This window comes from Lepisma saccharinum, chromosome 8 (assembly GCF_977018435.1).
Source record: "Lepisma saccharinum chromosome 8, izLepSacc3.1, whole genome shotgun sequence".
NCBI lineage: Eukaryota > Metazoa > Arthropoda > Insecta > Zygentoma > Lepismatidae > Lepisma > Lepisma saccharinum.
The window spans coordinates 62,015,490-62,303,847 of NC_139236.1; the positions used below are offsets into that span (position 1 = coordinate 62,015,490).

The window sequence follows — 288,358 nt, forward strand, 5'->3', positions numbered from 1 at the left end:
ATTTTTTCCAAAGAAATACAAGATGAAGAAAGAGGGATTTTATTGGAACTTGAAATAGAAGAAGAAGGCAAGTTAAGCTACCTTGATATATTGATGATAAGGAAGAGAGGAGAAGAAATTGAAACCGCTTGGCATCAGAAGAAGTGTGCAGCAGGGGTTTTCTGCCACAAAAGAAGTGATGTAAGTGGGGTGACAAAAAGAAATTTCATAAAGAATATGGAGGACAGAATAACGAAAATATGCACGAAGGAATGTGAAAAAGAAGGCAAAATAAATAGCCTATGGAAACAGCTGGAAAAGAATGGCTATGAGAAGCAGGATAGACTAGACATAAACAGAAGAAGGAAGAAAAGAGGAAGGGGAGAATTGGAAGATAAAGAAAAAGATGAAGAGAAAGAAAAAGAGAGAAGGTTTGGAATAAGGAGTATGGGGAAGACCACGGAAAAGATATGCAAAGTGCTTAGAAAAGCAGGCATTAAAACTTACAGGAAGGGAGGAAGAAGCATCTTAGGAATAGCGAAGAATGCAAACAAGAAAAGGGAAAACAGAGAAGAGGAAGAGGAAGGGATTATCTACGAAGTAAAATGTAAAGAATGTCAGAGTGTGTACATAGGAGAAACAAAAAAGAGACTAAAAGATAGGTTGAAACAACATAGGGATGATGTACGACTTAAGAGAGAGAAAAATGCGATATTTAAACACACGAGAGAAACAGGACATGACATAGAGTGGGATGAGGCTAAGCAGATAGGAAGGGAGAAGAGAATGCTAGTGAGAAAATGGAAGGAAGCCAAGGAAATAGAGAAGAAAGGTGAAGAAGACACAATGAACTGGAATGGGGGACTGAAGTTAAACAAAGAATGGAAGAAAGTGTTAGAAAGAGTGGAAAGGACAAGAGAGAAAGAGGAGAGGAGAAGGGAGAAAATGAAGGAAAAAGAGCGTGAGATATTCAATTTGAATATCTCTTCACTTTCTATATGAAAGTAATTATGTTTAGCCTTTTAGGTGAAAGTACAGTTGGAAAGTGAAAGCCACCTGCTAGAAAGTTCCTAACAACTTTCTAATAGTCTGGAGGGAGTAAAGTTTGTGTATATATAATGCCCTTTTTGTGTATCTTGTTACTTTTGTACTTGATACAGAGTCTGATGAAGACCTTGCTAGAAGGTTGAAACGTTACGTTTAGTTTATGTTTTTAATAAAATAAATTACTGCCTTGGTCAGCATATTTATATTTTTTCATAATCATGGAAACAAGGCTTAATGGTCTTACAATAAAGTAAGTTACGTAGAGTGAAAACCCTCTATTTGCTGTTTCATTTACCGCGTACAGTGGGACGCAGAAGTACTGCTCTGCAAATTGTCTATAACTGTTTGCAATGTTTTTTCTCTGGGATTCTGCGTTTTTAAAGGACCGGGGGATTCTTTTACGTGTGCTGGTTCAGAGGTTGTCGGCAGATTCTTTGAAGTTTTGTTTGAATCCTTGAAGCTCTCATTGCGTAAAAGGAAGAGAATAAAATTATGGTGGTGGACAATTTACTTGGGAATACTTATCCCACGGTACACTTAATTATACATCGTGATTTACCAGCTTCTGAAAATATTAATACTTTCCTCGCTTCACACTTTCATTTCGGTGTGTGCTCACAATAGACATTGCTCGGGTCTAAATAACATCTTTGCTAGAAACGCAGGATGTGCATCGAAAGAGATATGGTAACAACAATATCTGAAGGGAAGATAAAGAAGCATTTCAAATATTTGAAACACGAAACAACAGTCTTTAAGGCTCATTCGCTAGATGTTTTAGTTGCAAAACCTAATTGTAGATGGCGGAGTGGAGGAAACACACTGTCTACGCAACCTGTGTAACTTAACACGCAAGGAAACCCATCCCCAAACACGCAGGATCGCCCCTGGATAAATCTAACACCTTTGACATTAGCTTGAGTTCGTCTAACTCATCACATCTGCTCCCTCTTCCCCCTCTCGGCCAAGCCATTACCCAGGGATGATAAGTCATTGTAGAAATCATTTTAATTACGCAAGCAGCTCCTTGAGGGAGTTAGCGTCGCGTTATCACATTATACCCCCCCGAGCGGGAGGATGCGGCCCACTTGACTGCTAATAGCTCCGTTCTCCGGTCTCATTAGATCCACGAAAGGTAACGAGCGAGCGGCACGCAAACACTCCCCCCATCTACCGGTAATATGGTTAATTAAAAGTGGAACGAGCAAAGAGTACGGGAGGGAGAGCGTTGTAGGCTGTTTTTCCATCTCTCTCCCTTCTCAGACCTAGCTTATACGCTCGTATATCTCCCTCCCCTTTATTCCAGGGGTTTCGTATCGCATCGCATCGCGTGCTGCAGATTTTCAAGGCAGCGATGGAAAATTCAAGCTGGTAAATGCCTGCGATGAAAGTTGGGAAGTCGTGAACTGTAGATGGCAGCACAAGCTAGCTGTTTCCTATTCAACATGGACGACCATCATAGAGTGGCCGAATAGCGCCACAACCATGATTTTTGCTGTGACAAATTGAAGCTCCGTCCCCATATTATGTGTACCCGGCATAGCAAAGAGCAAATGATAATTGTTGCGTGAGTATTCTGTGATTCGGCGGAAGAAAATAAATTAACGCTGTGGTGTTGAACAGATGTTGAATAGCGTGTATTTTATTTCCGATGCGTTATGGTGATTATATCGGATTTGAAATGCAGCGAAAATTTGTGGATTTCCCGCCTCTCCTGATTGGAGCGTCTGAAAGTAATGATCCAATTGTCAGGTATGTAAACCTCATATGAAAGTCATGGCGGACCAAGGGGGTAGATGCGGCTAACCCCCCTCCCTCCCTGGCCTAAAATTTGTGAAAAGATGGTAAAATAGCTAAAAAAAAACCTATACCCTATTCATGGTGACATCACATCGGTGCATGTTAGCCTTGTAAAAATCTGGACGAGAACCGGACCGCATCATTTGAGGCTTGTCAAGACATGTCCAGGAAAGAGACACTCCTCTGTAAAGTCGAGAAAATACCAAGATTTTTGTTCGGCATTTGAAACTTCTACCTAAACCAAATTTAGTTTATTGTTCGACTTGTTCAGGCAAACAAAGCGGATATCTACCGGATTATTTAAGAATTATTAAGTAGCATATATGTATTTCTTTTATAATAATTACAGCCAATCAATTACTGACAATTGAAGATAAAGTTCTTCTTTGTGTAGTTTCGTATCGTCGAATCGAGGCGTCGAACAGAAAAAAAAAATCCTTTATTAATGAGAGTTGTGTGCCTTAATTGCCTCTACGCCGTGAAAATTTGTTTTTCGAAAATCGAGACTAGGCCGAGACTTGCCTTGCAAGACCAATACGAGAACGAGAAAGAGAGAGGCACTTACTACAACTCGAGACCGAGACACCGCCTCGTTTGTCTCGTCTCGATAGCACCGCTATAGGGATAGATAAGGAAATACTTGGATTGAGTAGCTGCTTAGCACACTCGCAAAAATGAAATTTGTTGACATGAAGACGAGAGTAGAAGCACTCTCTTGAAACGGAGTGTTGGAATAGGCAATTTGTAATGTTCAATTACCATTGCAGGTATGCTTATAATGAACTATTGCCACTAACATTCCGATAAATGTCTGGGACAATGCTTACGCAAGATATTCCTATGGCACCCCTCCATGTTCCCCATTTCGACACTGGTCGCGGAGATCTCCAGGGTTCAAATTTGCAATGTTGCAATTTCATTTTCAGAAGGAAAAATAGCTCAATAATTCAAGATAAATATTACATGAATTCTCATTCATAAATGCAATGAGAACTCAAAGAGATACAAATTATAAAATTTTAAGATGGCCGCATGGCAGCCAAATTTTGCTACATTGCAATTTTCTATAACAAACGTCGGTGCTGTCTGTAATAAATTCTCAAAAACATTACTGTTACACTTAAAAATGCAAGAACATTACAAGTAAGCTGTTCAAATAGAGGTCGAATATCTTTTCAGAACAACCGCCATATTGGATTCATACAACCTTGTTTTTTTTTTACTTCATAATCATTACTGACTTCAAAGCCCAAGCACTATATTGTAATAAACGAAAATGCTAATATTATAAAAATATGCACTAGTTTGGGTTTGTTAATAAACAATCTGAATCCACCAATTATTTTTATACATACCATATTTAATAGGCCTCTGCTTCGGTTTCCACTACTAAGGTAGTTAATTGTCAGTGCTTAGTCCATATAATAATAGGGGAATGCTTATATCTCTTCCGAGGCAAATGTTATTATAATTATTAATGCATGTGAGGTAGCAATCAAGGGCCCTCCTCCATACCCATGCACAAAAAAAAGTGTAGACACGTTGCTGTCTGCCATGTTCTTGGATTGTCATGAAAAGAAATAACACGACCAAACTTTAATTCCTCTCTTGAACTTTTTTTTATTGTGAATCTGTATGCAAATGGCGAATACGGAAGAAAGCGGGAAAAAAATGAAAACTCCAGCAACATTACGCTTGAGTTCGTATTTGCTAAGTCAAACCTGTCACTTTTGGCTACCATCATCTGCCGATGCATTTCTTTTTCAACATACCCTGCGTGGATTCAAAAACGCATTTGGAATTCTTCCGACGTACATTATTAGCTATGAACATTGCATAATAACAGGGTAATCAAAATATCTTTCCCATCTCTCTTTTCCTGCACCTTTTTTTTGTCTCCTAGAACGAAATACAGGCCTTTTTACGAATGCAAATCCTATGAGGAGCTCCAGAAATAGGGAGGTGGAAGGTGAAATATATTTCCAAAGGATGAGACACTCAGCTTGCTTTCCATAACGATGTTTGACAGGCCTACCACCTAGCGGCCGGTACGAGAATTATCAGCTTTTCGCGCTGCACCGGGACCTGTTTCTATGCTTACAAAACATCTCTCTGGCAGCAATGTCATATTCTCCCTCCTCCCTTCCCGGTTCCCAAATGCAACCTCCATTTTGTTGCTTCTTCCCGGAATGAAACCATTCTCCCCGGGGCCCACGGAGAGGGAGGGGAAGGGAGGGACGGAACACGCAAAAGTTTAAATGAGACAAAGGCAAAGTTAAAATGGAATTGCGTGTTGTCATCTTTCTGTAATGTGACCATGAGGCCACTGGGGGGCGACGGGAGGGCGTGCAGACCCGAGAGGAAATCGGTTTACTCGGTATGAGGAGCGGCAGAGTTAGTTTTACGGCTGGCAGATTTCTACTCTTTTCATATCTGTGACCAAACAGTGGAAACTCTTTCAACTTCCGCGCTCGCGATTTTTTCCCACGAAAAATGACACCTTCCCCCACCAGTCACACGCTCCCACGAAAGCACAAAAAATACAGAGAGAAGAAGGAAGCCGAGGATTTCTGACAGCCAATCGGAATATGAAATCGGCATGTACCGACCAATTGGAATAGAGGTTTATTTCCCATGAGGCTACACGTTCCCCAAGGAACTTCCTATCTTGAGATAGCCTAACCACAGCATGGCGCATAAGAAACAGGCAGTGGGACACACAAGTCGGCTTCAACAGCTGAGGAATTACATTGATTGCTTATTAAGGCTACAATAAACTAATCGAGAAATTTCAACGCGTCCAGAATAAAATTGTATGTATATATGTAATGGTGCTAAACTTGACTTGGTACTCAAAGGCATCTTAGTTAAAATTTTAGTTTGGTCAGTGCACACAGGACTGCAAGTGACTTGCCGAACTCTTACAAATATGTTTATATGGGGTGTTATTTTGTATCGGTGCATGCTACATCCTTGTAAAAATCGACACGAGACCGCGACTTAGTCTCCGAGACTCTCGATCTCGTTTGAGACTTTGCTATGATAATTGAAAAGTTTTACTAAACCAAACTTATTTTCTCTACCAAACGAATATATACTGGAACTGGTTATTTATAGATAAATGATATGTGCATTTTGTTTATAGTGATTAGAGGGAACAGAGAGCATATTTTGCGTGGATGCATGTATATTAAGGATGTAATTCCGGTTTTCGAGAGCTCGTAGCGTCAAAACGAAGCGTTGTTTGCCTTGATGGCCTCTATACTATGTATCAGTTCATGCGGTGACACGCTATATTTGTTTATTTTAAATGTTTCGAGTTGCTGCAAGGGCAGGACCCTCCGTTGTGTCGCGTTTGTAGTTTTAAGTATTCGGCATATTCTTGTTGAATGTGTCGATATTACTTACCTCCGGCAGACTTTCAACCTTTCCGGCTGATTGTCGTCGCTGTTGGTCGATAATAACAGTAGTTTATCACAGGTTTTTACCTTTTCGCGATGAGCTGGTATCTTCCACCGTCTGTGAGGAAGCTTTTAGTGTTTTTCTGACCCTTTAATGTGTTGTGTTTGTCTTGTGCAGGTCTTTTTACAACCTTTAGTAGTAGAGATCCCCGCCAGTGGATGTTTGTGCCCTCGGGCGTTTAATATTCGCAATTAATTTGCACGTACTTATAACTAATTTGCACGGGTTTTAATTAATTTGCATGTACTTAGAATACTTTACATTTATGTATTTGCATGTTTATAACTTTTATGAATATATAATTATTTATTTTATGAAAAATATGTATATAGAAGGTAATTAGAGGTACTAAACGCTATGCATATGGTTTTATATTTATTACTGCAAAGTATGTAATGTATAAATCGATAATATTAATGTTTATAATATTGAAAATAAGAGTTTATGGTTTATGAACCGCTATGAACGCTGGTAATGGTACGAAAGAAGACGGTCCCGGTACTCGAACCCGCGATATGTAATATTATTAATTAGTACTATGTAATAATGTATGTTATTGTGGTATGAAACACGATGGTACGAGATGCTAGACAGAATACTGTCTCAGAATCTCGACTCGGCGGTGAAGGTAGACGAGAAAGGAATTTGGGGAAGTGCGGTGAAGGTAGACAGAGAGAATGAATTAATATTCCGCGCAGGTAGAGGAGAAAGGAATTTGGGGGATGTGCGGTCAAGGTCAAATGACGTCAGAACGTCAGAACAAAGAAGGAACCTGATTCACCAATCAGAGAACGCGTCGGTAGGTTTTCAGAACCGGTTTTTCCAAGGTTAACCAGTACGCAAGAACAGGGGAAAGCTATGCAATACTGTAGGGCAGGGGAGGGATTCAACCAGACAACAAAGGATGTCTGAAAATGCGCAGCAACGGTCAAATTTCTGAAGCTATGCGTTGCTTGTAGAACCGGTTTCCGCCGCCAATTAATATTCAGCTCAGGGTTGCCCCAAGGCACAGGACGCTTTAGCGCGTCGTTTTAGGCTAGAACGCTTGCATGTCAGAACAGGTTTCTGTCTAAGTAAGCCAAGGTTACCGAGAACACAAGAAAAAAGGATTTTTGGATACCCAATTAGATTGGAGCGAGAATTTTACCTTGAACAAGGAGAACGAAGCGTAAGGTTTCTTTTATCTGTACTAGGAAGAAGGGAGAGCTATCAGGCACTGGGCCTACAGTTTTCACTATTTGCTTTTATCACGGGGTATCGAACCTAGGACCTATTGATTATTGACTTAGATAGTAAATTTATGTTACTGTGTGCTATTTAACATAATATTGAGTTTATTTTTTACCAAACTTTGACTTTATGTCAAACATTTTCCCAGCTTATCCTTATTTCTTCTCAAATAACACAATTTAAACGATTCTAGCAAGAGTTTTTATTATATTTTCAACACACAAACTGTGTTCTTCAATTTTTAATTGTTTATTTTTCAAGTTTTGGACACACAAAGTGTGTCTTGGCAACTTTTAACTAATTATTTTACAACTTTGTTAGGCAACATTTTTTTATTAAATTTTGGACTCACAAAGACATTTTTTTCAACTTTTAACTTATTATTGTACAACATTATGTTAATTTTACCAAAATAACACTATTTATACTATTCAGGCAACATTTTTTCATTAATTTTGGAATCACAAAGACATTTTTTCAACTTTTAACTTATTATTTTACAACTTTATGTTAATTTTTACCAAAATAACACTATTTATACTATTCAGGCAACATTTTTTCATTAAAATCTGGATTCACAAAGACATTTTTTTCAACTTTTAACTTATTTACGATTTTATGTTAATTTTTTTACCAAAATAACACTATTTATACTATTCAGGCAACATTTTTTCATTAAAGTTTGGACTCACAAAGACATTTTTTTCAACTTTTAACTTATTATTTTACAATTTTATGTTAATTTTTTTATCAAAATAACACTATTTATAATATTCAGGCAATATTTTTTATTATATTTTGGACTCACAAAGATATATTTACAACTTTTTAATTTATTATTTTACAATTTTATACCTATTTTTACCAAAATAACACTATTTATACTATTCAGGCAACATTTTTTCGTTAATTTTGGATTCACAAAGACATTTTTTTCAACTTTTAACTTATTATTTTACAACTTTATGTTAATTTTTACCAAAATAATACTATTTATACTATTCAGGCAACATTTTTTCATTATTATATTTTGGACTCACAAAGATATATTTACAACTTTTTAATTTATTATTTTACAATTTTATACCCATTTTTACCAAAATAACACTATTTATACTATTCAGGCAACATTTTTTCGTTAATTTTGGATTCACAAAGACATTTTTTTCAACTTTTAACTTATTATTTTACAACTTTATGTTAATTTTTACCAAAATAATACTATTTATACTATTCAGGCAACATTTTTTCATTAAATTTTGGATTCACAAAGACATTTTTTTCAACTTTTAACTTATTATTTTACAACTTTATGTTAATTTTTTACCAAAATAACACTATTTATACTATTCAGGCAACATTTTTTATTAAATTTTGGACTCACAAAGTGTGTGTTCTCAACTTCTATCTGTTTATTTCACAAGTTTAGGCTTATTATTACCAAAATAATACAATTCAATCTGTTCAGGAAAGACTTTTAGTTACATTTTCGACACACAAAGTGTGTGTTCTCAACTTCTATCTGTTTATTTCACAAGTTTAGGCTTATTATTACCAAAATAACACAATTCAATCTGTTCAGGAATAATTTTTAGTTATATTTTCGACACACAAAGTGTGTTCTCAACTTTTATTTGTTTATTTCACAAGTTTAGCCTAATATTTACTCAAATAACACGATTTGAACGTGTTTTTTTATTACATTTTGGACACACACGCACTCACACACACATCCACACACACACACACACACACACACACACACACACACACACACACACACACACAGAGAGAGAGAGAGAGAGAGAGAAATTTTTCCAAGTTTACAGGATTATTCTCCAAGTTTACTCAAATAACACAATTTAGATGTGTTGTGAATTAAATTTTGTACACATGAAGTGTGTTTCGTCAAGTTTTACCCTTTTATTTTACAAGTTTAGGCTTAATATTACTCAAATAACACAATTTAATCCAGTCAGGAAGGATTTGTTATTATATTTTGGATGCACAAAGAGATGTTTTCAACTTTTTTACTGATTTTTGCAGGGTATGTATTAATTTGTATTTATTTTGTTTTGTATCATATATACATTTACAAATTTTTAACTTAGAGTTTAGTATTTATTTAAATCTTTTCAAAAACACTAAAGAAAAAGTACTTTTAGCTAAAATGTAAGCCACAGAATATATTATTATTATTATTATTATTATTATTATTAGGGTTTACTGATTTCCACTATGCTATTTTTGGTTCTGTATTTCTATATGTATTTATTTAGGTCAGGTTACGCCTGCTACGTAGGAAAGTTTGTTTATTTTAGAGTTTGCTGAGTATTTTGTTACTCTTATACTAGGTAAAGTTTTCTAAATATATCAGGTAGGGCTCCATCCATATACTTTTGTTTTTGCTGTTTGGAGATGATGCGATCAGCATCACTCTCCATCTGCTTTTTATTTTATGTACCCAATATTATTTTGAGGCTTAGTGAATTCTAGAGCCTATTTATGCAGGAGAGAGGGCTTGAAAATTTTGATCTCAGATAACTCAACTATTTGTCAGAGTATTTTAAAGGATATTTTATATTTATTATGTGCCACTAGAATATCAAAGCTTGCTTAATTTATATGTCTGTAACGCTGTTATTGTATTTCTAGCTAAGGCTTACTGGATAAAGTACACGAAATGTTTATCATTTCGACTATTTACCTTTATACGAGGCCCAATTTTTAGTGTAACGAAAATTATTGTGTGTCTATAAAGACTGAAATTCCTTTACCGATGGGTCCATAACTGGACGCTTACCAACATTGTTCCTTTTTTTTAAAAAAAAAAATATATAACCATTTATCAATATATTGACCTTAGAGAAATATAAAACTGGAAACACAATATATCTAGATTCTTCCAAGGCATAGGATAGAGTAAAGACATGGCTTGCTTATGGACAAACTCAACAACATAGGAATAAAATAGACAAGCAATACTTTTTTCAGTAGAAAATTCCAATTACTCAAGTAAGCTACATCATACGTAGTACATAAGAAGAGCAAATTAACATCATCAGCAGTAAACCATCATGCAACTTCTACCTGCTGAAACAACTAAGTGAGTATAATGTATCAGAAAAATGCCTACATTTCAGCCTAATTTACCTCTACTTTAATAATACTACCAGAATACTAAGGCTTCAAAAGTGAACACTAAGAATAATGTTCAGACTAAAGTATAGAGCATCTTGCAAAGGATTATTACTCCCTACATCTACAAGTCAATAACAATTATTCTAAATACTACGAACTTGGACAAAATATAGTCAAATACACAACACAAGAAGGAAAATAATTACAAGTAAAACAGCAGACACTCAATATCTCAAAACAATCATGTAAAAATATTCTACAACAAACTGCCTCATAACATAAAACTGCTAAGTCCCAAAAACATATACAAATACAATCAATAAAAACTACTTGAAAAGGGAAAACTGACTACAGTCTCACAGACTTGATGTAAAATAACAGCAAAACTTAGAAGCATGCACAGTCAATAGTGCTCAATTTGCATCCAGTTCACATGCAAACTATCATGAAAAGGTTCAAAACAGTCTCCCAGCTCAGTTCTCATCTATACTTGGACAACAAAATCCTGCAACAAATTCTCAGAAATCCTACCTTTCCTACCCTTGCTTAAATAGCTAAAGTGCAATCTTCATATTAAAATATTGAAAAAAGGCATATCTATTTACATAAACGTGTGTACACATGTGTTTGTCTGCGTGTACTCTTAGATAAATTGATAAAAAAAGCAATATAGTTATAAATCAAAGACTATACCTAATAATATTAATTTCAAAATAAGCTGATAGAAAAAGATATAATAACTACAGTATAAGCTTTTAATTTTTGTTAATTACAAAAAAATGAAAGTTAAATACAGTAAATAAACTTGGTCCCTTACATTGAAAAAGGAACATAAATTGAAAGTATTTGAAAATAAGATCCTTAGGAAAAGATTTGGGCCTAAAACAGATGAGGAGACAGATGAGTGGAGAAGGTTACATAATTTAGAAGTACATAATTTGTATTCATGTCCAGATATTTTTAGAATGATTAAATCAAGAAGACTTAGGTGTGTAGATCATGTGGTACGAATGGGAGAGGAAAGAAGAGTATACAGGATTCTTGTTGGGAAACTTGATGGTAAAAGATCAATAGGAAGACCAAAACAAAGATGGAGGGATAATGTAGAGATGGACCTAAAGGAAATTGGTAGGGAAGGAAAGGAGTATATAGATCTTGCTCAGGACAGGGACAGCTGAAAGGCATGTGTTGCTGCAGCCATGAACATTCGGGTTTAAGAAGGCTAGAGAGTTAGTTAGTTATACATTAAATAAGCATAATATTTGGATTGTAAGTAGTGAATATAACAAATGTACAATGCATTGTGCGAAAACTGTCAACTTTGCATTATAAGCAGAAAATTAAACCAGTTTGCCCTAGAAATACATTTTAAGAATAGCCCAAAATAGCATGCGTAATAGAAAATTAAGAAAACTTTCTGATGCATAAAAGTACTGAATACTGCTGAATGAATCAATTACTGTAAAATATTATTCTCTGGTTCAAGTAATTTAACTGTAAACATTATCTTTTGTGTGTAAAATATAATTGTAAGTTGAACTGATAAGTACAAATATTAACTTTATACGCCTTCATACACTCTAAATAACATAACTTGATATATAAATTAGTAAAAATTTGTTAAAATTAAGTTAAACTGTAGAATTGTTTTCTTAAATAAATATAAAAATACTAAACAAATAATTCCTTCTTTTCCTATTTAAAGGATGCCAAACAGTGTAAACCAGTTGTTAGTGGATAAATAACATAACATTTGAAGGCAGTAACAATATTTTTAAAAAATACTGTTTTTTACCTAACTTTGTGAATTAAATACTAGTACATTTTGTCAAATTATAAATAAAATATACCTATTTCTTTGGTATTTGTACTAAAGTGAAGAAAATGTTACTAAAACTTGGCTAGTACAGTAAATCTGAGAGTTTTAGCTTTATTTGTCCGTAACTGGATATAATTGTAACTTGTTAATCTCGCCAAACAAAATCTTTACCTCAATTTTGGAAGCTAGATGAACTTTAGCGTTTCGAATTACATATAGTGAAGGCCTCTATAGTGGAAAAATACACCCAGTCTGTAAAAATTTGGAAATGTTGTCTCCTTCTCTGTCGAACCAGACCAAGAGTGTTCTCAAATGTTTCAATATATTTCTTAACATAACTAACTTTTCAAGACAAAAATACCTTGTGCCCAGATAGCTTAGTTGGTATAGCGTTAGGCTCTTAACCTATCTGTCCAGGGTTCGAGTCCCTGTCTGGGCGATTACAATTTTTAAATTTTGTCATCGGATCATGTGCAGAATGGATATAAAATATGTTTACAGTCTAACAGATTATTATTTATCTTAAAATTTTGCAAATAAGCTTTTGAGTTTCTCAAATATCAGCATCTTTAGCTAACAGTACAGCATAACCAGTATTATTATGATAGAAAAATTCTGGTGGTAGAAACTACACCTACTGTAATATCTCTGTGGTATTAACTTACATGCAGCCCATAACTTTTGGGACTGTTTCTCCTCCGTTACATTTCCTCGCCATTTACCCTTAGCGTCGCGATTAGCCTCAGAAGCAAAAACAGCAAAATCTTATATTTGTTCTTTTTATATCTCTGAAACCACCTATACTATAGAACTACATTTAATAAATTTTGCAGTCTTCCTGTTTGATCTGTTAAATAATCCAATCAATGAAAATATAGTTGCATAGAAAAGTCTGTTTTTCAGATACTTTAATCGAGTAATCTGCTTTTGCGTACTTCCTCAGAAATATACACAATCATAGTTCTTTATAAATTTAGAACCTTATATAGAATAAGTCGAAGTCTAGTTAGAGTTGGCCTGTAAGTGCTTCTGGTACAAGTAGTTACTTGAAAAAGCAAATATTGGGTGTATAAAAGATAGCATTCTCGTGAAACAGTAAAAATCAAGCTAATTTCCTCGTAATATTAGCTGTAAGTGCTTCTTGCAGATTAACAAAGCTCTGGCGTGTGGTCCTACGTAACCTATAATCCTTTGTAAGGTTCGTGTTGTCCTATAAATTGTCGCTATACATACTAAGTCCCTAGTTACAGCCTAAGCTTTTAGTTTCAATCAGAGAATTTCAGTGTTCAGATAGTGATTGTAGCCTCGTATAATAAACCAAATGGAAATAACCCAAGTGTTGATGCACCCAAAAAACCAGTAATACTTCAAAAATACTTTGAAAAAGGCTATAAGGCTAAATTATTCTTCTAGCATAGAAAAAAAGTTTAGCGAGTGGACCTATGGTCCATATAGTCAGTCGTCTGTGAACTTCGTCTTGTCCTGTGAATTGTCAATATATTGATAAATGGTTATATATTTTTTTTTTTAAAAAAAAGGAACAATGTTGGTAAGCGTCCAGTTATGGACCCATCGGTAAAAGGAATTTCAGTCTTTATAGACACACAATAATTTTCGTTACACTAAAAATTGGGCCTCGTATAAAGGTAAACATTTCGTGTACTTTATCCAGTAAGCCTTAGCTAGAAATACAATAACAGCGTTACAGACATATAAATTAAGCAAGCTTTGATATTCTAGTGGCACATAATAAATATAAAATATCCTTTAAAATACTCTGACAAATAGTTGAGTTATCTGAGATCAAAATTTTCAAGCCCTCTCTCCTGCATAAATAGGCTCTAGAATTCACTAAGCCTCAAAATAATATTGGGTACATAAAATAAAAAGCAGATGGAGAGTGATGCTGATCGCATCATCTCCAAACAGCAAAAACAAAAGTATATGGATGGAGCCCTACCTGATATATTTAGAAAACTTTACCTAGTATAAGAGTAACAAAATACTCAGCAAACTCTAAAATAAACAAACTTTCCTACGTAGCAGGCGTAACCTGACCTAAATAAATACATATAGAAATACAGAACCAAAAATAGCATAGTGGAAATCAGTAAACCCTAATAATAATAATAATAATAATAATAATAATATATTCTGTGGCTTACATTTTAGCTAAAAGTACTTTTTCTTTAGTGTTTTTGAAAAGATTTAAATAAATACTAAACTCTAAGTTAAAAATTTGTAAATGTATATATGATACAAAACAAAATAAATACAAATTAATACATACCCTGCAAAAATCAGTAAAAAAGTTGAAAACATCTCTTTGTGCATCCAAAATATAATAACAAATCCTTCCTGACTGGATTAAATTGTGTTATTTGAGTAATATTAAGCCTAAACTTGTAAAATAAAAGGGTAAAACTTGACGAAACACACTTCATGTGTACAAAATTTAATTCACAACACATCTAAATTGTGTTATTTGAGTAAACTTGGAGAATAATCCTGTAAACTTGGAAAAATTTCTCTCTCTCTCTCTCTCTCTCTCTGTGTGTGTGTGTGTGTGTGTGTGTGTGTGTGTGTGTGTGTGTGTGTGTGTGGATGTGTGTGTGAGTGCGTGTGTGTCCAAAATGTAATAAAAAAACACGTTCAAATCGTGTTATTTGAGTAAATATTAGGCTAAACTTGTGAAATAAACAAATAAAAGTTGAGAACACACTTTGTGTGTCGAAAATATAACTAAAAATTATTCCTGAACAGATTGAATTGTGTTATTTTGGTAATAATAAGCCTAAACTTGTGAAATAAACAGATAGAAGTTGAGAACACACACTTTGTGAGTCCAAAATTTAATAAAAAATGTTGCCTGAATAGTATAAATAGTGTTATTTTGGTAAAAAATTAACATAAAGTTGTAAAATAATAAGTTAAAAGTTGAAAAAAATGTCTTTGTGAATCCAAAATTTAATGAAAAAATGTTGCCTGAATAGTATAAATAGTATTATTTTGGTAAAAATTAACATAAAGTTGTAAAATAATAAGTTAAAAGTTGAAAAAAATGTCTTTGTGAATCCAAAATTAATGAAAAAATGTTGCCTGAATAGTATAAATAGTGTTATTTTGGTAAAAATAGGTATAAAATTGTAAAATAATAAATTAAAAAGTTGTAAATATATCTTTGTGAGTCCAAAATATAATAAAAAATATTGCCTGAATATTATAAATAGTGTTATTTTGATAAAAAAATTAACATAAAATTGTAAAATAATAAGTTAAAAGTTGAAAAAAATGTCTTTGTGAGTCCAAACTTTAATGAAAAAATGTTGCCTGAATAGTATAAATAGTGTTATTTTGGTAAAAAAATTAACATAAAATCGTAAATAAGTTAAAAGTTGAAAAAAATGTCTTTGTGAATCCAGATTTTAATGAAAAAATGTTGCCTGAATAGTATAAATAGTGTTATTTTGGTAAAAATTAACATAAAGTTGTAAAATAATAAGTTAAAAGTTGAAAAAATGTCTTTGTGATTCCAAAATTAATGAAAAAATGTTGCCTGAATAGTATAAATAGTGTTATTTTGGTAAAATTAACATAAAGTTGTAAAATAATAAGTTAAAAGTTGAAAAAAATGTCTTTGTGAGTCCAAAATTTAATAAAAAAATGTTGCCTAACAAAGTTGTAAAATAATTAGTTAAAAGTTGCCAAGACACACTTTGTGTGTCCAAAACTTGAAAAATAAACAATTAAAAATTGAAGAACACAGTTTGTGTGTTGAAAATATATAAAAACTCTTGCTAGAATCGTTTAAATTGTGTTATTTGAGAAGAAATAAGGATAAGCTGGGAAAATGTTTGACATAAAGTCAAAGTTTGGTAAAAATAAACTCAATATTATGTTAAATAGCACACAGTAACATAAATTTACTATCTAAGTCAATAATCAATAGGTCCTAGGTTCGATACCCCGTGATAAAAGCAAATAGTGAAAACTGTAGGCCCAGTGCCTGATAGCTCTCCCTTCTTCCTAGTACAGATAAAAGAAACCTTACGCTTCGTTCTCCTTGTTCAAGGTAAAATTCTCGCTCCAATCTAATTGGGTATCCAAAAATCCTTTTTTCTTGTGTTCTCGGTAACCTTGGCTTACTTAGACAGAAACCTGTTCTGACATGCAAGCGTTCTAGCCTAAAACGACGCGCTAAAGCGTCCTGTGCCTTGGGGCAACCCTGAGCTGAATATTAATTGGCGGCGGAAACCGGTTCTACAAGCAACGCATAGCTTCAGAAATTTGACCGTTGCTGCGCATTCTCAGACATCCTTTGTTGTCTGGTTGAATCCCTCCCCTGCCCTACAGTATTGCATAGCTTTCCCCTGTTCTTGCGTACTGGTTAACCTTGGAAAAACCGGTTCTGAAAACCTACCGACGCGTTCTCTGATTGGTGAATCAGGTTCCTTCTTTGTTCTGACGTTCTGACGTCATTTGACCTTGACCGCACATCCCCCAAATTCCTTTCTCCTCTACCTGCGCGGAATATTAATTCATTCTCTCTGTCTACCTTCACCGCACTTCCCCAAATTCCTTTCTCGTCTACCTTCACCGCCGAGTCGAGATTCTGAGACAGTATTCTGTCTAGCATCTCGTACCATCGTGTTTCATACCACAATAACATACATTATTACATAGTACTAATTAATAATATTACATATCGCGGGTTCGAGTACCGGGACCGTCTTCTTTCGTACCATTACCAGCGTTCATAGCGGTTCATAAACCATAAACTCTTATTTTCAATATTATAAACATTAATATTATCGATTTATACATTACATACTTTGCAGTAAGAAATATAAAACCATATGCATAGCGTTTAGTACCTCTAATTACCTTCTATATACATATTTTTCATAAAATAAATAATTATATATTCATAAAAGTTATAAACATGCAAATACATAAATGTAAAGTATTCTAAGTACATGCAAATTAATTAAAACCCGTGCAAATTAGTTATAAGTACGTGCAAATTAATTGCGAATATTAAACGCCCGAGGGCACAAACATCCACTGGCGGGGATCTCTACTACTACCTTTCAAATTTTATTTTTCCCAAGGGGTTTTTATACCCCTTGTTTTAATCTCTTAAGTCAGAATTTTAGGTACCTAAGGTGATATTTCCCCGAATATATTGAAGGGTGCAAAATGGCCTGAAGTGGCGACGCACCTAAAAATGTTAATTAATGCATTCAGTCATTCATTGGAAACGAGAACGGGACGATGCAGAAACGAATGTTTATAAGCCAAAAGGAGGCCGAGAACGTGACAGGCTTTTACAACTCGAAACGAGACCGAGACACCCCCAAGTCTCGTCTCGTCACCATCTGCAATGCATGCCGGCTGACCCACAGGTAATGAACATGAACACTTTTTCTTCTTGCTCAGCAGAAAGAGTAATAACAGCATATATCCTTACCAGTAGATCATCTCTGCCGAAGCCGTACATGCCGCCATTAGTTACTGCAAACGCCAGTGGCTGTGGGCTGCGTTTGCCCCTATTATAGTGTCAGTGTGTTTCGGCATTTAGTCTCGTTGAGCCAGGCAAATAAATAAATAATTGCCTAAGGTATCGCAGTACTTTACGTAATTAAAAAAAAATATTTTGCCTTCAACTCCTAAAACGTTCGATAAAACAGTTTTAAGTTTCAGGAGAAATAATTGAAATTAGCCACCACTTATCTAGAGCCACCTGACGGAAGAACACGTAACATTAACTTGCATGCCAGATTTTTACATTTAGCAAGTACTTTTCAATATAGGGATCAATACATGTTAGAAAGGTATTTCAACCTCGATACCTTACAAAATCAAAGACACGTTCATCAATTACTTTTTCTACATAAACTGCAAAACAATATAAAATACACTCCTCACATCTCACATCTCACCAAGATTCAATTGTATCTTTCACATAATAAAGTAAGACCGCGAAAAGAATTATTATTCTAAATTCTAAGACATCAAACCAATTCAGAGAATGTGTATGTTATTGAACGGAGTTACGAAATCACAATATATAATGGATATCTTCCAAAAATATCCATAAATTCAGAACTGATAAATGGTGACATTTATATTTAAGTAATAAGCTTGCCATTTTGCCGGCGCGATGTTCAAAGGCGTTAAGTGATCGACTTTCCACCTAGCGACCGAAGTTCCCGGGTTCGAATAACAGCTTGGGCAAGGATGTTCTTTGTGTGTCATTTTATCAAGTTCTTCTAATTATCACTCATAATCATCGTCACGATTAGCCAAATGTGGCAGAAAAGCGACACTAAATAAAAAAGCAGGCTTAAATTGAGCAGTCAAGCATCAGGCGTTATCCCAGTGTGACTGTCTCTGGATCAATTGGAACAATGTATGGTTGTGTTGATTGTACTATTTGTCAGTTGAATTATGTCTATTTTTATTCATACAGGGTTTGTCCGGAAAGTTACGAGCCTCATTTTTTTTAACACAATTTATTGATCGTACACATACGAAAACTTAATATTCCTCAAAGTACATTCCTTGTGCATCAATACACTTTTGCCAGCGCGATGTCCATGCTCTATAGGCCTTTTGAAACTCCTCGGGGGGGATGTCCTTGAGAAGAGCCGTCGTGGTTGCTTGGACGTTCTCCACAGTGCCCAGATGATGTCCTTTAAGCACCCGTTTCAATCGAGGGAACAAAAAGAAGTCAGCCGGGGCTAGGTCGGGACTGTAGGGTGGGTGGGGAACCGTTGGTACGCCGATCCGGGTCAGGTAGGACGTCACAACAAAGGCGGTGTGAGAGGGCGCATTGTCATGATGCAGTTTCCATGACCCTTGGAACTCCTTTCGGACTCGGGTGACCCTGGCGTTCAGTCTTTGAAGCACTCCCTTGTAAAACTGAGCATTGACAGTCTGGCCAGCGGGGACGAACTCGTGGTGCACGATTCCCTTTGCATTAAAGAAAACAATGACCATGGATTTGACTCGATATTTGCACATGCGAGCTTTCTTCTGGCGCGGCGACGATGTTGTGTTCCACTCGGAGCTCTGCCTCTTGGATTCCGGATCGTATTAAAAAATCCATGATTCATCACCAGTGATAACGTTGTCCAGGAAACTTGGATCATCCTCACAAAGTTGTTTCAGTTCCTGACACGTTTCGCCGAAATTCACTTTTTGCGCGTCGGTCAACACTTTCGGCACAAGTTTAGCACAAATTTTCCGCATGCCCAATTTTTCCGATACAATCTCATGGACAACGGTTTTCGGCATGTTTAACTATTCAGCCATCATACGAACACTCATTCGACGATCTGTGTTGAGCAATTCGCGCACACGGGTGACATTTTCCTCCGTTAGCGATGTTGAGGGGCGTCCGGAACGGACCTCGTCGTTGACGTTTTCCCGACCTTCTCGAAACGCTTTGTGCCACTTCTTTGCCTGCGAATAGGACATGCAGTCATCCCCAAAGGCTTCCTTCAGCATGTCGTACTATTCCTTTGGCGTCTTCTTCAGCCTGACACAAAATTTCAACGCGTAACGTTGCTCTAACGTTTTCTCCATCGTAAGTACGACAGGTCACTGCACAGAGGTTCACACCGCAGCACGTCCTGACTCGCCGAGAGCACTGAGGCGACTAACCCAAGGAATATAGAGATTAGGTAAAGCCATCCGAAGATTGCCGATCTTGCACGAACGCGTGACGTCACCGGAGAAGCAGTGAGCTCGGCTGAAGCAGACGGCCCCTAGCATTTATATGGGAGATTCAGAGAGCGAAAGTATATTATTACTTTTAGGAGGGGGAAAATATTAATTGTCATCCTCCAAGATGGTATTGAGGCATCCTTTTAATGATTAGTAACATAATTGAAAACGCGCTACTTTTAAAAAGGGGCAAAGTACATGTGAAAAAATGTATTTTGAAAATCCATATTCCTGAAACTTTCTGACCGATGCGCTACAAAGAAAGTTGCGTGTTCTCCTTTAGAATTTTGTCATGTTACAAATCGTAATATAATTTTAACAAAAACGTGGCATGCTAAAGAAGAATTAAAGAGTTTAAAAAAATAATTGATTAATAGACTTAGTTTATTTTACTTCGCTTATCTGTCACATATGGCTAATCGCAAAGATGAGGATGCGTGATGATATGATGAAATTGAAGAAAGGAAAGTAGACCCATGCCCGGGCGGGGATTCGAACCTGGGGGCCCTTGGCATCGTAAAGCGTTGTGCTAACCACTTCGCCACGGAGGTCAGCATTACAAGGAAATCAACAGAAATTGTCATCTATGTTTTAATATGCGAGAAACATTTGCGAGGAAGTTATTGAAGTAACAAATAATTATTACAAGACATTGTGATGAAAATTATTAATATATCTGAAATATCGAGAGTTGACCTTGCAGTCTCTAAATGTACTTTTAGGGTTACGCAAAACCTTTACTCAAAATTGATAGTGTAAATTTATAAGCTATTAAAATTTAAAACTTATTCCTGTTCGAAAAGAGAAACTGCCAAGTCAAATTAATATTTCGTAGAAATACATATATTTGTCTTTCATGAGGTCAAGAGAGTATTTGGAGGGGACGGTGGCTTGGGAAGGCTATAGCCCCGGATCTCGATCTGCAAAGGGGCTTCCAGTGGGAAAACATTCCTATGAAATAGTCCAGAAGAAGGGGCGAAATGATTTTGTTTTTTAAATGGCTCAAGAATACAAAGATATAAGTGGATATTTGACAAGCTTAGTCTAAAACGTACAACTGAAGTCGTACGTGTGTGTGTGTGTGGGAGGGGGGGGGGCTACGTGAGGTAACACAGTGGAATATGATTCACAATACTAAAATTAAAATAAATATGTGGGAACAATAGAAATCAAAATATGTTGTAGCTAGTAACAGCGCAATAGTAAAGATGGAGGGGTAAATCATATTTTCCCGGGGCAATCATTTTTATTATACCGTTACATACGACACAAAAATGCATATTTTGGCTAAAAGAGCATTCATTCATTTATTTATTTTGTCGTTTTACTGGGGGCAGATAAGAGAGAGAGAGAAATTGTCGAACGAGAATTGGGGGGCGTTCCTGCCCCCCCCCCCCCGTAGTGTAGTCACTGCCTATGGCTATGCTGGAGAAGAATGCACCAATTAATACGCTATTAAATAAAACAGATACTTTTAAAACTTATAATCAAATTATTTGTGAACTATGATTTAAATTTAGAGAGAGCACATACCTGTTTAATTTAATTTGGATGAGTTAACTTCTGAAGCCTGCCATTTCCGAGCCTTCTTCCGGAGTACCTACACTGCCCTTTGAGCCGTAGCTGCTGCGTTCAGGTCCAAAATGTGTGTGTGTGGGGGGGGGGACAAGGAGACAAGCATTAAGAGGCCATAGTGTGATAGTGTGGAGGCAAAAGAATGGGGAGCAACTAACTCCTAAATCGTCGCCACTGTTTAAGGCTGTCATTTTAATCAGAACGTGAAATTGGGACATTTTCTACCACTCAACTCCTCTGTTTCCATGCATTAATATTGTGTGCCGGAACCATCTCAGTATGTATGTTTGTCCATTTCTTCTCATCAGGCATCAAAACATCTATGTACCAGAAGTGTTTTTACGAAGATGTTACACATGCACGGAATGCACAATCCACTCGACAACGCAAGATTCAAACTGTGTGCTGGGAACTGAAATCAAACAGTTCACGAATATTTCTCTCTCATTCGAGCCTGAACACCACTAATGTGTCTTGTCCTCCCATGTTTGCAGCTCTTATAAAAGCCGAAACCCACCAAATTGTTCATATTCATGCCTAAGCACTCGCAAGTGTCCAAAATTGTCTGTTGAGTGTGTGTCGAACCCAGTAGCCTTAAACAAAAGTATTTTTTTATGCCATGAAATTCTCGGACTGCATACACAAAATTTGGCCCTGACACAACCAAATCATCACTCAAAACTTTGATTTTCAGTTGATCTGTGCAGCTTATTTCTTTTTTAATAAATCGCTCCAATGCCCAGCCCGATACTGCCAAAATATTCACTTTAGAGAGAGAGACCTTCGATCTCTTCGTCTTTCGACCCGAACTACTCGTAGCACTACTCGAAGTTTCGCTGTCTTCAATGTTTTTAGCTTTGGGACCGAACTGGAACTAGTGGTAGACTTCGTTACTTTACGGTATTTAGTCCATTTCATTTTCGAATCACTAGATCTTATATAGCAACCAATGGACACTGACTGATCACTAATCGACTGTATGAATTGTCACACTTACCTCTGAAGTCTCCACCTATTCTGTTGTACAGATCAACCGGGAAATTGAAGTCGCGTATTAATATCCTCATTATATTCTAGAACGTTTCGCAGATATCACGATTCGTAAATATTGCCAGTAGTTCGACTCCTTCTCTTTTTCAAGAACGTTCCCTCTCGCGCTTTCCAGAGATTAAAAAAATTCAATGAATCCGAATCGCCCTACCTGCGGCGCTACCTTTGTTGTGCAGCTTCCAAATGCTGACAAGTCTCTTCTACATAGCGTTCAAGTTCGCTACGACAACACCGAAAGCGTAAGAAAAGTTTACGTGCAATATTATCAACTACAGGGTTATAGAACATTCTCCGTCTTGCCTTGATAATTATTTATCTCCTTAAATTATCGTCACATTATTGAAGAAGACAAAAACCTAATTTTATCTCGTGTAAACTGAAAAATTTCCTGGGGGAGGGGGCTCGAGACACCTTATGCCCACCTTGGATACGCACTATTAACAATAACAGGGTTATAGAACATTCTCCGTCTTGTCTCGATAATTATCTCTCAAATTATCACCATATTATTCAAGAAGCCAAAAACCTAATTTTATCTAGCGTAAACTGAAAATTTTCTGAAGGGGGGCTTGAGCTCCCTGATTCCCACCTTGGATACGAGCTGTTACCAATAACAGGGTTATAGAATATTCTCCGTCTTGCCTCGATAATTATTTCTCTCCTTAAATTAACGTCACATTATTTTATTTGACACCACATGAAACAAAAAATCTAATTTTATCTAGTGTAAACCGAAAACTTTCGGGGGGCTTGAGCCCCATAAGCCCCCCCCCCCTTGGATACGTGCCTGGGAAGCAGTCACGTTTATTACACCCTTACATTTACATACAATATTATAAAGTTCTGCTTTTAGATCTCGCACAATGCCTTTTTCACAAAAATGGGCAATCTCGCATTTTTTTATATCAATCAAGCTGTGATATTTTAGATTTCTTCCGTTAGTTTTCTGGTAATAGTTTTCACAGCTTTCCATAGCATTTAGGCATGATTTCAGTTGACAAGAACAAAATAATCTTATTTCAAAACATAGAGCAAAAAGAAACTCCCTTACATTGGAAGCCTGGAGAGAACAAAACAGGGGTTCCTTCGTAACACGATTTCTTGAAAACCATTTTACACATTTGAATCAACTTTGTGATAAATTGATTAGAAAGGATGAATCTTAACAGTAAAAGTTGTAACTTTTCCCTTGCTACTATATTTTAGAAGATATTCGTTGTCAAATTTATCAATATTTGCATAAGGAACCAGCCTTTTCCGTGCAGTGTGTTTCGATGGTGACGTCATGCATCCACGGACAACTGCGCATACGATCTGCGCCGCCGAACGAGCACCCCTTGCGACTAACCCCGGTACCGCTGGAAAGCTTCAGGTCCTCCCACTCGTTTTCACCGGTACACCGCTCGGCGCTGTACAGTCGCTTCACAGACAAATGGGGCTCGTTTCTTTCCGGACAAACCCTGTACAGTGGGCTTAAAACAAGGAATTCAACTCTATTTTTTTTATTTCTCTCATACCTTCTGTAAGATTTAATGTAATAGGACATTATGAATGGAAATTTGCTCTAGTCTCATGTTTTTCAACATTAAAAAAATATTACCCCCCAAATTGTCCACCACTATTAATTATTAATTTTCTTTCTTATTTGCATCCTTCGTGTTCCTGAGGAATGAAAATGTACGGTGGGATGCACAAGAATTGCTCTGCAAAATGTCCACGACCATTTTCATTATTTTTTCTCTTGCACCATCCTAAGCGTTTATAGTGACTGGGGTTGTACAGTGGGATCCATGAGTATTACCGTAAAAATCGTCCATCACCATGTGCGTGCACTTTATTTGACCCAATAAGAGCTTCAAGAATTAAAAGATAACTCACAACACTAACTTCTGCACCAACATGCATAAAAATCCATCGCTTAAAAACACATAGGATGTGAGAGAAGAATTAATGCAAATAGTCATGGACAATTTGCACGGTAACTCATAGATCCCACTGTACGTATGCTGGTGCAGAGACTTTTAGCAGCTTGTTTGGTGCTTTGTTTCAGTTCTTAAAGCTATCATTGCGTAAAATAAACAGAATAAACACGGTGATGGACAATTTGTTTGCTAATACTTATGCATCCCACTGTACTCATGGTAGTACAAATGTTATCAACTGGTCCTTTGGAGTTTTTGTTTCATTTTTTAATCCTCGTATTACGTAACACAAAGTGAACGACACATGGCCCTTGGCAATTTATCTCGTAATATTTGTGAATCATACTCTACTTTCGTAAATTATCTTGTTACCAGTCAGAACTTCAAAGCGAGTTTAACGCTTGAGTAGCTTACTAAGTAACGGGGTGAAATTATAAACGTTTACTACTAGTAAAAAAGAACAGTCGAAATAGCTGTCACATTTCGGAAGTTTCATCTTGTTTTCGGTCTTAACACAGCCACTGATTTAAACAAGGCTTTAGCCAGCGCCACGGCACAATAACAGGATTGTAACTGTTCTCGTGTGACGTCATTTCAACAGTAACGAAGCGGAAGCTAATTTTGGTGACAGTTGGGTAATGCGTTCTCAACCCACCCTGAGAAGTCTAGAAGGGTGGTTTTTTGGCGGGGTTGGGGAAGTGGGAAAGGTGGAGGGGGCTAGGGCGAGAATCCAACAGAAGGGAACACACAACCCCGTAATTGTCTTCTGTCAGATGTCGGATTAGCGATCTAGCAGAACAAAATGGGCTTTGTTCAACAACTCCATCAAATACTTGCATAATAAGACGCAATGAAATTGAGGGTTACGCGTGAGTTAGATGTTAAACACTCTCCAAATTATCACGTGCTGCCATCTACACGGTTGGAACACAAAACTGGTGAATTTATTATGGGATTAAACTTGCCAGAAGCGTTCCCAAAGTTAACTTTCGTGTCGAGCGAGACCTACGCAGGTTAGTTTTGATGGAGATCGTGAACTGCAAATATCAGAGCAACAATTTGTAAGCTGCAGAGGATAAATCAAAACATGTTGCTCCTATTGAAGATGATATTAGTCTCCCATAAATAGTTCTTTTCGATGCCACCACAGACACTGAACACCAGGCGGCTGGCAAAACATGTTATTTCACCAGTGTTCAACTTGAAGTTCCAAAATAGGAGACAGGATGTATAGGTAACATCACGACAAATATGGAAATTACACAATTGAAGCATGACAGAGAAATTCTGTAATGTAAAGAGCGGAAAGAAAAAAAAAGAATAATGTTTTGAAGTTAGTATACAACAAATGTGGATTAATTTAAAAATTAGGATGATTTAAATCAAGTGATCTTTATTTAAAAATTACTAATTTAAATCACTTTAAAGAAATAATTTATAGAATAATGTACAAAAGTATTTTGTAGATATCAGAAATACTTTTGGTGAATGTACATTAATCTCGTAATCATTTAATGGTGTTTATTAGGCTTCAAGAAAGGGAAAGAAAGGAAACAAATATATGTATTGATGGGATGAAGCTGTAAATACACTTAAATTTATCTTGATTTAAAATTCAATAATTTTCGTGGGCAAAAATAGCAAACATTTTGTATAGAATAATATACAAAATCATGTTGAACCGTAAACAGTGTCATTATTTGTAAATAAACATGGTAGCTGATATTTTGCAAACTTATCAGTAATAAATATTGCCAAAATTCAGCTACAAAGACTGTAAAAAATAGTTAAAGTTACAATTATATAATACATCCGGAAAGTTTTATTTTTACTGGAAGAAAAGGTACTGCTTATTATAGTTTCATTTAACACACTCAACAAACATTTCCATTGTAGGTTCATATATACAGTATCAGCAACAGAAAAAAATATATTTACATATAATTTCTTATTTGCTTTATTCAAACTTTTCAAATATTTTACAGGGCCATTTACCAGAAAAACCCTTTCTATATGTACATAGGCTATATGTATGGTGCCAAAAATCATAGAAGTAATTTTTTAAAAAAGAAAGAAAAATATTTAATTTTTTAAAAAAACGATTTAAAAAAATATTTTTTAAATAAGAATCATGATTTTCCAGCATTTTCATCTACCCTGGTATAGCTACAGAAGAAAAGTTTGTTGAATTGTATTGGACTTTTTTTTATTAAGCATTGCCCCTGTTTTGAGTTCCTCTTCAGGAGTCAGGCGCTGATCCACCGGGAGGACGAGGGACGATTGCCCCTCGTAACTGCCAGTTTTTTTATATATATCATTACCCTGATATTTTTCGAGACTCAACTGATTTGTCTTTTATCACCAAGTTTAACAGGTTCGATAATATTTTTTTATAAGCATGATTTAAGCCCACTTTTTCCTCATGATAGGCTAATCTGAACTGGACCCACACCTTAAAATTGGATCAGAGCCATTCTGCAAAATGTCTCAAAAGGGGATCGAATTGGAGACCCCTGCAGAGAATGGGATTTTGTTTCTTCGTTTATTTATTTTACTCCTGTTGTCTGATCGTTCAGTTTACTATACCCCTATCCCGAACACCCATTTTTGCAAGAAAAAGGTGCTAACAGAACCATGTATTGTTTACATGAAACTGGAAGTGGATGTGAGGATTGATTCTCGGTGAGGTCAGGTACACGACCCCCCCCCCCCCAACTGTAACTTCTGGTTCGCCACTGTCAGGAGTAGATTATTATGTCTATGCGATTATTTTTGATCATCATCATCATCAGTGTTCGAAGTGGAGGTGCATACTGGTGAATGGTATACCCCAGCTAATAAACTTTTCGCAGCTGTATGATTGTCACCATGTTGAACCATAGGAGCATCCCCCCCCAGCTGACCCCTAGGCTCGACCAACCCCCCCCCCCCGACAACATTTTCCACTTCAAGCGTTGAACATCATATATTTATTTAACTTGTACTTTACATTTGATTGCTTATGCACAGCATACTAATCAAGTTTGAGGAAATCCCAGAATACAGGATTGTGTTCTAGGATAAGTCACTGGGGATCTAACAAGTGGAATGCTTAAGATTTTTGTCTAGGATACCACCGTCCATGTTCTGGGATATTTTCGAGGACATACAAAATGAAATACCTAAACGAGGGAACAAACAGAAGGAAGGACGTATCCCTACGATTCGAACCTGGGACCCCTGGTAGCTAGGCAACTTCTTCGCCACAAAGTAAAATTTCCCCGTTCTGGTTATCATTTGAAAACCATGAAATGAATTCTTTAAAATGCGTAGACCTTTGTAAAATATTAAAGATTTTAATCGCTACTTCCACTTAACTTTTGCCAAATACACAATTCTCAAACACTTATGTGAATGAGAATGCACAATAAATATGAATTTTAGGTCGGGGCGTGGTGCTGATCACATCACCCATGAATGGCCGAGACGGTGGGACCGTGGCTCCACCCCTATATGAAGAGTTGAATCCAGCTACTTTCCTCCGGGGGGACATGAAACTTCACAGGGGCGATGTCGTAGGCATCACAAATTATAATGCTTGTAGCATTTTAAAATTGCCCCATACTTGTGATATGTAACTAAATTAAATTAAGTGTAATTAGGTTTAATTAACTATCATTCTATGAATGAAACTTTCTGTGGGTTCCTCGTCCCCCTCAGCAGTTGATACCAGTGGCGGCGTTTGGGTTCCAAAACTGGGGGGCAAAGTGTCGTTACTAGGGGGGCATAAGGACAGTTTCTTTCCCTTGGTAGATAAGGTTTAGCAGAGTGCTTTGATAAAAGTGGCAAAAAGAGGGGGGCAACTGCCCTTCCTAGTCCCCCTAATCACCGACACTGGTTGACACCTTCACATAAACTTGAAGCGTATCCTGATACATCATATTTCTTAATTTAGCAGTTATCAAAAGGACGATAATTTAAATTCGTTCGTCACTTTGACTTTTAATAATAAAGAGGACTAAATTAGTTCAAATTACAGTACTATGAAAAAACAGAAAAAAATACGTTCTACGTTAAATTAAAGTGAATGAAATAAATCCAAAGTAAACATGCTTGTCAAATGTTTTTTAGCTATTGTCCGAGTGCTGCCAGGTTACTGAAATTTTTCTGCGGGGGTGGTGGGGGGCTTTATAATTTCCGGGCGAGATCACCCCATGACTTCATCACTATACCTGTTGCAATGTGCAGCATATTTTATTACACAAATATTTTGTACGTTAGTGCTACATAAAAAATCCAGGCTCTAGACATAATAATCCACTTTTAGAGACAAAGCCGAAACGTTGGAGTCAAAAGCAGAACATGAAATGTGCTTAGAATGACTGTAGAATAGGCGCTGAGGAGCACATATTTGTTAATATTGTCAACAAACCAACATGTTTTAGAAATAAAAATCATCATACCTAAAATATCAACCAAACGTTTTCGGTTAGCAAAAATTTCAACCAAACGTTTTCGGTTAGCAAAAATCTCAACCAAATGTTTTTGGTTAGCAAAATAGTTGAACGTTTTTGGTTACAAAAATGTCAACTAAACCTTCTTTGGTTACCAAAAATCTCAACCAAACTTTTTTGGCTATAAAAAATTTCAACTAAACGTTTTAGCTAGTTATAAAAAAATCACCAGTGTGCAGAGGTCTTTTTATCAATTATAGTACAAAAAATGTACTATATAGTAAGAGTTAAATCAATGAATCAACTGACCAACATTATACCTTTTGTATTCACTCAACAGTTTAAAATAGCGAATAGGGAATAAAATTTGTTTGCATAACTATATGAATTATAATCCTGTGATTGTACTCTATTCAAAAGAAAAAAGAAGAAACTTTTGTTCTGAATATTCGACATCGTATATAGTGATATTAAAAAAAAGACATTACTAAAATCATTGCGAACTTATACCAGAAAACCTTGCTTACCACGTCATAACGGCATTTCCCCGAAGCGCAGTCCGAGTATTCAAATTGTGTTTGTTGATAACGTAAAGAATAATTACAACGCCAGTAAAGCTTTCGAATTATGCTCTCTGTTTTATGGACGCTAATATTAAACCGTTTCCAATTGTTATTAACTATCAACTAATATTTCATGGCGGGCAGAAGGGGGGGGGGGAGAAAAGTCATTATATCACCAACCACCCAGTGTAGTAATTCAATCTGGTTTCAGATTGCAGGCTCAACCCTCGCCGCACAGGTAATAGTTTCCCAACGTTCCAACGTCATTGCTAAATTAACCGATCACCAAGTTTAATGCATCGGTTATGAAGTGGGGTGGGGGCTATTTGTCATGTGGTTTCATAAGACCTCTAATCAGCAGCTGTCAGTGTTTGTGGATAACAAATCGCCGGAATTAACCGCCCGAGGCTCGAGTGCAGTACGGTGTTCAATTCGAACGCGACGATAATGTCATTAGCTGTAAATACATTTGTTGTTCGGTGCGTAACACGCGAGCACGCAGGATTCGATCCGCGAGTGGAGAGGCTAAAAAAAGACGACTGCTTACACAAGACTACCATTGCAGAGCATACAGGTCCATTTGAGCATGGACTTGTGCACTGTGTGCGAAATAATACACGGTGGGTTATGTTAGGTCACTTTTCCTCGTGGTCGGTAACTAGCGCCACAACGGGCACGGATTCAAGCATGGTGCAGACTACACAGACCTTGACCAATATTTTAAATGATCGAGATCAAAATCTGACTAGCCTTTCACAAAACTATGCTGAATTTACAATAATTAGAGTAAGAGACATTGAAGTGTAATGGTAATATATCGACCCTGTACAGCGTTAAAATACTAGAAATGATTTCTCTAAACCAAAATGTCTTTGTAAATACTACAGGGTGGCTCAAAAAGTCACTTAACACCCTCGGTACAAGGCCACTGCAGCGCGCAAAATGGAAATGGTGAGGACCAATCGTTGCCAGGCCAAGGGGGAACCACATTGACGCCACCCGCACGGTCGGCGGCCATCTTGAATTCAACTTCAGAATTTTAAATGGGAAGGGGGTGATATGATATATCAAATCAGGCTAGAATTTCACGAGAAATGCATGGTGAAGGTTTTTTTGATGTATCTTTAACCAGTAAAAAGTTATGACTGAATACTTGTACCAATTTGTTCCTTTTCGAGGTGTTAGAAAAATGCCTTAAAATATAATATATATATATATATATCTCCTACATTTGAAGGCACTAGCGTACGCAAGATTTTTTTTCGGAGAGGACTGCGGGGTGAGATATACAATATACAATAAAATATTACGTAATTACAATATTTAACCTTAGTTTTAAAATTTGTTCAAAGACAGAATAGTAATCGGGTGTTATTTAAGGGGGTTTTGCATTCGCTACTTTATTTTTTTCCGAGTTCTTTACTTTAGCTGATGCTTAGTTTGAAGTAGGTGCTCTACTAGAAAAATTTGCAAAATTTTCGTGGATAATACTTCCAGCTGTTCCGACTTGGGAACAAGTTGAAATAAGTTTTATCTACTTAAAAGCAAAGAAAATAGATCTGAATGACAAAATAATTGTTTAGTCAGTGATATTGTTAATAAAAATTCTAGATCTTAAGTATAATTCGTTTAATTGGAACAAGAGCCTGATGTAATTAAAAAATGGATGCACATCCTTCAGAAAATTGAATTCAAATAGCTACCACTGCAGTGAACTGATGTCTATATCTATATTTATATTTAGTATTCCCACACGCAATTCCAATTTAGGATGTACGTACAAATTAATGAATGCGCAGTGGCGGAAGGAATGGAACAGACAAGAGTGAAATCCATTTTACAGTATGTAGTGAATATGACGTCATGCAATTCTTTTTATAATTACGTGTTGTAGGAAAAAACAATTATCAAGAAACTCCAATTCATCGGATAAATATACTAACAAATCTTGTATTTGTTAACAAGATATTCGTAAAATTTAATGATTTCGATCAAGCAGCTTTCAGTATACTTGATAAAGTAAATTCATGTTTCACAGTCAGATACTGCCTTAAAGTAAAATTTTATTTTCATTTTTCTCTGATTTCAAAATATGTTACATGTGTGTGTAAGTATATAAAAGATGTTTTTCACGTTTCTATTCAGGGGTGTCCTGTAATGGCAAAGCAGAATTATGGCAAACCGATCTTCACTTCAAACGCAAGGTCAGTCGGAAATCAAATCGCTAATGTTAGGCTTACGTCACTCTATTCTTATATTCTAACTCGTTATTGATCAATACGTAATGCCATGATGAAACAACACTGAATTCATCATGCCCTATTGCCCGCCATATGTTATTGCATTAATAGCGCGAAATAGCCCTTGTCTGTCCATATATAGCCAATGGCAGCTAGCATTTTATTATATCCGAACCAGTCAAAGGGATTTGATTCGTGGACCAAGAGGGAATTTCCATCGGTGTCCACAGCTTGCTTTTGTGGCACCGGCCACAGCTGAACAGCGTACTAAGAACGTGTACAAGTTATTCATATTTTCATCATTTGAATGTTTAACCTGAGATTGCTGCTTGTTATGCATTCGTAGCTTGGGAGGGAGTCAGAACTCCCGAAGCGTCCAATCAGCAAGTGAGCCGATGACGCCATATCAAGCCAGCACCTATCGCTGACCTTCTTGCTCACGCTTTAGGCTGTTGGTAGACTCGTTAGCTAGGCTGGAGATGTTCTGCTTCTGATAGTAATGGGAAGTCAATCAGCAGTGGTTGTGCGACCTTACATGGGCATGTATTTTGAACGGATCTTGCGAAAAGAATGGATGCACGAATGGAGCAAATCGGCCTCGAAATCAGCACGACTTTACCTGAAACAGCTTACAGGGCTCGGTATTCTGAACAGTGTTACCAGATGCAACATTCAAATGGCGAAATTGAATAACAAAAAATAACATTCATAGAATTCCGTCCATCGAGGATTCGTACCGTCGAAACGAGGCGTCAAACATAAAAAATTAAATAAGAAAAGTTATTTACTTAGTGACCTGTATACACTGTGAAAGTTTTGAGCGGTGACGCACTGATTATACCATATATTTTGAGACACGAGACAACTTTAACTATCGAAATGCTCAGTAATGAGTGAGAAAAATCTCTCGTAGAGCAACCGAAAAATTGAAATTGACTACTAAACATCTTTCAAGATTCATATAGGTCTGTGTAGAAATTACGGACGAGCAATTCTGGAAACTGTTTCTTACGGATTCGGATAGAAAATTCTGGATTCAGATAACAAACCCTGAACCGGTATTAGAATAACGTATCCTGGATTTGTCCTTCACGTAACTCTTCCTGAATTCGTGTCGGCTACTAGGCCTTCTGTGGCCGATCTCAGTGTCGGAGTGGTTAGAACAGGACACTACGATGCCAGCCAGGGCTCCCGATTTCGTTCGTCGCGGTTAGCCAAAATTAGAATAATAGCGACGCTATGCAACAAATCAAATAAAATGGATTCGTGATGCGATGAACTCTTTCTGGGGTAGTGATTTGAGCAAACAGCATCTCGATTCTTCCTTCGAATAACAGTTCTGGATTCCAGACTCGGGTTTCAGGCTTCGAATTCACGATTCCTTTAACTAGGAATTCTGGTAATGATTGAACCTGGATTGGAAAATGTAAGGTTGAATTCTTACCGTGTATCCAGTATAAATCCTATCCTAAAAATTACTATATGGGCGTCCTCAAATTAGTCACTCGCCCCTTCTGTAAAAGATACTTCTCTCCGGGCTGAAGAGAAGGAGTGTTTGCAAGCGTGCGTTTGGTGCACCTCGTTATGTGCAAACGCCCTGCCAAGTGACCGACCCCAAAGCGGTTGCACGAAACGCGACGTAAAAGAGGGATTACTTCGCCATGAAATTCGAGCACGGGGATGAATCAGTACCGTTAGGCTATAGCAGTGTAGCCAGTTGGTTTTAAAAAAAAATCCCTTTTTAGACATGGAAATTTCCCTTTTTGCTCCTGATATTTTGCCCCTGTGAGAATCGCAAAATTTCGTATTCTCTGTTTTTTTTCTGTTCTCATTCACATTGCGGCGACGTGACTGTGAACATGGGGTAAATTACACCTACGTTTCTAACATGCCTGAACACACACAGGGTCTTGTAATGTTTACTTCATAGAGCTTTAATACTTCCTTGATATTGTGATGCTTTACTTCATAGTCCTTGATTTTGTAATGTTTTACTTCATAGTCCTTGATTTTGTAATGTTTTACTTCATAGTCCTTGATTTTGTAATGTTTTACTTCATAGTCCTTGATTTTGTAATGTTTTACTTCATAGTCCTTGATTTTGTAATATTTTACTTCATAGTCCTTGATTTTGTAATGTTTTACTTCATATAGCTTTAATACTTCCTTGATTTTGTAACGTTTTACTTCATTGAACTTTAAAACGTCCTTGATTTTGTAATGTTTTACTTCATAGTCCTTGATTTTGTAATGTTTTACTTCATATAGCTTTAATACTTCCTTGATTTTGTAACGTTTTACTTCAGTGAGCTTTAAAACTTCCTTGATTTTGTAATGTTTTACTTCATTGAGCTTTCAAACTTCCTTGATTTTGTAATGTTTTACTTCATAGTCCTTGATTTTGTAATGTTTTACTTCATAGAGCTTTAATACTTCCTTGATTTTGTAACGTTTTACTTCATTGAGCTTTTATACTTCCTTGATTTTGTAATGTTTACTTCATAGTCCTTGATTTTGTAATGTTTTACTTCATAGAGCTTTAATACTTCCTTGATTTTGTGATGTTTTACTTCATAGTCCTTGATTTTGTAATGTTTTACTTCATAGAGCTTTAATACTTCCTCGAAAGGATCGGTAATGACAAAGTTGGGCTTTTGTGGTCACCACAACCGTTTGATGTTGCCAATTCATGTAAGGACACCTTCATCTATGGTGGTCACACACCACGTCACGCCTCATGAACATTGCGAGGAAGATGAGGTCCGAAGTTTTTCCGAAACTATAAAAATGTTCAACACCTTCCTAAATTGAAATTGTGACAGTTATAAATAGGTCAATGCAGTTATTGTATTTATATTGCGTCCTAATAGTGCTCGCCCAGCGGAATTTTCATGGTAATCGTACGAACCTAGTAACACTGTTAAGCCTTGTTTCCATGTTAATAAAACATTAAAATGCTGACCAAGGCAAACTTTTATAGTATTAAAAATATACATAAAAATGTAACGTTTCCACCCTCTAACAGGGTCTTCTTCAGACGAACATCACGTTTTTATGTATATTTTTTTATACTATTATTAGGGAGAATTCACATCGAATAAACACGCGACACGCAACATGCGACATGCAACATGCAACACTCGTGTCGCACGAGTGTTTCACACCGAAGAGGCAAGATGCACGCGGCAAGCGACACTTGGTTTCTTTGCTCAGTTTGCATGATGGTACCGATATAATTGCATTAATCAGTTTATTAGTCACCCGAAAATAACGTAACAAGAGACGTTGTTACATGTAAACTGCGTTGTAAAATTTGTGCAAGTTATTGAAACTTGCGAGAGGCATGTTGTGCACGAAAAAACTGAGAAATAATATGCACTGAAATCAAACAGTATACGCTAGACTTTTCAGCCTGAATACAGCGAATACCTAAACACTAGATAAATGGTTCTCAACCTTCTTGAAACCATGTCACGGTATTCTTCTTAAGTCAGTGCCCTTAGCCGAAGAATTTTCCTCGTAAATCTTTACAGTATTGAAGATTTTATGCATGAATTAAAATGTACCTATGAAATTAAATATCGATAAATAAATTCTAGCATAATCATAAGAGTAATAATAGTTTGATTACGTTTTGAATTTGAATATATGAATTTGAATTTAAAATTTTCGGTGCGTCAGCACTTAGGCTAATTTGCACCCGTCACTTTATACGGGGTCCAACCTCTTACCATAACTAAACGAACATAACTGTCATTTCGTGTCGTAACTAAAATATTAAAATAATAAAATTTTCTGACTGGTTAAAAGCTGAGGCTGTTAAGAGGCACTCAGCACACATAAGGACAAAACACAGGACGACACAGAATTATACTGGTCATGGGACCAGTTGACAGACCCTCGTTAGTTTGAAGTCCAGGGTATACTACGTGGAAGTGAGGTTGACTATTGGGTGCACTACGTGGAAGGAGCATCCCTTACACCCCTAGTTTGATTACGTGTGTAGGATTGTTGACAAATATAAAAATATGGAAGACAAAGTGGTAACGTCGTGTCCTTGTAATTAAGTGATCCCGGTTCGATAACCGGTGAGGCACCGGGCAGATCCAGTTCTGATTAGTCTATTTGTGCATAAAATGGACTTAAAAAACGAAAACTCACAACTCAAATATGATATTCGGATTATGATAGTTGTCAACCAGTTTCAGGAGAACATTTCGGTGCTCCGTATAGTTGATACGAGGACACGGTATCGGGTCGCGGCCCGGTGGTTGAAAAATAATGCACTAGAGTACTTTACCATGTTGACTAATATAGTTTGGACTAAAGTGCCTCCATAAGCTGACTTTTTCAAATAAAAGCAATCGGGTAAATGGCCAAAACACGGCCTCTTTTCACGATGCTGAAGGCAAATTACAGCCGATAGATAACTGCCTCAAAAAACTTGATAAGTAGTTGTATTGATGATAATATTGGCACAACAAATGAAGAGCCATATGATTAAACAGCCCGATTTGGCTACACTTAAAACTATGCCAAGATGCCCATATGCCCCAATCGGCCAAGTGTGCACATATTTAAATCTAAAGAATTTTGAGCCCTAGTGTACAAATGAAGAATCATACAGTGTACAAATGAAGAGCTCATATGATTAAACAGCCCGATTTAGCTACACTTAAAACAATGTCAAGATGTCTATATGATTCAATCGGCCATGTGTGCACACAGTTAAATCTAAAGAATTTTGAGCCCTAGTGTACAAATGAAGAAGCCTCAACAGACAGATTTGGCCAAGTGTGCAAAGGCTGAATCTCTCAGTTTGTTGTCTGTAAGCTTGTCAAAAATATGCCCCCTTTGATATTGTTTTGACTACACTTAAAACTAAACCAAAAATGCTCATAAAAGCCACCCTACCCACCCACACCCACTTATATTTACTTCCGGTCCGGTAATATGCAGAGGCTTTCTAGAATTGCTCTGTGACTCTCTCATTTCTTACATCATAAACATATGATTTTTCACCTATAAGAATAACACTACATATGGTGTCATCAGGGAGTGTATCGTGGAATTCACAGATAATTTTAATGTTTGTCCTGTCATTAACCACAACTTGTTTTCTTTTTGAAGTGTTGATGACAAACATGGGTCTCTGTGCTTTGAATTCATCTGGTGTGTAATACATGTCAGTATTGCCAGTGGTGACCCTTTTGTATGCTGTAAATGCTTCATATAATTTGAGGAAATCATCCTTGGACATGTCTAAATAATAATTTTCTCTAGGAAACACCTCATTTCTGCCATTTTTAAGATATATGTTTTTGATGTTGCAGCTATCAAATTTACTTGAATTTTTTTCTTGATTATTGTGTCTTCCAGTCTGAAACAGTACCACTACAAAATCTGGCATGTCATATTGTATACTGGAGAATGAATTTGTAGCATCAAACTCATAATAGCTACCAGTGGCAGACTTCTGTACACATTGATATGTATAAAATTGTAAAGGAATCTGTGGATTTTTTAGGATATCAGCTTTGTATTAAAGAGCATAACTGGCTTCATATTCAACAACTGGCATTCTTAGCTCCATAATCTGAATAAGGCACTTGCCTTCATCAGGTAGGGTATTAGGCAGAGCTGCCCCAGTAAAGTTTAATGTACTGTACCTCATCAAAGCATTATTATCATTGGCAGCTCTTCTAAATGTAATTCTTAAACCACCCTTCCACATAATATCTTTGTAATCTGAGAAGAATCCTGGCAACAGGCGCATAGGAAACAATACTGTGTGGCTTTTAGATATAATTTTATCACCAGCCTCAAATCCACCTATTTTGTAGTAAGAAGCCTCGGTTTTGGATAATTTTAGTTTGGCCAAAGCTGTGGAGGTAATGCCAGGGTAATCTACTCTGTTTATAGTAGTGTAAAATACAATATAACCAGGACCACTTACAGGTGTACAAATGATGAGCTCATATAATTAAACAGCCCGATTTGCCCACACTTAAAATTATGCCAAGATGCCCTTATTCCCCAATTCTTCAAGTGTGATATGCTCTTAATTCTAAGAATTTTGAATCCTAGTGTACAAATGATGACCCCCCTCAGATTGATTTGCCTACACTTATAAAAGGCACTTCTGTGAGATTGTTGTCCATAAATTTGTTAAAAATATGCCCCTCTTGATATTTTTTTTGCCCACACCTAAAACTACGCCACACACACCCACACCCACCCACCCACCCACCCACATTCACACACACACACACACACACACACACACACAAACACACATATTTACTTCCGGTTTAAGTTCAATTGGATACCAGGTTCAATTTGTTTATCTAATATTAAAACAATGTAAATCTTCTAGAATTGTTCTGTGACTCTCTCATTTCTTACATCATAAACATATGATTTTTCACCTATGAGAATAACACTACATATGGTGTCATCAGGGAGTGTATTGTGAAATTCACAGATAATTTTAATATTTGTCCTGTCATTAACCACAACTTGTTTCCTTTTTGAAGTGTTGATCACAAACATGGGTCTCTGTGCTTTGAATTCATCTGGTGTGTAATACATGTCAGTATTGCCAGTAGTGACCCTTTTGTATGCTGTAAATGCTTCATATAATTTAAGGAAATCATCCTTGGACATGTCTAAATTATAATTTTCTCTCGGAAATACCTCATTTCTGCCATTTTTAAGATATATGTTCTTGATGTTGCAGTTATCAAATCTACTTGAATTTTTTTCCTGATTATTGTGTCTTCCAGTCTGAAACAGTACCACCACAAAATCCGGCATGTCATATTGTATACTGGAGAATGAATTTGTAGCATCAAACTCATAATAAGTACCAGCGGCAGGCTTCTGTACACATTGATATGTATAAAATTGTAAAGGAACCTGTGGATTTTTTATTATATCTGCTTTGAATTTAAGAGCATAACTGGCTTCATATTCAACAACTGGGATTCTTAGCTCCATAGTCTGAATAATGCATCTGCCTTCATCAGGTAGGGTATTGGGCAGAGCTTCCCCTGTAGAGTTTAATGTGCTGTACCTCATCAAAGCATTATTATCATTGGCAGCTCTTCTAAATGTGATTCTTAAACCACCCTTCCACATAATATCTTTGTAATCTGAGAAGAATCCTGGCAACAGGCGCATAGGGAACAGCACTGTGTGGCTCTTGGATAATATTTTATCACCAGCCTCAAATCCACCTATTTTGTAGTAAGAAGCCTCGGTTTTGGATAATTTTAGTGTGGCCAAAGCTGTGGAGGTAATGCCGGGATAATCCACTCTGTTTATAACAACACCATGCTTTCTGATCTCAATTTCAGAGAACAGATGCGGCACAAAATTATCCACCAATCTTATATTTGAATTTGCCGGATAATCTGTTCCATCGAGCTTTACAACATCAAATTTGATGTATAGATCTGCTCTGTGAGGGTGTATAAAGCCATCCCCTACATCAAGATCAACCTCAATTTCTGTGTTGGGTTGATTTAAATTTGCAAATGTCCTCCTGTTTGGGGGGAATGATTGTAGCTCATAACTCTCAATATTTTCCATTTTTTTTGTATGTATTTTTATTTAAATATTAATCTCTATGATAGCAGTTGTTGTGGCTCCAGCAAAATCAACTAATTCTTCTTTTTCATTAGTGACCATCAATTCAATATTATCTATTCTGTTATGACACACAGGAAAATATAATGTTGGGGATGGAGTGTAGATGAATGGCTCCATAAATTCAGAATTAGGTTTAAATGTTGCAATGATGCCAGTTTGTTTGTGAGTGCCTATGCCATTTGATTTGGTGATCATACCCTCGGCCACATTACAGTGAATATTCAGAGTCTCTATGGCTAAGGATTTAGGTATATTAATAGCAGTGTGTTTGATGGCTGGTTCAAGTTTTGTGTTGTTCTCAAAGCCTAACAGCTCTCCTATAGTACCCAGATCCACTGTTTCTGTAGCAGATACAATCTCTACTCTGTGAGTGACAGAATTTTGAGTTAATACTATACCTCTGGGTAATTGAGCATTTAGAGTAGATAGATTATACTGCCCTGGAGTGATGACAATTTTTTGATCCCCTACTGCAATTTTGTTGTTGTGGTGTGTAATATTAGGGATCAAGTACATGCCATAAAATGCTCTGAGAGCTATTGTTTTGGGATACACTATATCATCATGTAATTTGAGTTTCAATATTGAATTTTGGCTGGTGAGATGGAATACCCCCATGATGTTTCAGATACCACAAGGCCTTTTGAAAATTTTCAATTGATGGTTTATTTATTTGAGACATATATCTGAGAACAGATAAACACAAATGTCCACAATTAACATCTTTGAAGTTTTGAACACGGGCATTATTGTAATAAAGATTAGCTGATTTTAGATATTTTATTAAATTTTCAGGTGGAACACCTCCAAATGAATCAAACACAAATGCCTCATTGTTTAAATATTTAAGATAACAGATCCAGTGTGTGCCCTGATTTTTGTACTTATCCAAATTAACAATACCACACTCTTTGTTGAGTGGTTGTTCTGGTAAAGAATCAGACATGTACACTCCTCTAAAATTTTTGATGCCCAGTGGCTTGATTAAAGCTTCAATATCTTGGTTTGTAAGCGGCTCTTGTTTTTTTTAAACTTATTCATGGCTCTCTTAACACCTTTGCCTTGTTTCTCCATGGCCAGGTTATGGCGCTTCAATTCATCTAATTCTGCCCTATTTTTCTTGGCATCTATTACTGTTTTTGCTATGCCAGCTGATCCCCCAGCCAAGCTCCCAACAGCCCCAAGTGCTGCTAAGATGGCCGGGATAGTAAATATGAAACCCCCCACATGTGATTTTTTTCTAGATTGTTGTAATTTTTTTAATTGGGGGGTACTAAGCAACAATTTCATACCATGGCCCTTGGCAATACAAGAATTTTTTTTCTTGCGCTGCTTTTTGGTTAAAAGGCTATCAATAGTTTTAAGAGATTTAAGACCTGCATAAGGTATTTGATACATAACACCCTTGGCCTTCATTCTAGGTTTATTATATACATATTCACAGCCCCCACCCCAGTTTTTGTTTGGTGTTCATAGCTATGGTGGTTCCCAATGCTGCTATTTTTTCACTTAAAGAAGCATGTTTGCTTACAAATCTACCAAATGCAGCCTCTTCCAATTTCTTGTCTGCAACATGTCTCTTGTCAAGATCAGAATGTGTGTTGTATGCTATGTCATGGTCTCTACAAGCAGCATCTAGGGGATTAACACCAGGATCACCTCTGTTTAATCTATGGTCCAATTTTGTACCGGGACCACAATACTGATAGCCTGGAATGTGTAGTTCAAATGGCAGCTTGTTTATAATGTCATTAACCAACCCCCGGCCCTCAGAAATATTCCAAAATTTAGGTGGTAGAGTATTAATAATTTTTATAAGATATCCAATCCCCTTAGTGTCATTCACTATAAAATTAGACAATTTTGTGCTTATCATGTCCATAATTCCAACCTTTTCATTGTAAAAATTGTGGTTGCCAGCATTTTCCTCCCCAGCTATCACCAATAACCTATCTACAAGTTTCCTGACATCATCAACCCAGACAAATTCTTTAGGCAGGGTGTTGTATTGTTTGATTCCACTGCCAGTCTTAATTTGTGACCATATGGGCTTGATTAAATTGTTGTATTTTGCTCCACTGCTAGACTTGACTCTTTTTTGTGTGGGATCATTGTTCTGGTATAGAGCATCTGATTTTATTAATATTTCTTTGTAATGCTCATAATCTTGATCTGTATAGCTGCCAGGCCTTTTCCGAGTCATCAGTTCCCACAATCCAGGTGTGCCAGGATATTTAACAAAACCACCTTTTTCTCCAAGATGAGATTCTGAATATACAATTATATCATCTCCCATAAATGTTACTCTGAAATTGCCAATTCTATGTATGATGCTACCATCACGCTCTGTGTCAGCATATAAGCCAAAGACCTCATCTTTGTTGTCTTTAGGTGTGCTTAAATATTTTTGAGCAAGAAGACCCAATTCAATAGGATCCTGAGTAGCTTCAATTCTTCGAGGAGCAACAGGACTAGGTGTATGAATACTGGAAAGTGGGGTGATTGGATAATCTAATATGTTCCTAGCAGCTACAGGTACAAGCTCTGTGATCAAATTTTGATTTTGCTCTGTAACAGTTTTGATATTTTTACCTAATTCACTAATAGCATCAATAATAGGCTGTTCTGTTTGTTTGTGTTGTTCATAAATTCCTCGGTTCTGTGATTTCCATCCCTTAAATCTTTTTACAAGATAATCTCTTAATTTAAGATCATCAATGATTGGCCTTTTCATGGTTATTTATATATGTTTCAATGTCTAGAAAATTGTTGATTTTATTTCTGTATTTGCCACTATTGTGTTTCCTTGTCATATCAATTGTGACAAACCCATAACTGTCCTGGTTCCAGCACCTACTGCAAAACTTGGAAAAATCATTGTAGCTCAAGTCCCCACCTACATATTCATCATGTATGTGTTTGAGGTTGGTATGATCTTGATGAAACACACATATAAAATTGCTGTTGTCTCGGATCAGCTGCTTGGGTATTTTTGAAAAAGTCTGTGCCAGGTAGAAGCAATCAATGTTTTTGTGTCGGCCCTGTGTAAAGAAATTTCTAACCTTGTTTTGATTATCCAGTATAATGTCATCAAACACAACAACAGAATTATCGAGACATTCATGAAGTGGCTTAACATCTGGTTCAAAAGTGGCAATATCCAATCCATCATATAGCTTCATCAGCTGCTGATATTTTAATTGTTCCAAGCTCTTAGAAAAGACATACAAGTGCCTGTTTTTCCATCTAACCAGCCAATAAAAAATTATCAATCATTAGTGTAGTTTTACCACAAGCTGATGGCCCAACAATAAGACATCTAATATTTTCAGGCAGCAACTCGCCATTTCTCTTAATCTGCTGTTCAGGTTCTGGCAGCCATTTTATAACATCCCAGGTGCTCATATTATCACTTTGTTTGCATCGATCCAGCTGTGTTCTGGAAGTCCTAGCCATTTGACAAATAACTTGTTGCCTTTTCTGCGGATGATTTTTTCTATGAGATATGTGTCAGGCTGTTTAGTTTTGCTGAGTTCTTCTTCATAGAATCTGCCTTTGAGAATTTCTCCTCGGTGATCTTTTATTATATATGTGTTAAGGGTCCCAGGTTTAACTTGAACCACTGTAAATAATTCAGTGCTCTCCAGTTTCTTGTAAAGCCTCTTTTGAATAAGTGCTTATATTTGCTGATTCTTACTTGATCACCCACCTTGTATTTGGCTTTTTTTGTTGTTGGCTGGTATCTAGGATAATAAACAGTGCTGATCAATTTTTGCTCATCAGATGAAGTTACCTCAGAGGGTTTCATGTTGATTGTGGAATGGACCGAGTTGTTATATTTATGTAGAAGTTCTGGAAGAATATTAAGCCATTTATAATTACCTTGGAGGGTAAATTGTTTATACATATGATTTTTTAGGGTTTTGTTGAATCTTTCAACAATAGAGGCCTTGAGATCACTGTAACTCGAATAATGTTGTATTGACTGGCTTTTAATAAATTGTTGGAACACAGAATTATAAAATTCTTTGCCATTATCTGTTTGCAAATAGCGCGGTGATCTTCCACTCTGATTGATGATTGTCCTGATGGCTTCTGTAACACATTTTCCAGTCTTGGATTTGAGTGGCACAGCCCAGGCAAATTTTGAAAATGTATCTATGACAGTAAGTAGATACTTGTAGCCCTTGTTGATTTTGTCTAAGTTTTTCAACTGTCCACTTGCCATCTCAATCAAGTCCCCTTGCCATAAATCATCTATGCCTTTTGTGACTACTGGCAGTCTCTTATAATTATGTCTGGCTTGTCTGTGTAATTCATCAACAATAATTTGTCTAGACATAATATGTAAACAAGAATATTGCAACTATAGGGTGTTCAGCAGCTGATACTGCAGGATTTTCTAAATACAGTTTGTCTCCTATTTGTATATTAAATTCGAGAGAGCCATCATCTTCAGCATAAGATGTTTCTAATGTATTGGGGTCTGTAAAATCCTCTAACTCTACACTGGTGATTTTTGCATTGTTCTCAGCATTTGTTATTGATAAGGTAGGGTAGTGGTGTGCCTGTGGTTGTAGCCAATATTTGATCTTGATTGGTCTAAGTGTGCCCCCAACAAAAAACTGGTAATAAAATTGTGCAGGGGACAGCATATATATTTTGCCACCTGGTGTAAATGGTGAATCATATTCTTTGTTGGGGATACTGTACAATTCAAGAATTACTGTATGTTTAGGATTCTCGATTAGGCCAGTTATTTCTTTTTCTGCTGTAAGCAATCTACTTGTTACAGATTCAAGGTGCTCATTGATAGTCCTAACAACATCATCATGGCCTGGCTTGATCTTTATGTCCACAACAAGTTTCTTGTATTGTTGCACAATTTCTTGTAGCTGGGTGGCAAAAACAGACAGAGCATTTGCTTGATTGGATTCCATGGTCCCTAGCTGTTGCTTCATATTAGCTACAATTTGCTGTAAATTTTCAACAACTGCCAATTTTGAATTTTGAGCAGTAAGATCATGGACTTGTCTTCTGATATCCTCAAACAGGGCATGCAGTTCATTAATATGTTGATTAGTTGGTAGAGTGGCCACTGTCTGAGTAAGTTGTTTGATCTCTGTCTGGATATTCTTGATATCTTCTGATTTCAATATGCGATTCACAGCTCTCTTAATATTTTTAAGTTCCTGTGATGTAGGCAGATTTGATACAGTATTCTGCAAAGATTCAAGTGCCAATTTCACATCATTTAATTCAGAAGCATCAACCACACCACGCATAGCATCTTGGAGCAGGGTTATGTCTGCATGAGTGGGTGTTGATTGTTGTAAAATTTCAAGCCTTGTTTGGATATCATCGATCAAGTGATGAAAATGAGATAGCTCAGATTCAGTGTTGAGGTTTTCAAGTTTTGTGATCTGTTGCTGGACACTGACAAGGGTGTCTACAATACCAGGCAAGCGGAATTCTAGAGGTTCTTGTACATTTGTCAAATCACTTTGCACTGCTGCTATTGTACCCTCAAGATGGGTTATGGTACTTTGAATTTTTCCAAAATCTTCATATGTTTCAAGTTGCAGCTTAATGTTGGCAACACTCCGAGTTATTGCACTCAAAGCATCAGAAGATGGCAACTTGTTCATAAAATTTTCAAGTGTCTCAATTTTTTCTTTAAACTCGGCTATGGCACTGTTCAAGGGTTCCAGATTAGGAATCTCCAGTGATTGAATCTGTTCTTTTAGAGTGGAAATCACTAGATCAAAATCTTCTTGTGATTTTATGCTTTTGACAATTGTTTGGAGCTGTGTCTGGACATTATTTATCTGTTCTTCTAATTGTTGTTTCAATTGCTCAGAGTTGGTGGCCTGGGTCTTAAATTTGGCTTGAAGAGCTGCTACAACCTCCTCTAAACTTTGAAAATTATCCAATGTAGCCAAGTCAGTATATTTCTGAAGCAGCAATTTGAGTTCTGAATCAATTTTAAGAAGAGGGTCCATGCATTGTGATTGTAAATTTGTAATTTCTAGTTGAAGACTGGCATTGAGTGTGTTTTGTAAAGCATGTAAATCACTTCTTAATTTCTTGACTCTGACATCAAGCATAAGAATCTCATCACTGTGATCTTCATGCCTGGTATGGCCAAATATATCATTAGGCATTTTGTTTTAGTGGTTATTTATTATTGAATATCTAATTCTTAATTCTATAAAAAAAGGTATAAGCTTGTCATAGGATCCCGGGACCTCAATATATAAGCAGTCACCAGCAGAAACAGTATATGCAGTGCCAGAAATCATGTTTGAGTGCTTAATTCTATAAATATTTCTCCCTATTGAAATCTTAACATCACCCTCAGGGGTTGTAATAAATTGCAATTGCCCACCTACAGGTAATTGGTAATAATTTAAATTATTGTTAAATATGTACAATGTTTTACCTGTTTCATCATCAACATCTGTAAGTATGCTGTTCAGATGAATAATTAACAAGCCACTCAGTTTAGACAGCCTATCAGAAGAGGGTTGTGGTGTTGGCAGGTCCATAATAGCCTGTTTTTTGAACCCAAATAAGTTCATAGGCATGTTTATTTATTTCAAATCATGCTCTGTAATTGGGCATTGTTTGCCACTTTTCAAATCACAATGCCCCCAAGGTAAAGTATGTATGCCACATGATAAAATGCATCTCTTATCATCATGTGGGTCCAGGGCCACTTTTCTTACAATATTTGAAGTCAATAAGTGATCCTCACTCTGAATTCTATTTTCTGATGTTTTGATTAAATTCTGGGATTTGATGCAATTTTCATAATCTTCAAATTGGAGATTTTTTTCAACAGTAACTTTGCCAATGCCCTTGGCTTTTTTGACAACAGCACTACATGTTTTAAAAGTGTACATCTTGGCCCTTAGCCCAGCAAATGCCACAATAACATCACCAAGTGTCTCATCTTTTAACTTGCCAGGCACCTTTTTGCTGTGGTGTTTAATTTTTGTATGTTCACTGGTATCAAAATATTTAAACAATTCAGGCTGTGCCATATCTTGATAAACATCTTCTGTTTGAATATCAAGAACAAAACTATCTGTGTCCATGTACATCAGTTTTACACAATCACCATAAAAAGGTTTCAACACATCATAATACAATTTTAACATGTGTAATTTGGCCAATTCCAATATCACAGCCCCTACATAAATAGGCTTATCAAACTTAATCTTTGTTTTTTCATGTTGAAGAGTGCCATATTTTCATCATAAATTCTTCTATAATTGAAATTAGGCTTTGCAATGAATTTTTTGCTCAGGCTGGGGGTCAGTAATTATTTTAACATCAGTATGTTTTCTGACATTTTCTATGGTTTTGCCATACACTGAATTTACCATCAATTTAAACAAGGTCTTATCAAATTGGCTCATTGCTGATGTTCGAAGCTCTGTGTTTGTATCAATATATGGTTTCAACCATCTTGAGTGCCTGAACCTCAAAACTTTTCCAACTTTGGTCACTTGAACACCATGATGCATCAGGAACTGGAGGTTTTTGTAATATATGACATAATCCTGTTTTGGCTCCAGAGTCATCATTAGCTTCTTCTGTTTAGAGCCAGGTGAACACTCAACCTCAGGAATTGGGGGCAGATCAGAAAATGTGTTGTGTAAATCATCAGGAATTGTCAGATCAACCTCTAAAAACAGGCCATAGTCACTGTCATCAAAATCCTGAAGATCTTCAATATTGAAATCTTCAACCCACTCAAGCCCTGCATATGGCAGTTTATCCATCATAGCATAACCATACAGGCTGTTGGCATCTACATACAGTATATAATTTGATGGCAGTGCTGGATCATAATCAGGAATATATTTGTTGTTAGCTCTGGCATATCTCTGAGAGCATTGCACCATGCCCCCTCTTATACATTGCTCCATAAACAGATACATATCTTGATCTTGGATCAGATCCAATTGAATTTTAGTGTTTAAAAACATTGCAGACCATGCTAGGCCTGGTGCACTGTAAAAATACATTGGATCCAGCTTATAATTTTCCATGGAAGATTTTCTGAATGCCTGGAGTATATCGGCTAAGAGAGCCACATCAAGTTTTAAATATGCCTTGTGATAATCACCAAATGTCTGGCATTTTAAATTGTTCCACATCAATTGGGCATGGTGATAATCTTCATCAGTGATTCCAGATCCTCTGAGTTTGCTGTAAAACTCTTGTTGTGGTGGCAGAGAACACTCATCAAATTTAGAAAACCCTGTAACATAGTCATATGGATATACACCCTTCCGCCTAATTAATTTCAGGTCCTGATTTGGAAACAAAGCACATGTGATTTTAAATTCATCATCAGATAATTGACTGGCCAATGTAGCCAGGCTAGCCGATAGAATTCTGTATGAATCAAGAAATCTTAAGTGAATGGGAACACCATTAACTTTAATTATCTTGCTAATAGCAATATATTTCTCATCATTTTCTGCTAAAATATTTAAAATCTGCTTGTCAAACCCCTCGTACCTGATCAAATGATGAAAATCATAATTGGATGCACCATGGCAAAATATAGGGACAAATTTTGGTCTCTGGATCTTAATATTACAGCTATTACACAGAGCCATTAAGAATTTACCATCTGTATGAGAATGGTGTTTCATCTTGATATTTGTATCTGAAAATTCAGAATCACATACCGGGCATTTTTCTGCATTGTTGAAATCTTCAATCTGTTCCTCTGTTTAAGGCAACATGGGTTTTGATTTTAATAAGACATTAGATGCTATGTCATGGCACTCATTTTCTATTCTATGTGCAAATTCTTTGATGGCGTCTGCTCCCATGTATAAATATTCTTTACTAACCACACCATCCTGTACAACAACATAATAAAAACTAGAAGGTTCATGTAACTGGTATGATGTAATTGAAGATTCATCAGGATCTGGGCTGCAGAATGCAAGAGGTTTGAGGTTTGATTCAAAATCACAGACTATATATGCTGGGTGTTCAAACAAGGCTTCAAATTTTTTGAATTTGGCATTTTCACTTGGATTAGGCATAAGCATATGAACAGGTTTATGGTTGCCACAGTATTTTAGATGCTCAATTAACTTGTTTTTAGCAATTTCTGTGTTACATTCAGGAACCCCATTTACCATTTTTTGACCATCAAATACAGTTAAACATCTTCGGCACAACTTAAATATTCTATTAAATTTGTCTAGTTGTTTTCTGACTAAAGCTTCAAGATTATGTATCAAAGTGTAATGGTATGTGCAATCTCCTTCAATTAAGAGCAGATCAATCGGAACAGCAGAATCATCATCAAGTGTACTGATTCTGAGAGGTGCTATCAAGCAATTGCCACGACCAGTGGAACAAATAAAAACATTAATAGATAATTGTTTACCATTGATATCCCGGGCCTTTTTTTTTCAAATTTATCAATATTCTGAACAGACATTGGATATTCTAAGCCCTCCATAGCATCATCAAAATCATGTTCATGCTGTTTATAATTAGTTATTCTCTGAGGATTCCTTAAAACTGGATACAAAGCAGCTAAAATACACCACAGAAAGCATTTCTCATCATTATTTTCTATGTTAATCACAGCTTTTTTGTTTTTAATATTGGCAGGTAATGGCAGATATGTAGAACCTTGTAATGGGCTGAATTCAGAAATATTAATATATAACTTGTGTGGAGATCCGCATAGGCTCCATCCTGACTCTTTTGCTGCAAATTCAGAGTGTTTAATATTCAATTGCTCTATCAAACTGCTTATTATTTTGTCTAAATTTGCATTTGAATATATAGTTTCTGTTATGTGGGGCTGTGTAAATTTTGTGCCATTTGGCTTCTTATATTGTGTAAACAATTTGAGGGACAGCTTATAAGAGCCATTTTGTGCATTTAGAATTGCCTGCACATCAGGATTTATACTGTGCATAGCGTGGCTGCTTTGCTGCTCTAGCATTAACAGGTGCTTCATGCTTCCTTTTCAGACCAGATGTAGATGGCTGTGAGGGCAATATTGATGACTGTACATAACAAGTACACTTATGCCTATTGTAATATGCTTTGCTTAATATTTTATGGCATCTTGGACATATTTTTGTAGGCTTTCTGCATTTCTTAGGGTCACAAATATGCCGGTGCCTAGCCCAATTAGAACTAGATATATTTTTATTGCATTGATTGCAATATTTCAAGTTTGGCATTTTTTATTGTTTATTTATATAAAATTTCTTGGTTTAAAAAAACAGAAGTATGGATAATATGCCAAAACAATTATAACAGCAATTAGTGGCTGAACTGGTGCTTTTATACCCAAACAACAGCAATAACTAGGCTCTGGTGATCCCCAATATAAAATAATTTTGCTCTATTATGCTGTTGTATAACACACTTTACCAGGTTTCAAACCTCAGCTGTATATCAGCTAGCAGTAAATATTCTCAAAATCTCACGTGTGGGGATATTATTTTGCCACATGTATTTCAATCTCACACATCTTACCAGGGCTCAAACCCGGAGCCTCTTGATTACAAGGCAATAATACCAACACTTTGCCATCAGGGGGAGGCCTACACATTTTACCAGGGCTCAAACCCAGAGCTCTTGTTTACAAGGCAGCAATATTAACACTTCTCCATGGGGGGGCCTCAAACCCAGAAGCTTTTGATTACAAAGCAGCAATACCAATTCTTTGCCATCAGGGGAGGCCTACACATTTTACCAGGGCTCAAACCCAGAGCTCTTGTTTACAAGTCAGCAATATTAACACTTCTCCATGGGGGGGCCTCAAACCCAGAAGCTTTTGATTACAAAGCAGCAATACCAACTCTTTGCCATCAGGGGAGGCCTACACATTTTACCAGGGCTCAAACCCAGAGCTCTTGTTTACAAGGCAGCAATATTAACACTTCTCCATGGGGGGGCCTCAAACCCAGAAGCTTTTGATTACAAAGCAGCAATACCAATTCTTTGCCATCAGGGGAGGCCTACACATTTTACCAGGGCTCAAACCCAGAGCTCTTGTTTACAAGTCAGCAATATTAACACTTCTCCATGGGGGGGCCTCAAACCCAGAAGCTTTTGATTACAAAGCAGCAATACCAACTCTTTGCCATCAGGGGAGGCCTACACATTTTACCAGGGCTCAAACCCAGAGCTCTTGTTTACAAGGCAGCAATATTAACACTTCTCCATGGGGGGGCCTCAAACCCAGAAGCTTTTGATTACAAAGCAGCAATACCAATTCTTTGCCATCAGGGGAGGCCTACACATTTTACCAGGGCTCAAACCCAGAGCTCTTGTTTACAAGTCAGCAATATTAACACTTCTCCATGGGGGGGCCTCAAACCCAGAAGCTTTTGATTACAAAGCAGCAATACCAATTCTTTGCCATCAGGGGAGGCCTACACATTTTACCAGGGCTCAAACCCAGAGCTCTTGTTTACAAGTCAGCAATATTAACACTTCTCCATGGGGGGGCCTCAAACCCAGAAGCTTTTGATTACAAAGCAGCAATACCAACTCTTTGCCATCAGGGGAGGCCTACACATTTTACCAGGGCTCAAACCCAGAGCTCTTGTTTACAAGTCAGCAATATTAACACTTCTCCATGGGGGGGCCTCAAACCCAGAAGCTTTTGATTACAAAGCAGCAATACCAACTCTTTGCCATCAGGGGAGGCCTACACATTTTACCAGGGCTCAAACCCAGAGCTCTTGTTTACAAGTCAGCAATATTAACACTTCTCCATGGGGGGGCCTCAAACCCAGAAGCTTTTGATTACAAAGCATATAAGCCATGGAACTATGTCCACTTTCTATTGAGTATCAGAACCCAGGAGTTATGAGCTCTATATCAGCTAAATACAGTCAAAGTTGGACTTTGAACTGTGCAATGAATACTCTGTAAGTCTCACTCGTGTATATATTATCAGAACAAGTCAAAACCTGAATTGGGCTCAGGCATACATGACAACATGCAAAAGGGTAATGTTCTTTTACTAAGAATTTCCCCTCTATTACACAGAAATATTAATGGAAGTTTTATGCCCTTTCAGTGAATTACACAGAAATATCATTAATGCCCCCTTTTAGCTGTGTAGATTATATCTCTTGCGTGCCAGCATATGAAAGCCCCCAGGCGTGCATAATTTATTACCGGGCAAGCAATTTCTCAGAAATGTATTAGTCTATCAGACAATTTTGATCAGGAAAATTGATGCATTTCTGAACTAAATAATTGCCCCGAGCAATAAAACTGATTAAAGATTAAGAAGAAAATAGAATTTGCAGCCTGCTTTTGTCCAAGGTAATTCTGTATTGAATTAGATCTGTAAGTTGTTAAGGGTATGAGGATATGAGTACTTTTGGTTTAGTTTTAGGTGTAGCAAAAACAATATCAAGAGGGGCATATTTTTGACAAGTTTATGGACAACAAACTGAGAGATTCAGCCTTTGCACACTTGGCCAAATCTGTCTGTTGAGGCTTCTTCATTTGTACACTAGGGCTCAAAATTCTTTAGATTTAACTGTGTGCACACATGGCCGATTGATTCATATAGACATCTTGACATTGTTTTAAGTGTAGCCAAATCGGGCTGTTTAATCATATGAGCTCTTCATTTGTACACTGTATGATTCTTCATTTGTACACTAGGGCTCAAAATTCTTTAGATTTAAATATGTGCACACTTGGCCGATTGGGGCATATGGGCATCTTGGCATAGTTTTAAGTGTAGCTAAATCGGGCTGTTTAATCATATGGCTCTTCATTTGTTGTGCCAATATTATCATCAATACAACTACTTTGATAAAGCGAAATGAACGTTGTGTTTAAATCTTAAAACATTGTACATATTGATACTTTATTACATCAACAATTTAGAGGATCAAACATAATGCAGGTTGGCCTCTCTTCTAGAGTCTAAATACAGCTCGTTAAAATGAAGCATTCGCTGCGCATGCGCGAACAACAAACTTAAGCAACACGATGCACGGTATTGAGAAAACGGCACAGTCCGAGAGGCACGTAAGCGACACGCAATACGTGCATCTTGCCGTGTCTCTACGGTTCGAAAGGGTGCATTGATTACTGAGTGTTGGCTTCCAAGCGACACGTGTTTCTTGTTGCATGTCGCGTGTTTCTTCGGTGTGAATTCTCCCTAAAAGTTTGCCTTCACGTTTTTATGTATATTTTTTTACTATAAAAGTTTGCCTTGGTAAGCATTTTAATGTTTTAGTATGGACCTGGTAACAGGATCTTCATTTTGTTGTTATTTCTCGTAATTACAGAGTTGTGTTTTCTGTGAGACTGCCCTCAGTGAAGTTAGGAGAATAAATAGGGAAGTATTTTTGATAGCTGCTTTGTAATTTACTACTTCTAACTAGATTTGATTGATTGATTGAGTTGATGTTTTAAGTCCACTTTATGCACAGTAAGGCTAATTGAGACTGGACCTACAGTTTTAAGTGGGATCCGAACCACTATGTGCCTCCACCGGATATCGAACCCGGGGACCCGGACCCCTTGATTACAAGGCAACGACGCTACCACTGCGCCATCAGGGAGGCCCTTTCTAGCTAGATTGAACTCTACGAAAAGTTTTAGTGTTTCTGAGAAACATTGGGATTATTAATTAAGGCTAAGTGAAATTGAAAAAATGTAAATTCACATCCTTTTTGCATAATGTGTAAGCATACTTCTAACCCCATAAAAATCTAAACTGGGTGAAACCAAGGACGTAATTAGAGGGGTCCAAGGGGTCCAGTACCCCCGAAAAATTTACCATGTAATAAAATTAAATAACATTTGTTGTAAATTGAGTTATTTATTTCGCCACACTCACAAGAAGTGCAAGGATTAGATTGGGATCATACGTTTTTCAATTGACAATGCCTGCAAAGATTTATGCACATACTTATTGTAATATGCATAAAAATATTAATCATGAACTTTTATTTTTCAATAGCTGGACAAAACATCCTTTTTGTTATTCAAGAAATATTCGATTTCTGAATTTGATGACATAATATTCTTTGCCAGGACAGTTGCTTTTAAGCAAATTTTAGGTATATTAACTATACATGAACTAGATAATGAATACGTGTAGTTATATTTCTATTCTTTTACAACAATTATCATAACAATAACAATATTAATTATTTAATTTATTTTAATAATCATGATTATGAATAGCCATATTAATCACCTCAACATATTCATTATAATAATTATTATTATGTGTGAGACACTTGGTTGGGACCCCTCCTGCTCGTAGAACATATTTTTTAGATGCGTGTCTGTGTGTAACGACTACAGAAGCTAAAAAACGCAAAATTTCTCCTAGTTTTCCCGTAAAACCTCCTGAAAATTCCCGCCAACCAATAACACTGCAACACAAATAAGCCATCGGCAGCGGGAAAGAGATATGGAGCCACAGTGCTCAGGAGGGTGTCTTGTATGGAAGTATCATCATTGTTGAAACTCTATAACTCTGAAAAGGCTGCGCAGTAATTGATAATGATAGGGTCCTGGAAGGGTGCCTCTAATAGCGACGGCAATTGTCCCCCCAGGTCGGCACGTGGGTCAGTGTTCGTTTATTCCGGACGCCCCGTGTCGTTTTCACAATGCTGCCTGCCGCCATCTTGCGAGACAAGCTACCAATGGCGACGCTCGGTAGCAAATGAGATCAGGCCACTTGCCAGCGTTGCCAACCCCCGAAGAGAAAATCCTCCGTTTACAGTTTGCAATAGCCCTCAACGTGGGCGCTGATATCTTCTTTATTCTTCCTCAACTGGGATGAGGTTAAGAAAGCATAGCTATCAATTCATTGCACACGAACTTAACTGAAAGGCCTGCTTGCTAAAGCATCTTGAGATTGCATCTATCGGCGCCGTTGTCCGTTTTCTAGATCGGAGCCAGCTACCACTTTTTCAAGTAGCCCTGCTCAACACTGAAATTATCGGTTCTAACAAGGATTGAACCCGGTACCGCACGAACCGAAGTTAAGAGTTCTAACTATTCCACTCAGTGGCCAAATAGCATAGGAAAAAGAAAAAAAAATACATCTTGCTTTTTCGCTTGCAACTCAGTTGAAAATTACAGTAGTAGAACCAAAATAATCAATGATGTAAGCCTTTTATATGAGAAGTACCAAAGTATTATTTACATAAAAATAAACAATAAAATTGATATTTTAATAAATTAATCTTAATAACGATGTTTATTATTATGTAATTAGCCAGTAGAGAAGTGTGTTTACGCCTGTTTTTATGACAAAGTGTCATATAACTACACACAGAAAACTAAATGCATTAAATCTATTTGATACACCGATTGATGCACTAAGTGTATTTTATTGTGTTCTCCAAGAGTCAGGTTCACAGTTTATAATTTTTTTGTATATCCTTTGTAAAGGTAACGACAAAGTGCTACATACAGCACTACAAACAGCAAAGACCCTAAACTCGGTGCTAAATATGAAGAGTTGGCAACGCTGGTCCTTGTGTTTTCCGACAAAGCTAACTTTCGTTCCCATTTGGAACCCCCGTCGTCTGCAGCTAATCTGAGTGGACTTCGGAAGCGGATACACTCTGTGAGACACAGCGTATCAGCTGCCTCTCACCATTCATTGGACCTACCTAAGCCTCTTGATCCCAAACAATCTCTCTGCATCCTCGAAACTGGTCGTGAAGGGCACTCAACCAAAGTCAAGTTTCTTTCTTTTTTTTAATGATTTTCGCCGCAAAGGCAAGCAAGCAAGCCCTGTTGGGTTGGGCTTTTTCCCCATCATGAATTTATCACCCAAATCTATATGAACCTACTTTTGTGGGTACAATATCGTTTTGTCGTAAGTTCATCTGAGGTTTTGTGCTTCACAAATAAAGATTTCTGCGTCCTATGTGCACCAGTAGTCATGCTAATGTATTGTGCTGTACTGAAGAGCCACAGTAAAATAAAAAAATGTAATTACAACTTTACTCCATGTCTTAATGTTAAAAAGGGTGTACCAACAAAAGCAACGGATTTAATATGCTTAATAGAATACTTTATTAAAAAAGAATGACAACTTTTTTCTTTACATAATTACAACAGGTAAATGCTCCGATTTAAGAATGCCACGTTTGATTTACGCAACATGTTTTTACAAGTTCCTTTATCAGTGATTGTTGAAGCTTAGTCAGAGCTTAGTTGACATGGAGCGTTACACAAAGGCACAACGAATTTTGATAGTGAAAACTCATACAAGAATGGCGATTATGCAGAGACTGTTAGGAAGTTTCGTGCAATCCTTGGACATGAATGTGCACCTAGTGAGAGTACAGTTCGCAAGTTGATCAAGACATTTGAGGAAACAGGTTCGACAGCAGACATTAAAACACCGCGCTCTCGATCTAGCCTGTCAGTTGAGAACATCGTTATTGTGCGTGACAGTCTTATTGCAAGCCCAAAAAATATTTCATTCTTAAATCGGAACATTTATCCGTTGTAATGATGTAAAAATATTTGCCATTTTGTAAATATACAGTATTTTCTTAAGCATATTAAATCCGTCGCTTTATTGGGACACCCTATATATATTAGAGTTGAAGCGATGCCATTTTGAACCGATAACAATCCTTATACCAATTCCCACCGATGCGGATAACAATGCTTGAAAATTGTAACAATTAAAAGTTGTTCAAGATATTGATTACTATGTATTATTGGGTGAGTATTTCACTCCAATTATAACCATCAATTTACCCGAGGTACGCTTTAAAATATTACAAAATTACGCCAGAATATAAAAATACCTGTTACTAATCACAAAATTAAAGTGTTTACATTGTAATGGAGACTTTGAATTTTGCATAACTACCAGTGTATATACTCCACGAAAGTGTCACGGAGCATTTTTTTCGGACCCCGTGAACAATCAAAATGCCTGAGAAAGTGTCGGCAGTTGCCCCACCCTCCCACGTTTTGCCCCAGTATTATGGCCTCTTATTGCTAAGCCCTGCTTACAAAGAAAAAATAAATTGTCCTTGCGCCCCCCACGTACCCCAGTTTTGGCACCCAATCGACGCTACTGATTTCAATGTATAAATGATGTGTTGCAGTATGGTGTCCTTCCTGTAGCATCATTTAAATAAATTTTGTCACAGGATAATCGTCCCTGTAGGTAGAGTTGAAAATTATCCGAAAAAAGTATTTTTGGGGGTTGGGCGAAACAGTTTTTCCGCGGCTTTTTTGTTGGGCTTCTATCGACTTTTTTTTCTTTGCAAAATTTCGCATTACGTATCTCAAAACCCACAACCGAAACTGCAAGTGAAATACTGTAAGTTAACCGAAGTTGGCAAAAAGCCAAAATATTCATTGTTTAAGACATTTTTTCAGAAAAAAATCTTACATTCTAAAAAGCCGGCGTTTCTGCAACTCTGAATTTAGAGACATTCACAGCGATAAATAACAATGCTCGTACTATTTCATTCTTCGTTCGATTTCGTTGTTCTGTAAGTCACGGTCATTTTGCTGAAACATCTTTCACACTCAGTCGTTGATAATGGAATGGTTTGTAGTTTGCAGGAAGTTCACTCAGCAAAGCACCTACAGCTCGCCTTCATGGTTTTGAATTCACTGCGAACTGAGCACTCACTATATATTTTAACCTTACCACATAACAAAGTGATTTATTTGTCACCATACAACATACGTTCTGTTACATTTTCTGGTCACTTCTCGTGATTCAAAACAGATGCTTCTTCGAATATTCCATGATATTCAAATCTTGAATTAATGTTTGTCGGTAAATCCCTGAAGGAAATGCTTCCAAAAATATCATTTTTTCCTCATCAGCTTCAGATATTTCAGTTAGTGGGGCACTCATAAATGCTTTGTTTTGAGGAAACTAATCCTGCATCTTTTTTTAATTTCTGCAAGGTGCTCTTTCATTGAAGTTAGTGGTTTTATTTCCACAGCCAGTTCCTGGTGTGCAGTAATTAGCCTACACTAGCACTTTTTCTCTGTGGAAGGAATGGTAACTGTTTGAGGAAATCTAATACAACATTGGAAAGACAAAGTTCTACTACAAATAACTAAGTTGGTCCTTCTTTAGCATTCCTTTCTCTGCATTTTCAACTGATAGCTGTTCTGAGCTCACGCCTCGAAAAGAAAGATACAAGGGCAACATACAGTTACTGCCGACACAGATTGATTTGTTAATTTCCACCATTGTTGTTGCCACTGCTTGACCACTCTCAAACAGATCCTTTTGATTTTTGGTATTTTGACTGAACTTCAAATAAAGTGCATTCATAAAAGATTTAAAGTACAATGACTGTATCTTTTTTTCACAACATCGTGAACAGCAAGCTCGAATTTATGACTCAAACTGTGAATGACTGTAATGCCATCCCAAAAAATAACAGAATACACATTCAGAGGGGGGAATTTTCTTTCCCTGGTCGGGAATGAAAATATAAACGTATAGCCGGCGATGAAAAATGTAGAAGGGGGGAAATTTCCTGGCTTCGCCCCCCTTCAATTCGAACACTGGCCTTCCTTGCCTGTAAAACAATCAACAACGTTAAATATTACGTCTCTGCTGTCGCTGCGTGCGGTTTGCCCCTTCGTGATGCCACAAATAGAGAACATTTATGAACACTACTACTTATAATAATATGGGCAAAATATTAATCAGGTACTTTACTTCAACTGGATCTAACATCCTTTCTTGTTATTCAATAAATTGTCAATTCTTTACCCTTTTGACATTAATTTCCTTGCCAGATAGTCGATTATGTACAAATTTTGGCGATCTAAATTACACGTAATCTAGGTAATGAAAACGTACTTCTGTATCTCTATTCTGATATCATCTTTTTACCTATTCATGTAACAATATTAACTAATTTACATATTATGAATAGACCTATAAATTATATTTAACGTATTAATTTAAACATTATTATTTCTGAGACACTTGATTCGCCCCTTCTCCCCGAAATATATTTTTAGATACTTCTCTCTCCTGTCTCTGTTTTAGAAATTTTGAATTAGATTCTATGCCGTGCTGGTCCAATTTCAGGGGTTGTTAAAAAAATAAAAAGAAAAACGAAATATTGCAACTTTGTTTGCGTCATGGTGTGGTAAAACATTATCAGAGAACTATCTTATGGAGCATATTTTGTTTGAATTTGCTTGTGGGTGTTATAGAACCATAAACACATGCCTTAACATTCATACAATTTATATAACTTTTGGCAGACAAACCAGATGTAGTGAAAAATCAAGAAGCAACATTGTTTTCCAATATGTCCCTAAAAAACGTAATTTTCTTTTGACTCTTGAACCTAATGACTCATTACAGCTTAGCCAGGCGACAAACTCAAGTACTGCAAAAGCACGCCCCCTCCTTCCCTCGCTTAAAACCCAGCAGTTAAATCTCCTTCCAACGTGGGCTTACCTGTCAACACTTATCTCGAGTGGCGCACTTCGAGAAGCCGCGGAATTATTTCAGTCAGGCTGGATTCACGGGCAACGAAGATTTCGATCCCGCCGCTAGAGACGCTACAGTCGCGCTCCGACCAAGTGGAAACCAATTTCTTGGGCCGGTGCTCAGAACCCTGTGATTTTCTTGTTAGCCAAGATTACCCGGGGCACAAGACAAAGGGGAGCGCGAAGCTACCAGTCTTCTAATGGGGAAACATTTGCTAAACGTTCTGCAAGGAGGGAAAGCGGGTTGTGTTGTCTCCATTCAACAGCCGTTATTCAAAATCAGCTCCCGTGAACCCAGCGGGAGTTGAGGTGGGGGAAGGTTTGGATTTAGGGAGCTGGTGTCCCATTCAAGACGGGGGGGATTATTTGCGGCATATTATTGAACAGAGCCTCAACGGAAGAGCCGGGCAAAATTGGATAAAGCATTCAGGAAGATACACACTCCATTGTTGGCGCAGATGCGTTGTCTATTGTTGTGCTTTCAATGTCTTTTCGGAGGCACCGAGTTCCTCTACCGTCAGTGCATCGAAGCTGTTGGATTTTTGCTACCTAGTTTATGGGAGGAGAGTATTGTATATTGCATACACTTTGAAAACGATTAAGAAGGGTTAATTTTCTTGGAACTATATTTTCATTTGCGCGCCATTGCTGCAGCCTTCAGGTCTTCAACGCATAGATCTCTAGAACACTGATTTCCTGAACACTGCCTTTTGCCTCATTTAGTGCCTGTAACCCGGTTGATAGCAAGAGTGAGAACATTGATGTCTCGAGTCAGAACAATGTCCCCTTGAGGGCGAAAATTATAATGTACCATGTTGGATTAATTATTATATAAAACTGATAAATACAAGTAAAACTAGTTCAAGCAATTTTCGAGAGATGGCGACACCTCCCTCTCCCCCAGTGAAAAAAAATTCGGGCGACCATTCCTCTTCTTTAACTACTTCTTTATTGTTGCAAATCTCTTTCCCAAGGCAAACTCTTTTTGGCGGAGAGATATAATAAATTACCCCGCAGGAGTGCTTATTCTGACAATGTATGGGATTATACTATGTATTGCAGCACTTATGTACATAATTTATCTGCAATTCATCTGAGTGAGACATGTTAATACTAATATACATTTGGAAGGGAAGAACTAGTATGTGGACTTATGTGGGGCTAAAGATAGTTCAGGACAGGGGGATGGACATAAGTCAATCGCAAACGGGAGGACGGCAGCATAGAATGTCCTTTACGCGGTGAGGAAGAGTAAAAAGGCTGTGTTCTGAAATGGAAAACGTTTACAGCTGGGGTCTGGAAGTGAAAAATATCTTATATAATAGCGGAATGGGTTGGGTATGGGAAGAGGGAGGAAAGGGGGGCATCTCAACAGAAAATCAAATCAGACAGAGGTTACTGGACATAGACAGACAAGAAATAATAGCAGACTGTCAAACAAAGACCTCAATCAAGGAACAGCTAAGAGTAAGAGAATGGGAAAAAGCGAAATATATCCAGGTTGTGGGGAAAAAATGAAAGAGGCGCGCTGGCATGGTTCAGATTAGGGGGATGGAAACAACTAAGAAAGAGAAACGAAGCAGGGGAAACGATATGTCCTTTGTGCGATGGGGAGGAGACGGACGAGCATATCCTACTGAACTTCCCTTCTACACGTGACCTAAGGGACAAATGGATGAAAAACTTAACAGGGAGGGAGGTGATAGAAGTGGTAGACGACAGAATAAAGATAAAGGAAACGGAGCAGCGATACGTGGGAGATGTAAGGCAACGGCGGGGGAAAGCTATTAGAGATGGCAGCGAAATGAGTGATAATGCTCCAGCCGAGCCATCTTTATAGTGTAAGTGTGTGTAAAGTAAAATGTATGCGTTTTTTGGTGAGAGTGCAGGAAAAGAGAAGTGGGGTGAGGAAGAAGGAACAAAGACTGGAAGACGAACTGTCGAGGGAGGGAAAGAATGTGTATATAGGGGACAAAGTAAGAGACAGCTTAAAAGAAAACTAAATGTAACAAAATATTGTAGAAAAATCAAAACTATGTAGTGCGTACCGCCTATGACTCGCACAAAAATAAAATAAATCTATATCTATAAGTATTTACTTACATTGAAAATTGTGTGACGTCATGTTTACGGTTTATCAGAAAATAAAAAAAATCACAAGAGAAACAGAGAAATAAATCAACGATAGATAAAGAGAAATTGAGTGAGAAAAGGAACAGATCCTTAGAGAACTAAGAACAGATCAAAGCGAGTGAGAGTGGGAGAAGAAAGGATAGAAAATAAACTCAAGAAACAGAGGGAGAGAGAGAGAGAAGTAAAAATTAAAGAAACGAGAGAGAGAGATAGACAGAGAGAGAGAGAGAGAAAGCTGGAGAGAGAGAAAATGAAAATTGAGAAGGAAAAGAAGCTAGAGAGACAGACAGAGAGAGAGAGAGAGAGAGAGAGAGAGAGAGAGAGAGAGAGAACTGGGGAAGAGATCAAAACAGAAAAATAGAGAGAAAACGGAAGATAAGAGTTAAAGAAATAGTCAAGAAAAGGTGGAACCTAAGACATAAGAAGGAAAATGAAAATCTAGCGAACGAGAAACAGCATAATAGAAAAGGGGAGAGGAATACAAATACGAAAAATGAATTAATTATCAAATTTTATACATTCCAGTAGCGTCAAATGACCCTCCCTGCAGGCGTCCATGGTAGCCAGTGACATTTATTTTTTTCTGTAAGAAAACATGCTAAAAGTGATATTGCATCATATAATACGAACACTAACGGAACTTAACTCCCTGATAAATGATGGAGTAGTTCGTTTTCGTGCAACAGATGGCGTGTGCGCTTCTACTCTCTCCGCAATTATGTGCGTAGTCATAAGCTTACAATCTTCATCCTTGCCGTGACTGGACTGGGGGGTGGTTTCGTGTTACGAAGAAGTCACTATAGGAAATAGAAAGGTGTGATAAAAGCAAAACAGATGCAAAAGACGCTAAACAGGAAAAAAAAAAGACAGAACTCCATGTCGGATAAGAGTCGAGATCCCATTTCGCTTACGGCCGATGAAGGAAGGAAGGGTCTTCCAAAGCCAAGTAAAAGGATCAGCATAAAATACGCTTTTTAAGAAAGAATCTTTTCGGTTTGATAAAATTTTCAAATACGGCGTACGAGGTGGATGCTTGTCTTCTTTTCCCTCCCTCCCCTTCAGCGGATTTGTCTTTTTCAGCGAGAATCCTCTGCTTGAGGCCTCAGGATTACGCGAATCGTTACGGATTCCCCCACCCCCTTACCTCCTACGCCATTTCTTTCTCCCTATTTTTCTTGTTTTTATTTCTTCCAAGTCACAGGAGTGTTTCCGGGAACCGAAGCCTTTATAAGTAACCGGAATTTTTTCTCACACCCGCTCGCGTCTTCTGCAAACAATTTCTTCATGGATTTCGCTTTCATGCAGCAGAAGTCACAGCCTTTGATTGGTAACGTCACAAAAGCGCCGAATTAACTGTTTCACTGGTCTGGTCTGCTCATATATTAGACTCGAGAAATCATGAAGCAGGTTCCAAAAAACTTGAAATGGTTCAAAATTCAGGGAAAATAATGATTCGGTACAATCGTTGTGCGTACAGTGTACGGCATGCACAAGAAAAATACAAATACAATTTTTAAGAACAAAATTTCAAAAGAACCGTAAAATATTCTAATAGGTATATATAACAACTAAATATTAATATTCATCAATTTTTTTTATTAACACAAATCTTATTGAATTTATACATATTTATAAATACACTGAGGCAAGTTTTTCACAGTCGAGCTTTTATTTTTATCAAAGGAAAAGAAATCTGCGTGGAAAATTTAAAAAAAATCTAAATTCAAAATCTCGGTTGCGTGACTTTTTTGGACATCCTGTACAATAGAATTGAATGCAGACAAAATTGTAATAGAAACTAAAGCACATCCTGCGAGATGTAAGTGAAAGTGATCATTAGAGTAACAGAATATTCATAGAAAATGAAATCAATACAGTAACAAAATGGTGCAGAATAAATTATCTTAATCTGAACATAGAAAAATTCTGCGCGATGACGTATTCGAGCAACAGAAAGAAAATTGAATTCAATTACAAAATAAATAACGCAAAAATTAAAAGGGTTAACGAGATGAGAGATGTAGGAGTTACATTTGATTCAAAACTTACATTTACAACACATGTTGAAAGGGTCGTAAATGAGGCACACAGGAACCTAGGGTACGCAATTAGAATGAGTAAAGAGTTTATGAACAAAGGAATAATGAAAATAATATTTAACGCTTTAGTCCGAAGCAAAGCAGAATATGCAGCAGAAATGGGCTCCTCAGGACAAAAAGTACACGCATAAAATAGAAATGCTACAGTCTAAATTCGTAAGGTACGCCACTTATAAAGAAACAGGCATATATCCCCGATACGAATCATTCACTTCCCTCTGTAAACACCACAACCTGCCTTCTCTCAGCAAAAGAAGGAAGATGCAATTGCTCTGTTTCTTATACAAAATCATAAACAATAATATTCAAGTGCAACATCTTCTAGAACAAATACACATACGTGTTCCTATCTCCAAGACACGATCCAAAAGGATCCTCTTTTACTGTAGTAACAGAAGATCGAACATTATAAATAAATCGCCTATCAGGAGAATGTGTGAACTGTACAACAGATGTTCCGAAAGGGAACCAAAATTAGATATATTTCACTTGCCTATTGGGACATTCAAAAAAGTTATTCAAGAAATGGAAGAATAAATGTCAACAATGTAAACATAAACGCAATTATTGTAAAGATATATTTCTTTCGTAGTTTATACTCAATTACATATATGTACGTACCTTCTAGTGTGTCAATTATTTACAGGTCATTTATTACACACATAATTAATGTATTTCTTCAAGGTAAATAACTTCTATCCTTGATTTATACTGTGTTTATTTATTTCCATATTTTATGTAATTTATAATATATTATATTAGTATCTCCTTTTATATATATATATATTGTACATGGTGGTAAAGATCTGAAATACTGAGTGTAAAGATAAATACGTTATACATTGTACTTAATAATTGAAATATTGTATTCATGTATAGGCTATTTTTGTAGATAATAGTTAGATATTTTATTCCACTCTCTTCAATTAACATGGTTAACAATTATAACTCGGTTTGTTAACTGTTGTATACACATATACTTCAGCGTTGACATGTTTTATGTTTATTTACATTTCCGCACGATAATATTTCTTATCAAACTAAATTTACAAACTCAAAGCAAGAAATATAGAACACTGTAATTGGGCATTCACCTGTTGTGTTTAATAATAATAAATAAATAAATATAGAGTCATACAGGACCAGTTCTTGCCCGACCCTATGGCCGAGTGGTTAGCACATCGCGCTGCCACGCCAAGGGTCCCGGGTTCGAATCCCGGTCGGGCTTGGTTGTTTGTAAATGTCCATTCATCAATTTCATCGTTTCATCACTCATCCCCATCTTCGCAAATTAGCCAAGAGGCACAAAACGCGAAGTAAAATAAACTAAATCAAATAAAAAATAAATAAAAAAAGGACCAGTTCTTCGACAGAATGGAACATTTGGGGATCGTTCGTCGCGCATCTGTGGAGCGTGAGTGGTTCTACACACCAATGCTTGAAGTTTGTATGTAGGAGTGGGCGCCAGGTAGAGCAGCCAGCCAGCAGAATTTTCGCACCCCCCCCCCCAGCCCGCTCGCTGTCTACCTTGTTAAAACATAGTTTAAGTTACTTTACGTCGCATTTCTGCCACAACACGAACCACACAGAGGATTATATTAGCTGTGAATGAAGAAATAATAAACACTGTGGATGCGTCAGCACTTCGGCTATTTGCGCCCGTAACATTATACGGGGCTAATCAGGACTATAATCTCCTTACCCAGAGGCACTCAGCACATGTGATAAAAACGTAGGACAACACACAGCCTTACAGAGGATTATACTGGCTGTGGGTCCGGACGCCAGAACCTCGGTGGCCTGCACAAATGGACTATGCGGAAATGAGATTGGCATTCGAGTGCTTTTAATCGGTGGACACTATACAATCTTAACTTCGGTTAGAGATGGGTTAGTTCATCGAACTCTCCAGCCTAACTATTGACTCATTCTCACCCAGCAGGTCGGTACGTGCCGGAGTTTACCCCGATGAGGACTGCTCGAAAAGGTTCTTAGTCAGTGATTTTAGCGAAAGTCACCCCTGATACCCCTTGTTTAGATTTAGATGTATTTTCTTTTTGTGCGAGCCATAGGCTGTACGCACTACACAGTTTTGATTTTTTCTATAATATTTTGATACATTTAGTTTTCTTTTAAGCTGTCTCTTACTTTGTCTCCTATATACGCATTCTTCCCCTCCCCCAACAGTTCTTCTTCCAGTCTTTCTTCCTCGCCCCACTTCTCTTTTCCTGCACTCTCACCAAAAACGCATACATTTTACTTTACACACTTACACTATCAAAAGATGGCTCGTCTGGAGCATGATCATTCATTTCGCTGCCTTCTCTAATAACGTTCCTCCGCCGTTCTCTTACTTCTCCCAGGTATTGCTGCCCCGTTTCCTTTATCCTTATTCTGTCGTCTACCACTTCTTTCACCTCCCTCCCTGTTAAGTTTTTCATCCATTTATCCCTTAGGTCACGTGTAGAAGGACAGTTCAGTAGGATATGCTCGTCCGTCTCCTCCCCATCGCACAAAGAACATATAGTTTCTCTTTCTTAGTTGTTTCCATCCCCCTAATCTGAACCATGCCAGCGCGCCTCTTTCATTTTTTCCCACAACCTTGATATGTTTCGCTTTCCCCATTCTCGCGCAACCAAACCTTTCCCCCAGTTAACATTTTCCACTTCCAGTTCTGCTACAAACAGTCCGTAAACTATCCAAGAACGTCACTCATTGGTCTCGTGTGGAGGGGAGGTACCCTTAGAGGTAAAACAAGCAAAGGCCCACTATAGGAATGCTAGGAATTCAAACTGAAACAAGGTTTCTGAAACAAATAACGTGCTTGCTTGCTCTTCACTGGCAAAAATCCTGCACAAGGCCTAGATATGGTAGTGTTAAGGAATGTCCTTTCTCCACGAACCGTTGCACATCATCATGCTTTAGCGAACAGATTTGGTTTCGAGTATTCCGAAGTCAACATTGTGCACGGTCAAAAGACTCCGAATGGGTACAAAGAGAGGACCACGGTCATTGGCGACTGTACAAGACTTGCATTCTCATCAACTCTGATGGAGTGCGCCATTTTTGGCGTCTCCCCCTTCAGTGGTCTTTTGTTAAGTAAAACCATCTGGTACGTAGCGGAGACGAATTCTTAAGCTCCCGGAATCAAATATGCCTTTAATCCCAGATCAAGGCTTCTGATTGCACACGCATTCGGCGACGCACAAAGGCTGGAGGGAGGGAAAGATGAGCGTGCATGCGAGGTCAGATTTTATCCTCAGAAATTAACTCCATGTTCCCTCCCCGTGCCTCCCTCTGGAGCAGCCGGCTCATCAAAAAACCTCAAAGCTCCTGCAATTTCTCTGCTTTCAAGGGAATTAGTCGCTGATTGAAGCGGGACCGTTGCGATTGTTTGCAGGCTTGAAGAAACCTTACAGAAGGCGGTCCTGGCAGATTAATATTTCCAATTCTGCAAATGCTCTGGCAAAAAGTGGCTCCACTTCTCTCTCTCCCATTCACATGTCTCCCTCTACGCCCTACCCCGACTCTTTGGTGTTGCCATGTTCGGATGTGTCCTCGTGTTCCGTTCCTGAACGATGAAAAGTAAGTGAACGTTTCCCTGGACGATGACGGAAAGTTAATCTCAGTTGTAAAGCTTTAATCAGCGAACAATGTGTTTGGGTGGTGCAATTTAGTGGAGTTGTCGTGTTGGCCCTCAGGGGTGGACAAAGTACTCTCAGGTGGGCTTTGCTTAGAGCATTATGATTAATAAATTTATCGCTTTCTCTGTCTACTTCTTTCTCTGTTTTATTCATATGTTTCTCTATGTCTTTCTTTCTGTTGTTTGTCATATTTTATTTCCTATCATTTTGGTTTTCCTTTCTTTCTTTGCTTATCTCTTACTACCATTATCTCTTAATTTGTTTCATTATCTCCTCCTATCGTTCTTTCTCTTTGTTTGTTTATCTCTTCCTATCATTTTTCTCTCTTTCTCTCTTTGTTTGTGTGTTTCTTTTTCCTTTATTCCATTTCCCTTTTTTCTTTGCTTATTTCATTAATCATTCTTTCTCTCTTTGTTCTCCCTACCATTCTTTCTTTGCTTCTTTATATCTCTCTCTATCATACTCCCTCTTTTTATGTGATTATCTTTCGTTCTTCCATTTTCTCTTTCTTTATTTATCTCTTTATATTATTCTTCCTATCTTTCTTTGTTTGTTTATCTCTTTCTATCATTCTTTCCCTCTTTCGTGTTTATTTATTTCTTTCCATCTTGCTTTATCTTTTTGTCCTTTGTTTATTTACTTCTTTGTTACTATTAGAGGAAAAGGTCCAAATATGGGCCCCCCATTTTATGTTGTCATTTTCGGAGGGAAAAATTAATATATCAAGCACCTGCCTTTATAAAATGCATATCTATGAAATATATATTTAAATGTAATAGCATGCTAAAGTAAGAAGGTCTCCATTTATTATATATAAAAAAAGCAATTTCCAAAAAAATGGTAAAATGATGTATTTCAAAATTGTGGTCTAATATCACAAAAAACAATTAAAATTAAAAAACAGTCATTTATCGTCTGTCGTTTTGAAAATCTCGCGGAATGGGAAAAATCGAAATTAAGAAAAACATCCAAATATTTGTTGAAAATGTGATCTCAACATTAGACCTCATGTCATAGCCCATATTTAGACCATTACGCTATTTTTCTTCTTCAATTTACTTTCGCTCTCTGTGGTACATATTTCACAAACAAATCATGGCATTATAAAAGTCAACATTTGTTTTATGTACCGCTAATATCATAACTTATACAAAGCAGATGAGAATTCAGAAAACGTTGAGTTAAAACATACCTGCAAAAAGTTTTCGGAGGTCGCTATTCTATAACAGCGTCCAAGGCTGATACTAACCACCACTTTCTCTTGCGAATTGGCGCCGCAACCTTTGTTCTTGACAGATAACCAGTTCCAATAGCCTCTGCCAGGCTGCAGCACCCGGGAGCGCTGATAACTCCAAAACCCATATTTAAACCTTCGCCCATATTTAGACCTTCACCTCTACTCTTTCTCTCTTTCATCTTCTGTTTATCTTTGTTTACATAATTTCTTATTCGTCTACTTCTCTCTCTCTATCTATTATACTATTTTTCTCCTATATATATGTGTGTGATTCTTGCTCTACTATAATGATTCTGAAAACTTGATATGTGCTCAATCGCCTTCCTCCTTGGCGTTTCGTGTAACGATTGTACACATTCTAAGTTTGTCACGTGCCAGTCCCGACGACACAATGAGAAATGCAAGGAAGAAATGTTTCCCGAGAGCGACGATAGATGGCAGCACGCCATATAAAGAAGAGCAGAGTTCATTGTAGAGACTAGGAGCGGAGAAGAGCGATTATATATATTATAGTAAATGAAAAATATATAAAGGAAGAGTATAAAAATTATAGAAGGAGTGAATAAAATGTTGTATGTAGCCAATTAAGATAATTAAGAAAATCCTCATGTATGAAACGATAAAGAAAAGTTAATAAGTGAGCAAATGAATTCAGAAATGTATCTCTCTCTCCTTTTGATCTTCTGACGAGGAGTACATCGTCAGCTTTTGTATTTGTCCGTCCCTCGGTGGCGCTGTGTCCAAATTAGACGCCCCGAAGCACTTACGGTTGCGCTTCTCATTAGACGCACTGGGCCATAGGCAGCGCTTGTTGTTAGCGATCCTGGGCTATTCCCCTTTTGGTCGTTACATAGGAGGTGGCGCTATTGTCAGTTTAGACGCCCCTAATCTTTCTATAAGTACAGCTTGTGAAGCGGGGAAGGCGAGGGCATATATGTAATAAATAAGATTACGCTTTGAAAGGAAAGACAATAAATTAGAAGAAAGAAAAGAAGAATAAGCCTTCTCAAAAATTAGAAAGAAGAAGAAGCCTTTTCGTAAATAGAAAAAAAGAAGAAGTATTTTCCAAAAATAGAAGAAAGAAAAGAAGAATAAGCCTTCTCCAAAATTACGAGAAGAAAGAAGAAGAAGATTTCTTTTCAAGAAAATATAACCGACGTAAATTTGGAATCAGCATATATTTCAATGTATATACAAGCTTCGCTATATATGTATTTTCTCTGTATTGTGTATAGTTTTTCAGAATATAGATCCGCATTTAACTATATCCTCTTGGCTATAAAACGCTTTCTTATTTGGAATTCTCGAATAAAGAACCTATCCCCCTGAGATTAAGACATCTGTAGCCGTGGTAAATAACATTTAAGTACGTACCCCCAAAGGGGTAGCAAGTTGTAGTTTTATTTAGACGATTTATACCACGGCACTTACAAAATTTTGAGTTGTAGCCTGCAGGCGAATTTAATTCCTGCGTACTTATATATAAGAACAAAGTTATCACTATGTGAATTTATACAAAGCATTCCCTGACATTCGCTACGAGACTCGGCGGCAAGCGGCCCGGCATCAGCGCTTGTCTTTCCCGGTGAACGGGTCCGCGACAGTCGCTTATATTAAACCTCGTAAAACAGTTTACAGTAACAGTCAGTTCTGAATAAAAGTGGAAAGAAAAATGGGGAAATAAAGTATACAAAGACAATCCGCACACCATCCGTGAGTTAAAAGAGACTATTGTGGGAAAAATCGGGAGAATTACAGTAGACGAACTTGCACTTGTAAATGACAATTTCCTTCAGAGATGACAGGAATGTGTTGCAGCAGATGGACATCATTTTCAACACCTTCTGTAGTCAAGGTTACAATTTGAAAACTGTAATTTTAATAGCCGACTCTAGCGACTGTCACTGACCCGTTCACCGGGAAAGACAAGCGCTGATGCCGGGCAGCTTGCCGCCGAGTCTCGTAGCGAATGTCAGGGAATGCTCTGTGTATATATAGAGCCTCATAAATTCAATATCTTCAATAACTACTTTTCCAATGCAACAAGAAAAACCTCCCAGTTGTTTCTATTAAAAAAAGCAGAAACAATTCTTCTATTCAGCATTCTATTATCTGTCCGCTGCAAGAACGAAGTCAATGCAAGCAAATACACATGGCCCCTGAGAAATCCTATTGCTTATTCCAGTGACAAGTGTGTAGCAAGTGTGCAGCAAGTTTGCAGCAAGTTTGCAGCAAGTGCGAGCGTAGGAATATAGTTTATGTGATACAGCCATGTCACTTAACGTAGCTGCTTGCTGTATTTAGGATGTGCGACCTTACACAGCTACGACCAATATATTTATAGCCAAAATAACACCAGAACTAACACATAGAAAAGGAACTACTTCTCACAGGTCACGTGGTTTTGTTTACATTAACATCACTCTTACAGTGGGTGAAGATTAGACTCGTTTTCGTTAAAATTTCGAGTTCTTCTACCCAGCAAACCGTCTCTTAGAAAGCATTTCTCCCCACTACACAATTTCCCCCTCCCCCTCCCCCTCCCGAAACTCCTCGATCAGGGCTGAATTAGGCTTATTCCAGAACGGCTTCTCCTTAAATACAGCCATAATGGGAAACAAGCTAAAAGCCTTCACAAGTTTCATGGTTTTGCTTGAGTGCAGCGACTAGCTCAAGGTGGAAATGCTTTTATCATGAAAGCAGAGGCGCTTAATTTTGCCAGAGAGAAGCAATAAACCCTTTCAATCTACTGAAGATACTGCAGTTTGAAAATTCTTCAAAGAAGCGATTATTCCATATAAGGAGAGGATAAAGTCGTACTGATTATACAGTATTTGGCCTGGAAAGTTTCGATTTAGAAGAAACCGCTTAAAACAATAATATTTCCTTTGCTTTCGTGTGTATTACAAAATTGATAGTTCTTGCAGAACAAGAAGAGGACTAGTACACGCGCTACAATAACTATTTATGATTTTTTCTAAAAATGGGAAGATCAGACAAGATCATTTCAAAGATAACAAAATACACATTTAGCTGTGTCAGTTGATGCATTAAAAGTGAAATTTTGTTACTTTTGAAATGATCTTCCCAATTAATGCATTTTTATTGCATCACACGGAACACCAGCTGATAAAAGTGCCACTTTATGCATTTCTGTGTGTATATTGACACACTAAACTGTATCATTTGCAGTTTATGCATGTTAATGTGTTATTGGAGTCAATTTGTGTGTGCCAATTGACATGTTTTGGTACTAATGGACACTTCTTCTAATGAAGGTTTCTTTTGCGATTGGTATTCTCACTTCGATTTCCTGTAGTGGTATTGATGATACTACCAGCACAAGAAAGTATGAACCCCCCTCAAGCAGATTTGCTTACACTTAAAACAGGCTCAACATGCCCATATGAGCTTTTTGCTCAAGTGTGGAACCCCGTCTAATCCAAGATTTTTGTAAAAATGCCCTCGGGAATTTCCTGAGAAAGTATGACCCCCCTCAGATTGATTTGCCTACACTTATAAAAGGCACTTCTGTGAGATTGTTGTCCATAAACCTGTCAAAAATATGCCCCTCTTCATATTTTTTTGACCACACCTAAAACTACGCAAACGTATTAACACACACACACACACACACACCTACACCCACCCACACCCACCCACACATATTTACTTCCGGTCCACTTCCGGTCCACTTCCGGTCCACTTCCGGTCTACTTCCGGTCCACTTCCGGTCTACTTCCGGTCCACTTCCGGTCCACTTCCGGTCTACTTCCGGTCCACTTCCGGTCCACTTCCGGTTTGCCTACTTCCGGTCCACTTCCGGTCCACTTCCGGTCTACTTGTGGCCAAGTTCTGGCATTTTCAATGCGGTCTGTGCTTAGGCTATATAAAGAGATTTTGTATTGCATATCAGCCAGTATTGTGAGAGTTGTTGAAGAGAAAAAATGTGTTGTTGCAGTGCTGCTCATATTTTTTAAACACAAAAATATTGCAGATTTGTATACAGAATTTTTGACAACCTGTCATAGGTTTATTAAGTATAGAGTTTTGATTTGAACCCCAAGAAATTTTATATAAATACCAAAGCCAAAAATATTAACACACATATACACACACACACAAAAAAATATACAAATCACACTGCTGAACCCAACTGATATTTTTTATTAAGCATAGAATTTTGATTTGAACCCCAAGAAATTTTATATAATATAGATACCTGAACATGCAAACATATTTTGAAAGAAGAAATATTGCAAGATATATAAAATCAGACCACCTGTTGGATTGTTTTAGGGAAAAATTTGAAAATCTATCAGAGTATGATTTTTTTAAAGTGCAAAATGAAACAGAGGCAAGATGGGTACTTGACAGTGATGTTGGGTTTGGGTATGTGAGCATAGAATTGGGTTCTGAATATGATGAATTTGAATCCAATACATACTGGCATAGAATTGATGCATACCTCTTGCATTGTTATTGGGGAAAATATGTTGCTTTTTTTACAAAAAGTACTTCAAGTTTAGAAAAATTTAGGTTTTACAAATTTTTCCATGATCATAGAATTTATACAAACAGCAGGTGGCCTGTTGATGACATAACATGGGACACAACAATTTCCATACTTGATGAGGCAGGAAAATTGGATGTAAATTCTGGTTTATATTTTAATGAGTTGATTATGTACCTGCTTAAAAACAATATCAATTCTGGCTCATTCAATACAAGATGGACTTAAATAATTAGAGTTTTTACACAAAATATTTTTTTTGTAGATGGAGCCTCCACCAGATTATAAGTTAAGTCCATGGATTCTGTCACACCTATTCTAATACAATTAATATCACAAGTACTATTACAAGGCACGCACCGCATAAAATCATAATTCCAAGCGATGGCATGGATTTCACGATTCCATATCATACATACTGCAATTGGAGCTTCAGCAGTTCGGGACTGTGCAATATATTGTCTACAAATGTAGGAAAAATAATATTGTACGGGTTGCAAACAAAACTCCCAAAGCTTATGTATTTCAGGTTTCTTAAATTTGAAACAGAATCCAAACTGTCTGGAAGTTCATAAAAGTGAAGCCATTCTACAAGCGGGTCTATCTCAGCTTCTGCATGATATATTTGAGCAAGAGGTGATGTGTTTATAATATTTGTTGGTATAGAGGTTTGTTCCGAGTACAATTATATCTTATCAATTATGAACAGCTCTGCTGCATGTTGTGATGATGAATATCTAGTCCCTAAACCTAACAGAGCTGTGCAGTGATGTTGTTATTGGGAACAGGATTCAAATCCTACACAGATTTATGGAAGAATTAATTTTTGCTATGAAATTATATCTAGATCCCTGTGCAATAATGCTGTTATTGGGAACAGGATTCAAATCCTACACAGATACAGATTCTTGCTGAGCTTAATAGGTGATTGTCATGGAAGATACTCAATATTTCTGCTGTTATTAGGTACAAAATTCAATTACACAGACACAGATATAATATCTAGATGCATACAGAACTGTGGTTTCTATAAATCTATACTCAATATCCCTATACCTGACAGCTGTGCGGTGATGCTGTTATTGGGAACAAGATTCAAATCCCACACAGAAACAGATTTTTGCTGGGCTTAGAACTATTATGGATAGGTGATTGCCATGAAATAATATCCCTATACCTGACAGAGCTGTGCAGTGATGTTGTTATTGGAACAGGATTCAAATATACAGATTCTTGCTAAACTTAGAACTATGCCATGAACAAAACTGTGCGGTGATATAATTATTGGGAACAAGCTTCAAAACCTCGCACAATGCTGAGCTTAGAGTGAAGATACCAGTGATATAATTATTGAGAACAGGATTCAAATTTTGGATAGGTGATTACCATGAAGATACTCAATATTTTTGTTATTAGGTATAAATATTATTTTATTCAATTCTTCACCTCCATATCTATAACATCTCTGTGTAATTCCATAACAGTTCCATGATCAGCTCACAAACAAATCTCATCTAACAGTTCCATAACAGTTCCATGCTCAGCTCTGTGTCTGTGTGAGGCAAGCACAGCTCTGTTAGAGATAGGGATTAAAAATTATTTTATTCTTCACAAATAAATCTCATCTAACAGTTCCATGCTCAGCTCTGTCTGTGTGGGGATTTGTGCCTAATAACATCAAAAACAACACAGCTCTGTTAGTTCAATTCTTCACATCCATGTCCATAACATCTCTGTGTAATTCCATAACAGTTCCATGCTCAGCTCTGTGTCTATGTAGAGCAGATAGGGATATTAAGTATAAATTTAAAAATTATCTCATTCTTCACAAACAAATCTCATCTAACAATTCCATAACAGTTCCATGCTCAGCTTGTATCTGTGTGGGATTTGTACAGCAACATTAGAGACAGAGTAGATGGGTATAAATACTATTTTATTCAATTCTTCACCTCCATATCCATAACAGCTCTGTGTTTATAATAGATCTTCACATCTAACAATTCCCATAACAGTTTCATGCTCAGCAAGGCTCTGTGTCTGTGTAGTTTCATAACAGTTCCTGTGTCTGTGTGGGATTTGTACAGAGCACAGCTCTGAGATAGGGACTAACAGTTAGGGTATAATTAATTCTTCACATCTAACAACTATAACAATTCCTCCTATCTATTGAGTGTCTAGATGTTATTTCATCCCTATGCCAAGACAGTTTCAACTCTGTATTTGTGTGGGATTTAAAGCTTGTCCAATTCTTCACATCTCCCAATGTGTGGCATGAAATTGTGTTTTTTTGCCAAAAAAAATCTCAGCCTGGCCCTGTGTCTGTGTGAGATTTGAGGCCTGTTCCCGGTATAGGTAGATTTGAAATAGGATCTGTGCCCCCCGGCTTGAGAAGAAAGGGACTATGCACATTGTTTTGAGGTGGGATCTGAATCTCAGCAAAAGCCCTAATCACAGCGGAGCTGTGTCAGGGATTATAATTGATAGGATATAATTGTATTTAGAACAAACCCCCCTATAAGATATGATAACTTTCAAGCTCTGATGTTACAAACACTTCCCTGTATACATACTGAGCTATCACTATAATAATATTTGCCACATGTTCTGTGATTATATGTAATCTTGTAATAATTATTCCTGTCGGTGATAAAAATATTGTTCAATTCTAACTAGTTCAATTCTTTACAATTCCATAACAGTTCCATGCTCAGCTAGCAGATAGGGATATTAAGTATAAATTTAAAAATTATTTTATTCTTCACAAACAAATCTCATCTAACAATTCCATAACAGTTCCATGCACAGCTCTGTGTCTGTGTGAGGCAAGCACAGCTCTGTTAATAAATTTCATTCTTTCCAATTGTATAATTGAGCATAGCAAAAAATCTCTGCATGGCCCTGTGTCTGTGTTTGAGGCCTGTTCCCGGTATGGGTAGGTACAAATCTGGCAATCACATAGGATCTTTGCCTCCCGGCTTGAGATATGCACATTGTTTTGAAACCCCACTGGGTGGGATCTGAATCTCAGCAAAAGCCCTAATAAAATATAATTTGGATGTGTTTCTGTATTTTTCAAGCTCTGCTGTTACAAACACTTCCCTGTATACATACTCTGCAACATATGGGCCATCACTATAATAATATTTGCCACATGTTCTGTGATCTGTAATCTTGTAATAATTATTCCTGTCGGTGATACAAACATTGTCACAAATTTCCTGTCTTGAGGAAATATCAACAAGGCTCATTCTTCACAAACAAATCTCATCTAACAATTCCATGCTCAGCTCTGTGTCTGTGCGAGGAGGATTTGTACCTAATAACATCAGTACAGCACAGCAGCTCTGTTAGAGATAGAGATGATTTAATTATATTATTATTGAAACATCTAGAAATTATTCTTCACAAACAAATCTCTTTCTCCAATTGTAGCAGTAATCTAGTTGCATCTCTTGTAACTTTTTTCCTTCCTGAAACCAAACTAGTACTCGCAGGAGAATTCTCGCCAATTGCGATATCAATCTGATTGTCCTGTATTCAGTACATTTCCTGTCGTTACTTTTATCGTGTAGTTGAACTATACAATAGTCTTCTTGAAGTTTTCTGGCCAATCGCCTTTCTCATAGATTTCATTATATAATAATCATAATTATGTGCATTTATCACTTCTAGAAAAGAGAGATTTCCTTACAAGATATATTACCTGATTGCACTCGAATGCAATATCGAAAACCCGTAGAGACAAGGCTCTTATTCTCGCACTGTAGAAATGTTAAATTATGAAGAACTAAAAAGATCTGTTGTGAATACCAATCGATGCAGTTTACGTTAATCGAATTCAATGATTCCTAATTATATCGGAGCAACTATCGATAGAAGCATGACGTCTCGTGTACCTGCCAAATTCTGGTATAATTATACAAATCGAACTATTTGGTAAAATAATTTAACCCTTTCATGTATGAAGTTTGAAACGTTTTAAAATTACATTTTATAAAATTTATTTATGTGAATTTGGCCCAATAGACATAACCACCGGGGCAGGTGGTTTGGACCAGGAATCTGGTTCTGCACGAATCGGAGACCCACCCCGCATCGTGTCAATGTGTACCTGGGGGCAAACCTGGGGCGTAAAAGGCGGCCCAGCGTGGTGCTGATCACATCATCCAAACTATGGCCGACATCAAGAATATGTGGAGCTCTACCTCCACATTACCCCATTTGCCTTCATGGCATGTGTGCACATGCACAGGGGTACCTTAACCTATAATCATTCTGGATAGAAGTTTAAAAAATGGTTTAATAATCTGGAACCAATGAAAATAAATCTAAAACACGGTCGTGCCTTCCTAATGTATTTATTGACTTTGCACACGAACATGATTGAAAATACCGTTGCTTGGAATTTTATCTGTGTAAAGACAATTTATTTCTTTATCCTTTACTGTAAAGATTAAGAAAAAGCACGATTTCATTGAACGGAATGACAAGAAAGACACGTCAGCCAGAAACGACACTTTTTTCGCCTTATCTGAGCTTTCGGCTCGATAACTTTCCAAACCGTTGGGAAAAGAAACTCATCGCATTTAGCAGGCTGCTCTGAGAGACATCTATTGTCGTTGGGCACAATTCACTGGATTGGAAGGCTTTTTGTACAGCGTTCCACGTTTATCTGGGTCAGAGAATTGGATAGTTCACGGAACGACGTAAAAAAAAAAGTGAGTGAGAGAGAGAAAGATGATAAAAGATGAGCCAGTAGCGTGCGTCAAATGTCTCGCACACACCTACCATTTGCATTACTGGAAAAAAAAAGTGAAGAATGGATCATGGCTTTCAGATCAGATCTTGTATCAGAATGGTATGTGTGCGTGCGACTTGCGATCCAACTGGTGTTTGTGTCTGGTTCTTCCATTCGTCTAAATGATTCATCCGCGCGACCGCACCACACCCTTTAGGGCGATGTCATATCTTCTTCCGCGTCGCCCTGCCACTTTACTAAATTGAGATCTCACTTGTAGACGAAAGGTCTGCACGAGAGAGGGAGAGAAAAAAAATACAAGCCCGCGACCCCCTCCAGGGAGATTTGAAAAAGAGAGGGGTGGGCTGCACTCAGCGAATATCGTGGCCTTTTAGTCAAGCTTTTTACTCTTTTAATGAAAAAAACAACTGACGCTCGCACTTGTGCCCCTAAGGTTTATCGTGGCTGTCATCTCTGTTAAATTGTATGTGTTCCTCGGGCCCTCTTTCGGTCGAATAGTCACATTCTCCTTCCTATTTCCAGCATTTCTGACTCGATCCGAGCGCACAAGCATGTATATTGCGTACAGAGCTGAGTAAAGGTGGAAGTCAAAGTATGTGATATTAAGTAATTGTTTTTCTCTCCGCTTGAGTGTGCTGAAGATGGGGGCCCTTAACTGAGCATATCATCTCCTGTGGTAGAATCAGTGGTTTGTTCACAATGAGGAACAAGGGTGCACATAAAAGGTGCATTATGATGCGCACTGTGTCACAGGTATTTTTCAGGGGTGCAAAAATATTTGAAACTTGATAATATAATAAATAATATATACTTTTAATAATATTTTTTATAGTGTTGCCACAACTTCTACTTCTTTTTACAAAAATGAGACAAAGAGACATTTATGTATTGATTATGTTATTGTTTTTCGGTTGTTTAACGTTGTTTTTCTACCTTAATCGCAGCGATTAGGCTGAGTGCATGACATTTGAGTTTGAGAATCATGTATGTCGAAACATTTTGTTAATTAAAGAAAATTATGTTTGGTCGGAATATTTTAAAACTTTTAATTTTAAAATTTTAATAAAAATAAAAATGGAATTTGTTTTCATGCAGAAACGTCAGAAATCTTACATTCATGTAGAAACGTTTTTGATCAGAAATGAAATTTTTGAGACGTGAAGGAAAGTCATTCTGGCAAGAATTAAAAAAAAATCAGAAATGTCAGTTCCAACTAACTCGGCAGAACGTAATCTATAAAGTATAGGTAAAACTTGTCCTACTAAACTCAGCCGGTCACGTGACTCTGACGTCATGCGATTAGCAGCAAATGCCTGAGGAAAGCAAGGAAATTATTATTGATTACAATGCAGAATGTTTCCCCAGATCCCAAAATAGACGAACATATTGAGTTCTGAATAAGCTTAATTTGAAAGTTATACGAATATCTTCATCGAAGTAGTTCCTTCGGCTGTAGGGTAAGCCGGGAGCCATTCCTTTTGTAATCCGAGTTGACCGCTCGTTCAATTGAGCCAATCAAAATGGCCGCGGGGGAACTTTTTCCAAATATAATTATTGACCTTCGTGGTACATTACTCAGCCAGCGTCATTATCGATTTCCAATGTCGTAATGCAATAGCCTGGTCTTCCGTTTCCTCCTGTCTCGTAAGGAAGGGATTGCAAAACGCTTGCTTTGGGGTTTATTTCGATCCCCGTGACGCTGAGTTTCTACAGACCAGTCTCACTTATCGCACAAGATATTCAGCACCTTCGTCTACTGACGTCACGATGAATGCACTCTTTGTTAGACTAGGCATGTTAGGTTGGTCAATCCCCGAAAAATGGCAGTGTATGTATCGTGTATTTATGCTAAGAGCCCTTAACCTAACAACGAAAGCAATCCGCGCTGACGTCAGCAGAATGTGCTCAATACGGTGTGCGATAAGTGCGACTCTTCTCTCGACCTGCGCGTTGGTCGGTTCAGAATAGCCATGCGTGAAAGCTTATTTATTTATTTACTTGTATTTGGGATTATCGCTTTTTGCGGTTTTTCCTTTATGTATGTACAGTGGGATCCATGAGTTATTACCGTGCAAATTGTCCATCGCCATGTTCGTGCACTTTATTTTACCCAATAATAGCTTCAAGAATTAAAAAAAAGAAAACTCAAAACAAGCTGTTGACAACTTCTACACCATCATACATAAAAATCCCATTGGATGTAACAGAAAAATTAAAGAAAATAATCATGGACAATTTGCCGAGCAAAACTAGTGAATCCTACTGTAGCTACTGTACATAAACTTACATATTTCCTTTTTACTTTTTATACATTATTATTATTAAATAGTATTATAGAAATACATATCCTAAAAATTGATGACAAAATATATCCAACTGTAAGGTTAGGTTCACATATCAAAGATTCCAAACACTGTGGAAGAAGAATTGCACAGTTTATAAGTATAACACCATTAAGCCTTGTTTCCATGATTTTGAAAAAAATAAATATGCTGACCAAGGCAGTAATTTATTTTATTGAAAACATAAACTAAACGTAACGTTTCAACCTTCTAGCAAGGTCTTCATCAGACTCTGTATTAAGTACAAAAGTAACAAGATACACAAAAAGGGCATTATATATACACAAACATTACTCCCTCCAGACTATTAGAAAGTTGTTAGGAACTTTCTAGCAGGTGCCTTTCACTTGCCAACTGTACTTTCACCTAAAAGGCTAAACATAATTTCTTTCATATAGAATGTGGTTGGACTTTTTTATCTCACGCTCTTTTTCCTTCATTTTCTCCCTTCTCCTCTCCTCGTTCTCTCTTGTCCTTTCGACTCTTTCTAACACCTTCTTCCATTCTTTGTTTAACTTCAGTCCCCCATTCCAGTTCATTTTGTCTTCTTCACCTTTCATCTCTATTTCCTTGGCTTCCTTCCATTTTCTCACTAGCATTCTCTTCTCCCTTCCTATCTGCTTAGCCTCATCCCACTCTATGTCATGTCCTGTTTCTCTCGTGTGTTTAAATATTGCATTTCTCTCTCTCTTAAGTCGTACATCATCCCTATGTTGTTTCAACCTGTCTTTCAGCCTTTTTTCCTTTCTCCTATGTACACACTCTAACATTCTTTACATTTTACTTCATAGATAATCCCTTCCTCTTCTCTGTTCTCCTTTTTCTTGCTTGCATTCTTCGCTATTCCTAAAATGCTTCCTGTAAGTTTTAATTCCCGCTTTCCTAAGCACTTTGCATATCTTTCCTGTCGTCTTCCCCATACTCCTTATTCCAAACCTTCTCTCCTCTTTTTCTTTCTCTTCCAATTCTCCCCTGCCCGTTTTCTTACTTCTTCTGATTATGTCCAGTCTATCCTGCTTCTCATAGGCATTCTTTTCCAGCTGTTTCCATAGGCTATTTATTTTGCCTTCTTTATCACATTCTTTCATGCATATTTTCTTGATTCTGTCCTCCATATTCTTTATAAAATTTATTTTTGTCAACTCACTTACATCACTTCTTTTGTGGCAGAATACCCCTGCTGCACACTTCTGATGCCAAGCGGTTTCAATTTCTTCTCCTCTCTTCCTTTTCATCAATATATCAAGGTAGCTTAACTTGTCTTCTTCTTCTATTTCAAGTTCCAATAATATCCCTATTTCTTCATCTTGTATTTCTTTGGCAAAAATGTCGAGCTAAACGTTACGTTTAGTTTATGTTTTTAATAAAATAAATTACTGCCTTTACCTTTTAAGTGTTTTGTAGAATGTCTATCTATTACACTCAAATATAATATGGTGTAGGGGAGAGTCGTACAGTACCGGCCGCCTTAAGCTTATTGATTATAATTGATAAAGAATTAGGAGATAGTCGGATTGAACATAGTAATATGACACCTCAATGCATACTTTAAGGAACACGGGTTTAATTTCTCTGAAATGTTTTCAGAACTACAAGATATATGCAAAAAAACGAAAAGCTGAATTTTCTATGAGTGGAAAAATTTTCGTCCAGTATCGGCCAGTCATTATTTTAATTTTTGGTAATGGTAACTATTGATAAATTCTTCAGTTTCATGAAGAAATTGTAAACTATGTGTGCAAAGGTGTGCTAGTTAACAAATGTGGAAATAAAGTCCTTTAAAGCGGAGTTGAAATCACATTTTTACAATAGTCACAAAAATACAAAATATTTTCTTGGTCTACGCATTCAACATGTGCCAAACTCCACATTCGGTACACTGAACCCAAGCTTCCTCAAAGGACTCTAGACAAATTATGCATTGTGCAGTTTCTGCAGTTGTCTTCTTTGTCTTCTTATGTACTGAGGGGCATAAACGTATTGTCCAAGTCTTTCATATACGAAAGTAATGGTTTTCCATTTCGTCATCAAACGTCGTCTTAAATTCGTCCATCTGAGTTGTCAGGTCCACACCCATACCACGTTGAATTGCTCTCAATCTATCTCCTAACGTGTTTCTCGGTAAACAAAACATACTAGCTGCTTGTATTGCTGTCATTTTGATTGTCATTACCTCATTTACCGCCTCTTTCATGTCCTCTTCAGTCCATTTACCTCTTTTGTTGCCCTCCTCGTCTGCTATCTTACTCTCAAAGCAAGAGCAAGCAGGACTGTAGTGCGTACATAATTCTGTGTGGCCGATACTAGACGACACTTCGTTGGCCGATACTGTACGATCATTAGGTGGTAACAAAAGTTCGGATTACACGTTGTTTATAATCAATTTGCTAAACTATTTACAAGTTTTCGTATCCTTATAGAATACCGATAAACTGAATCTGACAATAAAATCAAACACTTGCCTCGAACATGAATACCAGGGCCCTAGAAATAACTTCTCTGACGCAGCCACTTGACTCTTCACAGTAAGGCCGGATTTAGACGAAAGCATTTCCTTTAGCATTGTTGCTAGCATAAATGCTATGTAAAAGCTTCCAAAAATCTTATAGCAAATAGTCCTTTACAAGCAACGCAAGCATTTCATGTAACTTTTCGGTTAGCTTTTGCGATTACAATGTATATCATATACAGCATGAAAGATACGTCGAGTTACACCATATATGGCGAGTGACGATGTTTACAATTGAAAAACTAAAATATTCTTTCATACGTGCACAGTAAACGTTGTAAAGTACATATTTAATCAGTGCCATGCTTCTCTACCTAAAACCATTTAATACGAAGCGTAATTCTTCTCGGTTGAATAATTATCGTGTTCTATAAATGTGAAGTGGTACGTTGTTTACATCTCACGCGGCCGCCATTACAACTGCGCTCGTGATCTAGAGGTCGCTTCTGATTGGTTATGCTACGAAAAATGCTACGGACCGAACCTATCCGCGAGAAATGCCATGAAATATGCCATGGCATCTGAAATGCCATAAGATTTCTCGCTTTGCACGGTAGCATTTTGGTCATGGCATAAATGTTAAGAAAAATGCTTTCCTCTAAGGCGGGTGTAACACAGGCACAGCTGTCACAATACTGCGTGAAAGCGGGTGACCCCGAACTATAGCGCACGCGAATACATACCCTTCCGTCCTACTCCCGTGAACTACTGCCATGTAGCGTCAAATGTCCGAACTAGCAATTGGCCGATCCTGCAGGACGGCCGGTACTGTACGACTCTCCCCTATATCTTCCTTATTGCCACATGTACAGTTTGGTTTTGGAACAATCCGAATCTTTTAAATGACTTTTAGTAGTTGTATGTCCTGACCTAATACGATTTATAAATACTATCACATTTCTTGTATCTTTAAACCAGGGCCTGATTCTATTGAAATTTGCTATAGCCTCTTATAAAAACTGCCCGCATTTTGAAATTCACCTTTGCACCATTCCTTCCAGTTTCCCATTAATTTTTTCTTCACCCTCGGTAAAAGGTCTGTCTACCATGTTTTCAGCTCCAGGACAGTTTGAATTTCCCTAGATTATTTTGCATACATATCTGCCATTTCATTTCCTAAATTTTGATAATGTGCTTTAACCAAGGTCTGTTCTTTAATTTCTGTAAAGTTTCTACATAGTTTATAATTAATGTATGGAGAGCATTTAAATAATGAATAGTAATTGAACTGTATTGAATTTAATACACTTTGGAATCTGTTAATATTAATATATTTTTTACTTCCAATTTATATTTATAAATTAGTGCTAGGTTAATCGCATAAGCCTCAACAGTAAAAATGGAAAAATCTTCCTGTAAATGTATCATAATTAATTCTTTCTTCTGTACATCATAAACGGCACATTCTACACTTTGATTACTTTTTGATCAATCTGTGTAAATAAAATAATAATCTTTCCATCTTTCCATGTAATCATATTTTGTATATTTTTCAGGAAAATAAAAACATCTTTATATTCACAAACGCGATAATCGAGGGTGTAAATGGGTTTAATCCATACTTTCAATAATGTATGATGATCTTCATAGTACTCATTATATAACTGAAAGCTAAATCACCAATTAAGCCCATATGCCACAGATGCAAGCATTATAACATTGTTACGTAATGCCACTGTGACGTTTTGACATTCCGAAAAGATCAAAGAGAAAGTTGTATTCATAGGGTTGGTCCAAACACCCTGCCGAGAGATTTACCATGCAATTAAATTTTAAAAACAAAAAATTATTGTATTCTCTTTTTTTTGTTTCCGCGTTACTGCTTTTCCCCATTTTTAAAAATATTTTTTATCTCACATTTTATTACCATCTTCGGCATTTTCACTACATATTACAAGACTTTCTAAGAGGTGCACTTTTCCACCTATCCATAGTTTTCACAACGGAAATGGTACCGTGATAAATACTCTGCTGTACTGAATATAACATAACAGTAGCAAAAGTAGAATAATGGATGTTAACAACTACGGCATATTCAAAAAGGCAAACGCTATTTGTTTTGTACATTGATAGTTTTTTGCAGGACTATCCTCATGACTTCAGACTAGACATTTGAAAATAGAAAAACTAATACAAATTATCCCACTTCCTTGCAGAGGAATGTGTCAACTCTGTAAACAAAAATTTGAAAATACTGTACAATAATCAATGTGCTATATACAACCCACACAGCTTAGTAGTAAGACTGGTTGCATATAAAACGGCGTGAGGGTTCACTTCACAACCTTTCATCCCATATTGTAACTTTCTACGTAAAAGGAAAAATGAGTAATCAGTTTTACATCTTTTTTTAATTATATTTTCTTACATTTGAAGAGGCCGCTTGTACAGTGGGATCTATAAGTGTTACCGTGCAAATTGTCCATCACCATGTTCGTGCACTTTCTTTGACCCAATAAGAGCTTCAACAATTAAAAGAAAACTCAAAACAAGCTGTTGAAAAATTAATGAAAATAGTCATGGACAATTTGCATGGATCCCACTGTACAAATACCAAGATGAATGATAAATTGATATTTAGGCTTGAACTTTGTTTCTTTATTATTATTTCCCCTATTAACCTTTTTAAAATGTGTTAAATTTTCCCATGCATATATTCTCATTACGCATACCTATATTTAGATATTCCGTGTTTGATAACAGTAAGAAATCTGCCATAGCACCTCACACCAGGAAACCGAGAGTGGAGTGTAATGTTGGATTAATTTCGCAAGTTATTTTCAGCGCTCCGAGCACCATCTGGTGGCTGGTTCGACCCGAGCGTCCGGAAGATGGCACTTCCCTGCCCACCCGCACTCGAGCAGAAACGCAGCCTGTCATAACGTTGTTTGATGATCTACTTAGAGTGAAACAAAACAAAACAAAAACTGCGGCGGAGATGGAAAGGGGGGAGGGGTGGGGGCAGAAAGAAGACAAGGGCAGAGGTTGGAGAAAATGACACGCAGGCAGCCATTCAAGGCTCGCCTGACAGTCTCGGTCTGTGATGTCGACTCGCTCTGTGGTTCACGGAAATTCCCCAAGGGTATTCAGGCCGGCCGTGCAGGGGCGACACCCGCTAATGTTCTCTAATAGAACTCTGAAAGCCTATCTGGCTGCGCTAAAAGCCATTTAATGAACGAAATAGACCAAAGCAGAAGGCCTTGTTAAAGTGATGAGGTCCTGTGGAACAGGAAAAAGAGGGGAGAGGGTGGGAAGAGGGGGGACAGTTGGCTGCAGGGAGAAGGGGAGGGGAGTATTGCTAATGTTCCAAGCTTGCTACTGCAGCGCCCTCACACGATACCAAGCTCTGCCGCTCTGCAAATCGTCCAGGCGGGGATTGTAATGGTTAGGTGGTCGAGGAGAGAGTAGCCTCGAATGGGGATGCTGTTGAGATGAGTTGCAGTGGTGCTAAACAGTGCTCTTTTGGGACCAAAGTTGGCGCATTCGCCACTTCTCGGCTGCTCGTTTTTCAGTATTTTTCTAAAGCATATATACACCTGCAGGCAACTCTCATTCCAGTAATTCTTGTTATTTTCTTTCATTGATCTATATTTATGTTGATTTATGTTAATACGTGCTTAATCTTTTAACCCAATGAATTTAATATTTGGTCAGTTGTAAGAAATTTAAGATTGTTATAAAATAATAGAAAATAACGCTTTTTTAGATTGTCTGTCAGTAAGGGGTACAAATCATAGGAACTATATCGTGTATTTTAGTAATTGCATAACAATGTTAAATATCTCCGACTGTAACTTCGTTAGTAACATTGAAATCTATTGTACCTGTCGCTATAAACAAAATGGTTTGATCCAGTTTGTTTTAGTCCACTTTATGTACAGATAGGATAGTCGGAAATAGACATACAATTTAAAGTTGGATCCTAACCACTGTGCAATCTGCCTCCAGCAGGTATCGTTAACCTCCTCGATGGCGTAGTGGAGCATCATCGACTTATAATCAAGGGATGCCGGGTTCGATACCCGGTGGAGATACATTACGCAGTTCAAGTTAAAGCTCAAGCTCCATCGAGTATCGAATCTAGAACTCGTTGATTACAAGGCAATGACTAGGGACATTGAATTTTTGCGATGGGCGAAATCGCGAAATGTGAAAAAAAGATGCAATTTTGAACATTCTGCAAGTAACTACACCCCAAATGATGAAATATGCATGAGTTTTATTCGCGAAGTAATGCGAAATGTGTGCTTTTCCACGAAATAAACGCTTTTTCGCGAAATAACAGTGAAATATCATCAAATTAAGTATAAAACACGCAAAAACCAGCAACGGAGGATGTCGATTTGTAACGAAACGTTTGCCTACCACTTGCAACTGAAGAACGTTTTATCTTCGACCACATCAGGAAGACGCTGCAAATTGGGATTTCCCATGCACATAATCTCAGTTCGAAAACTTCGCTCCCTGTGAAGCTGCATTCCTTTCTTCCCCCGAATGTCTACTCAACTTTCAGTTTCATTGAACTTGCTAGCTGTAGCAGCGATAAAATTAGTCTGTTCCCTCACTTCAAGGAAAACAATGGTGTAATTTGTGTTCAGTCATGAATGAATTTTGTTTATCATCATGTCATTTTCAACATGTGTTTGTGTATGTGCAGTAGTGATTATTTTATTTGTTGGACAGCAAGGATATCCTTTAAATACATACAATGAATAAATCACTTGAGATATGCAATTTAGAAATGAATTGATTTTGTGTTGATGTTTTTTTTTTTGGTTGGACAGCTAAGTACTTGTGTATGTGTACAGTATATAAAAATGAAGTTGTTTATAAATTTATAGCCCTTTTGTATGTTGTTACCTCTCATAATAAAAAAAGTGTGTGCCAATTTTTTTTTCCACCGCTGGTCTATACCGCTGATCTAACATTTTATTTACCGCTCTCCTCAGTTTTTATTTACCATAAATTTGTCTCCCTAGCAATGACTTTAACACTACGTTACCGGAAAGATCGAAATTGAAAATGGCGTTAGAATGTTGATTCGAACAGAAATCATAACAAGCTGTTCAAGACCAATTACATCCGCTAAAGTTTGTTTGATAAGTGGCAGAAAAGCGAAGTAAAAATAAACTAAATCAATCAATCAAATCTTACATGCACAGAGGCGCAACCACGAATTTTTGTCTGGGGGGAATACCAGGATGAACGTACCAATAATAATAATAATGTTAATAACATTATTAATATTGATTTGCTTTATTTTATATCGCTTATTGAGCCACTTTTGGCTAGTTTTCGAAGATGGGAATGAGTGATGAGATGAAATTGATGAATGCACACTCACAAACATCCATGCCCAAACCGGAATTCGAACTCGGGACCAACATTATTATTATTATTATTAGTGTCAAAGACGTTATTACCCTCGTAAATTATGCAAAAGAAGGTAGAAGTTGGTGCTAAATCATTTGTGTTCGAACAAACGATTTGAATTATATTTTCAACACGTTCAATTTCACATTAGTAATGGAAAATAAGCACATAAACTATTTTTGAAAGACAAGAAATGCTTGATAAATGAATTTCAAATATAATTCCTTTTTTTAAATTGACATATATAACTTTCATGCACGATATATTTTTCATATATATGTAACGTGGAGCGTATTGAAAATTTCTTTAATACATATTATATACAACTTATATTATTTAAATACATTACACAACCAATTCATCCATCTCACAATAAACTAACAGCAAAAATTACAAAAATTGTCTCTCAAATGTGCACGCTCCCTTTCCTCAAAACAATTGTTCATGCATTTAAAACAAAATCAATTAAGACAAGTCTTATTTCTCTGTCTGGTAATTTACAATGCATTACAGAGAACAATTGCGAGCGATCTGGATCCTGCATTCTGGATCCAATTTTTTTGCAGGCTGAAGTCAATATTGATTTAATAGGGTGCAAATAATTTCACGGGACGCCAATGCATTCTCTCTTTTACAACTTTTGTGCCTCCCCGATGATGTAGTGGTAACATCATAGCCTTGTGATCAAGGGGTCCCGGGTTCGATACCCGGGGGAAGCACATGGCACAATGGTTCGGATCCCACTTTAAACTATAGGTCCAGTCCCGATGTTCTTTAGGCAGTAAGACAACTGAAATATCCTTAAATGTGCTAAACTTTTTTTTTAAAAAAAAGTCAGAAATACAAAGTAAGAATCTTGAAATATAACCTATATATTATTTAATGAGTCCTTCTTTGTTTCCTCATTTCATTCATTGTAGGCCCAGAAACGATTAGCCTTTCTGTGCGGAAAGTGGACATAAAACTAAACATCAATCAATCAATTTTACAAGTTATTTTCATTTAGATCGTTCGGCGGCCAGAACCGACTCCCGTCATCCCCTAACTACAGTCCTAAACTTGAGACTAAGAAAAGCAGGCATTCCGAGCGAAGCGAGCAAGAAAATTTTACGGAAAGTATTTTCATTTGCATAAAATTTGAAGTTGTGGGCGGTAATTGCCCCCGGCAGGCACACTTGGCCATCAATGTTTGCCCCCCTTGCCCCCCCCTAGAACTCATTTCCGTCTAAGGTTGGTGGGGGCAACCCCCCTGCTCCCCTGTGGTTGCGCCACTGTACATGCATGCAGAGAATATACCGTTTCGAGTTTCTTTGTTGAGGCGTATGTACAAAGCTTTGGAAGTTTGTTTTCTGTGCATCTGGCAACATTTGAGCGACCAGCAAATGAGATAAAACGACGGGGGAAATGCACTCCTCGCTTCATTACAGCCAGGCCAACACGATAACAATCTCGCCAACTATCCCCCTCAGTCAGCTTGAACGCGTTTAGGGGTAGGTGGGTGACACGGGGGTGGGTTACGAAGGGGAGAAATGGGGAGAGTATGAGTGCCAATATGGTGTGTATGCAATTACATAAATAAGATGGCGGAAAATTGGGTGGACTCTTCATTCACACCCACAACATTAATGGATCTTTCATTTCCCCACGCAGCTAGTCGCTTGACGCCATTTTATTCATGATATTTAACCACTGAGAAGTTTGCTTTCCATTTCGGCTTTCTTTGGTTGTCAATTTCTGTTTAGCTTTGAAAATATAATTATTTGTCATACCTAAATTTATTGTCTGAATCCTTACACCATACTCCTTTATGGTCACCATAATTGTTAAGACCTGTGGTTTATCCATGATCAGAGACCTGCACAAGACCCGGAGACTCGATGTACGTTCTTGCAAGTAGAAGCGAGCACTCCTTTCAGTGTTGCCAACGGCCATTATATTTCATTACGCATCATGGAAATATTTGAATTTCTGCTAGGCGCAGCGCAGGTGTCTTGAGGTTGTATAACCATTAGCGTAGCAGGAGGTGGGTGAAGTGGGCGACCACCCTGGGCCTTGCGCATGTAGGGGCCTCTCGTTCTATGAGGTTGATACGATAAACGTAATAAATGGAAGTGAGAAAGATAGAAAAGGCTAATTTTTGTGGGCAATAAAATTAAGACCTTTTTATCTGGCTTTATATTCTAGTTTAACGTTATAATTTGAATGAATACGTCAAATCAGAGGCGGGCGGGAGCTCTAACCACAAGGGGCCATGGTTTGTGACATTTACATCCTACAAACTTTGAAATGAGGAAACAAAGAAGGACTCATTAAATAATATATAGGTTATATTTCAAGATTCTTACTTTGTATTTCTGATTTTTTTTTTTAAAAAAAAGTTTAGCACATTTAAGGATATTTTAGTTGTCTTACTGCCTAAAGAACATCGGGACTGGACCTATAGTTTAAAGTGGGATCCGAACCACCATGTGCTTCCACCGAGTATCGAACCCGGTACCCCTTGATTACAAGGCGACGACACTACCACTGCACCATAGGGGAGGACCCCCCAAAAAGTATAATGTAGAACCACCACCAGTCACACAAAGTTCCAAAATATTTACGATGGCACTTTTGCGAGACTTGGTTCGTACTCCTTTACAGGTGACAGCAGTGGCAGCAATATTAGGGGCGGGACCGAGAGAGTGCAGTTGTCCCCCCACCCACTTTTTGCCACTTTTGCTCCACGCTAACCTCATGTACCAAGGGAAATTAAACTTTTGCAAGTTGTCCCCCTAGTTTTGGAACCCAATCGCCGCCACTGGGTGTGAGTGATACAAATGTTTTCTGTAAGGAATAAATGTCGAATTGATAAAAGTGATGAACATTTTAAGTGCTCCTTGACCATTTTAGAATCTAAAAGTTGGCAACGGTGACTGCGTGACTCATGTATCTGGAGACGGTGCAAAACCGGAATGAGCGTTCGTGAAGATAAGCGAGCTTAGTCTTGCAAGACCTTCCCGTTACCCGTGGGCTTTCCATGCTTGACGGGTCAAAAGTCAGGTATATAGTTTTACTCGCCCGCCCGACCAGCCAGGCGGGCCTAGTAAGCGATTCTGGCCGCTGTGCAGCCCTCTGTATGATTTCCACCTGGGAGGAGGGTAAGGTCGTTTTTGGGTGGTGTAAAAGTAGTACATTTAGCTCCAAAATGTCCATAAATTTGTGAAAAACTAGGGGGTTGTTGGGTAAAATTTGGGGGGTTTTAGGGAGTGTGAGGTTAAATCACTGGTTAAGGCACATGCCATATTGGGAAACAAACTTTTGAAGACCCCTCATCAAAGAAATCTGCCGTCTGATCCCATATCACCAGTCGAAGTTCCCAAGAATGACAGTGCAGAAGAAGACGCATCGAACAGCCTCCAGAAGTATCATATGTGCCTGTCTATAGACTATAGTAGTTTAGCAGCAGCCCAACAGATGTCTCTGTCTTATGTGTTATTGTTTCGTCGTTGCTATAGTGGGACCACAAACAATAGAATCTGCGCTGAGACGCGTGTCCTGTGCATCATCTTACTAAGTTGGACGAGTGAATGGTCCGAGCTGAACGAATAAAGGGGAAAATGCGCGAAGGCTTTTTGTCAAATGTGAATAGGTTAGGCAGTATAAGTTTTGTTTATTTCTGCCATTATATGCATATGTGAGTAGTTTAGGCAGGCCAGGTTTGGTGCTTTAGTTCCCATTTTGGCCGCGTATGTCGCTGTTGTTCCATTGACCATGCGCACAAGCAATTTTCATGCACGTGGCAGATATCTTCGACGAGATTCTTCAAAGGTACAGAAGTAGCTTGCGATGCAAGGATTCTGCTAATAAATGTGACAAATAACTGTTTTCAAAGCCGTACTGATGAGTATTTCAGGGGACTCGGGCCCGATAGCCCCCATTAAATACGTCACTGAGTAAGCCACCCCAGTACTTCCTGCAAAAATAGTCCTTTGGAGTTAACACAACGTAACCACGTTTTCCCACTCGCTTCACCTTTCGACGAAGCACTACACTGGATTCCCTTTGCTCAGTGTTTGTGAAAGACGATAACTAGGAAAGGGGGTGAATCAGGGATTAGGCTTCTGCCTTAATTCTGAAACTGTCACAGAATCATTGGCTTTCAAGTGCCAATTAGGTCCTGAATCCCCTGTTCCCTCGTATGGCTTCAATTGGCGGGAAGCCTTAAGAGCTCCGTTCCAGAAAGGAAGCCTTGGAAACGGCAATTCGGTCAGCAAATCGACTACTTCTTCTAGCTTATGGCTCTGCTCTTAAGTTTATCTCGCATTTCACATTCTTTGCACTTGTCGTCAGTGTAAGAATTAAGCTTGCATTGGGGAACATGTCCACTTAGTGGCGTATTTGAGGTTTCATTTTGGGAGGTAGGTTTTTTGGGGGTATGCAAATTTGTATATATATGTTACCAGTCGGTAAACTCAATTATTGCCTTGCGCTTCCAAGTACCTTAGAACATAGGTTCTAAACTATGTAATTAAATCTTATGATTAATTTACATGTAATTTAGAAACAGTATGTTTACATTCTAAGAAAATCCAAACTCATGTACAAAAAGAACTATCAAACTAGTAACTTCGGAAACTTGATCCAATTTACAGTGTGTTTCAAAAAGAATGACCCGATTTCAAATAATTATATTTAATAATGAAAATGTGTTACTGGTACCCAAGTCCTCGAGTTTCACTCACTGTATTATAAATGCTCTACGTGCCCTCCAACACCAAGACGGCAGCTGAATTCGTTCCAAACGCGTCTGAATTGAGTTGTTCACTGCCAAACTTTTCCGCTAGAGGCGCCACCCCTGTTGTGTCCCTAAAGATTGATTGATTGATTTAGTTTATTTTACTTCGCGTTTTGTGCCTCTTGGCTAATTTGCGAAGATGGGGATGAGTGATGAAATGATGAAATTGATGAATGGACATTCACAAACAACCAAGCCCGACCCGGATTCGAACCCGGGACCCTTGGCGTCGCAGCGCGATGTGCTAACCACTCGGCCACAGAGTCGGTGTCCCTAAAGAATTTCGTTCGTCATCTGGTTGCCCTAAGCTTTATGGAGCGCGATATCCGAAAAATACATTCTCCTGAACCTAAGAATTAATATATTAAAGCGCAATGGCAGGGTAGCTCAGACGCGCTAAATATAGTATGTTTATGCACAAAGAGCACTAAACGTAATGTAATTTTGGTCGTCCCTAGCTGCCATGGGTGTATAATTTTAAAATAATAGATTTTTATACTACGCATTTATGTTTCCTCTTGTTGCGACTTGCGAGTATGTGCAATTCACGGCGGGAGCATGAATCGGGGAAACTACCCAAATTACAAAGGAAAAAGGTATTAAGTGACTAAGCGCATGCTATTTATTATTATACACAATGCCCTATCCGATAACGTAATATTAACATATGTTTTATTTGTATTAAGCAGACATTTTCCCCTCGTATTTTCGTCCTTCTTTTTCTTGTTAACAACAATTTTAAAATTATAATTCTTGTAAATAAGAAAGCCCTAGAGGTTGCGAGACATGAAACAGAAAATAAAATATTTCTTGATTAATGCGTATGTACAAAATAGAGAACCATATTTACTAGCCAGGAGGAAAAGTATGATATCACGTAAAAAAAGGAATCGGTTATTAATAACAACTATAAACATAAAAGTACAGTCGCGTGGAATTGTTTTGTATTATTCTTTACCAGATTTACAAGAATATAGCACTTAAATTGTGAAAATTGTAAATTATGTAAACAAGTGCTGTGCAAATTTTAAGGCTTTTTTGAGTTCCGATATCTTTCCTGCTGTTGACGATCGTGTTATTAAAATTCTTAGTTTCACAGCACTGATTATTTATCTATTATGTTCCGACATAATTTCTGAGATTAAGATGAAACGAAACTTGCAACTTAATGAAATAGCAGCACGTTCAGCATCAAATTCCCCATGTATTTAAATGGGAGAACAATTGCCCATCAAAAGCATGGGGATTCAACAGAGGTGCTGCCACCTACAATAGTTTACTTTGACCAGGCCCATTCTGCAGAATTTACTGCAGTCGTGATGCTGTCCTTCAGCACATCCAAGTCAATGGGTAATGGTGGAACAAAAGCATGTTGTTTTACGTATCCCCACAAGAAAAAGTCACAGTTTGTAATGTCTTGCTGAATTGGAGAAAGAAAAAACGCCTTCTGTTGCACAGACGCCATCTTGTGAACGACTAAGGTTAGCGTCTATTTGGGCACTACTAGTGGGTCACTGGCGGTACATGGTTGCACAGATATAAGGTTTTAAAATCGGGTCATTCTTTTTAAAACACACTGTATATTGTCAAGTTCAAACTTAACGTCCATCTAACCTACATACAGATATATTGTGAGCACTTTAATATAATATATAATATATCAGCAATGTGCCATGAAAACTTAATAATAGTGTTGCCCATGGGACGAGACGCGACAGGCTTTTAAAAATTCGAGACGAGACGAGATTGATCATGTGTCCCGAGACAAACGAATATTTTCGAGACGAGACAGCATTTCACAGCATTTCCACGTCTCGTCTCGTGGGCAACACTACTTAATAAGTGGAAAACAGCATGCTGTTATCTCGGCTCGGTGAGATTAGTGAGTTACATAATGATGTCCTTCTTCAATTCACGAGGCTGCACAATTTTCGGCAGAGAAATCTTGCATGACTGAACCATTAATGGATACGAATGATTCTTCAACATAGTTAATTAAGAAATGGTAATCTACGTATAATGTATTTAATAATAATTTATTATTTATTAATAATAATAACTAATTTTGTTTTGCCGGGGAGAAATTCGACCCGTTAATTCGCACACTGCTTGTCGTGAACTGCAACAAGTAGAGATGCGTTTATGGATCTTGCACGGAGTAAATTCCAACTGCCATCCTTACTGTTAGTGTGTAAGCCCTTTCACTCTTATTGTCTTCCGCCGACCTTCGTGAAGGAGTGGTTAGCACAGCGTGGTACGTCGCCAGGTGTCCCGAGCTCGAATCCCGGACTGGGCGAGGCTGATCTTTTTTGGTGTCCCTTCTTCAATTTCATCATCTCATCCTCATCTTTCGTTCATCAAAGTTTTTTTTAGCGGACCCTGCTCCCCACGATTTTTCGAGTTGGTACTGCCCTCGTATATATTCAATTCGTATCTATTGCTGATCTTGGTTTCGCTCTTATTTCTCCATGATTGTTCCTTTCGCGCCTAATTCGCTTCGCAACTATTCCTTCCAAGGCTTATTCTGCCCACTACCCCTTCTCATTCCTCACCTCCAGCCTACTCGGCCACGGCACGCCTTTTGATTCCAGTCCTCCCTTTCTTGTCTCCAGCGTCTGCCAAAGAGCCCTGAAGATAATCTAATAAAAGAAAGGAGGGGCATTGCTCCAAATGCCCCTCCGCCGTAAGAAGTCTTCGGGAGACAAAATGGACCAGAGGCTGGGAATCCCCTGGGGAAGGAGTCCCCTGAATCACAACAGCCTTTTGGAGCACAAACCTCTCTGTCGCTTAAGCCTTTGTGGTAAGGGCTTCTGACTAACGTGTTTAGGATGTCCATCTGCCGATTCAGTGTGGCCAGTCTGGGTGGATTTTTCTACTACGCGTCGAAACGAGTGCAATGACAAGTGCAACGTTAGCTTTGCTTGTTGATTTTTAACTTGATTTTAGTTTATTTAGCTGCCACTTGTAGCTAATCGCAACGATGGGGATGAATAGTGATATAATAAGATCGGTTAATGGACAGTCACAAAAACGTACAGACTACAGAAGCCCCACAGAGGATTATACTGACTTTGGGTCCATTGCCAGAGCCTGATTAGTTTGCAAGTATGCATCTCGATGTACTACGTGGAAGAAAAGTTGGTATTTGGGGACCTTCAGAGAAGGCCAACCTTTGCACCCCTAGCTTTGTTGTAGAACATTTCTTTTTTCGTTTCGCTTTCCCATAATCACTACTTATGTGCGGTGGCGTGACCAAGATTTTCGAAAGGTTGGGTTACTTACCTATACTTTTTTATATAGTACTCCACCCTCATTTTGCAATCTTTTCCTGCATTTCACTTTTTTTTAAAGCAATTCCGGGCCGAAGGGGGTTGACCTTCACCAACTCCTTCCTTGGGCACGCCGGCACGCCAAGCCTTGTGTGTTGATGATGAACATTCAAGGGATGGACATTTCATTCCGAATCATGGATATGATATCCAGTATCCGGCAGATATCCGATATCTTGAAAGATTCGGATTCGACCATGCAACATTCAATTACGAATGTTCAAATTCGGCCTTTTGTGGAACTTATTTCCAAATAAAAATGTTTTTGGATTATTGTACGAGTACTGACGTTTTCAACCATACCCATGAACATACTTAAGTTAAATATGCCTCTAACTTTTCTGTGTAACAACACCTTACAAGAAACAATGTATTTGTAATAATATCATGTACAACCCGGATACAGCTAACACTATATAAAACAACGAAACAAAGGCAAGAAAAGGTTGAAATTACTTTCGTATACACATTTGTTCATAATGAAACATAAGATGCAATATATTGTCTGAAGTTTTCGAATAACAGAGCGGTAAGTTTCGAGCCTAGAAATCAGATTTGACAACCCTATTTCACCAATGGGCGATAAAAACAAAAATAAAACATGTATAAATTGCTAATAATTTTCCTTCTTCATACCTAATAGCCTATCTTAGATCTAACTAATTTCATTTGACATGTCAACCGAAAGTATGATTACAGTCATGGAGTACTCCAAAATCTTTTATATCATCAACTTTTTATAATATACACATCTTTCAACTTTCAACGATTGTGTTAGTCTAGTAAATCTCTTATGGTTTTACAAACGTTGAAATTCAATTTATTGCATATTACCAATTAGTTTATATCATTCGGAACTTGCAGCAAAATATGAGTAAAGAATAATGCTCTTATAATTAAAATCACAACTGTATTTTCTGGGCTTTCACTTATATTGAAATATCCTTGAAAAGTCTTAATTTAAAACAATCATTTTGTACAAATCTCCATGATAGGTTCTCTCATCCATTAATGCGTTTTCTAATCTAGTATTTGTGTGAAAGACCTTTGAGTATTTATACGGTCAGATTTTTTCGTCAACCAAACTTGTTCTTTTGCCTGAATTGGTTTGTATACTGTGCAAAATATATATGATGCTGGCAACAGTGTTCCGCTGGCAAGGGACATTGGTTAAGCTGAGGAATAAGACAGTCATGTGATTTCAAGATGAAACAGGGAAGTAGAACATTGGAAGGAGGGGACAAGGCTTCTCGGGGAACGCATCACAGATTTCTTCTAATGGATTTTCCACCAACACATTTCATCCGAGTTTCTCTCACTTGACACCAGATGGCCGCCAAGGCAGTGATACGAGGACGAGGGAGTTTGTCCGAAGACTGCGCACAAACGGAGGAAACGGTCGTATTCCGAATAAAGTACGGCTTTCTTTTTCAAAATTCCCGTTTCCGCTGGTCACTTGTTTTTTCCCCCTCTTTGTGTGGCTTTCAGAGGTAAAACTGCGGCGCTCGCCGGAGAAAAATGTGCAATGGATTGAAGAAAGAAAGATGGGATTTTTACTGAGTGCAAGGGATAAACGTACGACAGACCGGCACCTGAAATCGTATTGGATTTTTTCCTTTATGTCATTTCCTACGAAATGTGTGCCTTCTGGACCATAAATAAAGTATATTTTCCCGTCATCCGTAAAGGAGGAAAATTTTGTAATAATTTTTCCCTGAGTGCTGGAAAAGCTTTTTCTGTTAAAACATAAAACCTCTCTTTGCATTAACAAAAATGAAAGCACAAGCCTTTCTGAAATTTGTCTGGTGTCTATAAAGACTTCGTCGCGAATGCTGTTTGGGACGAATAAGTATTCAGATTAAAACTTTTTTATTACGAAAAGTAACAGGTTTCTATTACAACTTTAGTGATACATTGCTTTTTGTGTACAATATGGCCCAAGAAGTGATTAACACTTTTCATAGCCACACACAAATTTAAGAATAAATAGCACTCATGGATTTTACCGAAGTTATATTTACAAAATTAGGGGTGTGCCGAAATATCAAAAACATGGCGGCAGCAAAGGAGTGACGAGTGGCGCCAATGACGGTTTACTAAATAAAATAAAATGGTCTTGCAGAAATATTGAAAATTAATTTAGATTTATATTCCAAAACATTAATTCATTCTTGTCCTAATCAAAGTGTGAAAATGGTGACGCTTTCGGAAGGCATCCAAATGTAAACCTCCCTTCCACGTAACACACTGGACTGCATCTTGCTGACTAACGAGGCTCTGTCGCCTGGACTCTCAGCCAGTGTACTCCTCTGTGAGGCCCGTGTTGTGTCCGTCATCTTCGCAGTTAGTCAAAAGTGGCAGAAAAGCGAGTCAAATAAATTAAATCAATCAATTTTCCTAATCAGAACTATAATAAGCCACTATTTTTCATAGGCATGACAAGTATCAACCTCGCAAGACTCTTGGATCCAAAATGGCTGACATCATTTTTCCACTTCTCAAGGACCAAAATGTCAAGCACCAGTCTAAAACTCTCAAACTTGCCAGACGAAACCAAGAAAGTGTATATAATTATGATCTCGTGATATACTACAGCGTACAGCTCAGCGTTTCCGGTCTTAACTCCCAGCATGCACCGAGGTACTTTCGCAGAACAGCAAATGTGAAGCAACGGTTTTGTTCCGGAACCTCCTGCTCTATTCTCAAAGGAACTGCACATTAAGCTTCAAAGAGGTTTCCTCGTATATAAAGTTAATAGCGTAGTTGTTAATGCGGTAATTTTGTTTATTCTGAGGAGGGGTCGTATTTTTATCGAGGCGTGCTAAGAGACGACAGATCTACGGCGGCGAAAGCTTTCTCGAGTTGTCACCAGAGGCCTCTCAAGTGCTCAACTAATTAAAATGCCTTCAGGAGGGTAAGTGCGAGTGAGAATTTCCAGCAGAATGGGACATGTTCTCATAATTACTTCCAGTCGGCGTCGCTAAGTTAATGTGTTTAAAGATAATGAATGTAGTTAGAGAACAATAGCTGGTTGTCTTCCTCTGTTAAGTGCCTCATCGGCCCCGCAAGGAATTGACGGTGCGAGAAAATCTCGAAAGCAGCTCGTGCCATCTTGCGGGCGAAGCGGGTACTTTTGTTTCGTGTAATGTGGAGTGAGGGAGTGGAAAGCTAATATTCAGAGTGCGGGGGCTCGCCCTGAATTGACGTGATGAAGATGGAACGTGGAGGAGCAAGGGTGTATCTTTAAGGAGACGACGAAGGCGTTTCATTGTTCTGCTTGGATATACCCGCAGTGAACAAGTCAGAAAAGGGCTTACTTCTTCGCTTCCAAACCCTTTCGGTTTTGAATTGCCTTGCATTTAATTACCAATGGAAAGAACAGTTCTTTCCGTTCAGATCGACGATTCATTCGATTAAACGAATACTGACTTATTCTTGACTCCTCTGCCAAGTAATTCGTTCAATCGAATTCTGACTTGTTCTTGATTCTGCTGCCAAATGATTCGTTCAGTTAAATCGACTTTTGACATATTCTTGATTCTTCTGCCAAATGATTCGTTCAGTTAAATTGAATTCTGACGTTATTGATTCTTCTGCTAAATGATTCTTTCAGTAAAATTGAATTCTGACGTTATTGATTCTTCTGCCAAATGATTCGTTCAGTTAAATCTCGGTGTGACTTACAGTTCTTCTGTACAAAAATTCTCTCGTTTTATTGTCACCAGCAATTTAAGTGTTCATAACCAATAAGAAGTGTAATTTGAGTATGTGTTCATCATGACGTGTATATTAGGGTTATGACAAAAAAATATTTTTTTAGCCTGTAGTAGAAATCAATGAACTTTTTAATATAGAATCAGAAAATAACAATTATTTTGTTCAATTCATAAAAAATGTTCCGCACCAATGACAATGAAAATTCTCAAACTTAAGTACATTCGGCACAGTCAAAATGTATTAGTTGAAATAAGCTTCAGATTCAAATATTTATCTGTTTTGCATTTCTGGTACAGTTCTTTCATTAATTTCACCCCTCGTTCGGCACAGATATTCGTCCATGGTATATCTACAACGGATCTTTCAACATTCCAGTGCGTTACAAAGCACTTCATAGCTGCAGAGCAATTTAATTCGGAAATTCCATCCATCAGTTTCTGGTGAATTTCTGCGTTGACATTTGGTTAGAAAACCAGGTTTCCTGCCATGTATTTGAGATGAAAGTGCACGGTATTTCCAGTGATATTCTCCATTTAGGAATGAGGAAGTACGAAAAAGAACATATATAGCACGTGACTTCCATCTGGCATTGTGAAGAGACGGTAATTTTCTCCATTTAATTACTGGGTATGCACCAGTTTCTTTAAGGAAACGGAATGCTCTACATAACTCATACAGAAATCTAAAATCATCTCGCCAACCTGGATTTTGAACAGTTATCATTTCACTTTCTGGCTTGTAGGACTGCTGCAAGACATCGTATTGTTTTATCACTTCGTCCACGAATTCATAGTTCAGAGTTGGTTTGGTAGAAGAAATCGGATTAAAGAAGTCTAACACATGCTTTGCAATTCTATCAAGAATATGATGCTGGCAGCCAATGTACTGTGGCTGATCAAATCATCTTGTGATCACTTCACTTTTTAATTTTTGAACAATTCCATTCACTCCTCCAGTATTTACTGCTATTGTGTCACATACGATCATTTTGAAGTTCTTCCATGCATTAAATTCATTCAGCAAACTTTGCAGTGCATTAATAATATCCTGTGATCATCCGCTTTCACATTTTACTATACCTAGTTTCAATTCTGTAAGTGAACTCTTCAAGATTACCACTTGATACTCGTGATTTGCAATTCACTTACCGTCAAAATGAAGGCAGAAATGTTTCTCTTCTTGCAAAATAGATTTTATTTTACACTTGCGAATCTTCGCCACTTCTTATAACAGCTCGCCAAACACCTGGCCGTGATGGTTTTGGAACACTGATTCCATCTTCAGCTAGACTGGAGCACACTACAGCAGCTTTATTACTTGAAATAGATTTTTTGTCGCCAACTTAGCTGCATGTGATGTTGAAAAACGCACGACTCGTTTTCTTTTGTCATTTTCACTTTCTTCTGATACAGATGCTGTGTCAGAAAAGATTTCATCACTACTTACTTCTGCTGATGATGAGTTGTCCACATCAGTGGCAAATACAGCGTTTGGTTCAGATTGCGAAGCTGATTTTCGCACTCGCTTAGAGGAATGGATGGACGATTGTGGAGCAACTGTGCTAGTTACATATCCAATTTTACCTTGTGATTTAACTTGTAACTTGTATAGTTCTTTATCTTCTTGGCAAAACCAATTTCCGTCTGTTTTCGTTATGTCAAATATATCTTCTATTTCAACTTGAAATGAATCCTTTTTCCTCTTTCTATTTTTATCGTTCTCTTCAACCAATTTAACTACTTTTGACATAATTGTTTGTTTTGATAAAATTGGAAAGCTAAATTTTTCCCAGACAACAGTAAGCTCACCAGTTATCATAGCCATTCTTTCTTCTTATCTTTCGCTGTTTCCAGAAGTGTATGATAGCGACCAATAATGTCTTTCTTTCGTGGAAGTTGAGTAAAGAACTAAGTGTTTCAATTATAGGTACATCTCGTCTTTTTGTTGCATCAATAGCTACATTCTGCATCCACGATTCCGCATTTTTCTTAATCGCTTCACTTGATTTATAATATGCCATTATAATACTAATATTGAACTACCAAACCTGAAAATAGAGAAAATATACACAATTGTCACTTAATAAATAATGATTTAATAATTACTACATTAATTTACTAATTATTACATTAATAATAAAAAAAGGTAAAGTGTTCCCCTGTGCATAGCACCGTAATGCCCTTTTCAAATGTTGTTTGTGGTATTTTTCGAAAGAGCCCCAAAAATATTTGTTATTGATAATGTAGGGTTATGAAAATATTAAATTTATTGTACATACAGTTCTCGTGACACACACTGAAACTGAAACGGGTTGGTGCGGGAAGTTTTTTTAGAGCCACCTGCAATAATGATTTTTTTAGTAATAGGTCACAAAAGTTCATCATTTGCGACCACACAAGATACAAAATTCTGCAAAAAAAGTTTTAGTCATAACCCTAGTGTATATGTATAGTGTATACCTAGATACTTGCTTTCTCATAGATTTATTTATTTGCTGTTTCTACTGGTATTTAACCACTGCAATTGTGAGAGAAGAAAACAATGGCATGGTATCTGATCTGTGATCTATTTGAAGCTATAAGAACATTTATGTTTTGACTGCTTCCCTTAAAAAATATATTTTTTTGAAAAAAGCTCTCGAAAAGCTTTCTTGTTCATGTTCTTGGCAAGGGGAAAAGAAAACAACAAGAAGAGTAGTAGATTCTTATTAAATAAAGAGTGGCCGGGATGGTGCAATTCACTTTATCCCCCACGACTGTCACGACATCTATGAGAGGGCAGCAGAGTTTGCGTCTTAAAGCGTTATCCGATAAAACGCATTCTCTCTCAAAAGCACTTTCTTTTGGCACATACGCGAACAAAATGGAGACTTATGGCAAAGGAATCGAACCACATTTATCGCAGCGCTCTGTTTTATATCAATTTATGTGGGGAAGTGTTTCTCGTCAAATTCCCAGGTCAAGAATTCAGGAGGAACCTAAGAACGTTTCTGTTTATAGTCGATTTCTTGGTTGTAGTGCTTCCAAAATGGTCCCTTAAGAAGCATCTCAAGTTACGGTTTTAGGGCGCTTTGAGGTCGCTCAAGTCGCAACCAGGATCAGTGTTGCCAACTGCGGAGGAATGTAGCTGCGAAAGCAGGGTTTCCATCTCGGCAACAGTGATGCTGTTTGTAGGAGCGTGGAGGAAAGGAAAAGCGAGAGTTACTAATTATCTTATGACCAGAGGTGGCAGAAGGTGAATAATGCACCTGGCAAGGGCGTTTTTTTTGGCACCCTTTCTTGAAACATTAAAGTTTTGCATTTTTTGAGCTTTGTGTTCGTATTATCGTAATGTAGAAGGCATGAGAGACTGAAACGGATACAGAACGGAGCAATCAAGAGAGTGAGACAGATAGAAACAGCGTAAGAAAGAAGAGATAAATAAATAAATACAGAAATAGAAATAGGGAAGGAAAGAAAGAGAAGGGTGTGTTAGCAGCTGAACCCATTAGAAAATATTACTTCCGCCCTTGAGTCTAGCAGAAAGAAATACGCTGGTGGCGCCGCTGTGGAGAGGAATCTATCATCCAAAACTTGGTTTTGGAGAGGAGTGACATATCTACGTCCACATATTACTGAACGGAAACACATTTTAAATATAACACCTTTGAAAAGTACTACTTGAAAAAAAAATCACCTTCACGTGCTTCATTTTGAGTAACACGTCATGAGTAGTTTTTGCCCTATTTCAAGAGTAAAATTAATTAATTTTGAGATCATTGGTACAATAAATGAAAATATCAAAAAGTGGTTCTCTAGGAACATCATTTCTCAGTGCTCAGGTAAATATGTGAACCTTTTTGTCCACATGTTCTGGAGATAATAGTGACCAAAGTTACCCCATGAGCTTACACAGACTTGACAAGGCGAATACTGAAATTTTCGTCAGGGTATAAGGTCACCTTAATAATGTTTACTTTTTACAAATCTCAAATATTGAATCGTAAGCAATCCTTGTACATTTGGAAATGTAATTTGATATCTGAAATCTTAAATTCAGTATTTGCTCAGTATTTATAATGAAGTAGGCAATTAAAGAAACTAATGTCGGCAAATGATTCTCTTTCAGTAGTTAACCTGACCCTTCTACTGCCCCTGGCCATGATGAACAGTGTGTTACAATTGGAGAATAAAGGAGGATGGACATCGCCTCACCTGTAAGTACTAATGCATATAATACAACTTTAATATGTATAATATGTAATCTAAATTAATGGAGTAAATAGCTAGCTATTATCTGTTTGCTGACTTGCACGAGTCGTAAGGCCCGTGGCAAAACACCTACAGGAGAATACCAACGCATGTTGTGCGAACTTTTCAATTAATTGCGCATTTTCATTAAGAATCTTGAAATTGGTTGTATAAAGTGTAATGAAAATATTTGTGTAATAGTCATATCCCGGTCTTTGAAATAAAAGATTTTTGTCATATTGAGCTAGAATTTACGACCCACCTATTCTCCAGCTGTTGTACCAAACGGTGTTCATACACAGCGCAGAACGTTTTTTTTGACAAAATCCTGTTTCCCTATTAGCTGCTTCGGGAAGGATGGATTTTATTGTTGCCGCTTCTTGCCCAAGCACTAGGCCTAATTGGTTGTTTGACCGCGAGTTCCTTCGTAGGTAAACGTGGCAACAGAGGGTCACTGTCATAAATGCTGTTTCCGAGCCGGATCCTAGGTATAATTTATCTCTATAGCTCTAACAAGTACTGAGAAAAACTCCATGGCGGAGTGATTATCACAACGCGCTACGACGCCAGAGGTCCCGGGTTCGAATCCTGGCCTGGGCATGGATGTTTGTGAGTGTCCATTCATCAATTTCATCACTCATCCCCATCTTCGCAAATTAGCCGAAAGTGGCACAAGAAGCGAAGTAAAAGAAAGCAAATCAAATCAAATCCAGACCTGGACATTCTTTGTGACTGTCCCTTCATCAATTTCATCATCGTCGCGATTAGCAAACAGTGCCAGAAAAGCGATGCTAAATAACAAAAATAAAAAGTTCTGAGGGGTGTAAGGCACACAAATGCCAACCTCACTTTCACGTAGTACTATTTGCAGACTAACGAGGCTCCGTCGCCTGGACCTGCAGCTAGGATAGTCCTCTGTAGGAATTGCGTTGTGCGTTCTATACGTGTTTGTGGCTGTCACTTCATGCATTTCATGGCGTCACGATTCATCCACATTGTCGCAGTTAGTCGAAAGTGGCAGAAAAGCGACGTAAAATAAACCAATTTATTTAATCAGTCAATCGAGAACTGAGAAAATATCGGGTCACGTGGTTTGTGTTTTTTGTTATCACAGGCAAACTAATCGACAAATCGCGATACTTTCAGCAAACTTACGATAGTATCTTGTTGGTCTTTCATTCAGCAGTGTCGTATTTTATCTGTAATAAATGACTGAAATAATTTAAGTTTAGATTTTATCATTTCACGATCCGTTGTTATTGTCCCGAATGGTTAAAAGTGTAGAACAGTTGAAACACTACAATTTGGATTGCATTACCCTTAGTGATTTTTTTTCATGGTGGGTAGCCACACTGACTCTTCGCGGGTAGGAAACACTGTCTTTTTTGAGTGGCGCTGCAGTCGCTTATAAAGTGGTGACAAGAGTCATCGTTGAAACTAAGGATTCAGAAACGCTTGCTGCAAGGAAAGACTATAAAGACGCCTGTGTCTTGCTGAGAGACTAAGAGAATCCTAAAGGCGTTTATGCTGAAAGGTTTAAACATGATAAAGACGATATCAGATCTTTTGGCAAAAAGGACAAAGATAGAGTGTGCTTCTTTCAACTTACGGACTTATTCACCAGTGCGTGCTCTGTCAGTAGCCAACAAGAACGTATTTAGGGGGATCCAGGGGGTCCGGACCACCCCCCAAAAGATTTACTAAGTACAAAAATTAATTAATGAAAATAATATTATAATAAAATAACTAAAATTAAATAATGAAAATATACTTGTTGTTTAATCGAGGGTTATTTGTTTTCTTCAAACTTATTAGAAGGCAAGGATTATATTGTGATCATACGACTTTGAATGACAGGAGAAGATTTATGCAAGATTTATTACTACATACAACGTAACATTCATAAAATATGACCAGGTACTTTACTTTTCGTCAACTGTATCTAACATCATTTTTTTGTATTCAATAAATATTCAATTCTATATCTATTTGACATTAATTTCCTTCCCAGGGCAGTTTTTTTTTTTTTACAAATTTTGCCGACCTTAACTACACGTAAGCTAGATAATGAATAGATACGTGTTGTTATATGATTATTCATATACCGTCCTTTTACCTATTCATGTAATAAAAATATATTAATTAATTTGAATATTTTAATTAATACCATTTCAATTAATTTAACGTAATTATATTCTTTTAGTTTAAACATTATTATTATTATTATTATATTTATTATTATTTTGATTCTAGATACGTGCCTTGTAGCCAATTATATAGTAATATCAGTGCAATGTCGGAAGTTATAGAAATGGAAAATTATCACATGGATTCAGAGAAATTACATCGTACATTTCTTTAACTACAGAGTGTCCGAAAAGTCACGCAACCCGGTGTTTACGACCGTATAACGGAATAGCGAAACGGAATGAGAAGAAACGCTTTCTGCCAAGAGAATGCCCTGTATATTGGGAAAATTTAGAGAGACAAACATATGTAAGAACATGCATGTTTTAATAACAAATAAGCAAAGTGTTGCCAAAGGCGGAAAAAAAATATTTGCAAATCGTGTATATTGATGCACAGAACTCACTGAGGTAAATTATTGCAACATTTCACAATACCAACGAACAATTTGGATGGCCATCTAATGAATTTGACAGAAAGAGAACTTTGACGAAGTTTCAAAAACATTGCAGAAGGGAATAAATGGGCTGTTCCAAAAATCGATGTTTTCACAATATTACGAGGGACACTGTCAACACTGTTGGTGTCACGTATCACTAACAGACGTGTTTCACCTCAGGCTATCACACTAAGGCACTTTTAACGACAAAGGAGAAAGTTGATTATTCTCGAACATATGCAATAAATTACATACACCTTGCAACCCTGAAATGTGGGTATCACTACAAATTAAAGCAAATGTTTGAAGTGTCCACCATTTTCTTGGATACATAAGTTAGTTCGCTTGATCATGTTCTCAGATACCTTTCTGAGGGTTGCAGTACCGATATTATTAATTTCCTGTGTAATGTTTCGTTTCAGCTCCTCCAATGTTCTGGGTCCCGTTTGGTATACTTTCCCCTTTAAGTAACCCCACAGAAAAAATCTCCAGATGTTAAATCGGGCGAGCGACTGGGCCACAAATCCTTGGATATTAGACGATCACCAAAAAATTCTCTCAGCATACGAAGAGATTCATTAGATGTATGGCAAGTTGCTCCATCTTGTTGTAGCCAAACATCACGTTCGTCTTCTTCCAGGAGAGCAACGAATTGCATTATGAGATCCCCGTACACAGCAGTATCCACTGTTGTCTCAAAGAATAACGGTCCCACAATACGACGTCGCGATATTCCACACCATACACCGATTTTCGGAGAGTGCAAGGGTAGTTCATGCAACTCATGTGGGTTTTCTGTCGACCAATGCCAGGAATTTTGGCTGTTGACATACCTATCCAATTGAAACCACATTTCAGGGTTGCAAGGTGTATGTAATTTATTGCATATGTTCGAGAATAATCAACTTTCTCCTTTGTCGTTAAAAGTGCCTTAGTGTGATAGCCTGAGGTGAAACACGTCTGTTAGTGACACGTGACACCAACAGTGTTGACAGTGTCCCTCGTAATATTGTGAAAACATCGATTTTTGGAACAGCCCATTTATTCCCTTCTGCAATGTTTTTGAAACTTCGTCAAAGTTCTTTTTCTGTCAAATTCATTAGATGGCCATCCAAATTGTTCGTTGGTATTGTGAAATGTTGCAATAATTTACCTCAGTGAGTTCTGTGCATCAATATACACGATTTGCAAATATTTTTTTTCCGCCTTTGGCAACACTTTGCTTATTTGTTGTTAAAACATGCATGTTCTTACATATGTTTGTCTCTCTAAATTTTCCCAATATACAGGGCATTCTCTTGGCAGAAAGCGTTTCTTCTCATTCCGTTTCGCTATTCCGTTATACGGTCGTAAACACCGGGTTGCGTGACTTTTCGGACACTCTGTATATTTGGTTATTCTTAAAGAAAGTTAGATATTTAATTTTCATTGTGTCTTATTTAGAACTAATTTGACACAGTTCAAGTACTGTTTATGATGGTATTATATAATATTAAAACATTTAAGTGGCAGAAATGTACAAATACTAATAAAAATAAACATAACTTTCCTGGCATAAACGTAAATATTTACTCGCACAAAGAACAATCCGTGCTTTCTTGCTCAAGAAGATGCTATTTATTATTTTTTTCACTAGATTACAGTTCGCATAGCAAAAATCAGATCATGCTTTAAAGTAATGTTATTATATAACTTTATCATGTATTATTTCTACCATAAGTAGGTAAGGCGCAATTTTTAATACATGTGTATAACTTTCAAGAGCTAATGAATCATGATTAGATAAAGCAACACAAGCACCAATGAGATACTTTGTTTGGTATTCTTTATAGAACAAGGCAGGTAACATGAATCATAATTAGTCTATAGATGTATAAGAGCAATGTTAAATAACAAAGACTAATTAATTGCAGAGTAGGACATTTTCAGAGCCGCAATAGTATCGAAACTTGACAAATGCTTCAACTTCAGAATGTTTCTTGTCTACATTTCTTTCTCGTCTACATCGTTAGTTGTGACTTAGTTAAGCATGTGTCGTAAACATGCACGAGATCGAATCAAGCCAATTAACATAATTTCAGCTCACAATGTGTGTGCACGCATTATACGCACCAGTGGCAACCAACGCCGAACGTATCGGAAAGGGAGAATGAAGTGTCAAGGCCAATCGCGTACAATACCCTCTGAAACGCATTGAAAAGTGTGTGCAAGGGCAAGTCGGTTGGATTGTAAGCAAGGATAGTTGGGCAGGGGAATGAACCTCCCCCTTACAAAGCCTATTCCTTTCTGCAGGGGTCAAATGTGGCACTATACAATACGCCCACAAGATTCCCCAAATCTCTAAAATCTCAGCAGGACACCAGTTGCTCTTTTGAACGCCATCTTTGCGAGACGAAGCAATGTTGACAGGCCATCCAATGTGCTTGATGGTGCATGGGACTACAACTGGCTGTGAGCTGTGGTTTCTCATACCCACAATGCACTGCGCTACGCATAAAGGCATAGAAACAGTCTCGCTGGTAAACGGCTGCCAATTTCACAGACTGGTGGGCAAGAAATCGGGAACTGCTTCTTCAAGTACGCAAAGATGTTCCCTCGGTTCAGATAAGTTTATTGTATCAGGCTCGTAGCCAGAATTGATCTCCAGGGGGCGGCTCACAGGTTATCAGGGGGGCTACGTAAATCAAATCCATTTTTCAAAAGTTTAGCAGTGTTAAATGTAGGTAAATTATGTGTGTAGTGGGGGAGGGGTCATTAAGTTACATAAAGTTTAGAAATACGCAAATACTACATTTTTCTATATCTTTTAAAATATCACTTGAGGTGTTAATTGGCTGCTATTGAAATCATCCCTTACTACACACTCCATTACACTGATGATACAGTTATTTATATTACACAAGAAAAGATAGACAATATTCAATCATAGTGCCTACCGTACATTCCACTCCCCGGCCGAAACAATAAAACTCCCCTTCGTTCCCAAAACTTGGGAGCTGTTAACCTTTGGAGCAGATGTGGAGGGAATTTTCATAATGACATCGAAGTCACAGATTTCTGTATAAATGGGAGGTCGCAACAGGGGCAACGAAGATACAGATAAAGAAGCTCCTCTGTGAAGGAACTTTCTGAAGTCTAGAGAAGAGAATCTCCTAAATACTTGCCGCTACTTAGACTCCTCCTTATAAATAAGATGAATGAATGTAATAGCTGCTGTTCATGCTCCCTGAATTTATCCTTCACCAAAGTTGTGAGCAAAATAATATCTGCTGTCTACATTTTCACTTTTCACTGCAAACAAATTACACAAAATAGTTTTACCTAATGTCAAGGGGGCTGACGGTAGTTCCAGGGGGGCTGAGTCCCCTGGCCCCTGCCTGGCTACGGGCCTGTATTGTATGCAATAAATGTGCAAGGATTCATTCACTTCCAAACGCTATATAATGTTGGTTGATTTGGTGTTAGTAAGGCTAATTGAGACTGGACCTACAGTTTAAAGTTGGATCCGAACCACTATGTGCCTCCACCGGGAATTGAACCCGGGACCCCTTGATTAAAAGGCGACAACGCTACCACTGCGCCATCGGAGAGGCCGCTATTGTAGGTATGCATACATACATTTAATACCTACATACTGATATCAAAATAACAGAAATCTCTTAACTTGAATAGCTACATAATTTGCAATGTATGTACTAAGTTATGTAGACTTACTAGGGGATGATGTAAATACAATTAAGAATAATGCTAAAGTATTTTTAAAAGCAGCTAAAGAGATAGGTTTGGAAGTTAGCAAGGAGAAAACTAAATATAGCCTATGCTTACAGGCCGAAACCAAGTGCTAGGTAATTTTCAAAATCTAATTGTTGATAACAACTCGTTTGAACCAGTTTCCAAATTCAAGTACTTACGAGTAATACTAACAAATGAAAATTATAATAAAGAGGAAATAAAAAGCAGGCTTAATTCAGGAAATGCGTGTTTCTTTTCTCTTTATAAACTTTTATCTTCTCGTATAATGTCTAAGAAACTAAAAGTTAAAATATGTAAAACAGTAATTTTGCCTGTAGTATTTATTATCACAGATAAAGATATATCTTTATCTGTGGTATTATATGGATGCGAAACTTGGTCCCTTACATTGAAAGAGGAACATAAATTAAGAGTATTTGAAAATAAAATCCTTAGAAAAATATTTGGACCTAAAAGGGATGAGGAGACAGGTGAGTGGAGAAGGTTACATAATTTAGAACTACATAATCTGTATTCCTGTCAATATATTGTTAGAATAAATAAATCAAGAAGACTTAGGTAGGCAGACCATGTGGCACGAATGGGAGAGGAAAGAGGAGTTTACAGGATTCTTGTTGGGAAGCCTGATGGTAAGAGACCTGTAGGAAGGCCAGGACGAAGATGGTGAGATAACGTTGAGAGGACCTAAAGGAAATTGGTAGGGATGGAAAAGAGTGGACAGATCTTGCTTAGGATGGACAGATGGAAGGTTTGTGTTGCTGTAACCATAAACCTTCGGGTTTAAGAAGGCTAGAGACTTAGTTAGTCAGTTAAGTTATGCAGCATTAAATTCAATGATTTCCTTCTTGGAGGGATGGTAGCAAAGGATATATTGAGCTGTGCTTCTTGAATTATTAATTTTTTTTTCGTTGAGTATACTTCTCTATGCGTGCCTAACAATTGACTGTAGGCTGGAACTTGTTGAATGATGAAAACCAGTTATATTGTATGGCTTAATGTACGTTAACTGTATTAACTATAACAATATTCTTTTAGTATATTTAGTTTATATGAGTTAAGCTATGTTTAAAGCACCTACTTCATATTAACATAAGTTTAAAAACCTAGTGTGTCTTGACTAATTTACAAATGTTCATTGGATTTCACATTTATTGCAAAATGTTTACTAAACTAATGGGAAGGGTTTTGAATTCGTTATAAAGCTCACAATTTGAGTATTTAACACAAATTGTTACATAACTTAAGATAAAGATAGAAAATTCAATCTTGACAAACCAAACAACATGTTCCAGCCGTATGAACGATTCAATTATTGTTTCACGAGACATTACAGAACCCTAGCTAGAAATTCTTAAGCTCAGGCCGATAATATAATACGGTTCCTCTTCCAAAGAACTCCCCCCCCCCAGCTCCCGTTTTCTTGGGGTAAACATAATAAGTAACCCATAACAATAATTACGTGAATTTTATCTTCAGTGCAAATTTAACTTGTTAAAGTAAAATAAAATCATGTGACAAGAAGTTAGAAATGCGGATTCGTTATTTTTTTTGTTCGAAATGATGCACCTGCTTTAAATTAAGCAGTCTCGTACCAATACACAGCATTATATGTATTTTAAGAAGTGATCTTATTAATGAATATCGCTTATGTCTTGAACGCAGCTACAGTATAGAACTTCACATTCACGTCAGTAAAGTACCAACAAATTATTGCCAGAGAAGCGAGCAAGAAAATTTATACATCCATTTCGTTGCAGGCTTTCAAGAATATTAATTTACTGGGGTGTCAATACTTTCTTAGGATCCCGAAATATTTAGTCTTTTCCAGCTTCTTTTGGGTCGAAAACGTGTGGATACCATATCGCTATATACAGTCTCCAAAATGTAATGTTCAAACTCTCTCTCTCTACTTCAGAAATCCCTTGACAATCTAAGATTTAACACTTTATCAAGAGCTTCCTATCTCCCCCTTTAAATTTCATACTCAATTCTACCACCAAAATTTCCATGCCAATTTTAGACTTACTGTTGATATTGAAGAGTGGATATTGCCTCCTCCAAAAAAATAATCTCAGTCTCCACACCAGAATTTCCGCAACAGTCTAAGACAATAATAATACACTAGAATTTGATACCCGTCTCAATTTAATGTTCAGTCCCCATCTAACTAAAATACCCGCCATAATCTAAGATCTAGAGTTGGATACTGTTCCCCCCAACGTTTAATTCAAAACCCCCCACAAAACCCACGTGTCAATTAAGGCCTAATATGAAGAGTTGGATATTTCCCGCCCGCTTGGATAATGCCCTAAACACTTTCACTTCTTCATCTCATGGATTAAATATGGTGCATTTAAGGTGTAAAATTTTTACATATATTTTGGATAAGATATAAATGTTGTTATATTATTTGAAGGGAAAAATCCCCCCAAAAAATCTCGATGGCGCAGCCTGTGCCATAATCCGCCGCCCCCCTCCCCTTGTGGGCACTCCTGTATTTTAGGTTGATTTTCAATACAAAGAAATTAATAATCTGCTTCAAGTTTGTGTACTCTGGAAGGTTAACTCTCTCAAAATTCTCCATGAAGCTTTTCCTCCAGACTGAGCACTTGAACCGACCCGAAGATACAACCTTCCCTACTGAGGCCTACTTACTAATTCCTGAAGGAAGAGATTAGCAGACGGCAAGCTTTGCTATCACGAAGAGGTCTTCCCCACCCCTCCTCCCCCTCTGCTCCACAACCGCCTGTGATCACTCACGGATCACCTGTCTCCGTGATCGGGTTTGGGAGACTTCGATGAAAATCCAGCCAAGCGGGCTTCAAAGAATCTGTGGAACGGCGTGGTCGACTCTCTTCTGAACTCTACCCAGATTTTAGACATGATTGTTGTTTTTGTTTTCATGTTTTCAAAGGACGTATTGTTGTGGTTGAGGTTCGTTAATATGATGTAGGTGTAGCCAAGATACAATCAGGATGTGAGGAAGAGGAACAAATGTCTGTTGTTCGTTACCACAGAATTGATTTTGGTAAATTGGACGCAATGTTGTAAAACTGTTAATTGACTGATTGATTTGGCTTACTTTACTTCGCATTTCTGCGAGTTTTGGCTAATCGCAAAGATGAGGATGAGTTATGATGTGATTAAATTGATGAAGGGACACTCATGTCCAGTCCGGGATTTGAACGGGATTTGTAAAACTGTTGAAGTATTATTAGGGTGATCATACCGTTTTGACCGGGACAGTCCCGTTTTAAACGTGTCCCGGTTGCCCCGTCGATATTATTAAAAAACACTATTTGTCCCGTTTTAGAAAAGTCTGGGAGTTAGCTTGAAAACCAAGTCTAAATTTGAGAGACATTTGATGCTGAAAAAGAAGTTAATGGAATTTTTAAACTAGCTGTTCCGTTATTTGTAGAGCAATGAAGCATTCATGTAGTTTCAATACAAACCTGCAACAAGAATTTAAATTCAGGTAACACATACTCAAAATACAAATCTAGCGTTGTGTGTAAGATATGTGCGGAGTTCTATGAACGGTTGGTGAAGAATAAAGCTGCTCTCAAGAAGACTGGTTCTTCTGATAAATACTCCTGACACTCTTCAGCTACAGTGTAAGACTAACATCAAAGGGGCCAGAAACACTACGTAAGTGATACCGAGATTACAATAATTCGTAGTGTACTCACAATCTTGAGCTACCCTGGCCTTCGTAGAAGGCAGGATGTACAAAGAATGCGTTTATACCTGCAGTTTACATTTCGAGTATCATGAGTTGTAAAAAGGAAGTAGGGGAGAGAGAAGGGAGCACAGTGATAGAAATTCAGGAGATATAAGATAGACTGTGTGTGATTGAACATTGGAGCACCTATTGACCTTCTCTTCAAATACGAGATAGGTAATTCCTATCACTAATTATGTCCATGCCGATTCAGTCTTAACGTTCATTAAGTCCAATGTGTGTGTCGCCATTCATTTAAGAGTTGTATAGATTAATATTTATCTAGGTGCCTCTCCAGAGGAAGATTAAGCATAAGCGAGTGAGTATGAGCTAACGCTATGGTTCAATCCCGACACCGAGTGGTGTACGAATTAATATATCTTGACAACGGGAGATCATATTTCATTTATTGTTTATGATGTATCATTTATTTGTTCCATACTTTAATATTAATAACAATACATTAATAATAACAATATTTTTATAATTAGGCCTAAACAATTTTACACGAGGGGCGGGGATGTCCCGTTTGGGTCAAAATATTGTGGTCACCCTGTATTATTAAACCACAATTTGTATTTTACGTACAGTGTTTATTTCGTTAATCCATGTCTTCACTTCTACGTCAGCATTCATGACTTGTAAGCAGGAATACTTGTATTCAGACGAGACGAAAATTGGCATAGCTCTAGTCTCGACGAGTTGTAAATGCCTGTCTCGTTCTCGGCTTCGTCTCGAGTTATTAATAGCCTCGCTTAGTTCGCTGCACGTTTTGACACTAGGTGTAGTCAGGTGCATCCCGGTGTTAGGCTGGTGCAAGGAAATGACGTTCAACCAAGTAGACGAATAGCGGTGTTCAAGTTCAGAAGAATCAATAAATGCCTATCTGCTGCTTCAAACGTTCAATTTCATTAGTTAGCACGCACCACACACACTACACCGCTCCCGAACTTAGTCCAAACGGTACATTACCAAATACACTACTTGACACCAAATCAACACGAGTCAGTGTTGCACCGTGTTCCAATTAGACGCGTGAATGCAGAGAGAATCAAAACGTGAAGCGAAGTAGAACTAATGCCTGTTTTTTCTCGGTCTCGTCTCGATTCATACACATTTGTCTCGTTCTCGTCTCGGTCTTAAGTCTCCATTTAATTCCAAGTCTCGAAATGTGTAGTGTGAAAAGCATATGTAGCGTGTCGCCGAACATTCACAGCACATTGACGTCAGTAAGACAACCTTGTCTTGATAACAGTTTTCTGTTTGATGCCTCGTTTAGACGCTACGAACCCTCGATTTCTTACTGAATAGCGACAGCATGCTCCCCCTCCCCCTTTTCTGTCGACAGACCTGTCCTCCCACTGCCAGTTCTCCAGCAAACAAGATAATCTACCTAAATAAATACTTGTTTTTGTATATGAACTATTGTATGGTATTTAGGTGTATACTGAACGTGACTGTCACGCAACATCCGGACTCATCTTTTCTGGACCTGCCACCAAGGCTGCCCGCAGGACTTTTTCTCGAGCGGGCAGCAGTGCTCAAAGTGGGGGACACGTTAGGCGATGTTTTCCCTCAGTTAAGAAAATTCTCATAAAGCATCCCCACCAATAGGATAATTTACATAGGCACTTAATCTGCTGTCTTTCACGGCACTCCTTGTCCATGGTTTCACGCTACAATTTCACCTTTCGAGATATCTTAAAGGGGTGGGGCAAAGCCCTCCCTCCCCCCCATATATGCAACCACGCAGCACTGTTTTAAAATTGCCATTAATGGAATGACTTTCTAATTGCTAAATACAAAACATATTTAACAATAATCATAGGCGCCGACTCCATGGGGCTTGGGGGGGCTCAAGCCCCCTCCCAATGTTAACGATGTGGGGGCAGAGCCCCCAAATAATTTTGCTTTAGAGGATCTAATGTATTATTTTGCTTTTCTTGTAAAGTTTACTCAGAATTGTGCCACATGAACTTAACTTTAAATACACATTTGAAATGTTCTAGACCATCAATTTGGGGGGCTGAGACCGCTAAACCATCAACTTTGGGGGGCCTGAGACCGCTAAACCATCAACTTTGGGGGGGGGCTATGACCAGAGACAGGAAAACATATGACTTATTACTATATACTAAGTATGTAATTATGAGTATTGTTAAAAATTTTTACTAAAAAGAGTTTCAAAAGACGATGTGCATGAACTAGGGTAGTGGATGAGACTTTTGGGCTACAAATGGCTCTAACATGACATTCAGAACGAGATCATTGATATATTAGGGAAATCTGTTTTGCGCTCCGTGGTAGCAGATATTAAAAGTCGGTAATATTTTGCTATTATGGTTGACGAAACTTGTGAAATATCCATTCGTGGACAATTTTAATATTCTGCATTAGAACTGTGAATAAAAATTTTGATATTTTTGAGGAATTTATGGGCTTTTACGTGATTCCGAACACTGAGATCGAAACTTAAAAAAGCTAGAGAGTGAGTCATTCATTAATTTATTTCAATGATCAGAGGCCCCCCAATAATTTTGACAAGTCGGCGCCCCTGACAATAATCATGTAGATATCAGCGTGGTATGTATGGAAAAGTAGCACAGTAAGTCTCGATCAAGACCGAGAGTCTCGGATAGTCAATCTTGGTCTCCTCGCAACAATTCTCGACGTGTCTTGTCTCATTATCGTCACAGTATAAACGTTAATTGTCATTTTGTGTTTGTTAAGTGGCTTTCATGGTATTTAGAAAAAATAAGGCTCTCCAATTACAGTCATCGACTTAATTTCGGAAACGGGAAACTATAACGCATGTACCGAAAAAGTACCAACTGTGCAGAGAGAGCTGTTCCATATGTGACTCAGAAGGACGCTGGAACACTTCTTAAGAACTGTAAAGAACATGTTAATTATAGAAAAAATCAAGGAGTGGATAACTCGTCCACATAGCTGCAAGAATTTAAGTAAAAGTGTCTCACTTTCAAGATTAAGTTGTTTGAGTAAAAACTTAATGGCAGTTCCCTTTCACTCGGCAGTTTCTTTGCTTTCGTCCACGATACGGCGTAATTAAATAACTTAAGAAGATCTTCGTCGCTTTTGAAGGAAGAGGGAGAAGGAACTCTCGGATAAAGACGTGAAACTTTCATTAGCAAGCGGACCTCGAGTTGATTATATTATATACACCGTGATTGACACTGAAACACCGTACTTACTGAAGCAAAACACGCTGGAAATTCTTTCATTCAGCAGGAAAGTTTCGCCAAAGTCCTTCGGAGAAGTTTTTTCAAGTCCCTATCCGAAATGCAGTAAGAAGACTCATATTAGAAGCTAATGTAATTGGAGATACTTTAATGGAAGTAGAGGTCTGAGGAAGATAGCGGAAAGTATGCCTTAAGATTCATTCAGGGGGAAAGAAGAGTGAAAAAAAAAACCTTCCCCCTCTTCTTCTTCATCTCTCTGAGATGGGAGGATGTCGGGAGTTTCCTTGAAGCGTTTCAGATATACCACGCAGAATCTTTCCTGGTGTGGGCAAGGAGTCGTTCGAAATCAGACTTTCACCATCATCTTCCGGCAGTGGACATTTAAGAAAATGAAAGCCCTCTTGAATATTTCGAGGAAGGAGGAAAGAAACCTTCCCTTCCCAGTAGAAGATTCTTTCATAAAAGTTGACGGTCTTGCGGATATGTCCACGAGCGGAGATCCTCCCTTTTTCTGCATCAACTGAATCCACACGGTCTTGGACGAATCACTCTTGATGCACACAAACTTTGACTCGCAAGTATACGCCGTCGTTATGAAAAGATGAAGAAAAGGGTTGGCGCTTATCTTTTCCCTGAATCTTCGGCTCTTGACGATAAGAGGAAAGAACGAATAAGCACCGGTCGTTCTCCAACTAGCCTAATCAGCTAAGTGTGTATTGAGAGTGGCGACAATTCAGAAGTTGTTTTCTGTGACCTTCCAGAACACACGATATTATGATGTAATCCTTAAGAGGAACACAGAGGGAAAGAATGTGTGTGGTTATTATATCCTAGGCAACTCAGAGGAGATACAAAGGAAAATGCGGGTTGACTGATTTCAATGCCCACCTTTGGGAAATGAGTTTGCTGCGATTTGCTGTCCAAATATTATTACATTAAATCAAGAAGATTTAGGTGTGCAGACCATGTGACAGCAATGGGAGAGGAAAGATGAGTTTACAGAATTCTTGTTAGGAAACCTGATGGTAAGGTAAGGGATAACGTTGAGATGGACCTAAAATAAATCGGTAAGGATGGAACAGATTGGATTGATCTTGCCCAGTATAGGGACAGATGGAAGTCTTGTGTTGCTTCAGCCATAAAATTTCTGGTTTAGGAAGGCTAGAGAGTTAGTTTGCTGCGAGTAAAGCTTGAAGAGTGGAATTAAATGTTATTACACGCCTTCTCGGAAAACTATATCGTGCAAAGATCTTCGAAATTATCACTATATCAACAGGCGGTGAACTTACATATTATTCCTATGAACACTTTGATGAGAGTTTGTGGTGGAAAAATTGCACTTTGAATTGTCCTGTGCCTTACACCACACTTGTTGATGAAAAAAATTATACAAACTTTAATGTGCAAAGGGCTTACTTTGTAAACTGTTACGTATAGAATATAATAGCTATATTGAAAACGAATGAGAATTCCGTTTTATTGTTGTTTGCAGTGATTGATTAATTTTAAGATACGCGCACCGTATATGATAGTACGTATATACGATGTAAACAGTTTGTTGATTCCAATATTTTTTTTGTTGAACAATATATTCACATTTTTACCGTTCGTCAGTGTTATTATTTGATGTTTTTCAGGTATCTGGTATAATACTATTAGGGTGTTATTATTGTTCGAGTCTACATATCTAAGGTAAACAAAACAGTGTAACATTTCAAGGTAATTATCTCCGCCTCCGGGGTATGAATGATACGTCATTCCGGGGACCGTGAGTGCACTTATTACATCCTTGTGTTTTTTAAGGCTCCGAGCATTAAACTAAATGTGTTAAACTAATATCGATTACTTGCTTGTGCCAGAGGTATCGAAGACACTTCGAGATAGAGAGGAAACTGGGTTGCGAATTAGATTTTCAAATGTATACCTGTAAAGTTCTTTCAAATGTCGTCAGTGCACTGACAACATTTCTGACTAACATGAAACTGACAATAGCCGTAAGGTATTTGCTATTATTGGCTAAACAATCGTTTGATTTTAGTGAATACAACGCAAGAAGTTAACAGGACCAAAGAAATCTGTTTTGCTAAGTCCTCATACATAAGGATCCAACAAAACGTTCATTTAAAAACTGGTTCCGTAAGAATAGCAGCTAAATTTGTTGGAATACAAAATTATTAATGCTTGTGCAATAACAGTGGGTGGAGATTGATTGATTTGGTTTCTTTTACTTCGCTTTTGTGAAACTTTTGGCTAATTGCGAAGATGAGGATGATGTGATGAAATTGATGAATGGACACTCACAAACATCCATGCCCAGGCCGGGATTCAAACCCGAGACCTCTGGCGTCGTAGCGCGATGCGCTAACCACTCCGCCACGGAGGCCGGCTCAGTGGGTGAAGAATTACAACAGTTGTAATTTGGGTGATATATAAGTGCACATTATTATTATTATTATCAAGTAAATAATAAAAGAAACTATTAAAATAATATCACACACAAAAACATTTTTCCGGAGCATTCACGGTTCAACTGTTGAATAAGAGTGGGTGAAGAATTACAACTGTGTATGTGTGATATTATTTTAATAGTTTATTTTATTTACTTCATAATAATAATAATAATGTGCACTTATATCTCACCCAAAAGTAAGCGAGTTTCTTTGCATTGCCTGTCTACAGCTCATCCCAGAAATGAAAGCACTCCCCTTCCCTCTAAAGCTGAAAGTTTAAATCCTACACTGGGGGAAGTAGCCATACTTGTTGCACTGGTTCGAATTATGATAGTTCCTAGTGCTGCCACATGAGCGTTGTGTGTAGCAGACAAGACTGTCAATTGTACGTTCTCTTCAGAATATTGATAAGGAACTCTCATGAGGTACAAATAATACAGAACAACGAATACTACATGTAGTTGCTTATCATGTAATGAGAAGAGACAGCAACTAGCCATAAAGAGCGTTTTTTGCCTTTCAAGCTCTCCCTTTTTGTTTCAAACCCGGTAGAGAATGTTTACAAGCCCAGAAGGATCATTAGGCGTTTTTAATAGAGCCTAGGCGACTATGAAAGAAAAAGAAGAAATATAATGTATATTTTAATGGAAGATGGAAAGGAAACAGATAGGTAACAACGAGAGATAAAACCACAATGTGGAAAAAAAAAAGAGCTTTGTAAAAAAAAAGAGTGGAAGTTGTCGAACAGGGAAAGATACCTACGTTATTGTTAATTACTGAAGCCCGAAGGGTGGGTAAAAAAAATGGGTTTAAAAGTGGGGTGGTATAAGGGGAGGGGGGAGAAGAAGAAAACCTTCCCTAAACCAGCCAGAAATCGTACAATACATAAACGCCAGCACGCGCGTTTGATTTGCGAATCCAGAAAAGGAACGATCTGGCAACGGTGTTTTAATTATCTCCCGTGTAGTAGGGCTTGTTTTCGTATTGTGCTTCGGGTGGAACACACCGAATTCTCGGATTTCACACAGAGTAGTACTTCGTTGCGCTAGGGTAAGGGGATATAAGGGGAGCGGTTGGGACGTACCCCCTCCTCTCCCTTCCTGATGCCACCGACTAACAAAACCTTTGTTATTTTTCTCGCGTTTTCTCTTCCGCTCGGTCAAGAACTGGAAAAACCCATTCACTGTAACGCATGTGTTAATGTCTCTACTTGCAGAGGCGTCGCCGTTAGGTGGGCGTGGGTGGGGCTTAGCCCAAATGAGAAACTCTCTGAATAATTTACAGCAAAGCAAGGAAACCCCACAGAACAGGAATGAAAAGGATAGGGAAAAAGAAAGACATAACGAAAAACAGGAAGAAAGATAGGAGAACGTATGAAGAAAAATGAGATAAAGAAAGATAAACCGCGAAGCAATAAAGAATGGAATTAAGGATGGAAAGAAAATTAAAAGAGATTAAGAAATTAAAGAAAGAGAGAGAGGATAGACAAAAAGGGATATAGAAAGAATAGAGAGAATTGGCTGCCATGACAACCACCTGAAATATTTTGCTCCAGTCTTGAGTCCACCTGATAGTCAATGCTCATAAACTCTCGTTGTTGTACTTGATTGAATATGGCAATAACGTTAGCACCAGAAACTAAGAAAAGTAATTAGTATACTAAAGATAATAGGCCGCCATTTTTGAATGCATATTTAGATGAAGGGATACACAAGTTTCAAATGCTGTGAACTGAGTTCCAATTTGTTTTCGCTTGCAATTGAGATTTCGGATGGACGGTTCCACCTTTCTGAAATAAGCGGCGAACCTTGAGCGAGATTGACAACATGGCTGCCGCAAGTGGAAAACGAGAAAGGAGAAAGAACGCTTTTCTTTTGTCTCGCACTTGGACAACACTCCGTTCTCCTGGCGAGAATCCTGAAAAGCAAAAGGTGCTTGTTGTAACACTCGAGGTGAGGGGCTGCTTCAACCAAGTCAAGATCTCTTCACAGATATTGGAACCCAGGCAGGCGGTATAATACCCATTTTCCCCTAATCCTCACTTCGAAGTGGCGCTGCTGTCGCCTCTTCTTCCTCCGCAAGCTTTTAAACTCCACTGTATTTGTGATACTTATCTGCGGGAATCAACACAAACAGCCGCGAAACAATCTTCCTAATCTCCCACCTTGTCCATTCGCAGAGGATCATGGGAAATGTAATCCCTAGAAAGTTCGTTGACACCGATTTCAAGTGTCCTGGTGTTGAAGTAGGTAAACACCCGCAGATAGAACTCTGTCGTGCACAATACACTGATACTGTAATCTTTAAAATCTTCAACGTTGGGTAACTTATTTTTAGAAAGATTGCCAACTATTTCTTCCTTTCCAAAAGTAACCATTCTTTATGCACTCAAAACCACGTGATTGTAAGCTTATGAGTGAAAAGAATAGCAGTAACCTTTGTGGTTGTACATTTCATAACTTTTCAACATACCACGTGATTGTTTATGCACATATCCCAGCCATGGGCGTCGCCAGAATTTTTTGCACGGGGGGGCCGGACATATGATAAAAGTTGAATAGTAGAAAAAAATATTAAGTATTGTTACCACTGTTATAAATGTTATCATACAATAATAAATATTATAAACTAACAGAAATAAATTTTATTCGAAATAATAATAATTATTATTATTATATAAATGGGGAGACTCGATCCACCAAACGAGTGGATACCAGCACACTCTTTTGCATTTTATTAGTATCTGAAATGCATTTTCATATTAACTTTCGCACGTCTCTATCAAGAAAAGGCTTTAAATGTTAGGGGAATTTCTTTTTCATAAAGTTTGTTGTGTGACCTCTCAAATACAACTGTAATTATTAGAATTTTCAAAACTGTGGAACCATTTGTTCTTTGGATGAAATGGTAGAAAATAACCTTGTTTCTGTATTTTCCACCCAATGTTTTCGATCCAATGCATTTTTACTTTAATTATTCTGTTCGAATATTAACTAAATGAACTTTGTTTCTGTTCTTAACAATAAGAGTAACAAACTTCGGCTTTTTTGTATCTTTAAATGAACTATGTCAATTTCCAGGGGGGGGAGGGTCCACCGACCCGTTCGACCCCTCTCCCGACGCCCATGATCCCAGCTCTCTTTGCCTTTCCACAGTTCCATATGCAGATTAAGGAGGGGAAGATGGAGTGATCGCTCCACTAAGTTGTCTATATCTATTAATAAGTTGTTATTTATATTTAACATAATAATATATAAACAGCTGAGTGAAAAAAAATAATACCAAAAATATGTGAAATTAATCGTACAGAACCATTGGATTGTATTTTTTACAACCTATATATCAATATCGGAATCATATTAATATATGTACAGGTTCTGTGTCACGATTTCCCCAGAAAATGGTTTGGCCAGACCAAAAACACAAAGAAAACAGGTCCTTCAGGACGGAATCTCGCATCAAGGGGGAACGAGTACTTGGTCCCCCACTAAGAAAATAATTATCCTAGGAAAAGTATTGGCAATAAAATGCAAATTGTGAACACAAAGGGGAAACAAGTCTACACATGAAATATGCTTCTTCTTGGAAAGACTGGCGTACGGAAGCGGAGCTGATGGGACTGTAGCTTCTACAGAAATTTTGAGAAAATCAAAATTTTCAATTGAAACAGTAAAAAATCGGGAAAAGCAAAGCGGTAGATGCAAACTCCCCATGACCCCTTATTACCATTTTTGTCTTCGAACAACTTTTGAAACGAAGTGTTTGGATTTTGGAAACATATCATTGGAGTGGGGATCAAATATTCCCATGTTCAACAGACCTAACGATACATGTCGAGGCGAGACGCCTCTATAAAACCGAGACGAGGCCGAGACTACTGTCTCGTTTGAGAATTTTGTAGTATTCGAAACTGTTATTGTATAATCCGGCCAAGCTAAGTACCGGCGCAGGGACCGCCTTATGGCAGTGACCCTCTGTTGCCGCCTTTACCTACGAAGAAACGTGCGGTCAAACAGCCAATTGGGCCTACTGCTAACCTCCTGGCCTCCCCGTCGCCTTGTAATCAAGGGGTCCCGGATTAGATACCCGGTGGAAGGCTGGAAGCACATAGTTGTTCGGATCCCACTTTAAACTGTAGGTCCAGTCCCGATTAGCCTACCTGTGCATAAAGTGGACTTAGAATAACAAATCAACAACAGCGCTAACCTCCTGTTTGAGAAACAACCAGCATCCTTAGAATGGACAATTGCGATGAAGTCAAAATCACGGACAATTGCAATGATTTTGGCGGTGATGGTAATTTTCAAATTAATGGTAGGACAGTTGCGACGATCAGGACCTAACCTAATCTAACCAAAGACGCCACAGAACTAATAATGCTGTGGAAGGTTGGAACAACAAAGTAAATAGGTGGCTTTGAAGACCGCATCCAAAAATTCATGATGTTCTGGCCTGCCTCAAGAGCCAAGCAGAAGACACCAACATCAAGTACATGCGGTGGAACTTAATCTAGAGGGTCAGAAAAGGAAGAAGCGTGACATTAAAATCGACGAGAGGGTTGGGAAGTGTATTCGCACATATGAGGAAACGGGTGACTTCAAAAGGTGGTCTGTTGGCTCTAGCCCATGTTCAAAAACTTGATTGAACCAAATTCCCAGCCGAAAATATCAATATTTCACATAATTCTCTTGTAAGAGGTATTGTACGGGGTGTTAAGTCACTCTTCAATTTGATAGAAGATCTAAAATTTCATCGCAATTGTCCATCCGCCTTTCACTTGTAACTGTGTACATCGCAATTGTCCGCCATCGCAATTGTCCGGCTAACCTTAGAATCCCTCCTCCCCGAAACTACTAGCAGGAAAACAGGATTTTGTCAAAACAACCGTTCTGCGCTGTGATTGGGGGCGGGAGATAGCGTTGACGGACCATAAACCTATAGTCCGTCCACTTTGCTCCGTCCACTCGCTTTCTCCCCTTTTTTACCTCATGTGCGACCTTGCTCCAGAGATTCGCGGGATAAAGTATAATTCATTTCACTATGCGACTTCTTCAGACATACGAGCGGATATCCACTTGATTATTTATAGATAATTCATGTATTTTGTTTATAGCAATTGCAAAGTCAATTAGGGCCTCCCCGATGGCGTAGTGGTAACGTCGTATAATCAAGCAATCCCGGGATCGATAGACACATAGTGGTTCGGATCCCACTTTAACCCAGCAACGCGTGTCTCTCTCCACTAGGACGTAAGGACGCAGAAGATAATTACTTCTTAAGTCCGAATTGTAATAGTTTTAAAGCGTCTAAACTTTCATTGATGAATATAATCTAATGTGTCTTATGGTGATTAGTTTTTTTTTATATATATTTCCGTAATGAGGACGAAAGGTCAGGAGCGGTGGTTTCCTGTGATAATCACATATTTAAACACTAGCCTTACTTTTTCGGCTGGGTGATTAACGTTTGCTGACCACATATAAAACTCTTCATCTCAACACTAAAAATAATAAGAAGGAATGTTTTTAGAAAGGCATTTCAAGTAAGTTTGATTAAAAATACATCCTCCCCGACAAGTCCGCTTCATGACCGTTGGGAAGAAGCAAAACCTATCAACTGGCTCGAAATTGTCATCTTTGGCGCATACCTTTGTCCCTCGGCGCCATCTTGCGAACACAGGCAGATGTTTACTGTTTTCCCTTTTTCTGGGAACTTCATTCAAATCTTTTTGTGCAGGGCCGTCACACCAGGAGCTGCCACGGACCAAAGAATCTCCCGGTGTTAGCCAATTGGTCCGTGTTAATCCCCAGAAAGGATCTTGAGGATTGTCGCGGTTTCCTCAATATACTCTGGAGGACTCCTCAGAAGAGGCGCCTCTGGTGTTTGGACAGGAGGTTCCATTCCGGAGTTGCTGATGCGGAAAATCGTCCACGGGGAGAGGACTTCATTAGGACCGGGGCTTAAGCGAACTGTCCCTCTTCGCGCGAACGGATTAGTCCCGGGATCTTAAGTGACCCCCTGGACCGCAACAATGATCACACGCCGTTTGTTTGTTAATGATGGTTCCTCCACCTCCCCCCCCCCCACCCAACCACTTCCCGCTGCGGTCGGAGAAGGACCCAGAAGATGTTGAGGAATCGCGGGAATTGTTGAAGTCGATTTCCACGGTCTGTGCAGGTAGAGAGAAGCAACCATTCTCAATCCAGTGTAAGAAAGAAGCTAAGTTCAACAGAACCACGTGACTTATGAGTAATAGTTTCTTTCCTGTTTGTTGTGTTCGGCGTTACCTTACCTGCAAGTGCAGTATTACCATGAGTATTACCGTGCAATTTGTCCATGACTATTTTCATTAATTTTTCTCTTTCGTGCTGGTGCAGAAGTTGTCAGCAGCTTGTTTAAAGCTTTCTTTTAATTCCTGAAGCTTTTATTGGCTCAAATAAACTGCACAAAAATGTTGATGGACACGGTAATACTCATGATCCCACTGTACATTGGCCGTTGCTGTACAGTTCGTAATACGACGACCCAGAACTTCACTGTAGGAGCTAATTTAATTGGCTTGGTTATATCGTACACTCTATACGTGGTTATAACACCATTAAGCCTCGTTTCCATGATATAAAAATTCATGCTGACCAAGGCAGTAATTTAATTTTATTATAAAACATAAACTAAGGGATGAGGCTAAGCAGATAGGAAGGGAGAAGAGAATACTAGTGAGAAAATGGAAGGAGGCCAAGGAAATAGAGAAGAAAGGTGAAGAAGACACAATAAACTGGAATGGGGGACTGAAGTTAAACAAAGAATGGAAGAAGGTGTTAGAAAGAGTGGAAAGGATGAGAGAAGAAGGAAGAAGAATGAAGGAAAAAGAGCGTGAGATAAAAAGAGTCCAACCACATTCCATATGGAAGTTAATATGTTTAGCCTTTTAGGTAAAAGTACAGTTGACAAGGGAAAGCCACCTGCTAGAATGTTCCAGAACAACTTTCTAATAGTCTGGAGGGGAGTAATGTTTGTGTATATAAAACGTCCTGTTTTTGTATCTTGTTACATTTGGATGGGTTAAAGTTACAGTGGTGTAAGTCACTTTGAAAAAAAAATGACTTAGACACAGAAACCAGATCTATATAAGTCAATCTCCTATCAGAAAACGTGAAGTCAATCAGAGATTCATTCAACTGTCAACAGATGACAGTTTAAGGTCTAGTGATAAAGGAAACAGCTGCTGTGTTGATCAGTAAATTGCTGTGAGTCAGACTTATATTGCTTTTTAAGAAAGTGACTTACACCACTGTAACTTTAACCCATCCATTTGTACTTGGTACAGAGTCTGAAGAAGACCTTGCTATAAGGTTGAAACGTTACGTTTAGTTTATGTTTTATAATAAAATTAAATTTCTGCCTTGGTCAGCATATTGAATTTTTTCTATACGTGGTTGTAAGTGTCGAATCTACAAGCCGCAAAACCCCACAGCGGGGGGGGGGGGGAGACAAGTAAGCCTTTAGGGGGCCCTCAACCGTTGACATAGTAGAGGGTTCGTATATGCGTATGTACAAAATAAACTAAGTTACTCAGGGGTACAGAAACGAATACAATACATACAAGAAAAGGTAAAGAAAAGACACATTTAGGATATGTGGGCCCCTCATATTTTCCATGTCGCCATCTTGGAGGTGATGTGATCAGCACAACGCTGCGACTGCGTTTATCCCCCTTCCCCCAGTACCATTTGATTTGAGGTTGGGTGGGCCCTAGACAAAGCCGGAAAAATTCCGGCCTTAGATCACCCACCCCGAGTTTCTCGCGAGGCAGCCAGACTAGAATCAAATCAGGAAAAAGTTACCACTGCGTGATTGTAACAAATGTACCATTTTCCAGGTGTGAGAAAACAGTGTCATTATGGCATCACGCCCTTCCCAATTAAAAATTTTGAGTTGAATTCAATATGGCGGACGGCCGCTTGGAACACACCAATGTGGTTCCCCCTAAGCCTAGCCTGTTTCTATCACGAACAATTTTACCCAGCCTAACTCCTTTACTTTTTATAGGGGGTGTTAAGGGATTTTTGAATCACCCTCTAGGCCCTTATATGTGACTTTACACATATTATTATACAGACACACATACATACATACATACATATACATATGTGTTGAGGGGGTAAAGGTAGATAGTTAGAGGGGGCCTTTGGTAATATATTGCGGGGAGCGGCAAGATTTGTAGATCCGGCACTGCAAGTTGTAAATTTAAAAGTGGCAACACTGTCAAGAAGAGGTGATAACACCGTGTATGTGATATCAAACGGCGAGCATTGTCAGTTAAGGCCCATGTCGATGTGTGGAGTACCAACAGAGGTTGGTGCAGTAAGTGCTGATGGCATTGTCGTGCATTTTTGCCATGGGCCACCTGTATTTTGATCCAAAATTGCTGTCCTACCTTGGCAAACATGTTTTAGGGCAGTGAACAAAATGGTGTTCATTTCAACCTCCTACATACACAACAGCCGCTGCGGTCTCGAAAGACAGGAAAGAGTGACTATGGGTATACTTGATGGTACAGTGGAATCCATGAATATTACCGTGCAAATTGTCCATGACCACGTTCGTGCAATTTATTTGGTACAAGAGCTTTAAGAATTAAATGAAACTCAAAACATGCTGCTGACATCTTCTGCACCAGCATACATAAAAATCAATCGCTTAAAAACACATAACTTATTATGTAAGAAAAAAATTAATGAAAATTGTCATGGACAATTTGCACAGTAATAGGCTACTTATGGATCTCATTGTACACTCGAAATATTAAAAAAGCACACCCAAACAAACAAACACACAACTGTTTTCCGAATCAGTCAAGAATAACTTAGATCCATCTGAAATTGTACATACTTCTTCTCGGAACACCATTGGCTGCGTCACATTCAAGTGCAGTTTGTTTTTATTACATGAAAATTATCAGTTTTCAATTACTCAACATTTAAAACAAACAATTTCCAATGGTTTACGTTTGCGCCATTTTTCCTCTTTAAGGATACAATATTTTAAATCTCATAAGTTGGAAGCACTGTCATGGAATTGAACGATTTTCTGAATAAGCGCCAGCATTCCCCTCTTAAGAAGGGGGAGAGCTATAGTTAAATATGAGAACTAATAGACGTTGGGGAGCGTGCATACGAACACAACGCAGTTTGGAGTAGGAGAGAGTGGGGGACGTTTTCGTTTCCCGAGGGCGTAGTCTTTTTGTCCACTGTTAGAAACATGATGGGGGGGCCATCAAACGTCGCACAGGTCTCTCAATACTTCCTTCATCCCCAACGCATCCTCGGGGCATCTCGGAAGGTATTTGATTCCACAATTCAATAACAAATAAACAGAAGAGCGTCGAGCTGCGTAACCGGGAAGCAAGTTACAATATAATCCATTTGTTATGTCTCTCTGTATAGTCTTGATTATTCGCAAACCAAGCACAGTTAAAATCAATACGGCGATTATGGTTTATTTTTCCCAATGCAAACGGGCTGCTCTTGACATGCTGAGAGATGTCCCGCAGCGCGTTGTGCCTTAACCTCATTCTAACCAAGCCGTCGTGCTGCGTACTTTATCAAACAAAATGTCCACACGCAGTGAAACGCTTACTTTTAACTCACGAGAGCACGAATTCCTTCGAGGAACCCTTCCGCGTGAGAAATGAAGGATTTTCCTGATCTTTTTCCGCTGCGGGAGATTTTGCAACAAGCACCGCTGGCCTGAAACTTCACCGCACGTGGCGCTGAGGGGCGGCTCTCCTCTGTGCTTTTGTTAGCAACGTTTCTTTCGAGGTGCGAGAACTCTTTGAGCACGCTGCAAGTGGAATAATTAAGTCAACTCTTGTAAATAGCAGCTTCGTAGGGTATTGTGGAGACTCTCTACCTCACGGTGCGCGTAGAAGAATGTATCGAAGAAACATTCTTATTTGTGTCGTGCTTTGTGTGAATTATTTGTCACGGTTTATTCTCTCCTCGAGTGCTATTGTCCTTTCATTTTTATTTGGCTTGAATGTGGCTGCAAGCATTAATTCATTAAGATCATTACATGCTTCAGTAACTCAGAGAAAAATAAAAATAAAAGTTACAAGAACTTACAAATTCTGCTGTTGGAATTTGTAAACAATAGTAGAGCACAAAACAAAGAAATTAGCCTAACAACTTCGTCACAGGAAAATTGCTTCTAAATGTTAGAACAAGCACGAAAAACGTGGCAAAGAAGGCATTAAACTCCTCAAACCAGCTCATATGGTTGTGCTTAGACCAAGGAGAAACCCACTAACTACTAATCTGCCATTTCCTTTTCACAAAATATAGCAAAATCTTCTACAGTCTAAGCGTCTGCTAAATCCCTTGGCTAAACGCTGCGAAATAGCTTCCGAGGGAACAGCTCGCTTCCACGTGTTCCACCAGCAAGACAAGCGCAGCGCAGGCCAAGAAAACGAATGTTGAGAGCGTAAGGTTGCGAATGCTGTATGATCGACCGGCTGAACACGAAAGCATTTAGTTCATTGAACTTTACACAAAAGACAGGAAACCAACACCTATCCTAACCTAATTAGAAACTAAAACGAAATCGTACGCAAGGCATTTTCAAACAAGTTACTACAACTCTGTAAAATGATTAACTGAATCAGAGGCACAGCCACGAATTTTTGTCGGGGGGGGGGGGCAAGTACCAGGATAACCGTACTAATAATAGTAATAGTAGTAGTAGTAATAATTATAATATTTTTTAATAATAATAATGTTATTATTATAACATTATTATTATTGATTTGCTTTATTTTACTTCGCTCCTTGTGCTACTTTTGGCTAATTTGCGAAGATGGGGATGAGTGATGATATGATGAAATTGATGAATGGACACTCACAAACATCCATGCCCAAACTGGGATTCGAACCCGGGACCAACATTTTTATTATTATTGTAATTAGTAGTTGTAGTAGGAGCAGCAGTAGCATCAAAGACGTTATTACCTTCGTAAATTATGCAAAAATGGGGTAGAAGTTGGTGCTAAAGCATTTGTGTTGGAACAAACAATTTGAATTATTTTTTCAACACGTTCAATTTCACATTAATAATGGATTTGATTTGGTGTTTTAAGTACAGTTTATGCACAGTTAGTGTTGCCCACGAGACGAGACTTTGGCCTGTCTCGTCTCGTGGAAATGCTGTGAAATGCTGTCTCGTCTCGAAAATATTCGTTTGTCTAAGGACACATGATCAATCTCGTCTCGTCTCGAATTTTTAAAAGCCTGTCCCGTGTCGTCCCGTGGGCAACACTATGCACAGTAAGGCTAATCGGGACTGGACTTACAGTTTAAAGTGGGATCCGATTCACTTGTGCCTCTACCGTTTATCGAACCCGGGGACCCTTGATTACAAGGCAACGACGCTACCACTGCGCCATCAGGGAGGCCCCGATTAATAATGGAAAACAAGCACGCAAACTATTTTTTGAAAGACATAAAATGCTTGATAAATGCATTACAAATATAATACATATATGTTTTACATATAGGCTATGCAACATGGAAATTTAGAATGCATTACAGATTAGAATGTTACATTAGAAAATTTTTGGATCCAATTTTTTTGCAGGCTGTAATCAATATTGATTTAATAGGGCGCAGAGAATTTCACGAGATGCCATCTTTTGTGCCTCGCCGATGGTATAGTGGTAAGATCGTCGCCTTGTAAGGAAAGGGTCCCGGGTTCAATAACCGGTGGAGGCACATGGCACAGTGGTTCGGATCCCACTTTAAACTGTAGTCCAGTCCCGATCAGTGGTCTTAAAATCAAAAATCAGTCTTACAACTTATTTTCATTTAGATCCTTCTGCGCCCAGGACCGACTCCCACCGCCCCCTAGCTACGGTTCTGAACTTGATAAGACTAAGAAAAACAGGTATTGCGAGTGAATCGAGCAAGAAAATTTTAGGAAAAGTATTTTCATTTGCATAAAATTTGAAGTTGCGGATGATAATTGCCCCCTGCAGGTACACTTGGCCGTCAATGTTTGCCCCCTTGCCCCCCCAGAACTAATTTCAGTCCAAGGTTGGGGGCAAATTATTATTGTTGTCCTTGTTTGTTCCCGAGAGGGGAGTTTGGAACAGTTCGGGTTTTGTCACAATTTCTACAAATCTAGCGGACGCCATGAAAAACTCGGCCATCTGATTGCCATTATTGCATTGCAATTACGTTTCAATTACAATGCTCAACTCTACAAAAAGAAAAAAAATGTCAACTTAATTTACAAATAGAGACATGAAACAGGTTTCAACAAAACATTATCTTTTCTCTGATCACTCATAAATTCCTTTTATTAAATTTTCCTTTGTTGCGCATCAACAATTTTGTTTTTAATGTTTTCTTTACATTATATCATATTTGCTTTAATATTGGTATTGTCTTAATTTTAACGCCGGTGTAACGGGGAATTTGGACTCCGTAGAAAAGTGACTGTACAGTCAATTTTCTACGGAGTCCAAATTCCCCGTTTTCGTGACGGGGAATTTGGACTCCGTAGAAAAATGACTGTACAGTCAATTCTCTACAGAGAAAAATGACTGCCCTTTTCAGTTCCCGTCAATTAAGCAGGGGGTAAAATATCCCCGTAGAAAAATGACTGCCTGTCAATTCCCACTTAAAAGAGGGGGTACAAATTCCCCGTAGAAAAGTGACTGCCCAATTAAATCCTGCTTATATTAGGAGGGGGTACAATTTCCCCGTAGAAAAGTGACTGCCCCCTTAAATACTGCTTATATTAGGAGGGGGTACAATTTCCCCGTAGAAAAGTGACTGCCCCCTTATATCCTGCTTATATTAGGAGGGGGTATAATTTCCCCGTAGAAAAGTGACTGCCCCTTTAAATCCTGCTTATATTAGGAGGGGGTATAATTTCCCCGTAGAAAAGTGACTGCCCTATTAAATCCTGCTTATATTAGGAGGGGGTACAAATTCCCCGTAGAAAAGTGACTGCCCCCTTAAATCCTGCTTATATTAGGAGGTGGTATAATTTCCCCGTAGAAAAGTGACTGCCCCTTTAAATCCTGCTTATATTAGGAGGTGGTATAATTTCCCCGTAGAAAAGTGACTGCCCTATTAAATCCTGCTAATATGAGAAGGGGGTACAATTTCCCCGTAGAAAAGTGACTGCCCCTTATATCCTGCTTATATTAGGAGGGGGTACAAATTCCCCGTAGAAAAGTGACTGCCCCTTAAATCCTGCTTATATTAGGAGGGGGTACAATTTCGCCGTAGAAAAGTGACTGCCCCTTTAAATCCTGCTTATATTAGGAGGGGGTACAATTTCCCCGTAGAAAAGTGACTGCCCCATTAAATCCTGCAAATATGAGAAGGGGGTACAATTTCCCCGTAGAAAAGTGACTGCCCCTTTAAATCCTGCTTATATTAGGAGGGGGTACAATTTCCCCGTAGAAAAGTGACTGCCCCATTAAATCCTGCAAATATGAGAAAGGGGTACAATTTCCCCGTAGAAAAGTGACTGCCCTCTTATATCCTGCTTATATTAGGAGGGGGTACAAATTCCCCGTAGAAAAGTGACTGCCCCCTTAAATCCTGCTTATATTAGGAGGGGGTATAATTTCCCCGTAGAAAAGTGACTGCCCCTTTAAATCCTTCTTATATTAGGAGGGGGTATAATTTCCCCGTAGAAAAGTGACTGCCCTATTAAATCCTGCTAATATGAGAAGGGGGTACAATTTCCCCGTAGAAAAGTGACTGCCCTATTAAATCCTGCTAATATGAGAAGGGGGTACAATTTCCCCGTAGAAAAGTGACTGCCCCCTTATAAACTGCTTATATTAGGAGGGGGTACAAATTCCCCGCAGAAAAGTGACTGCCCCCTTAAATCCTGCTTATATTAGGAGGGGGTATAATTTCCCCGTAGAAAAGTGACTGCCCCTTTAAATCCTGCTTATATTAGGAGGGGGTATAATTTCCCCGTAGAAAAGTGACTGCCCTATTAAATCCTGCTAATATGAGAAGGGGGTACAATTTCCCCGTAGAAAAGTGACTGCCCCTTATATCCTCCTTATATTAGGAGGGGGTACAAATTCCCCGTAGAAAAGTGACTGCCCCTTAAATCCTGCTTATATTAGGAGGGGGTACAATTTTCCCGTAGAAAAGTGACTGCCCCTTTAAATCCTGCTTATGAGGGGGTATAATTTCCCGTAGAAAAGTGACTGCCCCCTTAAATCCTGCTTATATTAGGAGGGGGTACAATTTCCCCGTAGAAAAGTGACTGCCCCATTAAATCCTGCAAATATGAGAAGGGGGTACAATTTCCCCGTAGAAAAGTGACTGCCCCTTTAAATCCTGCTTATATTAGGAGGGGGTACAATTTCCCCGTAGAAAAGTGACTGCCCCTTTAAATCCTGCTTATATTAGGAGGGGGTACAATTTCCCCGTAGAAAAGTGACTGCCCCATTAAATCCTGCAAATATGAGAAGGGGGTACAATTTCCCCGTAGAAAAGTGACTGCCCCTTTAAAATTGCTTATATTAGGAGGGGGTACAATTTCCCCGTAGAAAAGTGACTGCCCCTTTAAATCCTGCTTATATTAGGAGGGGGTCCAATTTCCCCGTAGAAAAGTGACTGCCCCATTAAATCCTGCAAATATGAGAAGGGGGTACAATTTCCCCGTAGAAAAGTGACTGCCCTCTTATATCCTGCTTATATTAGGAGGGGGTACAAATTCCCCGTAGAAAAGTGACTGCCCCCTTAAATCCTGCTTATATTAGGAGGGGGTATAATTTCCCCGTAGAAAAGTGACTGCCCCTTTAAATCCTTCTTATATTAGGAGGGGGTATAATTTCCCCGTAGAAAAGTGACTGCCCTATTAAATCCTGCTAATATGAGAAGGGGGTACAATTTCCCCGTAGAAAAGTGACTGCCCTATTAAATCCTGCTAATATGAGAAGGGGGTACAATTTCCCCGTAGAAAAGTGACTGCCCCCTTATAAACTGCTTATATTAGGAGGGGGTACAAATTCCCCGCAGAAAAGTGACTGCCCCCTTAAATCCTGCTTATATTAGGAGGGGGTATAATTTCCCCGTAGAAAACTGACTGCCCCTTTAAATCCTGCTTATATTAGGAGGGGGTATAATTTCCCCATAGAAAAGTGACTGCCCTATTAAATCCTGCTAATATGAGAAGGGGGTACAATTTCCCCGTAGAAAAGTGACTGCCCCTTATATCCTCCTTATATTAGGAGGGGGTACAAATTCCCCGTAGAAAAGTGACTGCCCCTTAAATCCTGCTTATATTAGGAGGGGGTACAATTTTCCCGTAGAAAAGTGACTGCCCCTTTAAATCCTGCTTATGAGGGGGTATAATTTCCCGTAGAAAAGTGACTGCCCCCTTAAATCCTGCTTATATTAGGAGGGGGTACAATTTCCCCGTAGAAAAGTGACTGCCCCATTAAGTCCTGCAAATATGAGAAGGGGGTACAATTTCCCCGTAGAAAAGTGACTGCCCTCTTATATCCTGCTTATATTAGGAGGTGGTACAAATTCCCCGTAGAAAAGTGACTGCCCCTTTAAATCCTGCTTATATTAGGAGGGGGTACAATTTCCCCGTAGAAAAGTGACTGCCCCATTAAATCCTGCAAATATGAGAAGGGGGTACAATTTCCCCGTAGAAAAGTGACTGCCCTCTTATATCCTGCTTATATTAGGAGGGGGTACAAATTCCCCGTAGAAAAGTGACTGCCCCCTTAAATCCTGCTTATATTAGGAGGGGGTATAATTTCCCCGTAGAAAAGTGACTGCCCTTTAAATCCTGCTTATATTAGGAGGGGGTATAATTTCCCCGTAGAAAAGTGACTGCCCCTTTAAATCCTGCTAATATGAGAAGGGGGTACAAATTCCCCGTAGAAAAGTGACTGCCCCCTTAAATCCTGCTTATATTAGGAGGGGGGTACAAATTCCCCGTAGAAAAGTGACTGTCCCTTTAAATCCTGCTTATATTAGGAGGGGGTATAATTTCCCCGTAGAAAAGAAACTGCCCCTTTAAATCCTGCTTATATTAGGAGGGGGTATAATTTCCCCGTAGAAAAGTGACTGCCCATTTAAATCCTGCTTATATCAGGAGGGGGTACAATTTCCCCGTAGAAAAGTGACTGCCCCTTTAAATCCTGCTTATATCAGGAGGGGGTACAATTTCCCCGTAGAAAAGTGACTGCCCCTTTAAATCCTGCTTATATCAGGAGGGGGTATAATTTCCCCGTAGAAAAGTGACTGCCCCTTTAAATCCTGCTTATATCAGGAGGGGGTATAATTTCCCCGTAGAAAAGTGACTGCCCCTTTAAATCCTGCTTATATCAGGAGGGGGTATAATTTCCCCGTAGAAAAGTGACTGCATTTTTAAATCCTGCTTATATCAGGAGGGGGTATAAATTCCCCGTAGAAAAGTGACTGCCTCTTTAAATCCTGCATATATCAGGAGGGGGTATAATTTCCCCGTAGAAAAGTGACTGCCCCTTTAAATCCTGCTTATATCAGGAGGGGGTATAATTTCCCCGTAGAAAAGTGACTGCCCCTTTAAATCCTGCTTATATCAGGAGGGGGTATAATTTCCCCGTAGAAAAGTGACTGCCCCTTTAAATCCTGCTTATATCAGGAGGGGGTATAATTTCCCCGTAGAAAAGTGACTGCCCCTTTAAATCCTGCTTATATCAGGAGGGGGTATAATTTCCCCGTAGAAAAGTGACTGCCCCTTTAAATCCTGCTTATATCAGGAGGGGGTATAATTTCCCCGTAGAAAAGTGACTGCCCCTTTAAATCCTGCTTATATCAGGAGGGGGTATAATTTTCCCGTAGAAAAGTGACTGCCCCTTTAAATCCTGCTTATATTAGGAGGGGGTATAATTTCCCCGTAGAAAAGTGACTGCCCCTTTAAATCCTGCTTATATTAGGAGGGGGTACAATTTCCCCGTAGAAAAGTGACTGCCCCCTTAAATACTGCTTATATTAGGAGGGGGTACAATTTCCCCGTAGAAAAGTGACTGCCCCCTTATATCCTGCTTATATTAGGAGGGGGTATAATTTCCCCGTAGAAAAGTGACTGCCCCTTTAAATCCTGCTTATATTAGGAGGGGGTATAATTTCCCCGTAGAAAAGTGACTGCCCTATTAAATCCTGCTTATATTAGGAGGGGGTACAAATTCCCCGTAAAAAAGTGACTGCCCCCTTAAATCCTGCTTATATTAGGAGAGGGTATAATTTCCCCGTAGAAAAGTGACTGCCCCTTTAAATCCTGCTTATATTAGGAGGGGGTATAATTTCCCCGTAGAAAAGTGACTGCCCTATTAAATCCTGCTAATATGAGAAGGGGGTACAATTTCCCCGTAGAAAAGTGACTGCCCCTTATATCCTGCTTATATTAGGAGGGGGTACAAATTCCCCGTAGAAAAGTGACTGCCCCTTAAATCCTGCTTATATTAGGAGGGGGTACAATTTCGCCGTAGAAAAGTGACTGCCCCTTTAAATCCTGCTTATATTAGGAGGGGGTACAATTTCCCCGTAGAAAAGTGACTGCCCCATTAAATCCTGCAAATATGAGAAGGGGGTACAATTTCCCCGTAGAAAAGTGACTGCCCTCTTATATCCTGCTTATATTAGGAGGGGGTACAAATTCCCCGTAGAAAAGTGACTGCCCCCTTAAATCCTGCTTATATTAGAAGGGGGTATAATTTCCCCGTAGAGAAGTGACTGCCCCTTTAAATCCTGCTTATATCAGGAGGGGGTATAATTTCCCCGTAGAAAAGTGACTGCCCCTTTAAATCCTGCTTATATCAGGAGGGGGTATAATTTCCCCGTAGAAAAGTGACTGCCCCTTTAAATCCTGCTTATATCAGGAGGGGGTATAATTTCCCCGTAGAAAAGTGACTGCCCCTTTAAATCCTGCTTATATCAGGAGGGGGTATAATTTCCCCGTAGAAAAGTGACTGCCCCTTTAAATCCTGCTTATATCAGGAGGGGGTATAATTTCCCCGTAGAAAAGTGACTGCCCCTTTAAATCCTGCTTATATCAGGAGGGGGTATAATTTCCCCGTAGAAAAGTGACTGCCCCTTTAAATCCTGCTTATATTAGGAGGGGGTATAATTTCCCCGTAGAAAAGTGACTGCCCCTTTAAATCCTGCTTATATCAGGAGGGGGTATAATTTCCCCGTACAAAAGTGACTGCCCCTTTAAATCCTGCTTATATCAGGAGGGGGTATAATTTCTCCGTAGAAAAGTGACTGCCCCTTTAAATCCTGCTTATATAAGGAGGGGGTATAATTTCCCCGTAGAAAAGTGACTGCCCCTTTAAATCCTGCTTATATCAGGAGGGGGTATAATTTCCCCGTAGAAAAGTGACTGCCCCTTTAAATCCTGCTTATATCAGGAGGGGGTATAATTTCCCCGTAGAAAAGTGACTGCCCCTTTAAATCCTGCTTATATCAGGAGGGGGTATAATTTCCCCGTAGAAAAGTGACTGCCCCTTTAAATCCTGCTTATATCAGGAGGGGGTATATTTTCCCCGTAGAAAAGTGACTGCCCCTTTAAATCCTGCTTATATCAGGAGGGGGTATAATTTCCCCGTAGAAAAGTGACTGCCCCTTTAAATCCTGCTTATATCAGGAGGGGGTATAATTTCCCCGTAGAAAAGTGACTGCCCCTTTAAATCCTGCTTATATCAGGAGGGGGTATAATTTCCCCGTAGAAAAGTGACTGCCCCTTTAAATCCTGCTTATATCAGGAGGGGGTATAATTTCCCCGTAGAAAAGTGACTGCCCCTTTAAATCCTGCTTATATCAGGAGGGGGTATAATTTCCCCGTAGAAAAGTGACTGCCCCTTTAAATCCTGCTTATATCAGGAGGGGGTATAATTTCCCCGTAGAAAAGTGACTGCCCCTTTAAATCCTGCTTATATCAGGAGGGGGTATAATTTCCCCGTAGAAAAGTGACTGCCCCTTTAAATCCTGCTTATATCAGGAGGGGGTATAATTTCCCCGTAGAAAAGTGACTGCCCCTTTAAATCCTGCTTATATCAGGAGGGGGTATAATTTCCCCGTAGAAAAGTGACTGCCCCTTTAAATCCTGCTTATATCAGGAGGGGGGTATAATTTCCCCGTAGAAAAGTGACTGCCCTATTAAATCCTGCTAATATGGCGGGCCGCATTTATTCTTTGGGGGGAGGGGATTAAAAATTACAAAAATTGTAAGTAATGAACTGAAAATGTAGTACTTTCGCATGACCTAAATTTCTAAAATGAGGCAATAAAAACAATGGAATCACAAATGAAAATTGTATAATTACAATTTATTTCACAAAAACCCAATACTTATAGATGAATTGAAAAAAATGAAAAACACACCATACAAATAAGAATCACTCACAGTAAGTGTTCAATGTGAAAAATGTGGTTGATGTACTTGTTTTATTAAAATTGGAATGTCCACTTCAATTTCTGTATTTGAAAGTCTGAGAAGGTGAAGCAGTGAAGAATCTGCCAGTCGGTTTCTGTAGCGGTCCTTAATGAACTTCATTGAAGAAAAAGCACTTTCACACGTGTATCTGCTGCCGAACATCGATGTCATTTTTTGTCCAAAACTACGAAGGTTTGCAAAGCGTTCCTTTGAAAGGTATTTGAAAATCTCTGGCCCCTTTCTTGCCTAGTTTGAAGGAACACATCGCCTTGCAAATCACACAATTCAAGTTGGAGAGAAGCTATTTTCATTTACAATCTTACGTTTTTTGGAGATATTGCTCATTTCGATATTTGCACAAACTTGTACAATCAGTCGCAGTACAATCCGAGTTGGAACACTGGAAATCTCTTCGTACTTCGTGCGTAGTAAGATCTCTATAGCGCCGCTCTGCAGTTTGTTTCTAAACACATAGAGTGAATGAAGCATTCGCTGAAACTGTGGAGTTCATTCCGCATAATGAAGGGCTGGAATGCATGATGTGAAGAGAAAGTTAAGTCACTTTAAATTCTTCTGATGATCATTATTGACTGTCAAATCAATTCTACCTGTGATATTGCCTATCTTCACAGAGCTTTCGTTCCTTCAGTAAAAATTGAACGTATTTTAATAAAAATAAATAAAATTAATGTTTTTTTGCAAACTGGCTTCGCGGGCCGCAAAAAGGCAACGGGGGCCGTATGCGGCCCGCGGGCCGCCAGTTGGAAACCCCTGTGTTATATATTATATATATATATATATATATATATATATATATATATATATATATATTGGGATTTTCTGTTCTCTGATGGATCAAAAACCCTGATGGAATTGATATTCAACCTATATCTAAACCTTTGCGTTTGGTGCGGTGAATTTCGGTGAAGTCCGGAGGGCCCAATGAGTTAAATCCACTCTCCTCACCTCCTTGCTGGGGCCCCCTGGGATCTTAGATCTTTCTAAGATGCGAAAGAGAGAGTGGGATGCGGAAAGTAATGGGAAACTACCGCATCTATTTTTCCCTAGAAAACTTGCAACTGAACATCGAACAGCATGGAGGTTGCAAGGAAAGACCTGCCCAAGGGCAGAAAAAAAATTGAATTGAAAATTGAATATATATATATATATATATATATGTATGTATGTATGTATGTATGTATGTGTGTGTGTGTGTGTGTGTGTGTGTGTGTGTGTGTGTGTGTGTGTGTGTGTGTGTAAAGTTATAGAGAGAGATAATTTATAATTCTTGCTTTATGCAAATATTAATTATCAATAACATTTCAAACTTATATTAGGATTGAATTCGTGCTTTATCGTTATTTTTTATATGTTGCTAAGACCCGTGCCCAGAATTTCTTTCAGGGGGAGGGAGTAGATCCTAATACGTGGAAACCGAAATGATGTGAGCTTTATTGAATTATATTATTTTAGGTTGCTTTTCTGCCAAGTTTGTCTAATCGCGACGATGTGGATGAGCGGTGATATGATGAAATTGATGAAGGAACACACTCTCAAAGAACATCTATGCCCAGGCTGAGGCTCAAACCAGGAACTCCGTGCGTCCTATCGCGTTTTATTAACCACTCCACCACGGGGGTAGCTTTGCATCAATGATTACAAAACTACCCAATATTGCAAACTACAGACTTCAACACAACAAACACATTCAAAGAAAATATATTGATTATTTTACAAATTTGCAAAATCGTCTATATTGTTATCGTAGTGTTTTATAGGTTCATATTGAAATATTTCATGGCTCGATGTGGGGATGGCCCCCATGGCCCCTCCCCTGGGAACGGGCCTATTTGTAGGACAATATTACTGTTGAAATTGGTATGATACTGTTATTTTCGTGGGCAGTATATGATGATCACATTGACAAGTTTCCTAAAATGTACTTACATGCACGGGCGTCGAAACTGGGTGGGTCCGGGCCGGTCCGGGCCCCCTCTTCTTTCCTATAAGGGGCTCAATGTATAACTTTCAACACGATTTTATAAATTTCATAAATTATTTGACGAGACTGTGGGAATTTACGCAAGATTCTGTTCTGAAATTGACTTTTTACTCTTTTTACTCTTACTTACATGCACGGGCGTCGAAACTGGGTGGGTCCGGGCCGGTCCGGGCCCCCTCTTCTTTCCTATAAGGGGCTCAATGTATAACTTTCAACACGATTTTATAAATTTCATAAATTATTTGACGAGACTGTGGGAATTTACGCAAGATTCTGTTCTGAAATTGACTTTTTACTCTATCTTACACTTAAAGAAAACGCAGGGTATATTATGATTATGATAATCTGCGATAATAAAGGAAGAAGCGTGGGAATACTGTAGTCCTTCTGTTCTTGAGTGAGTCAGTTCGTCCAAAAATAGGTGCCTTTCTTAACTGGTAAGTTACTTTTTAACTTCCGTTGTTGCCGTCTGTTGTATATACTCCGTCCCACATAACAGTGGAGCAGGCAAACGGTGCTCTTGTTTAATAAAAGGACAAATATTTAAATAGAAAAAAAAAACGAGGATCGACCCTCGGACAGCTTTCAGTTCAGTAAAGAACTCTAACCAAATTTAAAGTACAGTATACTTGCACAACTGAGAAATATGGTACGGGTGCATGTACCTCTATTTGAAATAATATCTTTATTTTTATTTTGATAAGCCGCCAATTGGAAACCATTATGGGAGTAATAAAATGCATTATAAAAAAACACAAATACCGTTGTACAAAATGAAATAATACCACTTACCTTCATACAAAGAGCCATATGAAGCCACTTTCCTCTATCTGTAAAGCTGAAGCAAACAAACAACGACAAATACGTAGCTTGAAACGGAAATCCTGCTAATGTAAGCAGGATTTAAAGAGGCAGTCACATTTGTACGGCGAAATTGTACCCCCTCCTAATATAAGCAGGATTTAAAGGGGCAGTCACTTTTCTACGGGGAAATTGTACCCCCTCCTAATATAAGCAGGATTTAAGGGGCAGTCACTTTTCTACGGGGAATTTGTACCCCCTCCTAATATAAGCAGGATATAAGGGGCAGTCACTTTTCTACGGGGAAATTGTACCCCCTTCTCATATTAGCAGGATTTAATAGGGCAGTCACTTTTCTACGGGGAAATTATACCCCCTCCTAATATAAGCAGGATTTAAAGGGGCAGTCACTTTTCTACGGGGAAATTGTACCCCCTCCTAATATAAGCAGGATTTAAGGGGGCAGTCACTTTTCTACGGGGAATTTGTACCCCCTCCTAATATAAGCAGGATTTAATAGGGCAGTCACTTTTCTACGGGGAAATTGTACCCCCTTCTCATATTAGCAGGATTTAATAGGGCAGTCACTTTTCTACGGGGAAATTGTACCCCCTTCTCATATTAGCAGGATTTAAAGGGGCAGTCACTTTTCTACGGGGAAATTATACCCCCTCCTGATATAAGCAGGATTTAAAGGGGCAGTCACTTTTCTACGGGGAAATTATACCCCCTCCTAATATAAGCAGGATTTAAGGGGGCAGTCACTTTTCTACGGGGAATTTGTACCCCCTCCTAATATAAGCAGGATATAAGAGGGCAGTCACTTTTCTACGGGGAAATTGTACCCCCTTCTCATATTTGCAGGATTTAATGGGGCAGTCACTTTTCTACGGGGAAATTGTACCCCCTCCTAATATAAGCAGGATTTAAAGGGGCAGTCACTTCTCTACGGGGAAATTATACCCCCTTCTAATATAAGCAGGATTTAAGGGGGCAGTCACTTTTCTACGGGGAATTTGTACCCCCTCCTAATATAAGCAGGATATAAGAGGGCAGTCACTTTTCTACGGGGAAATTGTACCCCCTTCTCATATTTGCAGGATTTAATGGGGCAGTCACTTTTCTACGGGGAAATTGTACCCCCTCCTAATATAAGCAGGATTTAAAGGGGCAGTCACTTTTCTACGGCGAAATTGTACCCCCTCCTAATATAAGCAGGATTTAAGGGGCAGTCACTTTTCTACGGGGAATTTGTACCCCCTCCTAATATAAGCAGGATATAAGGGGCAGTCACTTTTCTACGGGGAAATTGTACCCCCTTCTCATATTAGCAGGATTTAATAGGGCAGTCACTTTTCTACGGGGAAATTATACCCCCTCCTAATATAAGCAGGATTTAAAGGGGCAGTCACTTTTCTACGGGGAAATTATACCCTCTCCTAATATAAGCAGGATTTAAGGGGGCAGTCACTTTTTTACGGGGAATTTGTACCCCCTCCTAATATAAGCAGGATTTAATAGGGCAGTCACTTTTCTACGGGGAAATTATACCCCCTCCTAATATAAGCAGGATTTAAAGGGGCAGTCACTTTTCTACGGGGAAATTATACCCCCTCCTAATATAAGCAGGATATAAGGGGGCAGTCACTTTTCTACGGGGAAATTGTACCCCCTCCTAATATAAGCAGTATTTAAGGGGGCAGTCACTTTTCTACGGGGAAATTGTACCCCCTCCTAATATAAGCAGGATTTAATTGGGCAGTCACTTTTCTACGGGGAATTTGTACCCCCTCATTTAAGTGGGAATTGACAGGCAGTCATTTTTCTACGGTGATATTTTACCCCCTGCTTAATTGACGGGAACTGAAAAGGGCAGTCATTTTTCTCTGTAGAGAATTGACTGTACAGTCATTTTTCTACGGAGTCCAAATTCCCCGTTACACCGGCCCTCGTGGCGGAGTGGTTATCACATCCCTCTACGACGTCAGGGGTCCCGGGTTCGAATCTTGGCCTGGGCATGGATGTTTGTGAGTGTCCCATCATCACTTTCATCATGTCATCACTCATCCCCATCTTCGCAAATTAGCCAAAAGTGGCACAGAAACGAAGTAAAATAAAGAAAATCAATCAATCAATTAATTAATATTTAACGTGCTTCATGTATGTCACTTCTGACAATTTGTAACATACATGTATGTATCGTATATTATATTTGGTTTTTTCAACAAGGGTTGAATTTTACTTGGTCTACTGTATTATACCGGGTGTCCCAGAAGTGTTTCCCTGATTACAAACTTTATTCATATCCGCTATATGTAAGGTAGAGATGTGAAAGTGGTTCCAAAATGTTGGAAAACTAACCAAGTTTTTATGTTGCAGGTTTAAGTAACGTTGCTGTAGTGTAGCAGTGTCAGTGCCCAGAAAACCGGAAATGTTCACAAATCAGGAAAAAAGCTCAGCATGTCCTCTGGTATCACGAGACCCGGTCACCAATAACAGTGCAGAGGAACTTTCAAATGTACAGAATTCTTTCGTCTAGAATATCTGCCATCAATAAGTTGGTATTTAAAAAATGGAATTTACCTTCATTCCCAAATCCTGTCAAGTCCAAGAAACATTGTATGGAAAGATGCCACCCGATGTCATGATCATTAATTCCGGATTCCTTGGCACTGACACTGCTACACTACAGCCACATTACTGAAACCTGCAACAAATAAACTTGGTTAGTTTTCCAACATTTTGACACCACTTTCACATCTCTACATTGCATATAGCGGATATGAATAAAGTTGTAATCAGGGAAAGACTTCTGGGACACCCGGTATTACGACAGGTATGAGAGGGAAGGGTGCAAGTGCAGGTCACCTGTTCCCCTGCCTGTTTTAACACCGCACGCCACAGCTCAGTACGTATGTGTCTGTGTGTGTGTGTGTGTACAGTGCCGGTGAATCAAACGCACAAGTTTCCGTAGTTTTAAAAAGTTATTTATTTACGACATGGAAATTTTACACCCGGGGATCTTGTTTCAAATCGTCTTTGAACTTCATGTGCCGATTGGGTTAACACATGATGAATCATAAATAAATACACGCTGTGCAGTAGAAAACATTTGCTGAGCCATAACACACTTTGCGGTTGAATACATTAGAAAAACACAATACTTCACAGGCACCAGACTAAACTGGCCACACAATACAAAACAAGGACCCTCATCACTTCACAGTCTCTTGTCTACTTTCACTCCGTGAAAACCTGTTTCTAGCCCCCGTCGCCAGCTTACGTTAGTGGGTGTCTTAATAAAGATGTATCAAAAATGTGTGCGTATTGAAAGCGACAAGTTTGAACACACAAATGTGGTTAGTAAATCACTTTTTTTTTTAATAATTATGAAAACTGTTGTGCTCTTGCTTCATCGACACTTTACGATGCAGACAAACGGTCGCGAGTGCCTCGCTTGCCGATAGCGCAGGCATTGACGCTGCGGTCTACACTTTAATGGATCGCTCTATTTGTTTGTCTTTATTAATTATAAAGTTTTAGGGTAGGCGGCGTCTACTTGTCTGCACTGACATTTCGCTACTGATTACTAGTACCGTGATTCTAGTTTCGCCAAGAATGCAATATAGAGTAAATAAAAAAAAAATCTCTCACGGATCCCAGTCAAAAAACCATACAGCTGGCAACCCTTAAAAGCATCGAAAGCACTAAAGCTCCCCCTTCCTTCACCTCATTGCTGGCACGCTGTGTATATATACGGAAGAGACCCAACACAGTCTTAGTCAATTGGAACTGCAGCGAAAAGGGGGAGGGAGTTGTCATAGAATTCGCTCGAAAGGCAAAAGTTGAAGAGGGGAGATCCAGGGGGGAGGGGGATCAGCAGAAAGCATATGAAGAGCTCTGCCCCAGGGACATGAACGCACAAACACACCCACACCACAAATAACCAAACCTTCAGTTCAGCGACAGTTTCCAATGGCTACATTTGGCAAAAAAAAAGCTCTAACGACTACACGCTACAGGCAGTGAGACGGGGTGATTAAAAGTGAACCTATAATCCTTTGCGGAGAATATCGGCAATTTGCCGTTTCGCTTTCAATCTCGAATCTTCCCTTTCTTTCCTCTCCAGTCGTATTGGGGAAGGGTGAGAGGGGAGGGTGGGGAGGAAAACACAAAATAATATATAGAGAAGAGAAGAAGCAGTCCAGAAATTTCTGAGATGACGTTTTCGTTGTTATTTATCTGCGTTCTTTTAATATGGTGGCGAACGATAAAAAAATGGACTCGTCGATACCAGCGAGTTGGAATAAGTAATATAGAGTGTCTATGCTTTCTCCTCTGGTTGTGAAGCTCTGTCCGCCATAATATGAGGGTCCGAAACGGACGCGTATTCTTTGTTTCTAATGTGTTATGGTGTTAAGTGACGTTCCCACCTCCCTTGTTTCGTTACAACGGCAATAGGAGCGTGAGAAATTAATGATAAAGGTACGGCCTTAAATGCAACCTATACGAAAAATCTGATATGCATTGTATACAGTGGCGGACCAAGAAGAGTTGATGGAGCTATATCCTACGATATAATACTTTTTCTTGTTTTTTTTAAAAGAAGAAGGTTTGTTGCGTGAAAAGGTGGTTGATTTATTGACTTAGTTTATTTTACTTTGCTAAAATAAACAAAATCAATCAATCAAGCCGTGGAATTCAGCATCTTCCTTCAATACATTAATGAGAATGAGAGTATGTACGTTTGGATGTGCTCTATTGACAGCAATATTTAGTCTTCTATTCTATTTCAGCCCTCAACAATGTTGTTGGTCCTATATGCTGATTGCCGTAGCATTTCCATATCCCTTATCAACAACATAATGAAAAAAAAAACTGTGTAAGTTTTACATTGCAAGGAGGGTCTTTTTGAATGCGTATTAATCTATAAGATTGTATTTTATTTAAACCTTCTCTGGAAGCTTCATATTGACCAGGGCATTCACTTGTTTACACCAGTCGTCTATCCTCTGTGGTATTTCAATATTGCACAGTTAAGCATTAAGCAAACTTCCTGATGTGTTGAGGATACAGGAGTTTCATCAGGAAAATAGGTGGTCAGCTGTTTGCAATAAACAGGTGGAAAACTCACGATTCGGCATGGAGGAAGAGCTCCATGGCCTGGGTTTTTAGAGGGTAGACAGGCTGGGAGAGGACGGACTTTTGATTTGGATTTGAGAGAGAGAGAGGATTTGAGAGGAGAGGTCAGAGTGTCGCTGGTCAACAAGCAACGAAGTCCAAAGAAAGTTTAGATAAATCGTATTCTACGACATTGTAAATTCATCATTGTCATTCTTCAGATAGACAGGTATTTATCCGACCAACATGCATGATTCAGGTTTGAAGGTTCATAAAACCGAATGAGTGATCATTGTCTTTTCTAGTTGCTTAGAGATTTTATTTCAGATTTACCTTTCGCAGCCAAGCATTTAGACTTGTCATTTTAATGACAAGCGCTGTCATCATTTATGAGGATGAATGATGAATAAGCTACATCACCCATCGGTTTATTGTGGGAGTGGTAGGTTTCGATCCCATCATTCACTAGACTGATACGAATGCACAGCCATCATCAACTTTGGCGAGTGGCATGTGAGCTAACGCTGCGCATGTTCGAACATGGTGTCTTACATCTTTCCTCTCGGTTTATTAGTTCTGCTGCACGTAAATGTCCGTGTGCGTGGAACTGTGTATTATTCTGTATCTAGCTTTCTCCCCTCCCCCAACAAATCGCAAAAATTGGGCGTAAGTGCCCTGGCAACGTTTTACGGTGAATTCCATTTGCGGTCGCATCTTTAACATTACAAAATTTCATCGCACTCAAGAACCATCAGAGCCAGCCATAGAGGGGGAACTCTTGACCTCGCCCGAAGCTCTGCTTCAGGAGCCCCGCGCCAGATGAAAATAATTGTTTGTGTGTTTATTACGGGCTTATGGAACACTTGTGGTTCCAATTAAGCAATTAATCTAATATTTCCTGATTACACACTTAAAAATATTCAAATTTATTGAAAATCATACTCTAAACAAAGTTCTACATAAAAATTGTGTTGAAAGATTTTAATCAAAAATAGTTCATATGAATAATTTATTACTCCCTCTGTCCCATAATTATTGTCCGGTACACTTTTGTTTGTTGTCCCATAATAATTATCCGATAGGCAAACTGTGACATTGGTATATACAGAAGAAGAAAATTAAACACGGGAATGAACCATACAACGTTATTACTCAAGGATCAGTACAAATTTGCCGATTAAGTATCCAAAAGAATATACATAAAAAGTCACCATTTTGCCATACCGGACTATAATTATGGGACAGAGGGAGTAATTAAAGATTGAAGTCATTAAGTGATAATATCGTTTTATATGAAACAGTGTAAATTTACTACAGTATCAAGATTTAATGAAAATAAACAAAATAGAATTATGATAAACAATGCAATTGGATATGATTAAACATTGCCACTTTGATATGTAAGATTTGGATATCGAACACCCAAGTTTTGCAATTAAATATTCATTTATTTATTTATTTATTTAGTTACTGCTATGAACAGAATGGTTACCTTAAGTTCAGTATTTTTACATGAATATATTATTTAAAAATGAAAATATAAAACACGATATTTGTACAGACATACAGTAACATATGTGTAAAATATTTTACAAACATACTCTAAAACTACATGAATTTACAAATTACAATTAAAGATAAACATTGATACATTTTGAACTAGACGTGGAAGAGTTTTTGTTTGATTTCCTTTTTATGTGAATTTAAAAATGGTATAAAAACAATTATTGAATACTTAACTTTCTCTATTTGAATTAAAAGTATTTATGAGAAAATTAAGATACGTATTGTTTCTATGCTTCTTATCCAGTATAATCCGCAATTTTCCCTCAAATTGTGGGAATTTACCTTTAAGCATATAATGATCGTCCCACCAGTGACACATCTGAAATGAAAAGAAACTCCAATTTAGAAACTTTTATTAAACTTCTATAATTCTTCGCTTTAATCTTCAATATGTCCTGCTTCTTGTTCCTGTACGAAACATATAAATTAATTGTTTATTAATTGTAATAATGTTTGTGTAGTGATTATATAGGACACCTGTACTTCAGACTAAGGAACAAAAAAATTGATTTTTTCAGACCTTTAAAAAGTGTTAGTTATAATTATAAATTCAGAGAATATTGTGTGTCTCACCTCGGCCCTTGGTTTCATGTTAGATTCCCTCAAGTACAGTGGGATTCATGAGTATTACCGTGCAAAATTGTCCATGACCATTTTCATTACGTGTTTTTAAGCGATGGATTTTTATGTATGCTGGAGCAGAAGTTGTCAACAGCTTGCTTTGAGTTTTCTTTTCATTCTTGAAGCTCTTATTGGGTCAAATAAAGTGCACGAACATGGTGATGGACAATTTGCACGGTAATACTCATGGATCCCACTGTACAAGCAAGCCGTGGCGAGTCAACAAAGCAAAGGCGGGAACAGATTGGAAATATCCACAGCTTTGCATCAACATCAAAGGTCGTGTGTTTTACTTCTCATCTGTCCATACGAAGTATGCAAATAAAGAGACTCCCCTACCCCCCTCGATGTCTCTCCGCGGTGCCATAAATACAGTTGAAACAGAAACTTCACATGCACACACCAGGATGCGACACAGCAGTGTTCTGCGAGAAGGAAACCAGAGCAGACAATAACAACAAACATGGCGATTGACATTTAAATTTACACCCAGTTGACGAAAGGGAATTGGAAAGTTGCACTTGTAATGCACACGGCATTACGGCCAGTTCTGCGTATAAATCACTCGAAAAGTTTTTATGTTCACCATCCTCACGAAATTTACAACGTACATTAACGCACTCTGGTGGCGGGTTCGAAAAAAGAGAGAGAGTCGGGACATGTCTTTAAAAAATATATATAGTACAAGGGCAATAAAATAAGACCGCGCTGGTGGCCAGTTCTAATACGGGTCATTTAGCCGTAATGAAAGAGACATTACGTCGTAATAAAGCCTGTGGACATATTTCCTTATAATGTAATTTCCATAAACTATTAGAATCGGCTCGCTTCAATGGTATGGCGTAAGGACAGAGGCGGGTAAAAGGGAATAATTCATTTCCCTTTCCCCGTGCTCAAGCTCCGGGTTTTATAACGCCATAAAAATGTTTTCAAATGACATGTTTCGGACAACGATGAGTTGGTTTAGAGTTGACTATATTTGTGAGGGCATAGATTTTTTTACAAAGTTGGCAGAGATGGAATCTTTCTGACTAATCTATTGCGTGTCTGTGTAAAAAAGCTCATATAAACTGGTCCCTTGCTTTTCAAACCATATTCTGTGCACTAGTCCTGGAAAAAGGCACACATGATTGTGATTTTCAATAATTCTTGCTTCAGCTTTCAAACATTGAGGTATAGCCTACTAAGTAACGCACAATTACCTTCTACTTATATAGTCCAGAATCAAAAGGTTGCTCATGAGAGATTCACTTTTATTCACTACAGTACATTTTCTTCTTTAATTTGTAGCTTTGGTGTTCACATTTCTTTTGAAGAATGTTAAAGCACAATTTTTCACTATGATTACAATCAAACATACTATTATTTGGTGTACAGAAACTTATGTTTCTTGTACATATTTTGACAGAACCATCTAGCGGCCGGTGTAGGAAACTCAGTATAAAGTAAGTATATTCTGAGCTTTTTTTCAGAATATTAGGTTACACAGCAACATAAAGACTCGCTTCGAGTAATTATCTATCTACATGAGTTTCAATTTTCGACAAAAGATTTCCATACTACACTCGACGAAACTGGACAATCGTTATTTCAAATTCGAAAGCACGCTCACGCACATATAGTAAATTTAACCAAACGTTTTGTTTCTCCTTACTTACATATGTATAATTTTGTTTACGAGTACCATATTTTGTCTGACCAAATTTGTTGGTATTCTTAAACAAAATTATTTAGTAAATAAAAGCAACATTTGGTTATCGGAAACAAAAAGCATAACCAAACAGCTCAACCAAACTTCTTTGGTAATTCCAAACAAACCAGTTCTTTCTGTGTACCGACAACAATTAGTAATATAACTTTAATTTCCTTGTGTTTGCAGTGATGAATTTCAATTAACCTTATCTTCCATTCGTTATTTATTAATTACATTCCTATATATTAATCTGTTATGTAAGATATAAAATAGTTTTTTGAAAATTATTTTTAAGTCTTGAAATTTTGGTGACCTTTGTTGACTAAACTTAAGCTACAATGCGGTGTTTCCATTTTCCTCCGTGTCCTTGAAAATCCTTACTGAAAGACCTTAACATCTTTGGAAGTCTGCAGCTCTTTCAGTATTAGTACATAAAAATTATGGTGTACATATGTACGTACAGTCACGGACATTTCTGGGTTGTAACCATGCCATTGACAATCAGTAGTGTTGTTACAAGCCAGAAGTGTCCGTGACTGTTCATACTTTTATTGGGTCCAGCCCCCCTCTCACCCCACTAGACATCCGGTCAGCGGCGTCCCGGATCGTTACTTATGAAATATAGTTGGTTGGTTGAGTTTGTGTTTAAGTCCACTTTATGCGCAGTAAGGCTGATCGGGACTGGACCTACAGTTTAAAGTGAAATCCGAACCACTAATGTGCCTCCACCGGGTATCGAACCCGGTACCCCTTGGTTACAAGACAAAGACGGGGAGGCCCTTATGAAATATAGTCTTCATGCAATAATAATAGCTTACAGAATTTATCAGGGCTATTCGCAAGGTACACAGAAAGCTGCCGAATTCTATTGACCATCGTTTGGAGGCTGGTCCCTTCAGTCATATCAGCTTGATCTACCGCTAAAGGCCTTTCTACCTTCTCTGGCATATTGTTTTCCTTCATTTTTCTCTGAGCAGTTAGGAAGAACAAAGAAGAGTCGCTTTAAAACAGGGAAGAATTCCTAGCTGTTGTCCTCCCCTCCCCGGCACGATATAAACTGTCGACTTCGGTCAGTTCCTATTCACAGATCATGCAGAAACAATGGAATGTCGGGAAAGCAAAGACGCTCCGACCGCCGCATTTCGAACAACAGGGGGAGAGCATTAGCTTTATTATTATATCCCAGACAAATTGAGCTTATGTCGAGTCGCTTCATCGGAATTCCAAGACGAGTGCATACAGGGAAGTCAATCAGGGCTATGTTCACGAGATATGACGTCACATAGCCGTAAGTAAAAGTTTTAACATACCTCTGTCTGCCAGAGTGGAATAGAAGTAAAGTGTGTGGCAGGAAATGTTAACAATGTGTAACCTATGTTTAAACCTATGCTTTCTATCTGCGTATTTTATTTTATTGTAGGTTGTATGTTTACATATTAGATCAAATTTAACACAACAATGCAAGAATTTCTACATATTATTCATTTTTATCGGTCCGCCATTCCCACACTATAAAATGTATTTATCCAGACGTAGTATTGCGGATAAAATACTTTTAAAACTGAAACTAACTTTCGAAATCTACTACCAGAATTTATATCTCATTAACATTTCGGCCCATTATTGGGCAATAAACTTGAAACCAGGTTATTGCATCGTACTGTATGACGTCATAGTGATGAAATATATTGTAAGCCCACTCTAACGCCATTTTTTTTTAAAATCAAAAAGGTGCATAGTATGTCTTAGATTGGAAACTTAAGTGTTAACCATAGTCCGTGACAACTTTGCATGTTAACAAAGAAAAGTAAAATGAAAGAATTATGGTGACGTAACGTAGCTGTTTTTTCATCAAGTAACACGGTAAATGTTATTCACGGATTAACGCGAATCATAGCTCCCATGAAAACATTTTTTAAAATATAATGATGATTAGAAGTACAATCATGAGTGAATTTTAATGAAATTTACCACAAGAAAGTTCGTAGTACGAAAGGAAGTTATCAGTTATGAGAAGTAATAATATGGAAAGCAAGAACTTGTATAAAAGTTTTGCAACATTTACAAAAAAAAGTTGAAATCAGGGTGAATCGACATGAAATTTAGAAAATGTATGCAGAGCTAACTGGAATTACAAGATATTCCAGAACAAGTCACTCTAGTTTGTTTACGCGATTCCATTGCATCGTTTTTGTCTATCCTCTACTGCACCGAATCGCCTGCCACCAGCTTCTGGGGTGCCCCAACAACCGAGACATGTTAACCGCTAATTACGAAGTGTCTCCCCCTTGCAGCTCGGACCGATGTCGCTACGCGTGCTACGAGAGGAGACAGGGAACTTGACAGCAATCCAATACTTGCAGCTGCGGAGAGCAAGAACAGCTGATTCCATCTCCTCCCCCGTGCGTTGATGAAATGATCCCGTCTCACCCAATCGCAACCCACTTTACGCATCACAGAAGTTCGGATAGCGTTCGCGTGGCGGGCGATTTTCGACCCTAACGCCGTCGAGGCAAGAAGGTCGATTTTCGCTCGCGACGGGAGATGAAAGCGTTTGTCCGCCACTAGATTCCGCGGACCAATCCTTGTATGCCGCCGCTTCTTGGACCTGCATTGAGTAAGCATGGATGACACTTCCATTTGGCGTGTAATTATCTTATTTACGTCGTTTTGGGGGGAAGGGTCCCAGAAAATAGTAAGAATCTATACCACGGCGGTCTTGGTGTAGGCTGTCAAACTGCAGCGAAGCACCTATTTGCAGCGTGGCGACCGTTTTGAATCGGCAAGCTGTGAGAATAGTCCAACGGGCCAGTTGTTGCCACGCTCAAAGCCCAAACAGCTGTGCGTCGTGTTGAGTCTGGTCACCCTCGTATGGTAAGACGAAACTAGTGATGACTATTACATCGTATTCCTTCAGTGAGCCTTCAAAACCCAGACAATGAACTGTTTAGCAGACAGCTTATCAACGAAAGTTTGTTGAAGGCGCCAAGATAGACCGAGTGTTGCTTGTGTACTTCCCAGTGCGTTATTAGGTTTTTGTGGTTTGGTGTGCAAGATGACAGAGCCCAGGGAACTCGAGGTGTCTGTTGTGAGCAGTCCAGAGACTAGCCGGTCCCCGTCGCCCTGTAGGTCTCCATCACCGTCGCCTCCCCCGCCAAAGACAACAGCTTTTACTTCGTTTTCAATCTCCAGTATTCTCAGCAGATCTGAACCGAAAAGGACTAGTACGCACCCGGCGGAGTCTGGACTCGGCGCCTTGCACTCATGTACGGACGCCGGTATGTTGTCCAGGTGAGTCTACATCCTTTATTTTTGTACCCCAGAGTGCCTCGTTTATAAACGTTACCACTTTGTAGAAATCAGATCGGTACATTTATCCGTCTACTCTGTGTCCGAGCGCGTGTAGTTCTCTCCCGCCACCCAAGGTTTCCGGTTTGAGTCCTGGACCGGCGTGTTTCTTTGTGAATGTCCCTTGATGAAATTCATCCTCATCGTCACGATTAGAATAAAAACAAAATCGACGTAAAATTAAGGTGACCGACCATATTTTTAAAACAAGAAAACGGAACATTTTTCATATTTTTACTGAAGGAAAAACGAGACTGCAACGTAACATAAAAATTGTATCATCATAAATACTTATATTTGAAAACTAATTCAATGTAAATAAAATAACTTACATATATGATGATATGCACTGCTCTAAAACCAAGTATAGTCCTTTAGAATTAGAAGCCATTCATTGGTTTTTTTTCCGATGAATGAATCTTGTACAGTACATCCTTTATTTCAAATAACATTTTGTAAAAGTTTACACATGTGTCATTAAAGTTCACCTTATTTATCAACATAGCTTTCACTGTTTGTACTGAAAGAGCGTTCGTGTCACTTCTCCACAAATTATTCATGTACGAAAACACTGGTTCACTGCAAGCATTAGTTCCAGGTAAAAAGAGAAGATACTCCAATCTTTTAAGGAAATTGGAGTATGGCACATTCTTGACATTCAAATGTGAATAATTTCACACTAATAGTGGAGAAGATGTATTATGAGTTGCAGTAATTCTATGCCGATATCTTTTTCACAAAAGAAGAATACTTTGGCGTTCCGTTTTAAGCTAAAAAAATCGGGACAGAGACTCAAAAAATCGAACTATCCCGGCTAATACGTGACGTCTGGACACCTTACATAAAATTAGAAAAATGGAAATGTGTAAAATCACGTTACTTGGCAATATTCAAAATAATTATGATTGGAAAAACTCTTTTGTGTCCAAACAGATAAAAGTTTAAAAAAAAATAAGAGTACGAGAGTCGCAACATATTTCCGCAGTACATAATTAACTAGTCTGTCGTGCAGGTTAATGCTTTTGTCATTATAGTTATTCTTATTTCTCGTGAAATAATTGTGAGCACGATTCAAGCAACTAAAGAACAAACTACTTTCATCAACGAATGTTCTTTGTCTTCGGAACTAGAAAAAGCTATTTATAACAAACATAACAGGGTAATGTTTGTTTTTGATGCTCTGTGGCTAGAATATCTCAGTCAGAGCTTCAACTCGACTCGGTGCGGTTTGTCCGATCGTCGCGATTAGCCAAAAGTGGAAGAAAAGCGACGAAAAGTAAACTAAATCAAATCAAATTCAGTTTTGTCCATCTTTTACGAATTTTCTTAAAACGATAAACAAAGTTATTGGAAATTTGGTTTGGCGTTATTGTAAAAAATGTTACTGCATTGTAATAAAGTTACTCAAAAAGGAAATGCTAACCGCGTTACTTTCCACAATACGGTGTGTTACTTCTTTAGAGCAGTACTCAGCTCCTGTTTCCGCGGAACTTTTTTCACAAGTCAAATTCAGAACAAAAAATAAAATTCTCCAGGACAACGTTTTCATCATGAATAATTTTTGTTTTTAAGGTCCAATGATAGAACAAGACAGCAATGTTTCAGGTGCATGATCTACAACGTGTATATTTTGTAGCACGGGAAGGAAATAGCAATGGCAAAGCACGTATCATCAAATGCAGTAACACCGATTATTTTTACTTTTTAACAAGAAGAAATTGCGCTGTTGATGTGATAGGTATTTTACGCAAACATGTAAAACTGTAAAGTTTATGTAATTGTAAGAACGAGATGCAAAAATAGTACGGAGATAAAGTGTACAAACACCCAGAATTGATGTAACCTATTGTTAATTAAATCTGAATTATTAATATTAGAATTCTGTACAAGTCGGGGGATATTTTCCACTGTAGTGAGTATAAATGTCGCTCATATTTTGTATTTACCAGATTACGAAAAATATCTCAAGTTCCTGCAATAAGCAATTAGATAGGTTACAAATATTTAATCTCTCTCGCTTTTATTCAACATATTATCGGTTATAATAACGAAATTAGTTTGACGCGTTTAAGGTTGTGTCTTAACTCAAACAGGTTTATACTACGAACGGAACAATTTATAAATTATATAAAATTCTTGAATACATTGAAAATAAATTCAATATACTATTCTTCTAACGTATAAGTATTTTGAAACTTCCACGTGCATGTAGTGAGAAAAATAATTGTTCGTCTATAATTTTTCATCATCCCTAGGATGTCACCTTTAGATTATAATTTTAGATAAATTGAAGACAATACTTACTTTAACTGGACGTAAGATTGTTCACTATTCATAAAAGTTACGCATGCCAGGAATAGTTAAAACGTTCAAATTTGAGTACGCAGAGTATAATTAGATCAATTTGCTACAATATTTATAATAAAATATTTTGAAGATTTGATGTTCAGGTACATAATAATAAAGACAATATCAGTGAGTGAATGCACACAGAAAAGCGAAAGGCAAAACAAGTGAATATATCAAATTTTGAACACGTATGAAAATACACCTGCGTTTGTATAATTATTGATATGTCTGTGAAAATATTCATCCGATATTTCCAAATTAGACTATAGTTCGAATTCATAAAACAAAAGCTATCCCCTCTAACAATTAATATACGATTTCTTTTTACATTTGTCAAATGTCGGTAATTTTGTTTAGATGTGTTTATCATTGGTGAAATTTTTTAAAGTAATTTGCAGTAAGATGCAATCAGCGAAGACAAGTTTTAGAATGAAACGTACAAATCATTTGGAAAATGAATTGTACTGGGTTTTCGCTTCACTGATAAGAACACCGACAAAATTATTGGGATAAATGTTGATTTGGGGGTCCCATAGTCTGTGGTACATGTTCCTTTGCTAATTAAGCAGACACCCTCCCCCTTTTTATTACCATTCAACCTTTTGCAACGTTCATAATTTTATTGATAAGCACCGTAGTTCAAACCCTTTATTTATTAAATGTAAATGTATATCTATTCATTCATTTATTGAATGGGAGGAGAGTGGTTTCTCAATCAATGATCCGAAGAATTAGAATCTTATACTGTGGTCACCTTATCAATTATGTTTTTAAAACTTATTTTATGAGTATTTCGCTTTCTATGCTAAAATGTGAGAAAACTCTAGTTAGCCTTCCAATCAGAACCATAAGCTTTGACATGTTTAAATCGTAAGTATATTTGTATTCAATATCAGCTCTCTGTCTGTCTCACTCGCTCTCTTTCACACACACACACACACACACACACACACACACACACACACACACACACACTCACACATCTGTAATCATAAAGCCCTAAGTAACTCGAAGGCCGCTTCTTATTACGGATATGGATTCGATTTTCAGTCTTGCTTGTTGCATAAGGTCTGACGAAAATGTATATTTGGATGATGCATATGGTTGTAAATTCTTCAGGTATTGTTACTTTGGTAATCTGAAGGGACTTTTGTCAAGGCACTGGAGCATTACGATGAATTCATAATGAAGTTAGCCACAGATGATCGATTTTTTTCAAAGCAACTATCAACGTCGGCCAGGATTTTAGGCAGCACTTTTTTTTCTTATTTCTTGGTGTAATTTATAACAAAATCTATAGTCAATCAATATCAATAACAAACATTTCATTGAAGACTATATGTGTAAAAAATCACGGATTTCACATTCCTCGATTTGGAAAAAAAATACTACGGCAATGAGGGACAAGAACTATTGAAATACTTCTAAACAATACCAAGAATGCGAAAACATAATTTTAGTTTAATTTCCAAAGGAAAATAACATCAGTGCATCAGCCGTGACCAGTGTTTCTTTCACCAAAGTTCCACTAAGTTCGATTTAAAGCCCGCCATCTTGAAATGTGTTGACCGATTTCGCTCAAATGCAGTATCAGATAGGTTATTCGAGGTATCTAGGAGCTATAATAAATGCTGTAATGATATGGCAGTTAGTGTGATCATAATTTGATGATCTACTGTTCAATCACACACACACGCCCCTCCCCAGCCACGCAATACGTATGTTTCTAAGTTTTTGCTATACCATATTGAATATAAATGGAATAGATATTGTCACCCCCTGCATCGAATTCGGCGCCTGGCGTCTCTGGGACAAAAGTTATTTTCCAAGTATACACTTTCTTCTGATACTCGGACCGAAACGGCAACCCTTTGACCCTGATGTCATGAGGACTTCATATCAATCATAACCGATTTTGTTTCAAGTGCACGAGCTACAATTCACCAACAAAACTCTCTAACAAGAGTTTAACAATCTCGTCTTCAACAAGATTGTCCATCAACCAAAGCTTCCGATGCGCATTAGGCATTATTTACTGCGACGCCAAGGGTCCCGGGTTCGAATCCCGCTCGGGCTTGGTTGTTTGTGAATGTCCATTCATCAATTTCATCATTTCATCACTCATCCCCATCTTCGCAAATTAGCCAAGAGGCACACAACGCGAAGTAAAATAAACTAAATCAATCAAGGCATTATTTATTTTTCTGTTCTGTGTGTGGATAACTTACGTGTGGAGTATCGAGTGCAGTTACTTCGGAATTGTAGAAATGACGCATGTGCTTTAAATAGCTATATGTAATATATAACACCATGATGAGGTATTATTTAATATCCGACCTTACTAATCAGCAAAGGGAATATTCTTTGTCTCCTAATACAGTTAGCTATAGCACGTAACATCTATACAAAAACGCTCAACATACATTTCCCAATTTTTCCGTTTCCGAATTGTATAATGCTCCTGAATTAATCATCACTGTTGTACAATAATGTCGCATTCGTAGAAAGTGTTATTTGTCAAACGAAGCTAGCAAGATAATTGTGACGCAACATTTACTCTTTTCGGACTTTTCTTTTCCTCGTCCCGCGTGGGCTCCTGGACGTTATTTTTTTTTGGGGGGGGGAGTTGCCCTAAATTGTCCCCTATCCCAGTCTCGACAGATCTGTTCACTTAATCTGGTCGGATTTGAAGTTGCTATGCATAGATTGATACATATAAAGATCTCTAAAAGCTAAAGTCGATGTTAATTTTGTATACGCATCCTACTGTATGTAACCGATGGAACATTAATTGCAATACAAAAGTAAAGGGTACCCAGGGTACAAATTAACGGGAGGGTTACCACAGACCCCCCCCCCCGGCCTCCTCCATAGATCTCTGCCAATACAAGTAAATCTTCATAACTGACAGGAGTGATTTTATCCGTTAGGTTTCACTTGTAACGGGCAAGAGGATCACTCGCTTATCCCAAATTTTCAGCTTATTAATATTTACAAGTTACGGGTATAATTGTTAACCTCCTGGAACCTGAGATTCATGTTCTTCCCCCACCCCCAAGTTAGGCTGCTGGTTTCGCTGCCGAATCCCGCCATAAATAATTCTTTTGCAACAAATTTTGCCATTAGATTTTAAACCTTAAGCTTATGAATGAATGAGTTTCGTTTCGTCCTTTGAAAGGTCCTCGGCGCGAATGGCGTTCCCCACCATCAGGAAATTGACGGCATGTACCCAACTTATTATCAAGAATGATTCATTAATATTTTAAGACAAGAAACTCAGATAAATATGCAACAACTGTTAATATAATTAAGTGTTGATTGTGCAAAAATAAGCTAAGTTTTTCTAGAACAAAAACAGTAGAAATTTTTGAAATATATAAAAAAATCATGAAGATATCTGTGTGAGAAAATCAATGATTAAAAATGAATTGTTATTATAATGTGTTGATATAGTTAATAACACAGAAACATTACATTTTACCTCATATCCAAAACTAATCAAAGAAAAAAGCCAATAATAATATTCACTTCTCTACCCTCAAAAAGAGAATGGATTTCTTGTTTGGCTGAATCCAACAGCAGACGGCATCCCAACACAAAACAAAAATCTAATTCATACACTGCAATGAGAATTTTTTCTCGTTATTATTAAATAAGCGTTATACATATTGCATGATGAGCTGTATTACTGCGTAAAGTATGAGGCATAAGTTACTTTTTTCTACAAGTATCTTGTAGGACAATCACAGCAATAAGAATTCATAACGAAATGATGATAAAGATGTGAAAATAGCAGTGATTACAGACATCGAATTTTCGCAATGCACGGTATAATTGATACAGACAACTCTTCAAGAAATTGATTTGGGGTGATTTTTATTTCAGAAATTATTTTGAAGGTAGAATTTAGAAGGAAATATACGAAACAAGTACTAGAAAGTCTGTTCATTATTAGATCAAATCAAGTCGATTAAGTAAGCATTATATAATGTGACTTCTGTTAAGCAAAATTAAATAGTGTGGCTATAATTATCGGCGTAGCAATTGGCTATCCTTAATTGTAAAAAAAAATTGCTCTTCATGAAATTTGTTTTTTCCTTTCAAAACAATTTAAGAATACGTACGTTTTTACAGGACGTTGTACTTAATGGATTTTATGTTTTATTAGAAACCTACGTGTGTCGTCATCTTAAGACAGTTTTGTATTCATTCATGTAATAAAACTATTGTAAGAATTATGGAATTTTATAATATTATGTAAGATGTGGATGTTAGATTTTATTATTTTTTTCCACTGTTATCGGTCATCTTTAACCGAACTTATGTCCTATGTTTAACTCTAGCCTTTTCAGCTGATTCTTCAGCATTATCATATTAGTGTAAATGAAAGTGTAAGCGCAGGGACGTCATTAGAAAACACAAGTTCACGAGTGATTAGATCCGTAAAGCAAGGATAAAAGTTCTTGCACACAAAAAATCTACTGATCTCCTTGAGTTAACCAGTAAAATTTGGTTTAGTTTCTTTGATGATTGTAAACAAATGAACCACCTTATAAGATGCTGTGAAAAATCGTTTCTGCATATTTAGACATGTGTTGGATCATCAGTGTTTTCAAATAATTCCAAACATGTCTTTCTGTGTATATTTTCTGTAGCTAAAATACAGAGAACTAACTACCATAAGCTCATGGTGATGCTTATTGTTGTTGTATTTGAATAATTGGTTATTTCATATCTATCTCTCTACGTAATTGCGAAAATGAGGATGAATCGTGAAGTGATGAAATAAGTGAAAGAACAAGAACAAAACATTAAAGCACCCGTGCCTTACCCAGAATTCGAACATGTGACCCCAGCTATGTTAACCACTCAGCAAAGAAGCTTCCTCATTTTTATTTTCATTGTCATTATAATGTTATTAAGTAAATTGTTACGAAGTGATATAGATATGTAGAATGTGATGAGACTGAAAAATAATAGGAGAAACAGTTAAAATGGAGATAGACATCAAGTGGCTACACGAATTATTGAACATGATTTTGTAAGTGGACATCGAGTCATGATTACAAAAATATAGAAGTATGTGCATCAAGACTTTTAACGTAAAATAAAGAAAAATAAAGTGAATAGAAATAACACAAATCACTATAATTATTGAGTAGATTTAAAATAGTCACGAAACAAATGAACAGTGAAATATAAATCCCAATACATTCAATTCACATGTAAAAGTAGGATAAATAAATGAGGGAACTAAGAAGGATGTCGTAGAGAAAGAAACAGGCTAAATGTATAATTATAATATAGCTAATTATTTTGCAACGATTTTTGTTAATTTATTTCAGGATGTTCTGTTTTCTCCATGTAGATATTGAATATTGTTTGTGCACAAGATACTAATAAAACAAGGGCGAAGCAAAGTTCACAAAATTAGTACTTAAGTAACACGGACAATTGCAAATAATGTTACTATTTTATCCAATTATTATGGCAAGTATGTATAGCCTAACAATTTTGAGATTGATTGATTGATTTGTTTTGTTTTACTTCGCATTTCTGCCACTTTTGGTTAATCGCGAAGATGAGAATGGGTAACAATATGATGAATCGATCCAATGAATTCACATATTTTCAGACTTAAGAAATATATAAAACGTTGTTAACATTTCTTGATAATAAGTTGAAATAATTCGAAATAATGTCAGTGATTGTGTGTTTGACGTTTAAGCAAATTCACATTTGGGAAATTTACCTATGCGTTACAATTGCGACTCGTATATGGGGGGCTAATAGCATTCCTGGCAGGGATGAAAATTTACTATATTGCCAGGGGTCTTGGGTCGAGTGGTCAATTCTCTTTCCTCGTTATCAGGGGTTCGGGTTCGAATTCCAATGGCGTAACATTGAACAGAAGTGGTGATCAGACTTAAAAATGTATGCCCACGCAGAAAACATTGATTGGTTTGAATTGACAACATAAGTTTTATGGTTACCATAAGCAAAACAAATTGTATCCTGTTTGTTCTGGTGAGGAATTATTGTTTGTCACCTATTTTAAACAGAAACTACTTTTATGTTTATTCCAAACTTATTATTATTCACATAAGTTGTTTTATGCTCGATCTAATCGGGACTAAAAATAAGTTTGGAATAACCATAAGAGTAACCATTGAAAGCTTTCAATTCTAATTCGTACGAATATTTCGTTCCAAGTATTCATACAAGATATCTCCGCATTGTTCGTTACCAGAACTATTTCTCTGGTTGTATGCTTACGGGCACCAGAAAAACGTTTTAAATTGAATTATGAAATGGAGAGAATAGTACGAATTAATTATTTTGCCCCACTAAAAAGTGTCCCAAGGGAATTTCTGGCTGGCTCCCTTTATCCCATTTATCCTGTTTGTGATCTTTTTCGTTGTCCCTGTCGTTATATATTATACTTTATTTTTTGTTTATTTTATGCTTACTTTAATATATGTGTAAGGATTAATATAAAGAATGTGTATAAATAACAACTTTAAAAATCTGATCATTGTATTTTTAAACATGCACGAAATAATGCACTTTTTTCAAACAATTTTTTGTCATTTAATTTTCCTTAAAAATATAGGCTACTGTCTCTAGAAAATAGAAAGAACATGGTACATTTCCAATTTATAAATGATCTAATAAATTGTAAATTTGATAAATGGTAAAAAAAGGAATCGTCTTATTTATAAAATAATTGTAAAGAATTGTATAGTGTTGGGCCCAATAAGTGTACACACTAACCTCGAAAAGTGAGGAAAATAGCTTTTTGTATGATTTAGAAATGTAAATAAATTCCTTTTTTCGGTTATTTTTGTTCATTACATTGAACAATACTGAATAAGCTTTATGCTCTTGAATAGAAAGTTCAGTGCACCACTCATTATTAGTAGTCTATGTTAAAGAACTACAAATGTTTGGGAAATGTATTTTAAATTTGCTTGGAAAAGTCAGAAAATTAGTGAAAACTCTGAAATATCAACATCATATGCTGGGATACTTTCACATATTTCTTGTTAGTATTGTTTTTGAGCCTTGAGTTGTGTTTACAATAACTGCTTTGAGGTAATTTTCTGAACGTAAATGACAGCCAACTAACTACCTAGAAAAGCTTCTTCTTCGATAGACACAAGACGAGAAATTTTAATTCACTTCGAAAACTGTAAAAGGAAGTTCTTGTATCCTGAAAAAAATATGTGACCAATAATGCAGAAATGTCCAAATATGCATGTACGTATATGCCAATGATATTAAGCAGAATCTGTTGAAGAGCGTACAGGGCTAACTGATCCCCCCACAGAAGATTATCCTTGGTCCAGGTTAACCTGGGAGAATGCAGTTTTCCTTACGAACCGCATGGAAGAGAAGTTGGACATTTGTAGTGTCTTCCAAAAAGATCACCTCATAATTGTATCTCTCTAGTCGAAAAAGTTATCACGAGAATCCTGAGACAATTTATAATTGGGCACGGCATTCGATAGTCTTTAATTGTGACAAATAAGTCTTTATTTACTTTACATTGTATTTTATAACTTATCCATCTGTAATGTACATATTTATTACTTTCGCCAACTTTATAAACATTCTTACAAAATGCCTGCAGTCGCAGTGGCTTCCAGTTTGCACAATAACGAAACAAACTGTCATAACAAAACTTTAGTTTTATTTCTGGAGAAATATAACTTTGTTCGTATCCTTGAAAAGTAGGACGTAAGACCAATTACCTACAAATCCGATTGTATATTACCGTCCCTTTCTCTTTCCGCAGCATTTTTCCCACCCACACCCATTACGCGAACTTTTCACAACTAACATATGGATAATAGCCCTTGGAATTAAATGGCATCAACCCTTAATTAATTTTTCAAATTATATAATTATGCACCAAAGCCTCTTCATCACATCCCACCCAGAAACTCCCTAATTACCGCAATCCACCAAGAAATTAATCAGTCACCTCTATCTTGCACAGCCATTTTCTTCTCGCTTAAACAAAATGGTTCCCCTTCCTAAAGGGAAGTTATGTTTAAAGGCCGATTCAGCACGTAATTATAGCGTCATGCCCATCCTGACATGTTAATAGCTTAAAATAATATTGTATAACTGAACATGTGCCCTTTTATGTCATGTTTTTATAAGAGTCCTGCGTGCAAGAGTAACCGGATAAGTATAATTAGTAGTTGGTTCGAACGAGCACACGTCGCAAAATAGCTGACAGATGGTCAAGATCTTATCAGTATTGTGCTTGCCCAGGTCTTTCACGACCCATTTAGTGCGTGTTACTCCCTACCGTCTTCTTTTCTATACTTAGGTCGGACCAATGCCTTCTTATAACAAGGCCTGTGCAGAGACTCTTGTGTGTACATGCAACGTCATCACCAGTGACGCCAACTTTTGAAAAACATTGGATGGGTTGAACTCAAGAACGTCTTATAGAATGCAATAATGTATGTCATAAATGGAGAGATACATTTGTTTGTGAACTCCCAAGCAATGGTGAAGGTGGAAGCAGACTAAAAGGAGGAAGGGTGTAGGGAAAGTACACGAAAATTTTGCACTTGTATGGTATGTATAGCTGTAACGGCTCATACTGGAAATAAATTCTATTCTATTCTATTCTACATTTATTCTTTAGGGACTGTTTTTACCTATTTTATCCATAAGTGCCTATTTCGAAGATAGCTGTTTTCTAAGAGCCTAGTCCGAGAAAATCTATCGATGTTTATCAATTTCAGTGCATATTTTACATTTTTCTGTGCTTTTTTGCTGCCTATTTTGAGTTTTTAGTGCCTATCAATCCTCACCCTGGTTATAAGACTTTACCTTACTTTCCCAATAACAATAGTGTAAATAATATAGGACACGGTAAAATATTGGAGTTGTAACTTATTTTTACGAAATTTTTTGTTAACAGTCAGTAATTAACTTGTGATAATTTCTTAAGTGTATAATGACGAAATATATATTTTTTAAGCGCGGGAATTTTATTTCTAAAATGAAATACAATAACAGACAAATTATTGGGTGGGTCGAGTCCCACGACCCATGGCCATCATTGATAAGTCATGAATCACAACCACACATATCGCAGTTATTAGAACTTGATTCACACACACTAGGAATACTACCTTCAATTGAAATTACGGCATGTTTCCGACTATTTGACACATTATTTTCGACTGTCTAAGTTTGTTTTGAGTTTACTTTTTGCTCAGATAGGCCAATCCGGACTGGGCCTACAGTTTAAAGTGACATCCGAATCACTGTGCACACAATGCAGACAATTTGTAACTTGGACAAGGCATTTGATGTGTGGAAATTATAAATTACACAGTGCACTAATTAGTGTTGATTTTTTAAACATGGTACGTACCGATTAGTGTATCCGTCTGTATAATATACTAGTTATTACTTTCGCAAACTATGACAATATTTTTACAAAATGTCTGCAGTGGCTTTCACTTTCACTAGGTAAGCAGTATCATATTCCTTTTGCAAAATAACGAAACAGCTGGCATAACAAAACTAGCATTTTATTTCTGGAGATTACAAGTTTGTTCCTATCCTTGGCTCGCAAAATAAAATGTAATACTGACTATCCCTGTACAGTGCTTCCAACGGGACCCCTTGATTACAAAAGTGACGGCGTTACGCTATCAGGGACGGCGGACATGTTGCATCACACGACCTAGCAATGATGACGTTTCGAAAGTCTTTGCACCGGCCTTGTTATATAAGAAGGCATTGGTCAGACAGAGTCGCAATGCTGGAAAATGTGTTTACCATATTTAATTGCTAAAAACGCGGATTTATTTTCGAGTCAGAAATCCTGAAAAAGTTCCGTGGACTTGGTGTGCATAATTAAGTGAATATTGAGTCTTAACGAATGGAAAGCTGTAAATTCACACACATTGTTCTATTTGCTTGACCTTAATTGATCCTATCTAAACTAGGTTTATGCCCGATTAGTCTATATCTGCTTAAACTGTAATCTACATTAACCTGCACTCTAGCAAAATTTATCCCCAATTGTAGACCATTTTTTTTAAAAAAATATAAAGTATTGGCATTTTGTTGTTACTCAAGTCATGCACTATTTACAGTTTTCAAGATACCTTGTCAATGCTGTATTTATATGTTTTTTTGGTTATTTTACCCCACTTTTCCGCCTCTAGAGGTAAATTGCGATGATCACGATGCAAGGTGAATTTTGGATACTTTAGTAATTCGTGTCACTTCACTTTTGAGACGCTTTTGGCTCAACGCGACGATTATGATAAATGTTAATTGGATGAGATTGATGACGGGCTACTCACAAAACAACACCCGCGAACAGGACGGTAAATAAACAGCATTTGGAAACGCTCACCCTACAAAATTTCACGGCGTCAATTTTGCATGATCCGTTATTTTGCTGCCTAAACTGCGATGTGTTTTGTTTCGCCGTTGCTTTCCCATGTCTGCCTGATATAAACGTGCAAGGGCTGTGCACTATTGATCGCCCGTATTTACGAAAAAAGGCCATCTTTTTCAAAACACATCAAATGGGGGTGAGTTCCGCTTTAAAATCAACCCGTCACAAAATCTCTCTCTCATTTTTTTTTGCGTGTTTCCCAGCTTTGCAAAAATATTTGTCATCGGCAACCTGAGAAAACGTATCGCTTTCCGCGTTGTTTCACTTGCTGCGGGATCCGAGACGGTTTATCTTTCCCTCCCCGCAGGGGGGGAGGTGGAATCAGAGGACTTAAATCATTAGTAGGGAGATCTGTTGAAGATTAATTACGTGGCTGCAGGTACTGGAAAGAAACATAAGCTTCAGGGTTGTTTTGATTACCTTATACCAACCACGTTCAGTTGGTCTTGCCTTGGGGGCGAAGACTGGAGGAGGGGAAGATTTGACTGAAGAAACAGTGTTGCCAGAATTCGAGCAATATTTTTTACGGCTTCTTTCTAAGGACCTACCACATTGATATATTTCAGAACAAGCACTGTATTTAAAGCCCTGGCATGAAAGCAATGTCGGTAGTGTGTCTGTTAAGTCCAGGGAAAGCCTGAATATTTTCCGATGTTTCAGATAGGCCTATCTTTGCACAAAATATAATGACAAACTCTTGAATATGTATATAAACAAAATGTTGGAAAGCAATACTACATTGTTGATTGATTTATTTGTTGTTTAAGTGCACTTTATGCACAGAAAGGCTAATCGGGACTGGACCTACAGGGATCCGAACCACTGCCATGTGCCTCCACCGGGTATCAAACCCGGGACCCCTTGATTATGAGGAAATATCTTTATCACTACGCGATTGGGGAAGCTCAGCAATACTATAGATTCAAAAGTATTTAAATACTAACAACATGACATAGGTGAAAGAAAAAGACCTGTCTCAAAAGTAAGTTTTTTGAAAAATCACCATTGTTTATTCATTCCTCTAATTTCAAACGCCTGACTGCTGCGATATTATATTTTAATGTGTGAGTAACTCTACTGAGGTTATTTGATTGTTTTGTTTTATTTCACTTCGCTTTTCTGCAGTGGCGAAGTAAAATAAAACAAATCAATCAATCAAGTGGCTATTGCCTGTTAGAGGCGCGAAACTAATATAGAACTTGCACAGCTCAGAGAGTACAATTTTCTCATCTTCTCATACTTTAAATGTCGATATCGATAATTACAACAAATGTATTGTAACAACGTAGATATTAAAAAGCTCGTAACAGCTTGGCGTTGAGTAACGTAGCATTCGCGGCCAGTGTCTGCCCAGTCCTAATTAGCAAGGGAAAATCGACAGCCATTATCATAGCCAACCGGTGAGCTATCGCTGACGCTCAATCAATTTCCAGCTGCGACCATTGTGGTGTGGATCGTTTGGAACAGAAGTCCGCGGCAGCTTTTGTTTAGCTTCAAACCATTTCCATTGACTCGTCACCTTCGATGAATGCACCAATTGAAGCGTTGAATTCATCCGCATGGCGCCCAATCACATGTGAAAGAAGTGGTCTTTCAATCATGGATTGTGTGTGTGTGTGATGGGAGAGGAGAGACGGGACATGTGTTATCATGACGGTTCTCTGATAGCTTCACCATACACTATACAACATTACTGTCTGTACTGTAAAAATTACGTCGAGGAAAACCGCGATTCGCCATTTAGGAATTTTGCGTTGAAAAACTACGTATTTCTTCAACACTTAAAAAGAGTTATTGACAGTAAATTTCATTACAGACGCACATTTTCGTTTCTCAGTGAAGAAACTCTTTGAGTAACACATAGTTAAAACTTCCAAGCATCTTTCTTGTCATAGCACAATCTAAACAATGCTTACATTTTCAGACTACTTCGGATTTTTTCGCAACTTCTCGTGCAAGTTCGAGGATTGAATTCCGCCGAAGCTGGAAGTGACAAGGAAGAGCAATGATCCGGCAGAATATCCGAAGAACGCCTCGAAATTCCGAAAAGTGCCAAAGTATACCGTTTAAAAGTACGGACTAACTGTAGGTCGTTAGAAATCTACCCGCCTCATAGAAGTGATGGTGCATGAAACATTAACTTATACATTCCATCGACTATATTGTGAAATCTGCAGAGAACAACTTAAGTATACCAAGTTAGGTAATAATTATGGCTCGGATAACCAAAAGAGACCTAACTCAGAAAAAAAGAACAATAAAGTTTATTTAGATATAAAAATGTAAGCTTGAACTTTACATGAATGACGAGAAAGTAAAATTACTTATTTACGTACTTGAAACATTCGGCATAACAGGATGATATAGGTGGTTTATAATATTCGATGCCTTCCTCTCTGCCTTCACACTCTGTACCTGAGCCAGTGAAATTTTGGGAGAAGCAAATACGACTGAAATGGACAACACAAACGTGAAGGTGCAAATTCAGTTAAGAAACCTCAAAAGTAACAAAATAAATTCAGTAAAGAACTGCAAAACAACAGAAAAATGACAAAAAGGCACAAACTTGCAAAATAAAAACAACATTTGATTGCTGTATGCTTTAAGGTTCCGAAATAAAAGGATGGCTGTTTATCAACTTCCAAGTCCTGGTAATAATATTACAAATGTTGAAATTTGCTGCATATACATTTCAATAGCAGTTCTTCAAAAGAGTTACTCTTAAAAAGCAACATTCCATTGACCGATCTGCAATGTGTATTTTAAGGTGGTTGACATTTATAACGTGGGTGATCTTCATTTCGTATTTCTGTCTCGATTAATAACAAAACTTATATAATACATAAGCTCCAATCCTATAATAGTCTTTAAATCTAACCGTTCTCATCTTTCATATCCCTTCTCTTTGAGCCTTCATTTGCACGTCCTAATCTTTCATCTTACGTTCGAGATGCAGGAGTCAATTCACACTCATTTGACATCGATGCGACGTAATTAGCTCTAAATGAATGTCTTTTAATCCGGTGGTTCCGTTCAAAAGGCAAGAAAAATCTGATTAATTAGTCAAACACATTGAAGGAAATGTTTCTTTTAGAAGCGGATTGCCAATGATGTTTTCCGTCAAGTTCAGAGATCAAATCACCACGGGATGGATGAATTAAGACTTTTTGCTATGGTGGTTGAAATTGGTGTCCTCCTCTTTGAAAATACATTCGACTTCATCGATTGCAGAAAACTGTTGGCGCCTTTCCTTTCTGCCACTTCAGTGGAGCTTATTCTGCTGGAGTTTTCTTTTAGTTACCTGCCACTGTAGCGCTAGTGTCGCTAGCAATATGGCCGATGGATGTGGGGTGCAATGTTTGTTTATAATGCTGTCACGGCGAAAAGTAAACGCATTCGTTGACGCGTGTACACAAGCTGTTACAGCAGCATCAAGCAAGCGTTTGATTGCATTAGGTGTTGAATATGTTCTAAAATGATCCGTTTTCAAAATATTATTAATCAACCGGCTAAAGTATAAACTTACTTCCAGACGAAACTGCTTATTTTGATTTCTCATGTCCTCGTGTTTTGAATAATATTTCCCTTTTTAAATAATACAAATAAAGTTGTATATTGTAGAATGCATTAAATGTTAGTCATTTTCAACTTTCGATTGATTGAATTGTTGTTTTAAGTCCACTTTATGCACAGTGAGGCTAATTGGGACTGGACCTACAGTTTAAAGTGGGATCCGAACCACTATGCGCCTCCACCGGGTATCGAACCCGGAACCCCTTGATTACAAGGCGATGACGCTACCACTGCGCCATCGGGAAGATTTTCAACTTTCGGTGAAGGGAGAGATTTTTCATATCTTTAGCAACAAATTAACAAGAACAACATAAAAATGCATAGAAAATAAATAAGTCATACGAACTAATGATGCAATAAAACGGACAAATGCAAGAAAATTCAATAAATATGATTGAGGTACAAAAAAAAATCCATTGAATCTCTTGATTCATCGCAACGCTTAATTTTTCATTGACACATTAAATAACAGGTTGAATTTATCACCCACCTCTGGTGGGAGTGACGCCGGCATAGGCACTGGCCCTCACGGCTGTTACGCCACGGGTTATTATTATTACAATACAAATGCATCGGGTTAGAAGTTTCAAAAAATAAGAGTTCCCCTTGTATTTCTTCAAATGATTGCGTTCTAGAACTTCGGGACTTGGGGAGTTCTATTTTTGTGGTTTTTATGTGGAAGCTAGCAGTTTTAGTAGATTGATAAACTAAAAGGAAAGTCACACAGACTATTGTGTGAATTATTTGCAAAATTATGTACACTTCTTCTATTTCATGGAATAGTTGTTTGGACAAAACTGAAAAAGAATACAGAGGTTTTCTCAACAATAAAAGGCGGATTAGAGATTTTCTTAGCACTAAAATAGCTTGGTCACAATTATCATTAAAAGATGCAGTTGTAATATTGCAGTAAAAAATTTAAATTTTCTGATACTAACCTGTATTTTAATTCTTTTAATTTCATCTTAGTATTTAACATAATTATTAACTAATAAATAATATCTGTGCATTGTAAGGAGAAGTTATTTTTATGAAAAGGGAAATGTTTGCCTTGTGGAAGAGAAATTATGTAAAACCGATTATCATCGCTTTCGGACACATCCTTTATTTTCATGCAGGGTGCCTCAACCGGGAATGGAACACGGGATCCCTCGATTTCAAGGCACCATGTTCTATTAGAAGTTTGAAACCCAGCAAAAATTATTTCCTTCAGCTCTACCATTTTAACAGTTTGACAGTAAAGTAAAGCAATAAACGATACACACGATAAATTTTATTTTATTGTCCAATTCTTGTGTTAAAATTATTGCTTAAAGCAATGGTTCCCAAAGTGCAGGGGCGCCACGAAATGTTCCAATATTTTCACTGAAATGACACTTACTTGTTACTCAACACACGGTTTTAGAACTTTTTACACATAAAACGTTGGTTGGTTGATTTGGTGTTTTAAGTCCGCTTTTTGCATACTAAGGCTAATCGGGATTATACAGTTTAGAGTGGGATCCGAACCACTTCTGCCTCCACCGGGTATCGAATCCGGGACCCCTTGACTACAAGGCGACGATGATACCACTGCTCCATCAGGCAGGCCCTACACACATACACATAAAACGTTTCTGAATTTGAAATATGTGTTTATTTTTTAACCTAAGGCAAGGAACCTAGCCACACTAAGAGAGCGTTGAAAGTGTTAGATAGGCTTACATTCTGACTTGGGTGCCGTAGATAAATCTTGGAACACTAAGGGCACCGTGAAACGAAAAAGTTTGGGAACCACTGAAGCATATATATTTTCATGAAAAGTACACTTAGGAAAAAAAAATCTTGCTTGTTGACCGTATATCAGTGCAATCTTTATGATTTCCTAGTTTTTAAGTCAAATTAAAGGTAGCGTGAAGAACTTCGGGTTGATTTATTGAAGTTGTGAGAAAAATGTTGCATTTTCATCGTCAGAATCACCATTGTATGTGCCGCAAGTGTATAGATACATGTTAGAACGTGTAAGGACATGATGATTGATTGTTCGATTTGGTTTATTTTACTTCGCTTTTCTGCCACTTTTGGCAAATCGCAAAGACGAAGACGAGTGTTGATATGATGAAATTGAGAATAGGACACTCACAAAGAACACCCATGCCCAGGCTGCGATTCGAACCTGGGATCCCTTACGTAGTAGCGCGCTGTGCCAATGTCAACCACTCCACCATGCAGGCCGAATAGGACATGATGAGTAATATATAGTAATCTCACATAACCAACCTGGACATGCTACACCTTTTTGGTTCAACAACAGTTAACAAAATTACGGTTTGTTAAAAAGGAAAAAGGGTCCCGGGTTCGAATCCCGGTCGGGCTTGGTTGTTTGTGAATGTCCATTCATCAATTTCATCATTTCATCACTCATCCCCATCTTCGCAAATTAGCCAAGAGGCACAAAACGCGAAGTAAAATAAACTAAATCAATCAATCAGTCAATCAATGTTAAAAAGGAAAGAAGGAAAAAGATATGAATTGTTCATCTTCATTTTCAAATACGGGGATTTTTCTATATTTTTATTTAGTATAAATATGAGGTTAAATATAATTGAATGAAAATGAATGCTCATTTTTATGGTCATTAGTGGGAAAAAGCAGCTTCTTGGAATTCATGCATAAAACATGTTCTACAGTAATTGTGAAAGTAACTTACAGTTACTATTGAAAGTAACGTATAATAATAACTATAACAATGTTACTTTTGGGGCGAACTACGTGAAACTCCGTTAACTGGTAGTACTGTATTATGCCCATTCTCCAAAATTAAATTACTGAAAGAATGCACATTCTTATGCAATAGTACAGTTGTAATTAGACGTAAGTAATAGAATGATCAAAGATTGTTAAATAATTCTAGAAGGTCAAATTTTATTTTTATGTACAACCCGCTTCTCTATATGACTGCAGACAGAATAGTGTGGAAAAGTGTTGTGATTATGTGCTTTAGTTTTAGTGATTTTCCGCTGCATGAAGCTCCACACTGTTCTTCCCTGCCTGCTCACAAAGGGCGTAGTAATTGGACAATCTGGTACCGTGTAATCAGAGGAGCAAAAGCGTGGCAGCCATGTTGGAAAGAGGAAAAAAAAAAAGAGGGCAGCCCCTTGTGAGCATTCAATCCTTGAAGCGTCCTCCATTCCCCTCCTCACTTCTTCCTTCTTCTTCCTCTTCTAGGACAAACATCCGGAAAAAGAGAACACAACGGAAGATTTTTGTTGATGACCCAATAGCAGGCTGGCACGGGTGGGGTTTACAAGAGAGCTCGGGGAACTGCTCACTTTTTTGCTTCGTTCTTTCCGTCCTTTCTTCGTTCGAGTACTTTTCCTGCGAGTTTGATAGGCTGCCTGAAATATTAATGTGCATTCAACTGTCTCGATGGGTAAAAGCAATTATGTATGCGTCTCCTGCGCTTATCCCCTTGTTCGCTTAAGTGTTGATGCAAATTTCATGCGATGAAAGAAGCTATCTGCTCCCGTCTTCTCCTCCCCCTCTCCCCTGTTTTCCGTTCCTGCTTTAACTTGCGTTCGAAAACTAGCAACGTATAAAACGATCAATGAAGCAGAATAGCCAGGTCCCGACAAAAGGAGAACCAAGAGAGGGTGAGATAAAGGTATGGAAGAAGTAGTGACGTTAAGCTGGAGAGGCTTCATAAAGGAGGGGGTTGAAAGGTAAGTTAACAAGTAAACTAGCAAGGTAGCAGCAAGATCCTCTTCTTCCATATCAGTACACCTTCGTTATTTTTCTTTGATACGCACTGCTGGGGTAAATGTTTATGCACGACTCAGATTTGCTTAACGTGTTTGTCAGACAGATCTTGGTTAGTTTTTTCTCTTCCCGAGTCCAAAAACGGTCTTGGATATTTCTGTATTTCAGTTCACTGCAAGGATGTTACGCTCACGATTAATATAAGTGCACAAGAATGCGATTTCAAATAACTAAATCTCAGGTTATACTATACAAGCAGCGTTTGTCAACGTAACCTGTTCCCGAAGGTTCTAACCCGGGGTACGGCATGTTTCAGTTTTCCCGTTATTTATCCTCACTGCCGCGAATACTAAATATCCTAAGTAAAATAGACAACTATACCCGGTCCAGGGTATCCGGAGCAAGCGAACGAAAGCAAGTCTCTGCTCAACTAATGACCCGAGACGGCTTTACCAGTGAACACGTGAGAGGAAACAGGATTGCTTGGAGAGGGGGCAAGCGACTGCAGTTACCAGCCTTCGCAGCAGTGTGTACTGTTTCGCTCTGCCCACTCGATTTCCCCCCTTACTCTACCGCTATGCGCGGCCATACTCCACAGATTCCGAGGATAGTGTATAGGTTTCATTTGAAGTCCTGAGGAAAGGGGGTGGGGGCACAGATTTTACTTCCTGAGTTATACGTGCATTTTGGAATTTAGTACATAATTTTAATAAGAGAAAGCGATAATTGTTCTATTGTAAAATGCATCCAGAAAACATAGTTTTCCAAAATGTAACTACCAGCAAGTACTTAAACTGTGCCGACGAAAGCAGGCCTGGAAGACCAAAGAGCAACGGAACCTCCTGTCCTTCTGAATTTCTTGATAAGTTTGGCCACGGTGTCATGGGTTATCTGCGTTCTGTGGGTTGCATTGAATGTACGTGCTACATGACGGGTGGTACCACTCCCAGCCAACAGAATGATGTCAATCAGTTCTTCCTTCGTTAGTGGCATCTCTTTTTCATTGGTTCACCTGCCTGAAAAGGAAAAATAAACATTAGTCACCGTTTTCACAATTTGTATGGAGATTATGACTCACCCTGTATAATCACCGAAAATTTTCTATCCCTGTCCAGTACGCGATCTTCGCATGCAGTGAAGCACCTTTGCGAGAGCCTCAACAGGTCCCATAACATCCTACGTAGTTCATGCAGCGAAGTCTAATTTAAAGGGCAATAGGCATAATACTGTACAATATGAGGCGCGGTGGTTCCTGCCAGGGTCTTCCTGCAACGTTCATTTCCAAACAAGGATGACAATTCATTGCGAATTATCATAACGCTAGTTCGACACGAGCAGTTGCTACTTTCATGCAACAGTGTTGGCAAACGCCACCGTTATGGCTGATATTTTATCAAACGTCCACAAGCTGCGTCATCAAAGACTGAAAACTGCACCAGGTGCAAGATAATACCGGGTGTTTCATAAATAATTGATAGGTTACAAAAATGTATTGCAAGTAAAGTATTTAACTTACGTTCATGAAACCAGTCCAGAACGAACGAGGAACTCAGTTTCTTTCTTCTTCTTCTTCTTCCCAACTACAACTGTTCAATGTGTGCACTACGGGTGACACGGGACACATCAACACGATAGTCTACTTCTTGCCACACTCGCATCAACATGGGTTTGTCGATAGTGTCGATTGCTGCGATGATACGCTGCATCGGTGAGACGAATACCCTGTCTTTGATGAAACCACACAAAAAGTAGTCACGGGGTGTAAGGGCCGGTGATCTTAGGAACCAAAACATTGCATAAAACACTGTGAGTAATGTGGGTGATTTAAATGTCCCCTCGGTAGGGATATAAACTCTCAGCTTTACAAAGCATACACGCTCAAACTGTTTGCGATCTTCGATCGTTCTGGACTGGTTTCATTAACGTAAGTTCAATAGTTTACTTGCAATAAATTTTTGTAACTCCTCAATTATTTATGAAACATTCTGTATTTAGTTGAACCGCATCTTACCTTGATGAAAGAGCGCCCCATTGAGGCAGTGAATAGATCAATTTCTGATATCTGAGGAAATAATCAACGGACAGTTCGTGATTCAGAGGTTGCAAACATGAATGAATTGCTTCTTGAAGTTCAAGAGCGATCGTTGGCTTATTTCTCGCAACTGCAGGTTCAAGACTATGCATACAATTCCATATGCAGTGTGACCCGTGTATTCCCAGGGAAGGCGCTATGCTTCCCCAGGAGTCAGCGAAGCCTTACTTAGCCCGAAGGTTCGATTGATTTGATTGATTTTCTTCATTTTACTTCGCTTTTTGTGCCACTTTTGGCTAATTGGCGAAGATTTTTTTTTTTAAATTACGTGTATTGTAGACAGACTGTCTCTGTATCATGCAGTCTTATACTGTCATTTCTTCAGTCCCCTTTTTTACGGTGCGCCTTAGTATTGTATTAACTTGTATTTGAATAACTTTAATTCTCAGAGCTTCAAATATAGAGTTAAACCGTGGAGGAGGGTCCCAGATATTTAAGGCAACGCTGTTCTGTACGATTCAGTTCCAACAACAGGTACGATTTCTTAAGTATACCGTACATATCTAAATATAAAAAGAGAAAGATTCTGAAGCCCCATATATATATATTCGAGAAGTGAATACCACTTAGCCTTATTCATATTGAATAGCAATAGCTAGATCTATACTAAGAATTCTGTTTTTCCGCTTGCAGGTTAGGTCTAATGACACATTTCGGCGCCTTGGCGGCAGGTCGAAGTCCGTTTGTAGCTGTGTATCCTGACAAACCCAGTCCTTGGTACTCGACGTGGGCGGCTAGAGTACATCCACACGCGGCGCTTACTACTACTACAGACTCTGCAACAGCAACTAGGCTCGACAGGCCTAGCCCAACCGGTAAGTGATAACTTTGGTAGTAACGAATTTATTCATATATTTCTTCTTTGGATTACAGTAACAGCTATTTTTCCCAGAAATCTTTTAACATGTTACAACATGTATATTGAACAAGAGATAAACTTTGTTTTACCACAGATAAAGGTGTGGTTTTACTAACAAAATTTTACAGAAAAACATCTAAATATGAAACATTTCTGTTAAAACATTCTCAATTACATATCACATGGAATTTGTTAAGTCCACTTCATGCACATATAGGCTAATCGGGACTAGACTTTCAATATAAATTGGGATCCGAACCACTATGCAATGTGCCTTCAGCGGGTATCAAACCCTGGACCCCTTGATTACAAAATTATCACATAGAATCTGAGCAACATTAGTAACCAATGTGGATGTAAGATTCGTGAAATAAATTATCTAAATTGAATTTGATTTTTTATCAGCTTATTACAGTTTTAATCTCTTTCTGCAGAATAGTTAGAAGAAATGTGATTTAAGTCCACAGTTCGATCACATGAACATATTGGTGAATTATGAAACATTAGTTTTATAGATCCACTTTATCAACAACTATATTCTTTGAAACCGATTAATTTCGACAAGCCTTTGTCGTCACTTACATACAATTGTTGTACGTCTTCATTGTGACCTTTCTTGCCAACTTTCAGTGGTTAGTTTCATACTTAGACGGTGGCGGCGCTACTTAACATCTTCGTCGTACTCAGTATTACATGTCGGAATTTTCAATATTCTTCTCTCACAATAGGTATCAAAAGCAAACAAGACAGTTACACTAGTGCCCTAAACAAGAAAAAATGTAATTGGAAAAGCGAAGATAATATATATGGATATCCAAGAAATGACATCATTGCGGTATGTCATTTGTGGTTGTCTTGATTGAAACCCTTCTTTTTTCGGGCTAGGCGCTTTTGAAAGTAAACCAAAATTCCTCTGTTCAATGAATCTCGCAAGATTCCAGGATTGACTTTAAACCCCAAACCAGGAAATTTATGGAAAACTTGGTCGTCCATACAAAAAATATTGCTTTTCATGTAGCACATGACCGAAGGTGAGTGAGGCGGAGATTGGTGGATGTAAAGCGCGAATGGGGGCGGAGGTTTGCTATCGATTCCAAACCAAAGTGATACTCATGAAGGCAATATATATTGCCGATGCCAATTTCAGTTTAGCGAAGCAAGAAAATTCGTTTCATTTAACAAGCGGTAAAACTCCACTCACATTAACAGGAAACTGATTAGAATTTTAAAAAAAGCACCACAGATCCAAAATAGCAAGATTAAAGTGCACTGTTGGGGATTGGGGGGGGGGGGGGTCTAAATACCGTGAAATAAACACAGGACCGAATAAAATACAACCGATATCTGGTTGAACGAGTAGCGGTTTCGGAAAAACCAAAGCTCACTTTGGCGAAAGGCCAGAGTTGCCAGATAATGAAAAACGAACCTCCCTTCGTTAAACGTAAAAAAAGCCCCTTTTTGTGGTGTTTGTGTCGATGTGATACTCACGTATCGTCATGCTTCTACATTTCCCCATCGCTCACTTGTTACGTTACTGTGTTAATGCTGTAGTGTGAGTATTGTTTGTTTAAAGTGGGGTATATGTAGCGAGGGTACAAATGATAAATAGTATTTGTATATTTCCACAATATACAGTATTAATGTTCCGTAATAGTGCGGAAAACGTTTTAATTGTCAATCTTCCATTTATAAAGGGTGTTCTATTATGTACCATATACAGATTACATTGCAGCCAACAGTGTTCAAATATACTCATAACGTTTAAAACAGGATTTTTCAACACTACACAAACAAGACGAATAAAAAAGAAACATTTTTTAAAACTTGAACACTAAATGATTCCATTTTTATATATACTTTTTAATAATCTGAAGTAGTGGGGTTAATGCTATAACAAGGACCACTTACAAGTGTAGAAAAAAGGCGAGGCTATTTGATTGAACAATCAGATTTGCTTACACTTAAAACAATGCCAAGATGGGGCCTGTACCCCAATTCTTCAGGTGTGATATGCTCTGATTTTTAAGAAATTCTGAATTTCTAGTGTAGAAAAGGCGAGGGCTCAACAGATAGATTTACCCATACTTAAGACAATGGCAAGAGGGGCTTAAATCTTAATTTTTCAGGTGTGGAGGTTTGGGTTTAAGTCCTCATAAAATATGAAGCCTCCCCTGATGGCAAAATGATAATATTGTTGTCTTGTAAACAAAAGGCTCGGGGTTCGAGTCCTGATAGATTGAAATACATGTGGCAAAATAATATGTCCACAAGTGAGATTTTGAGAATAATTACTGCTAGTTGATAGCCCCCAAATCTGAAACCCCCCTCCCTCCTCTGCTCAGACAGATTCGGCCATGTGTATAAAAGCTATATCTGTGTGATTGTTGTTTATAAACTTGTCAAAAATATAGCTTTTTTGGCAATATTTCTATGCTCTATAACTTACAGATCTAATTTAATATACAAATTTGAGCTGTTGCCTGCTTTTTTTCCAATATCTGATCAATTCTATTGCTTGGGGTAGGCAATTATAGCTCGGAAATGCATGAATCTATTAAAAGACTAATGTTTTGCCTCCATGCCTTGCCGGCACGCAAGAGATAAAATCTACACGCTAGAAGGGGGCATTAATGATTTTTCTGTACGATTCACTGAAGGGGCCATTAATCTTTCTGTGCGACAGGGGAAAAAGTGTAACATGTCTGCAACATGTAAAAGTGTAACAAAGATTATTGAGATTTTCACACAGTGGCAATGAACTGACCCCCCCTCATGCTAAAAGCAATTCTATTCTGATAATATGAGCCTAGGCAAGACTTGGGAGAATATTATCACAGTTCAAAATCCAATTTTGTCTGTATAAGGGTCTCAGAACCCAGTAAAATGTGGGCATATTCCATATTGAGAAGTGTTAATATTGTTGCATTGTAATCAGGGGCTCTGGGTTCGAGTCCTGATATAAGATTGAAATATATACAACTGCCCACACATAAGATATTCACTGCTAGCTGATAATACAGTTGAGGTTTCAAAGCTGGTAGAGTGTCTGGGGCCTCTCTGACAGCAAAATGTTGGTATTATTGCTTTGTAATCAAGGGGCTTCTGTGTTTGAATCAGACTTCTAGAACTGCTCTGTGACCCGCTCATTTCTTACATCATAAACATATGATTTTTCACCTATGAGAATAACGCTACATATGGTGTCTTCAGGTAATGCCTCATGGAATTCACAGATAATTTTAATGTTTGTTCTGTCATTAACCACAACCTGTTTTCTTTTTGAAGTGTTAATTACAAACATGGGTCTCTGTGTCTTGAATTCATCTGGTGTGTAATACATGTCAGTATTGCCTGTAGTGACCCTCTTGAAAGCCGAAAAAGCCTCATATAATTTAAGGAAATCATCCTTGGACATGTCTAAATTGTAATTTTCTCTAGGAAAGACCTCATTTCTGCCATTTTTAAGATATATGTTCTTGATGTTGCAGTTATCAAATCTACTTGAATTTTTTTCCTGATTGTTGTGTCTTCCAGTCTGAAACAGTACCACCACAAAATCAGGCATGTCGTATTGAATGCTGGAGAATGAATTTGTCGCATCAAATTCATAATAGCTACCAGTGGCATGCTTCTGTACGCATTGATATGTGTAAAATTGCAGAGGAATCTGTGGATTTTTTAGGATATCAGCTTTGTATTTAAGAGCATAACTGGCCTCATATTCAACAACCGGGATTCTTAGCTCCATAGTCTGAATAATGCATTTGCCCTCATCAGGTAAGGTATTGGGCAAAGCTTCCCCTGTAGAGTTTATTGTACTGTACCTCATCAAAGCATTGTTATCATTTGCAGCTCTTCTAAATGTAATTCTTAAACCACCCTTCCACATAATTTCTTTGTAATCTGAGAAGAATCCTGGCAACAGGCGCATGGGGAACAGCACTGTGTGGTTCTTAGATAATATCTTATCACCAGCCTCAAATCCGCCTATTTTGTAGTAAGAAGCTTCGGTTTTGGATAATTTTAATGTAGCCAAAGCTGTGGAGGTAATGCCGGGATAATCCACTCTGTTTATAACAACGCCATGCTTTCTGATCTCAATTTCAGAGAATAGATGGGGTACAAAATTGTCTACAAGTCTTATATTTGTATTTGCCGGATAATCTGTTCCATCGAGCTTTACAACATCAAATTTGATGTATAGATCTGCTCTGTGGGGGTGTATAAAGCCGTCCCCTACATCAAGATCAACCTCTATTTCTGTGTTGGGTTGATTTAAATTTGCAAATGTCCTCCTGTTTGGGGGGAATGATTGTAGCTCATAACTCTCAATATTTTCCATTGTATGTATTTTTATTTAAATATTAATCTCTATGATAGCAGTTGTTGTGGCTCCAGCAAAATCAACTAATTCTTCTTTTTCATTAGTGACCATCAATTCATTATTATGTATTCTGTTATGACACACAGGAAAATATAATGTTGGGGATGGATTGTAGATGATAGGCTCCATGAATTCAGAATTAGGTTTGAATGTTGCAATGATGCCAGTTTGTTTGTGAGTGCCTATGCCATTTGATTTGGTAATCATACCCTCAGCCACATTACAGTGAATATTTAGAGTCTCTATGGCTAAGAATTTAGGTATATTCATAGCAGTGTGTTTGATGGCCGCTTCAAGTTTCGTGTTGTTCTCAAAGCCTAACAGCTCTCCTATAGTACCCAGATCCACTGTTTCTGTGGCAGATACAATCTCTACTCTGTGAGTGACAGAATTTTGAGTTAACACTACACCTCTGGGTAATTGAGCATTTAGAGTGGACAGATTATATTGCCCTGGAGTGATGACAATTTTTTGATCCCCTACTGCAATTGTGTTGTTGTGGTGTGTAATATTGGGGATCAGGTACATGCCGTAAAATGCCCTGAGAGCTATTGTTTTGGGATACACTATGTCATCATGCAATTTGAGTTTCAATATTGAATTTTGGCTGGTGAGATGGAATACCCCCATGATGTTTCAGATACCACAAGGCCTTTTGAAAATTTTCAATTGATGGTTTATTTATTTGAGACATATATCTGAGAACAGATAAACACAGATGTCCGCAATTAACATCTTTGAAGTTTTGAACACGGGCATTATTGTAATAAAGATTGGGTGATTTTAGATATTTTACTAAATTTTCAGGTGGAACACCTCCAAATGAATCAAACACAAATGCCTCATTTTTTAAATATTTAAGATAACAGATCCAGTGAGTGCCCTGATTTTTGTACTCATCCAAATTAACAATGCCACACTCTTTGTTGAGTGGTTGTTCTGGTAAAGAATCAGACATGTACACACCCCTAAAATGTTTGATGCCCAGTGGCTTGATTAAAGTTTCAATATCTTGGTTTGTAAGCGGCTCTTGTTTTTTTTAAACTTATTCATGGCTCTCTTAACACCTTTGCCCTGTTTCTCCATGGCCAGGTTATGGCGCCTCTGCTCATCTAATTCTGCCTTATTCTTCTTGGCATCTATTACTGTTTTTGCTATGGCAGCTGATCCCCCGGCCAAGCTCCCAACAGCCCCGAGTGCTGCTAAGATGGCAGGGATGGTAAATATAAACCCCCCCACATGTGATTTTTTTCTAGATTGTTGTAATTTTTTTAATTGGGGCGTACTAAGCAACAATTTCATACCATGGCCCTTTGCAAGACAAGAGCTTTTTTTCTTGCGCTGCTTTTTGGTCAAGAGACTATCAATGGGCCCAAGAGATTTGAGACCTGCATAAGGTATCTGATACATAACACCCTTGGGCTTCATCATAGGTTTATTATATACATATTCACAACCCCCACCCCAGTTTTTGTTTGGTGCTCATAGCTATGGTGGTTCCCAATGCTGATATTCTCTCACTTAAAGAAGCATCTCTGCTTACAAATCTACCAAATGCAGCCTCTTCTAATTTCTTGTCTGCAACATGTCTCTTGTCAAGATCAGAATGTGTGTTGTATGCTATGTCATGGTCTCTGCAAGCAGCATCTAGGGGATTAACACCAGGGTCCCCTCTGTTTAATCTATGGTTCAATTTTGTGCCTGGACCACAATACTGATAGCCTGGAATGTGTAGTTCAAATGGCAGCTTGTTAATAATGTCATTAACAAGGCCCCGACCCTCAGAGACATTCCAAAATTTAGGTGGTAGAGTGTTAATAATTTTTATGAGATATCCAATCCCCTTAGGGTCATTCACTATAAAATTAGACAATTTTGTGCTTATCATGTCCATAATTCCAACCTTTTCATTGTAAAAATTGTGGTTGCCAGCATTTTCCTCCCCAGCTATCACCAATAACCTATCTACAAGTTTCCTGACATCATCAACCCACACAAATTCTTTAGGCAGGGTGTTGTATTGTTTGATCCCACTACCAGTCTTAATTTGTGACCATATGGGCTTGATTAAATTGTTGTATTTTGCTCCACTGCTAGACTTGACCCTTTTTTGTGTGGGATCATTGTTCTGGTATAGAGCATCTGATTTTATTAATATTTCTTTGTAATCCTCATAATCCTGATCTGTATAGCTGCCAGGCCTTTTCCTAGTCATCAGTTCCCACAATCCAGGTGTTCCGAGATACTTAACAAAAGCACCTTTTTCTCCGAGTCGAGATTCTGAATAAACAATTATATCATCTCCCATAAATGTTACTTTGAAATTGCCAATTCTATGAATGATGCTGCCATCAAGCTCTGTGTCAGCATATAAGCCAAAGACCTCATCTTTGTTGTCTTTAGGTGTGGTTAAATATTTTTGAGCAAGAAGACCCAATTCAATAGGATCCTGACTAGCCTCAATTCTTCTAGGAGCAACAGGACTAGGTGTATGAATACTGGAAAGTGGGGTGATTGGATAATCTAATATGTTCCTGGCAGCTACAGGCACGAGCTCTGTGATCAAATCTTGATTCTGCTCTGTAACAGTTTTGATATTCTTACCTAAATTATTAATAGCATCAATTACAGGCTGTTCTGTTTGTTTGTGTTTTTCATAAATTCCTCGGTTCTCTGATTTCCATCCCTTAAATCTTTTTACAAGATAATCTCTTAATTTAAGATCATCAATGATTGGTCGTTTCATGGTTGTTTATATATGTTTCAACGTCTAGAAAATCGTTGATTTTACTTCTGTATTTGCCACTACTGGGTGTTCTTGTCATATCAATTGTGACAAACCCATAACTGTTTTGGTTCCAGCACCTGCTGCAAAATTTGGAAAAATCATTGTAGCTCAAGTCCCCACCTACATATTCATCATGTATGTGTTTGAGGTTGGTATGATCTTGATGAAACACACATATAAAATTGCTGTTGTCTCGGATCAGCTGCTTCGGTATTTTAGAAAAAGTCTGTGCCAGGTAGAAGCAATCAATGTTTTTGTGTCGGCCCTGTGTAAAGAAATTTCTAACCTTGTTTTGATTATCCAGTATAATGTCATCAAACACAACAACAGAATTATCGAGACATTCATGAAGTGGCTTAACATCTGGTTCAAAAGTAGCAATATCCAATCCATCATATAGCTTCATCAGCTGCTGATATTTTAATTGTTCCAAGCTCTTAGAGAAGACATACAAGTGCCTGTTTTTCCAGTCTAACCAGTTGGGGGCCAATAAAAAATTATCAACCATTAGTGTAGTTTTACCACAAGCAGATGGCCCAACAATAAGACACCTAATATTATCAGGCAGCAATTTTCCATTTCTCTTATTCTGCTGTTCAGGTTCTGGCAGCCTTTTTATAACATCCCAGGTGCTCATATTATCACTTTGTCTGCATCGATCCAGCTGTTTTCCGGATGACCCAGCCATTTGACAAGTAACTTGTTGCCTTTTCTGCGGATGACTTTTTCTATGAGATATGTGTCAGGCTGTTTAGTTTTGCTGAGCTCTTGTTCATAGAATCGGCCTTTGAGAATTTCTCCTCGGTGATCTTTTATTATATATGTGTTAAGGGTCCCGGGTTTAACTTGAACCACTGTAAATAATTCGGTGCTCCAGTTTCTTGTAAAGCCTCTCTTGAATAAGTGCTTATATTTGCTGATTCTTACTTGATCACCCACCCTGTATTTGGCCCTTCTTGTTGTTGGCTGGTATCTAGGATAATAAACAGTCCTGATCAATTTTTGCTCATCAGATGAAGTTACTTCAGAGGGTTTCATGTTGATTGTGGAATGGACCGAGTTGTTATATTTATGTAGAAGTTCTGGAAGAATATTAATCCATTTATAATTACCTTGAAGTGTAAATTGTTTATACATAAGATTTTTTAAGGTTCTGTTGAATCTCTCTACAATTGAGGCTTTGAGATCACTGTAACTCGAATAATGTTGTATTGACTGGCTTTTAATAAATTGTTGAAACACTGAATTATAAAATTCTTTGCCATTATCTGTTTGCAAATAGCGCGGTGATCTTCCTGAGTGATCGATGATTGTCCTGATGGCTTCTGTAACACATTTTCCACTCTTGGATTTGAGTGGCACAGCCCAGGCAAATTTTGAAAATGTGTCTATGACAGTAAGTAGATACTTGTAGCCCTTGTTGATTTTGTCTAAGTTTTTCAACTGTCCACTTGCCAATTCAATCAAGTCGCTTTGCCATAAATCATCTATGCCTTTTGTGACTACTGGGAGTCTCTTTTAATTATGTCGGGCTTGTCTGTGTAATTCATCAACAATAATTTGTCTAGACATAATATGAAAACAAGAATATTGCAACTATGGGGTGTTCAGCAGCTGAGACTGCAGGATTTTCTAAATATAATTTGTCCCCTATTTGTATTTTAAATTCCAAAGTGCCATCATCTTCAGTATAGGCTGTTTCTAATGTATTGGGGTCTGTAAAATCCTCTAACTCTACACTGGTGATTTTTGGTTTGTTGTCAGCATTTGTTATTGATAAGGTAGGGTAGTGGTGTGCCTGTGGCTGATGCCAATATTTGATCTTGATTGGTCTCAATGTGCCCCCAACAAAAAATTGATAATAAAATTGTGCAGGGGACAGCATATATATTTTGCCACCTGGTGTAAATGGAGAATCATATTCTTTGTTGGGGATACTGTACAATTCAAGAATTACTGTATGTTTTGGATTCTCGATTATGCCTGTTATTTCCTTTTCTGCTGTGAGCAATCTGCTTGTTACAGATTCAAGGTGCTCATTGATGGTCCTAACAACATCATCATGGCCTGGCTTGATTTTTATGTCCACAACAAGTTTCTTGTATTGTTGCACAATCTCTTGAAGCTGGGTGGCAAAAACAGACAGAGCATTTGCTTGATTGGATTCCATGGTTCCTAGCTGTTGCTTGATATTGGCTACAATTTGCTGTAAATTTTCAACAAGTGACAATTTTGAATTTTGAGCAGTAAGATCATGGACCTGTCTTCTGATATCCTCAAACAGGGCATGCAGTTCATTAATATGTTGATTGGTTGGTAGAGTGGCCACTGTCTGAGTGAGATGTTTGATCTCTGTCTGGATATTCTTGATATCTTCTGATTTCAATATCCTATTCACTCCCCTCTTTATATTTTTAAGTTCCTGTGATGTAGGAAGATTTGATACAGTATTTTGCAAAGATTCAAGTGCCAATTTCACATTGTTTAATTCAGAAGCATCAGCCACATTTTGCATGGCATTTTGGAGCAGGGCTATATCTGCCTGAGTGGGTGTTGATTGCTGTAAAATTTCAAGCTTTGTTTGAATATCATCGATCAAGTGATGAAAATGAGATAGTTCAGATTCAGTGTTGAGGTTTTCAAGCTTTGTGATTTGGTTCTGGACACTGACAAGAGTATCTACAATCCCAGGCAGGCGAGATTCTAGTACATTTGCCAAATCACTTTGCACTGCTGCTATTGTACCTTCAAGATGGGTTATGGAACTTTGAATTTTTCCAAAATCTTCATATGTTTCAAGTTGCAGCTTGATGTTTGCAACACTCCGAGTTATTGCATTCAAAGCATCAGAAGATGGCAAGTTGTTCATAAAATTTTCAAGTGTCTCAATTTTTTCTTTAACCTCGGCTATGGCATTGTGCAGAGGGTCCAGATTAGGTATCTGGAGTGATTGAATCTGTTCTTTTAGAGTGGAGATCACTAGATCAAAATCTTCTTGTGATTTTATGCTTTTGACAATTGTTTGGAGCTGTGTCTGGACATTATTTATCTGCTCTTCCAATTGTTGTTTCAATTGCTCAGAGTTGGTGGCCTGGGTCTTAAATTTGGCTTGAAGAGCTGCTACAGCTTCTTCTAAACTTTGAAAATTATCCAATGTGGCCAGATCAGTATATTTCTGAAGCAGCACTTTGAGTTCAGAATCAATTTTAAGAAGAGGGTCCATGCATTGTGATTGCAAATTTGTAATTTCTAATTGAAGACTGTCATTGAGTGTGGTTTGTAAAGCTTGTAAATCACTTCTTAATTTCTTGACTCTGACATCAAGCATTAGAATCTCATCACTGTGATCTTCATGTCTTGTATGGCCAAATATATCATTAGGCATTTTTGTTTAGTAGTTATTTATTATAGAGTATCTGATTCTTAATTCTATAAAAAAGGGTATAAGCTTGTCATAGGATCCCGGGACCTCAATGTATAAGCAGTCACCAGCAGAAACAGCATATACAGTGCCAGAAACCATGTTTGAGTGCTTAATTCTATAAATATTTCTCCCTACTGAAATTTTGACATCACCCTCAGGGGTTGTAATAAATTGCAATTGCCCACCTACAGGTAATTGGTAATGATTTAAATTATTGTTAAATATGTACAATGTTTTGCCTGTTTCATCATCAACATCTGTAAGTATGCTGTTCAGATGAATAATTAACAAGCCACTCAGTTTAGACAGCATATCAGAAGAGGGTTGTGGTGTTGGCAGGTCCATAATAGCCTGTTTTTTGAACCCAAATAAGTTCATAGGCATGTTTATTTATTTCAAATCATGCTCTGTGTTTGGGCATTGATTGCCATTTTTCAAATCACAATGCCCCCATGGTAAAGTATGCATGTCACATGATAAAATGCATCTCTTATCATCATGTGGGTCCAGAGCCACTTTTCTTACAATATTGCTAGTCAGCAAGTGATCCTCACTCTGAATTCTGCATTCTGATGTTCTGATTGAATTCTGGGATTTGATGCAATTTTTATAATCTTCAAATTCAAGATCTTTGTCTACAGTTACTTTGCCAACGCCCTTGGCCTTTTTGACAACAGCACTACATGTTTTAAAACTGTACACCTTGGCACTTAACCCAGCAAATTCCACAATAACATCACCAAGTGTCTCATCTTTTAACTTGCCAGGCACCTTTTTGTTGTGGTGGTGTTGAATCTTTGTATGTTCACTGGTATCAAAGTATTGAAACAATTCAGGCTGTGACATATCTTGATAAACATCTTCTGTTTGAATATCAAGAATAAAACTATCCGTGTCCATGTACAATAATTTTACACGATCCCATAAAAAGGTTTCAGCACATCATAATACAATGTTAACATATGTAATTTAGACAATTCCAATATCACAGCCCCTACATAAATAGGTTTATCAAACTTAATCTTTGTTTTCATCATGTTGAAAAGTGCCATGTGCTCATCATAAATTCTTCTGTAATTGAAGTTGGGCTTTGCAACCAATTTTTTGCTCCGGCTGGGGTCAGTAATTATTTTAACATCGGTATGTTTCCTGACATTTTCAATTGTTTTGCCATACACTGAATTCACCATCAATTTAAACAAGGCCTTATCAAATTGGCTCTTTGCAGATGTTCGAAGCTCCGTGTTTGTATCAATGTATGCTTTCAACCATTCTGAGTGCCTGAACCTTAAGACTTTGCCAACTTTGGTAACTTGGACACCATGTTTCATCAGGAACTGGAGGTTTTTGTAATATGTGACATAGCCTTGTTTCGGCTCCAGAGTCATCATGAGCTTCTTCTGTTTAGAGCCAGGTGAGCACTGAACCTCGGAAATTGGGGGCAGATCAGAAAATTTGTTGTGCAAATCATCAGGAATTGTCAGATCAACCTCTAAGAAGAGGCCATAGTCACTGTCATCAAAATTCTTAAGATCCTCAATATTGTAATTTTCAACCCATTCAAGCTCTGCATATGGCAGTTTTTGCATCATGGCATAACCATACAGGCTGTTTGCATCTACATACAGTATATAATTTGATGGCCGTGCTGGATCATAATCAGGCATATGCTTGTTATTTGCTCTGGCATATCTCTGGGAACATTGCACCATCCCCCCTCTTATACCTTTCTCCATAAACAGATACGTATCTTGATCGTGGATCAGATCCAATAGCTTTTTGGTGTTCAAAAACATTGCGGCCCATGCTAGGCCCGGGGCACTGTAAAAATACACTGGATCCAGTCCATAATTTTGCATAGAAGATTTTCTGAATGCCTGAAGTATATCAGCTAAGAGGGTCCCATCAAGTTTCGAATATACCTTGTGATAATCACCAAATGTCTCGCATTTTGAATCGCTCCACACCAACTGGGCATGGTGATAATCATCATCAGTGATTCCAGATCCTCTGATTCTGCTGTAAAACTCATGTTGTGGAGGCAGGGAACACTCATCAAATTTAGAAAAATCTGTGACATAGTCATATGGATATACCCCCTTCCGCCTAAGTAATTCCAGGTCCTGATTTGGAAACGAGGCACGTGTAATTTTTAAGTCATCATCAGATAATTGACTGGCCAGTGTAGCCAGGCTAGCAGGTAAAAATCTGTGAGAATCAAGAAATCTTAATTGAATAGAAACACCATCAACTTTAATTATTTTGGTAATGGCAATATATTTTTCATCATTTTCAGCTAAAATATTTAAATTCTGCTTGTCAAACCCCTCGTACCTGATCAGATGATGGAAATCATAATTGGATGCTCCATGGCAAAATATGGGGATAAATCTTGGTCTCTTGATCTGAATATTACAGCTTTTACACAGGGCCATTAAGAATTTACCATCTGTATGAGAATGGTGATGTACCTTGATATTTGTATCTGAAAATTCGCAATCACATACCGGGCATTTTTCTGCATTGTTGAAATCTTCAATCTGTTCCTCTGTTAAAGGCAACATAGGCTTTGATTTTAATAAGATGTTAGATGCTATGTCACGGCACTCATTTTCTATTCTTTGTGCAAATTCTTTGACGGCATTTGGTCCCATGTATAAGCACAGCTCACCAGCTACACCACCCTGTACAACCATATAATAAAAGGTGGAAGGTTCATGTAACTGGTATGGTGTAATTGAGGATTCTTCAGGATCTGGATTGCAGAATGCAAGAGGTTTGAGGTTCGATTCAAAATCACAGACAATATATGCTGGGTGTTCCAACAAGGCTTCATACTTTTTGAATTTGCAATTTTCACTTGGATTGGGCATCACCATATGAACAGGTTTATGATTCCCACAGTATTTCAGATGCTCAATTAACTTGTTTTTAGCAATTTCTGCATTCTTTTTAGGAACCCTATTTACCATTTTTTGACCATCAAATACAGTCAAACATCTTCTGCACAACTTGAATATTCTATTGGATTTGTCTAGTTGTATTCTGACTAAAGCTTGAAGATTATGTATCAGAGTGTAATGATATGTGCCATCCCCTTCAATTAGGAGCAGATCAATCGGAATTGCACATTCATCATCAAGTGTACTGATTCTGAGAGGTGCTATCGGGCAATTGCCAGTGGAACAAATAAATACATTAATAGATAATTGCTTGCCATTGATGTGCCTGGCCTTTTTTTCAAATTTGTCAATATTCTGAACAGACATTGGATATTCCAAACCCTCCATTGCATCGTCAAAATCGTGCTCATGTTGTTTGTAATAAGTTATTCTCTCAGGATGCCTTGAAACTGGATACAAAGCAGCTAATATACACCACAAAAAGCATTTCGCGTCATTATTTTTTATATTGACCACGGCTCTTTTGTTTTTGATATTAGCAGGTAATAGCACATAAGTGGAACCTTGTAATGGGCTGAATTCAGAAATATTAACATATAACTTGTGTGATGAACCGCATAGGCTCCATCCTGACTCTTTTGCCGCAAATTCAGAGTGTTTAATGTTCAGTTGATCTATCAACCTGCTTATTATTCTGTCCGAATTTGCATTTGAATATACAGGTACAGTTTCTGTTATGTGGGGATGTATAAATTTTGTGCCATTTGGCTTCTTATATTGTGTATACAATTTGAGGGACAGCTTATAAGAGCCATTTTGTGCATTAAGAATTGCTTGGAGATCAGAATTTATACTGTTCAAGAAATTCTCAATGCCGCATCTTGGCTCTGATACAAACCGGTGATCCCTTAATTGGCCGTTAAAACTGCTACGGATAGGTTCATAGCGTGGCTGCTTTGCAGGTCCAGCATTAACAGGTGCTTCATGCTTCCTTTTCAGACCAGATGTGGATGGTTGTGAGGGCAATGCTGATGACTGTACATAAGAATTACACTTATGCCATTTGTAATATGCCTTGCTTAATATTTTATGGCATCTTGGACACATTTTTGTGGCTTTTCTGCATTTCTTAGAGTTACAAATACGGCAATGCCTAGCCCAATGAGAACTAGATATATTTTTATTACACTGATTGCAATATTTTTGTTTTGGCATTTTTTCTTGTTGTTTATTATATAAGATTTTCTGGGCTTCAATTCAAAACTTTATACTTAATAAAAAATATCAGTTGGGTTCAGCAGTTAGTGGCTGAGCTGGTGCTTTTATACCCAAACAACAGCAGTAACTAGGTTTTGGTGATAGTTTTGCTGATGTACAACATACTTCACCAGGTTTAAAACCTCATCTCTATATCAACTAAATACAATTCAAAATTGGATTTTGAACTGTGCAATAAATATTCTGTAAGTCTCACTTGTGTTTATATTAACAGAACAATACAAAACCAGAATTGTATTCAGGATTGCATGTTTTCATACAAAAAAGCCATATTTTTGACAAGTTTATAAACAACAATCACACAGATATAGCTTTTATACACATGGCCGAATCTGTCTGAGCAGAGGAGGGAGGGGGGTTTCAGATTTGGGGGCTATCAACTAGCAGTAATTATTCTCAAAATCTCACTTGTGGACATATTATTTTGCCACATGTATTTCAATCTATCAGGACTCGAACCCCGAGCCTTTTGTTTACAAGACAACAATATTATCATTTTGCCATCAGGGGAGGCTTCATATTTTATGAGGACTTAAACCCAAACCTCCACACCTGAAAAATTAAGATTTAAGCCCCTCTTGCCATTGTCTTAAGTATGGGTAAATCTATCTGTTGAGCCCTCGCCTTTTCTACACTAGAAATTCAGAATTTCTTAAAAATCAGAGCATATCACACCTGAAGAATTGGGGTACAGGCCCCATCTTGGCATTGTTTTAAGTGTAAGCAAATCTGATTGTTCAATCAAATAGCCTCGCCTTTTCTACACTTGTAAGTGGTCCTTGTTATAGCATCAACCCCACTACTATCTGACATGGTATCATATTATTATCCAATTACAACGTTTTTTTAAGTTTGTCAAATAATATTTATTTGTAAAATTGTACTGGTGCCGGTGGTGAATATTAGATAACATTTGTCGATTTTAAATGAACTAGATAATTCACGAAAGGTTATCCACAATTTGTGGTCATCGGGTTTGTACAATAATTTCATCATGTGGTGCGTTGTGATGAAACTAGTTTCAATAAATTAATTTTACAAGGAAAAGTAGAAGGAAAATAATCCAGAGGTACGTTACTAATTAGTTGAATCAAATTAAATATTTTACCTAAAAACGTAACAGATTTCCTAAACAGATATGAAAGATTGCCATTATTGGGGAAGTATAGTGAATTGAATTCAGTTAAGTTAGATGATAGGATCGTGATTTCTCAGCCAATCAGGACGAATTGAAAAAGAAGAAGATAAATACAATTTCGGACTGTTGATAACACAATAAGAGTAAAATATCTCATGAAATGCTAAGTAGTAGAAGCTCACTGTCCAGACCCGATTTTATAAATGTGGGAGGATTGGGGTTAACGACATCGTGAGGATCCCCTTACATGCACCTTCAGGTCAAATTATGCCAGATGGTGGTTAGTTATATTTGATATTATATATATTTTTATAGCATTACAATATCTCATTTTTTATATATGACACTTTTCAAAGGATTTTGCTCATTAGAGGCTTCTTTGCAGCTTGACAGCTTCATAACAGAAGGTTTTGGGTTCGAATTACAGCTGGGGCATTGGGTTTGTTCTTCTCTTATTACTTCTTTAATATGTTCGAATCTAAAGGTTTTATATCTATCTCATTAGTTTCTCTTACACCCCCTTCGTCGGCTCATAGCTAGCCAAAAGAGGACTGAAACCTCCTTCTTAGACCTGAACCAATTCCCCACTGCGGTAGAATTTCATTCAGCACAGTCGTCTCACACATCCAGGAACGGCACTACAGGGAATTAGGTGGGGCTGAAGCCCTCCCAAACTAGCCTCAGCCCCTCCTAGATTCTTGTAGTACGGTAGGCATATTTCGACGGAAAATTTAAAAATTAAATTTTACATTTTCCACTATAAATCTTCCATTGTTCGATGTTTAAGTACATTTTTAGTTCGTTTAGATCGCAATTACTTTATTACGGTGTTTTCTAAAACCAAGTGGCTGTGAAATTTTCTTTGATTGTTGATGGCATATACAGCTAAATGTGCAAAATCATTAGCCTCTGTAAATCGTTGATTGATTGATTGGTTTGCTATATTTTACTTCACTTTTGTACCGCTTTTGGCTAATTTGCGAAGATGGGGATGTGATGATATGTTGAAATTGATGAATGGACACTCACAAACCATCCATGCCCAGACCGATATTCGAACCCGGGACCCCTGGCGTCGTAGCGCGATGTGCTAACCATTCCGCCACGGGGGCCTGTTCCTCTTTAAATCGCATCACTATATTTCGGAATAGGTCTAACAGGTGTGACAAATTAATTTTTATAAGTAGGACAACGTTCAAAATCTAAAGAAGCGTTACGTTTCTTTCCTGTTTGTAAGTTTCTCATTGGAGTACCGACAATTGCATGAGTGTTATCGAAGTTCTCTCATTAGTTTCAATGTTATATCTATTCTTAACTAACTCTCCAGCATTCTTATACCCGAAGGTTTATGGCTCCAGCAACACAAGCCTGGCTATCCTTTTCGCTGCAAATATTCGAGAAGGAAAAATACTAAGTTAAGGAATCAAAGAATACACAAACTACCTAATTTCTAAAAGTTGAGCTAAGCATTGGAAAGATTAAAATTGGCCTCCCAGCCCCTATTGTCTATCAAAAAAATTGCTGACTTGATATCAAGGTGTCCCAGGTTTGATCCCCGGTGAAGGTAACATTTCATCCAATTTAAACTTTAGGTTCAGTCCCGATTAACCTATCTGTGCATAAAGTAAACTTCAAAAGTAATTCAATTCAATTCCACTAGAAGCTGTAGATCTCGTCCCGATTAGCCTATGTGAATACGATAATGAACCCTAATACAAATCCAATCAAGTAATCACTGCAATACGGTGCGAAGATCAGCACGCTTGGGCAATTTTATTACTCGCAGTCCTAGCCCTACATGTTAATTAATTAGAATTTTTGATATTAGAAAACAATTTTGGAGTAGTACTCCCATAGTGGTTATAGTGGAGCTGAATTTCTAGTGAAAATATTTTTGTTCCTTGAGAGTGGCACTTCCTAAGTGGAAGGTATTTCTCACATCCTCCCCATTTTTAGCCCAAAGTTCTGATTTCCAGTCGTTGAATAAAAAGACTTAAGATATTTCACCATAGAAGAGAAAATGGTATCATTAACACATTTTCTGTTTGAGGGTGGTGGTGTTTATTTGAAGCCTACTTTATTAAGTTAATGCCGCTTTTCTGAGGCACGAAAAGCTACAATCTTTTGCCTCTCCCTACTGTTGTAATTTGGACAGTTTAGTTAGAGTTATGGCACACTATGAAACAGAAACGAACTAAAAATAAAGACCTTTCAGCATCTCCTTGAAATGGCTGAAACATTCAAAATTGTTTACGAACTGTATAAGCTTTTTGTCATTGAAATGTGCATACGGCTGCTTGCGGAAATCAAGTGTTACCTTCGTAATCGAATAGGCAATGAGTGGTTGAGTGATCTATCTATTCTGTCCTTTGAGAGCTTGCAAAATCTTTGGATTTAAACAAGGCTGTAGCTGCTCATAAAACAGGCGTATCTCATCGTAGTTTCTTGGATATTTTCTTATTTGAGCAAGAACAAATCACACTCTTTACATAAAAAGGGTGTTGCGTGTAGTATTTAAACGTAAGGTACCTGAACCCAATATGGCCTAGTACCTAATATGGCCTATTTGCTGTTTCCAAGTAGTTACAAGGTTAGTTCAACAGATGACGCTAGTATGTCATTTAGACCGTCCGAATGACGTGATTGAACCTGTTGGCTGTACCTATAGTACAGTAACTTGAAGACAAAGAAGCGAAATAACCGGATCTCGTAATTGTGTTCTACGTGATCTAATATTGCATTGTCAAGTTATTACTTACTACATCTTACAAGTGATACGTGTTCATATCTCTAGAACATTTTATGATAGCTCATAATTCGTACTTTACAACAATGAACTTAGTTTAAACTTTAACCTAAAGTACAGTTTATAACGAAGGAGAAAATAACACTATGTAAGGTAGACTCAATATGGCCTACATGGGAATATATCGTGAAGGGCATGCGCAATTGTGACATTTGTTACTCTTATGTTCACGTGGAGTGTGTGGATCTCACTAAGGATGATAATGGACCTTTCATTTTCCCAGACTGTGATGTGTAATCCAGGGTCTTCCGTTAACAAATTGTGGCATGTCACACATTTGTTTATTTTTTGTAAACAGTGTTATTTTTTGTGCAAATCTCATATGTCATTATGCAAATACAATGTAAGTATACCAATATACTTACCTACCTACGTACTTTCTTTACAACTTGTATTGCATTTTTTGCTGTGAAAGAACAAAATATATGACTAGGCTATATTGGGTACATATGTACCCAATATGGCCTAAACGTAACTTTTTCATAAAATCTTCCCTTCACCCATGTTATTATTTGGAAATGGCTCCAATTTGCAGTAAATGTACATAATTAATTATTCTCTCTTTTGAATCTTGCCGTTAGCTTTACGTTTTTTACTTTGTACGCAGTTAGAAACAATTGCAAACCTTAGGTAGGCCATATTGGGTTCAGATACCTTACATCTAGCGAGTTGATAATGACTGTACTTTTTATGGTGTATTTTGTTTATTGTTCACATTAATAGTAAGTTTGTGGTGTTATTCGTCTCGATAATGGCTTAGGAAAATAAAGCAATACAATTTTTGCACATTTTATTTGACATAAAAGATTTGTGCCTCTGGGACAAAATGCAACATAGCATCTCAGTGATTGACTGAAATATATCACTGGTATAATTACACAGTAGTAAAGTATTACGTTTTAGCCGATATTAGTTAGTACCCGAAAATTTGCCTCCGAAGTCCTGGTTTTCGGACAATTGCGAAGAACACAGAAGTGAAAGGGCGGGTGGACAATTCCGATGACATTTTAAATCTTCTATCAAATTGAAGGGTGACTTAACACCCAGTACAATACCTCTTACAAGACAAGTATGTGAAATATTGATATTTTCGAATAGAAAACTGTTATGATTCCTCTCACACTTTCTCCAGGCTTGAGACTGGCAAGGCAGCTTGTAAACGTACTTGCATTGCAACCACTTTGGCGCATTTAAAATCAGTGTTATCATACATACACATCGTCAGTCATAATTATTTCCTCATTCTCGTATTTTTCTTACTACTTTTCTTTCTTCTTTTTTTACTTGCCAGCACGGAAGTGCTTGGCTAGTAATTTGGTTGAGTCAAGTTTTTGAACATGAGCTAGACCCAACAGACACCTTTTGAAGGCACCCGTTTCCTCATATGTGCGAATCCATTTTCCTACTTTTTCGTCGATTTTAATGTCACGCTTCTTCCTTTTCTGACCTTCTAGATTAAGTTCCATCCGCATGAACTTAATGTTGGTGTCTTCTGTTGGCTCTGGAGGCAGGCCAGGCGTTTCAGGAACGAAGGGTTTTCAATTATGATGCACCTGAGGGTTAGTCATCCTGATCGTCGCAAATGTCCTACTATTAATTTCTAAAATGGCATTCACCGTCAAAATGATCGCAATTGTCTGTGATTTTGGCTTCATCGCAATTGTCCTAAATTCAATGTGTAGCCCCCTCACATATTGTAGGCTGGCGCCATCACTGAATCGACACATTTGAATGTGTAGATTTCAATGTCCTCTGACAAACTTTCATCCCGACTCCTTTTCATTCATGTTGGAAGATGATGACAGCGTTTTAGGTAATGTTTTTAGCTTTTGAGGAAGTATTTTTAGTGTCTCCTTACCTTTTCCATGTGTCGTATATGTCCGTGCAGGTCCCATTTCAACCTTGCACTTCCAACTATTCTCAAGGGACTTTTTAAACCCCATTTTAAACTATCAGGTATGGATTTTACATAAATCGATTTTTCCTAGTATACTTTGAATGGTGCAAAATGGCCACATGTGCTGACGCACCCAAAATTTTTAACACATTCATTAATTATATTCCTTCATTTTATTGTCAGAAGATGTAAGGAAATGTAAAAATTCTCTATCAGTTCACTCACTCACACAGAACAATGAAATTCTGGGATTTATATTGTCAATGGGAATGAAAGGGTTGATCGCTATTCGTAGAATATATCTTCGTTAAATACTGAAAATAATGATCACGCCCTTCTTAAAACTAATATTATATATACATACGTCTGAACAGTACAAAAGCACCTATTTGAGAAACTTTTGAAATATATTTGTCGAGAATTCCTTAATATGCCCTTTTGTACTACAACTGTGGTGCATTCTACAGTAATTAGGTAGTTACTGGAATGTGCTTTACTTTAAATGTGAAGTTTGCAGTTCTTTTCGCATCACGATAAAAAAAACCTTTTATAGCAGTCACGTCTAACAAACCTGCTATCCCTGCATTACAATTAATACGAGTAAAAGCGAAGCAAAAGACAAAACCTTCCCTGCTGAAATTCACCTGGTGTTTTCCTGCTTTGAAAAGTGGATAGAGAATGTCGTATCTGGCAACTCTGCCATGAAAAATCCAATAGCAACGTCCCGCACAGATAGAGAAAGAGAGGGGGAGAGCAGGAATAGACATGCCTTTTGCATAAATACAACTGGGCTGTTAAACGCAGATAAAAACCTGCAATGAACGTTGCAAAGGGAGGCAAAAGGATTAATTCCCCCTCCCCATCTTTCCAGTACAGTTGGGGGCACACATTTTACAGCGAATGAAAGACGAGTTGTTTCAAATGGGATAAAAAAAAAAACCTCGAGCTCAGATACGTGTAAATTGAAACGTTGCAGTGCCCTTCCCCATTCGCCAGATTTGGAGAGGGGGAGAGTACTGTAACACGAGTGAATTGAAACCCGAGCCGTGGACTTCACTTATTCCATTACAGCTGCAGCAATTTCACGACTATTTTACACACATGGTCTCTTCTGTAGTATATGAAGTACTTGCGGGTATGTGTGTGTGTGTATCTTCCATTCCCTCCCTTTGGAGCAAAAAGTGGTTGTTTTGTACCATCTAAGCCAAGTGGACAGTGTTTTAATAGAGACCAAGCTGGAATGAGTGTTATTTTGTAGTATAAATGCCTGGAATTTATAAAAAACACTCAAACATTTTCCGTAAGGCAATCAAAAGAATGGCACTTTCTATGGTTTAAAGCAACGTAGACTCAGTCTCCATTTGTAATAATCTGTATAAATTGCTGTTTGAGTTATTTCACATTTGTTACATCAGTTGAATGTGAGGCAACGAAGAATAAGGTTGTGTAATGTTTAATATTGAATTTGTATTCAAGTACATCTCTGGCATGCTGAAGTGCATGACAATTTGCAAAAATAGTACCCTTCAAGGTCTAGCATCAAAAATCAAATTTTGGATAACGAATATATATTTAAGAAGCTTTTACATTGGTTCATGTTATTGGCATGAATGTATGATCATAAAAGGTTAGTAATAAAAGGACGTACATAATGAATTTTCCACAAAAAGATTTCAAAAGTTTGAAGTAAGTGCTTTTGTACTGTTTATGTAATTATTTTAGAGCTACACAGTTGGAATTATCTGCTATAAGATATTACTCTCAGAGAACTAAATGCATCATATCGATTGATGCACTAAAGTGTGTGTTTATGGCTTCTTCAAAGAATCCAATTCACATTTGATGCATTTGGGTGCATTTTTGTATGTCGTGAAAGAAACACCAAAGTGCATCATTTGATTCAAGTGAGGATTTCTTACAGTCAAGGTGCACTTCAATGCATCAGTTAATGCGTTTTGGTGTACTTTGATGCACCAGAATGCATCTTTTTGATGATACACTTAAAACGTTTCGTCTGAGCTACATAAACTCCGTAGCTCAGACGAAACGTTTAAGTGCATCATCCAAAAAGATGCAGCAAGGTGCATCAAGGAACATGAACTGATGCATTGAAGTGCATCTCGACTGAAAGAAATCCTCACTTGAATCAAATGATGCACTTTGATGTTTCTTTCACGACATACAAAAATGCACCCAAATGCATCAAGTGTGAATTGGATTCTTTGAAGAAGCCATAAACACACACTTTAGTGCATCAATCGATGCATTCTGGTGCATCAATCGATATGGTGCACTTAGTTTTCTGTGTGTACGGTGGCTCACTAAATGTAGGTTTTTAGGTATATTATGTATTTTTAATACATTTGTTAAACTTTAAACTGATACACAGTGCATTGACCCGGTGCATTGCAATGGTAGGCACTTCTGCGTGTAATAATAGAAAAGAGAATACTCCTTATATGCTACATAAGGACCTTAATGATTACTGTTTACAAAGTAATGCTCCCCGTCTTAGATTGAAGGGCACGCAGCCCACTGAAACCTTCAAGAAGGTACTTTAGCGAGTAAAGGAAGAAAACTTACCTTATTGTTCGATAACTTTTGAGAAGTAAAGAAAACGTTTGGCACCTAAGGCAAGACTAAAAGGTATCTCTCGACCTGACACGATCCATCGAGATGTATTGTTTTGCTTCAGTGCCGAGCACTGTGTATCTGAGGTTTTCCTTTTGTATAAAATCACCCGTGGCTGCAACCGTGGTAGGTGAGGAGGATATTGTTTCCCCCTGTTTTGTACTTCGCCTTTCTAGCAGATGAGGAATTATATGAAATTTAATTTCGGAAAAAAGAACTTTGGAAATTAACCAACTCAAATAATCAATTCCTTAAGTTCCACAATAGCGAGAGGGTTGGTGAGATTCTACTGTTCCGTACCTCTTGTCATTCACTCCGTTACATATTTATTCGTATTTTTCTCATTACTTGTTTCTTCGTATTTTGAGTGTTATCACACGTCTCTTGACAAGAAATAAATTTCCACATACACATAAGACACCGCTTTCTTCAACATAAGAATACACTGAGAAACGTAAGAAATTCATTAATATACTTTTGAGATGTTAAGGATATTTTCATAATACAGTGCAACCTTGATAACTCGAACCTCAATATCTCGAATTCCTTGATAAGTCGAATTTTTTGTAATCCCCTTGAATTGCCCATAACACTCAATACTAATTTTACAACAACTCGAATAAAACCTTGATAAGACGAATTTTTCTACCATTTATGGGATGCTGTTCGAGCTCAATAACTCGAAGGTAGACTATGGAAAACCTCTATGAGTCGAAGTTAAATTCTAATCACCTCTATAACTCGAACTGTAGGGTGCCTTCGTACAATGTCGGGTGATCAACAATCATGTCGGGACTTGAACTCCCCCACCCTGCCGTGTATGTAACCAACATTGTTAATGTGCTTAGTGTGCGTTGTAGAAGTGTTGATACATATTTAACGTACATAAAATTTGCAGGTTATGATGTCGGTGAATCTTTAGACCTCTATAACTCGAAGTCGGCGATTTTGGCCCTCAATAACTCGAACCTTAGTAAGTCGAAATCCTTGACACCTCGATTTTTTTCTTTCCCCCCCCCTCAAATTCGAGTTATCAAGGTTCCACTGTAATATGTTCAAAATTTAGGGGGGGGGGAAAGGCCAGTTGCTGCTGAGGCGTGACTAACAACGAGTCATGACTAACCGTTTTGATGCTAAACACAAGCAAAGACACCTATTTTGCAGTTTACCGGTCCGCCGTTGTTTACTTGACATGAATTTTCCCACCACCTCGCCCAGGTCAAGAATTCGAGAAGTTTCGTGTTCGATGCCTGACAGCCAAAGCTCTTAATTTTGATTCTCTCATGTTTGTTTCTCAAAAATCATTAACTGGAGTTTAGAAAACGACCTTTCACCTGGCGTTATTGCAGTGCACAACTCATGTAAACACAGCTACTGTCATCAAAAATTTTGCCAGAACCTTTCTATTTATCTGAGGACACAATTGACTTTAAGATGATTATCTAATCATCTAATTTAAATGATAAATCCGATTCACCCTATACTGCAAATTTCTGGGCTTTTTCTTGCAATTGTTTCGTGGGCAGATGTGACAATTGTGTGCGATGCAAAATGTACGAATAGCTACAATTGTTATCTACTAGAATTTGCATCCTCCGGAAAAAATATTTCCTATTCATCTCGTCAAATTATTCCTGAAAAAGGCCTCTGTCTGCATCATCTGATATATTGATATATGTACCCCCACTCCATTCCACACTTTTCTAACTCCTGTGTACGCTGAGAACTATCCATGTTTTCACATACTCCGTATTCACCACTTCTCTTCCTCTATCAAAACACTCACTACCAACGTATCTTAAAATACTCCGCTACTTTCTAGCTATGCAATTCTGTTAAAAGTTGTTTCAGATATTTGGTGTTCTTTTGTACAACACTATATTTACAAAATACCGTTTCATAAAGGTAACACAAGGAAATGAATGCAGCTACTCAAAATTCTTAGCAATATAAAATACTCTGGGAAAAATTTTAATTAAATTAAAATTCGTTGAACCCTTCTATTTTTTCTGATTTCGACCGAGATCCACTAACTTAGTGACTTACCCTCTAGCTGGTACGAACGATCTGGGACGTATTCTCTAATATAAATCACATCGTTCCAGCTTGAGGGTAATGATAAAGACGAATGAAAATTTGTTTCCAGATTTTCTATGTCATTGCAAGAAGTCATTCATATAGCCTTACTGGGTTAAATAGGAATATGTTCAAGTTATTGTTTTGCCCTCGTATTAGTGATCCCTTGTAAAGCTAGATTCAATAGAAAAGAATAAAATTTTGATGACGTTTATGAATTTAGAAAGTTGGGAAGTTACTATGAAAAGTAAGCGTTACTCTGTTATAAAATATAGGCACAGGAGAAGTTTTAACCGAACCATATATCATACAGACACCTCCAATACGCACACATATTCAGTTATTGTCAGTCACGAAACTAGTGATACAGTAATATAGTCACACCTCAAGCTCAACCTCTGGTGAATTAACTGCCATAGTTGTGAATTTAGCAAGACAACTCAAGTAAAGTAAAGATTGTTACTTTTATAGAGTAAAATATTACGTTACTCCCCAACTCCTGTCCACTACTTAATGAATTGTTGAATCTGACTGGTGCACGTTATAACTTGTACTTTCTTTTCCGCAGGTGGTTCCACAACGAACGAGAGTGCACCAAGCTCTCCACGAGGTGTCGCGGCGGTCGCAGACAGGAGCGACTCTTCAACGGAGAGCAGAGTAGCTTCGCCCGTCAGCCCGCTTCCGCCAAGACCGACTCCCGCAGTCGCGACGTCGCCCGGACTCTCAAAACACAATGAAACCCCGCCGCCATCTTCAGGTGATAGAACCGGGGATTCTGTCAGCGGAGGCAGCGCCAGTGCGGGGCAGGACGACGACAAGGACAAGAAGAACAAACGGAAGAAGAAAACGAGAACGGTATTCTCCAGGAGCCAGGTATTCCAACTGGAGTCGACGTTCGACATGAAGCGGTACCTGTCAAGCTCCGAACGTGCGGGTTTGGCTGCGTCGTTGCACCTCACCGAAACGCAAGTGAAAATATGGTTCCAGAATCGAAGGAACAAGTGGAAACGACAACTAGCGGCGGAGCTGGAAGCGGCAAACATGGCACACGCAGCGCAACGCCTGGTTCGAGTTCCCATCCTGTACCACGAGAGCGGAAACCATAGTCATCTAGATTCTACGTCACATCCGGCATATCCCCCGCTGTACTATCACCCGTCAACGTACTCCTCGAGTGTTCCATCCAGCCCCGTCTCCAGAGCGCCGCTGTCTAGTCTCGTTTAGGATTACCACCTTTGTTTCCGTGTGACTATTAATGCTGTGTATATGTGAACGAATGTTATGTTGTTCATTGTCTAACATCACAGTACGAATTTTGCACGCCAGGTCAACAACAAATTCTTCACTTGCCACTGCTGAGGACGAGTCCAGACATTCACATGCCAATGAAAGTGATGACTCGAAGTTTGTGCATCAATAAAAGTTTTGTTATTCGTCAAGGTACACCAGTCGAAAGTTTCCGAAACAAAAACTCCTAATGCGTAGGTATGTGAAACAGTGTAATAAGTAGTGCATGTTCAAAACTACTCAAACATTATCGAACAAAAAAACATGAAAAAAAGAGCTTTACACTTTTCTGAGAACAACACGGCAACGTTTCGATCACTTAAAACCCGTTACGGTACGCAATGTTGCAAAATGGTGGCCGTTTTTATACCAGGACACTAAAAAAAGTTTCAAAACTATCCTGGGCATTATATGACAAAGGCTGTTCGGGTAAGAACTGTCTGCTTGTGTATGTGTGTGAAACTATTGAAATGCAGAACCCCATGTAGGGTCGTCACAGAACAATGCTAAGCATCACACCACACATCAAGTGAAAAAAGTGCAATATTTTTGTGGCATCGATTGATGGACACTTTTTATGAATCAAGGTAAGTGCTAAGTTACTCAGTCCATAACAAAGTGATAAAAACTACGCTTTTCCTCGGGATATTCTTGACCTATGGCATTTACTCAATTTACACTTACCTAGAGTTTCTTCCACACACTTACAATCTACATACAACGTTTTTGTTTTCTGTTATCATTTAAGCACAAAAAATTGTTTTGCAACAATTAGTCCCAAGTTTCTATACATTTGTATTCTCCTACTGAAGATTGAACAGAAAATTTAGTTTCCAAACCGACGTTAGTGCAACGTATGTCCTTCTATACTTTTGTTTCCGTTGAATGTCACAGTAAAACATATTTATATTTGATGTTTGTTTTTTCTGTGCTTCCATTTGCAAAAGCAGATAGGAAATGCTCACATTTTCCAGTTCACCAACATGTCTTCCTGAAGTTACACAATTGAATGTGATGGCTGAATTACAAAGGAGAAATTCACAGTATGCACTAATTTTACAAAATGGCCACTTTAAACAATATTTTGATATTACGATGTCACTTGAACTAAATAGGCCTTGTTACGGTCACGCGATAACTTCACAAATTAAGGAAAGATAATTTTAGAATTTGTTCTGCTTTAATTATGCAATCTATCAATGTGGAAGTTATAATTTTCCCACCAACACCATGATACAATTTAACCAGCCCTAAACAACAACAACAAATCCCCATGTAGTAGCGCAACCAGACAAATTCTTTACGTTAAAACTCTCTCGATGCACAAACTCAAAAGTGTAATGGCAAAAAAATAGTGTCAAGATACGGTAATCAAGACAATTCAAGATGGAAATACAAAGTTTTCCTTAACTTTCACGTCAGCGGCTTCAACCACTGCATCCCATATGAACTTCAAAGTAGACAGACACCAAGCTATATGTGTGTGTTTGACCTGTGTCTTGATGTTCTGTGATATAATTTTTCAGCTTTGCAATACACTTTTCCCCACACGTCACTCTATCTCCTCATAATGCAACGGGAAGAAGAACATTTTATTAAAGTCACGTGTAATACTTAGCACCTTCATGCATCAATGAAAAGTGTAAGACTAATACTTGATAATAATGTATTATACGAGCAATAGTTCATTTTCTTTCTCCTGTAAATAAGTCTCTTTACTGTTGTGTGTCGTGCAAACTCCATGTGCCGTGTGAAATTTAAGCAACAAATTGCCAGATGCACTTCTTGTAATTATTGTTTCAGTGTAATAAATGGAATGTATAGAATTTCATGTTCGATTTTTCATTTGTTTCGTAGCAAGTGTCATTTAAAATTGTAATTTGTGATGTATTACTAGAAAGGTGGTTTCAGTGTGTCTCATAGATGGTGTTCAAATAGGCAGTCTCTGTAACCGATGTTGTTTTGTAGCCAATCAGTTCCTCGGCTGTGGTACTACCAGAAATAGGCAAAATTACGCCTTCAATTTCCCCCCTCAAAATACGATCTATTTCATGCTTTCCACAGTTCTACCCAGTATTTTATCTCATTGGTTTCTAAAGCTCTAATTACATTATTGTTTTTATTTATACATTTATACCCTCAGAACTTACTTAAATATACATAGTACTGTAGTTCCTCTGATCAATTATATTTAAAAAATTCAAGGTAGAATGTGTACAGTCGAGTTCGTCCAGAATGTTTTACGAAAAGGATTATGTGTCGTCAACAACCTTGACTTTCTGAAGTACTATAATTTGTCAGTTTATTACAGTCAGTTTCCTGCGTAACTTATGTGGAATATCCTTGAGAAACTTTTATTGTGTAGAACATTCCAAAAAGACCGTTTAGGGTAAATTTGTTAGGCCCCTAACCTGTGCAGCATAAAAATTCTTAAACATAAAAACCGCACCCGTGAACAAATCCTGCTCATTAATTTGTAGTACTTGAAATTTAAAGTTTATTTGTATTTTTTTTACGTCGCCTTTCTACCATTTCAGGGCTAATTGTATTGTAAGGATGTTAAGATAAAGTAATGAATCGAAATTAATGCCCGAAGCGTAGATTTTTTTTGATTTTTTTTGCCAGCCATATTGAACGGCTTTGACTAATTTTACACTACCAGATCAGTAAACCGAGATATCTCTTGACAAGTGATATGTATTTTGTTACATAGCGTCGCTTTCTTTCACTTTTCGCCAATCTCGGCGATAAGGATGAGTGATAAAATTAAGGAATATTGACCAAAAACATCCATGCCCATCCAGGATTCGAACCCGGGGCCCATGGCGACGTAGCGCGCTGTGCTACTCCTCCAAGGAGGTCAGTCAGCACCTGACAAGTGAATTTATGCTTAAAATCTTAAAAACTCTAAATTTGTTGCAGATATCGTCGCCACAATAGGGATGTACTGCCCTTATTTTAACCGTTGGGCCCTCTATACGACACATAATGTTTTATTATTATTATAATTATTATTATAAAGTGTAACTCGAGCAATGCCATAAATCTCTATCTCCATAAATTCTGTCTACCCAGCGTTCTCCTTTTCCTACAAGAAATGACAGTAAAATATTGAAAGTACTGAGATTTGAAAATTAAGATCGACAAGAGGAGGAATGCCTGAATTTGTAAAAATAACTAATTTCGTTAGACAACAAAGGCTTGAACATGCAAAAAATCTTTGTGTACTTGTCATGTTAAAAGGCACGCTGCGAATGTCCTCCCATCCCCCTGCTGTCCGTTTTTGTATTACAATATCTGTGTATAACCGTTTATGTGTAGGCCTATATGACTATATTCTGTCACTGTGCATGTTGGTTCATATGACATGTAATGCGTAGTCTCAGTTTCAATGAACTTGCAATGACGTAAGCAGCAGTTGGTAACACTGATTGCCTTATCAGCTGAGCTGTGCACGGCAAGGAAAAGAGAGAGTGCAACGCGCGCCACCTACTTCACCTACTTGCCAGTGAGATCCAGTTGAATGCAGTTTCAACTTTCAAAGTGGCATATATTTTATGTTTCCAAGTGATTTGGCTGTGTCCCGGAGCTTAAAAGTGGCCGAAAAATATACAGGAAAGGAGCATAAACCACAGAAACTTTCAGTTGGTGTGGAAGGAGACATATTTTAGCCAAAGAGCGTCAAGGAAATTGAGGTAAGTAAAGTTTCAACATTTGTTTAAATTCCTTAGGCGTAACACACGTGACGTTAGCAACCTTTTAAAAACATATAAATATATCTATTAATGTTAGAATATGTCTCAAATAAGATATCAGTGTTTATATGTACTTTACTATTTCTCGGTGTACGTACCAGAACTTGAGTGTCCGGCTCGTGGTATACAGTATGTAACATTGTTATTCGTACACATAGAATTTCGGAGGAGAAAATGTCATATCTACTAGTAAATATAATCATTTTCATATGTACCTGGAAATTAATGTTAATGAAGGTTTCACCAACAAATGTCAATAAAAATGTATGTTCGAAGTGTATAAACAGAGCATATAATTTGTGTGAAAAGAGAAAAACACGCTGTTTCATGCAACATTGTTATTCGTACAGGCAAGAGTTTCAATCTTCCTCGCATACAACACCACCGCTATTCGGGCGATTTCGTGCAGTTTGCAACTTCGTAACAAGTTTGAACGTGTAGGCTCGCTACCCGTCAAGCGGAATGCTGGCGTAGGTATTGTTGTAGGCCTATCGTCTATCTATCAGCGTGTTCGAAATGGGCAAGGTGAAGGAACTTAGTTCCGATCTGAAGGATGTTATTATAAATTCGGCCATTAGAGGTTATTCGTTAAGAAAAATTGGACAAACAGTCAATAAATCACACTCCATAGTTCAATACATAGTAAACAAATTTAGAGAAGAAGGTTCAACGCAGAATGTGCCGAGAAAACCAAAAGAGAGACGGTTGAATAAACGTGATGAACGCTTTATTTTAAAATGAGTGCCAGAAAACCCCCGACTAAGTGTTCCTCAGTTACGAACGTTAATAGAAAATGTTGCTGGCAAGATGTTGTCCGATCAAACTGTCCGACGTTCCTTGTGGAAGCATGGATATCATGGCAGAATACCACGAAAGAGGCCGTATGTAAATAAGGTGAATCGCAGGATAGACTTTCATTCGCGAAAGAGCACATACACAAGGACCAGGAATTTTGGGATAGTGTCATATGGTCAGACGAGTCCAAGATTAATATATACGGGTCAGATGGAATTAATAGGTTCTGGAGAAAATCAAATAAAGACAATGATCACATTAACACAGTTCCAACAGTTAAACACGGTGGTGGGTCATTAATGATTTGGGGCTGTATGTCGTCCAAAGGTGTTGGTACCATCTAGTTTATTGATGGTATCATGGATGCATATGTCTATTTGGACATATTGAAGAACAATGTAAAGCAGAGTGCCCAAAAAATGAACATGCCGCCTATCTACAGATTCCAACAAGACGATGACAGCAACCATAAGGCGCGAGTTAACATTAATTGGCTAATACGGAATGTGCCCAAACTACTACAAACGCCAGACTTAAATCCCATTGAGCATTTATGGGCAATTTTGAAGAGGCGAGTCCATAGAGCAGACGTCAAGTCCAAACAAGAGTTGAAAACTGTTGTGCAAGCCGAGTGGAATAAAATAAGCTCCGAAACATGTCGGAAACTGGTTAATTCTATGAAGAGCAGGTGTCAAGCAATAATTAAAGCCAAAGGATACGCATCAAAGTATTAGAACTGTCAGTCAATTTGCTCTGAATATACTTTTTTCTTTTATATTATTAAGTGTATGAATAGAAAAGTTGTACGAAAATGGCAGGTTTCTCTTTCAGTTTCATTAAATTTATTATTGTCATTGGTTATACAGGATTTGGGTAAGATTTTATGTTCCTAATGATATTAGTTATTGAATTGTAAAGAGACAATTTCAAAAGAGTGTATTTCCTTTCAGATATTAAAGCATTTTCTTTGAAAATCCGTGTATACGAATAAGAATGTTACATACGGTATCACGGTGTCACCATTGAACGTTCGCGTAGGTATACCTTTCTGAACGTCATTCAGTTTCATCTTATTAATTTTCTTCGTCACGATTAGTACAAAGAAGCAGGAAATATTTGTCGTTCATTCGTATAAAGAACATTCCCTGATATGGAAAAAGGACAACGTTCGACCCAAGTTCCGATTGTATTATTTGGACATCATGATGAATACTCGTTTGTTACATGAATCTAATTTCGTGCATCTCTATATAAGCCAGTCCCGATCAGCTATGTTGGCGTAAATCGTACTTGAAAAAAACCTATGCATTTCACATTCTAGAACCCTGTATGTAATGTTTCCGAAAGGTGTACACGTTGCGTCTTCTACATACAAAGTTTTTTGAACACAAGAATAGTGACGGGGTTAGAAAAAGATGCGTGAGAAGGCGTGTGTGTGTGGGGGCAGTCACATTTAATACACCACTAATTACAATGCAAACAAAATGCGTATTTTGGCTAAAGAATTCAGTTATCTAATATTTTTGGTTTGCAGGAGGGCAGTAAGGGGGCGAACCAGAGACCAGGAAAGGTAGGGGGGGTGATTCTCTGACGCTGTCAGTGCACAAGCTTAACCTTGGTGGGGACAGAGAGCGAACAGAGTTCTGGTGGCCCTATAATGCTGAATTTACCATTATAAGGAGTGTTCGAATTGAACCAATGGGGGGAGGACTTCAGAATTTTCCTCCATTATTTAGAACTCTGTTCAAATTGTGTTTTCAGCAACACTACCAAACACACAGTCCATTTCTGTTTTTAGGGGTGGAAAATATACAGTAAAAGTATTTGGGCGAAGGGGTTGACTACAATTTCTGATTTTTTTTTTTTTTTTTTTGCTATTGTATTTTTGGAGATGCATGACAACTTCCCAGTTCAGTTAAAGATAAGACATTCTTTATATACTTTTTCTAACTTAGTTATTACTATATTTGTACTGACCAAGTAGTCAAGATGTGGAAGTATTTACTCTTCATAATTACTGAAAATTTTATGTAGTCTAGGGCTAGGTTTTATTCTCTGCTTCCTGCTGTTGTTCACCATTTTATGCAGGGTTCCCACACACCTGGAGAACCTGGAAATCTAAGGGAATTTGAAAATGTAAAATTCTCATGGAAAATCATCTAATTGATCCAGGAGTCCCATTGAAGTATACATCTAAGAGACTATAGAATATTCTCCTGCCTGTCGATAATAATATACACAAATAATTACAACTTCAGTAACTCGCTTTACACAAACTACTTTGAAGATATAGGCTTTAGGTATGTATTATTTTGCATAACAGATTAAACTTCTGTTACACAAAACTTTGAAAATATTTGTTCTATATATAGTGTGTTTGAAATTTTATTTTGTACGCTGTAATACAGTTTGAAAATGTGTTCAACTCCAACGAAAACCTGTTACTTTAGTCTTTCATTATATGCACAGAACTGTCGTTTTTAACTTGAATTAGCTTTTTTATTAGTATCGCAAAGTTATTTTTACAAGTATCAATAAACTATAAATTTACTGATATGAATTACTGGCATTCAACTGATCCCATATCAAATAGCCAAATGTTCCTTGGATAACTTGAATCGTTCATTCGCCTCCTTAATTAGTGGATGCAACTAAGTGATTTCAATGGGTTTTGCCTTTGAAAAGGAACTGCCTAGTTCCACATTTATTTCACAATACCCATGACATATGAATTATATGCTTTTATTCCGAAAAGTTACAAACAGCATAATATTGCACTAAATTAGACTATTTTTAATATTTATGATTGGTAAGATTGTCATTAATATTACTGATACATTGTAAGATTGTCATTAATATTACTGATACACTGAAACTCCAATACTGTTGGAGAGCTCCATGAATCTCTCCCATCTCAAATAACGATAAAGAATATGAAGGGAAATGGAGGCCATTGTAAAATAAATATAAAATAGTAATGTACTGTGTATCGAGTACTCTGAAGAAAAAATGAGGATTCTGAAAAACTCAAGGGAAATACATTTGAGGTTCATGTGAGGACCTTGATATGTTACAAAGTCACCTTTGTTTACAGTTCATTCATATTTATTTAGTATAAAATGAAAACATTATCCTATCTTACTAAAAGTAGACAGTGGGTGTTCAATAAAAAGGTGCAAGTACCATTACTGGCTATGGGGATGTTGGATGCCAGATATATATATATATATAAATGGAAACCCAGTTTCAATTTTGAAATGCCAATTTATCGACAATTAATGCCAATTTAATTAAGTTTTGTAGAATTGTGTATGGTAGGAAAAGGAAGCAGATATTGTGCATATTTAGGCAACTATTTTTATTTCATATCTCGGCAGGATTCGAAATGGTTTTGGAAATAATGACTGGAAAGAAGGAAAATACGAAATATTGGGACAAGTTTTTGTTTTATCTTTGAATAATAAATGCAGTGTAAAGAAATATATATTTTTATTTATATAACTAAATATTACAAAGTAATCATTAATAGTAACATAATTGAAATACTACTGGGATAAACTAGCTGTATAAAAAATGATTATAAGTTACTTAGCAATGTTGAAATTATTTACTTAGTCCTACATATAATAACAATTTTCTTTATAATCCATGCCTTAACTGTGTTGACTTGATTATAGGTTATGCTAGTGTGCACACGATCACCTTGCAATCAAGTTTTGACAAACAAAATATGCTCAACTTATTGCATCTAATTTTATTTCAATCTCTCTGTAAACAGCAGGCACTAAGATAATTTCGTAGCGATTTGTATTCGCTTTTCTCCAAAATTCCTTTTGCCGTTTCCTTTGTGATTATAGTGAGAGAATAAAACACTATAATGTTTTTTCCTTTCATTTACTTTAGATCTGAAACACAGGCAGACACCCACATAGCTGACTACCAAGAACTGGCTCAACTGAAATTCTGTTTTTAACGGTTACACAAGCACAGGGCACTGTGAAAACGTCCCAGCTATTTGTAAACGAACTCTGCCCCTCCAGTAGCATGCGTGCCGCCGGAGGAACAGATGATTATCTGCTTCCTGAGCACCGCGGGACGTCAAAAGACCAAATTAATGAAGTTTGTTTGAGCAGAAGAGTGGCTGCTTAAATTAGCCGTGTTATCTGTTGTGCTACCGTATGGGACGCCCGCGGGGCTATTAAAGTTTTAGCGTTTTTAGTCCGCGTTGCTAAATCGGCGTTTGCAAAACCATTCAGGCTTTTTGCATTATTTTGTATGCGCTTCATGCTTAATCCTTTGGTTTTTATCAACGGCTAAGCTCTGAGTAGGAAATTATATTGGCATCCCAATGTGCAGTTGTGCAGGCTAAAATGCGATGTCTAATTTTCGGAATGGAACAAATGCAATGTATAACTTAAGCTTGTCGGCCACTGAGGCGCCGGAAATGCAGCAACAGAACTCAACAGACCCGCTTCCCGCTTCCTTAACATAATCTGCAGATTTCTGGCACGGAAATTCCGGCTTCCGTTCCGAGCTTTTCCCTGCAGTGGGCGTACTACCATTTGGATTTCAGAAGTTCTGGAATATTTCCGTGTTTCTCAGTGGGCTGAAGCTGAGGAAATTACAAAAAATAACACCTTACTTTGCCATACAATATACACATTATGAAACTTAAACTGCCATACTACACCCATGCCCGTCGCCAGAAATTTTTATAGGAGCCGTTGATATAAAATTGAATACTATAAATAATGGCCGCGGTGACTCAGTCGGTAACGCGTCTGACTACCATGCTAAAGGTTCCGGGTTCGATCCCCGGCCGGTTCAAATCCGGTCCGGGAACTTTTCTAACGTTGGAAGCGGCCCTGGCGCCCACCCAGCGTCGAATGACATGGGTACCTGGGGGAAACCCTGGGGGGTAAAGGCGGTCAGGGGCGTGATGCTGATCACATCACCCCCATTCACGACCGGATCAAGAAAGTGTGGGGTGTTACTCCCACACCCCTTATACGCCTTCATAGCGTGGTGCTAAGCACAGGGAAGCACTTTACCTTTTTTTATATACTAGAAATGATAATCAAATGGCAATTATTAATAGAAAATAATAAACTGTGGTTTTATTGCCAAACTACAACCTTAGTGACAATGAAGTTCGACCAGTCACAAATATAGGAGTGCGTTGTGAAAGAAGGAGAACACATGCATATGCTGAACATATTTTATTCAGCAGGCTACATGGAACAAAGGAAAACATAAATTTCCGCTGCAACGCAGCAATGTATGGTGTCCACACAAAATAAAACATTTTCGTCCATCTACACGTGACATTGAAGTTCGACCACTGTTAGAGGGGATCCTGTTTACCATGGTGTGACGCCGCCCCGTCGGCGAATAACTGTGGCAATTCGTGGGGGCATGCTGCGGACGAGTGGTTCAAGGTATTCCACATCGATGCGGTGCCATTCCTCCTGCAGGCACGCGATAAGAGCAGCCACTGTCGTGGGTCCCCTCTGTTGCACACGTCGCTTAAGAACACGCCACACATTCTCAATGGGCGAGAGGTCGGGACTCGATGGTGGCCATGGCAGAGTTCGCACGTGATGGCGAGTCAACCATTCTCTTGTCAGCCGCGCTGTATGAGGCCTGGCATTGTCGTGTTGAAAGATGAGACGCCGCCTGTGGAACAGGTGCCTTCGCACTGTGGGAAGATGCCGCTCCAGTATGCGTGTATAGGCGTGTTCATTCACAATGCCCTCACAGACGTGTAGTGGGCCAACCCCAGATGCCGTCATGCATCCCCATACCATCACTGACACAGGTTTCTGAACCCGACGTGCATAACATTTTGCTTCATTCTGTTCCTCCTTCCGACAAATGACTGTTTTCCGTATTTTCCCGTACACATAATTGAAAATGGATTCGTCCGTCCACAAAATCCTATTCCACTGCCGAAATGTCCATCCCCGGTACATTCGTGCCCACCGTAGTCGATTGCCTTTGTTCAACATGGAAAGGAAGGGTTTACGTTTCGCCTTGTACACTCGGTAACCGCATCGCTGTAGGTAACGGCGAATGGTTCTGGTTGACACTTCAATGTGAAAGCGTTCTCGAGTCCGCAGTCGTAATTCGACCACAGAAACATGATTGTTGGTCTGGATATAGCGCCTAAATATCCGTAGGTCACGCACGCTCAGCAGGCGTTTTCGACCGGGGGCCTTACCTGGCTCTGTAGTACCCGTATTTTGGTGGTGTTTGATGATGCAGTGGACGGTTGACTTGGGTAAGTTCAGTTGGCGCCCTATTTCCCGTTCACTGAGTCCATCCCGTTGCAACTCCATCACTCTTCTCCTCACGGTGTTGTCAATAGGTTTGCCCCTGACCATGGTGATGATGCACTGCGGTTCCTCGGTGCACAGCACGCGCTTATATACGGCGGACTCCCTTATCGTGTCCGTGACGTCATGCTTCCGTCGAATGCGCCACTATCTGGAATTTACCGTATGGGTCTGGTGCCTGGTCGAAGTTCAATGTCACGCGTATTGTTCCCCGTTTTCGTTCTTTACGTGACCTTGGGTGCAACATGCTGGGATCACGATTCTTGCCTGCTCACACGCCTCCTCTTACACACATGCGTCACTTTTGCGGGTCACCCATTCCACCGCCTATGCCTCTGTGCATTTAATCACGTATTCCTTTCTGGTCGAACTTCATTGTCACCAAGGTTGTAGTATTAGGCCCATATCTTTGAAGAAATTCTTCTTGTCGATATACCAGATGAGTGAATTCAAAGTACAAATGTTTAACTTTTCACAGTTCGTAACGTTAATATACTGAAATGCTATTTTGTTAGTAACAAATTAATTTTAATATAGGCTAATAGCCAGGGAACGGATTTATACAAGATGGCGCAAAAGTCATCACGTGATTTTCTTAGCCTATAGCTTGGGTTTTAAATTAAACAAAGTAGGGTTGTTTGTGTTAAACTTTTAATGATACTTGTAAGTTTTATGTCCTCAAGTTTTAAAGATAACATCCAATAAATGACCACCATTCGAATTGATGCAAATTTGGCCTCTTTTTATTGCGTTTGCCATGGTGTTGGAAATCTGCGGGGAAATGGTTTCAATTTCATGCTGAATATTGTTCTTCAGTTGCTGTAACGTCTCTGGCTTATTCACATAAACCAATGACTTCAAATATCTCCAAATGCAAAATGTTTAGCGGTCAAATCGGGGGACCTGGCCGGCCATGGCAAATCACCAAAACGGGATATTACTCTGCCAGAAAAATGTCACGCAAAATTGTCACAACTTTTCCACACAATAAATTTCGTGAGTATCTTCTATTTAACTGACAAAACACTACTGTTCTAAACAACAACGTGTCAAAATAAAGGTCAGTTGAAATAGGATGATGACTTTTGCGTCACCCTGTATGTAGTAGAAATATGTTAAATATGTAAATACATATTTAGTTACTTTCCCCAAAATATGTAGTTAAATTTGGACTTAGAATTGTAAGAAATTTCCTTTTTAATAATGAAGACACCACACGAACTACATAAAATACAGTTTTGGCATTGTAAATATTACCGTGACTGTCTTGTCTATTCCAACGTTGACAAAATAACGTTCGTAACAACAAGGAGCCGATGCTTGCAAATAGACAGGAACCTCCAGTGTTATGTAAAAATTATTAAAATATGTAAAATATAAATCAGAACTTAATCCTATATGTACAAATATAAAAAATAAAAACAGAATTTTTCGAGCCTACATGCCATGCGTAAAGACACATACAAATCCGTTCCCTGATAATAACATTAAGAATTTTGTTAATAAACAGTGAAGATGATAATAAGCAAATTGTCCATCGCTATTTTCATTATTTTATATTATTCTTCATCCTGTGTTATATTGTCATCCTCTGTTTATTGACGTTTTTCTTTCAATTCATAATCGTCATATTGTCGAAAAAGACTATTACTTTTGCCGTTAGGTGCACAGTAAGACACTTTTCATATTTTTTGTGTAAGAATCAAGACGTGGAGAGGATGAATTCTCGCACGAGCTTGACATGCTGCGAACGTGTGCTCTTACACGCGGAAAGGAATATTCTCTTGTCGTTTCGTGGCAAACAATATCTAAATTTGTACGTCGTTTGGTCAAAGCACAATTAAACCTCGCTTCCTGCTGTTTCGTCGGGGGATGTTCGTGGGTGGGGGTGAGAAGCACGCTCCATCGTTTACCAGACACTCGTGTTATGCCTGCGCTTACGACTGTTCAGCAGTCCACCCAGTAAGTGTTGCAAACTAAGTCGATAGCGTATGCTCCAAACCTTTGGCAAGGAAGAACTGTGTGCACATAAAGGGTGCTTTAAGGAGATATTGGTTATACTATTGTTACATCCGCTCAGCGCTATAGGTGAATGCTGGTATGGTTCAGTCAATGAAGGACACAGACGCTTCTCCCAATTCCTTGCAACTTCGGACATTTTTGACTTCGTCTTTGCAATTGATCTCATTCATCCTTCTCAACCGAATGGGTAGGTATTGTTACTGTAACCTCTAAGCTCAGACCTTGTCTTCTTGGCAGTGCATAGGGTGCACTTAGTATAATATCCTCTATCATCTTATGTGTTCTTCCAGCACCCTTACCCCGTCAACCATTCCTTCCAGCGCATCTTTTAGCAGGCAGTTTCCTATTAGCCAGTGTCCTAGTTCACAAATTTTACAGCATCTCCGGTTGTCAAGGCCAACAAATTTACTTAACACCTTGCTTCGACGCTACGAACCCTCGAAAAAATATCCTGGATGTTTGGAATCGCACTCACTGTTGCGCGAGGAATCAAGTGCCGTGTATAATCAATCATGCCTTTTTTTTGCGGCTCTATTGTTCTGCTCCACCACTCGGTGTATCGAGAATAGAGTCTTGTTTACGTCGCGTACTTTACCGCTTAGTTTATCGCGGCAATGATAGTGAAACACAATAATAAACACACCGAGCCCAAGGCTCCTATTTTCACAAAAATGTACACATGGAGACCATTTCGGTGCCTGTTCATAGTCGAGTGGGATGCCGTAATTACTACCAAGCAAATTTACAATCAAGCTGTTTATTCTATTTCTTTTACGCAAAGAGAGTCTCAAGAATAGAAACAAAAGCCCAAACAAGCTGTTAACAAGCTCTGCACTATCATACGTGAAAATCCATTCCTTAAAACCTCTTAGGATGTGAGAGAAAAATTTAATGGAAATAGTCATGGACAATTTGCCAAGCAATACTTGTGCACCCAATTGTACTGTTTATATAAAACCATGCAAATGTAGGTTACAATAGATTCCTAGATCAGTAAAGTACTCGACTGAAATGTTCCGACCTCCGTCGCTGAGTGGTTAGCACAGCGCGGTACGACGCCAGGGGTCGTGGGTTTGAATCCCGATGTGGGTATGTGTGATTGATTTGTTGTTTTCAGTCCACTTTATGCACAGAAAGGCTAATCGGGACTACACCTACAGCTTAAAGTAGGATCCGAACCACTGTGTGTCTCCACCTGGTATCGAACCCGGTACCCCTTGATTACAAGGCAGCGACGCTACCACTGCGCCATCATGGTGTGTTCTTTGTGAGTGTCCCTTAATCAATTTCATCAGATCATTACTTATCCTCATCGTCGCGATTAGCAAATTGTGGTAGAATAGAAAAGCGACGCTAAATAACAAAAAAATCCCCCCCCCCAAGTGTAATCTCTGGATACGTCACTGATTGAAATCCATGTAAGGAGGATTGTTCCCAGTTGCGTACCAAATGATAGTTGTTTCTGTAACTGTCCTCGGTCCAGTTTTTTTCTTTTTTCCTGTCCTGTACTTAGAGATGGTACTACTGGCATTCTACCAGATAATTGTGCTTCTTGCATAGCATTCCCACCATCGCATCGTTATTGAATTGTAGTAAGTTTACATTCTGGATGCGTTTTCCCTTTTCAAGGAGTAAAAACTAACGCATTTATGTTACAAAAACACCAGTTTTGGATAGGTAGCGTAGAGCTGGCAACTCTGCACACAACGCGTGCTTCGATGTTTAGCGGTGGCGTGGGGGAGGTTAAAACGTGTGTGTGGCCAGCGGTGGGGAACGGTGTTTGCAGAACAAGGGAGAGGGTGGTAATGGCTGGTTGCTTTGGTGTGAAACAGCTCACGGAGGACCTGCGCGTTGCCAGAGCATGGGTTGGATCACCTAGCCATCAAGTGCGCCCCCTACTTCCGGTTTTGGTGTTCGTTATGCAAACCCTGGCAAGAGTGCAGGGCGATGCAGCCACATTCAACGCTGTTCATGTAAGGCCCGTAGCTAGAATTGATCTCCAGAGGGGGCTTACGGGTTATCGGGGGGGGGGGGGGGGGGCTTTGTAGACCAAGTCCATTTTCGAAAGTTTAACAGTATTAAATGAAGGTAAATTACGTGTGTGTGTGTGGGGGGGGGGTGTCATCAAGTTAATGTGAAACATAAAATTTAGAAATATCATGCAAATACTACAGTTTCTTCTATATCTTCTAAAACATGTTGAAGTGTTAATTGACTTCTACTGACATCATCCCTTACTACACACTCCATACTACTTTTGATGATACAGATATTTATATCATACAAGAAAAAATACACAGTATTCATAGTGCCTACAGTACATTCCACCCCTGCCCGAAGCATTAAAACTCCCCTTCGTTACCAAAAATTGGTAGCTGTTGACCTTTGACGCAGATGTGGAAGGGGCAGCGAAGGTACAGATAAAGAAGTTCCTTTAAAAAAGAACTTTCTAAAGTCTAGAGAATCTTCTACCTGTATTCGGCTCACAAACAAGATGAATGAAAGTAATAGCTCCTGTTTGCATTTTCTCTTTTCGCTGCAAACAAATTATATAAAAAAATAGTTTTACCTAATGTCCAGAGTTAGGATTTTTAGGGGAAAATTTCATTGGGTAAAAGGAAGGGAAAAGGTGCTAAAATAAGACCCAAAAAGGGGCAAAAAAAGGTGCTCATAATTATACTACTTATTAAAACTTTCCCTCCTATTTTATTAGTCTAAGCTATTCACTCGAAGCTGTGTACACATCACACACATAGGTTGTGTTACAGTTATTCACCAGTCAGGGAAAAACACAACGCTGTTGTACCTTACAACATTAAGCATTTCTTAATTTTTAAAAGTGAGTTTGTTTCTTTTCGGAGATAAAATATCTTTATATAAGCTGAAACTTCTCTCTACATCCACAGAAACAAGTGGGCCAAACTTAGTATTAACTGGGAATGGCAACTCTGTGGAAGTGGCAAATTCCACAACATCCGGATTCTTTTCAAGACTAGCCTCAATTTGTCTCTGGCGTTTCCTTCTTCCTTCTATCTTAAAAAAAAATAACGGCAATCTGGTGCATATCAGTAGCTGCCTTTCCATTGTTGATTTCAAATAGGCAACAATCAAGCACAGTTTAAATACATTCAATTTCAGTTAACAATGTGAAAACATCTTAAAGGAAAAGAAAAATTCAATGATTTGCTGAGGAAATATATTTAAAACACCAGTAAAAGGACACAAAAAGGGGAGGAAAAGCGATTAAGAACACGAAAAAGGGGGAAAATAGATAATGTCCCAGAAAAGGGAGGGAAGGGGAAAGGTTATCAAAAAAGGGGAAAAAAGGTGCTGGAAAATTAGCTCCATTCTCACGTTGAGGCAACATTTCACACACTGAGTCCTTCCAGAGAGGTTTCACTACGAAAAAAAGGTGCTCACCTAAAAATCCTAACTCTGCTGATATCAATGGAGTTTACGGCAGTGCCGGGTGGGGGGCGGGGGGCGGTAGGGGCTGCTTCGCCAATTTCTACAAGAAAATCAACACGAGGCTGTGTTCAAAACTATCGGTCTCTTGCTTTTATTTTTAGTTCGGTTATTTTACGGCGCATTTCCATATCTTAGATTAAACCAGGGTTGTTAAAGATCCAGGAGGAACCCATAAATTCTAATGGGTTCTGTTGGGTTCCGTAACAGGGTCGGAATCTTTTTTCTACTCGCACAATTTAAATTCGGTCCAAGTTGCCTATTGTTTAATTTCAATACGGAACTTGGGCCGTGCTCAAATTGACCCGGAAAAAATGTTTCACGCTAGCCACTCCCGCCACGGCTCTCCTTCTCGTTGGAGTCTTGGGTAAACTATAATGCATGATTCGTGACAATGTAACGCAAATCGAAATTACCTTACAACTTACTCGGACATACAAAGTTCTTTATTTATGAATATTGTTTTTAATATTCTCTGTGCAAGTTTGTATGCAATACAGTCTGAGTTTTGAGAGTTTTTAATTCCACTTTATGGGCAGATCGGCTAATCGAGACTTGATCTACAGTTTAAAATGGGATTCGAACCACTATGCGCCTGCACCGGGTATCGAACCCAGGCGGAAACGTTTTTTTCTTCTACAGCTTTTTACCTTTTATAAGCATTTGTCTCTGTATAATAGCCATCTTCAAATAAAATATTCTCGGGTGATTTTTCTAGAACTATTATTGCACCTTATCGCGATGTTCGCTCCCACCACAGAGAGAGTAATATTCTCCATTAATTAACATCGCATTAGTGTTGCATTATATCAATACCTATACATTCTATTTGGTCTTAATATCCCCCCCCACCCACACACAAAGAAAAATACCAAGGGTTTGGCGAAATCATAAATGAGGCAAGTTATGTGTGTTACGGTCTTTAAAAAATTGTCGTCAAAAACTTTCGTTCCAATGTTGTTCGTGCGAGCCATTCAATTGAAAAGTCACGACAGAATTTTTCTAATTTAGGAAGAAAAATATACATTCAATTTACATCACAATGGGCTACTGCCGAAAATTGATATAAACACGAATCTGTAAGAACTTTATTCTCACACGTTAGAATGTGTCAAGTTCTTTATCGAAGAAGCGATAATCTGTGAAAATGGGCGAAAAAAAAGACGGTTTCATCTTAGAACCGAAAACTAGATGACAGCACAGTCGCCACAAAACAGAAAGGCAGCTCGCCATTTCACAGTTCCTTCCCCCAATCTTTCTTTGCCTTTTACCTTCATAGCCTCTTCAATCCAATCATCTAATCACTGGTCTTTTCTTTAGTGAATTCTGTAATTTATTTTTTTCCTTTCCTCAAGGAAACTTCTTCAAGTCTTTAATCTTTCCTTTTGTATAGTCCTTTTCCAAACTAATCTTTTCCTTCTACTCTTCAATTTTCCGAACAATACGACGGCGTTGCCACATTTCAAGAGCAGAAAGAAGATTCCAAATTGAATTTATACACGTGAATGGGCTAAACTTGAAAATGTCAATAAGAATATAGATTACCTAGAGAAGACTTTCTGCCCCTGAACAAAAGCATGAGATTAGAGTTGTGATTCCGTACTTGATTTTCATTCCTCACAATTTGTTTTCGAAATACTGTGTTTAATAATTTTGCAGTATTTTCTTTTGAATTTGAATGTTTGGGGTGATGTAGAGTGATGTAGATCTTAATTGAAAAATATGGCAGTGTTACATCTTTACACTCTTGTAGGTTTTAAAAAAAATGTTCGACGTTTGCATGCAATTTTGCGATTAATTCATAATATTAAAGAGCCAATGGCGACAACTTGGTCTTCAAAATGTGATTCAGAAGCAGGACATAAATATACATTTATGTACTTTTTAGACAACACATCAAAGGATTAACGTGCAATGCGAATTCATTTAAATAGATCCGCACATTGTGTACGGTGACATGTTTTGTTCAGCATAATTCTAGTAACACATGCTGATACGTATATCATAGTTCAATGTTGGGCAGTGTTGGAAACAAAAATTGATTTATACTGTGAAGCTGAAGGTCCTGGATTCGAATCAAGCCTAAGATTCTCTCATGAAATTCATTCCACACATAGTGGTGATTATTTTGCGAAGTATAAAATTGATTGTAATAAGTAATGTAGATCTAAATTGTTATCCATTCTCCAGTCTTGTGTGAAAATATCAAATAGTGTAAGCTCCTGTATAAAGAAAACATTAAAATTTCCAAATCATGGTTACGAGAATCATGCTCAGTTATTCGCTAAAAAATAAGTCTTTCCAAACTTTCGACGTCTAGTTTCGAATCCCCCCCGCATGAAAAGTACAACTTTATAAAATGGATGATTCAATATAAATGTTTTCACTCACTATTTTTAAACATAACATCAATATCATAATACAATTATTGTATAGTTGAAGCTCTCCAATATATCTTCCTGAAAAATTAATGACCGTGGCAACACTGATTTAAATGAACAGAAAACATGAGAAAATAGAGGTTTAAAAAGTGGTAGTTTACCACTTGTATGGGTAGGGGGCGTGGTAAACAGGGAGGGAAAAGAAATAGTCGAGAATTCAGCTTATTGATACAAAAACCTCCGGAAAAAATTGTTTGCTGTTTGCTTTCCCATTCTTTCCCTCGCGTATTTTTTCCCCCTCTCTACCCTTCCCCACCTCAAGGCCTCGTCAGGAGATATTTTCTTCTCTCAACTCTTTTTTCATTATTATATGTTTGAGAAAATGACGGCAGTGAATTCCCACCCCACCCTGCACCGTGCCAGTCTTCCACTACATTCAATTTTAACAAGAGAGCTGGTTTTTCGAATAAGCACACGGCCTCCCGCGAATGATTGAAAAGAAAGGGAAAAAAAGAGCACAGGGGGAGAGAAAAAAAAGGAAGAAAGCACCAGCCTATGCAGGAGACCTCTAGCGAACAAAAGCACACTTACGGAAGCGAGCTGAAGAGCAATATTTTTTTTACCCTCTTTCTTTTCGGAAGGCATTATTGGGCATTTGGTGGGGCGTACTTCTGTTGAAGTAAACTCTCCATTCTGTTCAGCGCAATGCTTCCGTACTCTTCATCGCTGAACGCAGTGTTTCATACTTTGGGAAGCCAAGTAGCGTGTACAAAAGAAACAAAAACCGGGGGAAAAAGAGGATTCCAAATTATAATACAATACGAAGTGCACAGAAACGGAATGGATTGTTTTGGTTTTCTTTTTCAACTTTCAAGTGCTTTAAAAGGCGATCGTGTTGATGGAAAAGTACAAGGGCTCTTGATCCATAACAGAGTTGCGTATTTGTTAAAAGTAAGCCACGGTGTTATACACAATAGGCACGTGTATATTTGGTATACACTAGTAAACCTCCATATTGAGTGTTCAAGGGCAATACACGAATTTCTGCTTGATTAAGTTTTTGTTCACAAGCAGTCAGCTATTCATATTATCCCTTACTAACGTTTACCGGATACATTTAATGTGTACAAAGGCAAAAACCAAGCTTCATTTTCTGATTGTATCGCAACAATTTGTGCTTTAAGGAAAATTGCACCCATCCGATTAAATCTAAACTTAAAAACATTTCAATTTTTTGTATAGTAACTAAATCGTGTTCACACAATTACAAATGAAAATATGTGATAAGTTAACGCAACATAGATTATTGACGCCAAGGATTCTCGATTTTTTTTTTTTTAAAAAAATGTAATGGAAAATTATTAGAGGAGATACAGTAGTAATAAAACAATAACTTGCAATGAACCTGTCAGTATTTATTGTGACTACTTTATTCAAATAATATTTTTCTGTAATGTTATCGAACATATTATTAAGCTCAGCTGAAAATTTATGATTTTCGCAGCGTTTTCCACAATGTATTGCAAAATGTGGCGAAATTTGCAAATTCGCATGCGATAAATACTTAAAATCACATATTGTGCAACTTAGTATGCATTTAAAATGTGGTTATTGTGCATGTTATTGTATCAATTGATAAGCTATTTCCGACAAAATGTAACATTTTTCGATATTATTTCGAATGCGAAAAATACGTATTCATGCATAGCTATATGTACATTTCCTTGCATTATATGAAAGCACGTGCCAATCAACAAAGTTAAATGTTATTTTCGAATTTGGCACTGTAAAATCTATTTAAAACGGCTATGCTTTGGTTTCTGTAGAATTCCACTGCAGGGTAATGCAATTTGACATAATTTCGTCAGTAACCAGGGACCGATGAACCCTTGCCTGCCTACGCCATTGATTGGCGTGTATACGGAGAGACAAATCAACCTATGCATGCAAAATATAATTTAATTATTGGGGGATATGTAGTGTGGGCACTTCCCCCTTTCCCCACCTTCCAACGCCAGTGTAGGCATGCACCAAATAATCACATTTCCACGAAGCCAGCAAACATAGAATAACTATTTATTCCCTCCCTCCTCACGGCAATCTCCTTCCTTTCTATTTCGTTCCCACAGAGAAATCATCCAATCAACATGCGCATGTCTCCTTTTTTATTTCTACCTTCCTCAATGCTTTTACTGCTTCATTCTAAGCTTGTTCACACAAGCAGCAACAAAATGGCTTCCCCACAGACAAATCAAGCAAAGAAGTAGGGTGTTTGTAAGAAGGCTCACTTTTGTAACGTAGTATGAACCTTCGCAGCACGTGGCGCTAGTGTACCTTGCGGGTCGAGAAAAGTGTCTTCAAGTTTCTAAGATGTGTTGGAAATAAAAACACAGACTACTGCTTGAATCTGCGAGGCTTAAATATTGAATGGAATCCATTCAGCGCGCTATTAGGTCCATCTTTTATTATTCTTTGGCGGGTGTTAGTTAGATCTAAAGGAACGGTAAGGTGGTCTTCTTTTGTGCTTGTGTGTGTCAAACAAGACTACCCCAATGAGTACCTTTTGTATAGCGGCTCTTGTTGAGTGCTTCTCTTAAGAAAAGGTATGTCTCCTCTCCTTTTTACAACGCCGCCGGTCAAATTATGTTCTTCCAGGATAAAATTTCAGCGACAATAGCCTACGAAATTCCAAAGGTACAAAAGATGAAGAAATATGAGAATGCAGTTTCCCCAAAACGCCCCGTGGATATTTTTATACACCAGGTACATAAGTTCATTTATTCAGGTGGATGTTTTTCTACAATCTTTCCTTCGACTCGTATTTCTCTTGGAAATCTTACCTCAGCTCCTCCGCCATTTGCACTTTTCCCATGTTCGTTTCCTGCCCTTAGGATACGTAGCCATGAAAATGTTTTATGTCTGAAGAAAGTAATTCGTCTCAATCTAATATTTACTTGAGAATCTATTGAACTGTGCTTTTATTTAGAAGGAAGTAGAAAATATGTGATTGTTCTTTTAAAATTGGAAATAACAATTCTTACGTATTCAAGTATTGCTTAACAAATTGACCATTATTAGGCTATTTTCATTAACTTTTCTATTGCATCTTTCGTGTTTCTGGGGAAAGAATTTTTACTTATGCTGGTGCAAAGGTTGTCGCAAGGTTGTTTGGAGTTCTGTTTCAATTGTTGATGCTCTCATTTAGTAAAGCAAAGTGCATGAACAGTTGATTGCCAGTTTATTTGGTAATACTTATGCATCCCACTGTACATCTAATAGACGCTTGTCTTACAGACATTTATGAAGTGACAGGCAGACTGATCTGAAAAATCTATGCCGATTTAAGATAATGTCTGATATATAAACACATAATACCGTATTTAAGGGGCAGTTGTCTTAAAAATATAGAACACTCGTCATAGAATATGCACTTAAATTGTAGAAGTTGTGAACATGTGCCAACTTGAGAACCTCGAACAGAACTGGAAATACACTGATGCATTAATTGACACTATTAAAATGCGTAGACCTATTTGTTTTTAAAAGGCCGTGTCTGATATCCGCAATTCATGTATTTTTCTTGTATGAAACGGAGAGAAAGCATTTGACTGATTTTGATGTATCTAAGGGAGAATTCACACCGAAGAAACACGCGACACGCAACATGCGACACGCGACACGAGTGTTTCACACCGAAGGGACAAGATGCACGCGGCAAGCGACACTGGTTTCTTTGTTCAGTTTGCATGATGGTACCGATATAATTGCATTAATCAGTTTATTAGTCACCCGAAAATAACGTAACAAGGGACATTGTTACATGTAAACTGCGTTGTAAAATTTGTGCAAGTTATTGAAACTTGGGAGAGGCATGTTGTGCACGAGAAAACAGAAATAATATGCACTGAAATCAAACTGTATACGCTAGACTTTTCAGCCTGAATAAAGCGAATACCTAAACACTTGAGGAATGGTTCTCAACCTTCTTGAAACCATGTCACGGTATTTTTTTTAAGTCAATGCCCTTAGCCGAAGAATTTTCATCGTAAATTTTTACAGTATTGAAGATTTTATGCATGAATTAACATGTATGAAATTAAATATTGATACATAAATTCTAGCATAATCATAAGAGTAATAATAGTTTGATTACGTGTGTAGGATTGTTGACATATAAACATATGGAAGAAGACAAAGTGGTAACGTCGTCTCCTTGTAATTAAGTGATCCCGGGTTCGATAACAGGGGAGGCACCGGGCAGATCCAGTTCTGATTAGTCTATTTGTGCATAAAATGGACTTAAGAAACGAAAACTAACAACTCAAATATGATATTGGGATTATGATAGTTGTCAACCAGTTTCAGCAGAACATTTCGATGCTCCATATAGTTGATACGAGGGCACGGTATCGGGTCGCGGCCTGGTGGTTGAAAAACAATGCACTAGAGTACTTTACCATGTTGACTAATATATTTTGGACTAAAGTGCCTCCATAACTTTTCAAATAAAAGCAGTCAGGTAAATGGCCAAAACACGGCCATTACAGCCGATAGATAACTGCATCAAAAAACTTGATAAAGCGAAATGAACGTTGTGTTTAAATCTTAAATCATTGTAAAAACATTGTACATATCGATACTTTATTATATCAACAAATTAGAGGATCAAACATAATGCCGGTTGGGCTCTCTTCTAGAGTCTAAATACAGTTCGTTCGAATGAAGCATTCGCTGCGCATGCGCGAACAACAAACTGAAGCAACACGATGCACGGTATTGAGAAAACGGCACAGTCCGAGAGGCACGTAAGCGACACGCGACACGTGCATCTTGCCGTGTCTCTTCGGTTCGAAAGGTTGCATTGATTACTGAGTGTTGGCTTCTAAGCGACACGTGTCTCGTGTTTCTTCGGTGTGAATTCTCCCTAAGAGCATTACGAGCATTTTAAACAGCTAATAGTAACGGTGTCAAAAATTGTATAATTTATTGTGTCAATAAACACACCTTTATTTCTCTCTCTAGGAAAGGCTAAGACATATTATTGTCTCATTCTCTTTCGAAAGGGTTGCTAGTTACCTGGGCTTCCCCAGAGTGAATAGCATCGGGAATTAGTTCTCCTTGAATCTCTCAATTAAATGCAAACATATCAACTATAATTTTGAAAATTTTGAAATGCATGCTGGTGAAGAAATAATAATTGCGACTGACTTTCTTCCAGGAACGAGTCAGTGAGGATGTCGCTGATTTTATGACTGCTCATACATGTATAAAGTATTTTTGAACGAAATTCTGTGTAGACGGCTTACCTGCTGAAACTGGTTTTCGTGTAGAAGATTATGACATAATTTGCAGAAGCCTGTATCCCGTAAAAAGTTATTTTAAAGTCCACTTTAGGCTCAGATAGACTTATAGGGACTAGGACTACAAGTTAAAGTGAGATCCGAACCACTGGGGATCGAACCAGGTACTCCATGATTACAAGCCGACAGCAAAAGTCACTACGTTATCGAGGAGGTCCCGAATAACTAATTTGACATGTAATAACTAATAAATGCGTATACCCTACATTCATGCCAGATGCTTTAACATATGAAAATCTGAACAAGTTTATACATGAAATAACACACATGAAAATTTCAGACGCCAAAATAATGACAGTTTGTGCCTTGCTCATGCAGCGATTGAAAAGAAAAATCTTTGCAATGATCTCAAAAAAATATAGAATCTTGCAGTTGGCAAAAGATCGTGGATATCTGTAGATAAACACGGTATACAAACTCGGACAAGCCCTCTTATAATTGAATTGCCCAGTGGGTATGTTGCAAGGAACTTACCAATCTTCCGTCAGTTTCCTTTTCGAACGACATGCCTTTTCGAATCCTTTACCTTCTTTCCTTACAAGGTTGAAAGAAACATAAAAAAGTCGAGGAACGTTTGACAACCTTAAAGGCATTCGCGATTCGTGAAGCCATTGCTCTCCAAGTTTTCTGCGTTTCGTTTCAGGCAGGCACGAGTCTCGTTTCTATTCTTTTGTCAAGTTTTCTGTTACATATCCTTCCCCCGTCCACCAACTTCGCTTCAGCTATACAAGAGACGTTCGAACCTAAACGAGATTTTAGTTGGAGAGTTCAAGCCCAATCATCTTACCTGCACATGTATTTCTTGAAGTCCAAGAGTTAGGTTCTTGCTAGCGAGACTTGCCTAGAAGAGATGCAGTAAAAATTGGAGAGATCGCTTTGTCGATAGAATCAAAGTAAGTTCAAATCATGGAACAAGCGGAGGAATATCGCAACATGGATTTCATATTTAGATGTATGAACGAAGTTTGAGTAAAAGTTCAACGCGTATATATGTGGGAGTGTGTGAGAAGCATTAATGGGAAAATATTGAGAATTTCGTAACAGCTATTTTGAACAAATTGCAATCGCGTGGTCCATTTAGTAGGACGTTTGATCTGGGATCAATTCTCGGAACTGGCGATCACGTGGTAATTTCCCCCCACCAGATACATGTATGAATTGTCCCCAGAACTCACCAGGCTTCTAATCATGGATATAGAAGCAGCCGCAGTACTGATCACATTACCTCCACTGTAGCCAAGATTGAGAATTTCCACAACCATTTAATCCCAAGGTTAATCTCAACGCTGAGAAACACTGCGCTAGATACTCCACTTACGTAGGGTGACCAGATGCATACATTAAAAAAAGAGGACAGACATGGTGAAAAAGGAGGACAAATCACAAAAAAAGAGGACACCACAAAAAATGCAAAGATATTTGTCATTAATCTTAATTTAATCACTATAAAAATCTTACCTACAGTTTGCTTACACATACTTATCAGATGATCTGATTTTTTCCAACAACTTTGGAGTTTTTAAAAGATAATCGTAGAAGTCAATACAAGAATATTCTTTGAAATTGTATTGAATCATGATAAGCCCCTTTACAGAATCTACACTCAACCTGTTCCTTTCATCTGTCCATTGTGTTGATATTAGTGAGAAAATTCTCTCCACATTTGCATTATGTCCAGGTATCGAAAAGAAATATTCTGCTATCTTTAGAAGTTCAGAATGGCAGTCAGAAGACTTGCTTGATTGGAAATATGTGGTCCATTTCTCATTACAGCTCATATTTTGTAATTCAGGATTACCACTAACAAACTGCTTCAAGTTACAAAATTGGTCAAAACATTTAACATCGTCAATGTGAATTGCTTTGGACCCTAAGTATTTCATACATTCTTCAACATCACTGTACTTCAGATTTGTTAAATTCATCCACTTAAAACACTTAAACTCATCAAAACTTTGTGACCACTTTTGTATGTATTCAACACAAGACTCATACAGCAACATAGCATCCTTCATGAATTGTTCTACCTCTTTAACAAACCCATCTTTTTCAGCACTTTCAATAATTTCTCTTACCTTTAAACAAAGAAAGCTACCTTCTAATCTATTCGTCAACACCTGACAAACATAACTAAGAATGTCTATAATCTCAAGCACAGAATTTTGCTCTTTTTCCAATTCTTGGATTTTAGAATGGAATATGCCCATAATTGAATGTAAATGCAACAAATAAGCTTTACTTAACCTGTTTTCAAAGAACTGAATTAAAATTTTAGGTGGCTTAGGTTGTGACAAGAAATACGATTTTAATGTCGTGAACATTTCCAGCACTCTTTCAATGGCAGGGAAAAGTGACAACCACCTTGTTTTGGAATGGGACAGCAATTGCTTGTAATTAATATCAACAAACTCGCAGAAAGACTTTAGCTCCTCTGTTCTAACAGTATAAATTGAAAAATAATTGTACATTTTCAAGATTATACACTCTATGTCTATTGATAAATTATCAGCTCCATGCTGTACAGCATTGTGTAAAATATGAGCTGGACAACCCACACCTAATAGATTCTCATTTAGTGATTTCTTTAGGTTGCTGTAAATATTCTTCCCTTCTCTTCGATTGACTCCTCCAAAATTAGTATTTGTATTGTCCCCTGCAAAAGCTACACACTTATCTGACAAACCTAGATTTTCTAATGTTTCCTTAACATAACTTGTTATGGTTTCAGCTTTCTCATTTGGAGTTGTCTTTAGTTCAATTACTTTTGTTTTGATGCCACCCACTTTGTAATTGTAGTACTGTATTAGAATAGGAAACATTTTCATACACCCATGGTTACTTCCATCAGTTGATACTCCAAAACAAGAAATTCCCTTCAAACACTGAATAGTTACATCTAAGGAATGTGGAGCAATAACATTATTTATAATACACTGAGTTTTTGTTCTTCCTGTCGATACTTTCTTTGCAATATCTGAATCACTGTATATAACTTTATTTAATTTTGGTGTACAATCCATAGATCTGTAGCTAAAATGGTGCCTAACTGTATGAAATGCTAGACCTCCCTCGGCTGCAAGTACACGATGAGCTAGCGCTGAAGTAGACTCTTGTTGAAGAAATATCTTTTCCAGTGGAGTTGATGAACTGGAACACTGAAGGCTTTTCTTGTGTTTATGGGATGCAATATGATGTTCCAAATCTTGACTACCTGTAACAAAATATTTTAATATTAGGGCTCGGAAGTTGATGACCTAAAAAATGTAAAAAAAAGACCACCCCTTAACAATGAAAGCTTGATTTTTCACAAATTACAAGAGTAGTTGAATAATTTGATAAAATCAGTTTCATGGTTTAAACTATGAAAGCAAAGGGAAAAAAAGCAGTTAAGTGCTAATGTAATTTTCTATAATTTTACTTCAAGGTTATTTTAAATACTCCACAAGTCATTCACCTCCATTCAGAATGGGCCTTGCATGACAGTAGTCAGTCAGAACCTGAAAATACAGTTTTGCTTCGTGAGCAATTGTGCTGATCACAGACCACTTAATTTCGGTTATTTTGCAATTTGTACGCGTGACCGGCAAATTTTAACTGCAGATTCGTGATTAGGAGAGCAAAAGTAGTGAGTATGTCGAATTTGAAACAAATTGGAGAAACTCCCGGTATTGTAAAATCGCTTCACAATCATGGCCTAAAAATAATAGTGCCCTCTTGAATTGACCATATTTATGATTAATGGCATACTTGCTAATAAGATGACCATGTGTGGTAATTTGGTTCTAGTTAGATATAGCGAAAACACATTTAACTCGTTTATTTTCAAATTAATTTCATTTGTACTTACCTCATATGCATAGTGAAACATTTTTCAACTTGGGATTACTTTTTTTTTTCAAATCTTGATTCACGCTGTCTATCGTCAGCTGATATGCAGTGTTACCAAACTTATGAACCGATAATTGCCGCACAAACTATTCACAAAGGTTTTTTAAGCGAAAATTGATCCACAAACCATTCACGGAAGGTTAGGTTAGGCAAACATAGAAAATTGAATTGAAAAAAAAAAAAAAAAAAAACCTCGCACGTTATCTTGTAAAACTACTGTGTGGTTGCTACACTAACACTTATTAACTGAAAAATGATGGTTTTTAGGCTAAAATTGATCCACAAACCATTCACGGAAGGTTAGGTTAGGTTCAGTTAGGTTAGGCAAACAGAAAATTAAATTGAAAAAAAAAAACGCTCACACGTCATCTTGTAAAACTACCGCGTGGTTGCTACACTGACAGGGGGTTACATAATCGAAGGCACGGAACATTTGATTCACGTATTCCACGGTAATGGTGGCACAAGCTATCGTGCAACGGAGATACATGAATGTCGAAAATTACATTATTTACCGGCCGAATAAATTGCAGGAATGGAAAAAACACTATTCCCAGCTTCCAAAAGTGCACAGAAACTCAATTCCATAAGTACTTTCCCGTCTTTCTCCTGTAAATTTCAAGAAATGTATTTTCGCTATATCTAACTGTTACCGGTAATTTATGTAAGGTATGCTAGCAAATGCATTTAAAATTCTTGAAACAACTGGGAGAAAAAAATGATACTAAAAATGCAACAAAAACAGGAATAATACTGCAAAAATGGACTAAAAACCAAAAGGGCAGAAAATGCAAAATAAAAACAATATTTTCTGGTTCTGACTGAAGTGAAACAGACTAGTTTCATGTTTAGTATTCTCTTCAACGCCCAGAAAAAAGATGATTTGTCAATTCCCTGACCCTATTTATGATAGCTACTCAATGAAGTACTATGTAATGAATAGTGTTATGATTAATAATAATTGCAATTTCGTTCCATCACTATTTTTTTAGCATTAAAGTGGCATTCGATCGATTTCGATGCTTTTTGCAATATGAAATGTGTCTCAGTGTATGAAAACAACAAACAACAGATATAGGCTATTTCATCCTAAAGTACTTCCACCATTTATTCTTAAAATTTGGCTGTATGCACACACTATAGAAAAAAAACCAAAAAAAAAACCTTGCAAATGATTTATCACACCTAACACTCCAAACCTAACAATCTACAATTATAAACACTACTAAATCTCAAACAATCTAAAATTGTAAACACTACTAAATCTAGCCCTTGTAACGATAATTTTAAATTTTGGTTTCGTTTTCAGTACGTCGTGTTTAATTTGCTTTCTTTTATAATACATTTTAATGTAATGAATGGTTGCAATGTTGGAAACATGACTATTACTTTCCATATGCAAACATGTGTTCTTACTACGTATTTATCTACTTGAATTATTACATGTACCTACCTTTGTTTGCTACTGAGACGTAAGTTCCAGCAGTGCATATCTTACATTCAGCTTCATATTTGTTTCTTCCTTCCTTAAAAGCAGGATATTTTCTTCCGAGATCGTTAGTGAATTTACACTTTCGCTTCGGCATTTCATGAAAAGAAAATTCTCACCACATTTTTCTGTATCGCTCGTATGACCCACGTGTATCACAGATAAAACTTGCGGCGAATGACAAACTGCACTCGTAAACAAGGTTAATGCACAGACTAAATGCACACACGCTATATGCGCACAGATTAGAAATAGGCTATATACGTTTCCGCTTGCATCTGGGACGCATCCAGTATCTACGCGTTCAGCGGGCAAAGCAACGAGGAGTTGGAATCTGATGACTGATTCGTGTAAAGTGTTCGTGGTTCGGATCGCAGATGATGATCAGTGAGCATTGCTCGAATACTTAACACGCCAAGTGAGGTTTTTGGACGTAAAATAACAAGTGGTGATAGTTATGCGTGGAACAATTTCATGAGCAGTATATTGACAATGGTCCAAAAAGGAGGACATTTTCCGATTTTTCAGAAATCCGCCCGGACGCCGGACAGACACCGAAAAAGGAGGACACGTCCGGATAAAAGAGGACGTCTGGTCACCCTACACTTACGTCTGAAAGAACAATGCGGCAGTTAGCGCCGCCAAGCGGATGGTTTGAAGATCGTGAACCCATAGGAGAGTGGTGTATAACTCTGAAAGAGGAGGGCAGAGTGTCCATTATGGGATGTTTTAATGTTGTGTTGCGTACATTATATTGTCAATGCTCAGATTAGTGAAGACGTAAGTTTCTGTTTCCGTCGTGGTAACGTCGTCGCCTTGTAATCAAGGGGTCCCGAGCTCGATACCCGCTGGAGGTACATGGCACAGTGGTTCGGATCCCACTTTAAACTGTAGGTCCAGTCCAGATTAGCCTTCCTGTGCATAAAGTGGACTTAAAACAACAAATCAATCAATCAATTAAGTTTGTTTATTGTATTTTTTTCCACGTGATGTCATTTCATCAACTAATGAATTTTTACTGTCTTTAATTGACTAACCCTTATGCGCTCGTATTGCACCTTTTAGAATTTATTTACACGGGACGATGGTTCGCTCACAGAGTGGCTGCGTGTGAAAATCAGGGTTGTTAAAGGTTCAGGAATTTTAAATAAATCCAATTCCGGTCCAGGAGAGAAAATCAGCAAGAGTAAATGGGTTCAGGACCGTAAAGAAACCGTAAAGTATTTGAATTCGGTCCAGGAACATTTTTCGGTCCAGGAGAATTTAATTAAATACGGTGCAGAAACCTTTTTTCAACGAAACAATACGCAACATGTACCGAATTTAAATTGTTCGACACAAAAGGTTTCGGTCCTGCAGCGAAACCCAATAGACATGGGCGGAGTTCGAGCTTTTGCTTTGGGGGGGGGGGGGCAGACTCTGGGAGAAGAATATGATGTACCTGAGTGTTGTTGAATATTCCATAGCTTATAAGGGGTCCGGAGACCTTCTCCCGGAAATTTTTTAAAAAAGAAAACACTTTAAAACACTGAGTTCTAGGCCTTTTAGATTTGAAAATGTTAAATTTCCTCGCTTAAGTAAAGAAATATTAATTAGTATATTGGTTGTCAGTTTTAAAAGAAGTAAAACAGTACGATTATTGCATTTTGCATTTCATTAATTTTTTATTGATAGACTACTCGTATTACTTTTAAAAAGTTACAGTACAATAGTAAGTTTCAGAAATTTTAGAAAAATTAAATTGAAAAGTTCTTTTGATGCCTCAACAGGAACTGTTGGCTCAACGCAAAGTTATTTTACGTTTTACTTTCTTCAAACTGAGCACATCAATCAAATCGTCTAAGACCCGCTATTGCGGCGCAATTACCGCACATGCCAAGATGCCAAACGTCAAGATTTGCGGTATGGCTTCATAAAAAAATGTAGTACTGAATTTAATCATGTGTTATTTTTTTAGTCCTTTTTTAAGTTCGGGGCCATGCCCCCCGGCCCCTCCAGAATTCCGCCTATGCCAATAGAACCCATTAGAATTTATGGGTTCCTCGACCATGGTGAAAACCGATGTAAAGGAAGTCTTACTCAGGAGGAAACAACAAACATATCGAGTCTCTGGAATTATTTTATGTTCCACCTTTCGATCTATTCGACAGAAACGACATTGCTTTACTACGTCAGGCCATTTGACCGGGAGGAGGGACGAAACTGTAACATATTCCTCTGGCACTCGCAGCCACTAAAGGAGGGAAGTGACGTCAGCTGAGCAAACAAAACACTGACAGGGCGATAGGCCCTCAGACGGCCACCACAGTGTGACGTGTGAGAGGGCGCATTTAGCGGGTGTCTCGTTGAGTAATTGATTCAATAAAAACCCACTGCTGTGTTTACTTATTGATTTACGAGCAATTACATGCAAGCCTGCCCCTCGCGCTGTTCGCGAAACCGAGATAAAGCCAAAAACAAACAGGTGCGACACGCAGACAGCTCATTAATTCCGTGAGGTACCGTCAGATGGCAGGCTAAAGACCGGGGGATGCCATTTGCTTATCAAGAGGATCGCACCCATTTGTTTCAATGCAACGTCTGTTAACAAGTCTATTTAGTGCAAAAAGAAAGGGGTGCAAGAGGGTAAACGTCAACTATGATTATGACTAGGGGGACAAACCTTCAATATTTACAACAAGATATGGTATTCCTCACACCCACATGGCTTTGTGGCAAAAGGAAGCAGTTGCCAGGAAAAAAAAGTGAATGCAAAGGATACATTTGTTTGAGACAGTCATATATATTGTACTCATAAATATTCCATTTGAAAGAAAAATGCGTGTTTCGGGAAAAGGTGATTTCATTGCCAAGTTTTCTTGCCTGTTGAGGTGGGCGTCCAATCCCCATCTGACTACATCTCCGCACTCTAAATTTACTAACTTCGATAACATTTGTGAAATTTTAATGTCATTAGAAAATTTCTAATAGCACTCTTATACGAACCTAGGAAAATAGATTTTAGATCGGTTATATAAATAGGCATTCGAATTCAAATATGAGAAGCAGAAGCACATTAAAATGTACTAACACAGCTTTTTTTATCTTTCCATAGAAAATATGTCATTGAAGTATCTTCTGTCAGAGCATTTACATAAAAAAAAACAACTAAAAACAAGGGTTATCTAATTAAATAAGGAATTCTGTTAGAAAAGTAGGTACATGAAACATATTTTTCAATTGTTACTAAAACTCTAAATAGTATTATCAATTCCTTTTCACTTTTTAAATATTTATTTATTTATTTATTTACTGTGTCGTTTAATAAGTAATGCAGTTTGAAATTTCGGTTCGAATCTCCCTTAGAGCGGTCGGTGCCCCGGGCCCTTCCGCCATATGTGGAGTATTGAGTTTGTTATAAGTTCATTTTATGTACGTATTTACGAACTGGACTTACAGTTTGGAGTTTAATCCGAATCCCCACGTGCTTCCACCGGGTATCGATCCCAGGTTTTCTTAATTACAAGGAGATCTGGAAGGCGCACTTGCAATATCAAATCAATCTGAATCGCGCCAGCAATCCTGAATAGAACAAACATTTTAAAGTAAATAATAATTCGTTTCAATCTGCAAATACCACCATAGCAAGTGCACTTCGTTTATTGATTTCGTTCATTTTACTTGGCATGTCTGCCACTTTTTGGCTAATCGCGAAGAAAAGGATGAGTGATGATATGAAATTGATGAATGGAAACTCTCAAAGAACACCCATGCCCACGCCGGGATTCAAATCCAAGACTCCTGGCGTCGTATCGCGTTGTGCTAACCATCCCGCCACGGAGATCGGCAATTGTACTTCGTTTCAAATCAACTACATGAAAAGAAACATGTATTTGGCGCTTTTTAAAGAACGTTATTTTGCAACACTGCCACCGCACGACAAGTCAGATATGAAGGGATATAAACGCAGACGGCTAATGAGATGCCAATGATATGGGCAGAGCACGGAAGCCTGAAATTGGAAACTCGATTCAGGCGCCCATTTGTTTAATTACATTAGATCACCACCAGAGGTCTCCGCATGACAAGTCGAAAGTACACACAACATTTCGGATGGCAAAAACAATGAGAGTTCCACAAGATTGACTCGAGTCGCAGCTGCCCGACGTGTCACACACGCCGAAGCGCAACCGGTTCTCCCTCTATTACATATTCCTGTCGTACCACTCTAATGAACTCAACATCCGTATTAATTATTCATGCGACCGCGATATCAATGTCAGATTGTTAGTTATTAGTGTCAGGGAAGGAGGAAGGAAGTCGAGACGCGCCAGAACGGCTGTCATTTGTCACCAAATTCAATTATCGAAATTGCACTTCTCTTCTAATTAGTTTATCAAATCACCAACAGAGACCACCATAGTCGAGTGTTCTGACTTTGAATTGCTGGTGAAATTCTTAAAGGGGCGTGTTAATATTAACCTTGTGATTGAGGAAACGCATTTAAAACTCACAAAACTGGATTTTCTACTAGAATGATCTGCCCGCAGTAGTTACGACAGTGGCGTATTAACAACCCCCTCTCGTGGAGTTAGGATGACTTTTCTTTTAAAAACAAACTGATAACGGCTAGGTTTATTGAAGGTTTTTTTTTATATATAAAATTTCAGATGTCTTTGGGTGGTGACTCATTCGATGTTAGATATTTATTCTGTATTAAAACGTAACATTGTTACTGTTTACATTTCGGGCTGAGGGGGAATTGTTAAAGCCAACTTCATGCTCAAATGGGCTAATCGGGAACGAACTTACATTTTAAAGCCACGCCCGAACCATTGTGCACAGTCTCCTCCTAGGACACCTTAATTACAACAAGGCCATAGCATTAACATTACGTCATCGAGGAAGACCGAATAGGTTGCAATCGTCCCTTTCGCCCTCTACCTTCATCTACCTACCAGGCACGAAATTCTGTGGCTCCACTCCTACTTGCAAATACATAATATGATATGACATCTGGTGAGAATTGTTAGAACTACTAGAAGTATGTTTAATTCTGTTTTTGAACGCGATCAAGAATGAAACAGTAGGGGTACGTCGGCATGTAAGACAATTCATATTAAGTTCCTCTTCGTAACATATGGTCAGGGTGCAAAACCTTGAAGCCTAGACGGGGGATGAAGATCTTAATCTACGTACACACACTCCACAAATGTGTGTGTGTTTATATATATATACTTTTAATGTTATTGAATATAAAAGTAAATTACTAAATATTTAAAAATACATTATTATTAAATACATATAAAGGAATTAATTTGTTACTTTTTATGTCGGATGTTAATAAAGTAGCAAAATAATTGTAGGTGGTTATAAAGATACAATAAATTAAAAAATAGTTTTTTTGTTTTGATTTGCTTTATTTTACTTCGCTTTTTGTGCCACTTTTGGCTAATTTGCGAAGATGGGAATGAGGGATGATATGATGAAATTGATGAATGGACACTCAGAAACATCCATGCCAGGCCAGGATTCGAATCCGGGACCCCTAGCGTCGCAGCGCGATGTGCTAACCACTCCGCCACAGGGGCCGGCTAAGAAATAGTTGAATAAGTCTTAATTTGTATGTTTTTGCTCTCTATTAATATAAATCAATTATATTTCTAGTTATATTTGTTCATTATTGTTTTACTTTTACTGTGCACATATTGTTGTTTATGATCTTTTGAAAAAGAGCACTCACAAGTTCACAACTACATTACTGTGTGTGTGTTTTCGACATTATCCTCAGTAAAGTATATGTGAAGTCAAAACTAATTGCTATCTTTGGTTCTTACAACAAAAACTCTTCTCCCTTGGAAAATTTTGGTGATGGGGATTTGTGAGGTCATGATTATTGGTGGGGGGAAATCCCCTCTGTCCCCCCCCCTAGGATTTCGCACGCTCCATATGAGGGAAGATGTAACAAAGCTTATGGATAAACATACCAAGCAAAGTTTCTAATCGTAAGAATATATATATATATATATATATGACAGGTTTCAATTCTGTGAAGTGGTCTGCTTCACTTGCAATCTCTCAAGAAGTCAGCTTATAGAAATTCACTCTCCAGTCGACAAATTATTCGTAGTTTCACACGGCGTTTGGGCGTATCACGTCCCTTTTTACACCTAGATTCTCGCCATTCACAATTAAATAAGAATTATGACGTTACATCGAGTTGTACTTTTTTATTATTGTTATTATAAAATATACCTGGTTGGTCAGTTTTGTTTGGCGTCCCAGATTCCTATTTCTAATCATGAGGTCCCGGGTTTCATGTCCAGTGGTCGTTCGGATCAAACAGTCTAAACTGTAGGTCCAGACCAGTTCAGATTAGCCTGCCTGTGTATAAAGAAAACTCAAAACAAACTTTTGTTTTGAACTAAGTTTTATTTTGATATCTTTGAAAATTATTGTAAAATAGTAAGTTGTAGTACATTATCTAGGTTCTAGTTAATGATTTTACATTTGCTTATTACTTTGAAATAGGTGCTGAACGTCGTGAAAATTTGCTGCACAGCTTTGCTGTGACGTAGCACATCTATGTCCATCTGTTTGACGTCATTTATCGTAAACCAATACACGGCCACTACCAGTGATTGACTCGCCTGAAAGATGTATCTTCCCAGATTAAAATATGAAAGTTTTTCAATATTTTCGCTCTTTCCGGAATCTTTCGTAAGCCATGTTCTGCCGAGAGATCCCTTTCATTTAGAATTGAAATCACCGCCTCTCCTATATTTCAATTGCTCCTTCAGGAGCCTTTATTCACCCCTCCGTACCCAAACTTCGACTAGTTCGATTGTCACTATCCAATTATCGTCAAATAACAGGGACAAGAGAAGAAAACCCCGGTCCCTAATTGTCTTTATTAGAAGTTCGCTCGGTGAATAGACTGCGAGGAAGGGCTTTAGGCACATGAAAGTGCCCTGGAATAGTTAACAAACGCTGTGAGCATCGTCACACGACTCCCCCCTCCCTCTCCTCCCACTCCCACCAACACTCCTACGCCACAGAGAAACAGCAGCATCTAGCTCATTTCTGAGTGCATGTTCATTTCGGGGTTTCGGTGCTGCCATCTTCGAGCGACTCCAGCTCCATCTGGGAGCGGAAACTGGAAGTGACACCTGATAGCGCATTGAAGCAAGGGAGAGCGGGAGGATAAAGGGGGGGGGGTGGAGGTAGGAGCTTGCTAAATAGCCAATCAGGGGAAGGCTTATGTAAACTAGATCCTTCGCTCGGAGCATTATTTGACCGAGAAATTGTATTTGCCTAACTTGCTATTATCTCTTTTACTAAGCCAATTTGGAGCGCTGCATAACTTTTCTAACTTATCACGTTACACTGAGTGAAGTTAGGGATACTTTCTACCGGATAAAGGGAGGCATTTCGGCGGGTTGGAAAGGGGGGGAGGGGTGAATGCCTCACAAACGACAAGGGACCGGTAATGAGTATAATAATCCAAGACGCTCGCTATGCCAGACAAGCTGAGACTGTTACACCAAGACAATTTGTAATCGTAAGCTGTAAAGGGGGGTTCCAATTTCAAGAGAGGGGACGGGAAAGGGGTGGGGATGGGAGGAGGTAGCTTGATAGAATGGATACAATGAAGTCCTCAATTTCACCTTCGATTTTCCCTTTATGATCTGGGTGGCATCGAAGCCAGATGCTCTTATATCGAATCCCTTTAAAGAAATTTTACGTCTGCGCGCTTGTTAAAACAGAAGCAGAATTTTTACTTAAAAAAAACATACTCTTCATCGCACAATATCTTTTTGAAGTAGATATTTAAAGTCTTGAAAGACGCTCACCTTGAATTCATGGACAAATATGACGCATGCTCTGGCGTCATATTCTTAGAGTTGTATTTTCTATCGGGCAATCTCTCTTTTGTGAAAAGCGAACATGTTTCTATTTAAGTCTACATAACGCGAAATGGATCGCCGACTTCCTTGCCGGAGTGGTTAGCACAGCGCGCTACGACGATAGGTGTCTCGAGATCGAATCCCGGCGTGGGCATATGTCTTTTTTGTGAGTGTCCCTTCGACAATTTCATCATATCACTCATTCTCACCTTCGTGATTAGCCAAAAGTGGCAGAAAAACGACCTGTGATATTTAAACAAAACTACTCGTATATCAAACGTAATGCCTTCTACAGCCATTGAGAAGAACGATACAATAAAGGATACACAGAGAAAAATGTTTGTTTGGATTAACAAAAAAAAAATGGTAGTGGCGAACAATTAGTTTGTTTAAATATGCATCAACCAAATAATTGTTCACCAGTACCAAAAGATTTGGTCAAGTTCAATTTTTTGTTGTAAACATTTTTTTGGTTATTAATATGAAATATTACTTTGGTAAATTTAACAAAATGTAGCTCATTTGTTTAGGAAAACCAAATAATTTAGTCAAAATTACCAAATCTGGTTGTTTTTGTCTTGCATTGTTGTTTATCATTACCAAATATTTTGCTAGAGGAACAAAATAATTATTAATATTTACCAAATCCATAATCTGGCTAATTTTAGCTAGGCTGGATACTTGTATAATCAGGATAGAAAGTTCACATGAACTTACAGATCTCTGAGTGTCAGTTTTTCTTTGCCTTCTTCTTATTAGTTGGCTGTTTGTATTGGGAAGTGTCGCATTAAGTCTGGCTTCTAAGTGTGGTGTAAGGAGTTAACTATTGGCGTGGGTTGGATGTGTCTTCTGTAACTCCTGCCACTGTCGCTTGGAGTTTCATCTGCCTTGTAGTGGTAATAGTAGGTCTAGTAGAGCCTACCAAATTGTGGTCCTTAGGTGGGCCGACAATCCATGTGATTTTTTGTGGTTCTTACAAGGGCTGACTTTTGATTGTGGTCCTTAGAAGGGCTATCGTTTCTAGTGTCTGCTAAAATGTTTTCTGCTGCTGCTGAGTGTTCATCATGATTTGGCATTTGCCCGTCTGTTGCGTTACCATGTGTTGGAATCATACTAAAGAACTTATGTACTTCTTTGGCAATCAGGTCCTGTAGTGGTTCTAAGTCTAGGTCTTCTTAAATTGCTGATTTCTTGTTCTCCAGCCGTGGCCACTGATTATTCGTGCTGCCTTGTATTGTATTCTCTGCAACTTCTTATGGTTGGATGGTCCGATGTTGTGGCAAACTGGTATGGCGTAAAGGATTATGGCCCGGATCATCATTTTGTAGATCCGAAGTCTGGTTTCCATTTGTATTCCTAGGTTGCGGAATATGGAGTATAATGCCGCCAGTCTCTAGTTGCCTCTGTCTTGGTTTCTTCCGTATGTTGCCTAAAGGTCAGACGATGGTCTAACGTGAGTCCTAGATATCTAGCTGTATCTGTCAATATAATTAGTTGACCATGGAGTCTGAGTTCTGGAGGCCTATATTGTAGAGTCTTGTTCTTGTAAGTGCACCGCCATGCTCTTGATGCTGTTGATTTTTGTCCGCCATTTGGTTGACTAGGCTTCTAAACTGCTGAGTTGTCTTGAGAGAGCTTTGCAAGTCCGTGCGATGATATTTCTAGCGGCGAAGTAAGCTGCATCATATGCTGGGAAGCAGACTGGTTCTACTGGTACATCTGCCTTGTAGAGTGAGTAGAGAAATGGTCCCAGTGTGGAACCTTGTGGCACCTCTGCGTAGATTGGCCGGGCGAATGTTTCTGCTCCTTGGAAGCTTGAGATGAAGGTTCATTCTTCTAAGTAACTTTGTAGCAGGTGTACGTAGCAGTCCGATATTGGAGTGCTCCTTCTACATCTAGGAAGACTCCCAACTGCTGTTTTGCGCTTGCTTTGTTGTCTGGTGAGAAAGTCCACCACCCTTGTAAGTTTGGTTGTGGTACCGAGTCCGGTTCGGAATCCATGTTGGAAGTCTGGTATCAGTTGGTGGGCTGCTACTTGTTCTTGTAGGCGACGAAGGAGAACCCGCTCCATGATTTTGCCTAGGTGAGATGATAAGCTTATTGATCTTTAGCTCTTTGGTATTCGTGGATTTTTTTTCCTGGTTTCTGAATGCTGCATATGGGTGATGTCTTACATTGTGATGGGAAGTAGGAGCTTCTCAGTATGGCATTGAAGATCTTATTTAGACTAGGACCTTTCTGGGTAGCTTTTTACGTTGTTCTGGTTTAATTTTGTCAAGTCCAGGGACCTTGTTGTTTGATATTCGGCTGATGATGTTCTGTACTCTCTAGACGTAGTCAAGTGTGGCTGTGATCCATATGGATAGAACCTGAAAGCTGCGATGTCTGTTTCTACCCCTTTGGTGAATGTAGGGTCTTATGGGATTGCATTCGGCTGGAACTGTTGCTCCCAGTGCTCCGCCATCAGTTCTGCTTGTTCAACTGGGTCAAAAATTAGCTCTTGTTGCCGTTGTAGTACTGGTGTTGTGTGCTGCTGGGAGGCTGCACTTGTTGCACTGCGAACCACTTTCGAGAAGTTCCGATGGTGAGGCTAAAGGTCATGGAAAGTTGCTTCCTATCTGTGGAGTGTTTCTCTCTGGAGGTAGAAGGTGAGATGTTTGGCTACCGCACGCCAGAGCTCCTTGTTATGAGGGCTTTTGGGCTTATTTCTTCAGCTTTACTAGGAGGAGTATACGAATGTCTTCCTTCTGTGCTGGAGCTGTCACCTGGTTCTTCTTTGTACTTGATTTGGCAGCCTGGCGGATTTCCATTGTAATGGCTGTGACTGCTGAGTCTATCTCTTCTGGAGTGTGAATTGCTTGTTTCAGGTCTGTGGAGTTGGCCCGTAGTTGGGTGTAGTGTGCCCAGGCCACTGCATCCGACGATGTGATGTGTTGCTTTTGCATGAGTACTCTATGTGGTACCGTGAAAAGCAATGGAAGATAGTCTGATGTAAGTTCAGTTGTGATGTAGGATCCAGCGACCAGCGTACAGGATTTCATGAGGATGACATCTAGGAAGTCTGGATGGCCACCCTTGCACAGATAGTGAGTTGGTTCATCTTGAGCGTCTATTCCGAATGTGGTGTTTGGGAGTGCCTTTGCCAATGCCCTGCCGGCCATGTTAGTGCTTCTGTAGTGCCACAGTTGATATTTAGCGTTGAGGTCTCCCGCTGCCACTATCCTGTGTTCCGTTTTCTCTAAGATTTCTATATCTTCTTGTAAAAGTGGTGCTGATGGTGATTTGTAACAGCTGAGCAACGTCAGTGGATTGCCTGGTGTTTGAAGTCTCGCTTCAAGGGCCTCTATGTGGGTGGGTTGAGCGATGTCTATCTTTTCTGCTGGAATACATCTCTTGACTAGAAGCAGTAGTCCTCCATTGGTTGCAGTGGTTCTGTCTAGCCGGTATGCTATGTAGTTAGGGATTCTGAATCTCTTGTCGGGTTTGAAGAAGGTTTCTTGTGTGAACGCGATGTCTATTTTTTGTCGTTGCAGGAAGTATTGAATGTCGATCTTCTGAGTGGTGATGCCGCATGCGTTAAAGGACATGCAGTTTATGTGACGTGTTATCTTTGGTCTCCATCCGATTATCCATCCGATATGGATAATGGCTTCCAAAACTATTGTCGTCTTTGTGATTTGATCCGTAGCTCGTTCCAGTCTGCGGCCTGTTTTTACGTGGTCCATAGTTTCTTCAAGAAAGCGAAGCATGTTTGAGTGTCATCTTCACTCTGGTCGTCATGGCGTGGTGTTGGTTTGCGGTGTGCAGCTAGTCTTCTTGGGCGTACAATTGATCTGTTGTTGGAGCTGCTGCTTGTGGTTGCTGCTGCTGTGTGTCCTCTTTCTTGGAGCTTCTTTGGTTGGTACTTGCTGTTTGGGAGTTTGTCTGACCTGGAATGCTTTGTACCCTCTATAATTGGCTGATGGTTTTCGCCGCAGTTCCAACACACAGCAGGTTCTTGTCGATCTCTCTTTCCGCATTCTGTCGTGAGATTGTCTTGTGCGCACACACATCTGGGTTTTGTTTGGCACTGCAACTGGGAGTGGACAAGGCGCTGGCATCTGTAGCATTACATCATCCCCGGTGATCAGTAGGGTTCAACTTAGTGGAGTAAGTATTCTACGTTGTATATGTCTCTGCTGTTTCAGACCTTGGTAAGGGTCACCAAGTATAGTGCCCTGACTCTTCTAGACATCTGCTTGTGGTCGATGATACTGAATTTTTTTGACAATTCTTCTTTGATTTCTTTGGTGGGCGTGTCAATAGACAGTTTCGTGATAACTACCTTTAGTGCTCTTTCACGGCGTGGAGTGTCAATGGCATATCCGTACTGATGTTGTTTGCAGTCGTTGACTACGTAGTTGTTCGAATCCATGGTTGGTTTGAAACTCAATCTTCAGGCCGTTCTTTATTTGTTTGACTGTGGGGTTCTCCTTAACTCTTCTGGCTATTGTGGAGGTAGTGTGAAGTTGTATTGGTTTTTCATGCTGTAGACATGGGCGTCCGCAGGATTTTTTCCAGGGAAGGGCAAGCAAGGTATTTTTTTTCCAGGGGGCAAACAAGGTACACATTCCCTTATAATAATGTTGTATCTTCAAAAAACATTGCTTCAATTTGAATTTATCATGTTCATGCAATAATTAACATATATTATTGTGGCTGAAATGAAATTATATGTGTGAAATATATAATTTTGGGTTGACTTTAGTATTCCAGGGGGGCCGTGGCTCCCCTTTCCCCCTTTCCGGACGTCCATGGCTGTAGACAAAGACTGCTGATGGTTTGGGCTGCTTGCCAGGAACTGGTGTGACGTCTGCATCTTCTTGTCTGTGCATACACCAAAGCATCATTTTATTTTCCACCCATGAAAGTATTTACGAACTTGTTGGTACGAGTTAACATGTATGTATGTATGTGTATATATATATATATCCCCTTTGCTGAATTTGTTGCTTCATAGACATACTCCACTCCACTTTAAAAAATAACGGCATTGTTACACTCGACGAAACCGGACAATCGTTATTTCAAATTCGAACGCACGCAATGCTGCATTCATTTGTCAACAGTAGAGCGCTACATTAGTTCGGAGTCAATTGTTATCTAGATATTGTAAATTTAACCAAACATTTTGTTTCTCTTTACTTACATACATAGGCGCCGACTCCATGGGGCTTGGGGGGCTCGAGCCTCCCCCCCCCAAAGTTAATGATGTTGGGGCAGAGCCCCTCAAATAATTTTCCTTAAGAAGATCTAATGTATTATTTTGCTTCTCTTGTAAAGTTTACTCTGTATTGTGCCACATGAACTTAACTTTAAATACACATTTGAAATGTTCTAGACCATCAACTGGGGGGGGGGGGGTTGGATATGACCGGAGACAGCAAAACACATGACTCATTACTATATACTAAGTATATAATTATGAGTATTGTTAACATTTTTACTAAAACCCGCGCGGCACTTTTCTAAAATTTTGAATTATTCTCCTTATCAGTGCAAGAATGGTCTGGAAAGCACTAGGAAACTTATCTACACTATTCCCACGAAAACATAGAGGCGTTCGAACCTTTTTTTCTGGAGTTTTTCAGTTGTTTTCATGCCTAAAAAGTGACCGGTCCCCCTAAGCGGCACTCAGTACCGCGCGAGGGAACGTTTCCTATCTTAAATCATAGCACTCCAGCCATGAATTTGGCGGATATAAGAAAAATGAAACGACTGTACGTTGTTCGGAATGCAAATCAATAGTATGCAGAAACCATTGCAGTACCTACGAAATGTCTGAATTGTCAAAATGTATTGAAAAGTGCCGTTTTATTTGAGTTTGTATCTCTCTTTTCACGTATATCTTGTAAAACAAGAAGAAACACATTGGGATTTGAAAATTTTAATATCTTGTATCTTCGGGTTGTATTTTACTCATTTGCAGTGGCGTAGCATGGACATTTCGGGTGGGAACGCCAAGTCCGAAGGAAGGGTCGGCCCTTTCTTGCTTAATAATTTACTTATGGTATTAGTCGCCACAGGTATTGTTTATTTTCCTGAAGTCAGCTGTTTTTGCAATAAAACATTATCCATGCATGTTTTAGCTAGAAAATTAGATGCCTCACTATGCCACAAATGTTTTGAACTCTGGTGTTTTATGCCGTTTTGTATACCTTTCTGCATGACGCAAGTCATTAGAAACCTACCTGAATCACAAGCGCCTGTGCACAACAGTAGACGTCATTGTTGTGGATGATCCAACTACCGATTGATTTGGTTTATATTATTTCGCTTGTCTACCACTTTTGGTTAATTGCGAATATTAGTATGAGTGATGATATTGATGAAGGGACACTGACAAAGATTACCCGTACTCACGCCTGGATTCGAACCAGGGACCTCTGTCGTCTTGGTGCACTGTGCAAACCAGAGTGAATGATCCAAATATCGTACACTCTACTGACGTAACAGTGCCGATTAGTAATTCAGACCACTGTTTATTACATCTTGAGAATGCTGATAAACATTTTAAAATAATTTTGTCCAGAGACCATTCGATGTTAAGAGTTTTCAAATTAATGCTAAACATTTCCATTGACACAATATTAAGTAGTTAAATAATAACGAAAAAATACAATAAAAAATTAATAGTTTTGCGGGTTAAGTGGTAGAGCAGCCACAGGCTGAATTTCTACCACGAGGACTTCACCAACTTATTTGACAAAAACTGTGTTGATCTTTTAGTTTCTAATGCACATCGCTGTATATTTGAAATTGGTAAAGTTACGTCAGTCAATATTGCGTATTGTAGCATCACATAGCACGAGTTGCATGAGCGCGAAGAACCTGGTAGGAATTCTACCGCTGTCGTCTGCTTCAGAAGGCAGGAAGGGTCACATAAACCAATCACGGTAGACCTCTCTGCTCCGTACGCTGGAGTACGAGAGAGCATTTACGCGCGTGCTGTAGAAATCGAAGCTTTCACTCCAAAAAGGCAGCAAGGAATATTGAGTCCTTTACGCCGAACCAGCTCGGTGTCCGGCCAGGAGAGGCATTGAAAAGAGATGCTAGAACGAGTGTTGAGAGTGGAGCGTTGCAAGCTAATCGCGAAAAATAGCTATTATAATGCCATGAACGTCAAACATATATGAAATTAGTCACGTTTTACTTTATAATCACAGCATTTAAGCATTTTTGAAATTTTAAATCTGGGAACGCCGGGCGTACGGGCGTACTATAACGCTACGCCACTGCTCATTTGATTGCTTTTTCAGCGAGTCAGCAAGATTTTGACTGAGAATTTGGAACAAATTGTTCCTTTCTAAGCCCATAAAAGTTGTATGATTTCAATTCGTTTTGAAAAATATGTTGAACGTTTTTAAAAACAACGTTGAAAATTTTGTGAATGATGAGTTCATTTTTTAGTTCCTTTATTATATGACAAAATTTTAATTACGCGTATTTTGGGAATAATATTTTGGTGCATTTGCTTCAAGAGTCTAAGCGTGTACTTCTGTGTCATTTCATGTTTTTAGTTTATGTAGCTTTAATTTAGCTAATAAAAATGTCCGCGCGCGGGACATATGTGCTACTATGAGGGCGCGGATGACGGAGGGTTAAAACACACCCATGCCCTCGCCGGGACTCGAACCCGAGACTTCCGGATCAAAGTGAGTTGAGTCGACCACCCAACACACTCGGCTACCGAGGCCGGCGTAAAACTGTTAGGTTGGCCTCTTAATGTAAATACATAGCCTACATTTCAATAAAAAATGTTAATTGCCATCTAAAAAAAACAAATGAGCAGACACAAAAGACATGAAAAGACTTTGAAACATTTTTTAAACTTTTTTCATGTTACATTTCATTTGCATGAGGAATATAATAAATAGTTGCTTAAAAACTTCTATACGGAGACGTAATTGTTATTTTTAAAAAAGGGAGGGAGGGAGTCATTCATTCATTTATTCCAGTGTTCTGAGCCCCCCCCAATAATTTTGACAAGGCGGCGCCCCTGCTTACATATGTATAATTTTGTTTACGAGTATCATATTTAGTCTGACCAATTTTTTTTGTATTCTTAAACAAAATGCTTTACTAATTACAAGCAGCATTTGGTTATCGGAAACAAAAAGCATAACCAAACAGCTTAACCTAACTTTTTTTGGTAATTCCAAACCAGGAAGTAGTTGTTTTGATTAAAGTGGAAGTACAGCATAAGAGTGACGTATAGGCTATAGCAAAGATGGATAAGAATTATTATGTAACGAGATTCAGCCATTACATATGAGCTAAATATCTACAATCAACCAGCAACATTCATACTAGATACAGGCAGTATACAGCAATGAAAAATCTCCTCCGTTAATTTTGTTAGTCACACAATTGACTTCTGCTCTAGTTCGTTCAACAAAATTTCGCTTGTTCATACAAGCACACTTGCAGATGATACAATTCAAATTATACTGGGTGTCCTAAAATTAATGTTACCATTTCAAATGTAAATAACATCTATTAATCAATCTGTTGACAAGAAATTTGAATGACACATAGTGTACAAACAGGAGATTTATTATTCGCCAGAGAGACACTTTTGATCTTTGGAGAACGGAACTCTGACTTCAACTGGCCTCCCAGATCCCCTGATTTAACACCACCAGAGTTTTTCCTATGGGGTTACCTCAAAGACCGGGTGTTTAGAAGTAAGCCCAGGACACTCCCTCATCTCAAAAACAACATCCAGGAGGAGATTCAAGCTATTGGCCCAGACACATTAAGAAAGGTAATGGAACAAGCCATGGAAAGGCCACGTGCCTGTCTCACGAGCCCACCTACGGGATATCATATTCCACACCTAAATAATGAATCTCCTGTTTGTATACTATGAGTCATTCAAATTTCTTGTCAACAGATTGATTAATAAATATGTTATTTACATTTGAATTGTAAAATTCATTTCGGGACACCCTGTATCATTCAATTAAGGTTGAGTCGTGTTTTCTATCGTCCAATCTCTCTTTCGGGAAAGGTAAAAATGTTTTAAGCCTACATAACGCTAAAATGAAGTGAATGTTTACTCTAGATACAGCACGTATTGACAATTCATTCATACCCTAGCTTCATTGCCAGGAGTAAGGCAGGGAACTTATTATGAAAACTCGGTACGTTTCTGTTTAAACACTTTTTAAAACATTTAAAACTGTTTGTTTTGTTTTGAGAAAAACACAAATTTTGCCAACACTGGTACGAACAGCTTTAGACAGAAAACACATCACGAACGGTCGACATGGCACCGGACCATCCCACATTTTGCAATGTAGAGAGCTCGTCAGAAGAAGAGTTCGTGGTAGCGGCTGAGGAGGCGGTACTGGCCGTTCAAGGCGAATAGCTGGCTGGCGCGACATAAACGCCCACGACCGGGTTTAATACTCAGAGAGGCACTCTACTCTGACCGTTAATACAATAACAATTTTCAGCCACTGAACAGATTTCTATGCACAATAATGACACGCATTGAATGAAAAGGCATCGTTACAAAACATGCAAATAACCACAAACTATCAAACATCAAGTATCAAAATGTGTTTTAAACAAGTCTGAAAAAAAACATGTTTAAAACACTTTGTTTTAAACATTTTAAACATTTATGAAAAAACAAAGCCATGTGTTTTAAACATTTGAAACAAGTTGTTTAAACAATGGTTCGTACACGATCATATGAACCTCGAACAACACGTTGAATAACTAACATGTTTGAAGGAAATAACATCAGAGTACGCGTCATATTTCTCCTTGCATTCAAATTGAACTATCAATAATTCTTGCGTAGGAACGATTCTAATTAAAGCCCTTGAAGAAAAAATTAGAAAGCATGAGCATATACAAAGCAGGTATACGTATGAAATATTTTAATATTTTTTTATTAACCTTGGATAGAAACTGCAGTAGTATTGCATTACAATGGGAACGTATACAGGCATATGTATTACATTTTTTTATAACGTTAGTTATTAACCACATAATTCAGTGAGAAATATGGGCTCGTTTATTGATACTTGATCCAGCTGTTTCAGGGAGTTAAGTTAATTGGAGAGAGTGTTGATAATATTCTCCACTTTACAATAAGCTTCACCAAGACATCATGGCAGAATGTAGGGAGAAGGTAACGCTCGTCGCCGCACAACCGCCAGGGGTGTGGGTGGAATGGGGGAGAAAACGATATATTGATACGTGTACGTACCAGCAAAGACGTGGATTCGCCTGGTTCCTGCTAGGGGGGTGGAGGCAACACAAACTCAAGGGGCCGGACGGTCGTGCCATCTGCACGTTATGCGGCGAAGAGGAGACGAGGGCTCACATCCTACACGAGTGTGTTTGGTCGGCACCCCTCAGACAACGCAAATGGGGGGACAGTGCAAGGGACAGCATTGAGCAGACCATCCAGGCTATATGTAGGGAGGAGAGGAGTGGCATAACGAATGTAAATATCAAAGCCCTGGGCTCCTATTTTCATGCAGTTTGGAGGGAGCGCAGGAAACTGCTGCAAGGAGTCAGTGAAAGTGAAGGGTACGGAACAGCAGGGGCTCAAGCATAGGTGAAGAGTGTAATGTAGTGTTGTGAAAATGAACAATCTCAAATGCAAGAAGAGGACCACATTGCTATTTATATATGTACATAGTATGTAATTATTTTCCAAATGTTTCTGTTTATAAATGTTTCTGAATGTATGATAAATGGGGTGCATGTTTAAGGCCGGGGTGTTTATGTAACAATATTGTAAGATACGCACAGCCGAAGGGCTCGTATCAATATCAATAAATATCAAATATATTGCTTTCATTTCCAAACTGCGCTTCAAGGTCACGGCATCGTCTCCCCACGCAGTCGCCTGTTCCCCTCCAAACACACGCCCTCTGCCTGTTCATTGGGTGCTGCACGGGGAATGTATAGGAGTGGAAGTGAGGAAGAGGGGAGCTGGGTGGATGACCTTGAACGGCACATTGGGAACTGAAAAAATATAGCATGGCTCGAAACTGAAAGCTTTATTTCGTTAACATGGTGTTATCTGTCATTGTATTTTTGTCTCTAATTACTACATCGGCGAGATTAACGACTAGTGAATTGACTCGTGGTATTGTTTAAATAATAGATCATATTCAATATTTGCATAAACGTAAGATAATATCAAGTACATTGGGCACGAGTGTTCTGGAATTTTCCGTTTTAAAATTTGAACAGACTGAAATCGTGAATGGTTGTCAGCTCGTCAAACCGGGGGAAAATGTATCAATTAAATGTAGTCACTGGCATAGAAATGGGACACTTATATCCTGAAATACTGTTTTTCCCTGCAATGCGGCAATGAGTTGACGTCAATATCAACATTCAATAGAAAGTACTGCCACCGCCGTCGAGTTAGAAAACACACACAACGCATTGCAGGGAAGTCAGTATTTCAGGATATAAGTGTCCCATTTCTATGCCGCTGACTGTACATATTCTCAATACTTTGTCTTAATACTTATTTAAAAAAATCAATTTGTGCAAATTAAAGATATTTGCATTTGTTATTTTGCGTTCTTAAAAATGTCAGCCGTACGCCTGCTCAGCTTATTAGAAATATAGAAACTTACCGAAAGAACTATCTTATCAGGTTAATCAGGGAAGATATAAACAACAAAAGTCTGAAAGAAAAAAGAATGGCCATAAAAAGAGAACCCAAATTTGTTTAAATATCTCGTGAAGGAAGAGGATACCTATGTTAGGCACAATAAGATGAAAGCAACGTGAACACCATCATACTCTGCTGAGCCCCTTCGCTCCAACGCATCTTTACGTAGAGGAAAAGCTTATATGAATGGAGTATTAACAACTTAGTTCACACTGAAAGGAAAATGAAGTGAAATAAAAATAAAATAAGGAACGGGAACTAGCCGTTGCCATTTGTGACGAAACGGGACGGTTTCAGATATTCATGAACCGGAACGCCATTCCGGTCCATTTTGAGCCCTGTCCACTAGATTTCGGGAGTGATCGAGATCTTTTAATGCGCGTTCCAATGGTTTCGGGATCTGTCGATACTCATCCCAAGTGTTCGAAATGCTAAAGAAGGCAAGGTTGCATATACTGTGTGTTGCTTGGGAAACGGTTGAATGGGAGTGAGTCACATGTTCAACCTAATCTAATTACACTTGACTACAGTTGTATCTATTTTTATTTGTGCTGATTTGAACTGATATACGTGTTTAATTGTGCAATAGTATGATTACCTGTGGTCTAGTATTATACACACTCCTCACAAAAAGTTTGGAGTATTGTTTACATTAGAGCAGTGGTTCCCAAAGTGGGCTGGCTTACAGGTGGGCCGCGAAATGTTCCAATATTTTCAGTGAAATGGAACTCACCTGTTACACATGGTTTTAGATAGGATTGTTCCAAATATGTGCTTATTTAGTACTTTTCACACATAAAATGTTTCTGATTTTGAAATATGTGTATATTTTTTAACTTAAGGCAAGCAATAAAAACAATACTAACTGAGCGTTCCAAGTGTTAGGTAGCCCTACATTCTGACTTGGGCGCCGTGAAACGAAAAAGTTCGGGAACCACTGCATTAGACAATAGGTGAATAGACACGGCCTTGGAATGCAACAACACATGGTATCTGTCTGGTGGAGGTTCTCATCGTTTCGCCGACATATGCCACAGTGCCTATCACCTATTGCCTAATATAATAACACTCCAAACTTGTTGTGCCTAATATAACAATATTCCAAACTTTTTTATTTTATTCCAAGAAGAAGGCCTGACAAAGACTGAAATTAGGCGGGTGGCAGAAGTTCGCGCTGTTGCCACGTAGGAGCACAACCCCGTGTGTTCGGAGGTTTAAGAGAATTAAAGATATCGTTGGAGTTGGTCTTTGTAATCTATGTGTTACAAACTGACAGTATTTGCTCGAAAGGTCAGGGATGACACAAAAGTGCCCTGGAGAGAGGTCGGTCTGAAGCTCGAACTAGGCAACGCAGCCCAGTTGACGTTGCCACACAGTGCACAGGAACCAGTGACTTTTGTCCCGCTCTCGCTTTGCTTTTCCCATAAGTGGCACCAGCGCAATTCTGCCCAGCCGCCTATTTTCATGGCCGTGCGTTTAGGTAGGAAGATTATTTTTTTAAAAAAAGAAAACGTAGCAGTCCACTTTAGGATGTGCCGCAATAGGTCTCGTCTACATGACGAAATAGTGTTCCGCGATAAAAAAAAAAAGAGAATCGCTGGTCTTTAAGTTTATGAACGATAAAATATTAAATTTAAATAAAAAAACGGTTGTGTCTAGACTTAGTAAATTAACAATCAGAGCGTTAAATTATAACTGTAGAGACTAATAGTGAGGTTATGTACGAACAAAGTTAAACTTTCAAACACCATGAATTCGCCTGAAACGAAACCATAAGATATTGAACAAGTATGTCATACGCGCAGGGTGGTATTTGTAGTAGTTGCCTGGGGTTTTCTGTAGACCTTTTACCATTAGGTTTTTCGATAGGGATCCTGCACATTTTGGCCTCTTGTCGTATACAATATTCTTCTGTTAAAATTGAATAGTCTGCCTGTTCATATACAAAAACTGAACTCAAGAGCTTTTTTAAATTTAATTTTCAATATTTTTTCTTCACTGGAGAGAAGATGATCATGCAACTTTTGCAGTGTACATGACAATTATTCTATAATAATAAGATATCGAATAAGATAAGAATCGAAGTCTTCTTGACTTAATTATTCTAGATTAATGCAGATATGCAGTTCAGCATTCTTTCTCCGCCCGTATGTTTCTTCCTTTCTTTTTCTTTTCGGCAAAAATAATATACGTCCTGTTCTTTCTTGTGTGTTGTAACGGTAGGGGGTTCGTGACCGTATTTACCGTTAGGGTACGTAACTCAGATGGCTGGGCTTTGAGCTGTAAAATAATACACCTGATTAATTAGGTAGAGCCTAAATACTAAGTGGGAGAACCTGTAGACAATTAGACACATAAGTAATGATTAACAATAACAAGATTTATTATAAGAAGAGTAGTGAGTAGTTGCTGATATATGAAGAATATCTCTGCGTAAGTGCTTGGAAGGAAAGGTAGATTAGCGATACTTATAACCGCGTTTGTTAGAACCTGTCCCGTTTCCCGCGTTAGCGATCGCTCGACAGTTTCGGTGCCAATGAGAAACGAGGAAAAAATCGTCTGCTGGACAGCGAGGAGCGAATGGAAGCCAGAAGAGAGGCGCTTACGTAGACACTGTTGAGACGTTGCGTATTTTAATTGGCTGCCTGGCTTGGACTTTCCCCAGCACGGAGAAAAGCCAGCGACCAGCTAGCGCGGGAACCGAGACAGGTTGTAACAAACGCGGTATAGTGAGTTGTAAGTATAAATCCTTGTCCTTGTCCCGGAAGACAGCCTGGACTTGCCTGGGTGGAGAGCCATTCCTAGGTCGGAGACTGGACAGCGCCTTCGGCTGCGCTTTAGATCTGCTGGTCGACTTCCACACCTCTAGTCTTGTGACTAGGGTTTATATACTTCGGGTGTGGTTATAGCAATCACAAGACAGGGTTATTTCTGTTCCCTCGTGTCGTTCTCAGGAAATGGAAATGGTCATGGATGCATGGACAGAAGATTGATCGTATCTGGTGTCCTTGCTATCGAGTCATCGGGTCGTTCTCATGTGCTGTCCTCACATGTGGGTTGTTCTCATGTGGGGTAGCTGATCGCAATCTGTTCCAAGTAACCAACGCAGTAACCACAGTTTTCCTTTTGTTTCTGACCTTACTTCTCTGAAGGGTAGATCCATACCGCCTTGAGTGCTTGCTGTTGTGAACCGCACCCAAATCGAAGTTTGCAGAAAACTTGCACGTTACAGTGTGTATGTGACAGAAACACTTTTTGAAGGTAATCGGCAGAATAAATAATTTCCTGCGCGGGACTCCAATTACATTTTAAAATGTTGTTACTGAACACATACAAAGGACAGTTTCAAGATATCCTACATTTTTATTTTATTTTGAATATTAGAAAATATCAGCAAAGACCAATTTAAAGAAGACATTGACTAATATAGATGTTACGAGATGCCAGAAATTGTGACATAAATAAATGAACTTTTGCTCACCAACGGAAATGTATAGGGTGGGGGGGGGGGGGGGTCGGTCATAAGTAAAGTGATGACGTTGATGAAAAACAAGTTCGGAAACGTTAAACGCAAGCTGTGACGTAGTCAAAAAGTTCTTCAGTTCACGTGCAATCTCATACTTCCAGTTGAACGTATTGTAGCAGACGTGGCTGCTCCATACCTAAAAGTTTCTTCTCTTTAATTTTGATCCCTAATTTTTCTTGTGTAAAGCTTTGTTGTAGATTAATTCAATTCTTTAAAAAATACCGGGAGTTTTCCGGGATTTTTCGGAACTTTTCGAGGATGGATTTAGGACATTATGTCCTACTGCGAATTTTTATGTGTAGCTGCTTCACTTCCTATTTCGACCTATTAATACTAATTTAGCGACTACATTGACTAATATAGACCTAGAGGATATTAAGTATACCTAAGAGGTGTGTATTACTTTAATTCCGATTTCGATCTATAAGTTGCCGACTTCATAACGGAATGGTTATTATCACAGCGCGCTACGACGCCAAGTGTTCAGAGTTCGAATCCCGGCCTGAGCATGGATGGTATTAATCATCACTCATCCTCATCTTCATAGTCAAAAGTGGCAGAAAAGCGAACTGAAACAACCCAAATTAATCATCACATGGTGATCATCGATCTGCAAGTTTAACGAGCCAACTGTTCACAAGCAAAATGGTATCCTTTTTTGTTTCGGTGTCTGTGTACGATCTCTGCAAGTTTACCAATATGGCGGTTGTCCCGGACAACATCCGTCCACCTGAGACAGGGTACAACAATGGCTTCGAGCTCGGCCAATGGATTAGCAGGATTGGACGGGCGAGGGAAACAATGCGGCGAGAGTTAAAGGCAGGCGACAGACTTGCCTCTGGCACTAAGACCTGAAGTAGGCGATTCATTAGGGAGGTGTTCGGTTTCACAAGGCCATTTTCCTCAGCGCCGAAAGTACCGTCACTGTTGCAAACTGCCTTCAATAACTTTTGGTGTTACCGTGACCGTATTCTGCGTGGGAAAGTTTTCCAAGACATAGAGTACGCCATGTCACATATCCCACGGGGAGGAGGGGGGGGGGGGGGCAACCGTTAATTTTACTTTTCAAGGAAAAAAGCACACTGAAAATAATGAATTTTTTCACCCCTTCTTTCCCGATGGAGAAAGGGCGAATTCCCCCTACTCCCCATGTTCCAAGACCCTGTTCGGCGTATATTTCTCCTGCAATGTGCAAACCCACGCCAGAACTGACTAAATTGCTTCATTTGGTTCATTTTACTTCGCTTATGTTCCACTTTTTACTAATCGCGAAGATGAGGATGAAATTGATGAAGGGACACGAACAAGGGCCGGGATTTAAATACGAAACCTCTGGAAAAATCACGGATCAACAACAAAATAAGCAGTAAATTATTTCCTTTCGGCAAGGATCCCGTCTGTCTTACACCGAGTCCCAACAACTTGAACATTTTTTTTCTATTTGCCTTCTTGCTCATATTGTTTATAATATAGTTTTCCCGTTTTTCACAATTTTAAATAATGCTAACACTATATTAACAATGTGTTAATCATATTACTGTAAATAACATTTTTAATTGATATTTTAAAATTAGTATTTTACCAATGCTCGTATCACCACATAAAAATGAGCATTCTTCATTTGATGAATCGATCTAAAGTTGATTTGTTGTTTAGACAGTATTTTACTACACGTATACGTGGTTCAGAATTCTTGTATCATATAGTAATTTCCTCGAAATATGTGTGTTAATCTTAATTGTATTTGGCATTGCTTTTATTTTATTTGTACATTTCCTGGACCAGTATACGAAGCGTATTTCTACCATTCTATGATCAAGAGTAATTTTAGGTTTCGTATTTAGGAATTACTAAATACGCGCGCACACTTGCGTTAATATGTATGAAAATGCAGTTCAATTCTGTTATTTGCAGTGGAATCTCATTGCAATAGAAGTGTTTGTAGCTTTAAAGAATTGAGACTTATTATTTGCATTTATACTGTAAAGAAATTGCTGCAGAAATAGAACAAACTACCCATTTTGATGGAGCAGTAAGTCTAGACTTGCAAAGTGAAGACTAGCGAAAGGTACACAGAATCGAGACGAGATTTAGGTAAACTCAGTCGAGGCTTTGTGTCTATACATAGACGAAGCCAGGGATGATACGAGAGGGTGCTTGCCCACCCCTTCCACACCCCTAATCTTATTAATAATAACAAAATCATAAGTGAATATATGTGAAAGTATAATTTTATTATAGTACACATTACAATAAAGCGACCTGGGTGATGATAGACAAGTCCAAAGTGTAATGTAATTCAAAAGTAATTTTGAAGCCATCATGAACATTTTTTCTGTTGCATGTAGACTGGGACAATTTTCGAAAATTCTGACTGTATGAAGCATTTTTGAGGAAAAGCGGGCAAACAACATTTTCTGAATGTATTTGATGTGCTGATTACGAATATTTTGTTTGCCACTCTTGGTTTTGGTGTTATATGCTCCAAATCGCTAAAAAACAAAATGGCGGCAATACGAAATGAGTTCCTATTAACTTTTGAAGGAGCAGAAACAAAATAGCGATCTTGGTGTCAAACATTATGTTTTTGGGTATGCTGAATCCAAATATTATGTTTTCTAATCTGAAATTTTAAGCTATGTGCTCCAAATCGCTAAAAAACAAAATGGCCGCAATGCGAAATGAAGTCCTAATAACTTTTGAGGGAGCAGAAAGAAAATAGTGATCTTGGTGTCAAACATTATGTTTTTGGGTATGCTGAATCCAAATATTATGTTTTCTATTCTGAAATTTTAAGCAATGTGCTCCAAATTGCTAAAAGAACAAAATGGCGGCAATACGAAATGAGGTCCTAATAACTTTTGAGGGAGCAGAAAGAAAATAGTGATCTTGGTGTCAAACATTATGTTCTTGGGTATGCTGAATCCAAATATTATGTTTTCTAATCTGAAATTTTAAGCTGTTTGTTCCAAATCGCTTGAAAACAAAATGGCGGCTACGTGCATCCATTCAATGTTTCGTATCCATCTTTTGAACTAGGAATAAAACAGTGTAACAGTTGGTTTTTAATACAGAAAAAAGTATAGAGCATTTCTGAAGTAAAGATGGAAAATAATAATATTATTCGAAATGGTCATGGATGCAAGATTGATCGTATCTGGTGTCCTTGCTATCGAGTCATCGGGTCGTTCTCATGTGCTGTCCTCACATTGCTGGGATCAGTAAGAAGACAGCATAGAAAATATTTAACACTAATAGTAATGATCTACTAAATCTTGGTGTTGACGAATTGAAACAAGAAACAGCACACAAGGCAGAGAAGTTCATATGCAAGTTGTATGGTGTACCGGATGCAAGCAGCTGTGATGAAACCAGAGTAAAGCTGTTCAGCAAAGGAAAAACGCGGTATAGTGAATTGTAAGTATAAATCCTTGTCCTTGTCCCGGAAGACAGCCTGGACTTGCCTGGGTGGAGACCCATTCCTAGGTCGGAGACTGGACAGCGCCTTCGGCTGCGCTTTAGATCTGCTGGTCGACTTCCACACCTCTATTTCTGTTCCCCCGTAAATGAAAGCTTCTTTCTGCCTGACTTCATGTACTGGAATGTATTTTTTTTTTTTATGTTCCTGCTTGTAACCATAATTTCGTACATCTAATCTTGTTAAATAACGCTACCAATTGCACTAATACATCTGCATCACGTGCTGAGACAACAATGTTATCAGAACCAGAATTAAGACAGTGAACTACAATGCGCATGTCCGCCTCTTCGTGGTTTGCCTGCAATCCTTCAATAGACAAATCACGATTGTTTGTTCGTACGTCATCCTCCTTGTGAAATCCACCGGAAACCACAAATATTTTGTCTTCAGGAGCATTGTTGATCAAATGATTAGAGAGAAAACAGGCCAAATCTTTTTTATTCTCCGAGTTAGCAAGAAAGTCACTGAATTTGTTGGGGATTGGCACGGATCCATTTTCTATTATTCTCCTTACTAAATGAGCATGTTTCAAGCGCCTATCCTTGTTCCAGCCTTTATTGAAGTTGCGTTATACCGATCAAAGGTGACATGAATCCTCTTAAAGCTTCTTCCCATAGAAAGATCGAGGTTAAGAAATACATCTGCGAGTTGACCAAAGTTTAAAAACTCCTGCAGGCTTTCCAAGTGCAACAACTAATGCTTGACCATCTATTATAAGGCATGACGCAGACGGAATTTATATATCAGGTGGACAAATTACATCCTTGGTCATCACATCAGCTAGAATGGCTTTGTTTCATGTTCTCAGACTTACGTTTGTGTTGGCAAGGAAGATTGAAATTGGCATTAGTTCATGACACAAAATGCGATTTAGATCCACATTACGACCTGCCTCATAGGCAGATACGAGGCGCTGTAGAGGATCACTTAACTTGACTTGTGTGTAACTTTTACCAGACGCCATCATCCTTTCCTTCACGAAGTTGTCTAGCTGTACCTGGCCCAGTGTTTCAGCTTTGAGGAGAGTATCTTGAATATCTGAAGTAGCTAAATCCTTTGTTTGTGGCAATCTTCTGGAGGAACTGATAAGAAACATCTAAAGATGATGGCGCACAGGTGCAGGTCTTTTCAAATTTATAAGTGGATCCATGGTTCTATGTTTCTATCATTCTGAAATAAAGTAAAAAAAGAAAAAAATGTATCATAGGTTTAGTCATTTTTGTGGTTCTTTTGCTTAAAAAAGAGGAAAAACTACAACAACTTTCAAACATGTCAGATTAGAAAACATAATATTCGGATTCAGCATACCCAAGAACATAATGTTTGACACCAAGATCACTATTTTCTTTCTGCTCCTTCAAAAGTTATTTGGAGCTCATTTCGTATTGCCGCCATTTTGCTTTTTAGCGATTTGGAGCAAATAGCTTCAAATTTCAGATTAGAAAACATAATATTTGGATTCAGCATACCCAAAAACATAATGTTTGACACCAAGATCACTATTTTCTTTCTGCTCCCTCAAAAGTTATTAGGAGCTTATTTCGTATTGCCGCCATTTTGCTTTTTAGCGATTTGGAGCAAATAGCTTCAAATTTCAGATTAGAAAACATAATATTTGGATTCAGCATACCCAAAAACATAATGTTTGACACCAAGATCACTATTTTGTTTCTGCTCCCTCAAAAGTTATTAGGACCTCATTTCGTATTGCCGCCATTTTGTTTTTTAGCGATTTGGAGCACATAGCTTAAAATTTCAGAATAGAAAACATAATATTTGGATTCAGCATACCCAAAAACATAATGTTTGACACCAAGATCACTATTTTCTTTCTGCTCCTTCAAAAGTTATTTGGAGCTCATTTCGTATGGCCGCCATTTTGTTTTTTAGCGATTTGGAGCCCATTGCTTAAAATTTCAGATTGGAAAACATAATATTTGGATTCAGCATACCCAAAAACATAATGTTTGACACCAAGATCACTATTTTGTTTCTGTTCCTTCAAAAGTTATTTGGAGCTCATTTCGTATGGCCGACATTTTGTTTTTTAGCGATTTGAAACACATAACATCAAAATCGAGAGTGGCAAACAAAATATTCGGAATCAGCACATCAATTACATTCAGAAAATGTTTTTTGCCCGCTTTTCCTCAAAAATGCTTCCTACACTTTTTACAGCCACATTTCTGAGAATTTGCACCAGGCTAATGTAGTTAGCTGTAGCTGCTCATATAAATTAGCTACGAAATTATTTATTATTCTCTTTCGGATTCTGCTATTGTTTTTTTTTCAATCATCTGTGTTTAGCATATATTGGATAAGTACTATCTAGGGCTGAGCCGATACTACTTTGAACCCTTATCGATCCTCATCGATACCGATGCTTGAAAATAATAATTGATTATTACTTTAAAATATTAATTAATGTTAATAAGTTAGTATTCCACTCCAATTACACTGGACAACAAATTTTAACTTTTTCTCTGTTAAATGGAATGGTAAAAGGGGATTCTTACAGGATTTTTTCAATTGATTTCAAACCTGTTTACTGTTTTTCTCTATCGTGCTCAGATATTTTGTAATACACATTTTTTGTATTAACGCTGGACCCGCCACTGACTCACCGCAAATATAACAAAAATTGTTTGGGTGGTTAACACACCTATGACGCATTTTTATATATACACACACTGTACATAACACAAAATATACACAAATTAGATCCAACAAACTTATTATGTCACAAACGTAAGAGAACTGGATTTCAACTGAAATGTTACCGTTGCTGCTTGTCGTGATGGTAATAAATCAGTATTTTATCATTGTTGTCAACAATGCCATTGTTGTTATCAATGATTGGCTTGCGCAGAAACGTTTAAGCAAAGTAAGTCACTTTTATTCATGTTTTGGAACTCATAATGCTTGTATTTTTGCTACTATAATAGAGAGCCCGATAGAGAAATTCAGAATCAGCACACCAAAAAACAGTGAAAATTATTCATTTAACAAAATCATTGTTGATCAGTGTTACAAGCATTAATTTATCAGAGTTCTTTAAAATATTTTTAAAAAATTACACCATAATATTAAAATACTTGTTTGTAATCACAAAATACAATTGTTTCACATGATATTGGTACAGAATCAACGGATTTCGAATTTTGTATAACTGCCAGGATAATAAGACTCCGCGAAAGTGTCACCGATACTTACAGATACCGATACATCGGCTCAGCCTTAGTACTGACATAATACTTCTAATGTGTGTATTTTTACAAAAGATACAGAGTAAATAATGCAAATATAGTTGACTCCTTACTGCAAAGAAGTTTCAGTATTTTATTGGTGATTTTTTTTTGTTTGGTGTGTGGTTTTATTTAAGTCAACAAAAGGAAAACCTCTTCGAGAAGGATCGACAGGCAATATTTTTTATAAAAAATTCAATTTGTCGAATTTTTATCCAGTGGGAGCGACCGTAACAGTCTCGTTCACTGACAGGATTGTAAGTAGAAAGAACTAAGGAATGTAATTAGTCAGGCATTGTGCAAGTTGCCGGAATTAAGGCATTTAGAGCAGCAAGGAAGCGCCTGACAGGAGGGCAACGAAGGTGATTGACTTGAAGAGGGGAAGGAGAATAAATTGTAACGAAAGAGGTAAACGGGGGGTCATTCGTCATTGGTCATTCGTAACTGTGAATGCAGAGTTAGCCAGAGGATTGTCAGGGTGAAGGAGCTATTTTCACCTACGAAGAGACGGGTAAATACCTATCACTTAGCCATGCTGATTCAGTCTTGAAGAGTGTGTTAACCCATATCTAAAGTACGCGTCAAATCTCCTACATATGGCGAGAGCCAATAGCAGCGCACTGCAGCGGTGCCATGTCGAAATCTCACACGGAAAAGAGACAGCGTGGTTGAGCGAAACGCTTTGTCAAGGAGAGCACGGCAACGCCGCACGTCCGTGATTCGCTGGTGCTGTTCAGCCGTTCAAGGCCATATGCAGGAGATTTGACGCTTACTCTAGTGTTGCCATTCTATTTATTTAAACACCCTTCGCAGTGGGCTGGGGTCCCAGTCGAGAGCCAGCGAGTGGATGAATGATGAATTCGTCTCATACCCTTAGGTATCTTTTGGGAATGTAGCTCACTAATTATCATTCATCCTTGATGGTAAAGCACTCTCCGCTCGTGGTGAGCTTGGTGGTAAGGCGCTAGAGGTACTAAAGAACACACTTGAATGGCAACACGTGACACTTGAGTTTCACACCCCTAAAGATTGGAGCAGCATGACTAATGTAAGGATATACCTGTCTCTGTACTCCAACTGAAGATCTGCCGTGAGAGGTTATGCTTGTGAATGTACGTAGAGTCTGACTTGCGACTCGCGTTAACACACTCTCCCTAGAACCTCCTCCTCTCTCTCTATTCAATCGTAACTTGCTCATCAATAACTGAATTAGAACGGACCTCCATCTCCCTACCTTCCAGACATTTATTGCAATTCAATTTACTAAACAAATGCACAATCAGGCATGTATCCCCTTCCTGCATTTCGTCTGTTTACATGTTTATACCGCTGATGACCAGGAAGAGCTTCAGTGCTGTCTGACACTGCATTCCTGTGATGTTTCTGAATATTTCCTGATTGGAAAACGATGGTTGAATGACTGGAAGTTGGAGTTCGTTCTCCATAATAATTAAAAGATACTACGGATCGTTACGATGTCCCTCTCCGGAAAAATAATTCCCTTTTGAATGCGTCTTTATGTCTGATCCAATCGTATAGGGGTACCGTTTATTATAAAATAAGAAACCGAAACATGAAAATAATAAACTATAAACCATGATCGTTACAAATTGAGATACGCCATCCTGGAGTCGATCACCGTTGCTAGGCAACGTTAGATAATGATAGTGAAACTGAGTCACGATCACTATGTATACAGCTAAATAACTATATAAATCATAATTTTTTTATCGCTGAAATTGCACCCCTCATAGTGAGCTCGCCGTCGCCTATATTTGTATTTGCAAATTTCAGTTGAAACAAAATCGATATGTTGTACAACTTATTCAGACATATTCAAAGCACGATTATTAATTAGATAGAGACTACCGAGACCCTGGCGTCTGGACTCACGCCCAGTATAATCCTCCTTGGGGCTCATGTTATGTGTCCGTGATTGTCCATTCATCCCATTTCATCTGCTCATCACTCATCATCTTCGCGATTAGCCAAAAGTGGCAGAAAAGTGATGTGAAATAAACTAAATCAGTTAGTCAATAATTCTTTTCCGGCTTGTTTGACTTTGGTATTTTTATTTTTACATTTTGAAACCACTGTTACGAAATCCACAAGAGAACTGAGAAACGAATCCAATTGCAACGAGAGACGAGAATCAAGAACGAGACAGATTTCTTGTTTCACGAGACTATACCGAGCCAATCATCTTTTCATCTCCATAGAGTAGGTTCCTCTAAGAATCGAGACAAAGCGCTAAATAAGCGGTGACAACATTTGCACTACATGCGTAAAAATCCATTCCTTAAAAACACGTAGGGTGAAAGATAAAAATTAATGAAGATAATCACGGACAATTTGCTGAGCAATACTTGTGCATCCTATTGTGCCGTCCCCCAATAAGAAACAGACAGAATTCTAAAAATATGTATCGATGATGTATTTAAAGCATAATTTCTAACTTTCGCACAGACTTAATATCCAATTCATAACTGTGTTTGTAGTTTTCTTCTTTAAAGTGGCTTTTCTGCTACTTTTCCCAAGTGGCGACGTTGATGATTAATGGTGACATTGTTGAAGCGGCACTCGGAAAGAAACACCAGGGTCGTTAAAGGTTCAGGAATTTTAAATAAATTCTATTCCGGTCCAGGAGAGAAAACCAGTAAACTTAAGTGGGTTCTGGACCGTAAAGAACCTTTTTTATCTGTAAAGTATTTAAATTCGGTCCAGGAACCTTTTTTCGGCTCAATTTAAATTCGGTCCAGGAACTTTTTTGAATGAAACAATACCCAACTTGGACCGAATTTAAATTGTGCCAGAAAATAGGTTCTGGTCCTGCAACGGAAGCCAATAGAACCCATTAGAATTTAAGGGTTCCTGTACATTTAACAACCCCGAGAAAAACCTAAACGCAGGCCGGGACTTGAACACCAAACCTTCGGTATCGAGATAATGAGTCGAGCACTAAGCGTGATCGGCCACCGAAGTTTTTTTTTTAATTGCAATTTATATTGTTATTGCAATTTTTGTAACACTCAGATTCCGAAGAGCATTTACCTGTAAATTATGCAACCCACAATACGCTGAAGCAAGTAGGAGTTGCAAGTCGTCCGGGTCAAAAGACGGCAACCGCTATATCTGTGCAGCTACGGTCTACGCCACCATAAACGCTAACAACATTTTATCTTTCTGTTCCTTCATTTCGTGAACACTTGTAATTATCCGCCATTTTTCAATATGGCGGACTTAGTGTACGGGTCATGGCTGGAGACTTTTGATATGTTGTTATTAATTTTATAAAGAAATTAAATACCAAATTTTATCTTCTTATGAATTAGTTCCTTTATTTCGAGAAAAATCGTCTAAAGTGACTGCATTGAAAATGACATCAAAATGCCCAAAAAATGTCTCCAACAATCTTAATATGTTTTCTCCACGCAGCCTACAACATTAGTACATTATCTTGTGCCGTAAGCAAAGCTCCAACTACCTTCCTCTCATTCCCTTGTATTCCTAGAGCTTTCTCCCAGACCCATCTTGCAATTTTTTAATGAAAATATTATAGGAAAGTGGAAATAGTTGGCAACACTGGTCCTTACTATTATTGTACCCTCCCCTCTGTATTCCCTACCCGTGGGTGGGGAAGAGGCTTTTAATTGATGGCATTCGTGAGGGGTCCACACTCCGAGCTGTTGAATGGGAAAAAGATGGGGTGGGGAGAATCCTAAGAGTTAAAGCTAATGCTACGCTCCCCCTTCCTCTGACGTATACCGGTGGCTTTATCAATAAAATAGCCCCTAGGTGAAATGCATCTTTTGTGGGAACCCTGATTAAGCCTTGTAGCTTTTAGTTACAGCTAGACAGAGCTCTCAGCTATCCCTCTTCTTCGTGTATTATCATCATCTTCCTCTCTCTCTTTCTCCCCCTCCCCGTCTCATCTCTCTCGCTTTCTTTTTTCTGGTTCCGAACGACTCATTCTCATCGCCAACACTTAGGGTAGGAGTCAGGGTTGGCAGATGTATTAAACTTACCGTAAGTCAGTAGTGATTTGTTTTGTTTTCCACTTTTCATCGTGATCCAGTCTTTGTACGTGAACCCGTTGCAAGTAAGAGATTCTTTCGGATTAACTTAAGCGTAGTTACTTTCTTGAAATCAGTAACAGCAACTGATTTACTTGGTAATTTCACGTGCACTTATTCGGAGGAAGAAGTTTTGTTAAATATGTAGCAACAACTGTCTCATGGTTGAGCGATCATCCCCCTCAACACTGTAATGTTTATGGGTCAGATTTTCGTCACGTTTATCTGAAAAAGCAGTGAAAACATTTTAATTTTACGTGAACACTAACAAAGGATTTTTCTCGCTATATTTTACTTGAAACTCCACCTTCTTTACGAGACATAGTTTATTTTTTGAATATAGATTTTTCTCTTGTTGGCAACCATGCTTCTTTCTCACCACCAGCCAGAATGTGCCAAAGTGGTATGGTGCTAGCTGAATGAGATATTGTAACGGTGGTTTGATCACAGTAAACAACAGTTTTAGAATATAACACGAGAATGTAGAACTACGATATTCATTTTGCGCATACGAGCTGAGTAGAATTTCATCGGTCAATCTGACACACCTTTACATGAACATAATCTCATACTTACCGAATACCGTGGAGAACTAGACTCCTCGATTCCAGTTTTGCAGAAATCAAAGTGTGTCAGGTGCTGCCATCTGTGTCGAGCTGTCAAATTATTTCCAAGTGAAGCTTAGTACGCTTTTACTACAATTTTTCCATTCCCCAACCACAATGGATCCAAGGACTTTAGATTGGAATAGCCGTGAACTACAAAGCGAGAGTAGTTATTATGTTTCATGTACGAAGGTGGAATATCAGCATCCACTTTCACTTAATAAACTATCCTTACCGTATGCTTACTTTAAACCGGTTCTTGTGTTTAATTCATATCACATTGTAAGTAGAGCTTCAACGGACCGTTGGCGATTAATTTCACGTCTTACAGAAAGGTTGAAGTGTAACGATCCTATGTAGACAACATCAATTCGTAGTGATGCTTTCCATGTTATTAGGAGCAAACGTTTGTTGAGAAACTTAAAAAAAACAATTGCCATATTCTCCTTTTCATCTTTCAGAAGCGGAAAGTTCCATTTTGTCTCTTTGAACCGTAAGATATAGATGGATTAGATGCATACCATTCTTGAAGGAAAGACGCCAAAGCCAGAGACACCTATTGGTATGTTGCTGAACTACTAGAAATGCGCATACACGCTATTTCATATTATCGAGGGGTCGTTATTATTTACAATCCTTCGTCTGAAGAAGTTCCTTGCTGGTTAGTTTCTCTTCAACGAGGATGACGTCACCTCGGTGGTAGAGAGTGTTAGTGGCCTGTTGTATTTTCGTCACCGAATGGGCTTCGGCATGGGTGTTAATTTGTCCATAAAATTAGTCAATCATTAATTCTCATTGTCGCGATTAGCCCAGAGTATTAAACATTTTCTGTGCTAAGTACAAAAATAGAAATTGAAGGATGGTGACGTTAGAGTAGTACTGAGAAATCTTCGAGGGTGCCCGTAGTTCAACGAGGAAGATACTGAAATGAGGAACCATTTTAATAAATGTCTCAAGAATGGTGGAAAAGTTAGATATTTAATGTATGATGATATGATATTTTTACAAAAGCTGACGATTTTTCCTTTTTTTTAAAAAATAATCTCATATCCTAATTATTGAACAATTAAACATATATTGATACAATAAGTCAAAGATCATAATCATAGTTAAAATAGTTTGTTCTTTGTACATGCGTGATTATGCCCACACGTTTTTACTTTAAGCAAGCACACCAAAAGCAACAACAAAATAAGTAATGAAATAGTTCTGCATTTGGAAACACTGCGGCACAACCAAAAGGATCTTTTAGTGGATGCACTTTAGTAGATCAGTGGCGCTGTCTATCGGCAGAAACGAAAAATGAAACGCTGGGAAGTTTCCTACAGATAATTGGACCGACCGCCAATCACTATATAAAGTCCACTTCAAGATAACCCTCCCCTTCTCTCTCTCGGCCGCTCAGGAAATCTGTTCTCTTCCTCCACCCCCTCCTCTCCCTATATACCCCTCACGGCTCCAATTCCATTCCCGAAGATCACCGCCAACTAAACACTCTCATTTATCCTTGGAAGGCTGCTGCCTGCACACCACCAGCTTCAATATTCGTTAATTGGTCGAAGTCAACCGGAGAGAGCTTCACGTCGGGCGAAAATCAATAGAAAGAAATACTGGTTCTTCACTTTCCTCCCCCTCGCCCCTGACTTTGTGATGTCCTCTCTTCCCCCAATCTCCTGGAAGTATTGGAAATGAAACAATCCATAAAACTTCTCCGTAAAGAAGGAAGCCGAAAGCACTATTGAACTCGTGATTTCTGCATTCACGTCGCAACAAAAGATAACGGACATTTGAAGAAAGCAAGGTGGATAGATGCAGGTGGGCTCTTTCGACACTTTTCTAGCATGGCAATTTTCAGTGACGTAGGTTGGTGGACTCCCTTGCAAATTTGCACAAAATGTATTCTAAATACGTAATAATTAATAAATTCAATACTCGAGCTTGGAAATATATTTCAATTGCACAAATTGATTATTTTAATATGCATTATTAAGGCAAAGTACTGAGGATATGAATATTTTAAAAAATCCCGGTTTGGCTAGCTGACCACCATTCATGATTTTGTAAATGGAAGAAAATTCCAGAAGACTCGTTTCCAATGTATTTTATATTATTTGATGATTATGTAAACATTTTAAAATTAACTATTATAAATTGTAACGCAGTTCGTCATTACATTAGTCGTTATTCTCCTCGCTGTGGTAGAAAGACAACACCATGTTAACGAAGGTAAATCGTTCAGTTTCGTGAAAATCTCCATTTCGAGCCCTGCTGCCGTGTCAATCTAATTAACGTAGTTTTAATCATTCAGTTTTTAAAAAAATATATTTACGGCACCCTCGACTGGAACTTGTATTCATTATTTGTATTTATGCATGACAAACACTTAATTTAAATAAGAAGAGGCTATGTTTGTTTTTTACAGAAATGTTAACTGTAGAATATTGTAAATTTTACGTGTGGTTGAATAGTGTACACTCTAAAGACGGTTTTGAAAATGTTAGTGTTTGTATTAAAATTCTGTTCTATTCTAATAAATTCGAGCAAGGTTGATTAAGGTCCAGGAATTGTAAGTAAATTCAATTCCCATCCGAGAGAGAGAATCAGCAAGTGTAAGTGGGTTTTTAGACCGTAAAGAACCTTTTTATGATTGAAGTAATTTAAATTCGGTCCAGGAACTTTTTTCCGGCTGAATTTAAATACGGTCCAGGGACCTTTTTTCCGGATCAATTTATACACCGTCCAGGAACCTTTTTGTAAAATTAAACAATACCGAATAAAAGTTGTGCGTAAAAACAAGGTTCCGGTCCTGCACCGGAATCAAATAGAATCCATTAGAATTTATGCGTTCCTGAACCTTGAACAAGTCTGAATTCGTCCTAGTCCTTTCTTATTTGTTGTTTACATTAAGTTGTATGTTTTTGGTTTGATCAAATACGTAATAAACATTACGTACGGTAGGAAACACACCTGTCTGGCTCGATAGCACACACACAAACACACAGTATGGAACGCATATGCGTGACCTGGTTTGGGTGAACTCTGAAAGAAGAATGTTCCTATATTTGCGTCAGTGGGACTCACCGGGGCCTCTGAGATGTGTCGGTGGACTCTGACTCGCCCTATAGTGTCATGAGGCAACCAACCCTTCATGAGAGAAGAGCTATAGAGCGTCTCAACCTTAGAAGTCAGTGTGGGTTAAATGGAGCGCGGCGTTGCCAGATCAACAAACGGAGTCGCATCGAGTCGCTGTTAATCGCTAATGATTGCGACAAATTTACTTCCTTAATATCGTATAGGAAATCATCAAAATCTATGTATTTGATGCATTTTTGGGGGAAAAAACGATAGTTACCTCAATATTTGCATGTAAATGTTTATATTTCGGCGTAACTATTTACCATTTTACATTTGCATTATATGTCTAATACACGACGCAACTATTGTTACTTCTTTCGTTCAATGTTGTATCCTTTACATAAACAGATTAAATAAATGCAAAAACAAACATTGATACATTTTTTACGGAAAATAAAGCACACTGCACTTCCTACGAACCGGGACACCTGCCTGTAACTGAATTGTAACCTTGGTGACGCGCAATGAATTTGATACGCGAGACAGCCCGCATAAACAAACTACGATTACGGAATAAATAACGGTGCTGTGGAGTAACAATGCATTCTAAAAATAACTTACAACAATGGTCAACACTTTTCTCGCTTGGTCTGCACGTTTATCGCGACAAACCAAAAAGTTTCTCGCTAACCAACTTTTTCGTGTTACGGTCTGATGATTTATACAAAAATCCAATGTATATATATATATATATATATATATATATATATATAAACTCTCCTCGTAAGCAAATTAATTCACTCAGGTGAAGAATATCATATCTACAAACATCATAGATCCCGTAGAAAAAAAAAAAACTGGCTAAGTTGTTCAACCGGTTTGATATTTATGGCTTTTGAAGTATTTACTAGAAAAAAATTAAGCGTTTTGCAAAATTGTATAATTATGAAAAATTCAGATCACATGAATTTATGACAGGTTATATAATGCCGTCAGTAAATAAAACATAAAAACTCTACAGGTAGTGTTGCCCACGAGACGAGACGAGACTTTGGTCTGTCCCGTCACGTCTCGTGAAAATGCTGTCCCGTCTCGTGTCCCGTCTCGAAGGGTTCTGTCCCGTCTCGTGTCCCGTCTCGAAGGGTTCTGTCCCGTCTCGTTTTGTCTCGTCTCGTCTCGTAAAAGTGATCCGGGATATCATGCCAACAAAAGTCAAAACTAGCAGAAACACGAAATATTTTTCCAGAAAGTGAGATAAAGCTCCAAATATTTTACCCATTGCGTGGTGAGAATAAATAAGGTTCGTTAATCATGAGGACATTAATATTAAAAATGCAGTTTGTTGGTTACTGATTGCTAGGTATCTTATGAAATCTACCTTGTGTTTTTTCTGGCTTCCATACAAGAGTGCTCTTTTTATTACTGCTATACCTTTGGGAAGTTTTGAAATGTTTTCCAATAGACCTTCTTTCTTTCTGAATGTCGAACTTCCGTACACTATGAAAATGTATATTTCTTCTTTAAATTCTAAGCTTGGCGCTCGGGAGCAACAAAAAAGTTTTTAAATGTGTAGTACGAACACAAAAGACTATTTAAAATTTCAATACTTAGTATAATACAAATATAAAGCATTTATTGTTTTTAATATTGTTAAACATCTTCTACGACATAAGTTTCAAAAAGTGTTTCTTTGTGATATTGTACTGTTTCTTATGCTCAGCTTATGATGCACATACTTCTTTGTTTTCTCTTTAGCCTCTAAGTCAGATACCACCACCGCTTGATCTAATTTATCCTTCGGCAGGCACGCATCTAGAAATATATGTCGGGGGAGGGTGTCCGAGCCAAGTGTTTCAGAAAAAATGATAATAATAACATTAACGACAACAATTAAGCAAATGTTTAAATTAATAAATTAATATAATTCATACTTCTATTCACTTGAATATGTAAATTAATCAATTCTATTATTGTTATTACATGAAATGTTACAAAGATTGTAGAAGAATAGTAATATAACAGCACGAATATTAGCTAATATCTAGCTTACGTGTAGTTAAGATCGCCTAAATTTGCATAAAAACAACTGTCCTGGCAAGGATTTTAATGTCAAAAAAGGTGATGAATTGAATATTTGCTAAATAACAAAAAAGGATGTTAAGTCCACTTGACGAAAAATAAAATTCCTGATTAATATTTTATTCTCATTACTATAAGTAGTAGTGTACATAAATCTTCATTGATCCTGTAATTCAAAGCCGTATGATCGCAATAAAATCTTTGTTCGGCATAAAAAAGTAACCCTCGATTATGCTAAAGAAATATATTTTTGTTTAGCTAGAGCAAGGCCCCAGGAGGATGCAAGAAGCCTTTCCTGCAAAGTGTATGTTGTACGAAGCGAAGAAACGTGACAAAACCACCACGTATGGAAGGCAAACCTGCATTAATTTTATATCACACGTTTACAGAGCCGTGCCTCCGGAAGTTATAAAAATCCCAACTTCAATGATTCTTTTGGCCATGATATAGTTGAAAAAATATGTTTAGATGCACCCAAAGTGCATCATTATCAGATTATACATATAACGTGTTATTGGAATCAACATATTTGTGTAAATTGGGTGCCTCCCCGATTACGTAGTAATAACGGCGAGGTCTTGTAATCAAGGGTCCCCGCGTTCGATACCCAATGGAGGCACAAAGTGGATCGGATCGCACTTTAAACTGTAGGTCGGTTCGGGATTTAGCCTATTTGTGAATCAAGTGGACTTAAAACCCAATATCAACCTTAAGAACATTAGAACCCACTAATTCACCCGCAGCTAAGTGAAATTTCACATATCCCTCTTCATCCTCGTTCATAGACTTCCTGCAATACTCTTGTGCATGTGGGTTGCACCCCACCAGGTGCGAGAAATGTGAAGAGTTATTCTTTCCCTGTACTGCGTTATTTCTTTTCATAAGAGTAAGGCTAAATTCTCGTTTTATCTGAACTTTTAAAAAATGTGCAAAATACGTCTCTATCTTTAAACAACCACCCTTTCTCATGTATGTGTAAAATAATCCCACTCTGTCTCAGAAAACCTCTTCTTACGATCAAATGAAGGAAACAACTCTCAAGTCTCAACAATTATAATTTTTTGCTTAAATTTCCTATAATTTATACAAACAGTAGCACATATCACGTTCTTTGGTGCAACACTGTCAACAGCTAATGTTATTTTCCTCGTCCTAATAAATTTACTTCCAACCAGTGACGGCGCCAGGGAAATGTGACTGGCGGGGGGGCGGAAGGCTGGCAACAAAATATCGTAAGGGGGCAGTCACATTAAAACGCCCGAAAACACTACATATATATATATATATACACATATATAATAATACCTATAATAATAATAATTGTTATTATTATTATTATTATTATTATTATTATTTTTATTATTATTATTATATTCATGTATGGTGTTTTGTGTTTGTCTTTTATTTAGAGTGGACGTTTACTGCCTAAATTTACTTCTTGATTACGAGTTTATCTCCACATGATTCGTTTTAATAAAGACATTAATTCTTTTTTATTGATAAGTTGCGTTGTCTCTAGTGGCCTATTTCAGTATTGGAAGACATTCATAATTTTATAATTCATCGTCTTTCTTGAGATGAAACTACTGATATAAATATTTAAGTTATAAGATAATAATATAAATGACGAAAAAATGCTTCGAAGAGTTTAATTTTCTTGCAAATAAACGTGACGTTGGAAGAAATGAATCTTCGTAAGTATTAGAAACAATGTGAGGCACTTCTTCTGTAGGAGAATTCTGCTCTATGTGCTTTGGAGAACACATTGCCCACCTTTGGTACGTCCAGGACTTGACATTTCTTCTCAATGGCAAAAACAGCCGAATGAGGCAGTTTGAATCCAGCATCCTGTTTCGAGCAAGCCTTTTCAAAGATTTTAAGGACAACCATCTTCGTAATGCTGAAGAGTCTTGGGCAAAATTTGTGTTTCATCTTTCAGGGAAATGTTATCACAGGATAAAAAATCAGACAAAGGTTACAGTTATCTCATAATTCAAGAAATATTCTGACCCTGGCATTACTTACTCTTACTCTATCACTCCAACGTATGTCTGTGCTACACAATTACAGGCACCTATGGGGTTCATGGGAAGAAGTTCTTCGATTCTGATATGTACGAGAAAGAGCGAACCTGCATCCAATGACTGAAGAGTGGCAAATCCTAATAAGCATTCTTTTACGTGCCCGCGATATGTTTTGAATCGAATTTTACGTGTAATTTGCATTTTAAGGTTCACGTTCAATACATTTCCAAATAATATCCCCTCATTAACTTCAAGAGTATCGAAGAAATTCCCTTTGTTACGGTTTCCTCAGACTCATCATCTCGAAATTCAAGTCAGTGAATAGTAAGAAACCGCGATGAATCCACAACAACTGACGTGTAGTGTCGGGTTTTCTTCGATCACCTTTGGTCCTGGGTTCGATACCCAGTGGAGGCACTTTAAAGTATTAGTCCAATCCCGATTGGCTATTCTGTGCATAAAGTGGACTTAAAACATCAAATCAACCAACCAACCAAATCTTGAATCAACTTTGAATGTATTTTAATAATTAGCGTTGTCACTAACGACCACGATTAGAATAATTTGCCCGTACTACAGATGATGTCTTGTGGTCCTGAAAATATTCGTGATGTTTTAAAACCATCCACATTCAACACTTTTTCCCATTTCTTAAGACTGGTTAAAACTTAGGTTAATCTCGGCTATTACAGGACATAAATGAATGAGAAAACACCTATGCCCAGGTCGGCGCTCGAATCTTGAACGAAAGTCACATACACATAGCTATATATATACTAAACAAATTAATATTTGTTAATCAAGTTGGTATTATAAGCAGGAAAGTGATATCATGCAGAATACACCACTTTGAAAAGGTGAAAATCGTCATACTCATATAAATGAACTCTCTTATTATTAGATATTTAATTAACTTCAGTTGGTGGGCCCGAAAGGGTGGGGGTGGCGAAGTGTCTGACATGGGGCGTCCCCCTGCCACTTCTGGCGTCGTCACTGCTTCCAACCCTCTAATAACTTCGCTGCTGATAGCCTCACCTTCGAAATGGAAGCTTGTGTGTCGGCGAATAATACAAAGCACTTGTGTTTACTGTCCCTCTTTCATCCAAAGTCTGCCGTTTTCCTTTTCAGCTTTTCCTGCAAAACTTCCAGTCAGCAAGCAAACCAAATTAAGAATTTTTATTGCCCCTCCCTTGCATCAACCTTCATTCCTACTTTAGGCCTGGATTTATGGCACTTACCCGCTACTGCAGGTCAACCTCGCCCCTATGTTTGGTGTTTACCCCCTGAAGCAACGGTGTCCATTGTTCCAAGCGAAACCTCTGTCAGTGAGGAACGGCGAAAAATAGTCTCGGAATACACCCTGGCCGTAAACAGGCTCCCGCCACCCTGACATTGGTGTCAGCTTCCCTCTGAAGTTCGATAAAACTACTTTGTGAAATTTGTTTAGTAACGATTGAAAATGTAGACAGTAGATACTACATGTATTTTGCTCATAAACTTGAAGGCTAAATTCACAGAATAAAAAGAACAGCTACAACATTCCTTCATCTGATTTACAGACAGGCTAATCGGGACTGGACCCACACTTTAAAGTGGGATTCAAATCAATATGTTCCTTCACCGGGTATCGAACCCGGCACCTTTTGATTACAAGGTGACGACGCTACCACTGTACCATCGGGGAGTCCCCATAGAATAACGTTTCCTTCTACGACCATTATACAGAACTTAGTGCACTTCCTTCATTTGAAATCTATTCTATATCAGGCTCATTATTTCGTTATTACAATCCAAGGAATAGTATTCTCCTTAAATAAGAAATAAATAAATAAAAAAAAGCATTGGAAATAATCTTCAAACGGACGTAAAAAAATCGAATCCAACCACCTGAGGGAAACAACAAGAATTTTCTCAACAAAGACATTTCCGAAATTTCCATAACATTCTAAAAATTTCGCAACCCGTGCAAATAATCACGTGGTAAAAATCTTGTCATGGTTCCCTATAAACACTAAAATTAGTTATTTCCATATTTCCCGTATTTTCTCCTCCTCTTAGCTCTCAGCTGCTCGGAGTGGGATAATGCAAGATTATTTGTCAATAATTATCTCTTTCTCTTAGTCTTGCTAATATCTTGGACTCCTTAATAACTTTCCCAACAACTCCTTATCAATTTGTACTGCCATGTTTCCCACAATGTTTTTCCTACTTTCTAATAACATTCACTTCTGTACACCCTTTGATGTAAAAATTAAATAATAATAATAAACCCTATCCGTCGGTCCGTTTATCTTTCCAACCTATAGAGCTGAGACTATGTTTACAAGATAAATCTCGGACTCAGATACTCCACGATCTTTTGGCCCCTCCTTCCACCTTCTCTGCCTGCCCTTTTACTTGATGTTATTCAGAATTGTATTTGTATCTGGAGTACTATCGTAACATAAAATTATTAACCTGGAATGAATTGAAAAATAAAAATGTGGAATAACCCTGTGTTTCGAAAGAGTATAGAAAATAAGTTTAGGTATTCATTCATTCATTCCTCTCTCTAGAATAGTCTTCTTTGACTTAACACGCGCTTATCAACGTTTCTAATTGAAATACCTTTTTCCAAGCAAACAAATATTTGCAACTGATTAAATATTTTGCTTTTATTTTTTCGAGACATTCGAGACGAGACGAGTCTTTTCAAAAGCCGTCCCGTCCCGTCTCGTGTCTCGTCTCGAAAACGAAACACGAAAGCGAGACACGAGACGAGACGGGACATGTCCCGTCCCGTGAGCAACACTATCTACAGGATAATGATTTCACTGTTGGAATTTTTTTACTTTTACATTTTGTAAATTTTGTAACACCTCGCAACGCAGCGGTGGTAGAGAAGGACAGAGCTATTGGCAAAACTCATGTATTAGAGGGAGAGGGAAGTAGTCAATTTACTTCCATACTGACTTTTAAGGTTGACACACTCTATAGAGGCAGCTGAAACGTGACGCGTTACCTCATCCACTCTGGTCGAGAACTTATGTAGCCCTAGTTACACCCCTTCCTCCATGGACTGTCATTTCATTATGAATTCTTCTGGCTTAAGATCAGAAATGACATTCTAAATAATTTACCTATGAAAAATAGTTGCAAAAATTCGTGTATTAATAATAAAGAGCGCGCACAATGAAAAGGGTTGTCATGTTACCATTCAGTTTGGAGACAGAAGTTGTTGTTTTCGTAAATTGTTAGTGTGTTCTTGTGAGTCTTTTAATGAGATGTTACGGACTAGAGTGATAAAATGGAGACCAAATAGTTCGCATAAATATTTTTACTTTTACAAGCAAGGCAGATAGCACAGCCTCTTCTTATTTCAAAGGTGGGTCTTGGCATCTATTGAAGAACCCCGCTTCCCAACAGCTAGTGTTGCTCACGGGACGGGACATGTCCCGTCTCGTCTCGTGTTTCGTCTCGAAAACTAGACGAGACACGAGACGGGACAAGCCTTTTGAAATTCGAGACGGGACGAGACGGAATGCCTTTCTCGTCTCGTTTTCGAGACGAGACACGAGACGGGACGGGACGGCTTTTGAAAAGTCTCGTCTCGAATGTCTCGAAAAAATAAAAGCAAAATTTTTAATCAGTTGCAAATACTTGTTTGCTTGGAATAAAGTATTTCAATTAGAAACGTTGATAAGCGTGTATTAAGTTAAAATAAGAAGACTATTCTAGAGAGAGGAATGCATGAATGAATACCTAAACTTATTTCCTATTCTCTTTCGAAACACAGCGTTACTCCCCATTTTTTTAAAAAAATAACTTTATGTTACGATAGTACTCCAGATACTAATACAATTCTGAATAATATTAAGTAAAAGGGCAGGTAGAGAAGGTGGAAGGAGGGGCCAAAACATGTGGAATGTCTGCGTCCGAGGTATATCTTGTAAAAATAGTCTCAGCTCTATAGGTTGGAAAGATAAACGGACCGACGGACATGGTTTATTTTTATTATTTAATTTTTACATCAAAGGGTGTACAGAAGTGATTGTTATTAGGAAGTAGGAACAGCATTGTAGGAAACATGGCAGTACAAATTCATAAGGAGTTGTTGGGAAAGTTATTAAGGAGTTCAAGATATTAGGAAGACTAAGAGAAGGAGATAATTAGGGACAAATAATCTTGCATTATCCCACTCCGAACAGCTGAGAGCTAAAGAGGAGGAGAAAATACGGGAAATATGGAAAGAAGTAATTTGGTGATTTTAGTATTTACAGGAAACCACGACAAAATTTTACCACATGATTATTTGCACGGGTTGCGAAATTATTAGAATGTTATGGAAATTTCGGATATGTCTTTGTTGAGAAAATTCTTGTTGTTTCCCTCAGGCAATCTGCATGTGGTTGGATTCGATTTTTTTACGTCCGTTTGAAGATTATTTCCAATGTTTTTTTTTTTATTTCTTTATTTTTTATTTAAGGAGAATTCCTTGGATTGTAATAACGAAATACTGAGGCTGATATAGAATAGATTTCAAATGAAGGAAGTGCACTAAGTTCTGTATAATGGTCGTAGAAGGAAACGTTATTCTATGGGGACTCCCCGATGGTACAGTGGTAGCGTCGTCACCTTGTAATCAAAAGGTGCCGGGTTCGATACCCGGTGAAGGAACATATTGATTTGAATCCCGCTTTAAAGTGTGGGTCCAGTCCCGATTAGCCTGTCTGTAAATCAGATGAAGGAATGTTGTAGCTGTTCTTTTTATTCTGTAAATTTAGCCTTCAAGTTTATGAGCAAAATACATGTAGTATCTACTGTCTGCATTTTCACTCGTTATTAAACACATTTCACAAAGTAGTTTTATCGAACTTCAGAGGGAAGCTGACACCAATGTCAGGGTGGCGGGAGCTTCTTTACGACCAGGGTGTATTCCGAGACTATTTTTCGCCGTTCCGCACTGACAAAGGTTTCGCTTTGAACAATGGAAATCTTTGCTTCAGGGGGCAAACACCACACATAGGGCGAGGTTGACCTGCAGTAGCGTGTACGTGCCATAAATTAAATATCGAATAATAAGAGAGTTCATTTATAAGAGTATGACGATTTTCACCTTTTCAAAGTGGTGTATTCTGCATGATATCACTTTCCTGCTTATAATACCAACTTGATTAACAAATATTAATTTGTTTCGTCCAAGATTCGAGCGCCGACCTGAGCATAGGTGATTTCTCATTCATTTATGTCCTGTAATAGCCGAGATTAACCTAAGTTTTAACCAGTCTTAAGAACTGGGAAAAAAGTGTTGAATGTGGATGATTTTAAAACATCACGAATATTTTCAGGACCACAAGACATCATCTGTAGTACGGGCAAATTATTCTAATCGTGATCGTTAGTGACAACGCTAATTATTAAAAGACATTCAAAGTTGATTCAAGATTTGGTTGGTTAGTTGATTTGGCGCTTGAAGTCCACTTTATGCACAGTAAGGCTAATCGGGACTGGACTTATAGTTTAAAGTGCCTCCACTGGGTATCGAACCCAGGACCAAAGTTGATCGAAGAAAAACCGACACTCCATGTCAGTTGTTGTGGATTCATCGCGGTTTCTTACTATTCAGGGACTTGAATTTCGAGATGATGAGTCTGAGGAAACCTTAACAAAGGGGATTTCTTCGATACTCTTGAAGCTAATGAGGGGATATTATTTGGAAATGTATTGAACGTGAACCTTAAAATGCAAATTACACTTAAAATTCGATTCAAAACATATCGCGGGCAGGTAAAAGAATGCTTATTAGGATTTCCCACTCTTCAATCATTGGATGCAGGTTCGCTCTTTCTCGTACATATCAGAATCAAAGAACTTCTTCCCATGAACCCCATAGGTGCCTGTAATTGTGTAGCACAGACATACGTGATAGAGTAAGTAATGCCAGGGTCACAATATTCTTGAATTATGAGATAACTGTAACCTTTGTCTGATTTTTTATCCTGTGATAACATTTCCCTGAAAGGTGAAACACAAATTTTGCCCAAAACTCTTCAGCGTTACGAAGATGGTTGTCCTTAAAATCTTTGAAAAGGCTTGCTCGAAACAGGATGCTGGATGCAAACTGCCTCATTTGGCTGTTCTTGCCATTGAGAAGAAATGTCAAGTCCTGGACGTACCAAAGGTGCGCAATGAGTTCTCCAAAGCACATAGAGCAGAATTCTCCTACAGGAGAATTGCACTTCACTAAGTGCCTCACATTGTTTCTAATACTTAAGAAGATTCATTTCTTCCAACGTCACGTTTATTTTGCAAGAAAATTAAACTCTTAGAAGCATTATTTTCATCATTTATATTATTATCTTATAACTTAAATATTTATATCAGTAGTTTCATCTCAAGAAAGACGATGAATTATAAAATTATGAATGTCTTTCAATACTGAAATAGGCCACTAGAGACAACGCAACTTACCAATAAAAAAGAATTAATGTCTTTATTAAAACGAATCATGTGGAGATAAACTCGTAATCAAGAAGTAAATTTAGGCAGTAAACGTCCACTCTAAATAAAAGACAAACACAAAACACCATACATGAATATAATAATAATAATAATAATAATAATAATTATTATTATTATTATTATTATTATATAAGTATATATATGCGTTTTAATGTGACTGCCCCCTTACAATATTTTGTTGCCAGCCTTCCCCCCCCCCACCAGTCAAATTTCCCTGGCGCCGTTACTGGTTGGAAGTAAATTTATTAGGATGAGGAAAGTAACATTAGCTGCTGACAGTGTTGCACCAAAGAACGTGATATGTGCTACTGTTTGTATAAATGATAGGAAATTTAACCAAAAATGTATAATTGTTGAGACTTGAGAGTTGTTTCCTTCATTTGATCATACGAAGAGGTTTTCTGAGACAGAGTGGGATTATTTTACACATACATGGGAAAGGGTGGTTGTTTAAAGTTAGAGACGTATTTTGCACATTTTTAAAAAGTTCAGATAAAACGAGAATTTAGCCTTACTGTTATGAAAAGAAATAACGCAGTACGGGGAAATAATAACTTCACATTTTTCGCACCTGGTGGGATGCAACACAAGAGTATTGCAGGAAGTCTATGAACGAGGATGAAGAAGGATATGTGAAATTTGACTTACCTGCGGGTGAATTAGTTTATTCTAATATTCTTAAGGTTGATATTGTTTTTTTGTTGTTTTTTTAAGTCCACTTGATTCGCTAATAGGCTAAATCGCGAACCGACCTACAGTTTAAAGTGCGATCCGATCCACTTTGTGCCTCCATTGAGTATCGACGCGAGGACCCTTCATTACAAGACCTCGACATTATTACTACGCCATCGGGGAGGCACCCAATTTACACAAATATGTTTATTCCAATAACACGTTATATGTATAATCTGATAATGATGCACTTTGGGTGCATCTAAACATATTTTTTTCAACTATAGCATGTCTAAAAGAATCATTGAAGTTGGGATTTTTATAACTTCAGGAGGCACGGCTCTGTAAACGTGTGATATAAAATGAGTGCAGGTTTGCCTTCCATACGTGGTGGTTTTGTCACGTTTCTTCGCTTCGTAAAACATTCACTTTTGCAGGAAAGGCTTCTTGCATCCTCCTGGGGCTTTGCTCTAGCTAAACAAAAAATATATTTGTTTAGCATAATCGAGGGTTACATATTCCTGCCGAACGTACTAGAAAACAAGGATTCTATTGGGATCATACTGCTTCGAATGACAGTATCAATGACGTTTTATGTACGCTACTACTTATAATAATGAGCATAAAATATTAATCAGGAACTTTATTTTTCGTCAACTGGATGTAACATCTTTTTTTGTTATTCAGCAAATATTCAATTTATCACCTTTTTTGACATTAATTTTCTTGCCAGGACAGCTGTTTTTATGCAGATTTTGACGATCTTAACTACACGTAAGCTAGATATTAGCTAATATCCGTGCTGTTATATTACTATTCTTATACCATCTTTGTAACATGTCATGCAATAACAATAATAGAATTGATTAATTTACATATTCAAGTGAATAGACCTATGAATTATATTAATGCATTAATTTAAACATTTGCTTAATTGTTGTCGTTAATGTTATTATTATATTTTTTTCTGAAACACTTGGCTCAGATACCCTCCCCCAACATATATTTCTAGATGCGTGCCTGCCGAAGGATAAATTAGATCAAGCTGTGGTGGTACCGGACTTAGAGGCTAAAGGGAAAACAAAGAAGTATGTGCGTCATAAGCTGAGCATAAGAAACAGCACAATATCACAAAGAAACACTTTTTGAAACTTATTTCATAGAAGATGTTTAACAATATTAAAAACAATAAATGCTTTCTATTTGTAATATACTAAATATTGAAATTTTAAATAGTCTTTTGTGTTCGTACTTCACATTTAAAAACTTTTTTGTTGTTCCCCAGCGCCAAGCTTAGAATTTAAAGAAAAAATGTACATTTTCATAGTGCACGGAAGTTCGACATTCAGAAAGAAAGAAGGTCTATTGGAAAACATTTCAAGACTTCAAAAAGGTATAGCAGTAATGAAAAAGAGCACTCACTAATACCGTGTTTGTTACAACCTGTCCGGCTTCCCGCGGTAGCTGATCGCTGGCTTTTCTAGCATAAACCAAGCGGTGTTGCTGCTGAAGACCGCCTGAACTCCGTGCTGGGGAAAGCCAAAGCCAGGCAGCAAATTAAAATACGCAACGTGACAACAGCGTCTACGTAAGCTCCTCTCTTCTGGCTTCCATTCGCTCCTCGCTGCCCAGCAGACGACTTTTTTCTCGTTTCTCATTGGCACCAAAACTGTCGAGCGATCGCTAGCGCGGGAAACGGACAGGTTCTAACAAACTTGGTATAAATGGACGATGGATAGACAGTTGTATGAAGCGAGAAAAACCACAAGGTAGATTTCATAAGATACCTAGCAAGCAGTAACCAACAAACTGCATTTTTAATATTAATGTCCTCATGATTAACGAACCTTATTTATTCTCACCACGCAATGGGTAAAATATTTGGAGCTTTATCCCACTTTCCGGAAAAATATTTCGTGTTTCTGCTACTTTTGACTTTTGTTAGCATGATATCCCGGATCACTTTTACGAGACGAGACGGGACAAAACGAGACGGGACGAGACGAGACGAGACAGAACCCTTCGAGACGGGACACGAGACGGGACAAACTAATATTTTCGAGACGAGACACGAGACGAGACAGTATTTTCACGAGACGGGACGGGACAGACCAAAGTCTCGTCTCGTCTCGTCTCGTCTCGTGGGCAACACTACCAACAGCCGACTGTGTACAGCAATCACGTCATCAGCCTTTCATACTGCCTGCATACAGTAATGTATTTCAAGTGTAAATAGGAAAACTAACTCATAACTTGTGCACATTATTTTGTTGCCACAGAATATAAGGTACAGAAAATAAGACAGGAAGAAAACATCATCAGGAAACTTCGGCACGTAAGTGTCGCTGCAGATTTATAATCATAGGAGACTTATGACATGGTGAAAGCGAAGTTTCAAAGACTTCTCAGGCATCTAGTGCCAGTTCGGAAAATGTCATGTTCTCACCACTGGCAAGCTTGAAGATGCTTGAAGATACAATAAAAAATTCCAAGTGGAATGGACCCAACATGGCTGCCGAACGCGCTGCATGTTACGTTTCACTTAGTCTTCTCTGTTTCACTTCATTTAATCTCCGTACTGTATGGTGGAAATTTACAGTTGGATCTGTCTGAGATATTGAACGAACATGTTTAGATGATGTCACCTGGGAGGTTGTGATTTACTGAAGATTTTTATATTATTATAGTTTTAAGAACGGATTTACTGATTTAAAGGTAATTTCCAACGTATGTGTATGTTGAATCCTTGTAAACCTGCAATTGTAAGACACACACCAGAACTGTCGTTCGCTGCTAAATTGTGATAAAATTATTTCACCAAGCCATGTACCTCCTCTACATGACACCATCTGTGTTAGTTTAATTCCCAAGATGGTCTCACCTCTATGTATTTCACTTTAAAGCATGATTCTTGACCCCAGTATAAAATGTACGTAGGACAAAAACGTCCAAATGTAGAGCTACAAGAAGCTCAGTAAATAATGGTGAGGACGTATTCAAATAGTCATTAATTGTTGCTTTCAAACCATAGTCACCCATTGACATAGGTTTCTCACACGTCCTTACTTTCAATTCGACCGAGTCATGAGAATTTTACGCGAAAGAAACGAATAATTTTTCCCGCGCTTCTAAATGTAAAAAAATTACGCTCAACAAGTAATGTGACGATTATTCAAATCACCACAACGCTTCAGTTGTTCGGGTACATTGCATTCAGAATCCAGTAAAATAAAAAGATGAAGAAGAAAAAAGCAGCGGCGACCAATGGAATCAAGCCGTTCCTGCTCTCTCCGAGGTCCGCGCTCTCTTGGTTTAATTCGACCCGGATTTACGGCCTATCTATCCATCTGGAAGGCAATAATTATAACCCAACGCTGTCGCGGACGCCTGTAAAATGCTTCTTTTCTGTTTAGGTAGAATTATGGTCGCCACACGTACCCAGTAAAGGCACACACGCACACAAATATACATATGTGCATACACCAGAGGGGGAAATGGAATTGCAGGGGAGGATGAAATAAAAAAGTGTTGAAAGCTTTGTTGTGTTGCGTCATTGAATTTGCCATTTTACTGCCATTTTTATGCGCGGATTCCTGTGGCATCGTGTTGGATTGCGAGAACAGTTTATTGCTGTTGGTTTTTATTACCGCTAGCTTGGAAATTCCCCCCATCCCCCCTCTTTTACGCCCTCTGTTGCATACGAAACGGTGGCATTTTCATATAGCTGGTTCCACATTTTACCTCCCTCTCTTTTAATAGGCCGACCCCCAAGGAATCATACGGACCGTGGCAAACAAGAAAATCAGATTTGGCTAAAAAATACAGCAGGTGGCGAAACACAGGGTTGAAATCTCCCAGGATTCCTTGCAAATATTAAGCTGCTCTGCACTTTCCCGTTCTGTGCAGTTAACGGGTTAAAAGAATTACCAGACAATGGAACTTTCTTTTTTCGCCGCTATATGGACAGAATTCCCCAAATGCGATGCTCTTCTGTGAAAAGGTGGGTTTGGTTAAAATGTAATCAGACGGATAAAGGAACAAAAATTAGAAAAAAGCAGACGAGTTTTGTTTGATAATTAACTGTACTTTTCTTTCCTAAGTAACGTTTCAAGAGACCGCTAATCGAATAAAAAAGAATTTTAAGGTTCTTTTATTTCGCGCCATTATGGTTCAATTTTGTTGTAGTTTCTCCCAACCTTTATTGACTGATGATTTGGTAAATAAAAACTTTCTTAGAGACGAAATTGTCAATTGGTGCGTGATGAATATAGAAGTATTGAATTTTCTTGTGATTAATTTTTGAAGATTTACATTTTGTGTTATATTACTTCATTTTTTTAATACATTTTAGAAAGGTCCTATATTTTAGCCCTGATTTATTTCTGCCAAGGAAGTTACAATTAATTTTTAGCCAGAGTGAAATTCGGAGATGACATCCTCAAAGCCGCATCAACTGACTTCAAATACATTTGATGGAAGAAAATTGACGGAAATTATATTTTTATATACAGTGTGTACACAAACTCTGGACCCACTTTGAAATCTTTTTTGTAGACAAAATGTTATATTTTAAAGAGTCAAGTTCATTTTTTTTCTTTTTTGGTATTGCAGGTGTTTCTAGTAGTTCCATTTTCTGCCGCTAGAGTGTGCCAAAAATTGTATGGTCCTTTCTTTTTTCCAGAACTAACTGTAACTGGGCAGTGGCTTTTTGAAATGTTACAGAATTGGTTAATACCGCTGTTAAACAATGATTCAGAAAACTGTGTGCTACAGTTAGACGGAGCTCCTCCGCATTTTCACCGTACTGTTCCGGCATTTCTTAACTCAGAGCTTCCCAACCGCTGGATTGGTCGTGCAAAAAACGGTGACTAGTATGTGATGAAGTGGCCACCTAGGTCCCCCGATATCACCCCCTGCAATTTTTTTTTATGGGGATATGTGAAGAGCCTTGTTTATGTCCCTCCTCTTCCACGTGATTTTGGAATTTAGGGGGAGAATTGAGCAAGTAACAGCCACAGTTTGGCAGGAGTTTGATTACCGTGTAGACATTTGTCAGGTCATCCACGGTTCCCACATATAGCATTTGTAAACAAATTGCCATGTAAAAAAAAACCTTTCATGTATTCTCTACAATATTTTGTATTCCTGATGGTGATAAATTTCATAGGTTGTTGCAAATAAGTTTTTCAAAGTGGGTCAGGAGTTTATGTACACACTGTACATCTGGTTTTCTTGAGGAATTTTGGAATGAATGAAAGCATAGCATTAACGTATTTCATTTTGCAGTGTACAGCGATATGAGAGCAGATCAGTGGTAACTATAGAAATAATACTGGAAAATGAAACAAGAAAGCTGTGCAGAAATAATTAATTTTATAATTTTAATTTTCGGTGACTACAAAAAAATATTGTTGGAAGAAGAAACAAATTGCTGCTGTTGGACAAACAATTTATTTAAAAAAAAATAATTGTGCAATAGCATCAAAATATTACTTTATCGTAAATTTATTTTTTCAGTCAACAGTTACAAATTTTAGTGAATCAGGCCATATGATGTTCCGAATGAACCCAAATCATATCGTCCACGTTGAATTTTTTCAACTTTCATATACCAAACATCATCTGTGTATTTCATTTTTTTGTCAGTGCTAAATTTCTTCTGATAAAATGTTCTGGAAATTGTACTCTAAATAAAAAGCTAACCAGAAAGTTTACCATTTTGGGGTGTAAGGGGTGACGTTTTCGGAAGGACCCAAATGTCAACCTCATTTTCACGAAGTACACTCTGGACTGCATTTTGCAGACTGACACCTATGGAACCTAAATCTGCAGCCTGGATAATCCCATGTAGGAATCGTTTCCGTTCATATGTGTTTGTGATTTCGCTACATCTATCTCATCTTATTGCCATTCACCTCCATCGTCGCGATTGGCCAAAAAATTTTCAAAAGGCGATGTAAGATAGCTTAATTCAATTTCAACGCCTTTTCTAGTAATTTATTTTAATTGTGATATCGCTTCTGTTTCCGAGAAGAGGGTGAGGTGAGCCTCTTCATTTGCTTGGTGGTAGCGCTTTGCAATCAAGGGGTACCAAGTTCGATTCCCCGTGGAGGCACAGTGTCCCGTGGTACGGATCCCATTTCAAACTG

The 288,358-nt window shown here is 38.1% G+C and overlaps 1 protein-coding gene and 1 non-coding gene across 3 annotated transcripts; both read left to right on the plus strand.

The window, feature by feature from the left end:
• The first annotated feature begins 12,844 nt into the window (after window positions 1-12,844).
• TRNAK-CUU (transfer RNA lysine (anticodon CUU)) lies at window positions 12,845-12,917 on the plus strand. The gene has a single exon. It is a non-coding gene; the product is annotated as a tRNA-Lys (tRNA).
• Window positions 12,918-31,895: 18,978 nt separating this feature from the next.
• On the plus strand, window positions 31,896-204,584 carry Hmx (H6 family homeobox). Of its 2 annotated transcripts, XM_083127523.1 has the most exons (4): window positions 31,896-31,956; window positions 103,700-103,787; window positions 177,020-177,201; window positions 203,139-204,584. In XM_083127523.1, exons 1-4 carry the CDS (start codon window positions 31,926-31,928, stop codon window positions 203,792-203,794), a joined length of 957 nt encoding a protein of 318 aa, XP_082983649.1. In that variant the 5' UTR covers window positions 31,896-31,925; the 3' UTR covers window positions 203,795-204,584. The 2 variants fall into 2 exon arrangements, with proteins under 2 accessions (XP_082983649.1, XP_082983650.1); XM_083127524.1 differs by lacking the exons at window positions 31,896-31,956; window positions 103,700-103,787 and adding an exon at window positions 154,060-154,133.
• The last annotated feature ends 83,774 nt before the right edge of the window (window positions 204,585-288,358 follow it).

Bases quoted from the DNA above. Each gene is read 5' to 3' on its own strand.
- Hmx (XM_083127523.1), top strand. From the start codon at position 31,926: ATGGCAAACCGATCTTCACTTCAAACGCAAG. The intron at 31,957-103,699 runs GTCAGTCGGAAA...ATTCTCTTTCAG, and splicing joins ATCTTCACTTCAAACGCAAG to TAGTTAACCTGACCCTTCTA. The intron at 103,788-177,019 runs GTAAGTACTAAT...TTCCGCTTGCAG, and splicing joins GGATGGACATCGCCTCACCT to GTTAGGTCTAATGACACATT.